General features: G+C 39.4%; 1 protein-coding gene across 1 annotated transcript; it reads left to right on the top strand.

The window, feature by feature from the left end:
• Positions 1-12,311: 12,311 nt before the first annotated feature.
• On the top strand, positions 12,312-241,504 carry LOC126263744 (lysosomal acid glucosylceramidase-like). Its single transcript, XM_049960927.1, has 11 exons — positions 12,312-12,416; positions 29,594-29,648; positions 72,604-72,807; positions 100,724-100,850; positions 107,252-107,405; positions 128,287-128,447; positions 130,430-130,667; positions 155,858-156,002; positions 224,193-224,272; positions 227,491-227,771; positions 239,975-241,504. Exons 2-11 carry the CDS (start codon positions 29,597-29,599, stop codon positions 240,072-240,074), a joined length of 1,542 nt encoding a protein of 513 aa, XP_049816884.1. The 5' UTR covers positions 12,312-12,416; positions 29,594-29,596; the 3' UTR covers positions 240,075-241,504.
• Positions 241,505-258,992: the final 17,488 nt, after the last annotated feature.

The following is a 258,992-nucleotide window of genomic DNA, read 5'->3' on the forward strand; positions in this document are numbered from 1 at the left end:
ACGGACAATGACATAATGACGGTCATTGAGGTATGTCCAAAAATCGAGTACAGAGTCTACAGTTTGTCCAAATAAGTAGTGAATAGCATGTCCGCGAATCCAATTCACAGCACTGGTCTTTGTCCGAGGAAAATATTCACGTTCCGGAAATAATAATGAAAGGGGAGTAATCCGATCCGGAATGTCCCGCATTAGAAAAGCCACAATACGTCGAACCAAGTGCCAAACCTCCGCCGCCGGTCCGCAAACAAACCGATGTTCATCATTGTCTGGCACTCCACACGTGGAGCATAGAGGTGATTGGGCGAGGTGGATACGATGAAGGCGAAATTGGTTGATTTGCTTACCATTGACAGTTAGGTACCAGACAGATTGAACATTCGTGTCAAGGTAACAGGCGAACACCGCGTGCCATACATGACGCCAGTCAACCTGGGGGAACTTTTGTTCAATCGGGTTAGGTGGACGACCTAATTGGAGGACATTGTATACTGCCTTTGTCTTGAGTAAAAGCTGTCTTGGTAAGGTGAGGCGTAGATAACTGAGTTCCAGAAAGAAGTACCGGATATAATGGAACTGGGCCGGAACATCCGAGATCATCACTGGGGCTGACAGTGAGACCGGCGAGTATGCCGACAGGAGGAGACCAGTGAGGCTCGTTGGGCAACGTGTCCATACCGTCATCTGGGAGCTGACAAATAGGGCGCGAGCTCTATCCGGCACGTGAAACAGACCTATCCCACCTCGTGCACGGGGAAGAGTAAGGGTTGCATAGTTAACGTTGAACAACAGCCCGGAGCTGACGAAAGATGCCATCGCTGCCTACATGCGACGTGCCACAGTAAGCGGGAAAGGTAGAACTTGCGCTACATGGGGAACTCCGGATGCGATATATGTATTGACATATCGAGCTCGTTGGAGAATATCTAGGGATCGAAGGCGATGGTCCATAAGACCTGCTCTGATCATTAAAAGGAGGCGTCGGCAGTTGATGGTGGCTGAACGCCGGAGATCAGATGAAAAATCTATTCCCAAACAACGAATGGTATCAACGATGGTGAGAGGTGTAACGCACTCCACGGGAAGTCCCGTGCCAATGAACATAACTTGTGACTTACGTACGTTTAAAGAGCTACCCGACGCCTCACCATAAGTCGCTACCCACGTCAAAACAGCTCGAACCTCGTCGGCATTACGTAAACAGATGACTACATCGTCAGCATAGGCCGTGCAACAGAATCGGTAGCGATCTATGGACAACCCTACCAAACGATGTCTTAGTCCACATAGCAAGGATTCCAAGGAAAAGGCGTACAAAATTGCTGATAGAGGACAACCTTGACGTACAGATCGACCTATTATTATCGGTGGAGTGAGTCTGCCATTGTACATAATCCTGGATGAGGCACCCCGCAGAAGGCGCATCACTACCGTGATAACGGCGACTGGGAAACCCATATGGTGGAGAACGTCCGTAAGGAACGAATGGTCAACCCTATCAAAAGCTTGACTAAAGTCCAAAGACGCAAGTGCCCCAGAGAGGCGTTGTGCCTGGGTAACGGCGATCATATCCCTGTAGCGGCATAAAGCCGTGCGAATATTATTATCTCCTCCCAAAGATGCTTGGTCTGGCGACACAACATATCGGGCAACGTTTGTAAGGCGTGCTGCCAAAAGGCGAGTGAAGATTTTCATATCACTGTTAAGGAGGGTGAGGGGCCGATAATCACTGATATTGTTGCCACCGTGCGGTTAATGTACAGGAATAATAATTCCTTCCATGAAAGCATCCGGCACGGGTACTTCCGGAGACATCAGTTCCCGACAGATGGAGGTGAAGGTGGACTCTAACAAATCACGGAAGGTGCGATAAAATTCGAGGGGAAGACCGTCGGGTCCTGGGGAGCGATTGATGGTTCCTGCCCGGATCGCATCGCGGACTTCCTCATCAGTCACCTCCGACATCAAGTCAATCGCCGCATCTCCTGGGATACCACCGAAGTTGAGCTGTGAGACTTCCTCAATCAACTCTGGGGAATGTGGAATTGCGGCGTAGAGCTGCCGGTAGTGGGCGTGAAGCACATTCCCTATTGCAGATTGGGTTACGTAGCGACGCCCTTCTTGATCCGTTAGGACGTGAATCAATTTTCGGCGTCGATTTTGTCGTTCTTGGATGATATGGTACATCGACGGATGTTCATGAGGCATGCGATCAGCAGTACGAGATCGTACTATCGCTCCTTCCAAATGCCGTCGCATGAGATTGGAGATTTGGGCCTTAGCTTGGTTCATCCTTGTATGGCGCTCAGGGGAGGCTGGCATCGTGGAGCATTCTCGTAGGATCCTGTAGTAAAAGTCCATAGTGCTCTTCCTCCAGGCGACAACATCTTTGCCATACCGGATTAAAGTTTTTCGAAGAGCAGGTTTTGCACACTGGATCCACCAGGATATGGTAGACGGATACGTGGGTCGGCGTCTATTACATGTAATCCAAGTGTCTTCTATTAGAAGTCGACAGTCAAGTGAATTAAGAAGTGCCGTGTTCAGTTTCCATAAGCCACGTCCGTGCCATACTGCCTGTCTTGTGAGAACAACATCACAGAAGTAAGCCTCATGGTCTGAGAAAGTACCAGGCCAGATTTCAGCCTGTCGAGTGTGTTGAATTAGGGATCGCGAGATGTAGATGCGATCCAGTCGGCTAGAGGAGTGCGCAGTGTAGTACGTAAAGCCCAAAAGATCACCGTGAACATGTCTCCACGTGTCGACAAATTGTAGCCGCGTGACGACTGTTTCCAGAGCTGCGCATGGTGAGTGACGCGGCAATTGATCCTGAGGTCGCTGGGTGCAGTTGAAGTCACCACCCATGACCCAGTCATCGTGTGGTCCCATAAAAGGGGGTGTGACTTCATTCGCGAAGAAGGCATTGCGTTCACGACGGTAGCTGGAGCCCGACGGCGCATAAATGTTGACGATGCGTACACCAAAGAGAGTAAGGGCCATACCTCTGCCGCTGGGGAGGTATAGGACATCTTCGGCAGGAAGACCTTCGCGTAAGATGATGGCAACACCACTACCGGTGTCCGAAGCGGGAGAAAGATGCACCGTGAAGCCATGTGGTGGTGAAAAATCGGCGACATGCACTTCCTGAAAAAGTGCAATATCTATGTCCGCATCATAAATCATATCGCGGAGCAGCGCTAGTTTGTGGGGCGCACGAATGGTCGCGAGGTTAATCGTTGCGACACGATAATGCTGGTGTTGGAGTCCCACAGGCACAGGTGGGGCTTCTTCTTCAGGAGCGAGAGGTCGTCGATCTTGCCGGTCCGCTGAAGAGGCTGCTATTGTGGAGAGTTTGCGGGCGCGGGCGCATCCGATGGGGGTGCCCCATCATCAGCAGCGTCCACCCCAGTCCCTTCGATCTCCACGTCGTCTGCCCAGGAGACTGATACTGCGGTAGGGCACCGGCTGTGCACGTCATCCACGTGGAGAGGAGACGTAGTTTTCGTCTCATCGGATAGGCTCTCTTCAACGTCGACCTGTGGGGGCGACGGCGTCAGTAAGGAGGGGTGTTCGTTGCCAGTGGTCGCCTGTGGCGGGTCTTTCGCATCAGACTTTTGGTCATCAAAGAGCGGTTTGTCGTCCATCTTCGGGTCTGCATCCCTGGTATCCATCCGTAGAATGGATTCATCAGGGGGTGTACGGCTACGTTTCTTTCTCTTTCGTGTCGACCCTTGTTTTCTAACATGTCGTTCAGAGTCCGATTGCGGGTGGCTTTCGTCTGACTCTGGACCAGTCTGAAGGAAAGCAGAAGTAGGTACCACTCCCGGAGCAACGTCCATCTCAGTAGCATTTTCAGTCACAGTGCTGCGATGATTCGGCAGGTTAGGATCTGGCGTCTGGGGCACCTCAGAAGGAATCTCAGGAGCGGTTGCATCTACCTGATCAGACGACTTCAACGGAGCAGGAAGACTCTGTGTAGACGTGCTACCTTCCTGGGCAACCTTAGCGTATGTGACAGGGATCTGAGTCATCACCGCTGGGGACGCTTCCTCGCCGACCGGCGTCTGGATCAGGCGGCGTCGCATGCAGGCGGATCGGACGTGGCCTTTTTGTCCACAACCCGCACATGTTCGGGGTTGGCCGTCGTACATGACAATGGCTCGCACCCCGGCAATGGTGAGGTATGATGGAATATGTTTTTTCAGTTCAATTTTGACCTGACGCACACCATTAAGGACATGGTAGGTCGTGAAGGTTTGCCATTTTTCCTCTACGTAACTGATGACGTTACCGTATGGTTGTAACGCAGAGACAACTTCGTCCTTCGGCACTTCAAAAGGTAGTTCAAACACCCTAATCGTGCGTTGACCGTACTCTGCGAGTTCAAGTGTTACAGCTCCGACGTGACCATCAGAGTATTTGAACTTAAGTCCATTGGCATGGCGGCGAATAACATCTTCACACACCTCGGTGTTTGTCATTTTAATATGAACGACACTACTCGTGATCGAAAAATGGATTCCGATAACGTGGTTAGGATCTAAACGAACTTCTTCACGTATGAACGTTTCAACTTCATGTGCACGAGGTCGCGCATGTTCAGCTGGGAAGGAAACTTTAAGGGTCGCACGGCGGTAAGCGCTCGACATGTTGTTCACGGTGGACGGACACAAGCCTTAAAGCTACGACGCGGAAGTAAACAACGCCTGCAGCGGAGCACTGGCCGGCGCGCGGGGCCGTCCGCACGCTGCCACGGCTGAGAGCCGACTATCCATCAGTTATTTCAGATCATGGTTCGCAGTGATTGAAGGAACTGTGATAGCACAACATTACATCACAGACAACCTGTGTCCTCACGCGTTACCTCGCATGCGGCAGTATTGTGTTGTCATTTTCCAACAAGACAATGCTCGTCACATGTAGATGTAGCACGTGCCTCTATGAACTGTCTGCATGGTGCTTCGGTACTCCCATGGTCTGTTCCCGTCGGAACATGTGTATGAGCAGCTCAGATGTCAATGCCAGGATCCAGGGTATCAAGGACAAGATACAACAATTGTGGTCGAGCTTGTCTCAGGAGAGACCCTTCCCAACGGAAATAGTGTTTGCACACAGCCCAGAGGAGATGCATTGTCATACTGATAAGTAGGCTCTCACATGCCAAGTTCTTTGAAAATTTTGCGTCAGTTTGTAATCACTAAAATAACGTCACATACCGTCTCAATCCGTGGAGTTTCATTTCGTTTTCTCCACTTCTTCTGGGTACTTCACATATTTGTCAGGCTGTGTCCTATGCGTGTGCCCATATTGAGCTCGAAACGTTTAGTTGGCGATATTCTGAGTTACAAAAGATATTTAAACAGTCATGTCATCTGACTAAGTCAGACTGTTATGTAATAGAGTCTGAAAGAGAACTGCATAATTAAAACTGTAATGGTTACTTATCAAAAAAAGGTAATGCATATGTCTAGTCATACCCAGTCGTGAGGTAAGAGTGTCTTTCAAGAGTGCGGATTATTATTAAAATGATAAATACTGTGTTTAGCTAGATAAAATGTTTTAAAGAGTTGTCCACCAAGTAATTGTTTCAAGCTTAAAAAGAGGTAATAGCTGAGTGCGGGATTGGGACCACATTGTGGGCCACTGGAAAGTTCCCAACATAAATGCTGAATCTTGTACGGGCAGCAATGAGTGAACACGCGTTATCATAGAATAGAACGATCTGAAACACAGGTCCACTGTCTTTGATTATGAATGGCGTGTCTTAGCTTGGTGACTCTTTCGTCGAACGCACGAGCTGCAGTTGGTGGAGAAAGTTCCTTGAAATCTACCGAAAGAATGAAGTTTCTGTCCCCGGAAGCCACCATTTCTCGATTCGCATAAGTAGATTGACTGAATCTTTTCGGTTTTAGTGAAGATGACTACGTTGACAGTCGTTTTGATTCTATTTTGCTGTTTGATAGCCACGTCTCGTTGACCGCAACAATGTGGGAGAACAACTGACTTCCATCTTATCGATATAGGTCAAAAAACGGTCGCCCGCTAAACGTCCTTTGCTCTTTCTGTTGGTGGGTAAGCATTTTGAGTACCTACATTGTAAACAATTGGTTATATCCGAGTTTTTCAATGACATTTGTATGTATATTGTCCAATCGTTGATCAGGCCAGCTTCTGGCCAACCCGTTGCACGATCGTATCAGTCAAGATACTGAGCCTGCCAATCAGCTCTTCTTTATGCATTTATGTACGGACACTTTTGAAGTCTCGACAGAAATCTTTTCTTCACTCATTACCGTTGGACCATAAATTAGACACAACTCTTGATGAATATGAGTAGTTATAGTTCCTTTACAAACAAACATCTAAAGACATGCACATTGCCTTTGGCAATGCAACGATTTTAAATGCCTTTTGCTCGCTTTCGCTCACTGTCAAAGAACTACTGAAAGCATAATGATATTGTGGCTTCGTAAACAGTGAATACACTCCTGGAAATTGAAATAAGAACACCGTGAATTCATTGTCCCAGGAAGGGGAAACTTTATTGACACATTCCTGGGGTCAGATACATCACATGATCACACTGACAGAACCACAGGCACATAGACACAGGCAACAGAGCATGCACAATGTCGGCACTAGTACAGTGTATATCCACCTTTCGCAGCAATGCAGGCTGCTATTCTCCCATGGAGACGATCGTAGAGATGCTGGATGTAGTCCTGTGGAACGGCTTGCCATGCCATTTCCACCTGGCGCCTCAGTTGGACCAGCGTTCGTGCTGGACGTGCAGACCGCGTGAGACGACGCTTCATCCAGTCCCAAACATGCTCAATGGGGGACAGATCCGGAGATCTTGCTGGCCAGGGTAGTTGACTTACACCTTCTAGAGCACGTTGGGTGGCACGGGATACATGCGGACGTGCATTGTCCTGTTGGAACAGCAAGTTCCCTTGCCGGTCTAGGAATGGTAGAACGATTGGTTCGATGACGGTTTGGATGTACCGTGCACTATTCAGTGTCCCCTCGACGATCACCAGTGGTGTACGGCCAGTGTAGGAGATCGCTCCCCACACCATGATGCCGGGTGTTGGCCCTGTGTGCCTCGGTCGTATGCAGTCCTGATTGTGGCGCTCACCTGCACGGCGCCAAACACGCATACGACCATCATTGGCACCAAGGCAGAAGCGACTCTCATCGCTGAAGACGACACGTCTCCATTCGTCCCTCCATTCACGCCTGTCGCGACACCACTGGAGGCGGGCTGCACGATGTTGGGGCGTGAGCGGAAGACGGCCTAACGGTGTGCGGGACCGTAGCCCAGCTTCATGGAGACGGTTGCGAATGGTCCTCGCCGATACCCCAGGAGCAACAGTGTCCCTAATTTGCTGGCAAGTGGCGGTGCGGTCCCCTACGGCACTGCGTAGGATCCTACGGTCTTGGCGTGCATCCGTGCGTCGCTGCGGTCCGGTCCCAGGTCGACGGGCACGTGCACCTTCCGCCGACCACTGGCGACAACATCGATGTACTGTGGAGACCTCACGCCCCACGTGTTGAGCAATTCGGCGGTACGTCCACCCGGCCTCCCGCATGCCCACTATACGCCCTCGCTCAAAGTCCGTCAACTGCGCATACGGTTCACATCCACGCTGTCGCGGCATGATACCAGTGTTAAAGACTGCGATGGAGCTCCGTATGCCACGGCAAACTGGCTGACACTGACGGCGGCGGTGCACAAATGCTGCGCAGCTAGCGCCATTCGACGGCCAACACCGCGGTTCCTGGTGTGTCCGCTGTGCCGTGCGTGTGATCATTGCTTGTACAGCCCTCTCGCAGTGTCCGGAGCAAGTATGGTGGGTCTGACACACCGGTGTCAATGTGTTCTTTTTTCCATTTCCAGGAGTGTAGATGGTGTTGGATTCGAGCAAATATCTTCTGAGCTGCAAACTATTACACTATTACATATAAGTAATTACATCTCCTGGAAATGTTATCTTACAATTATTTTTGCAAGCTCCACACAAAATAAATATGAACTCATCACTGTTGGATTTTCCTCTTCCTTCTCGTCAAATTCAGTGGCTTGGGTGATGATGTTAGTCCACATGCTGTGTTCTGAAATAGACCTGTACTCTCTGAAATCCCAAATACTCTCCAACAGGGGGTATCGTGATCTGCAAATCTCCAAAACCGTATTTGAATCAGCTGCACTCGCTACAGTCATCCACTTACTGCCAGTAAATGTCGAATTCACCAATACAGGAAAATCAAAATGATCTCCCATAAGAAAGTTTGTACCTCCTATAAGCTGCTGTTGATTTGACGCGCCAGCCACATCAACAGTAGCTGCGTGCGAGCTCGTGTAAATTGGAAAACAATGTAGTCGAGAATAATGTCGTCGCGACATTGCTCAGCAAATCGTTGGCTACATCTTCGGAAGACAGCATATGGATCAACAATATCAGATAAGCCACTGGTTTTGAGGACAAGAAGAAAGAGGAAAATCGATGGTGATGAATACATATTTATTTCGTGAAAAGCTGGAAATGATAAGCGTAAGATAATAATGTCAAGATATGTGATGATTTATTACAGACAATAAAGACGAAAATGGAGAGGAAAAGAGTGGATGTAATTTCAACTTTCGCAGTTTTGTAGTTTCAATAATGACAGATTTAGAATAAGTGTGGTCATTGGGATAAGAGTAGGTATGGAAATAAAGAGAAAATATCTTTAAAAATGAACCGAACGATATGGAATAATAATCATGACTTTATAATGTATCCTTGTGTATGAATTTCCATGTGTCCAAAAATGTGTTTTGCATTTGGAATATTTGTCCTGGCTTATATGACAGGCAGAGATCAGAGACTGTCATTACAAATACAAATGTTTTATTTCACCTTTGAACATATTTACATGCAATCAGTGTCATCAAAGTTAACAAAATAATAACAACAACAATAATAATATAACTATAAGAAAATAATCCAAGATAGATACACTACATATTTAAATAAATGCCAATAACAGTAAGAAGTTTCCTAACAGTGGGGCCACGTAACCTATAACTTTAACTGGACAACTTTTTCATTTACAATAAGTATGTTATACTGCAGTAGCAATAAGTAAATCACAATTCAAGGCGACTAAGAGAAATATGATTGTCGTTTCAGAAAGTCTATCTTTTTGACAGTGTTGACTGTTCATGTTCGTGTGAGTTGCGTTTGCGTGAGTGTATGTGTATGTGCCTGTCGCCTATTTTTGACAAAGACCTTGTTGACCGAAAGCTTATTTTGTGACGGTCTTTTTGTTGTGCCTGTCTGCGACTCAGCATCTCAGCTGTATGGTGAGTTGCAACTATTCTTTTCATGATATTGCTACATTCCAGCCTGGATTTTTCCTTTGTTTGACTGGAATATTCTCTTTCAAATTCTAAAGGTGGCAAGGGTAAAAGACAGGAAGCGAAGGTTAATTACAATTTGTGCAGAAACCAGATGGCGGTTATAAGAGTCAAGGGGCATGATCGGGAAGCAGTGGTTGAGAAGGGAGTGAGACAGAGCTGTAGCCACGATGTTGTTCAGTCCGAGAATTGAGAAAGCACTAAAGGAAACAAAAGAAAAATCTGGAGTAGGAATTAACGTAAAAGGAGAAAAAATAAAAACTTTGAGGTATGCCGACGACACTGCAAAGGACTTGGAAGATCAATTGAATGGAATGGACAGTGTCTTGAAAAGAAGATATAAGATGAACATCAACATAAGCAAAAAGGAGGATAATGGAATGCAGTCGAAGTAAATCAGATGATGCTGAGGGAATTAGACTAGGAAATGAGACACTTAAAGTAGTTGATGAGTTTTGCTACTTGGGAAGCAAAATAACTGATGATGGTCGAAGTAGGGAGGATATAAAATGTAGGCTTGTAATAACAAGAAAAGCGTTTTTGAAGAAGAGAAATTTGTTAACATCTAGTATAGCGTTAACTGTTAGGAAGTCCTTTCTGAAAGTATATTTATGGAGTGTAGCCATGTATGGAAGCAAAAATAGATGATAAACAGTTTGGACAAGAAGAGAATATAAGCTTTTGGTATGTGGTGCTACAGAAGAATGCTGAAAATCAGATGGGTAGGTCACGTAACTAATGAGAAGGTAATGAATAGAATTGGGGAGAAGAGAAATATGCGGTACAGCCTGACTAGAAGGGATTGGTTGGTAGGAAAATTCTGAGGCATCAAGGGATCACCAATTTAATATTGGAGGGAAGCGTTGGGGGAAAAATCGTAGAGAGAGACTAAGAGATGCATACAGTAAGTGGATTCAGAAGGATGTAGGTTGCAGTAGTTACTCAGAGATGAAGAGGCTTGAACAGGATAGAGTAGCATGTAGAGCTGCTCAAATCAGTCTTTGGACTGAAGACCACAACAACAACGTCCATTTAGAAAAGTCAGCTTGTACAGCGAATAGAGATAATGCACTACCGCAGTAGTCATGGTTATTATCTACAACAATGCTGTATACAAATTCCAAAGTTAATAAGCACTTTAAAACAAATAAAATTACATTTTAACAAGATGATATAAAACGAAGTCTATTATTTGTGATTAATAAGTTAGCTCCGTAAAATATAGGAATGAAACTAGGTATCCTTGATACCCTTTTGCATATGATACATAAAAGTCTCTTTTATGTTACGATTTTCCACAAACAGTATGTTTTAGAGCAAAATCGGTATTCAATGTCAGAAGCCGATCAAAAACCTTTTCTAACGATACCTCATTCATCCATGTACGATTAGTATCAGTTGAGAAAAAAGGGATTTAGACTTGATAAATAATATACTGTATATGATGATCCAAACTGAGTCGTGGTTAAGGACCCATAAAAACCATTTACTGAATGTGTCTAAGCATGGACGTGTTGGCACGTGATTCAGTGCTTTTCGAACATGCCTCTTCATTTTAACCCTAAAGATGGTTCAAATGGCTCTAAGCACTATGGGACTTGACATCTGAGTCGGCCGGTGTGGCCGAGCAGTTCTAGGCGCTTCAGTCTGGAACCGCGCGACCGCTACTTTCACAGGTTCGAATCCTGCCTCGGGCATGGATGTGTGTGATGTCCTTCGGTTAGTTAGGTTTAAGTACTTCTAAGTTCTAGGGGACTGATGACCTCAGATGTTAAGTCCCATAGTGCTCAGAGCCATTTGAACCTTTTTTTTTTTGACATATGAGATCATCAGTCGCCGAGACGTAGAACTACTTAAACCTAACTAACCTAAGGACATCACGCACATCCTTGCTCGAGGCAGGATTCGAACTTGCGACATTAGCAGTTGCGCGGTTCCCGACTGAAGCGCCTAGAACCGCTGGGCCACAGCGGCCGGCTCCTAAAGATGGGACACTCCTGGTAAAGCTACCCCAAGGGGTGATGAGATTTTAGTTATCTACCAGATTTCGCCGAAAAATAGAGTTTTTAATTTGTGTATGCTTTAGCCAGTCATCTGGATGATCAATTTACATCAAATCGGTTAACTGTTCTCCTTCAGTGCATTCAACAGCAGCATGGATAGCGCTAGAACATTAGCAATAAATTTGTTTCAGTGAAATGCTTACACAAACCCCTTAATGAATAACCCGGTATCGACTGGGCAGTCTATTATAAATAGCCGTAAAAAATTTCTTGGCCGATGCTTGCGTCAGAGCATGCTAAGAGTTAATTGGAATCTTCTCGTGGGAACTACGTGGAAATCTTGACCCCCTAACATGTCAGAACATGCAACATCTGACGCAACCATCGGTCAATAAATAGTTATGGGCTGTTTATAATGACTAGTCAGTCGACACCAGCTTAGCCATTAAACAATTTATGTGGGCATTTGATAGTAATAAACTGTTATTGTTTAAAGTGATAAGCTCGCTAATGCTCTCTGGTAATAACGCGGAAACAGCAGCAGTCCTGGTGAGCTGTCTGGGATAGACTCAGTGTCTGTCTTGTCATTCCATCCAGAAAGCGCCTTGCCTGGCTATCATCTGAACACAGCAAGCCTTACAATAAATGAGACCTGTCGCCAGTGAATTGGATTTATGACGAGGACGTCACAAGTAGCCTCTACTATCTGTATGGGGAAAAAGTGTGAGCCTTATTGTCGACCTTGTCGGAGCTAGAAGCGATTGCGGTCGAAGTTGTTCTGAAAACTTGTTGCATGACGTATGGGCTCAACTCGGCCGATTTTGTAACTGTTTGGACGGGTACATTAAGCAGATAAAGTCCAGCAGTTCTGACGTCAAGGTGAGCGTTTCAGTTGTTGCGCTACTTTTAAATGTAAGCCACGGCTGACCACTGTCGGTGTGGAAGTATTTGCAGTAGCTTACTGCCACCAGTTTCTCGCCACGATCAGTCGGTGGCTGGCAGGGCCATTTGTAAGTACATCACAATTTTTAGTATAGTTCTGGTCAGGGTTATTGGCGGGTGGCTGTTGGTGCGCTGTTGCCAGGCCGTCAAATGCACCTCAGTTACTCGTTGTAACAGTTTTTGCTTTGGTCAGAAATAATATAATTACATTTCTGTAGTGAAATTAAAGAGACCTTTAGAGAAAAGAGAACCACTTGTATGAATATCAAGAGCTCAGATGGAAACCCAGTTCTAAGCAAAGAAGGGAAAGCAGAAAGGTGGAGGGAGTATACAGAGGGTCTATACAAGGGCGATGTACTTGAGGACAATATAATGGAAATGGAAGAGGATGTAGATGAAGATGAAACGGGAGATATGACACTGCGTGAAGAGTTTGACAGAGCACTGAAAGACCTAAGTCACGCCGGCCGAAGTGGCCGTGCGGTTAAAGGCGCTGCAGTCTGGAACCGCAAGACCGCTACTGTCGCAGGTTCGAATCCTGCCTTGGGCATGGATGTTTGTGATGTCCTTAGGTTAGTTAGGTTTAACTAGTTCTAAGTTCTAGGGGACTAATGACCTCAGCAGTTGAGTCCCATAGTGCTCAGAGCCATTTTTTGAACCTAAGTCAAAACAAGGCCCCGGGAGTAGACAACATTCCATTAGAACTACTGACGGCCTTGAGAGAGCCAGTCCTGACAAAACTCTACCATCTGGTGAGCAAGATGTATGAGGCAGGCGAAATACCCTCAGACTTCAAGAAGAATATAATAATTCCAATCACAAAGAAAGCAGGTGTTGACAGATGTGAAAATTACCGAACTATCAGTTTAATAAGTCACGGCTGCAAATACTAACACGAATTCTTTACAGATGAATGGAAAAACTAGTAGAAGCCGACCTTGGGGAAGATCAGTTTGGATTCCGTAGAAATACTGGAACACGTGAGGCAATACTGACCCTACGGCTTATCTTAGAAGCTAGATTAAGGAAAGGCAAACCTACGTTTCTACCATTTGTAGACTTAGAGAAAGCTTTTGACAATGTTGACTGGTATACTCTCTTTCAAATTCTGAAGGTGGCAGGGGTCAAATATAGGGAGCGAAAGGCTATTTACAGTTTGTACAGAAACCAAATGGCGGTTATAAGAGTTGAGGGGCATGAAAGGGAAGCAGTGGTTGGGAAGGGAGTGAGACAGGGTTGTAGCCTCTCCCCGATGTTATTCAATCTGTATATTGAGCAAGCAGTGAAGGAAACAAAAGAAAAATTCGGAGTAGGTATTAAAATCCATGGAGAAGAAATAAAAACGTTGAGGTTCGCCGATGACATTGTAATTCTGTCAGACACAGCAAAGGACTTGGAAGAGCAGTTGAACGGAATGGATAGTGTCTTGAAGGGAGGATATAAGATGAACATCAACAAGAGCTAAACGAGGATAATGGAATGTAGTCGAATTAATTCGAGTGATGCTGAGGGTATTAGATTAGGAAATGAGACACTTAAAGTAGTAAAGGTGTTTTGCTATTTGGGGAGCAAAATAACTGATGATGGTCGAAGTAGAGAGGATATAAAATGTAGACTGGCAATGGGAAGGTAAGCGTTTCTGAAGAAGAGAAATTTGTTAACATCGAGTATAGATTTAAGTGTCAAGAAGTCGTTTCTGAAAGTATTTGTATGGAGTGTAGCCATGTATGGAAATGAAACATGGACGATAACTAGTTTAGACCAGAAGAGAATAGAAGCTTTCGAAATGTGGTGCTACAGAAGAATGCTGAAGATAAGATGGCTAGATCACATAACTAACGAGGAGGTGTTGAATAGGATTGGGGAGAACAGAATCTCGTGGCACAACTTGACTAGAAGAAGGGATCGGTTGGTAGGACATGTTCTGAGGCATCAAGGGATCAGCAATTTAGTATTGGATGGCAGCGTGGAGGGTAAAAATCGTAGAGGGAGTCCAAGAGATGAATACACCAAGCAGATTCAGAAGGATGTAGGTTGCAGTAGGTACTGGGAGATGAAGAAGCTTGCACAGGATAGAGTAGCATGGAGAGCTGCATCAAACCAGTCTCAAGACTGAAGACTACAACAACAACAACAACAACAACAACAACAACAGTGAAATATTGATTTAGGCTCGATATTTGCAGCCAAAAATTTTCAAATGTGTGTGAATTCCTAAGGGAGGTCATCGGTCCCTTCGACTTACACACCACTTAAACTGACTTATGCTAAGACCAAAACACACACCCATGCCCGACGGAGGACTCGAACCTCCGGTGGGAGTGGCCGCGCAATCCGTGGCGTGGCGCCTCTAACCACGCGGCCACTCCGCGCGGCTTTTTGCAGTTACAGTGTGTTTATATGCAGTGTAAATGCATGTAAATCACTGACAAAACGCATATCAGAGTAAAATATACTATAATTACTAGTGTTTCACGCTAATTAGCAAGCTAACGAAAATGCATACTTGCACAAATTTGGTGGTCTTCGTTTCCGAATGGTGGTAGTCTTCTTACTTGCTTCTTTTATGACATCTGTAAACGATCTGACTTTCTTTGAGAACACCATCTTCGCTAACACCATATGCACAACTATCAGCCTGGTCCCTTTCGCAAGAGGTACCTTAAGACCTAAGACCCCCACTTTGACTCGAATTCCATCATAAGTAGTTCAGTGAAACGACACACGCACTGGATAGTTAGTGTTTACTTCGGGTACATACGGCGAGAGGTGTATAGTGACGTGTATTTTGATGACGGATGTGTTATTGTCGACTATTTATCCTCTAATCGTGCGTCCCGGTAGCTGAATGGTCAGCGTGACGGACTGCCGTCCTAAGGCGCCTGGGTTCGATTCCCGGCTGGGTCGGGAATTTTCTCCGCTCAGGGACTGGGTGTTGTGTTGTCTTCATTATCATTTCATCCCCATCCGGCGCGCAGGTCGCTCAATGTGGCGTCGAATAAGACCTGCTCCAAGGCGGCCGGACCTGCCCCGTAAGGGGCCTCCCGGCCAATGACGCCAAACGCTCATTTCATTTCATCGTCTAATCAACTTATAATAGCTTAAGAAAAAGCCTTGGAATGGGAAGGGAAAGGGTCACTTTTCGGATGGTTTCACAAAAGCGTGGTCTTTTGTCAAGAAAGGACATACGGATCAGGAAGCGCTATGTAAGATTTGTAGCTGTTTCATCTGAGTAACTCACGGTGGCAGATGTGAGGCATCACATATCTACGAAGAACCACACAAATAGATTCGCGGTAGCATTGACTTCAAAACCTATTTCTATATTCACGGTTAAAGGAGATACCCAGGAAGAATTGCTCGTTGCTGCTGCAGGACTAACAACAGCGTATAAAATTGTCGAGTATCATCAATCCTTCAGTTCTCTTGACTGTACCATAAAACTGAATGTTGCGATGTATCCTGACCACAAAGTCGCCGCAATGCAGTTTATAGCCAGGACCAAAGCTCCAGTGATTTTTAAAAATATTCTCGCAACACGCTCCGTGTCCGAATGCATAAAACAACTGCAAGAAATTTCATTTTACGGTGTCGCGCCGAAGCATCGAACCACAAGGCTGAAAAGGTGTTTCCTTTCGTTATTCAATACTTTACTGAAACTGATGGAATCCAACAGAAGTTGTTGAAGTTTGATTCGTTGAATGACGAAATATCGGAGACAACTGCGAAGTTTTATCCAGACACTTCAAGACAACTGCAGATTCCGTTAGACAAATTAATCTCCTTTTATGGAGATGATAACAATACCAACTTCGGAGGGCTTCATCGACGCGGACAGCGGAATGTGCTTCACCAAAACTAAAAAAAGAAAAACTAAGAAAAAATGTAGAAGGAATTGGATACCCTGCCCATAATCCCCACAGTACTATATCAACCGCCGTTGGAGTCTTAACTGTCGACACTGAAATAGTAGTCATGAAAATATTCAATTATTTTTCAATATACACAATAAGGACTGGCAACTGAATGAGTTCTGCTTACACGTTGATGTCAATCATCAGACTCTTCAATCTCATTCAAAAACAAGATGGCTGTCGTTAACGTCAGCAGCTGAAAGAATTCTTAAAGCTTTGGATTACATTGAAACAATTTTTTGATGTCGAAGACGGGACGCCTACAATAATTTCAGATTCTTTTAGTAGCCCAGTCACTGAAATTTACTTCATGTTTCTGCAGTAAAACTACGCTCTGCTCGAGAAAATGTATAAAAAGTGCGGAGAAGAATAAAGCCTCGATAACTGAAATTAGAAATACATTAATCGACACTCAACAATGTCTGAATGAGAGGAAGGCTGCCCGTTTTATTGTCATGCTAACCAAGATGGATTTGAACAAATTAAGGAATGAGAACCCTAACCAAGAAATAATTAATTTGATATCGGAAATTTGTGGGAGAAACAATGGCTTTCTATGCCATTGCACGTGACTAGAGAAAAGGGATATTTCTTTTAATAAATATCAAGTATTTGAGTTGACGACGCTACCGGTAACCCCAGATTAAGTGATGATTAAAAACAATATTACATACCTGACTATAAAAATGGTGTGAAGATTTCAGACGACAATTGTTTTCAGAAAAATATGTATCTGAAGAGCTTTTTAGAAACTAAGCGTGACTCCGAAGAACGGAAGTGTAAATACTTTCCTTCTTAAGGAAACCGAAAATCTTGAACGCAAATGCCAACTGCTAAAAATATGCAAGTATTTGTTTTCTATTTCCGCACACAACGCCACGGTGGGAAGGGTATTTTTGCTGAAGTCGTCCCAGTAGACTGATGGAAGAAATCAACTGCTGTCAAAGACTGTGGAATGAATCTTACAGCCGGCCGCGGTGGTCTCGCGGTTCTAGGCGCGCAGTCAGGAACCGTGCGACTGCTACGGTCGCAGGTTCGAATCCTGCCTCGGGCATGGATGTGTGTGATGTCCTTAGGTTAGTTAGGTTTAAGTAGTTCTAAGTTCTAGGGGACTGATGACCACAGCAGTTGAGTCCCATAGTGCTCAGAGCCATTTGAACCATTTTTTGAATCTTACAGTGCTAGTTTAACTACAAGCTGACTTGCATGGAGTTTTATAAGTACCTAAAAGGGAAGAAAGACTTGCTGCAAAAGGCGAAATCTTCCGAAAAATATGATGTGGCGACTACTTCTGCCACAACAAGTAGCATTTAATTGTGTTCTAAATAAAAAGTAACTATATTAAATAAATTTTTACTCCATTTCTACACACTCATTTCAAGAGAGTCCCGACGAGGTTCCAGCTAGTTATGGCGGTCCTAGACGTGATCAACCAGTTAAGTGCCATGGCGGCATAATAAAAATGTGTATAGTAAAGCCGCACTAATTAGAACTAACTGTTGCGTTCCAGACCGAATTACTGAAAGTCAGACTTACAGAAATGTTTTCTAAAATAATTATCTGAAAGTATAATTAGGAATATAACGTATAGTGTATATGGTGACTTCCCCTTCTTCGTTGGAAACTCCTTTATTTCCTCCCAGTTACTCAAATCTTATTCATATTTATCATGCCAATCGTGAACATCCTCCATGGATGTAACTCCAAATGCACTCTAGAAATCTAAATCTTCTGTTCTTTCAAGACGAAATTCTACTTCATCGTGGCACAAAACTTTATCCATGGATTCTCAAGGATCATAATTTTAACTTCCTTTCAGCTTCTAGCTCAGTTGTTGATGGCACTTGATGTAAGTTTTCAATTTTATTAGAACCTGTTCGCTTATATTGTCTTTGCCATTCTCTTCAGCATCGCAGAACACTATGCATTCGTCACGGAGCAGGCATATGTGAACGCGCTTATAAGTCAGGATCGCTCCTTGACCCATAGGCTGTATCAGCGAAATAGACAATACTTAATTATCACTATATTTACCAGGAAGATGAGCAAGAGCAATGTCAATAATCAATAAATTACAATGAAATGAACAACCTTAGCTGCTTACAGGCGTTGACATACGTCAACGGGGACAGATGAAAATGTGTGCCCCGACCAGGACTCGAACCCGGGATCTCCTGCTTACAGGAGCCACCGAGGACACAGAGGATAGCGCGACTGCAGGGATTTTATCTCTGGCACGCCTCCCGCGTAACCCACATTCTCAACGTATCGACCCGCACTACATTCATAGTGCCCCCCCCCCCCCCCCCCCATTATACTCATCACTCGCGGCGCGTTGCCGATTCCCGTAAGAGTTCGGGCACTGTTTGTGCATTCGGACAGAAGAAGAAGATGGTCAAGTGGCCGGTGACCCTTAACTATATGTATATTAAGATGGTGTCTTAGTTGTTGTTGTCGTTGTTGTGGTCTTCAGTCCTGAGACTGGTTTGATGCAGCTCTCCATGCTACTCTATCCTGTGCAAGCTTCTTCATCTCCCAGTACTTACTGCAACCTACATCCTTCTGAATCTGCTTAGTGTATTCATCTCTTAGTCTCCCTCTACAATTTTTACCCACCACGCTGCCCTCCAATGCTAAATTTGTGATCCCTTGATGCCTCAGAATATGCCCTACCAACCGGTACCTTCTTCTTGTCAAGTTGTGCCACAAACTCCTCTTCTCCCCCATTCTATTCAGTACCTCCTCATTAGTTACGTGACCTACCCATCTAATCTTCAGCATTCTTCTGCAGTATCACATTTCGAAAGCTTCTATTCTCTTCTTGTCCAAACTATTTATCGTCCATGTTTCACTTCCGTACGTGGTTACACTCCATGCAAATACTTTCAGAAACGATTTCCTGACACTTAAATCTATACTCGATGTTAACAAATTCCTCTTCTTCAGAAACGCTTTCCTTGCCATTGCCAGTCTACATTTTATATCCTCTCTACTTCGACCATCATCAGTTATTTTGCTCCCCAAATGGCAAAACTCCTTTACTACTTTAAGTGTCTCATTTCCAAATCTAATTCCCTCAGCATCACCCGACTTAATTCGACTACATTCCATGATCCTCGTTTTGCTTTTGTTGATGTCCTTTCAAGACACTGTCCATTCCGTTCAGCTGCTCTTCCAAGTCCTTTGCTGTCTGTGACAGAATTACAATGTCATCGCCGAACCTCAAAGTTGTTATTTATTTTCCATGGATTTTAATACCTACTCCGAATTTCTCTTTTGTTTCCTTTACTGCTTGCTCAATATACAGATTGCATAACATCAGGGAGAGGCTGCAACCCTGTATCACTCTCACTCTTAGTATAATAATCAATAACACTTACACAGTTTCAGGTTTTCGCTTTAACTTTTCAGTTTTGGAATTTTCGAACTTCAGGGACGAAGTCGTTCTTGAAACTGACAGTGTGGTAATACAAGACCTTTTTTTTAGCTTTATAGATGACTGGGAGATGCTGTGTAACAATTTTGCCAGTCCTAATTTTCACAGATTTCCCAATTAAATAATGTGAACAGTTGTGCGCAATGAACTCGGAACAGATGAAGACTGCAGTATATGTATCTGTCTATGGGAGGCATTTAATCCAGCAGCGTATAGTAAATGGGATATGTTGGTGATGATAATGATAATGGTACTTGTATAGTTTCAATCAATGCCTTGTTTGTCGAATGCTGCAGGAAGAAATTTTATTGAAACTGAGCCAAAAACACCTTTATAAATCCCATGCCAAGTGGTAGATAACATTCATATGTTCATTCAGTAAGTCAGTTGACGGCTCAGAAATTGTCCACTGTGCTCTTTAAATAGTTTTCGCAGATGGTATCGATAAATTTGCGTCAACCTTAAATACTTCTAATGAAACACTGTTTCAGCAGCTTGAGGAACATATTTCACTTGTGTGCATGTTTATCTTTATATGTTTCAAACTTTCCAATTGATAAGTACTGTACTAAACAACTACTAACAACGAATGGCACAATAGATTAAAGTATGTATATCCCCGTCCAACGTAAGCATTTCCCCATGACCTTTTCTTGTCGCCTCCTTCCCCCCAGTTTTTCCCTTTTTATCCGAATAGTTGGAGACCTTGAGAGATAAAAGCAGGATAACCCACTTACCATTGGAACAACTTGATTCCGAGCACTGGCTTCCTTTAACTACTTTCTACAAGTTGCTCGGGTATATATATATATATATATATATATATATATATATATATATATATGATAATACTCTAATTCTGAATATCATTGGATTAGCCGATTTATTATGCATGCCTACTGTGATAATATGAACGAAACGTTCCATTTTGTAGTTAACATTGATTTAAAACGTCAAGAATATAATGATAATGAAAGAAGTTACTCATTGTGTTGAGAAATGTCAAATTTTTTTCAGTGCAGTCATATTACAGTGGAGGAAAATGAAAAACGTACAGCTCTACACGTGTCATATTTTGCATAAGATACTAATAGATGCCATTGAAGGGAATGATCCGTAAGTGCCACACTCTGAACTGGATACGAATCACATCCTAGCATGAAACTGCTAAGCCATTCATAGACCTGACCTGCCGAAAGAGGGATCTGTAGTGTCGAGCAGTTGCTGGATTAGTAAACGGCGAGCACAATCCATGCAGTTAACTGAACTGTCAAGTACTCAGACTGACGAGACAGACATTCCCCAACCTCAGGCATTCTGTTTCTTATCAGTCGATGCACTTGAGCAAAACGTAAGGACTCAATCTTGTCGTGGCCTATAAATACATTAATGCCTTCAAACTTCTTTGGTTGTGGACAGCTTCGACATCCGTTAACGGACAAGGCTTCAAATCCTAGATCGTCAACATTTGTGAAAATCGTAAAATAATTGGTTGTATATATACAAGGAGTTTAAAAATGTGTCTCACAGTATTCAGGAATAGTACTGATCAAAACTAGAAAAAATAGTCCTATAAACATTCATGAAGAATCAAAGGGATTGAGATGTAGGCTTGTGTCATGAGCAGTCAGAACTCAGTAGTGTATGTCGCTTTATATGTAAATTGATGGTGGAAGGGGGGGGGAGGGTTTACTGATGTCAACTGTATCGGGACATTACACGGAATCAGTAACGATGAGTGAAAATGTGTGTCAGACCAGGTTTCGAACCCAGGATCTCGTGCTTACTAGGCAAGTGCGTTAATCACCTCGTCATCCAGAACACAATGGTTGCCCATAACGCGGACAATCTCGGCACGCCTTATCGCCGACCCACACTCCCACCGAGCGCCACCTATCCACACAGTCCCTGTCCACTTCCTCTGTGCTCGCTACTCTGAGATTCCCGCAGGAGGTCAGATGTACTTGTGCATCCGCTCTGAGGAAAGTGCCCACTTAAGTGAATCAATTATATGATAGAGTGGTGTCTGTCCTTTCGGACATGTCCGAAGGGACAGACACCACGCATTCACATAGTAGGCTGCTTTCCTGTCAGAGATCTGAAGTGAGCTCCGTACAGTCGCTTTAAAATCGCCAGCGAGTAGGCGATATAGTTCCCATCCTCTGTTATGCCAGTCTCGCTTGGACATCCCCCCAATTTCTATAAGTCGCTCCAGATCCTCGAGCACCATGCACTCCTTCTCGCCTTCCGTATGCGCCTCCAGTCCCCCACGCTAATCCTCTACGAACTGATTCCTTTCCCCTATCTGTTTCTTTTCCTCCAACATATCCGCATACTCTACACCTCCCGCCACCTTGATCCCCCTCATCCCCTGGTTGCTCCTCTCCTCTCCAATCACCGCCCTCTGCCACGCCTTCACCGTTGTGTCCACCCTAGCCTTCGCCTCCACACCTTTCATCTCCTTTCACAGGGTGACTTCTGTCGACTCCCCCTCCTGGATGATGCCCTCTCTCCCTTCGTTTATCTGTCCTATCAACTCTGATCCTCACCTCCCCCTCCCTTCCTCTGTCCTTTCCCTGGCCTGCTTCTCCCCCCCCCCCTACCGTCTTGTTTTTTCCCCACCTACCCTCTCTCTGCCTCCCTTCTCTTCCCCGAGTCCTTTTGCTCTCCCTTCCACTGCCTTTCCCACTCCTTCTCGTGTCCCCCCAGCTCCTCTTTTTCTATGTCCCCTCCCTCCGTCGGCTCCCCCCTTCTTTTCTTTTCCTCTCCTCCCCCCTTTTCCCCCTCATAGGTCCGGGTCCTGCCCCCCCCCCCCCCCCCCCGGCCATCTGCCGCTTGTCACCTGAATAGTGCTCTTATAAGTGAATGCTCATTTTCATTCTGTTTTTTAACAGGCTGTAGAGCAGCATATTACGCTGCTGCCAGTCCGCCCCCCTCTGGGGGGGGGGGGGGGGAATCGAAATGCAATAAAGGAAAAAAAGGCGATATAGTAGGCCGATTTCCTATTACAGGGTAGAAGCGAGCTCCGTACAGTCGCCTTAAACGCTTCAACAAGTCCTCTGACGTCATCTCCGAACTCGCCGTCTCCTTGTGCCCGTAGTCTCGACTCGTGAATCTCCGCCATAGCCTACTCGTCACCTGAGTCGGTTGTCGGGTACTAGTGGACTCGACCCGCTTAGAAAGGAGAACGAGTAAACGAGTTCGCGATACTAACTGAGGACTCGCGGCATTCCCGCTACATACGCAGCCGTTTTGAAAGAAATTTCCGCCATTAAACTGAAAGCTACTGTTAATTTATTTCACACAATCATCATTTCGGTTTTATAGCCGTTCTTAATTGCAAGCAAAAATGTCACGAAATGTCCGATATACCTAAAGGACGGAAGCAAGTTGTATAACAATAGAACGACAGGCTGGTTAACAGTGAATACTGTTCTGTTTATACACACATTTACTTATGTAGATAAAATTTATTCAAAGACTGCTGTAAATTTATTTAAATATGTAATAGCTATTCAGGGAATGTCTAACAATTACGCTGACGTATACCTACTTTCGGGCATGGCCTTCTGGTGTATGCACTTTATTATTGACACTCGAAAATAATGCGACAGGCATAACCTTCCGAAGAAGGGCACTAATTGCCCGAAACCGGTCAAGAAATTAAATTTCTTGTATACAACTGGTTCCTTATTATTTCATTATAGAAGATGGACAAAACACTACTTTCAGGCGTTATCGAAACTGTAACAAAGGTGCCAGGAAACATGATGTGACTATGATGTCCAGTCTCTAAATGGTGATTAATTGTTAAAATGAATTACAGAACTGAATCATAAGCTACACAACTCACTGTTGGCCCACAAACGTAAGTTGCAACTGGTTCCCCACTTTTCAGTCAGACCCTTTTAAAGAGGAACATGCCTTTTTCGTGCTCCGACATAAGCATTTTTCCGCTGGTTCCCTTCTTCTCCCTGCTACAGCAGAGAGTGCTGCTTATATACTGAAGAGCCAAAGAAACTAGTGCACCTGCCTAATATCGTGTACGGCCCCCGCTAGCAAGCAGAAGTGTCGCAACGCGACGTGGCATCGACTCGAATAATGTCTGAAGTGGTGATGGAGGGAACTGACACAACGAATCCTGCAGGGCTGTCCATAAATCCGTAAGAGTACGACAGAGTGGAGATCTTTTCTGAACAACACGTTGCAAAGCATCCTAGATGGCAAAAGGTTCAAATGCCTCTGAGCACTGTGGGACTTAACATCTATGGATCTATGGTCATCAGTCCCCTAGAACTTAGAACTACTTAAACCTAACTAACCTAAGGACATCACACAACACCCAGTCATCACGAGGCAGAGAAAATCCCTGACCCCGCCGGGAATCGAACCCGGGAACCCGGGTGCGGGAAGCGAGGACGCTACCGCACGACCACGAGCTGCGGATAAAGCATCCTAGATATGGTCAATAATGTTCATGTCTCGCGAGTTTTGTGGCTATCGGAAGTGTTTAATCTCAGAAGAGTGTTCCCAGAGCCTCTCGGTAGCAATTCTGGACGTGTGGGGTGTCGCATTGTCCTGCTGGAATTGCCCAAGTTCGTCGGAATGCACAATGGACATGAATGGATGCAGGTGATGAGACAGGGTGCTTACATACGTGTCACCTGTCGGAGTAGTATCTAGACGTTATCAGGGGTCCTATATCACTCCTACTGCACACATCCCTCACCATTACAGAGCCTGCACCAGCTTGAACAGTGCCCTGCTGACAAGCAGGGTCCATGGACTCATGAGGTTGTCTCCGTACCCGTACACGCCCATCCGCTCGACGCAATTTGAAACGAGACTCGTCCGACCAGGCATATGTTTCCAGTCATCAATAGTCCAATGTCGGTGTTGACGGGTCCAGGGCCGGCCGGAGTGGCCGAGCTGTTCTAGGCGCTTCAGTCTGGAGCCGCGCGACCGCTACGGTCGCAGGTACAAATCCTGCCTCTGGCATGGATGTGTGTGATGTACTTAGGTAAGTTAGGTTTAAGTAGTTCTAGGGGACTGATGACCTCAGAAGTTTAGTCCCATAGTGCTCAGAGCCATTTGAACCATTTTTTTGACGGGTCCAGGCGAGGCGTAAAGCTTTGTGACGTGCAGTCATTAAGGGTACATGAGTGGGCCTTCGGCTCCGAAAGCCCGTATCAATGATGTTTCGTTGAATGATTCGCACGCTGACACATTTTGATGGCCCAGAATTGAAATCTGGAGCAACTTGCGGAAGGGTTGCACTTCTGTCAAGTTGAACGGTGCTCTTCAGTCGTCGTCGGTACCGTTCTTGCAGGATCTTTTTCCGGCCGCAGCGATGTCGGAGATTTGATGTTTCACCGGATTCCTGATATTCTCGGTAAACTCGTGAAATGGTCGTATGGGAAAATCCCCAACTCATTGCTACCTCGGAGATGCTGTGTCCCATCGCTCGTGGGCTGACTATGACACCACGTTCAGACTCACTTAAATCTTGATAACCTGCCATTGTAGCAGCACTAACCAATCTAAGAGCTGCGCCAGATAGTGTTGTCTTATGTAGGCGTTGCCGACCGCAGCGCCGTATTCTGCCCGTTTACATCTTTCTTTATTTGAATACGCATGTCAGTACCAGCTTTTCTGGCGCTTCAGCGTAGAAGGGAAGGGGGCGTGACAGAGGGAGGGAACAGGGGGGGGGGCGGCATGAGGCACCAAATAATACGTCGCTTGTGGTAAAAAACATTTTCGAACCAGCCCTGCTCGCGCCCTGTATATCGCAGCCTTATACGCGGCAAAGACAAGATCAGGTTCAGGAACTCAAACGGAAATCCCTCGGTGAAAGATGTCGTTATTTTCGAGGAACGCTGTTCAGAAAGTTTAGAGAACCGGCATTTTAAGCTGATTGCAGAACAATTTTACTGCCGCCAACGTTCATATCGCATAAGGACCACGAAGATAAGATACCAGTAATTTTGGCCGTCGCTCTTTTTGCGAGTGGAACAGGAAAGTAAATGACTAGCAGTATTACAGGGTGCCCTCCGCCACGCACCGTACAGTTGCCTGCGGAGTGGGTACGTGTTAGGCTGTTGCATAATTTCGTGGCATTTGGTATTCCGATTGCTACGACTTTATTTATCTATTATCATTTTTTATTTGTAGTGAACTGTTGCTATTTGAGTTTAAATATTGGCATTTGGAAATAGTGAGTGGAGGTTGGACGCTATAAAATGGAGTGCCAAGTGGAGAAATCGAAACATTTCAGACATAGTCTTTTGTTTAATTTCAATAGAGGGGTGAGTAACGGAGGCAGCCACAAACATATCCGCCGTATATAGAAATAACGCCATTGAACAGAACACGGCAAGACAATGGTTTCCTCATTGTAAGGAGGATCATTTTGACATTAGGGACTCTCCATGTTCAAGAATACCTTTGGGGCTTAATGAAGATTGTTTGAACGCCTTAATCCTCAATGACGCACGTCATTGTTTTCGAGAACTGTAAAAAGTGGTGAACTCAGACCATTCCACTACCTTGCGACATTTGCGTGCAATCGGGAAGGTCCAGAAATCTAGTGTAAGGGTGCCGCACGAAAAGCAGCAGGTGGCCATATGTGCATCTCTGCTGTTCGTCATCATTTGTCTCGTGAACAACACCGACCATTCCTATCTTGTGTCGCGGGCTTAAATCACCCCGGGATATGACCATGCGGTGCATTTGACCTGCGGTCGTCGCACCGTGGTGCTGGCAGCAGTCAACATATGCAGAGGTGTGTTGGTGCATGTCAGAGTACGGTGCAGCGAGTAAGTGTGCAGATGTGGTAATGGTGACTTTGTGTTGAAAATGACTCAAAGAACACATATTGATGACGTTATGAGGGGTAGAGTACTAGGGCGACTGGAGGCTGTTCAAACGCAGCAAGTCGTAGGATGGGCCCTCCGTGTGCCACAAAGTGTGATCTAAGGATTATGGCAACGATTCCAGCAGTCAGGAAACTGTCCAGGCCCTACAGTACGGGACGTCCACAGTGTACAACACCAAGAGAAGACCAATATCTCACCATCAGTGCCCGCAGACGGCCACGGAGTACTGCAGGTAGCCTTGCTCGGGACATTACCGCAGCCACTGGAAAAGTTGTCTCCAGACATACAGTCTACAGACGACTGAACAGACATGGTTTATTCTCCTGGAGACCTGCAAGGTGCATTCCACTGGCCCTTGGTCACAGGAGAGCCCGTAAAGCTTGGTGTCAAGAACACAGTACTTGGTCATTGGAACAGTGGTCCCAGGTTATGTTCATGGACGAGTCCAGATGTAGTCTGAACAGTGATTCTCGCCTGGTTTTCATCTGGCGTGAACCAGGAACCACATACCAACCCCTTAATATCCTTGAAAGGGACGTGTATGGAGGTTGTTGTTTGATGGTGTGGCAAGGGATTATGAATGGTGCACGTACACCCCTGCATGTCTTTGACAGAGGTACTTTAATAGGTCAGGTGTATCGGGACGTCATTTTGCGACAGTATGTCCGCCTTTTCAGGCGTGCAGTGGGTCCCACCTTCGTGCTGATGGAGGATAACGCACGGCCCCACCGAGATGCCATCGTGGAGGAGTACCTTGAAACAGAAGATATCAGGCGAATGGAGTGGGCCGCCTGTTCTCCAGATCTAAACGCCATCGAGCACGTCTGCGATGCTCTCGGTCGACGTATCACTTCACGTCTTCAAACCCCTACTACACTTCATGAGCTCCGACAGGCACTGGTGCAAGAATGGGAGGCTATACTCCAACAACTGCTCGACTACCTGATCCAGAGTACGGTAACGTCCGCCCGCATTCTGCTAGAGAGATTAAAAACATGATACGGGAATTGGGTTGGGAAGTCATTCCGCACCCACCTTATTCACTTGATCTTACGCCCTCAGATTTTTATCTTTACGCTCTCTGTCGAACAGCCTTCAAGGAACGTCCTCTCTGGATGAAAAAGCGCACCCAACATGTCTCGAAATTTCTAGGCCTCAAAACCATCCGATTTCTATTGTCGCGGAATCGAAAAGTTACCCCAGTGTTGGCAAACTGCTTTAAATAGCGCAGGAGAATAGATTATCTATGATTAAAGTCTCTGTTATGTGCATTGTTGTGTTTGTTAAACTTATGGAAATACGCTACGAACTTATTCACCAAAGCAATAGATGTAGGTGTTATATAAAACGAATTCTATAATTCAGTAAAGTTTTGAGAATTTATTTATATGCTTATTTTTATACTACGCTTTGACTCGTATGAACAACAAATAAGTATGCAGAATGTAAGCTTAGCACAAAATCATTTACTTTACTTTTTTCTGGCAGTTGGTATTGAACGTCCAGCTTATGATTTCTGTCTCAAAAGAGTAAAAATGTCTTCTTCTCTGTATATAAACGGGCAATGTCCTGACTGACTCATCATCGCCCAGCCCCAACCGCTACGGATAGAAACTTGAAACTAGGAGTAATAGTGGATCTTATGCTGTAGGCGACGTTCAATAAGGGATTTTTCGGAATTCCAACCCTAAAGTGGTGAAGTAGGGAATGAAGGTTTTTTTGTTTTCTAAGTGTCGCTATTAAGCAATTTTGAAGCTATACCTACAAAATTTGAATTTGGTTTCTCGGTTAAAAATAAAGAAGTATGTGTTTCAGCATTTTTGGAAATTTAACCCTATGAGGTTGGAATAGCGAGTGAAAGTTTTTTTTTTTTTTGAAAATATAACATTATTAAAGAACTACTGAAGTATTTTTAAAGCTACACCTGTGAACATTGGTATTTGATTTCTCGGTTGCAAATAAAAATATACGTGTTTCAGTTTTGTTTTAGAAATTGAACACTTAAGGGGGTGAAGCAGGGGATGATACTTTTTATAAAAATATGCACCGCATTTTTTTTCTTCAACAAATCTTTATTGAACACAATGAGAATTACACACACACACGAAAGAATGCTGTTTTATCTACACATCTTATTTTTCCACGTACTCTGCATCCCGTTCTATGGCCTTCCTATATCGCGAAACAAGGACGTTTACGCGCTTTCGGTACCAATCCTTGTGCTGGTGGCGGAGCCAGTGCTTCACTGTGTGAATCACCTCCTCATCGCCCTCAAAGTGTCTTCCACGAATAGTATCTTTTAATAGAGAATGACAACATCAGCTCGCTGCAGCACGTCAGGTGTGACAGCCGTGAATGGTCTCCCCGACCACTGCAAATCGTGGAGCTCTGCCGAACCGCCTTCTGATGACCTCACCCTCCGCGCCCAGCGACTAACTGCACTTCTGTCGGCAGCAGATGCTCCATAGACTTTGCACAAGCGTTTGTCAGTATTCTCCACAATTTCTTTCTCTGCCGTGAGAAATTCAATGACGGCACGTTGCTTGTAACGTACATCACCTACAAACGCCATTTTGAAATTCTCTCTCAGCTGCGCTATCTGTCGGAAGTGACGGAAACTTGGCGCGCTCACTCAGGAGACTTCAAATAATACATACGTAACGTTTCACATTCGTAGCATTGTTTTCGGCTGAAAAAAATATGCGGTGCGTTACTTTCTGGCCAATCCTCTTAGTTCCCCGAGGAAAATTTAGTTTACAATATTATTTATAGTTGCCAACGTACCAGGAGTTCTTAATAAAGAGCAAGGATCCACACTTACGGTACAGTTGCCCCTAATGCCACAGTGTTGAGGGCATCGGAAGAAGGTACACTGAAAGAAAGTCCTTCCATACGTCCCATTTGGTAAATCAAGGCTAATTTGTGAACTTTAAACTTTTAAAAAGAAAACCCATTTGCATCAGTATCACTCGATACTCATGGTTTTTTTTTTTTTTTTTTTTTTTTTTTTTTTTTTTCAGGCTATGGAGCTCCTGCATGCACTGGCTGCTCTCTTCGTCCTAAGTTTTTCTGCAGGTAAGATATCTGTTACAGCTACATGTAAGAAAAATGAAAGCTCAGAAATGGAAGCAATAAATCAGTTGTATGCCGTGTAGAACTAACTGCATGCACTTCATGAGTAACCACATAATGAAAAAGTTTTTCTGCAATTTCGTTAAAAAAATCTTCGGCCAAGCTATGCGATTCAATGTATAATATTTACTGCGACAGTAGGTGGGAGGAGCAACTTCATATCCTCATCCAGACATCTGCCTTCATATCATAAATGCTTCCCTAAATCACTTGTTGTAAATACCAGAGTATTTCCTTACACTTTGTTATGAAAGATTTCGTTCCACATCTTTGTGCTGACTAAGCTTGCACATTGTCTTTAGTGATAGTGATTGAATAAGCTGAATTGAGGTCTTCCGCCAAGTCCTAATTTTGTTTATTATTTTTCCACATGATTTTTGACACCATATTTCGTATGCTGCTCCTTAATTATTACTAGATTTTCAGTAGTCCACGATTCACTTCAATTCACTCTGATGAATCAATACACGGTGACCACCAGGTTAATGACATGTTGCTTCATCTTTGGAACGCAATACAGCAGCGATTCGGCAAGGCATGGAGTTGTAATTTCTTTGTAGGTATCATGTGTTTACGCAATGGTCACACAACTCCTGTAAATTATGGACAGGTAGTTTGTGGGCGCGAAGCTAGCGCTTGACAGCGTCCAAGATGTTTTCCATTGCACTTCGATCAGGTGAATTTGATGGTGAAGACACTATTAGTTCAGTCTCGTGCTCCTCAAACCCTTGGCACGATTGTGGACTCGTTACACGAACTGCTATCCTGCTGGAAGAGACGCTCGCCACTGGAAAGGACATCAAGTGTGAAGGGATGCTGGTGGTTCACACCAACCTTCAGATAGTCCAAAGCTGTCATGGTGCCTTCAGCTACTACCACAGGACCATGGAAGCCCAGGTAGTTTCTCCATAGCATACCACTGCCCTCAATGACCTGTGTCCAAGGCATGGTGCATGTCTTGAGCAACCGTTTGCCAGGATGATTGCTTACCAAGACGGGACCATCGACCTGGTGTGTCAATAAACGTAATTCACCCAACCAGGCGACACGTTTCCACTGATCCACATTCCAATCTCTATGATCCCATGCCAATTGCAGACATAACTGATGATGTCGTTGGGTCAACATGTGAACACATATTAGTCATCTGCTGCAGTGTTCCATGATCAACAGTGCATACTGAATGGTATGTTCTGAAATACTTCCACTTCCACCAGTATTGTAGTCTGCCGTCAGATCTACCCTGACTACCTTGCTTTATAGAGCAGTTAACTTTCCGACCTTCACCTTCTGAAACGTCGATGTCCAACACGTTGTCACCTATTAATGGTCCCACTGCCTTTCAGTCACTTCCCACAAATGATTATGACAGTAGCACGTGAACAGCAGACCAGCTTCGCCATTTCCGATATACTTGCCCCCAGGCGCCTGGCTGTGATAATTTGTCCTTTGTCAAAGAGACCTATGTCAGTGGATTTCCCCATTTGGGAACGATTCCCCATTAGTCTCTGCTCCTCTTACCCAAGGTTATTCATAAGTACCCCTGGGGTTTCAGAAGATGGCTGCGCAAAAAGTACAAGACATAGAGCAGAATCACACAAACCAATGGTTAGAACAGGTCTCCAAATTTCGATTCGTGATATGCGCCATGGCAAAGGAGCACTAGGAGGCAGGCTAGTCAGAACATGTAGACAACTCATTGCTCCCTACTGTCGCATCAAAGTAGTTCGTGCTTGCAAAAAAATCAACCTAGTGGACAACATTCCAAATCGGGATGCTGTCTTTGTGCACAAACGCACCTACTGATGTTTGTCGCGCCACAGACGACTCCTATATTTAGGATCTGTTATGTGAGTTGAGCTCATGGAGAGATGCCCTGTACGCTGATAGGTGCCTTGATTTTTCTCTTGGCCATCTTCTAAAACCTCAGAGATACTAAAAAATAACCCTGTGTCCTTTCCCTAATAATATCAAGTGCCCACAACACCATCTGGCTGCATTAAATCTCATGGTGCGCAATGGTCTTAAACTTTTGTCCCATCAGTATGCAGTATATAGGCAGTCGTAAGTATTTACAAAAACCGCTATTACAGGAAAACTGAAGCCACTACAGAAATTCTGAAATTAGACCTGGATTCAGGGATGAATTATCTTCCAGAAACTGTGTATATCGTTCCTGTAACAGAACTTTTTTCCTTGACCAATGGGTACATTCGTGGTCTAAAAATCATGCCCTAGAAGAAATGAATGGTTGTATTCTGTTAAAGAGTCCTAACGTCTATCTGGCAGGCTTCTATCTGGCCCATCCATCAATGTCCATTTTTATAACTATTGCTTTGAAGTCTGTGGGACAAATGACGTATGATTAGACGGAAAGGGACCAATAAGATGGGCACACTTAACCGGAAGTCCGTATATCTGGATTTTGAATGAAAGGCTGGAAAGATATACGATGTCATGGACTTTTTCTAGGTCAGAGGCATCAAAATTGTGGGTATTCTGTTGTTAAGTTGATGGGATAGGAAATGTGTAAGGTATAGGAGTTGGCCATCAGAGGGAAATTTTGGGCGGAATCCATACTGGTTAACAGGAAGGTGTATGAACTGGTTCAGGCGTTTGTGCATGCGTTGGGTAGAGAATGGAAGCGGAGACCTGTCCAAGCAATGATGTGAGGCCGATGCGACGACAGAAGGAAGTCTCAGTAGGGTATTCACTTGTTCTGAGGAAAAGAAAGAGTTTGGAGGCTTTTCACAGGTCAATACAGTAACCTGTTGAGAAGTATGATTCCCCATGCGTTTCTACTCCACTGACGTGCTTTTCCTGCCGCGTCACGTGCCTGCGACACTGGCATTCAGCCTTGTGATGGACCGCGGTCATGTTTTGGCTCATTAGCGCATGCAGCACCTCACTAGTGCTGCATGCACTAATGAGCCAAAACATGACCACGGCCAAGCAGCTGGAGCTTACAACTCCTCTGCTCGTGGCAAAAAGTGTACCGAGCAGAGGTCGCTTCGTCTGGCGCCAATAGTGATACTCAGTCTTGACCATTAAGACACGAGTGCAATCGGAAGTTAGAGAGTACCCACCACCTGCCGACCGCAACCCCCCCCCCCCCCCCAATCATTCACACGCAAACCATTAGCATTACCACCCAACTGAACTTCGGGAAGAAAAAGATTTTAAAATGATGAAACATAAACGATAATTAGTTTTTGGTAGGTGTTTTATTAAACCGCAAACTAATGAACCAATCACACAACTGGTACCGCTTATTGCTAACAACTGTTTTTTATAGAATGATGAAACACATCTCAGTGCATCGTGAGCGCTGCCTTCAAATCCTTCAGAGAAAAGAAAGGTAACAGGTAGACACTTACTAGAAAACATGCTTCCTCTGCAAAACTGCTCTCTGTAGCGACACTTGCTTACCCCCGTCCTGCACTCCTATTTAATATCAACCAATTAAAAATTTGTTGCACTGTACTTACTGTATGTAAATCAGTTGACTGCTGGCAGAAATTGGAAGTGTGGTGTCACCGCCAGACACTACACTTGCTAGGTGGTAGCCTTTAAATCGGCCGCGGTCCGTTAGTATACGTCGGACCCGCGTATCGCCACTATCAGTGATTGCAGACCGAGCGCCGCCACACGGCAGGTCTAGAGAGACGTCCTAGCACTCGCCCCAGTTGTACAGCCGACTTTGCTAGCGATGGTTCACTGTCGACATACGCTCTCATTTGCCGAGACGACAGTTTAGCATAGCATTCAGCTACGTCATTTGCTACGACCTAGCAAGGCGCCATATGTCTTCTGAACAGATAATATTGGGACTCATGTACCGTCAAGAGCGACGTTCATCATTAACGGATTAAAGTTAAGTATCAAACTAATTACGTCAGCTTTCTGAATTCTAATTCCTTGTCACGTTCCAGACCTCGCGTCAGTATAGTTCTTCCCTCCTCACGCCAGCCTGCGTGAGCTAAAACGCGTGCATTTCGGCCTCCTCTAGTAACACGGTGTTGGCTCTTCTGCCAACACCACAGGAAGAAAATGGTTCAAATGGCTCTGAGTACTATGGGACTCAACTGCTGTGGTCATTAGTCCCCTAGAACTTAGAACTACTTAAACCTAACTAACCTAAGGACATCACACACATCCATGCCCGAGGCAGGATTCGAACCTGCGACCGTAGCAGTCGCACGGTTCCGGATTGCGCGCCTAGAACCGCGAGACCACCGCGGCCGGCACCACAGGAAGACTTAAGGCTGTCAATGCTTTGTGCCTGTCCACTGCCAATAATAATAATAATAATAATAACAATTTCGGATATATAGAGTAATGGCTCTGAGCACTATGGGACTTAACTTCTTAGGTCATCAGTCCTCTAGAACTTAGAACTACCTAAACCTAACTAACCTAAGGACATCACGCACATCCATGCCCGAGGCAGGATTCGAACCTGCGACCGTAGCGCTCGCGCGGTTCCAGACTGTAGCGCCTAGAACCGCTCGGCCACTTCGGCCGGCTGTGGCAGTTCGTCACATTATTATGAAGAATGCTTCACGCGCTGTGTGTAAACATGCGCACGCCGCGCTGAGGCGCTCAACCTTGGCTTGGCAGCCGTTGAGAACGGAGCTACCTTTGGATGTTACCGCCATGTGCGAATGGCGCGCAGTTATTTGGTTTTTGAACACAAAGGGCACTGCGCAGATTGAAATCCATTGCCAATTGACGGAAGTGTATGGTGAGTCGTGCATGGATGTTCAAAATGTTCGTAATTGGTGTAGAGAATTTGCAGCTGGTCGGACCGAAATTCACGACGAACAAAGGAGCGGGAGACCATCAGTTTCTCAGGAGACAGTGTTGAAGGTTGAGCAAAGCATGCGTGAAGATCGGCGAATCATCCTGGATGATCTCTGGACGTTGGTTCCTGAGGTTTCCCGAAGCACCGCTCACAGAATTTTAACGGAAACATTGAACTACCGGAAGTGTGCGCAGGATGAGTGCACGCATGCTGACTGAGGTCCACATGCGGCTACGATGCTTCCCGCGCATTTCTTCACCGCCTTGCAGCCGAACAGGACAACTTTCTGGACTCAGTTGTCACGGGTGACGAAACCTGGGCATACCACTTTACACCTGAGACCAAGCAACAAGCACGCCAGTTGCGGTATCCTTCGCCAAAGCCGCGGAAATTCAAACAAACACAGTCTGCCGGTAAAGTCATGACAGCCGTTTTTTGGGATCGGAAAGGGGTATTGTTGGTCGACTTCATGCCCACTGGGACCACAATTAACGCTGACAGGTACTGTGAGACTCTGAAAAAACTCAAATGGGCAATTCAGAACCGGAGAAGAGGAATGTTGGGCAAGGGCTCGTCTACACATCGCTCGGCAAACAGTTGCTCTCCTGCAACAGTTTCAGTGGAACATAATCACCCACCCACCATATAGTCCTGACTTGGCGCCCTATGACTATCACCTGTTCCCTAGGTTAAAAGAACATTTCGCCGGAAAGCGATTCAGCTCCGACGACGATGTGAAAGAAGAGGTTCATAACTTTCTGAATAGCATGGCGGCAAGCTGGTATGACATGAGCATACAAAAACCGCCACAGGGTCTACAAAAATGCATCGACAGAAATGGTGATTATGTCGAAAAATAGCTAAATGTTCAAGCTGTAAACTGATGTAAACCATTGTAGAATGGCTGGCTGGTTCAAATGGCTCTGAGCACTATGGGACTTAACATCTATGGTCATCAGTCCCCTAGAACTTAGAATTACTTAAACCTAACTAACCTAAGGACATCACACAACACCCAGCCATCACGAGGCAGAGAAAATCCCTGACCCCGCCGGGAATCGAACCCGGGCGTGGGAAGCGAGAACGCTACCGCACGACCACGAGATGCGGGCATTGTAGAAATAAACAGGTCTACGTACTTATAAAAAATAGGAGAGCTTACTTTTGGGATTACCCTCGTACAAACAATGAGTCATTCACATATCAGACTTGGGTAAAACTCTTCCAAGCATTCCCGTGTCACATTTTTATGCAATCCCTATTCACTCCAGTCCCTCAGCCTTAGGGGTGCTGGGGTGGTTATTGCCACAGTAAATTTTTCTAGATAGCAAGTGTTTCCATTTTAGTAGACATTCTTTCAGGTATTACAAAGATATGCTGATATGTCACTGCCGGCCGCTGGTAGCCGAGCGGTTCTAGGCGCTTCAGTCTGAAACCGTGCGACCGCTACGGTTAGTTATGTGTAAGTAGTTCTAAGTTCTAGGGGACTGATGACCTGAGATGTTAAGTCCCATAGTGCTCAGAGCCATTTTTTTATATGTCACTGTCTTTGCACTCTAACTCTAGGAGTGAACTGTCATCGTGACTGTCACCAGTAAGTCTAGTGACCACGAAAACTACGAATTTGATACTAGTGTAGGTCGTTATCACATATTTTTATTTGTCACATCTTCTCCCATCACTCCTACCATTAGGGGAGATAGGGATATTAACTGTCGGAAAAAAATAATGCAGCAAACTGATTTTATTGAAATGTGATGTATTAGGTAGTTCATCATTGTAGAGGTATATGGAAACAAATTCAGACCAGATGACATGGAAGTCACAGTAAAGGGTGTCCAGACAGTCGCATCAATACTCAGAGTACCCCCTCATGCGGTATTCTCGCATGCGGACGACCATAAAGGTGCAGATTGGTATCCTGTGATAGATTCTTTGAAGCACCTTGCACCTTTTGTTGCAGCTCTTCAATGGTTCTTGCAGGCTCTGGAGAACAAATAAGATCCCACTTCACCATGTCCCATACGTGTTCAATTGGCGACAGATTTGGTGATCTTGCTGACCATGACATTTGGACACTAGAAAGAGCATCTTACATTGCAGCAGCGATATGTGGACGTGCACTGTCCTGATGAAAAAGCTCATCACCTTCCTGTCAAAGAAATGGCAGTATCACGGGGATAACAAGCCGTTCAATGTAATGGACACCGGTTACTTTATGCCGCAGAAACACCAGTTGTGACCGTGAGTCGTATCTGAAGGTGTGCCACACCATGAAGTCTGGGATGGAACCTCTGTGTCGTGAGTGAATGCACTCCAGAATAGGTCGCCCACTAGATCTACGCCATGCACATATACATCTAGATGCAAGTCAGTTAGAACCTATTCTCATCAGATGACAACAGAGTGCTATTTCGCTCCCCCGTCGACTCTTTTGAGACACGGAAGTAGTCAAACTCGGCGGTGTAGTGGTGTCACGGGTAGCCTGGCGAAAGGCGCAACTGATGACGGTTCCCAATGGTTCTTGCGATCACATCAGATGCAACATATGCCCAGATTTCTTTCCTGGATTATGTTCGGTCGGCCAATGTTGCTCTCACATTGCACTGATCCTGATGTGCATCTATAGAGGAGACCGGGGTAATGATGCCAACTTAAGGGAAATTGATTTTTTACCTCATTACTAGATCAATATGATTTTTTTCAGACACATGTATTTTTAAATTTTAAGGTTATTTTGAAAAAGTATACATAGTGGCGTCATAATCCTGAGCATTGGGGTAATAAGGCCATGTCCTTGGAGTAATGATGCCAAGCATCTGAAAGTCAAGGAAAAACGCACAAAATTAAAGATTATTGGTAAACGGGTATTATAACTGTTGTAATTTACGCTTGACATTCTCTTTTATGAGACAATAAGAGGACTGAATAATACTTGTCAATGTAAAACTCGAATTAAAATCATTTTATAGCTGAGGCTTGATTAAGAAATTCGGCAAAAATAACAAATATAGTTTTCTGTACTATCAAAACTACTACACTGTGCATGTGCCTATTGCCACAATGTATGCATCTGTACCACAGTTTACTTTGTCCAAATTCACCACAAACATGGCGGATTTAAATGTTGTCGTAAAAAATATTGAAGGTGTCATCATCCTTATCTTCCATCCTTATTATCATCACACAAATCTTCATTAAGATCATTATCATCAGTTGATCAAGATTGAAAACTTATTAGGTACCTATATGGCGTTTTCTTGTTTTTATTTTCTTCTTTTATTTCCTTCTGATTCTCTTTCCCCCTTTGTGCCTTTTTCTAGTACAGGTTTCTCTTGCTTCTTTGTCTCGATATCTTCGAGGATTGTTTTCATTGGAGTTCCTATAAGTACCTTCGATTGTCCTTCGCGACTGGAGTTCCTTTCCATTTGCTGTATTGCAATCTTGAGAACAGGTGAAATTTTGTTCAGTGCTTTGTAAAATTCTCTCCTGATGGTCCTGGAAGATTTGTTTCAGTTTCAAGCAAAGTAAGCTTCGTCTCTTTCAATACTCCTCAGACAAAGGCCTGCTGTCAGAGTGCGCAGATTCTTGTGCAGTTTCCTCTGCGTCATCACAGACTGTGTGTTGCTACGCTGTACTGCAGTAAATTTGCTCTCTTTAATCTTCCCTTGAATCAGTGGAGGTATGCCTTTGCTCTTAAATCCAGAAACATCCTTTTCAATGGTAGCAACACTCAAGTAGGACTTCTTCAATACGTGGGCGATATCATATTGAATGATTTCATTATATATGTTTGCTCTCATAAATTTTTCACGTTCATTGTTAAATTCTTTCTTCAGCTGTTCATCATAGAAAAATACATCTAGGGCTTGCATTTTATGAGAGGTATGGGGAGATATGGACACTACATGTACGTGATTCATGCGTCAAAACTGAAAAGTATTCAACGAAACATGACTACCATGGTTGTCCAACAACAACAGAACAGGATCGTCCAGGGTGGGTTTATAGATTTTCTTGAAATGTTCCAACCACTCTTGAAATAATGCCTCATTCAACCATCCAACCACCCATTGTGGGAGTACCAAGAAGGGGCTCCAATTGGGCCACCTCTCTCCTCTCACTGCGATAAATTACCACATGGGGGACATAAGAAGCTGACACACTGAAGCAGCAAATCACCGTTATGTTTCTTCCTCTATCCCAGCTGATTGCCTAAAATCTCACAGTTTTATGAACAGTTGAAATGCGTAAATAATGGGCCGCTGATTGCATGCGCGCTAATGTCGCTCGATAGCAACCCCGATGGGTTCAATAGGATCTACGTCAGACGAATTTGGTGCTCGAGACATCAACGTGAGTTCATTATAATGCTCCTCAAATCACTGTAGCAAGGTTCTGGCTCCAAGACACGGACAATTATACTGTTAAAAGGTGACATCGCCGTCGGGGAAGACACCAAGCGTAAACGGACGCAAGTGTTTCGTAAATATCAGCATGTCTTCGATTACTACCAAAGGTCCCATGCAAGTACAGGAGGATGTCTCCCATAGCGTAATACTGCTCCCACCAGCTATGTCCGTGGCGCCCTGTATGTTTCGAGCCGCCGTTCACTTCGATGACGGCGCATGTGGAGACGAACATCGACCTAGTGTAGCAAAAATGTGATTCACCCGAAGAACCGACACGTTTCCATTGATCGGACGGTCGGATCCCGATGGTCCCGTGCCCATTGAACTCATAATTGACGATGTCGTTGGTCAACTTATGCGTGCATCAAAATTGTGCTCTTTCGGCAGAGATGCCACGGATCACCACCTATTCTACATTATAGAGCATACAAGTCTCCGATCCCCACGTTCTGTGGATGGTTGTGGACGTCTAATCATTTAGCGCCTAGTAGTAGTAGCTTCACAGTCCTTCTACCTCATTCTGTAGATGCTCACGACAGTAGCACGTGAACATTCGACCAGCTTCGCCATTTTCGAGATATTCGTTCAAGGCTCTGAGTAGTAATAATCTGCCTTTGCCAAAGTTGCTTATCTCAACGGATTTCCCCATCTGCAGCCCCTAGCCTCACTAGAGTGATTTCCCGTCCGTGTCTGTTCCGCTTACATATTTTTGCTACCGCGTCATGTGCCCGCAGCGCCAACAAGAGGCATCCATCGTAGCGTTGGGCAGTGGTCATAATGTCTTGGCTTATCAGTGTGCCATGGAACACAGACCTTGAGGGTTTTGCATTTTTTTCGGCAGTGTATTACCCGTCAATATTTTAATACAGATAATGAGTCACGTATATACAAAATTTGATTGAAATAGTTCCAGACGTTCCTGAGTTAAGCTGCTATGTCACCCCCACCCACATGGTTCGCGTGTGGTTCCTACCGCACAGAAACCTTTGCAGGCAGGCACACAACAACTCACTTAAGTTTCATTGTAATCGGATGAATGGTATAGGAATGCATTGAAGACGAACACACAAGTGTCTGTTTTTGTCTGTGAGGCTGAAGATAAATAGGGGAAAGGTCCAGCATCAAATGACGAACTCGTATGTAACATCCAGGCTAAGTTCGTCTCGGTGCCCAAGCAGGTCGAGTAGGGATGGGCTGTTATGAATACGAGTCGTGATTAATTATATCCTAATTAATAATCGGTTATTCGATTGTTATGTTACGTCTTTGTTTTTATGTTTACAAAGCAATCCCCAAGTAATTTTTTTGTGTGATAGAAAGGTCAGTTCTACAAATAATAGAGCAATGCTGCCATACTTATATTTGTCATTTTTTGCAGCTAACAATAGTTGCACAGTTTTTGGAAATGCACAATTACCAGTTTTTTAATTCTTAGCAGAAATATAGGCCTATATACTACCTACTTAGCTTTTATTAGTGAAGCTAATTAGTGTCGTTATTTTTAATATAGATATGTTTATAAGCACCAAAATTTTTCAGAAAGAAATCTAACAACAGTTTATGTAAAGATGTTCCACTGATGAGAGAATTGTCCAATCTGACTTGTCAAAACCCGTCCTGAATTTTTTATGCAGGAAGGATACAACTGAAGAAATGCATTGTTATAATTTTAGCTGCTAAAACACACTGCAAGTATTTTTTAGAAATTGTTGAAGTCACTCGTTTTTGTTGCACGAAGAACTACCCATCAGAGCCATTAAATGTATTCGCACTTGCGAATAAGGACAACCGTCAGCTGTAAAATGGAAGGACGACAGTGAAAATCTGTGCCGGACCGGGCCTCGAACTCGGCTTTAACGCTTATCGCCAGCGGTCGCCTTACCATTTGGCTATCCGTGCACGACTCATCGCTACACCCGTACTTCCATATGTCGTCAACCATACGTAATTTTCGTTGTCGTCATTCCATTCCACAGCAGATAGTTGTCCTTTTTCGCAATTCCGAATACATTTAATGTGCACTGAAGAGCCAAAGAAACTGGTACACCTGCCTAATATCGTGTAGGACCCCAGCGAGCACGCAGAAGTGCCGCAACTCGATGTGACATGGACTCGACTAATGTTAGAAGTGGTGCTGGAGGGAACTGACACCTTGACCAGGGCTGTCCATAAATCCGTTAAGAGTGCGAGGGTGTGGAGATCTCTTCTGAACAGCACGTTGGAAGGCATCGCAGATATGCTCAATAATGTACATTTCTGGGGAGTTTAGTGGAAAGTGGAAGTGTTTAAACTCAGAAGAGTGTTCCTGGAGCCACTTTGTAGCAATTCTAGAAGTGTGGGGTCTCGCATTGTCCTGCTGGAATTGCCCAAGTCCGTCGGAATGCACAATGGACATGAATGGATGCAGGTGATCAGACCGGATGCTTACGTACGTGTCACCTGCCAGAGCTGTATCTAACGTATCAGGGGTCCCATATCACTCCAACTGCACACACCCCACACCATTATAGAGCCTTCACCAGCTTGAACAGTCCCCAGCTGATATGCAGGGTCCATGATATGCCATCTAGTATTATGGGTAACTCTAAAATATTTCTGTTTGCTGATGACACTAGCTTGGTAGTAAAGGATGTTGTGTGCAACATTGACTCGCTTTCAAATAGTGCAGTACATGACCTCAGTTCATGGCTTGTAGAAAATAAACTAACGTTAAATCACAGTAAGACTCAGTTTTTACAGTTTCTAACACACAATTCAACAAAACCTGACGTTTTAATCTCACAGAACGGGCATATGATTTGTGAAACTGAACAGTTCAAATTTGCTAGGTGTTCAGATAGATAGTAAGCTGTCGTGGAAAGCTCACCTTCAGGATCTTGTTCAAAGACTTAATACTGCCATTTTTACTATTCGAACGGCGTCAAAAGTGAGTGATACTTCGACACGTAAATTAGTCTACTTTGCTTATTTTCATTCACTTATGTCGTATGGTATTATGTTTTGGGGTAAGTCTTCCCATTCTAGAAGGATATTTTTGGCTCAGAAACGGGCGGTTCGGGCAATAAGTGGTGTGAGTTCACGAACCTCTTGTCGACCTCTGTTCACGAGTCTGGGTATTTTGACATTGGCCTCTCAATATGTATATTCCTTATTGTCGTTTCTTGTTACCAATATTAGTTTATTCCCAAGAATAAGCAGCTTTCACTCGGTTAATACTCGGCAGAAATCAAACCTCCATTTGGATCGGACTTCCTTAACTCTTGTGCAAAAAGGTGTGCAGTATACTGCTGCAGCCATTTTCAATAAGCTGTCACTCGAATTCAAAAATCTTAGCAGTAATCCATGCGCTTTCAAATCGAAACTGAAGAGTTTCCTCATGGGTCACTCCTTCTATTCTGTCGAGGAGTTCCTTGAAAAATTAAGCTGGTTCTTATTGTATTGCTGATAGCGTTTACTTAAACTTATGGACTGACTTTTTTCAGGTTCATGAACATTTATTTTTATCTGTTATTACTTTTCTGTTGTAAGTTCATGTACTGACACGTTCCATGACCTTGGAGATTTGCTCCTCAATTTGGTCCTACGGAACTTGACGTGTAAATAAATAAATAAATGAGGTTGTCTCCATACCCGTACACGTTCCGCTCGATACAGTTTGAAACGAGACTCGTCCGATGAGGCAACATGTTTTCAGTCATCAGTAATCCAATGTCGGAGTTGACAGGTCTAGGAGAGGCGTAAAACTTTATGTCGTGCAGTCATCAAGGGTACACGAGTGGGCCTTCGTCTCCGAAAGTCCATATCGATGATGTTTCGTTGAATGATTCGCACGATGACACATTTTGATGGTCCACCAATGAAATCTACAGCAATTTGCGGAAGGGTTGCACTTGAAGGATTCTCTCCAGTCGTCGTTGGTACCGTTCTTGCAGGATCTTTTTCCGACCGCAGCGATATCGGAGATTTGATGTTTTACCGGATTTCTTATATTCACTGTAAACTCGTGAAACGGTCGCACGGGACAATCCCTACTTCATCGCTATCTCGGAAATGCTGTGTCCCATCGCTCGTGCGCCGACTGTAACACCACTTTCAAACTCACTTAAATCTTGATAACTTCCCATTGTAGCAGCAGTAAGCGATCTAACCACTGCACCAGACATTTGTTGTCTTACATAGACGTTGCCGACCGCAGCGCCGTATTCTGCCTGTTTACATATAGAATACGCTCATCTATGCTAGTTTCTTTGGCGCTTCAGTGTATTTCACAACGGCTGTAGTCGCCGCAGTGCCTGTTCTTGCATGCATGTCCAAAGAAACTTTGCATTGTAATCAGAAAAACACAAGCACTGCAGTATCGTACTCATGGCAACAGTTTGTACAGCCGTTTCTGCCTAGTGCGCGATTGGTTGTGAAAAAGAGAGCATAGCGTCGCGTAGTGCTAACATCCAGAGTAACACAAGCGAATTTGAAGCACCTATACCATACAAAAATGTCACGTGTCATTAATGTTTTGAATAAGACGCAGTTCGTATTGACATCTAAATTGCGGCATCTGTAATTCTTAAAGATAACTAGCAGAGGAAAATAAATCGTGGCTTTAATTTATTGAAATCAAATATTTGTTACACATACATCACTTTATAACAACTCCTAAGCACAGTTCTTATGATAATTTTTGAATAATTTGTATTTTAGTAGCAATGAAACAGTTCCTTGTTTATTCCTTATAGTCGTCACAAATAAATGAAATGTCATTTGAATGACGAAAACAATTCCTTACACCAGGCACCTGACGAAAGAAAAATTAATTCGTTAAGGCACATAAAGGAAAAACTAGTATTAGAGCGAACTGCGTTGGAGTAAGAAATAGTCCTGGCCGTTGCTCGCTTATTGTGCTACATACCGAGCATACTTAAAGCAGTTCGTAAAATGTACCGACGTAAACTGACAATGCACAAATGACCGAAATTTTAGAATACTATTCTCCTGATACACCTCAAATTATATGGAGCTACCAGAAATTATATTCTCCCATAATTTCTGTGAAAATTCTTTCCACAGTCGAAAACTTCTTTATTGAGAGTCACATTCTTTGGTTGATTCTGGGTGTGATCTGAATTATATCAACAGTCTTGTAGTCAATCTTATGAAAGACAGAGGTATCTTTGTATCCAGGCCAAAGGTCTAACAAAAGCAATCTAAAGTGTTCAGTGATAAAAAATTTACGTGTTAAACGATAAGAATGCAGTGGGAATGTATTCATATCTGTTGGACGAATGTTATGAAAACAAACACTCCAAACCGACATTTCACGTAAGTCACAACCAATGAAAATCGCAACTATCTGTGTGATATGCTTATAATTATGTATTATTTATATTTTAGGACACTTAATCTGTAAAAAACGCGCCACATGTTGTAAAGAAAGCATGGAAACCTTCTGAATATGAATCGTAACGATTCGAAACCGGTAACGGTATCCTTTGAATAAAGGAACTGAAAGTAAATTTGTGGCTGGTTGCTGTCCCAACACCATCAACATTTGTCTTCAAATAACAGCCACGGTCTCCAACCATGTCATCATATGACACAATTGCAAAAAGCAATGAATTAGTTTCTGCAACTGGTTAGGAACCCCTTCAAATGAAATGTTAAAAATTATCCGTTACTGCTTTTCCAGATTTTGATAGGTCGATTATCAAATGTTTCTACTAAACAGCACTTTTTTATTTTTGGACCTAATATGCGTTGAGGTCCCTGAGACAAATATAAAGTTGTGGAAACAGTAATCCACTAATACTTACCACTGTCATTGTTGTACATGATTGTGCCATAGCATCATTTGATTGCACAACAGACTCTGTCTTCTTTCAGCGCGAAATGATAAAGTGCGGTTTGCTCGCAATTGTTTCTCGAAACCCGATTAGTCAGCGTGGGAATAACAGCAAGCTTATTCTTTTTAGTGTCAGCTATGAATTAATGGCACTTCCTCTTCACTTGTAGCTGAGGTAAACTTGGTCGTTTTGCGACTTCCTGTACTGTATGATTTCTTGAATCTGCTTAATCAGGCCGAAGAAGATCTGAAACAGCAATGTTCATCTTATTTGCGATTCAGAGGGCCCAGTTGCGTAGATCTCCATCGGTAATGGTGATTTGTCTCTCATAAGCAGCTCTACATGGTTCATATCTCAAGAAAACCCATCTATAGAACAAATGTTCACGTTATTTATTCAAGTTTAGGGCTTCGTGTTGGTTTTAATGGGGGTAACGGGATTTTGCACTTTGTGACCACCGTGTACAGTAAATCTTTCAGATAGTTTATCTTTCACAGCCCCCCCATGCACCATGGACCTTGCCGTTGGTGGGGAGGCTTGCGTGCCTCAGCGATACAGATGGCCGTACCGTAGGTGCAACCACAACGGAGGGGTATCTGTTGAGAGGCCAGACAAACATGTGGTTCCTGAAGAGGGGCAGCAGCCTTTTCAGTAGTTCCAGGGGCAACAGTCTGGATGATCGACTGATCTGGCCTTGTAACATTAACCAAAACGGCCTTGCTGTGCTGGTACTGCGAACGGCTGAAAGCAAGGGGAAACTACAGCCGTAATTTTTCCCGAGGACATGCAGCTCTACTGTATGATTAAATGATAATGGCGTCCTCTTGGGTAAAATATTCCGGAGGTAAAATAGTCCCCCATTCGGATCTCCGGGCGGGGACTACTAAAGAGGACGTCGTTATCAGGAGAAAGAAAACTGGCGTTCTACGGATCGGAGCGTGGAATGTCAGATCACTTAATCGGGCAGGTAGGTTAGAAAATTTGAAAAGGGAAATGGATAGGTTAAAGTTAGATATAGTGGGAATTAGTGAAGTTCGGTGGCAGGAGGAACAAGACTTTTGGTCAGGTGATTACAGGGTTATAAATACAAAATCAAATAGGGGTAATGCAGGAGTAGGTTTAATAATGAATAAAAAAATAGGAGTGCGGGTTAGCTACTACAAACAGCATAGTGAACGCATTATTGTGGCCAAGATAGACACAAAGCCCATGCCTACTACAGTAGTACAAGTTTATATGCCAACTAGCTCTGCAGATGATGAAGAAATAGATGAAATGTATGACGAGATAAAAGAAATTATTCAGGTAGTGAAGGGAGACGAAAATTTAATAGTCATGGGTGACTGGAATTCGTCAGTAGGAAAAGGGAGAGAAGGAAACATAGTAGGTGAATATGGATTGGGGGGAAGGAATGAAAGAGGAAGCCGCCTTGTAGAATTTTGCACAGAGCATAACTTAATCATAGCTAACACTTGGTTCAAGAATCATGAAAGGAGGCTGTATACATGGAAGAAGCCAGGAGATACTGACAGGTTTCAGATAGATTATATAATGGTAAGACAGAGATTTAGGAACCAGGTTTTAAATTGTAAGACATTTCCTGGGGCAGATGTGGATTCTGACCACAATCTATTGGTTATGAACTGCAGATTGAAACTGAAGAAACTGCAAAAAGGTGGGAATTTAAGGAGATGGGACCTGGATAAACTGACAGAACCAGAGGTTGTAGAGAGTTTCAGGGAGAGCATAAGGGGACAATTGACAGGAATGGGGGAAAGAAATACAGTAGAAGAAGAATGGGTAGCTCTGAGGGATGAAGTGGTGAAGGCAGCAGACGATCAAGTAGGTAAAAAGACGAGGGCTAACAGAAATCCTTGGGTAACAGAAGAAATATTGAATTTAATTGATGCAAGGAGAAAATATAAAAATGCAGTAAATGAAGCAGGCAAAAAGGAATACAAACGTCTCAAAAATGAAATCGACAGGAAGTGCAAAATGGCTAAGCAGGGATGGCTAGAGGACAAATGTAAGGATGTAGAGGCTTGTCTCACTAGGGGTAAGATAGATACTGCCTACAGGAAAATTAAAGAGACCTTTGGAGAGAAGAGAACCACTTGTATGAATATCAAGAGCTCAGATGGCAACCCAGTTCTAAGCAAAGAAGGGAAGGCAGAAAGGTGGAAGGAGTATATAGAGGGTTTATACAAGGGAGATGTACTCGAGGACAATATTATGGAAATGGAAGAGGATGTAGATGAAGACGAAATGGGAGATAAGATACTGCGTGAAGAGTTTGACAGAGCACTGAAAGACCTGAGTCGAAACAAGGCCCCGGGAGTAGACAACATTCCACTAGAACTACTGATGGCCTCGGGAGAGCCAGTCATGACAAAACTCTACCATCTAGTGAGCACGATGTATGAGACAGGTGAAATACCCTCAGACTTCAAGAAGAATATAATAATTCCAATCCCAAAGAAAGCAGGTGTTGACAGATGTGAAAATTACCGAACTATCAGTTTAATAAGTCACAGCTGCAAAATACTAACACGAATTCTTTACAGACGAATGGAAAAACTGGTAGAAGCCGACCTCGGGGAAGATCAGTTTGGATTCCGTAGAAATGTTGGAACACGTGAGGCAATACTGACGTTACGACTTATCTTGGAAGAAAGATTAAGAAAAGGCAAACCTACGTTTCTAGCATTTGTAGACTTAGAGAAAGCTTTTGACAATGTTGACTGGAATACTCTCTTTCAAATTCTGAAGGTGGCAGGCGTAAAATACAGGGAGCGAAAGGCTATTTACAATTTGTACAGAAACCAGATGGCAGTTATAAGAGTCGAGGGGCATGAAAGGGAAGCAGTGGTTGGGAAAGGAGTGAGGCAGGGTTGTAGCCTCTCCCCGATGTTATTCAATCTGTATATTGAGCAAGCAGTAAAGGAAACAAAAGAAAAGTTCGGAGTAGGTATTAAAATTCATGGAGAAGAAGTAAAAACTTTGAGGTTCGCCGATGACATTGTAATTCTGTCAGAGACAGCAAAGGACTTGGAAGAGCAGTTGAACGGAATGGACAATGTCTTGAAAGGAGGATATAAGATGAACATCAACAAAAGCAAAACGAGGATAATGGAATGTAGTCAAATTAAGTCGGGTGATGCTGAGGGAATTAGATTAGGAAATGAGACACTTAAAGTAGTAAAGGAGTTTTGCTATTTAGGGAGTAAAATAACCGATGATGGTCGAAGTAGAGAGGATATAAAATGTAGACTGGCAATGGCAAGGAAAGCGTTTCTCAAGAAGAGAAGTTTGTTAACATCGAGTATAGATTTAGGTGTCAGGAAGTCGTTTCTGAAAGTATTTGTATGGAGTGTAGCCATGTATGGAAGTGAGACATGGACGATAACTAGTTTGGACAAGAAGAGAATAGAAGCTTTCGAAATGTGGTGCTACAGAAGAATGCTGAAGATAAGGTGGGTAGATCACGTAACTAATGAGGAGGTATTGAATAGGATTGGGGAGAAGAGAAGTTTGTGGCACAACTTGACTAAAAGAAGGGATCGGTTGGTAGGACATGTTTTGAGGCATCAAGGGATCACAACTTTAGCATTGGAGGGCAGCGTGGAGGGTAAAAATCGTAGAGGGAGACCAAGAGATGAATACACTAAGCAGATTCAGAAGGATGTAGGTTGCAGTAGGTACTGGGAGATGAAGAAGCTTGCACAGGATAGAGTAGCATGGAGAGCTGCATCAAACCAGTCTCAGGACTGAAGACCACAACAACAACAACATCTTTCACAGTTTTGCAAGTTTCACTTTGGTGCATATTTATTGCTTCACCTAAGTCTTCCATTTACACAGTTCATCGTCAGACTTTAAGAAGCAAGTCTGGGTTTTCACGCTGCTAGACACTAAGCATTAAACACAATTAGTATTAGCTGAGTTCTGTCTCCATGCCTTTCGTCGTCGTCGGCTGATACTCGTATCCAAGTTTTCATTTCTCTCCTGAGATTTCCTTTGTCACGGTTCAGGTGCGGACGTGTCGTTGATGGCTTAGCAATCCAATCCTAGCGTGGAACAGGCGGCCACAGACATTACAGCTGATGGAAGGTGGAGGACGTGGCTGAGCCTGGAGGAGTTTACGTCTCCGGCGTTTGTCATCCTCCATTCTTCGACGTTCCAGCTCAAAGTTTTGAAGAGCATTTGAGGTAACTGAGCGCCAGCGACTTCGGTCTTCTGCTATTGTGGACCAGTTACTCGGAACGATGTTCAAGTTTTTCAGATTTTTCTTGTACTGATCCTTATAACGTTTGAGAGGGGCACCTCGTGGCCTTTTACCTGTGCTCACTTCGCTGTACAGCATTTGGCGTCGAAGTCTGTCATTTTTCATCCGCTGGACATGTCCGACCCATCTGAGTTGATGCCCAATGATAAGAGCTTCCATGCTATACATTTTTGCTTTCTCAAGAACAGTCGTGTTGGATATGAAGTCATCCCATTTCAGGTTCATGATATATCTTAGCTTCTGTTGGTTGAAGTGTTCTAGTTTCTTCAGATCACAGCAATATAACGTCCAGGTTTCGCAGCCATATAGCAGGGTGGAAATGACTACAGCTTTGTACACCATCAGTTTGGTGTACAGTGTTAGGTCTTTATTCAGGAAGACACGCTTTGTAAGACGTCCAAATGATACATGGGCAGCACGTAATCTATTCTCCACACCTTTTCCAGATGAGCAGTTAGATGACTATACTTTCTAGGTAGAGGAAATGGTCCACTTGTTCCAAGGGTGTATCATAAATGGATACGCTGAAATCAGGAACGGAGGAGCCAGGAGTTGGCTGCGCCATCACCTTTGTCTTTGGAATATTGATGGAGAGGCCATCCATGTCTTTATGCTACCACAAAAGCAAGTGTTCATTACTATAGATATTAAATGAGCAGCAAATTTGAATGAACAGTAACTGCAGAAAATTGTTTCTGAGATATAACTGATAACTGTATTCTCTTTCCAAATGACGATCGCATCGAGCCGCGTTATCTCATAACTTATGCACAGTCAGCGAAGGATATGTCTCTGCCATGTTGCACATGTGCAGTCTGCTACAGCTCCGGTAGGGGGTGTACAATTCACAAAGCACCTGGCCAGTAACGAATTTGCCAGTTTTCAACGTTTTTAACTACTTGCAATGCGTCTTAACAACCAAAATTTTGAGGGAGTCTTTCTTTCTTTGTATTGTTCCTGCATAAAAAATTTCAAGGCCTCTATCGACATGTCGGATTGGACCAGTCTCTGTAAGTCTCGAATGGCAAATGGCATACTGTTGCGATACATGGGCGTTTGCAGAAATTTTTCCAGGATGGCGGAGGGGGGGGGGGGGGGGACAAGGCTCTGAAAATTGCCATTTTGATATTAATTATTTGGTGAGTTTCGAAAAAGATCAAGCCATAAGAACTAAATTTTATGTGTGTCACAAAAATTTATCATATCATTATATTCCAGAGAACAGATGGTTATCCACTCAACATGAGAGTAAAACTCTGTACTACAGATTCCAGGGAGGGGGACAAGTTTTGTTCAAATGGTTCAAATGGCTCTGAGCACTATGGGACTTAACATCTGTGGTCATCAGTCCCCTAGAACTTAGAACTACTTAAACCTAACTAACCTAAGGACATCACACACATCCATGCCCGAGGCAGGATTCGAACCTGCGACCGTAGCAGTCGCGCGGTTCCGGACTGAGCGCCTAGAACCGCTAGACCACCGCGGCCGGCTATGTTGCTTTGTCCCCCTGTCCCCTTCCTTAGAAAAGTCTTTCAGACTGAACACAGGAAGCCACTACTCCCAGATATTTTTGAACCACACTACGCAGAACTGGACACACTGCTTCAGTGCCATTTTTTTCGTAATTAAGCTATAGACAAGTCAACACTCAATATGCATTAAAGGAAAAACGAAAAAACATGCAATAACTAACGATAATGATAATTGATTAGGTAAAGTTAATTGACGTGAAAGAAACATCTGCATTTCCCTAACCGATTACCAGAACAAATATGATTAATCGATTGACTATAATTAATCGCCCATTCTTAGGTCAAAGCTGTTGTCGATGCTCCTCAAGATTTTATGGTGTATTCTTCCTACTGTTCTCAAGCACCTTCAAATTTTATCGTGTATTCTTCCTGTTATTCTGTACAAAAAAAATATGTTTTCTATTATCCTTTTCGGTGTTGTAGCCAGGAATGTACGTTTTGTTCCACGAATATCTCAGCCGTTGTTTGTAGTAGGGGGATAGGCTGTGGTTAAGCAACGCTCGATGCAACAGACGAGCAATGAGAAACAAGCACATTATCACGCTGTCAGCACACACGTCAAGAGGAAACAGAGGTGTGAGAGCCGTGCTTATATCCGGTGCTGCAAGAGGCATGTGACGTCACACACAGGGAACAACTCAAACATTTATTAAACTGTTTTTTGAATTTCGAATGTAAGACACGGCAGATTAACTTATGGAAGTTTGGCTCTGAGCACTATGGGACTTAACATCTGAGGTCATCAGTCCCGCCGGCCGGAATGGCCGTGCGGTTCTAGGCGCTTCAGTCTGGAACCGAGCGACCGCTACGGTCGCAGGTTCGAATCTTGCCTCGGGCATGGATGTGTGTGATGTCCTTAGGTTAGTTAGGTTAAATTAGTTCTAAGTTCTAGGCGACTCATGACCTCAGAAGTTAAGTCGCATAGTGCTCAGAGCCATTTGAACCATTTTTCATCAGTCCCCTAGAACTTAGAACTACTTAAACCTAACTAACCTAAGGACATCACACTCAGCCATGCCCGAGGCAGGATTCGAACTTGCGACTGGAGCGGTCGCGCGGTTCCAGACTGAAGCGCCTAGAACCGCTCGGTCACACTGGCCGGCTATGGAAGTTTAATTTTATGGGTAGAAGAATACCATTTTCTCTGTTACCCCACTGTAAGGCAATAAAATTATCCATTGCAATACTACATAATCAACAATGGCGAAGCGAAGTATTTCATGGAGCACTGTTTGGTTTCATAGATTTTCACATGTGGTTCCACTATGTCTTAACGATCGCTTTTACAGTAGCTGACTTCATGAATGGCTCGTTAACAGTGAGTTAGGCCAGGTAGCACTAACTCCGTCCATCTTTTTCGATGAGGGAGAAAGTAGTAAAAACCTCTATCTCTATGTACAATGTTACTTGCTAATTTAATTTCAACTACTTCCCTTTGTAACACAACCCAAATAGCTGGAAATACATGACAGAATCTCCGTATTGTTATATTCTATAGGGTGACCGGTGCTAAGACAATGTTCTGCAATTGCCAATTTTTTCGGCTGTTGTAAGCGTGTGTGACGCTTATGCTCCACGGTCCTGACAGTCTGACCGATATGCGTAGGTTGGAACTTAAATAGTGGCAACACTGCTGTGGAGGCACTATGCAATGGAATCTACTATTGTCGCTGATAGCACATGTTGCTGACATACCCGTACCTGCGAGCAAATGGACTCGCCCGTCCCACGTCACCGGCGTGCGCACAATCGAGGGAAACGCAGTTACTTGGGAGCGAGCGGTTTCATTATGTTTTCGAAACAGGAACAACGGAGTTGGATCAAGATTGAACGTGCCAGAGGTCGTACAGCACGACAGTGTCATCAAGGTCTTCAAGAGGCGTACAGAACAGTGGCATGTTGGGTAAAAGCATTCAACGGAGGTCAGCAAACTGTGACAAACATGCATCGGGAAGGTCGTCCTAGCGTCTCTGAAGAAGAAGTGCATGCTGTTGCCGCCTTAGTGGACAGTGATCGACACCATACGATTCGTGAGCTCCCCCTCCCCCCCCCCCCCCGCCCCCCGCCCCCAACCGGATTACCGCATACGACCGTGCTTCGCATCCTGAAGGAACGCCTGGGCCTTCGAAAAATTACATCACGATGGGTTCCGCATGACTTGACTCAAATGCAGAAATGGATGCGTCACGACACTGATCAGACGCACTTGGAGCGCTATGAACGAGAAGGAGAGGCTTTCTTACGCCGTATCTTAACACTGGATGAGACATGGGCCACATGGTACGAGCCAAAACTGAAACGCCAATCCTACGAATGGCGTTATTATGGGTCGCCGCGAAGGACGAAAGTGCGTCAGAGCCCCAGTATGGTGAAAGTTATGGTGATTCTCGTGTACGACTGTGATGGTGTTATCCTAACGCATTAGCCGGGATGGTTCCTTTGAAAGGACACGGCCAATTTCCTTCCCAATCCTTCCCTAACCCGAGCTTGCGCTCCGTCTCTAATGACCTCGTTGTCGACGGGACGTTAAACACTAACCACCACCACCATCCTAACGCATTACGTTCCCCCACGGCAGACCGTCAATGCACAGTATTACTGTTCGTTTTTAGAGCATCACCTACGACCAGCTATGCGAAAGAAGCGGCGACACTTTCTGCGCAACCCACACATCATTTTGCACGAAAGTGCGCGGGCGCATACAGCGCAAGCTGTGGCTGCTCTGTTCAGTCGATGGGACTGGGAAGTACTGTACCATTCACTATACTCCCCGGACTTAAGTCCTTATGACTTTGATTTGGTTCCGAAGATGAAGGAACCACTGCGTGGCATTCGCTTCAGAACTGTTACAGAGATTCGACAGGCTCCATTCGCACCACCAACAGAACAGGCTCTGCTAACAGTATACTACGCCTTCCACATCGCTGGCAACGGGTTCTACACAACGCTGGTGACTACTTTGAAGGACAGTAACAGGTGCAAACACGTAACTCTTTTGTATTGGTTGTGAATAAATAGTAGCCACTATTTAAGTTCCAAATTTGTTTATGGAAGGATTCAAGGAACGTGCCTTGGAGTCGGTAGTTGTGAAACAAGTGTGTTTTTTCAGATGTATAGACCATACTTCTGTTGTTTGGTCTCATGGCAGTGAGAATTTGAACACCATTTTAGAATATCTGAATTCAGCCGATGCAAATATTCAGTGGATGTCTGCCTTCCCTTCCTGGATGTGTTAGTCAGAGGGAGAGTTGATGGTACCGGTACGTTGGCACATGCTTTTCATGGGAAGCCTACTCAAACAGACTTGTATATAAAGGCTGATAGTTGTCACTATCCCGCTCAGTGTGAAGAGAGACTTCGGACCTTGATTTCCAGGTCACACATCATTTCAGACTCTGAGAGTTTTTCAGCTGAGTTAGCTCATCTTGAGGTCACCTTTCGTCAGAATGGATATAGTGAAAGACAGATCAGGTATGCACTGTGCTGTCGGTTAATCGTGCACCGGATGAATGATGATAATACTGAGTTGGCAAAAAGGTCTCATAATGAACCCTCCCTTAAATATTCCACAATAACTCCTTGAATTAATTCTTCATAATAACATTGCTGCGTAATGTGTCTCATTTGGTTGCAGTTCTTTCCTAGGTTAAAGGTAGGATTCATTACGTTACAGTAATAATTTGCTAATTATCTTTTCATGATGGCTTCGGTACCTGGCATGGGCGTACCCAGCGAGGGGCGGGGGGGGGGGGGGGGGGGGACAGCTGCCCCCCCACTAGAAGTTATTCGCAGTTTTTTACTAGTTTACTGTTGTGTAATATTCTATAAAAGAGGTCTTGGGTGTTACCACTGGCTTTGTTTGAACAATTAAATCTTCAATTTACAACAGCGCACATAATTTCACAAATACTGCATACACTTTTTCAAAAGCAAAACATAGAAAATGTACTCTATCTTGTTCATGAAGTCCAAAGACTTTCGTCGAAAACTGTCTGACCATAAATTGAAAGCAACAGTGAAAAGCGAAGACTTTGAAGTACAGAACAAGAAGTAGTTTCAGCAGAAATTAATACATATGATAATGTTAAAATTTCATATTTTAGCCAAATCTCATAAAATATTACAATGTCCTTGAAAACAAGTTTCTACATCTACATGATTACTCTGCAATTCATAATTAAGTGCCTGCCGTTCCAATATCAAACAGCGTGTGGGGAAAAGAGATCGCTTAAATCTTTCTCTGGAGTTCTGATTCCTCTTATTTTATTACGATGATCGTTTATCCCTAAGAAGGTGGTCGCCAACAAAATATTTTCACGCTCTGAGGAGAAAGCTGTTGATTGAAATTTCATGAGAAGGTCCTGCTGCAACGAAAACTGCCTTTGTTTTAATGATTGCACCCCAATCCCTACCACTCTCTCCCCTATTTTGCGATAATACGGAAAGAGCTATTCTCCTTTGAACTTTCTCGATGTCCTCCGTCAATCCTATCTGATGCAGATCCCACATTGCACAGTAATATTCCAGAAGAGGGCCGACAAGCGTAGTATTAAGCAGTCTATTTAATAGACCTGTTCCATTTTCTAAGTGTTCTGCCAATAAATCAGTGTTTGGTTTGCTTTGCCCACGAAGTGAGCCATGTAATTTTTCCAATTTAAGTTATCCGTAATTGTAATTCCTAAGTATTTAGCTCAAATTACAGCCTTTAATTTATGTTATTTATCGTTTAACCAAATTTAACGGAATCCTTTAAATACTCATGTGGATGACTTCACACGCTTCATTATTTAATTTCAATTGCACTTTTTGCACCATATAGATATCTTATGTAAATCATTTTGCAATTCGTTTTGATCATTTGATGGCTTTACCAGACGACAGACGATCTGCAAATAATTTAAGAGGAAACGTCAGATATTACTTGTGTTTTACTCGACGACTTTCAGTCAATTTTTACGAACTGTGATCTCCCTGAGACAATCTTGAATCCTGTCAGTAAAGGAGACGATGCTTCATGGCCACGCAATTAGATTAGAAGTCGCTTGTGAAGAAAGGTTGACAAAAGCCTTCTGGAAATCTAAAAATATGGACCAGTTTGTCATCCCCTGTCGATAGCACTAGTTACTTCATGAGAATAAAGAGCTAGTTGTGTTTCAAAAGAACGATTTTTTTTAACCCGTGTCGGCTACTTGTCAATAAATTGTTTTCTTCGAGGTTGTTTAGAATGTTCAAACACAGTATGTGTCCCAAAATCCTGCTGCAAATCGAGGTTAGTGATACGGGTCTGTAATTGTGCGGGCTACTCCTATTTTCTTTCTTGGGTATTGGTGTGACTTTTACCACTGTCCAGTCTTTGGGTATAGGTCTTTCTACAAGGGAACAGTTGTATATGAGTACCATGTAAGGAGCTATAGTATCTGCATACTCGGAAAGGAACCTGACTGGTATGCAGTCGAGACTGGAGGCGTTGCCTTTATTACTGGTACAATAAGTGGTTGGTTGGTTGGTTTAAAGGAGGGGGGAAGGGACCAAACTGGGTACGATAAGTGTTTTACGATGCTTGATTCTACGTTACTCAAGTTGACAGCTTTCCTTGATTCGAATTCTGGAATATTTACTTCGTCGTCTTTTGTGAAGAAATTTCGGAAAACCATGTTTAGTAACTGTATTTTAGTGGCACTGGTATCAACATCATTGTTATCGCGCTGTGAAGTTACTGATCGCATCTTATCGCTGGAGTACCGGTACTTTATATACCGCCAGAATCGCTCTGAGTTTTCTGTGATTTCTAGAGAGAGTTTCGTTATGGAAACTAATAAAATATCTCGCATTGAAGCTCGTGCTAAATTTCGAACTTTTGTAAAATTGCTTCAGTCTTGAGAATTTTGCGTTATTTTAAATTTGGCATGATTTTTCGTTGCTTCTGCAACACTGCTGTGACCTGTTTTGCTTACCGTGGGGAAACAGTACTATCCTTTGTTAATTTATTTGGTATATATCTCTCAATTGCCGTCGATACTATTTCTTCGAATTTAGACCATATCTGGTCTACGCTTACATAGACAACTTGGAAGGCGCAGACTGTCGCTTAGGAAGGTGACAAGCCAATTCTTATCTGATTTTTTCTTTTTTTTTTTTGTTAATACATGCATTTTGTGTTTTATTTTTGATGGGTTTGGAAGTCAGTTTAGCTACAACGACATTAATCCCTACATCTATCACGATGCTCTCTGTTAGGATGTCAAGTATGTTTTCGCAACCAGTTACATTTAGAGTGGACTCTTGAACTAACTTTTCGAAATTATTTTCTGAGAATGCATTCAGTTACGTGTTGTAGATGTATCGGGGAAGAACTGGAGTTCCATGCGCTAACAAAAATCACTGAATCTCAAATCTTTAGAGGTACGCTACGAAAAGCTAACTAAAGCCGGAATTACGTTCAGCTGAAATTTTTAGGAAGGACCAAACCGCGTTCAGAAAGGATAGATTAAACAGAGTGGAGTGCTTATTGATGTCAGAAGTAGTTTACATCCTAGTGAAGTAGATAGTTCCCGTGATTTAGTGTGGGTAGGTGTTATAGTTGACACCTGGAATAAATTGATAATTGGTTCCTTTTACCGATCCCTCGATTCAGATGATACAGTTTCTGAAAAGTTCAAAGAAAATTTGAGTTTAATTTCCAATAGATAGCCAACTCATACTTATACAATTATAGTTCGTGGTGATTCCAATCTACCCTCGATATTTTGGCGAAAGTACATGATTTAAGTCTGCGGTCTGCATAAAACGTTGTCCGAAATCGTACTGAACGCATTCTCAGAAATTTTTTTTGAAAGTTAGTTCAAGAGCCCACTCGAAACGTAAATGGTTGCGAAAACATATTTGTCATCCTGAGAAGTAATCCGGAGCAAATAGGGTGCATCATACTGTTTGTTGCTACACTGGCGGAAAAAAATCGCATCACCTCGAAGGAGTTGCGTGTGACATAAACGAAAGTTTTTACGCATATTTCTACGAGGGCCGTTCAGAAAGTAACCTCCGGTTGATTTAAAAAAATACACCAAGTTAAATAAAAATATTTTAATATATACATCTTACAACTACATCTTTACACTATTTTTCTACATAGTCTCCATAGCGATTGAGGCACTTATCGTATCTCTTCACATGCTTTGAAATTCCTTCTGCATAAAAATCACCCGCTTGTGCCTGGAGCCAGCCTGTGACCGCATCTTTGAGCTCTTCGTCGTCATCAAACCGCTGTGACCCGAGCCATTTCTTCAAATGCATGAAGAGGTGATACTCACTTGGCGCCAGGTCTGGGCTGTAAGGTGGATGGTTGATAACGTCCCACTTGAAGGACTCAAGAAGGGCCGTTGTTCTGCGAGCAGAGTGAGGACGGGCGTTATCGTGCAAAAAAACGATACCGGAAGTCAGCATACCACGGCGTTTGTTCTGTATAGCCCGTCGTAACTTTTTTATTGTTTCACAGTACACGTCTTGATTAATGGTCGTACCATGTTCCATGAATTCAACCAACAACACCCCTTTGGCATCCCAAAACACCGTTGCCATCAGTTTTCTGGCAGAAAAATCTTGCGAGGCTTTTCTTGGTTTGGTAGGCGAATTTGAATGTGCCCACATCTTTGATTGTTCTTTTGTCTCAGGGTTCACGTACTTAATCCAGGTTTCGTCACCGGTCACGATTCTGTTTAACAATGGTTCTCCTTCGTCCTCATAATGTGACAGAAAGTCTAATGCAGAGGCCATTCTTTGAGTTTTGTGGTGGTCGGTAAGAATTTTGGGCACCCATCGTGCACAGAACTTACGGTAACCCAATCTTGCTGTCACTATCTCGTACAAGAGAGTCTTAGAAATCTGTGGAAAACCAGTAGACAACTCCGACATTGAGAAACGTCGATTTTCACGAACTTTTGCATCAACTGTCTGAACGAGTTCGTCAGTCACCAATGATGGTCTACCACTCCTCTCTTCATCATGAACGTTTTCTCGTCCACTTTTAAATAAACGTACCCATTCACGGACAACTCCTTCACTCATAACTCTTGGTCCGTACACGGCACAAAGCTCACGTTGAATAGCTGCTGCAGAATATCCTTTGGCTGTAAAAAACCTTATGACAGCACGCACTTCACATTTGGCGGGGTTTTTATTGCAGCACACATTTCAAACTGCCACAAAAACTAAACTAGCGCAGGTACGACGTTCACTCGACCACGGCTTGATGCCGACTGACCTGTTGAGTGCGTGAACGCACAGATGGCGTCGCTACTCACCCCACAACCCGCACTGTGACCAATCGGAGGTTACTTTCTGAACCGCCCTCGTACATCGGATACATGTTACCTATTGAAATTTCGCGTCAGTCACATAGCGCCAGAAGTGCCTCTATGAAGATGGAAATCAGTTCCGCTTTAAATACACACTGTACCGGTCTTGGGCATTAGTTACCTTTGAGACTGTGTTGTAATTTTCACGTGTGCAGCAGGTATTGACACATGGACGGGGGTGGGCGGCTGAATTAAAACACACACATCATTCTTGATAAAATGTTATTACACAAAACATACACCTACAGTACACAGAATGGCACTACCGTCACGCTACTTTCTTTTCACACACGTTTTTCGCGCCCTACTCGAACTGCACGAAAGAAGCACATACAGAGAAGAGAAGCATACACTAGAAATCCAGCCAAGACAGCCTGCCTGACTTCACGTTAACGCACACGCAAATGTTTGGTTCTTTCTGATACCGCCTTTTTCTTAGTAACCTCAATGGCACGTCTGTTGTCAGAATTGATCTGCAGGGTGGTCTAACAAGTTCAGAATACTTGCTGTCATTTTAAAAACTGCAAACCATTCTACCTCCTTACATGTCTCAAATATTGCAATGTAATTTAGCTTCTACTGTGGAGGTGGCTACAATAGATGGCCTTCTACTCTTCCAGCTGATTGCTGCTCCAGCTCCCAAAATTGTGTACCCTGTTACAGACTTAGTATTCGCTGGGTCATTTGCCCGTTCAACATCGCTGAATGCACTAGGATCATTACAGCTGGTGTTGAAATATAAGCTTATATCTTCAGTTTGCTGCAGGAAGCGAAACCCCCTTTTTACTCTGGCCCAGTTAGAAACACTTGGTTTAGATTTGAACTGACTCAACCTTCCTGCAATAAAGGCAATATTAGGTCGAGTACTTGTGGATATATACAACAAACAACCCACAGCCTTTTGGTACAATTTTTAGTCAAATGGCACGTCATTCTCACCTTCACCAAATGGTTTTCATTACATGGTGTAGCTATGTCCTAGTAGTCATGCATTTTAAGCTCTTTCAGTGGTTGCTGAATGTAACTAGTATGGTTTAATTTCATTTGCTGTTGAGACCACTCTAGCTTAAGTCCTAAAATAAACAACATGTCATCCCTTTCTTTAACGCTAATGTTAGATTTCTAAACATTCTTGAATTTTTAAATCCTCTCTTCCTCACGTGTTACAACCACATCATCAACATGAATCCCAATGATCAAAAGATTAGAGAATAATACGAAAGGGTCCTTTTCACATTGTTTCAAACCTAACTTTTTCATTAGAAACCAGAAAAAAATCATTTCAATTCTTACTTGCTTTGTGAAGCCTGTACAAATTCTTCTTCAATAAACACACTTTATTACCCACACTAAACAATTTTGGTTGTTCCATGAAAATGGTGCCACTTAAGGGGCTATTGAGATAAGCAGTTTCTACATCAATGTGTTTGATTTTCCACGGCCTGAGTACTGCAATTGCTGTCAGAATCTTCAAGGTACTTCATCTCATTACTGGACTCTAGCTTTCCCAATAATCTACTCAGAATATCTGGCTATAACCCAGAGCTACTACCCTTGCTTTAAATTTAGTTATCTCACTTTCTCTGTTTCTCTTTGTAGTGAGCACCCACTTACTTCCTATAAGACGATCTGGTTTTGATCTGTCGCCACGTTGTAGGCTGGAATGAGATTTTCACTCTGCAATGGAGTGTGTGCTGATATGAAACTTCCTGACAGATTAAAACTGTGTGCTGGATCAAGACTCGAACTCGGGACCTTCGGGTAGCTCAGTTGGTAGAGCACTTGCCCGTGATAGGCGAAGGTCCCGAGTTTGAGTCTTGGTACAGCACACAGTTTTAATCTGTCAGGAAGTTTCAAGTTTCAGGCTGCTCATCTCTGACTCAATGGCTGTACACCACTTGTCCAAGCGAACTGTGGCTAAAGCCTCTTCTACTGATGTTGGATCAGATATATTCACTTGATGCGTGATAGGAAAAAAAAAGGTGACACAAACCACACTTCTTTGGTTTCCCCAGACATGAAAACCGTTGTAATCCTACTTCAATATTTGCACTATAAATCTCACTTTCTAACATGGTATTACACTCCTCACACATATCACTATCCCCACTGCTGATAACTGCACTGCCTTTGGTAAAGTATCCATCTTCTTCACCAACCCTGGATTGGCTCCCATCTCCTCAAACTGCTGTTGACTCAAATGCATCATCTGCTACTGTTTCTGCTCCCCTCGGTGGTGTGTTGTTGCCCTCCGTTGATAGATCAGGAAAGCTCAACCACACCATACTGGCGTTTTTGCTGTCAATTCATTGCTATGTAGATCAGCTGTAGCCATCTGCTTCGTGATTACTTTCCGTGGAAGACAGAGTTCTTTGTTTACTGTAGCCTTTAGAGGGAATACTATCTTGTCAAATATGACATCTCTTCTCAAAAGAATTTTTCTTTGTCCATAGCTCTACAGACAATATCCTTTTGATCCTGCTTCTACTCCAAGATAAACACATACTTCTGCCTGTTTCCCAAGCTTGTCAGATGTCAATGTGCTTGTCCAGGCTCTGCAGCCAAACACTTTGAGCAGTTTCAAGACTTCTTTAATAAGTTCTTTGTTTTCAGACTTCATACAGGATTTTTCCACCAAGAGATCTCGTTGCGCATCTATTTTGGATGTAGCAGGCTAACATCAGAGCTTCTCCCCAAAAGGTGTTGGGCAAACTACTTTCTAATAGTAGGCACATCACAATGGATATAAATGTTTTATTCATGTGCTCGGCTTTTCTGTGGAAGGGGGGAGTAAACTGTGCTTTTCCAGTGTAATATGCCCCCTTCCTTGAACAACTGTTCAAATTTGCTGTTGCCGGCCGCGGTGGTCTAGCGGTTCTGGCGCTGCAGTCCGGAACCGCGGGACTGCTACAGCCGCAGGTTTGAATCCTGCCTCGGGCATGGGTATGTGTGATGTCCTTAGGTTAGTTAGGTTTAAGTAGTTCTAAGTTCTAGGGGACTTATGACCTAAGATGTTGAGTCCCATAGTGCTCAGAGCCATTTAGCCAAATTTGCTGTTGATGTACTCAGTCTCATTGTCCAATTGGAAACTTTGTAGTTTTCTCCCTGTCTCACACCCTTCACATTCCTTAAATTCCATAAAAGAGTCAAAAACATCACTTTAATGCTTTAGCACTTTCCAAATATCTCGAGTGATCATCTAGTTAAGTATCATAGTAATGTGCTCCACCTAAGGAGGTCTGTCTAATATAGCCCACATCATTATGTAACACTTCTAGAACATTTTCAGTAGTAATTTGGCTTGGTCTGAAAGACGGTCTTTTCATATTTGCTTACACACACACTTCACGTTTTTCTTTTTACTTAGAGACTCCACATACTTTGGATTAAGCTTCTCTGTGTCCAAGTCTTTAGTGCCACAAAATTTCTGCCCATCTGGGTGTTGCTCCATTTTCCACTGGTTGATGTGTTTTGTCATTGTGGGACATCTCTGTATTGTTTTTCACATTGTAATATTCACACTGCACTAAATTGACATCACTGACTGATGATCTTCTACTCAACACTTCCATCTCCTTACCAATAGATACATTAACATCACCATTTTTGAATCTAATGCACATTCCTTTCTTGTACATTTGTTTAACAGACAACAAGTTCCCATGCAGTTCTACCGCCAGAAGCACTTCAATTAGTTGGATTGATTTACCCCGACATGACTTTTCTGCTTACATGACAACACGTCCCTTACCATTCATTTTAGTAACTTCCCCATCGGCCAGTTTCACTTCTCCAAAGTTGCCTGTCTCTAAGTCCTGTAGTATCTCTTGTTGACTAATCAATGTTGTAATACTCCTCAATCCAGAACACACATGCTTCCATCAGCATCTCCTCAACTTTTGGTCACTGTCATGCCCACTATTTCATCATCTTCCTTTGAACTTGCACTTGGGTCTTCACTATTTGGATATTTCTCAACACTGTTGAGCTTGGATCCATTTGCTCTGTATGCTGATTTCTTGGGACTATTCTGCTTGCTTGGTGCACCACCTCCTTGTTTTCCATGGAAATGTGGGCACTTTTTGGCAATGTTTCCTGCTTCATCACAGCAAAAACATAGTCTGTTTGTACTGGTTGTGTTCTTCTCACCTTCTTGGTTTTGTTTATGATGTTTGCAGTGGGTCCAGCAAAACTTGTATTGTTTATTACCTCCACCCTGTGCTGCATGTGCTTTGGCTTCTTCTCAGCTGTTTGTGGACTTTGAATCTGGTTCCAGCTGCTTCTCTTCTAATTCTAGTCTGTTGCTGACAAGGTCTGTGGTCAGTCTGTATTCATCTCTTTCTAACCTTCTAATGGTGCCTTCATACTTCTCCAGAGGCAGTCATAGAAGCATGAAGCTTGCAACTATTTTGTCTTCAAAGGTAAAGCCCACTTGCTTCAGTAATCTTTTGGCAGCTAGTATCTTTTTTGCATAGTCATCCATAGTCATATCGCCTTCTTTCTTCATATTTACTAAGTCCCTCATCCTGGTTATAGTGTTAAGTAGGTGGTTCTTACAGTGAATTTTTTCCATGTCTCCCACACTTTCTTTGCTAGTTTTAGAATGCCAATCAACTCTAGGTAGCAACCTTCAAACAACATTAGAATGATGGACAAGGCCCTGTCATTTTTCTTCTTTTTCTCTACATCCAACTGATTGTAATGTGTTTCAGATCTGGGTTCTATGGCATCCCGTGCCTCATGATGTTGTATCAAAGAGCAAACATGAACTGACCATGCAAAATAGTTATTGCTTCGCAGGCGATCAGTCTTCACAGGTGGTTCCATCATTCTGAATTCTTTTCTTTGTCATCAGCTGAGGTAGAATTTAGGTATGTCATCTTTGTCAGTTCTTGTACCTAGAGTTCTTCTTTCATTGAACTCAAATAGACTCACCACACCTGTGCACTTGGCCTATAACCTGTTGTAATTTCTACATGTGCAGTGAATATTGACACATGGACAGGGGTGGGCAGTTGATTTAAAACAAACATATTGTCATTCTTGATAAATATATTATAGGAAACACTCACATACAATACACACAATGGCACTACCGTCAAACTACATTCTTTTCACAGAGATTTTTTGCACCCTGCTAGAACTGCACCAAATAAGCACATTCCGAGAAGAGAAGTGTACACCAGAAACCCTTGGCTCCCAAATACACTGGGAGTGGCACTGAATTGGAATAATGGTCACTGCATTAAGTAAGCCTAATTACAACAGACTGGACGTGGTAAGTTGATGTTAGTCAAGAATGCCTGTAAGGTGACAAAGACCAGTTTGTGCAATAGGACCATGAGATGCTGGATGTTCCTTCAGTGATATTGGAGAAAGACTTGTTGGGAATGTAGCCACTGTACATGACTGCTGGCAGTGTCAGTCACAAGAATGTACAGTCACAAGAAGTGCAGGCTCCAGACAGTCGCATGGCAGTACCAAGACAGAAGACCAAGGTGTTCAGCTTATGGCTCTGGCACATCGTACTGCATCTGCAGCAGCAATTTGAGCAGCTGTTGGCACCTCAGTGACACAACAAACTGTTACAATTTGGTTACTTGAAGGACAGCACAAAGCTAGATGCCCTGTAGTGTACATTCCACTGACCCCAAACCACTGTCATTTATGATTTCAGTGGTATCAAACAAGAGCTCATTGAATGGCAGTGTGGAGTTCTGTTGTGTTTCCTGATGAAAGCCGGTTCTGCCTTGGTGTCATGATGCCCATGTGTTGGTTACAAGAAAGCCAGTTGAGGGCCTGCCACCAACCTGTTTGTGTGCTAGATGCACTGGGCCTACACCTGGAGGTATGGTTGGGGGTGCAATTTTGTGTGACAGCAGCAGCGCTCTCGTGGTTATCCCTTGGTCTCTGACTCCAAATCTGTACAACAGTCTGGTGATTCAACCTGTTGTGCTGCCAGTCATGAACAGAACTCCAGGGTGTGTTTTCCTACATGATAACTCACTCACATACCGCTGTTGTAACCCAATATGCTATACAGAATATTGACACGTTGTCATGGCCTGCTTGGTCACCAGATCTGTCTCCAATTGAGCAAATATGGGACATCATAATACAACAACCCCAGGATCAGTCACAGAGAACATTAACTGTCCCTATATTGACCAACCAACTGCTGCAGGCGTGTACCTCCATCGCACTAACTGACATCTGGCACCTGTACAACACACAATGCATGCATGTTTGCATGCTTTCACTCAACACTCAGGCAGTTACATTGGTTATTAGTTTACCAGCATTTCACACTTGCAATGGCTTATCTCACACTTACAATAATTTGTGATTTTGCTATATTAATTTATTAAATATGTTATCGGGACAAATGTAATCACAAAATTTCATTACCCAACATTAATTATTTTTTGGTGTTGCTTTTTTCCCATCAGTTAATGTCCACCCTCTTCCTGTGTTTGTTCTGCACCCTTTGAAACTGAAGCCCTTTCCTTAGACCCCATAACCTGAAAAACTGTGCAGTCCTCACCTAACAACCACTGCTACCCATGTAGCTGCTTGCTGTGTGTTGTGGAACCCTGACCTATTTAGCAGAACCTGGAAACTCACAATCATATGGTGCAAGTTGAGGAATCTGCAGCATACACAACCTCTGCTTCAGGTCCTCCACTCGGCTCTGTACCAAAGGATCACAGTTGATTGTGTCAATGATGCCACAGATGGTGAACCCCGCCTTTGTCTCACAAGCAAGACTGGCGATCTTTATTACTTCAGCTAGCCACTGAACAGAGAGAGTCTCTCCCAATCCAAAGTGACACACATTGTTAGTATTGACACAAGCCTGCACCTGCAGTTGGCTGCACTCTGTGCTGTTAATGGCACATGGAAGCACCCACTCCACATCCAGAACTACTCCACCCATTAGGCACACAGAGTTCACACTCATGTCCTTCCCGTTATTGGCAGCCATATCCCTAAAGGGCCCCATTATGTGACTGATGTTGAAGCTCCCAACTACCAGTGATTCCACGCTTGAACATGGGTGACGTGTGAACTTCAGTGCAAGCTGCATGACTGAAGCTATCACTGCTTGGATCTATGAGTGACCTAGGTTCACCATCTCAGCTCGCAACTGAACACAGCAATCACAGTTCCTAAAGATGCCCTGATGAAGTCAAAATCATACATGAAAAAAAAGTTAAAGCTGAAGAGTACCGATGAAATTTAAAATAAGTATCTTCTTGCGAGCAGCTGTATCAACTCACAGTACTCTGATATGCTACTATTGTTATGAAAACTATCACTCTACTGAGGGATTACAAGGGGCTCTTCAAACATATAACAAACACCAGGCACTATGCAAACAGCAGTTCTATGCTTTACACAGCTAATAAAGCATGGAACTGTGTCTGATAAATAGATAAACACATATGAAGTAGAGGAGTTGAAGCTAAGAGCACTGATGAAATTTAAAACAAGCACATTCATATGAGAAGCTGTGTTAGCTCACAGTACTCTGGCATATGATTACAGGCACAAAATTGTGGAGCATGCACAAGTCATATATAATTTCCATTATTACCAGTTTTCCATCACCTGTGAGCATCTTCAGAAATTTAGCAGCCTGCGGCCACCTGTTAAATGCACCTAGCTGTGTAGGTACCAACATCAGTTGTTTGGCCAAAATACAGAAGTTACAAAATGCAGACTGGCAATATGAAGAAAATATTTTCTGAAAAAGTTAAGTATTTTAATGATAAATATAAATTTAAATGTTAGAAAGTGTTTTTTTTTTTATTTTTATCTACCATCTAGTCTTATATGGAAGTGAAATATGCACAGTAATCAGTTCAGGCAAGAAGAGAATGGAATCTTTTAAAACATGGTGCTACAGATATTTAGCTGGTTAGATAACATAATTACTGAAGAGGTACTGAATTGAACTAGTGAGAAAAGATATTTATGGTGTACCTTAACTAAAAGAAGGGATCAGTTCTTAGGACACACATTAAGGTGCCAGGGAATCAGAAATTTGCTAATGGAGGGAAGTGTGTGGGATAAAAATTGTATAGAAAGACTGCAGTTAGATGGTTTTGGTGGATGTAGGTTGCAATAGCTATGCAGTGATGAAGTAGGACTGAATAGCACAAAGAGCTACATCAAATCAGACTTTGAAATGAAGACCACAGCAACAATAGCAACAACATCATGTATGGAACTTCCTGGCAGATTAAAACTGTGTGCCCGACCGAGACTCGAACTCGGGACTTTTGCCTTTCGCGGGCAAGTACTCTACCAACTGAGCTACCGAAGCACGACTCACGCCCAGTACTCACAGCTTTACTTCTGCCAGTACCTCGTCTCCTACCTTCCAAACTTTACAGAAGCTCTCCTGCGAACCTTGCAGAACTAGCACTCCTGAAAGAAAGGATATTGCGGAGACATGGCTTAGCCACAGCCTGGGGGATGTTTCCAGAATGAGATTTTCACTCTGCAGCGGAGTGTGTGCTGATATGAAACTTCCTGGCAGATTAAAACTGTGTGCCCGACCGAGACTCGAACTCGGGACCTTTGCCTTTCGCGGGCAAGTGCTCTACCAACTGAGCTACCGAAGCACGACTCACGCCCGGTACTCACAGCTTTACTTCTGCCAGTTTGGAAGGTAGGGCACACAGTTTTAATCTGCCAGGAAGTTTCATATCAGCGCACACTCCACTGCAGAGTGAAAATCTCATTCTGGCAACATCATGTATGGATATTGGATGGTTTTCATCACTTTTGAGGGTAATTTGAGCATTGCGCAGTATCCGAATGAGTTCACCCAACCAAATGTCTGTCCCTAGAGTTAACATATCAGTGAAGGTTTCATCTTTTTTAAGACAATAATGCTGAAGCACATTGCTCTCTCCTGGAGGCAAGAATTAATCAAATGAAGTGGCTTGTGGATTTTGCTGTCATTAACCCAACTGAACATGTTTAAGATCAATTGAAACTTTCAGTGTGACTGTGTCATCACAAAAACTCTCCTCACACACATAATGAGTTAAGGAAGGTCTCCATTCAATACTGGGACAGGCTTGAGCAGCAACATTTCAACTACTCTCTGGGCAGCATATTAAGGAGTATACAAATGTGTTACCATGGATGATCTCAAGTCTTTCAGCTGAGTCATGGTTGGCAATGGACAGTGTTTTAGCTGCATGTACAGTTCCCAGTTTGATAACCATGCTGTTCTATCTTATTGTTACATTCCACGAAAAGGAGTTTTTGTAATATTTGTTTTTATTAAGTTGGAAGGCCAGTTCAACTTTATTTCTTCTATATTCAATTGCCTTTTTCTGGAGAGCATTCCACATATACATTCTTCAAGGTACTCACACTTGAATTCTTTCATGTCTGGCTTTTTTTCTCACAGTGTAATATGTTTCACCTATGGTCTAGGGGTAGCGTCTTTGATTCATAATCAAAACGTCTTCGGTCCCGGGTTCGATCCCCGCCACTGCCTAAATTTTGATAAATAATCAGCACTGGCGGCCAAAGACTTCCGGCATAAGAAGTCAGCCTCATTCTGCCAACGGCCTTGTCAAAGAGGGCGGAGGAGCGGATAGAGGTTCAGGGCACTCTCTTGTCCTAGAGGTGGGAAATTGCCCCTAAAGGCGGAAGAATCAGCAATGATCAACGACATGAGGATGCAGAAGGCAATGGAAACCACTGCATTAAAGACACGTAACGTGTATCCACAGGACATGTGGCCTGTAATTGAAGAAGTGTCATGATGATCTCTCCATTGGCAAAAGATTCCGGAATAGTCCCCCATTCGGATCTCTGGGAGGGGACTGCCAAGGGGGAGGTTACCATTTACCATGAGAAAAAGATTGAATAATCAACGAAAGGATAACGTTCTACAAGTCAGGGCGTGGAATGTCAGAAGCTTGAACGTGGTAGGGAAACTAGAAAATCTGAAAAGGGAAATGCAAAGGCTCAATCTAGATATAGTAGAGGTCAGTGAAGTGAAGTGGAAGGAAGACAAGGATTTCTGGTCAGATGAGTATCGGGTAATATCAACAGCAGCAGAAAATGGTATAACAGGTGTAGGATTCGTTATGAATAGGAAGGTAGGGCAGAGGGTGTGTTACTGTGAGCAGTTCAGTGACCGGATTGTTCTAATCAGAATCGACAGCAGACCAACACCGACAACGAAAGTTCAGATATACATGCCGACGTCGCAAGCTGAAGATGAGCAGATAGAGAAAGTGTATGAGGATATTGAAAGGGTAATGCAGTATGTAAAGGGGGACGAAAATCTAATAGTCATGGGCGACTGGAATGCAGTTGTAGGGGAAGGAGTAGAAGAAAAGGTTACAGGAGAATATGGGTTTGGGACGAGGAATGAAAGAGGAAAAAGACTAATTGAGTTCTGTAACAAGTTTCAGCTAGTAATAGTGAATACCCTGTTCAAGAATCACAAGAGGAGGAGGTATACTTGGAAAAGGCCGGGAGATACGGGAAGATTTCAATTAGATTACATCATGGTCAGACAGAGATTCCGAAATCAGATACTGGATTGTAATGTGTACCCAGGAGCAGATATAGACTCAGATCACAATATAGTAGTGATGAAGAGTAGGCTGAAGTTCAAGACATTATTCAGGAAGAATCAATACGCAAAGAAGTGGGATACGGAAGTACTAAGGAATGACAAAATACGTTTGAAGTTCTCTAACGCTATAGATACAGCAATAAGGAATAGGGCAGTAGGCAGTACAGTTGAAGAGGAATGGACATCTCTAAAAAGTGCCATCACAGAAGTTGGGAATGAAAACATAGGTACAAAGAAGGTAGCTGCGAAGAAACCATGGGTAACAGAAGAAATACTTCAGTTGATTGATGAAAGGAGGAAGTACAAACATGTTCCGGGAAAATCAGGAATACGGAAATACAAGTCGCTGAGGAATGAAATAAATAGGAAGTGCAGGGAAGCTAAGATGAAATGGCTGCAGAAAAAATGTGAAGACATCGAAAAAGATATGATTGTTGGAAGGACAGACTCAGCATACAGGAAAGTCAAAACAACCTTTGGTGACATTAAAAGCAACGGTGGTAACATTGAGAGTGCAATGGGAATTCCACTGTTAAATGCAGAGGAGAGAGCAGATAGGTGGAAAGAATACATTGAAAGCCTCTATGAGGGTGAAGATTTGTCTGATGTGATAGAAGAAGAAACAGGAGTCGATTTAAAAGAGATAGGGGATCCAGTATTAGAATCGGAATTTAAAAGAGCTTTGGAGGACTTACGGTCAAATAAGGCAGAAGGGATAGATAACATTCCATCAGAATTCCTAAAATCATTGGGGGAAGTGGCAACAAAATGACTACTCACGTTGGTGTGTAGAATATATGAGTCTGGCAACATACCATCTGACTTTCGGAAAAGCATCATCCACACAATTCCGAAGACGGCAAGAGCTGACAAGTGCGAGAATTATTGCACAATCAGCTTAACAGCTTCATGCATCGAAGCTGCTTACAAGAATAATATACAGAAGAATGGAAAAGACAATTGAGCATGTACTAGGTGACGATCAGTTTGGCTTTAGGAAAAGTAAAGGGACGAGAGAGGCAATTCTGACGTTACGGCTAATAATGGAAGCAAGGCTAAAGAAAAATCAAGACACTTTCATAGGATTTGTCGACCTGGAAAAAGCGTTCGACAATATAAAATGGTGCAAGCTGTTCGAGATTCTGAAAAAAGTAGGGGTAAGCTATAGGGAGAGACGGGTCATATACAATATGTACAACAACCAAGAGGGAGTAATAAGAGTGGACGAACAAGATTGAAGTGCTCGTATTAAGAAGGGTGTAAGACAAGGCTGTAGCCTTTCGCCCCTACTCTTCAATCTGTACATCGAGGAAGCAATGATGGAAATAAAAGAAAGGTTCAGGAGTGGAATTAAAGTACAAGGTGAAAAGATATCAATGATACGATTCGCTGATGACATTGCTATCCTGAGTGAAAGGGAAGAAGAATTAAATGATCTGCTGAACGGAATGAACAGTCTAATGAGTACACAGCATGGTTTGAGAGTAAATTGGAGAAAGACGAAGGTAATGAGAAGTAGTAGAAATGAGAACAGCGAGAAACTTAACATCAGGATTGATGGTCACGAAGTCAATGAAGTTAAGGAATTCTGCTACCTAGGCAGTAAAATAACCAATGACGGATGGAGCAAGGAGGACATCAAAAGCAGACTCGCTATGGCAAAAAAGGCATTTCTGGCCAAGAGAAGTCTACTAATATCAAATACCGGCCTTAATTTGAGGAAGAAATTTCTGAGGATGTACTTCTGGAGTACAGCATTGTATGGTAGTGAAACATGGACTGTGGGAAAACTGGAAGAGAAGAGAATCGAAGCATTTGAGATGTGGTGCTATAGACGAATGTTGAAAATTAGGTGGACTGATAAGGTAAGGAATGAGTAGGTTCTACACAGAATCGGAGAGGAAAGGAATATGTGGAAAACACTGATAAGGAGAAGGGACAGGATGATAGGACATCTGCTAAGACATAAGGGAATGACTTCCATGGTACTAGAGGGAGCTGTAGAGGGCAAAAACTGTAGAGGAAGACAGAGATTGGAATACGTCAAGCAAATAATTGAGGACGTAGCTTGCAAGTGCTACTCTGAGATGAAGAGGTTAGCGCAGGAAAGGAATTCGTGGCGGGCCGCATCAAACCAGTCAGTAGACTAAAAAAAAAAATATAATAATAATAATAATAATATATATGTTTCAGTGGCTTTTTATGTTTGTCATTCTTTTGGTCTTTTCAAAAGAGATTTTGAGACACACCCCGTTTTTCCACCCTTCTTCAAAGGACTTGGCTATTAGGACCACATCACCTGCAGAAGTTAGACAGTTGACTTTGATGCCTTTGGTTTTTGGTTGATAATTGGATTCCAGTATGGGTTGTCATGTTCCACTCTCTGGGTACTTTCTCTATAGTGCAGTTAAATAGCAATGAGGAGAGTGGATCTCCTTGCCATACAGTAGTTTTTTCTGGAAAGGGTCAGAGAGTTCACCCTTGAATTTAACTTTGGAGTATGTGCTGGTAAGGATTCTCTGATTATGTTTGTGATTTTGTTGTCTGATTTAGTTCTTTTAGTATAGAGGTCAGGTATCTGAAGTCTATTGAGTTGTATGCTTTTTGAAAGTCAATGAAAGTGATAGCATTTGAGTTTGCTCTTGAGTTTTTGTTTGTCATGAGGTTTTTGAGGCTTAGGATTTTTTCTGAGCAAAATCTTCTTTTCCTGAAACCCACCTAATATTCTCAAAGTTGATAGTCATTTGGGGGTTCCAGCAGGGCTTTGAGAACATCTTGTATATTATGTCTAGGACTGATAACCGTCTGTAGTCACTGCCATCAGTTTTGGACCATTCCTCATGGAGTGGATAGATGTGTTTTTATTTCACAATAAAGTTTTTATTTTTTATTTTTATTTCATAAGACTTATTCATTCATTCCCTGCCTCCTTTGAATCTAAGCTTACACACATATGGAGATGAGCAGTTGTTTCTGAGGTATTCATTATCCAATGCTATGATTATTTAATCTCAGCTAACTGTATTAATCTTATTTTTCAAATTTTGTTATTGTTCCAGTGCCAGTAAATGCTGACTCACAATGCATTCCTAAAAGCTTTGGATATGACAGTATTGTATGTGTCTGCAATGCCACATACTGTGATGAATTTGAAACAGTAACACACTTTCCATCTGGAAAGTATTTACTGTACACATCAACGAAAGATGGCCTCCGCTTTAAGAAGAGCGTTGGTTCCTTTTCTTCAAGAAAAGGTGCCTCTTGTAAGTACATACATCCAGGAAATTCTTTATCAGTTTTACAAGTGTCTGCATAATGTACCACACTGTACTATATCCTTCAGAAAAGATGTTATCAGAATGAATATTTGTAATGTACAGTTTTTTTCCTACTTTCCCAGCTGATTACAAGTAGAACTCCAGTTTCATAAGGAATCTGAATTATGCTGTAACCTGGTTCTTTCAGTCAAACAAAGCTTAGGTAGAAGTGAAAGATATACCATATTAACCATCAGAAAAAAATCTTAAGACAAACTTGGGACTGAAGAATGGATCTAAAAATTAGCCTAGTACAAAGATGTCACTTTGCAGTGGCTCATGTAGGAAATGCATAAAATTCATTTATTGTTGTTGACAAAACTTCTTCTCTTCCACTTCCATTACATTGAACCACTTGCTACCTAGGAAAGTCCTAAGCGTATTGACAAGAACATGTCCAACTGAAGCTTAGCAAGAGGAATTAACTCCATTTGCCATAATTCTACTCCTTAGTTAACTTTTTACTCTTTCCTCTTTTCTCTATTATTCTGTATATTAAGCCTCTTTCCTATTTAAATAATTATTATAAAATTTTTCTCACTATTTTGCACTTTTCTAGCTAATATCTTCATCTCATTCAAATGCAAATGAGTCATTTGGCATGCATTCATATTATATCTTTGACTGGCTTCCAGGTAGTTCTAGAAGTTTCTTTGTCATATTAGTTATTATAATGACATATGGGTTTTATATAAAATTAAAATATAATAAAGAAATGTATCTTTTCACATGTAGAAAAATCTGAGAATCAAACCAGTTAGAAAAGATGTTTTATATAGTCCTGAAGCAAATTTGAAGATTTCAAAACTGTTCCACATGAAAAAGTTTAATTACACTCGAAAAATATGGTATTTTTGTATCAAGAGTAATTGTTTCTGGTGAATTTTACTGTGTTTTTGGAATTAAATGAAGGAAATTTATTTAATGAGAAATAACTTATAATTTGGCATAGTTTATATAAAAGTTTCATTGAATATATATGGCATTTGTTATAAGTTATGTGGATGAAATGGAAGGAAATTAGTTCATTTACAGATGCAAATCTTCCTTTAATTTATGTTTTTGTTTACTTATAAAGTTATATCTATAGGATGACAAACTTTTTGTAATTTTATGTTTTCACATGGAAACGGACAAAAATGTTATTGTACATTATAGATAAATTTAGAATGTGTAACTTGAAAGTACATCAGTGCATCATGTGCTTATGCAAAAACCTTAAATTGCGTACATTATGTGAGAGATCAGAACAAATTTCACCCAAGTGATAGTGGTATTGCCAGTGGCCTTGCTGCAGTGGTAACAACGGTCCCCATCAGATCACCAAACTTAAGCACGGTTGGGCTTGGCTAGCACTTGGACAGGTGACCATTTGGGTATGCCAAGTGCTATTGGCAAGCATGGTGCACTCAACCCTTGTGAAGCCAATTGAGGGGCTACTAGTCTCAGAGGTAATGGCTCCGGTCACAAAAACTGACAGTGTTAGAGAGATCGGTGTGCTAACCACATGCCCCTCCATATCTGTATCCAGTGATGCCTATTGGCTGACCATGACATTGTGGTTGATCAGTACTGTTGGACCTTCCGAATCCTGTTTAGATTAGTTTTAGAAAGTGGTATTATAATATTCAGTTAATCCAAAAATGTGTCATAGATTTGGTTGACCAAATAACTCGTAGAACTTGGTTTGTTAAAACTGGTAGTAGATGCACCACTTTTACATAAAATATCAAAAATCTTAGCTGGGCAATATTTCAGTAAAATCCATTATTCATTCATGTGTTTGAGCTCTGCCAAGGCTTTACGTAGTTTTTCAGTAAAAATATTCCTTGAAGAGAAGTCTGAAACCACGTTCTCAGAAAAATATTGTGAGGGAATAATTCTTTATTTCTGAATGGACATAGCTTACTCAAAAGTCTTGATTTCACTCTTTCCAGTAAGCAGTTTACCTTTTCTGAAAAGTCGTTACCTAAAATGTTATTTGCAATGAAAATTTCCATCATTCACAAAATACTTCCATTATGTGTACCTTTAAGAAAGTTTAATTCCAAGAACTGACATTATAATTCAGTTTTCCTAATTCTTCTGAGCTACAAAATGCCTTTGGTTTTCAGAATAAAGTACTAATTAATAAAAAAAGTAAATTAAAAAATTACTAACCTATGAAATTTATGTGAAGCTTATTTAGTATCCCTCAGTAGCACTCAAGGTATGAATGAAAAAGTCCACACAGGTTTGTTAACTTTCTAGTTCTTTATCATATGGATAAACCAAATATTACTTGGTTCTCTGTAATGTCATTGCCACTAATTTCAACATTGTTCCCTACATAGAGCAATATGAGTTTACAGATTTCACTAAACATTCACACACTTGTCTATAAGTGCAACTACTGGGCAACAGCTCTGGTAGTCTGTGCCTGGTAATTGTTCTGGTAATGTCTCCAAGACAGAGTCTGTGATTAGCATTTTTCATGTTAATATCTCAATGTAAAGATTCATGTTTTTGTTTTCAGCTGACTAACATTTCAACGTCAAAGTCACAAGTATCAGAAGATCTGAGTTTTACAGTCAGTTAGTGTAAATATTACATGAAATCATTTGAACAGTGCATCTACAATTGTCCAAATAACTTCCACATTGTCATATGTTAGTATGGCCCCAGTGACACACTCTGAAAACTATTTACAAGTTCTGTTAAAAAATTACAGAACTTTGTCCACAAAACTTTTCTATGCTTACCTTGTATTTATTGTGTGTGGTCTCCTTCGAAACATTCTCCTCCACATTTGATACACCACTCCCAACACTGTTTCCATTTCTGAAAACACTCTCGGTATGCTTCTTGCTGGATCACGCAAAGCACTACTTGTGAATTTTCTTTTATGTTGTCTGTCATTGCAAATCTTCATACTTTCAATGGCAGTTTCAACTTTGGAAATAAAAAAAGTCTGCAGGGTCCACATCTGGAGAGTATGGAGGATGAGATAGCACAGTGATTCTGTTTTTTGTGCAATAGTCATGCACCAACAGGGCGGAATCTGTGGGCACATTATCATGATGTGAGAGCCGTGAATTGTCTCATCACGTTTCAGGCTCTTTCCTTCTCACATTTTCTTGCAGGTGTTGCAACATCTCCCGATAGTACCAGTGATTAACAGTTTGTCCCTGAGGCACAAATTCGTAATGGACTAATCCTTCAAAGTCAAGGAAAACTATTGGTATGGCTTTGACAATTGACCTGACCTGACAAGCTCTTTTTGGTCTTGGAGAATCTTCCCCAACCCATCGAGAAAATTGAACCTTGGTCTCAACATTGTAACCACAGACCCAAGTCTCATCACCAGTTCTGATTCTCTTATGGAACATATCATTCTCATTTGCAGAATCCAAAAGCTCTTCACCGATTGCGAGGTGAACATCTTTCTGGTCTTGACTTATAAGCCATGGGATGAACTGGGTGCCAACACAATGTATTCCAAGATGCTGTGTCAGGGTTTCACGATATGATCCAGCTGAAATCTTACATTCTTCTGCAATCTCATGGACAGTCAGTCTTAGATTGGCATGCACAATTTCATTGATGTTCTTGACATGAGCATTGTCAGTAGACATTGAAGGGCATCCTGAATGAGGATCACCTTTAACTTCCATCCAGCCATTCTTAAACCGTATGAACTATTCGTAACACTGAATATGGCTTAAACACTCTTCATCATAAGCTTCCTGCATCATTTGCCTTGTCTCTACAATGGTTTTCTTGAGTTGCACACAAAATTTAATGCAGATGCATTTGCTCCTCTGACTCTGCCATCTCTAAATTTGCAAACTTTGCGATACAATGTTCTATTCAGTACAGTACTGAACAATAACTAACAGATGTATAACAACGAAACTTCCAGCAGTTACACATTAAACACAGATGTGTGTCAGGATGCCAATGGCATTTTTCTCCAAATCACTGATGGCGCAAAATCACGAATGTTCTGGAATTTTTTTAGCAGACCTCATATGACTATGAGTTTTTTTTCTTTATCAAGATTTATGGTTTGTGGAAACATGAGAGATGATTTCACTATGAAGATGTATACAAATTAAATTGACACTGTTTAGAGTTCATTCAGTGTTGTTTCAAAACTGGTTTATTTGAACTACAAAAAGAGTTGAGAGAAATTTTGGCACTAATGAATGAGAAATAATCTTGATTTAAAATCAATGGTGTCATGTCCAATGGTGTCAGAGAATGAGACTCAATATTCCAGTACTCACAGTGTTAGGAGTGTGTGGAGAATACCAAATTTCAGGCTTTACTGCTCACCACAGATACTGCAGTGGCCATTGGCCTTTGTGTAACGAGCAAGAGCAGCGGGATTTCTGTAGATTTGTCACTGCTAACAGACAAGCAAAACTGAATGAAATAACCACAGAAATCAATATGAGATATAAAAAAAAACAATATCCAGTAAGACAGCAGTATGGCAAAATTTGGTATTAATAGGCTATGGCGGCAGACAACCAATGCAATTGTCTTTGCTAATAGCATGACATCACTTGCAGCACCTCTCCTGGGCTCATGAGCGTAGCATTTGGACTGTAGATGACTGGAAAACCATGGCCTGGTCAGATGAGCCCTGATTGCAGTTGGTGATAGCTTATGGCAGGCTTTGAGTGTGTCACAGACCTCGCAAAACCATGGACCCAAGTTGTCAACAAGGACTGTGCAGGATGGTGGCTGTGTTTATATGAAATGGACTGGTTCCTGTGGCCCAACTGAACTTATCATTGAGTGGAAATGATTATGTTCAGCTACTCGGAGACCATTTGCAGCCATTCATGGACTTCATGTTCCCAAAAACTGATTGAATTGTTATGGATGGCAGTGTGCCATGTCTCGAGGCCACAGTTGTTCATGATTGGGTTAGAGAACATTCTGGACATTTCAAGTGAATGATTTGGCCATGCAGATCATCTGATATGAAACACATTGAACATACCGTGTGAGACATAATTGACAGGACAGTTAGTGCTCAAAATCCTGCACTGGCAACTCTTTCACAATTATGGACATCTGTAGAGGCAGTATGGCTCAATATTTCTTCAGGAGACTTCCAGTAACTTGTTGAGTCCATGCCACGTTGAGTTGCTGCACTAAGCCAGGCAAAAGGAGGCACGATATGATATTTTAAGAGGTATACTGTAACTTTTGTCACCTCAGTGTGTATATCTTAAGTGGCAGTGCTGTACCTTTTCCAAGGTACTGTACTGTCTTACCATCCACTACCTGCTCAGTCACTGAGGGCTACACACAAGTTTAGATACTGTGGATCTTAGATAACTTTGTGGTGTGGGTGTCCAAAGATGCACTGCCATATTTCTGTCCTGTTTGTCCAATAGTTCTTTAAAGTTCACGTTGTCTACCTGGAATGTTTGCTTTTATATTTCTGTTTACACTTCAATACAAGCATTAATGTTCTCTTTGTTATTCTTGTCCACACCACATTTCAGTTTTCTAAGATAATAAAACTTCATTATAACAACACAAAATAAGAAATATTACAAATGTTAAGGTTGACAATAGTGTCAGTTTTTCTACATTGATAACTGTCTTCTATATAATTTCAATATATCAGTCTAGTACCACATTCTCCAACAGACACAGTGCAAAGCTCTATTCATCCTAAAACATTTGTAGTTAGGAGATCTTCAGAATGTGAGAGATATGTGAAACCCTTGGGAAAGAAGTGTGATTTAGCGATGTATTTCTATTTAGTAAAAGAAAATTTTATTCATTTATACCTGCACCTTATCATTTGGTTTCCACGCAGATGTATCGGGAAGATAATAGTTATCTTTGACGACAACAGAAATGCAAGACCTGCTGCCATTTATGGTAAATGAAACCAACTGGCTTTATTGATACACCAAGACAAATGTTTTAATCAGTGAATACTCAGTAGTCGATGCAGAAAGGTATCATAATTGACAAACTTTATTTCTTCTTGGGAATTTTCCTTCTCATACATGAGCATACATTCACCCAGAAGAGTATTTTTGAACACTTTAATTTTCTGTGAAATTATGCTCTGATATTTTGTGTTATTGTTGAGTATGCTTCAGATCAGTGACAAATCTACAAGTACCAGAGAAAGTTCATTCAGAATTAGGAACAATGTTGGCAAACTTCATTAGGTGTTCTAAACTGAATTTTATTCACAATTCCAGATTTTTATTGATGAATGCCCATTGTAGTTAAAAGAACATTAGCTTTTAAACAATTTATGCCATCTAAATGGAGTAAATTTTTACGTCAAACCATGACATTCAAATTCATTAATGTTTTTCTTGCTTTATGCCCATGAAACCACTTCATGAGTAGAAGTCCAGTTTATTTCAACTAATATACACTCCTGCTCATAAATTAAGGATAATTGCAGAATGTGGTGCCACACAATGTGGCACTACACAAAACTGGCACTAATAGCATAGGCACACAGGGAACACACACAACATGGATCTGTAAGTCCACGGTATTGGTGATAAGTTGAGAAAACCATCCCAAAACACATGTCCTACAAATTGCCACTGTTTCCTGCTCATGTACCCTGACATTAATATGGGATATGATCACCATGCACATGTACACAGCCCGCACAATGGGTTGGCATACCCTGGATCAAGTGGTCGAGCAGCTGCAGGCGTATAGCCTCCCATTCTTGCACCAGTGCCTGTTGGAGCTCCTGAAGTGTTGTAGGGGTTTGGAGACGGGCAGCAATACCTTGACCAAGAGCAAGGTCTGGAGAACAGGCAGGCCACTCCACTCGCCTGATATCTTCTGTTTCAAGGTACTCCTCTGCGATGACAGCTCAGTGGGGCCGTGCGTTGTCATCCATCAGGGGGAAGGTGGGGCCCTCTACAGCCATGAAAAGGTGGACATACTGGTGCAAAATTATGCCTCAATACACCTGACCTGTTACAGTTCCTCTGTCAAAGACATGCAGGGGTGTACATGCACCAATCATAATCCCACCCTGCACCATCAAACCACGACCTCCATACAGGTCCCTTTCAAGGACATTAAGGGGTTGGTATCAGGTTCCTGCTTCACACCAGATGAAAACCTGGTGAGAATCACGGTTCAGACTATACCTGGACTCGTCTGTGAACATAACCTGGGACCACTGTTCCAATGACCATGTACTGTGTTCTTGACACCAGGCTTTATGGGCCCTCCTGTGACCAGGGGTCAGTGGAATGCACCTTGCAGGTCTCCGGGTGAATAAACCCTGTCTGTTCAGACATCTGTAGACTGTGTGTCTGGAGACAATTGTCCCAGTGGCTGCAGTAAGGTCCCGAGCAAGGCTACCTGCAGTACTCCGTGGCCGCCTGCGGGCACTGATGGTGAGATATCGGTCTTCTTGTGGTGTTGTACACTGTGGACGTCCTGTACTGTAGCGCCTGGACACGTTTCCTGTCTGCTGTAATCGTTGCCATAATCTTGAGATCACACTTTGTAGCACACGGAGGGCCCATGCTACGACCTGCTGTGTTTGACTTGCCTCCAGTCGCCCTCATATTCTACCCCTCATAACGTCATCAATATGTGTTCTTTGAGCCCTTTTCAACACACAGTCACCATTAGCATATCTGAAAATATCTGCACACTTACTCGCTGCACTGTACTCTGACATGTACCAACACACCTCTGTGTATGTGGTGGAGTGCTGCCAGCACCACTGTGTGACGACCGCAAATCAAATGCACTGCATGGTCATACCCTGAGGTGATTTAATCCTGAAAACCACCCACCAGAGCGGTGTTTCACCATGTATTAGCATTATACTTAATTTATGAGCATGAGTATACTTCATGACAATCAAGCTGTGTTATAGAAGAGAGGCATAATGTATATTGTCCATCTACAGTTTCATAGATGTGCATGAGATCGAAAAGTTTGACAGGGAGACTGTTAAAAAGGAAAAGACCCTTTGGCCTCTCTAACTCAACAATGAATTCAGTTGGATCGGTTGGTAGGTCTGTGAAATCTTACACAAAGCCAATTTTTCACATTCTGAACTTGTACGTTTTAATTGCCCAAACTCTCTGCAGGCTTGTAAGAGGGCAAATAAGCAGGATTTCCTCTGCCTCTGGTAAGAGAAAATTTAGGAACTCATGCAAAAGGGTTGAGAATAGGTGACAGAAGAAAGTACTTTGATGACAACAATCCTTTACCATTTACTGATATGCATTTTCCAATTGTTATTGTAAAGAAACACTTCAAGAAAAGTATACTATTGCACAGATCTGCTGTCCACTTGAAACAAAAAGTGTGCCAAGAAACCAGAAATGGATGCAAAACTTGCAAACCTTCTGTAATGTTATGTGGTCTGTTTCATGACATACCATACAAAGTGTTACAAAACATTAGTTGCACAGAAAAGATTACATATTATACTTCTAAAAACATTATTTCAAAAACAAGACCATATATGAAGCAAAAACTAATATAGGCTTGTAATATAAAAAATGCTGACATGAAGGTCCTAGCAACAAAAATGATTACTTTAGCATTAGTGTTAAAGAAATTACTTGTTTTAACTAAACAGCCTGAAGAAAATGAATTTTTTTTTTTGGGGGGGGGGGGGGGGCAAAGTGGGAGGGGAACAAAAATAAAAGGAAAGAAAAAATTATTCAGAAATACCTGTAATGTGTGTAAATAGTATCTGGACACAAAGAATGGAATTTTTGATTTTAAACATTCTCTCAGGAAGTATTACTGTGCCTAATGACAGAACCCGGACATTTCTGGGGCTATGATACATGTTTTCAATATAAATAAATGAATATATCTAAAAACAAAGATGATGTGACTTACCAAACGAAAGCGCTGGCAGGTCGATAGACACACAATCAAACACAAACATACACACAAAATTCAAGCTCTCACAACCAACGGTTGCTTCATCAGGAAAGAGGGAAGGAGAGGGAAAGACAAAAGGATGTGGGTTTTAAGGGAGAGGGTAAGGAGTCATTCCAATCCCGGGACTGGAAAGACCTTAGGGGGAAAAAAGGACAGGTATACACTCGCACACACACACACACACACACATATATCCATCCGCACATACACAGACACGAGCAGACATTTGTAAAGGCAAAGAGTTTGGGCAGAGATGCCAGTCGAGGCGGAAGTACAGAGGCAAAGATGTTGTAGAAAGACAGGTGAGGTATGAGTGGCGGCAACTTGAAATTAGCGGAGGTTGAGGCCTGGTGGATAACGAGAAGAGAGGATATACTGAAGGGCAAGTTCCCATCTCCAGAGTTCTGACAGGTTGGTGTTAGTGGGAAGTATCCAGATAACTCGGACGGTGTAACACTGTGCCAAGATGTGGTGGCCGTGTACCAAGGCATGTTTAGCCACAGGGTCATCCTCATTACCAACAAACACTGTCTGCCTGTGTCCATTCATGCGAATGGACAGTTTGTTGCTGGTCATTCCCACATAGAAAGCTTCACAGTGTTGGCAGGTCAGTTGGTAAATCACGTGGGTGCTTTCACAGGTGGCTGTGCCTTTGATCGTGTACACCTTCCGGGTTACAGGACTGGAGTAGGTGGTGGTGGGAGGGTGCAGGGGACAGGTTTTACACTGGGGGCGGTTACAAGGGTAGGAGCCAGAGGGTAGGGAAGGTGGTTTGGGGATTTCATAGGGATGAACTAAGAGGTTACGAAGGTTAGGTTGACGGCAGGAAGACACTCTTGGTAGAGTGGGGAGGATTTCATGAAGGATGGATCTCATTTCAGGGCAGGATTTGAGGAAGTCATATCCCTGCTGGAGAGCCACATTCAGAGTCTGATCCAGTCCCAGAAAGTTTCCTGTCAAAAGTGGGGCACTTTTGTGGTTCTTCTGTGGGAGGTTCTGGGTTTGAGGGGATGAGGAAGTGGCTCTGGTTATTTGCTTCTGTACCAGGTCAGGAGGGTAGTTGCGAGATGGGAAAGCTGTTTTCAGGTTGTTGGTGTAGTGGTTCAGGGATTCCGGACTGGAGCAGATTCGTTTGCCACGAAGACCTAGGCTGTAGGGAAGGGACCGTTTGATGTGGAATGGGTGGCAGCTGTCATAATGGTGGTACTGTTGCTTGTTGGTGGGTTTGATGTGGACGGACGTGTGAAGCTGGCCATTGGACAGATGGAGGTCAACGTCAAGGAAAGTGGCATGGGATCTGGAGTAGGACCAGGTGAATATGATGGAACCAAAGGAGTTGAGGTTGGAGAGGAAATTCTGGAGTTCATCTTCACTGTGAGTCCAGATCATGAAGATGTCATCAATAAATCTGCACCAAACTTTGGGTTGGCAGGCCTGGGTAACCAAGAAGGCTTCCTCTAAGCGACCCATGAATAGGTTGGCGTACGAGGGGGAACCAAAGGAGTTGAGGTTGGAGAGGAAATTCTGGAGTTCTTCTTCACTGTGAGTCCAGATCATGAAGATGTCATCAATAAATCTGCACCAAACTTTGGGTTGGCAGGCCTGGGTAACCAAGAAGGCTTCCTCTAAGCGACCCATGAATAGGTTGGCGTACGAGGGGGCCATCCTGGTACCCATGGCTGTTCCCTTTAATTGTTGGTATGTCTGACCTTCAAAAGTGAAGAAGTTGTGGGTCAGGATGAAGCTGGCTAAGGTAATGAGGAAATGAATAAATACAGTTCAAAAGAAAAGAAGCAGAGACTGAAAATCCAGCATACATTGTGTGAATTAAATAAAATTTATAAGTACTCATTTAGTCCTAATGTGGTATTATTTGTATATCAGCAATAAGTAAGTATTCAACATATAAAGGTCTCTATCCTCAAACAAGGATTTGTGGTGATCTGTTGCAAGCAATATCCCTCCAATTGGTTTTTCACCTCAACCCCACCACAGACAAGTGACTGATAAGCAATTTAAACCAATTTATGAATGCCACTTTGTCCAGAAGTTCCACTGTAGAAAATAAATTGTTATGTTTAGAAGGAATTGCATTTGTTCTCCATATCCTCATGAACATTTGCAAATAATAAGTTTAAAAAAACAGTAATTGTAAGTTATTAAACTTATTTTGTAACACTTTTCTTGGGAACTGTAGGTTTCTTTACAGAATGTGTTACATTTTTCATTGACACCAAGTTGATTGTGCACTGCTTTACAGTGTGTTAATACAAATAGTTTCTCTTTTATTAGATCTCAATTCCTTTTTCATTCATTAGTCTTACAGTTCTACTACAAGTATTTTCACAATTTATTTTGCAGTCATTATGTGTCTATAGAAATTTCAATAGCAACATTGTGGATTACCATAACTTTTAGTATAAACTGTATGAGGGAGAGCTAGATTACATGAAATGACAAGGTACTTGAGTATAACTGTATAGTAGATTCACTCAGAGCATTTAAATAAAAATGTCCACTTAATGTTATGGTATGTCATTCTGTTTAGAAGTTAGAAACTTTAATAATGAGTATAACTCTTTCATAAATAATTTAAAATCATCAGATGGAGCCCAGTGTACCATGACTATTACTATGAAGTTCCCATCAATTCTACTTCTACAGCACAAGGTTCAAGATGCTATCACTGCAGAACTGGAGGATATATTTTGTATTATTTCTTAATATATATGGCAACTGTGGCCTCAGCTTCACTTCCTAGAGTGGTTCATGGTCTCTGAATGACTACAAAATTCCAATATAAAATTCTTATTCAATTTAGTCAAAATGAAACAGAGCTACACAACTATGCTTACATATACATTTTCAACTGCATCTGCATCTAGCATTCAACAAAAATGAACTGAGAAAACTGTTATTCTCAATCATAAGTGCCAATATGACAGAGCAGTCTCAGAACAGTCTGTTCATCTTGTTAACCACATCACTTAGTAAGATGATTTGCTCTACAAAATACTGCAAGCCATGATATGGGTAGGTTGTGTCCCTCATAACAAGACAGCAAACAGTATAATTTGCAGTATATTAAACAGTAGCTTATGGACAAGCAATCCAAAATTTTTTAGCAAAACTACCAACAAATTTATTCACTTCTTGAGCTGGCAAAGTGATGAATCATGAATTACGGGAATGAAGTGTACTCTGAAAGTAAGGGCTGTTCACTTACACTTAAATGTTTGCAGCCCAGAACAAAGTTGCCTATATGCAGCAGTATGTATTGATTGTATATAAATACATATGAGTTATTGTTAGCTCTAGTAGTCATTTGACTGTGGGTGAGAACAAACAATAGTGGCTTCAAAAGTTGCTGCTCTCACCAGTTGCAGATTGATCCAGTTTTTATGTTCCAACTGATCTATAGTTGCTCAAATTCACAAAGAACTGTGCTTAGTGTATGGGTCTACAGTACTGAGTGAAGGAAATGTTGGACAGTAATGTCAAATGTTTAAGGTTGCCCCACACAACTGGGCCATTTGGGCTGAGTGCATTAAGATTAATTTTGTTCTGGGGACACTCACAAATTAGTCACACCAAGCCACAGCGCACCATACCACCAATTTTCAGTTGTATACAAGGCATGTTCAGAAAGTTAATTTACTATGACCATGATGGACTGTGGTTTTGTTTTTTTGTTTTTTGAGATTTATCGTCTCTGAGTGGTGGAGATGGATCCTCTGACCAGAATGAGCATTGCAGGAACACGGTAGTATGTAACTCATATTGTAGTGTCCAGTTGCATGACAGATGTCAGTAAGAAATCCTGCCAAGTGTGAGCCATGTGCTGTGATCCACTTCCAACTCATTCTACATGGGCATGGCTACCAACAAGTTGCCTGTCTGCATTAGTGGTCATCTACAAACTGTGCCCAAGAGACAGCTGGACCACCCAGTTGCTAAACCTGCTGCCCAACACAATGTGCTTCACTTCAATGGCTGCATCACAGCCTGCACCATCTGAATTGTTCCTACCAACACCAGCTTTTCTGAATTGCACAGGTGGGAACTCTCCCACAATATATCCTACCTTCCTGTAACTCCCCTGGTCTCAACCTTCATTAGTCCTTGTCCTTCACCCACTTATCCTTTTCCCTGCTCCCACTCCAGCACTACACAGGTTTCTGTTCCACTAATGAATCCACTAGTCCCTTTCTTTCCTGTCATCTCCTCTGCTTTCAGCTACCACAACTCCCCACTCAAAACCTCCCGACTCCATCTAGGAGCCCTTGCCCATCCCTGCTACCTTCCTGCATGCTCTCACAAGTGACACTACACCCTCCCCCACCCCTGTCTTGCTATCCTTCCCCTCCGCACCTCCTCCTTACCCCCACCACCCAGATTGTTTCTCTCATAAGGTGGAGTTGCTCTCAGTCCCATCTCAGCGGCTAGAGACAGTGGTTATGTATGTAAGTTGTGCTTGTATGAATGTGTATGTGTATGTTTTCTACTTTAGAAGGAGGTTTTTTGTCAAAAGCTCACATGTGTTGCAGTCTTTTCGTTGAGCCTGTTAGTGACTCAATATCTGCTTTATATGGAAAGTAGCATTCTATTCTTTTCATAATACTGACACTATAGTACACTGTATACTTCATCAGTATCTCATCAAAACATGAAGAGAACTCCTACACTTCATCATCACAGTACATATAGATGTATCTCAGTGTACATCTTAATACTTGTGGGCAATTCCTCAGATTTCAACATAAATGCTAAACATGCTGTCTCTATAGTATAAAATATTCTGACCATAGTGTATCAGTTCCCAAATCCTAATCATCCAGCACATGATCAACACTTTCGAAAATGACAGAACCCCTTCTCCAACATATTTCAAACATTAGTGCAGTTTACTCATAAAATTTCACCACTTATGTCATGATTTCATCATGATCTCACCTATCACAGTTTCAAAAAATAATATGTGATGTGATAAATAAACTGCTCACTCCAAGCATCTTTCACAATAAAATGTGTTTGAGATAACAGACAAACTCAGTATTCTCTTCTCATAATTAAATCCTTACCAGTGCCTTCATTCTAATATTTATATTCAAATACTGGTGGCAGATCTTAAAATTGAGTGTAACAAGCCAATAAGTCTGACTTCCTGTCTTTATAGTAACAAATACAGCACAAAAGTCCACCAAATAGATCCAAAATCAATGTTTATTCAATGTCTGTAAAATAAGACAGCACAAAAACTTAAAACACCCCAACTGTTGTTAATTGTAAAACGATTTTTCCTCAGAAACAGCCAAAAAACTAAACCTCCTCAGAATGCAAGATAATTTATTTACTATACAAGTGTAAATGTAAATATATTTTTCAGTCATGGCAGTGTAAAATACCATTAGTGTAACCATATTTCAAACATTCTCAGTTTAAACCAACTGTACACAAAGTTCATTCCAACAATGTAAGAAAAATTCTTAACTCTTAGACAAATAATACACAAAGAATGCATTAATTCTGCCATGAAAATACACTTGAAAACGCTAAAAATGTGCACATAGTACCTACTAAGGAAAGACAGCAAGATAGTAGAAGATAACTTGAACAATTTACAAATTAATCAAAGAATGAATGTGGCACAGAAATCTGACATTTTGGAAAAATACACCACAATAGCTGGGGCTCTGTGTTCACCAGTCACATAGTATACAAATGAGTGTACAGTGCCTTGAATGCTTTGAAGCTAAGGTGTACAAAATTATCACTTTTTTTTAAACATCGACATCTACTTCTGACATAAATATGTTTGAGTGCACGTGTTTTGATTTGCCATTACACAAACACATTGAAAAATTGAAAAAAAAAGGTGTAGAATATGCGTTTTACTTTAAATATTTCTTATTATCACTGCCCACTACATAGCTACTACTCAGTTTTGCACTTAACAAACACATAACATTTTCAAATTCCCAAGGTAACATTAGTAGCTTTGTCATTCTTTTACTCAAATAAACGTTTTCATGACAGCTTGTGTTTCAAATAACATTTCAATCTATAGTCTTAATTACATTTAAAAGACCTGCAGTATCTTTGTTCAAAAAATAGTTGACATTCATGTTTGCTAATAATTCACATTTACTCAGGTATTTTCTTTTTGCTTTTCTTTTGTGATATTTTACCTACTTTTCATTCATATTACCTCTACTTTTCTGGACATTTGTGTAAAATACGGGTACAACATCAGTAAAATCTCTAATTCATTTTCTGACATATTGAACAGTTTGTTGATAAAGATCCACAACTGTCAACCCTTCTACATTGAAAATTACATTTTTGTTTTTCATTTTCAACAATACAAATTTTTCAACGTCATTTATCTATTAATTCTACTCTGTTCACCCAATTGTTGTGCTCTGACTACTGCAAGATCGTCTTTAGTTCTGTGAGCTGGTTGCTGAAGTTTGACACCTCATTCCTCAAATTTTTTACTTCATTATTTGTAATATCAAATTTATCCCCACTCTTCAACTGTCCTTAACTGTTACTTAGATCTCTTTTTGTTTTCTCTACACTGTTATGTAGTTTGCTTGTTACTGCCCCTATTTTACCACTGAAGTCTTAACTGAAATCAATTTTAATTGTTTTAAATTGTTACTAAGTTCATCAGATTCTTATCATAAGCCTTGCGAGTTCTTCAAAGAATTTCTTGTAATAATGGGATAAAAATTGATTAGCTTCTTCAATTTGACTTCCTGTACTGAATGGTTTTGCCTAACACAGCAATAATAAAAATTATTCATATGTTTCTGTTTCTGCTACTCCACATTGAAATAGCAATTATTATAGTGTTAATATTATTTGTTGTTGTCCTTGACATTGATGATCCATGTTATTTACTCTAGTCATTTACTTTGTTTTTCTTTGTCCATATGTGTAGTCATATTCTCTGCTGGTAATGCAGGTACTGATAGCCTGGTCATTCAATACAATTTTGTTTTTGTTCTGATTCTCAAAACATATATTCATCCTTTTGACATAGCATACCAGCTTCACTCCATTGTATTGTAAGATTTTGATACTTCTGGAAATAGTCTTTAATACTCAATTTTTGTACCTGCTTTTTGTATAATGGGTGATGTAGCTTTTCTGTAAATAAACACCCTTTCCTTTTGCAAGATACCTGGTATCCACATATAGCATTATCAAGACAGTTTTTTTATACTGGCTGACACACTGGAATTAATCTTTCACCTACACTGAAGAGTCAAAGGAACTGGTACATCTGTCTAATCTCATGTAGTTCCCCCACGAGCACGCAGAAGTGCCCCAACACAAGATGACATGGACTCGACTAATGTCTGAAGTAGTGCTAGAGGGAACTGACACCATGAATCCTGCAGGGCTGTCCATAAATCTGTAAGAGTATGAGGGGGAGGAGATCTCTTCTGGACAGCACATTGCAAGGCATCCCAGATACACTCAATAATGTTCATGTCTGAGGAGTTTGGTGGCCAGTGGAAGTGTTTAAACTCAGAAAAGTGTTTCTGGAGCCACTATGTAGCAATTATGGATGTGTGGGGTATCGCATTGTCCCACTGGAATTGCCGAACTCTGCTGGAATGCACAATGGGCATGAATGGATGCAGGTGATCAGACAGGAAGCTTACGTACGTGTCACCTGTGAGAGTCATATCTAGAAATATCAGGGGCCCATATCACTCCAACTGCACACACCCCACACCATTACAGAACCTCCACCACCTAGAACAGTCCCCTGCCGACATGCAGAGTCCATTGATTCATGAATTTGTCTCCATAACCGTACATATCCATCCGCTTGATCCAGTTTGAAACAAGGCTCTTCCAACCAGGCAACATGTTTTCAGTCATCAACAGTCCCAGGTCAGTGTTGACAGTCCCAGGTGAAACATAAAGCTTCGTGCTGTGCAGTCATCAAGGGTACATGAGTGGGCCTTCACCTCCAAAAACCCATATTGATGATGTTTCATTGAATTGTTCGCGTGCTAACACTTGTTGATACCCCAACACTGAAATCTGCAGCAATTTGCAGAAGGGTTGCTCTGCTGTGATGTTGAACAATTCTCTTCAGTTGTCATAGGTCCCATTCGTGCAGGATTTTTCTCTGGCTGCAGTGATGTTGGAGATTTGATGTTTTACCAGTTTCCTGATGAAATGGTCATACAGAAAAATCCCCACTTCATCACTACCTTGGAGACACTGTGTCCCATCGCTTGTGCACCAACTGTAACACCACATTCAAACTCACTTAAATCTTGATAACCTGCCATTGTAGCAGCAGTAATCAATTTAACAACTGTGCCAGAAACTTGTTGTCTTACATAGGTGTTGCCGACTGCAGTGTCATATTCTGCCTGTTTACATATCTCTGTATTTGAATGTGTATGCCTATACCAGTTTCTTTGGCACTTCAGTGTATTTATTTCTACAAATACATACACAGATTTCTCATCAGAAAATCTCATCCTGGACTGACACAATACTGTCTCAAAACTATCTGCAATACTTACTCAGTACTAACACAACACTGACTGCTCTCTCATAGCTACTGCCACTGGTGCTTATATAATATCCAACAATTACCAAAGCTTTCTATGTATTATTTGAACTGTATGTAATTAAACTTACAATTGAAATTCCTCATGAACGAAGGACCTTGCCATTGGTGGAGAGGCTTGCGTGCCTCAGCGATACAGATAGCCATACCGTAGGTCCAACCACAACGGAGGGGTATCTGTTGAGAGGCCAGACAAACATGTGGTTCCTGAAGAGGGGCAGCAGCATTTTCAGTAGTTGCAGGAGCAACAGTCTGGATGATTGACTGATCTGGCCTTGTAACACTAACCAAAACGGCCTTACTGTGCTGGTACTGCGAACGGCTGAAAGCAAGGGGAAACTACGGCCGTAATTTTTCCCGAGGGCATGCAGCTTTACTGTATGGTTAAATGATGATGGTGTCCTCTTGGGTAAAACATTCCGGAGGTAAAATGGTCCCCCATTCTGATCTCCGGGCGGGGACTACTCAAGAGGATGTCGTTATCAGGAGAAAGAAAACTGGCGTTCTACGGATCGGAGTGTGGAATGTCAGATCCCTTAATCGGGCAGGTAGGTTTATTTATTTATTTATTTATTATTTGTCCCGTAGATCAAAAGGTTAGAAAATTTAAAAAGGGAAATGGATAGGTTAAAGTTAGATATAGTGGGAATCAGTGTAGTTTGGTGGCAGGAGGAACAAGACTTCTGGTCAGGTGACTACAGGGTTATAAACACAAAATCAAATAGGGATAATGCAGGAGTAGGTTTAATAATGAATAGGAAAATAGGAATGTGGGTAAGCTACTACAAACAGCATAGTAAACGCATTATTGTGGCCAAGATGGATACGAAGCCCACGCCTACCACAGTAGTACAAGTTTATATGCCTACTTGCTCAGCAGATGATGAAGAAATTGGAGAAATGTATGATGAAATAAAAGAAATTACTCAGATAGTGAAGGGAGACGAAAATTTAATAGTCGTGGGTGACTGGAATTCATCAGTAAGAAAAGGGGGAGAAGGAAACGTAGTAGGTGAATATGGATTGGCGGTAAGAAACGAAAGAGGAAGCCACCTGGTAGAGTTTTGCACTGAGCACCACCTAATCATAGCTAACACTTGGTTCAAGAATCATAAAAGAAGATTGTGTACATGGAAGAAGCCTGGAGATACTGACAGGTTTCAGATAGATTATATAATGGTAAGACAGAGATTTAGGAACCAGGTTTTAAATTGTAAGACATTTCCAGGGGCAGATGTGGACTCTGACCACAGTCTATTGGTTATGAACTGTAGATTAAAACTGAAGAAACTGCAAAAAGGTGGGAATTTAAGGAGATGGGACCTGGATAAACTGACTAAACCAGAGGTTGTACAGAGTTTCAGGGAGAGCATAAGGGAACAATTGACAGGAATGGGGGAAAGAAATACAGTTGAAGAAGAATGGGTAGCTTTGAGGTTTCAGGCACTGTCTTTGGCTGAGCCAGATGCAGCTGCCTGCCCTGTTTCAGAGGATGATTCTCAGTCTTCAAGGTCCAGGCAATCACAGAGGGTGGGCTTATTGGTAGTTGGGAGCTCCAATGTTAGGCGCGTAATGGTGCCCCTTAGGGTTATGGTGGCTAAGGAGGGGGAGAAATCTAGTGTGCACTCCGTGTGCATTCCGGATAGAGTCATTTCTGATGTGGAAAAGGTCCTTCCGGATGCCATGAAGAGCACAGGGTGCAGCCAGCTGCAGGTGGTGGCACATGTCAGCATTAATGACGTGTGTCGCTTTGGATCTGAGGAAATTCTCTCTGGATTCCAGCGGCTATCTGATTTTGTGAAGGCTGCTGGTCTTGCTTACGAGATGAAGGCAGAGCTCACCATCTGCAGCATCGTTGACAGAACCGACTGCGGACCTTTGGTGCAGAGCCGGGTGGAGGGTCTGAATCAGAGGCTCAGACGGTTTTGCGACCGTGTTGGCTGCAGATTCCTTGACTTGCGCCACAGGGTGGTGGGGTTTCGGGTTCCGCTGAATAGGTCAGGAGTTCACTACACTCAGCTGGCGGCTACACAGGTAGCGGAGGCTGTGTGGTGTGGACTGGGTGGTTATTTAGGTTAGAAGGCCTCGGGAAAGTATGGGGTGGGCTGCAATCTCAAAGGGTGCATGGCAAATACAGGACATGCTTGGATCAAGGAACAGTCGGAATTGTAGTTGTAAATTGTTGTAGTTGTGCTGGGAACGTCCCTGAGCTTCAAGCGCTAATAGAAAGCACAGAAGCTGAAATCGTTATAGGTACAGAAAGCTGGCTAAAGCCTGAAATAAGTTCTGCAGAAATTTTTATGAAGTCTCAGATGGTGTTCAGGAAAGATAGAGTAGGCAGAATTGGTGGTGGAGTGTTTGTGTCTGTCAGTAGTGGTTTATATTATAGTGAAGTCGAAGTAGATACTCCGTGTGAATTGGTATGGGTGGAGGTTATACTTAACAGCCGAACTAAGTTAATAATTTGCTCCTTCTACTGACCCCCAGACTCCGATGATATAATTGCGGAACAGTTCAGAGAAAATTTGAGTCTCGTAAGAAATAAATACCCCACTTATACGGTTATAGTTGGTGGGGACTTCAACCTTCCCTCGATATGTTGGCAAAAATACTTGTTCTAAACCGGTGGTAGGCAGAAAACATCTTCCGAGATTGTCCTAAATGCTTTCTCCGAAAATTATTTCGAGCAGTTAGTCCACGAACCCACGCAAATTGTAAATGGTTGCGAAAACACACTTGACCTCTTAGCCACAAACAATCCAGAGCTGATAGAGAGCATCATGACTGATACAGGGATTAGTGATCACAAGGTCACTGTAGCTAGGCTCAATACCGTTTCTTCCAAATCCACCAGAAACAAACACAAAATAATTTTATTTAAAAAAGTGGATAAAGTGTCACTATAAGCCTTCCTAAGAGACAATCTCCATTCCTTCCGAACTTACTATGCAAATGTAGATGAGATGTGGCTCAAATTCAAAGATATAGTAGCAACAGCAATTGAGAGATTCATACCTCATAAATTGGTAAGAGATGGAACTGATCCCCCGTGGTACACAAAACAGGTCTGAACTCTGTTGCAGAGGCAACAGAAAAAGTATGCGAAGTTCAGAAGAACGCGAAATCCCGAAGATTGGCAAAAATTTACAGACGCGCGAAATGTGGCACGGACTTCAATGCGAGATGCCTTTAATAGGTTCCACAATGAAACATTGTCTCGAAATTTGGTAGAAAATCCGAAGAAATTCTGGTCGTATGTAAAGTACACAAGCGGCAAGACGCAGTCAATACCTTCGCTGCGCAGTGCCAATGATACTGTTACCAACGACTGTGCCGCTAAAGTGGAGTTATTGAACGCAGTTTTCCTAAATTCCTTCACCAGGGAAGATGAATGGAATATTCCAGAATTTGAAACACGAACAGCTGCTAGCATGAGTTTCTTAGAAGTAGATACCTTAAGGGTTGCAAAGCAACTCAAATCGCTTGATACGGGCAAGTCTTCAGGTCCAGATTGTATACCGATTAGGTTCCTTTCAGATTACGCTGATACAATAGCTCCCTACTTAGCACTCATATACAACCGCTCGCTCACCAATAGATCTGTACCTACAGATTGGAAAATTGCGCAGGTCGCACCAGTGTTTAAGAAGGGTAGTAGGAGTAATCCATCGGAATACAGACTTATATCATTGATGTCGGTTTGCAGTAGGGTTTTGGAGCATATATTGTATTCAAACATTATGAATCACCTCGAAGGGAACGATCTATTGATACGTAATCAGCATGGTTTCAGAAAACATCGTTCTTGTGCAACACAGCTAGCTCTTTATTCGCACGAAGTAATGGCCGCTATCGACAGGGGATCTCAAGTTGATTCCGTATTTCTAGATTTCTGGAAAGCTTTTGACACCGTTCCTCACAAGCGACTTCTAATCAAGCTGTGGGCCTATGGGGTATCGTCTCAGTTGTGCGACTGGATTCGTGATTTCCTGTCAGGAAGGTCGCAGTTCGTAGTAATAGACGGCAAATCATCGAGTAAAACTGAAGTGATATCAGGTGTTCCCCAGGGAAGCATCCTGGAAACTCTGCTGTTCCTGATCTATATAAATGACCTGGGTGACAATCTGAGCAGTTCTCTTAGGTTGTTCACAGATGATGCTGTAATTTACCGTCTAGTAAAGTCATCTGAAGACCAGTATCAGTTGCAAAGCGATTTAGAAAAGATTGCTGTATGGTATGGCAGGTGGCAGTTGACGCTAAATAACGAAAAGTGTGAGGTGATCCACATGAGTTCCAAAAGAAATCTGTTGGAATTCGATTACTCGATAAATAGTACAATTCTCAAGGCTGTCAATTCAACTAAGTACCTGGGTGTTAAAATTACGAACAACTTCAGTTGGAAAGACCACATAGATAATATTATGGGGAAGGCAAGCCAAAGGTTGCGTTTCATTAGCAGGACACTTAGAAGATGCAACAAGTCCACTAAAGAGACAGCTTACACTACACTCGTTTGTCCTCTGTTAGAATATTGCTGCGCGGTGTGGGATCCTTACCAGGTGGGATTGACGGAGGACATCGAAAGGGTGCAAAAAAGGGCAGCTCGTTTTGTATTATCACGTAATAGGGGAGAGAGTGAGGCAGATATGATACACGAATTGGGATGGAAGTCATTACAGCAAAGACATTTTTCGTCGCGGCGAGATCTATTTACGAAATTTCAGTCACCAACTTTCTCTTCCGAATGCGAAAATATTTTGTTGAGCCCAACCTACATAGGTAGGAATGATCATCAAAATAAAATAAGAGAAATCAGAGCTCGAACAGAAAGGTTTAGGTGATCATTTTCCCCGCGCGCTGTTCGGGAGTGGAATGGTATTGAGATAGTATGCTTGTGGTTCGACGAACCCTCTGCCAAGCACTTAAATGTGAATTGCAGAGTAGTCATGTAGATGTAGATGTAGAAGTGGTGAAGGTAGCAGAGGATCAAGTAGGTAAAAAGACGAGGACTAGCAGAAATCCTTGGGTAACAGAAGAAATATTGAATTTAATTGATGGAAGGAGTTCCGCTATTTGGGAAGCAAAATAACTGATGATGTTCAAAGTAGACTGGCAATGGCAAGGAAAGCATTTCTGAAGAAGAGAAATTTGTTAACATTGAGTATAGGTTTAAGTGTCAGGAAGGCGTTTCTGAAAGTATTTGTAAGGAGTGTAGCCACGTATGGAAGTGAAACATGGATGATAAATAGTTTGGACAAGAAGAGAATAGAAGCTTTTGAAATGTGGTGCTACAGGAGAATGCTGAAGATTAGATGGGTAGATCACATAACTAATGAGGAAGTATTGAATAGGACTGGTGAGAAGAGAAGTTTGTGGCACAACTTGGCTAGAAGAAGGGATCGGTTGGTAGGACATGTTCTGAGGCATCAAGGGATCACCAGTTTAGTATTGGAGGGCAGCGTGGAGGGTAAAAATCGTAGAGGGAGACCAAGAGATGAATACACTAAGCAGATTCAGAAGGATGTAGGTTGCAGTAGGTACTGGGAGATGAAGAAGCTTGCACAGGATAGAGTAGCATGGAGAGCTGCATCAAACCAGTCTCAGGACTGAAGACCACAACAACAACAACAATTGAAATTCATATGCTTTCATAACATTTATTACAGGATTTAATTTGACATATGTTGATAACAAGTTTGGCGTAATTAGTATGTTGAAATAAACCAGTTTTTACATCAAAATTACATGAAGTATTGATGATAACAATAGACTGACTACATCCTTTAATTAATTTGGAATTACACCATGAATTTTGATACTGACATGATGCTGATATCTTTGCATTGAGTTCTATCTTTATAGCTAGTGCTTTTTTCCTTATTCTTACATAGAATATTCTCAGACTGTATTTATATTTGGTCTGACTTGTTCTGATTTTGCAGTACACTGCTTCCATAAATCAATTGGATTTGTATATAATGCACCTAATTTCATCATAAGTTAATTGGCTTTCATAGACATAGTAAGTGTAAGTTGTTGTTGTTGTGGTCTTCAGTCCTGAGACTGGTTTGATGCAGCTCTCCGTGCTACTCTATCCTGTGCAAGCTTCTTCATCTCCCAATACCTACTGCAACCTACATCCTTCTGAATCTACTTAGTGTATTCATCTCTTGGTCTCCCTCTACGATTTTTACCCTCCACGCTGCCCTCCAATACTAAATTGGTGATCCCCTGATGCCTCAGAACATGTCCTACCAACCGATCCCTTCTTCTGGTCAAGTTGTGCCACAAACTCCTCTTCTCCCCAATCCTATTCAGTACCTCCTCATTAGTTATGTGATCTACCCATCTAATCTTCAGCATTCTTCTGTAGCACCACATTTCAAAAGCTTCTATTCTCTTCTTGTCCAAACTATTTACCGTCCATGTTTCACTTCCATACATGGCTACACTCCATACAAATACTTTCAGAAATGACTTCCTGACACTTAAATCTATACTCGATGTTAATAAATATCTCTTCTTCAGAATTGCTTTCCTTGCCATTGCCAGTCTACATTTTATATCCTCTCTACTTCGACCATCATCAGTTATTTTGCTCCCCAAATAGCAAAACTCCTTTACTATTTTAAGTGTCTCATTTCCTAATCTAATACCCTCAACATCACCCGACTTAATTTGACTACATTCCATTATCCTCGTTTTGCTTTTGTTGATGTTCATCTTATATCCTCCCTTCAAGACACCATCCATTCCATTCTACTGCTCTTCCAAGTCCTTTGCTGTCTCTGACAGAATTACAATGTCATCGGCGAACCTCAAAGTTTTTATTTCTTCTCCGTGGATTTTAATATCTACTCCGAATTTTTCTTTTGTTTCCTTTACTGCTTGCTCAATATACAGATTGAATAACATTGGGGAGAGGCTACAACCCTCTCTTACTCCCTTCCCAACCACTGCTTCCCTTTCATGTCCCTCGACTCTTATAACTGCAATCTGGTTTCTGTACAAATTGTAAATAGCCTTTCGCTCCCTGTATTTTACCCCTACCACCTTTAGAATTTGAAAGAGAGTATTCCAGTCAACATTGTCAAAAGCTTTCTCTAAGTCTACAAATGCTAGAAACGTAGGTTTGCCTTTCCTTAATCTTTCTTCTAAGATAAGACGTAAGGTCTGTATTGCCTCAAGTGTTCCAGTATTTCTACAGAATCCAAACTGATCTTCCCCGAGGTCCGCTTCTACTAGTTTTTCCATTCGTCTGTAAAGAATTCGTGTTAGTATTTTGCAGCTGTGGCTTATTAAACTGATTGTTCGGTAATTCTCACATTTGTCAACCCCTGCTTTCTTTGGGATTGGAATTATTATATTCTTCTTGAAGTCTGAGGGTATTTCGCCTGTTTCATACATCTTGCTCACCAGATGGTAGAGTTTTGTCAGGACTGGCTCTCCCAAGGCCGTCAGTAGTTCCAATGGAATGTTATCTACTCCGGGGGCCTTGTTTCGACTCAGGTCTTTCAGTGCTCTGTCAAACTCTTCACGCAGTATCATATCTCCCATTTCATCTTCATCTACATCCTCTTCCATTTCCATAATATTGTCCTCAAGTACATCGCCCTTGTATAGACCCTCTATATACTCCTTCCACCTTTCTGCTTTCCCTTCTTTGCTTAGAACTGGGTTTCCATCTGAGCTCTTGATGTTCATACAAGTAGTTCTCTTAACTCCAAAGGTCTCTTTAATTTTCCTGTAGGCAGTATCTATCTTACCCCTAGTGAGATAAGCCTCTACATCCTTACATTTGTCCTCCAGCCATCCCTGCTTAGCCATTTTGCACTTCCTGTCGATCTCATTTTTGAGACGTTTGTATTCCTTTTTGCCTGCTTCATTTACTGCATTTTTATATTTTCTCCTTTCATCAATTAAATTCAATATTTCTTCTGTTACCCAAGGATTTCTACTAGCTCTCGTCTTTTTACCTACTTGATCCTCTGCTGCCTTCACTACTTCATCCCTCAAAGCTACCCATTCTTCTTCTACTGTATTTCTTTCCCCCATTCCTGTCAATTATTCCCTTATGCTGTCCCTGAAACTCTGTACAACCTCTGGTTCTTTCAGTTTATCCAGGTCCCATCTCCTTAAATTCCCACCTTTTTGCAGTTTCTTCAGTTTTAATCTACAGGTCATAACCAATAGATTGTGGTCAGAGTCCACATCTGCCCCTGAAAATGTCTTACAATTTAAAACCTGGTTCCTAAATCTCTGTCTTACCATTATATAATCTATCTGATACCTTTTAGTATCTCCAGGGTTCTTCCATGTATACAACCTTCTATCATGATTCTTAAACCAAGTGTTAGCTATGATTAAGTTGTGCTCTGTGCAAAATTCTACAAGGCGGCTTCCTCTTTCATTTCTTAGCCCCAATCCATATTCACCTACTACGTTTCCTACTCTCCCTTTTCCTACACTCGAATTCCAGTCACCCATGACTATTAAATTTTCTTCTCCCTTCACTATCTGAATAATTTCTTTTATTTCATCATACATTTCTTCAATTTCTTCGTCATCTGCAGAGCTAGTTGGCATATAAACTTGTACTACTGTAGTAGGTGTGGGCTTCGTATCTATCTTGGCCACAATAATGCGTTCACTAAGCTGTTTGTAGTAGCTTACCCGCGTTCTTATTTTCCTATTCATTATTAAACCTACTCCTGCATTACCCCTATTTGACTTTGTGTTTATAACCCTGTAGTCACCTGACCAGAAGTCTTGTTCCTCCTGCCACCGAACTTCACTAATTCCCACTATATCTAACTTTAACCTATCCATTTCCCTTTTCAAATTTTCTAACCTACCTGCCCAATTAAGGGACCTGACATTCCACGCTCCGATCCGTAGAACGCCAGTTTTCTTTCTCCTGATAACGACATCCTCTTGAGTAGTCCCCGCCCGGAGATCCGAATGGGGGACTATTTTACCTCCGGAATATTTTACCCAAGAGGACGCCATCATCATTTCATCATACAGTAAAGCTGCATGCCCTCGGGAAAAATTACGGCCGTAGTTTCCCCTTGCTTTCAGCCGTTCGCAGTACCAGCACAGCAAGGCCATTTTGGTTATTGTTACAAGGCCAGATCAGTCAATCATCCAGACTGTTGCCCTTGCAACTACTGAAAAGGCTGCTGCCCCTCTTCAGGAACCACACGTTTGTCTGGCCTCTCAACAGATACCCCTCCGTTGTGGTTGTACCTACGGTACGGCTATCTGTATCGCTGAGGCACACAAGCCTCCCCACCAACGGTAAGGTCCATGGTTCATGTAAGACAATACAAATGAAAGTTCTACATGTATATGACTTCATGTAAAGAATGCATGATAGTATCACAATCTCCAGAATATATGGTATCATTCTGTTCATTTTATACTGTCCCATTCTGCTACATTACAAACTTTACAATATTAAATAGATAATCTGAAGTATTTAACTACAAATAAGTGAAAAATAATGAGGGAAAGGAAGTTCCAGATGATTAGATGAACAGTTGTGCATTTGGAGATTTCTTTAGCTTACTGTTTCAAATACCACTCAAGAATGACCCTTGCAACAGCCTGAAAGGTTGATTAGTACTAACCATATGTGGTGTTTCAGTACTCAAAAGAAATTTTTTATACAAACAGTAGCTACAAAAGCATACATTAATGTGAATTATTTGTCTTTTTTACTATATTTATTGCTGTTGAGAAACAGTGGACTGACAAATTTGAGGTTTTATAATGTTACTTATAATCCACCTTGATTGCATTTTTTATTATTATTATTTTTTTTTTTAATTCATATGACCGGTTTCGGTTCATTCAGAACCATCTTCAGATCTATAACAATAATGATATTAATTTACTATTTCACGGAAGCAACTCTTTTTCATCCTATCTAATCAACATCAAATGTACCAGAACGTACCTGATATTTCAGTTACGGGAGTAACGCGTCCAAGTCCATCAACTTTCGCGTGCTGCATCACATAAAATAGGATGAAAAAGAGTTGCTTCCATGAAATAGTAAATTAATGTCATTATTGTTAGAGATCTGAAGATGGTTCTGAATGAACCGAAACCGGTCATATGAATAAAAAAAAAATTTGCAATCAAGATGGACTATAAGTAACATTATAAAATCACTGATTGCTGTTATCCCATCAGACATTACGTCTGTTTTTGCAAAATTTGAGGTTATTTGTATTTTAGGCACATTAGGCATCTAAGTAATATTAGCTACATATTTTCGTGAAAAATTAATGTACTTACCTACTTAAGCACTCTCACATTTTATTTTACTTGTAGGCCTGACACTGCAAGTTGATAGAGGTACTAAATATCAAACTGTCAAGGGCTTTGGAACTGCATTTACTGACTCTGCTGGGATTAATGTATTTTCCCTTTCACCAGATGCTCAACAAAATCTCATGAGGTAATAATAGCTAACGTTAGAATTATTTAAATACATTTATTTGTTACTTATATCCATATTTTATGGACCATATTCTTTGTGAAGGTAACAATGTAGTAGATTCCACTTAAACAGTCTGTTGTGAAAATTTATATAATACTATATTCAGGGTATTTATATGCACTGTCTATCTAGTCCATTTCATTTCCATTAATTCCCCCAGGGTCCTTTTTAGAGTAAATGTTTCTTACAGATGTAACTGCTGAATGGTGATATGCCCAATAGCAGCAATTAGTGAAAAAACTGTGGGAACTTGGAGAGCACAGAGGGTAACAATCAAAATACATTTGGCCTTTTTCATCAAAACCTGGGAAGCTTGTTAAATAACAAATAGTAAATAACTATGGGAAAATAAAAAATCTAAAGATATTTCTACAAATGTGTTACCCATAACAAAGAATTATGCAGAAGTCACAGAAACCAAACTGGTGTCCCCTGACTGATGCAAGCCACTGTAACATCACTGTAATGACAATATAAGGGTAGAGGGTCTGGCTATATACACAAAGGAGGAATCAAGTTTGAGGTCAAAGAATTAATCCAGTACTCCACTGAACAGCCCTTTCAGTGCTTTTGTGCAGTAGTGTACTTGGTGACATGTGAGGTAGTGGTTCTTATAGTTAACAGACCTCAGTATAAAACATTTTTACCTTCACCAGGTAGTTAGGGTGCTACTGAGACTTAGTAGAAATAACTGGCAAGCTACTGAATGTTATGGTTTCAATATCCATATCATCTTGTATAATGCTGACTGAGGGGATTTATATGTACTGAAGTCTAGCTTCAGTTTGTTCCTCGTAGTTACATACTCAACGGAAACAGAGGTACATTACCTAATAGTGACTGCTAATCTATTCAGAATCCAACTATGTTCAATGAAGTAGATATGAGCTCTTTAATAAATGATATGTCTGAACATTATGATTAAATTGTGGCAATGAAATATCCTCATTTAACAAATTCAGACCTTTAACAAATATACAATGCTGAATGTTTTATATTTATGATGAGTCATAATTACATTTAATTGCTGCACACCTTTTAATCCTACTGGAGCAAATTGAATTGAATTGAATTGAATTGAATTGAATTGAATTGAATTTTATTTGATCCTGTAAGATTACATTGTGTACAGTAAATGTACGTGTAATATAGGACATGTCAAAGTATTAAAATTCTTTATCACTTACTTTTCTACACCTTTAGCTTACATTTTTACATCACCGATAACGAGTAACAATATATACAAATTTAATGGCATAAGTATTCTGCAACACTGTAAAACTCTTTTTCAATGAGATACTCTTTAAGTTTCTTTGTAAAGTCATTGTGAAGTACACTATCTTGCAGGGTTTTGGGCAGACTTCTTAGTAGTCTGATACCAGAGTACTGGGGTCCTTTTTCTAGCATTGCCAGTCGGTGGGGTATGCTCCGTACTTCATTCTTCTTTCTTGTATTGTGGGTGTGTACACTAGCATTTGTAATCCAGTCCTCACTACCTTTTGTGATGTACACTATTGTTTTGTATATATACAACGATGAAAAAGTTAAGATACCTAAATTCTTGAAACAGTTTCTGCATGTTTCAGAGGTCTTTCTTCTTAAAATGGTCCTAATTGCTTTTTTTTGTAATGTGAACACTCGTTTTGTCTCTTGTTTGTTTGAGTTTCCCCACACCGTCACTCCATACTGTAAGTATGGTTCGAAAAGTCCATGATACACTGTACACAGAAGGTTCTTGTCTGAATATTGTGATAGCTGCATCATTAAGAATATGACAGAGCTCAGTTTCTTACAGACATTGTTAATATGTTTTTTCCATTTCAGTTCATTATCCACAAGAATACCTAAGAATCTAGCAGATTCTACTTCTTCCAGCCTTGTTCCATCAACCTCTAAATCCATGTCTACAGCCTTTTCCTTGTTTTTAAACACTGCATACATAGTCTTTTTTAGATTTATAACCAGTTCATTTTCCAACAGCCATTGAACTGTGACATTTACAGATATGTATGCTCTTCTCTCAAGCTGTTCCATATTTTGGTCACTATTTAGTATTGTCATGTCATCAGCATACAATATTTTCTTTTCTTCCTCCTCAACACCTATATCATTAACAAATACATTAAATAACAATGGTCCCATTACCGAACCCTGCGGCACTCCATATTTGATGGATTTGGTTTCTGATTGGTACGAGTTTCCTAATGATACATACTGCTTGCGGTTGCACAAGTATGATTTTATCCATTCACCTGGTTGCCCCCGAATGCCATAGTTGCTTAATTTTTGTATCAGCATTTCATGGTCAATGGTGTCAAATGCCTTTGAAAGATCCAGAAACATTGCAGAGACAACCTTTTTCTCATCTAAGGACTGTAAAATGTATTCTGTTAGACTGACAATTGCTGATTCTGTAGATTTACCCTTTCTGAAACCATGTTGTGAGGTCATGAGAATGTTATGTTTGTCCAAATAGTTAACTAATCTGGTATACATAAGCATTTCTAGGATTTTTGAGAAGCCTGATATCAGTGAAACTGGTCTGTAGTTGTTGGGATCATCCTTACACCCTTTCTTGTACACTGGCACTACCTTCGTTATCTTTAGTTTTTCTGGAAAAATTGCATCTCTGAAAGAACAGTTTGCTATGTTCAGCAGTGGTGTTATTATCTCCTCACAAACCAGCTTTATTACATGATTTGATATTTCATCATCACCAGCTGATTTCTTGGACTTCAGTTTCTGTATAGTTTTCCGCAATTCATCTTCCGTGACTGGTCTTAGGAACATAGTACTGCATGATCTTTTTGGTACCTTAATACCCTTCTGTTTTTGACTATTTCTTTCCAATTTTAGGTTTTCTACTACACTGATATAGTTATTATTCAGTATGTTTGCTATTTCCATACCATCTGTGACCACTGTGTTGTCTACTTTAATTGACCTAATACCTTCTTCTTTGTTTGACCCATCTTTTTCCTTTCTTTCAGCATTGATTGCATTCCAAGCTGCCTTTGCCTTGTTTTTTGAGTTCGCTATAGTGGTGTCAATTGCTCTTGCTTTCGCTTCTCTTATTGTTTTTCTATACTTCTTTTTTAACATTTTATAGTTTTCAGCTTCGCCCATCCGTCTCACGTCCTGAAGCTTCCTTCGCTGTTCTAGTATTTCACTCGTAATCCACTGTGTTTGATCTTGATGCCTTTCTTGTCTCTTTACTTTGGGAAATGCTACATTAAAATGGTACTTAATTGTTGAAATAAATGCATCATATTTTTCATTTACACTCTGGGCCTGTAGAGTTTCATTCCAGGTTTCCTTACTTAACATTGTTCTAAAGATGTTGATATTTTGTTCACTGATGATCCTAATTTCTTTGGTTGTTTGTTTTGGTTCTGATACTGTGTCATTACTTCTGCAAAAGCTGATTAGTTGTCCATGATGATCAGATATTTCTGTCTGAACTACATGTGACTCATAGTTACACATATTAGTAATTATGTTGTCAATAATTGTCTCACTTTGTGAAGTCACTCTTGTTGGTGCAGTTATTGTCACTTTCATGTTATGCTGTATTAACAATTCTTCAAAATCCTGTCTTATTTTTGTGTCTTTTCCCATGTCAATGTTGAAGTCTCCACATATAATAAGATTTCTCTTCATATTCATTCTCAATAAGCTAGCAACTTTTTTTAGAAAGATGGTAATATTGCCACATGGTGACCTGTACACACAAAACACTCTAAAATCCTCTGCCACTATACCAGTAACTTCAAAGTCTTTTTCTCTAGCTATGGGAAATGTAGCAGCTTCACTGTTTACATTTTTTGATAGAGTACCTGTTTTAATATATATACAAACGCCACCACCCTTATATTTAGATCTGCAGAAGTAACTAGCTAGTTTGTAGTCCTTTATTGCCACATTATGTATTTTACTTTCAGTTAGTCCATGTTCACTTATGCATAATATGTCTGGTCTTACTTCACTCAGGAGTACTTCTGCTTCTAATTTTTTGTTACCAAAGTATTGAATATTTTGATGAAGTACTTTTATGTAATTTTTCTTTTGTTGGTTTACATGTTGTGAGCTGTATTCTGGGGCAAATTCTTTAGTATCGTCTATTTTTGTATGGTGCTTATATTTTTCTTTTCCAGCTGGAGTGTATGATTTTTCATCCCCTTCAGGCCATATTAGTTTCCCTTGCATCTAATGATTTTGCAGACATCTGCAAACATTCTGCTGAACGTTACAGACCCCAGTCTATTTAAATGCAAGCCATCCTTCGCTAGTGAGTTTTCACATAGGAATTTGTTTGGGTCTATAAAAATTGCCCCAAGACGATCATTGAATCAGTAAAAACAAAAAATACACAGCAATTTCTGAAACATCCTTGATAAACCAATATTACTGTGCAAAATGCCCACAGGTCAAGTAAATAAATAAATAAAAGAGGAACTAAGATACAACTTCACACATTCTTGTTATTGGGAGCTATGTGTCACAATATTTCCACCTCTTGACAGCCTGTTTCTAGTGGTGAAAATTTCTTATGTCATCTGGATTGGAAACCATTTACCTTCATGCGTATAGATTCATTGACATTATGTCTGCTACCAAGGATTTATTTGTATCTGTAGCTGTGCTGTGATTGCCATATGGCATTTAATATGACTATGATAACAAACCAGCTGCATAGTCATATTAGCCATTTTCAAACTGTGGCAAACTGCGAAACCATCCACCAAGTTACTGAATACATTGCACAAAACAATACCAAAAATTCAGCAGTTGCTTTGAGTCCAGGTGGAAACGCTCCCTCCAGGTCATCCTTTGTTCTCACAATAATCTTGACCTGTACCTTTATTAGTTTTTATCCTAAGTTGCCCACTTCCCCTGTATTGATGTCACCCTTCGTCTCCTGTCATTTTATATGCCATTCCTCCTGTATCCTGACAGTGTTTTCTTTGATCCCAAACTTTCTCTCTCTCTGTCATTCTCTCCTTCATGCTTCAGCATTATTTTATGATTATTAGCAAATCTTAGCAATTATTAGCAGATCTGCATATTTTTCATTGGTTGTATTGATACCCATTTGTACTGTGATATAGTGTGAAATTTGAAATATTCGAGAGTGCCACAATAAATTTGTACTGTTACCACCACTTGTAGGCTTTAACTTACTTGTGCTCTTTTAAAATTTTTGAGAACAGTAGATCTGTCCTCATTCAAAGCAATCATTGTCTAATTTCATTGTATAATTAAGTGAGAAATAGATTATTTTTGAGAATTTTCAGGCACTCACAAGTTTCATAAGTTATCAGTGTGAGTTCCTTGGTTACATAACTTATTACATAGCAGATTAGTGTTTGTGGTTCACAGTTACTGCCAAAGAATACATCACCCCTGAACTTCCTTGTATATCAATGCAAATAAATGTACTTTCTTGAGAATTTTCAGTAGCTACTATTGTCCAGTGAATAATCTATGAGTAATTTGAGTAAATCAGGGTTTGTCATTGTTAATGTAGCAGATACTGTAGCCAACATATTGAATTACATCTAGTTTTCCATTAAAGGAAGTAGCCTTTATATATTATCCACATTTATCATAAATTAACTCTGTTTTTGAGTTTTATAACAAGTATAATAACCTCAAAATGTTTTAGGTTTGAATCTCAATCTGACCTACCATTTTCAGTGCAGCATATAGTCCTACTCCACATGGAGATAAACAATTTCTTCTCAAGTTTGCTATATTGGTCAGTCTTGTAATACTAGTCTCAGAGTGCAACTCTGATCTGAGATGCCACATTATACAGCACTAAGATGATATTCAGATATGTATTTAAGTCTTAGAGATCTCATCTAATCACAACTAATCCACTTGTCAATCACCTCACAACATCCAGAAGTGTTTGTGTTTTCCTGCTTCCTTGATTTACTTTATAAGATACATGCACACCATTGGAACTGATTCAAAGGCTTTGGATTTAGTGCAAGCTACCCTTAGGATCTTGAAGAATACTGCAGTAATAGGCAGACAAGATGACACAATGGAAGAAGGCTATGGAATAGGTAAGGTAGGAGAAATAGGAAATGGAGATAGACACAGAATGTGTGGGCAACTCCAGATACAGGAGTAACTGGTTAGGATGGAAAGATGAGTAAAAATATCAATTTAAAAAAAAAAAAAATATCACATTGAGAGGAATGCAAGGGCTCAAAGTAAATGTGAGACTAAATTAGTAAATAAAAAGGCAAAATACTTTAAATTATAACACAAACAAAGACCATCACAAGACTGTATAAACAAATTGCATTGAAAATCCTTGCCTCAGCTATAGATTAATTTATTTACAGGTCTTATTTCACATCCTCTGGTATCAGCCTGAACATGGGAAGGGTGCCAATAGCTGGATGTGACTTTTCCATACGTGGCTATACATATGATGATTATGAAAATGATACTCAGCTTACAAAATTTAATTTGACATGGGAGGACTACAATCTTAAGGTAACAATTGTTTTTACAAAATTATTAAGTTTTATTTTTCCCTTGATGTTCATATATATTTCAGCATAAAGTGTTCAATCAGTAAGCATTAAACAGCATTCATGTTGAAAATGAAAATTTCATCCTTTGCTCCACTCCTGTTGTAGTGAACAGGTACTTTGCGAGATGTAAGAATGACTTTAGTAAGTTACACTTCAGGCTAATTTACCATTACTTCATTACTTACTGATAATCACATTAATAAATCCTGCCACAGTCATCACCAGGCAAGTTTTGTGCATTTGGAGAGTTTGTGATATCATTAGAAGCTTATAATGACTTCAAGTTCATTTTGAAATATCAGTCCACCTATACAGTTATGCAATACTGTTGTGCACAACTCAATGATGTGACAGAAGTCCCAGTTGTTTAGCTTGCCTCAGGGTGCAAGGAGCCACTTTGACTTCAGGTTGTACCATAGAAGGATTTCCTTTGCAGTGATACATACGTGTGAGGTACCATATCTCTGCAGCTCTTCTTCTTCTCAAGATATTAATTTCTTGCAGAAAAATATTATAATTACTGCTTCATTTATAGACTGCTAACAAACTTTCAGGCAGAATGGGCAGAATTATTGACTTACTGGAAACTAATTTTCAGGGTCATTACTTCATGATTCTTACTCCCTTTTTTTTCAATCTGATTAATCAATGTAGGCTGATCTGTACTGTTGGCATATTACTCAGTATTGACAAAAGAATAATAGAATAATTTTTATGTGCTGCAGGAAGTACATAAAACCAAACATGTATATAGATGCATCAATTCAGAATTAATTTAATTACAAAGCTATTTCTCAGTGCACTCAGCAGCTTTGTTTGCTTTCACCACAAGTTAGCAGTAATCCAATCGAATCACTCAAAAAATGACAGACAAGGGAAGGTAGAGACTTTAGTCTGTTTTGATTTGCATCAGTTACTTTACACTACATGCAATACAATTATAAACTTAAGAAACTCTTGAAATTTAAGCATAGTTAGTGTTCAGCTGAATACATGTTGTCTACAAGTAAAACTGGTTTTGAAAAGGGGAATGAAATGGAGTTTTGTCTTATGATTCTGCCACATTTTTTGATCAATTAAGTGGTGCTCACTACTCACCATATATTCTGGTGGAAATCAACACTAGTAAACACATTCATTTTTAGAAATTATCATAATGGGAAACCTACCTTGTCACTCAGTTTTATTCAGCATTAAGTTATGATTTAGTTAGGCAAAGCCAGGAAACACAGACTTTGATATTCATAATCTATAGTATTCAAGGTGGTAGTTACTTCCTGTAAAAACACTATTCAATTAAAAAAATTGGATATATTATGTCAGTTTATGAATTAATACTGAGTAGTTCAGGAACTAGCAGGTTTATAATTTTACTTGGCTTACAAGAGTCCATGTTGCCAATATTTAGCAAGACACAAGTTTTTCAAAAGTCAAGTGATGGCATGGATCTTTGGTGAAAATAATTAATTCTGTTGTTCCCATAAGTAAGGTTCCTTTCCAAAAATCTGAATGGTTATTTATGCTCACAAATCTGTACAAACATTAAACTCTGTGCAGGACCTTTTACAATAAGCTTTTAAATTGTTTATACTATCTTCCTTCAGCACCTTGGCAAGGCATCTTACCAGCACAAGATTCTCACTGGTATCTTACAGTATGTCTGCTTCCTCTTTCCTCTCCATGTTGTCTCCTCTTTTACAAAGAAGATGCACAGCTGTTGGCTATCCTTGATATTGGTTCTTGCAGAGCTTAAAGTTTTTAAATTTATGAATATTCTTATCCTGCCTATGACTTTCCACATTTTTTGTATTTACATTTTCCAGGGAAAATGCAACAACTTTGAAAATATTGCTTCTCAGATCCTGTTTCCATCAAGTGATTCACACTAAGAAATTATGTAACTTTACAGAGAAGGCTAACAGATGACTTTTTATTGGAAAAGTTAAAATATGCATAAAATAAACATTAATTTTAGCCAGAAGTCCAAATATCCTGTTACATTACAGAAAGAGAAGCTAAGAAGGTACCCCTTGCTTTCATTTTGAGTGCATGGAGATTTCCAGTTGCCTACTTGATATATGCCATCAACCTGTTAACTTTTCCACCAGCATATAAAATTTCATTCTAAACCTAGCAAAAATAACCATAGGAGGTAAATGTACAGTAATGTGAATTTAAGAATCTCAAGCTTACTGAAGAAGGTTCTGCAAGATATTCGATTTTAATTTTACATAATACTTTTGCTGCATGCTTCTGCAGAATAAACATTGTTTTTATCCCAGGTGCATTCCCCTAAGAGTTATGCTATAGAGCAGTATTAGGTTAATATAAGAAAAGTATACAAGAAATCTCAACTGTAGGTTGGCACAATGACAAAGGTTTTTAAAATGCTGGAATTTCAACATGATTTGTTGTGCTTCTACCACCATACTCAAACTACAGTGATTCAGGGCTGTACTGCTGTACGTGACTACTGGTTCCATCATAGTTATGTAAAATTTCATCATCATTTCTTTACTCAAACTGTTATTTTGGATTCTTGTTATTCTACCATTTATTATGTTAAGTTTCTTGAGCTTGTATTTAGTATCAACTTTTTTAAAGGGTGTTAATATTTTTAACTTCTGTGACAGTTTTTTTTATGAATGATGAACTTGCAGTAGAGTTGTGATGGATCATAAATGCAATTAACTCAATTTTACCCAGTGAAATTAGAAAATTATGCATTTCCAGTACTTTCTTTAATTGATTCGAGGGTGTTGTAACCAGTCTTCAGTCTCTGAAACTGTTATCTGGTGATCTTCCAACCTGGGTATTGGGTTGAATCTATCATTAGTTGTATCATTGTCAAAACTCAGATGCAGAATTGTTCTTTTCCGTTATTGGATGACATAATAAATGTATAAGTAAAAAAATTATGGCACTGATGACATGAAACAATTAGCCCCCAATTCTTCTTCAGGCATTTGACTAATACATACTCAAACATTGTACTGGCTATCATTTAATAGTTGAATGCAGGATGAACAAGGCATACAATATTAGTGCACTTGACTTCAGCTGGCTGTTTTGTGCAGCACTGAGCTTTTCACATGTCATTAATTTGAGGCTGCACCATGAGTACCAGTACCTTGGGTTCAGGAAAACTACCAGTCTCAGAAGTTGGTTGATTGATTTGGGGGGGAGGGGACCAAACAGCAAGGTCATTGGTCCGGTCTCAGAGGTAAATTCCTTAGGCAACAAAGTTTATCTCCCTTGACCACTCCTCACAAGGTACAGAGATTGACATGAGCACAGAAACTCTGCAAATGGATGATCAAAGCATGTGAAAAGCGTATCCAGACTCACGATTTCTGGTGCACATTTGGATACACCGATGGAAGGGTACGAGCAAAGTGAAAACTAAATGCATTGTGTTTTTGATGACAGGACACTGTTCAGCCTGGTGGTGGAGGTATTTTTGTGTTGATGATGTGAAAATTGAACAAAATTTGGTCTTTCATGCATCTGCCATTGTCTGCCTTTGGCAGATTATACAGCAGCCTATTACTGAATCACATTCATCCATTTGTTGTCCTACAACACTCAGCAGCTACCTTTTGGAGACAACACAACACTCAACACTACTTGACTCTCTAATGATGTGAGGAACACTTGATGAACATGGAGAAGCTTGCACAGCCCTACCATGTCAGTTAACGTCACTGTTGTTGAACACATCTACGACACCATCAAATGAGATTTGTGCATTTTTGACACAGCTGTTACCATACATCCATCATGTGTGAATGATACTTTAATTCAGTGGTCATGGATCAGGAAGGATCCCAAAAAAGTTCAGTACCCATTGAAAGCACACTATGAGGTAAGAGGCTGCTGCATGCAAGTAGTTAACTGCAATAGTTAATTCAACTGTTCATCTTTGTGTGTGTGTGTGTGTGTGTGTGTGTGTGTGTGTGTGTATGTATGTATGTATGTGTCCACTACATGACACAAAAAAGAAAGACATCATTCATTTTATTGAGGAACTATTTATGCCACATTATAAGTCAAACCACTCAGAAGTGCACAAGCAGTTTATTTCAGATTCTTGCATTCTGATGGGAAATATTGTGTGCAATAAGACACTGTCAAGACTAATGCACAGCTGTGTACCTATTTTAAATTAGTGTTTGACACTAATTGAAGTAGGAGTGAACCACTTCAGCCAACATGTATGTCCATTAGGTCCTGTCACTGCTCAGAACATTTCTTCATGTTACGTTCCACAATGCTGCACGGAAACTTTATGATTTTTCCTATTTCTTGGATTTCAAGACTGCCACTGCAGTAAACTGCTCATGCACTGATACTGAGCTGATTGATGTTGACACAACCTGTTACGTAATTAGTTTCGTAAAAGTGAGTTACACAAAAACTAGCAGGGACTCATCTCAGTTTATTTACAGTTACATTGTCCCCCACCCCCAGCAGTGACCACTGCTGGAGAAGATGCAGGTAGAGCATGGTTTGGTGAAAAAGCCACCACTGCGAAAGGTAGCAGGTCAACATCCATGGGTACCACTGTAGAACACCAAGGTAGGATGAGGCTTGATGGAAGATGCATTAGCTGCTGTGGGTCCGGATGGTCTGACAGAGTTTGAGAGACCAGGTAGCTGCTAATCAAGATGACGCAAATGACTGATTTTCTCAACTTTTGCAACATGCCCGAGTGGAGGCTACAGTAAACATCATTGATCCATGGTGGACAGAGATCGTGCCATGGAGTGGTGTAACCAGTTGTTCCACCTATTCCTTGCAATCAGATGAAAGATGTTCTTGTAAAAATGTTGTTTAGATAGTTATCATACAGAGAATCTCCACAGTGCACACTTTGATATTGGTTTCTGCAGAGATGATGCGAGGAGGGGGAGCACAGGATATCAGCAAGGTGTGATGCTATTAATAGCTTCTACCTGCTGTGGAGGTGGCATTTATACTTTGGCATCATGGCTTGGCAGTGTTTTGGAAGGCACAGAGTAAGCACTCCTGCTGACAATGTAAACACCTACAAATAGTTGATAGCAGCTGTGTAGAAATATCATTATCTTATGTTCTATTCTGAGATTCACTTCAGATATATTGTTCTGAGTACTAAGATTTTGTCACCTAAATGATGTATATGTTAAATATGAGAACAACCAAGTACATACAAGTTCTCTATAAAGGCAGTTTTGACAATTTGTAGTGAGTTGGTGTAATATGAGAACAACCAAACATGGAACAGTTCTATACAAAGTCAGTTACATAATTTTGTAGTGAGTTGGCATAGATGTGAGCTATCTTACAGCTCTTGCCCCTCTGCATTTGGAGATAAAATCCCATGGCAAAATTAGTGGCACTAAATAGCAGGCCCATTGCTTCAAGAAAACACAAGAAGTTGACTGTAAATCTTCAGTAAGATAATAGTGTTCATGAACAACATTGAGATGACAGATTGTTAGTGAAGTTGTTGGTTCAGTGTGTGAAGTGTTGTTGAGATGTATTCTACTGATTCTTTGTGCTGGTTTTAAAATGTAATCACAGGATATCAAAGTTCTCAAGACTACACATTGTAGTTATTATATGTCAAATACTAGAAGCAATATGGGAAGCACTTTAGCCTAAATATTAAAAAAACTAAAAACATTGAAAAAGTTAGACTATTTAAAAAATTGTATTAAGACCAATTACGAAGGATTATCTAAAAATATTAATTCACAAGGACAAGCCTTAGAAGAAGTATCTACCAAAGCAGTCTCTTCAAACAGTAAAATTTCCAAAATAGATGTGAGCTTAGCCAAATTACTTAAGGAGTTACAAAATGAAATACAAGAACAATGGGATTTAGTAAAGAACAAGGTTATGGAACAATTTAACGAAGTGAATGATAAGATACTGCATATAGAGAAACTGTCCACCCAGTAGTTTGAAGATATATATCATCAAATCTCAGCAGCACAAAGCCGAGTAGAAGCCTTAGAACAAAGTGAAGATTTGAAGAAAGAATTAGTGCACCAAACATTGTGACTAATTTGAAGGAGCATCTATAATAGTTATTTGAATGGAAGGGACAAAGGAAAGTTCAATTAAATAGTGCTACCAGCTTTAGGTGTATTGTAGAACATCAAAAGGTGATTCAGAAGTTGTGGAAAGCATTATACAATACCCAGAAAGAACTTAGTAAGAAGAGGGATATTAATAGTTCTAGGTTATCAAATGATGTAGTATAGAAAGTCCAACAGGGAAGTGGGATGGGTTTATACAAACATTTTCCAAAGTTTAATCCTCATGTGGAAGTACACCCTATTTATTTTCTGCAAATATTTTCTAGATCATTACCTAATAAATGGGGAGATCAAGAGAAAATCAACTTCTCTCTTGGTTATTTTGTAGGGGATGCTGCCAAATAGGGAACATCTCATTTGGAGGATTTTAAATGCTGGGATGATGTTCAGGAGGAATTTAAGAACATATACTGGTCCTCTAGTACAACAGGAGAAATTGATTTTAGAATTGTTATACCTGAAACATTATAATAGTTCTTGGAGTAGTTATCAGAAATACATCAAATGGCATTTAGGGAGTATTTGGATAATCCAATCAGAGACTTATGCCTTGTGAAAATATTAGTACACAGATTACTGCATTATGCAAGAAAGGAAATTAAGTGTGGAGAATGTACGACCATTAGTGATTTGTTGTCCTGCATTGAAGGGTTAGACAAATTAAATAAAGAATATAAAGATGATATCCAGGTAGAAAATCAGGGCAACAATAAGGGGGAAGGTAAACATTTTCCCAAGAATTTGGAAAGAAAGATGGGAACTGATTTATGTCATGTGAGTAGCAGAAATAATAGTCATTCACAAGAGCAGAGAAGGAATAACACAAGTAATAAGAGTTTGTTCAAAATACAGCCAACAGTGATACAGGAAATGTAATACATATGTACATATCTATTTCCAAGAATGGGGTCCTAAAAGGGCATTATTCTGTTGTTATAACATAACACACCCAACATTATGGGATGTCAGCCAGGACCAGGATATGATAATACAATTATAGGCCTATATATATAGAAAAGTTGATAGCATTTACCAGTGAAATATCTATGCAAGAGTGGCTATTGCATGAAAGTGAAGAAATTAAGGAAAACCAAACAAAACCCATAGTAATTGGGCAACTATATGGAAAGAAAGTACAAATTTTTATAGAAACAGGCAGTGAATCAGTGAAATTTCCCTGATCTCACAGATTTTTTTACAAATGATGAGAAAATAAAGATCTGTGCCCTATACTGCTTGTTACAGATGTATATATTATAGGGATCATTGTAAGTAGAGGTAAGTTAATTAAACAAGAAACATGTATATCTATAAGTACAGCAAATTGTCAATTTATGCAAACTTTGCTAATAGTACCAAACGCTAATTTACAAATAATGTTTGATGTAGATTGTTAATTAATGTAAAAACTGATTTTAGATTTTGATGCAGAATTATTGTTCTGAAAAATTGATTGTTAAACAGTAGTACCTTTTAAGATGAAACCAAATGAAACAAGATGCATTGATCAATAATGTATGTTTAACTTTGGTGGGCCAGGGAGTATGAATATTGATAACAACCAAAAATATAGTGAAGTGTACAAATCTGTCTTCTTAGGAGAGAAGCAGAAAAAAGAGTTATATCTTTGTTGGCTTGTTTAATAGGCTGAAGGTTTATGTACTTTGACCAGCACTCTTATCATTATAAAGACATAAGTTAACTCTCCTCAATTTGTAGGTAACAATAACAATTATAATAAAAACAGCAGCTGCTAAATCATGCAGTCCTGTTGGTATTACTGAACATAACTGATAATGTATATGGCTATTAACTTATAACATAGATGGCTATTGTCATCTTTAACCTTTTGACATACCTAAGTTTACTATTTTCCTACGAGTTCTTCAAGTAATAAAATTTATTAATTGCTTAATGCACTTGCAGATACCTAAATGTCCACATCTTTTCTGTATCAATCATATTAGATCTTCCACACTTTGAGGTATGCATAACTTCCATCTAGATGTAGTGTCATTTCATCTCCAGAATAAAATATCAAAAATCATCCATAGCTCCTGGTCATCTGGTAGCCTTCCTGTATGAACACATCACATATTTGATGCTTAAGTGTTGATTCATCTTTCTACCTTGCTTTATTCTTGGGACTAGTGTCCCTGCCTTGTTTTTGATGTAACTTAAAGTTAAAAAATTAATTGCAAAAAATGACACCAGGTCTCTCAGTACATTTCATTTCATTCATAACTAAAGGTAATCTTGTTAGTGCATCGGGAATGTGGTTCTGAGAACACTTTATGTAATTTACTTCTATTTAGAATTCTTGTAAAAACAATGCCCACACCATCAGATGTTTATGCAGTAGTCTAAATTCTATTTGGAATTCTAAGGCTCAATGATCAGATAAATAATTATTTTTGATCACAAAATTAATACTCGAAACTCTAAATGATAGCTAGCAACTCCTTTTCTGTAACTGTGTAATTTAACTCATGCTTCTTAATGCTCCTGATTGCAAAAGTGATATAGTCTTATGTTCACCAACTTCCAGATTCCATTCTCCTAGAAATAATTCTGTCGTGACACCATATTCTGAAGCATCTGTTGCTAACTTAAACATTTGATGCATCACAAGATGGTTCACTATAGGCACTTTCACTAGTGTTTCTTTAACATTCTTAAAAGCTTCTGCTGCTGCTGCATCCAATACCCATTCAGCTCTTTGTTTTAATAGTGATAACAAGCGAGGATCATTCATTACCTGACCCTGCACTTACTGATGATAAAATCTGGCTATTCCAAAGAATGGGTATGATTGTTTTATGATTTTGATGTTCCAGTCAAATTTTTGTAGCTCTTATCCTTTCCAGGTCTGGTTTAATTTCATGTATTCCTACCAGATACTGTACCTTAAGAACTTTAGTTCCTCCCTACCAAAATGAGATATCTGTAAGTTAATAGTAATACCTTTTGCATAAAAGTTTTGTAGAGCTTTTAGTAATAGGGTACTATGCTCTTCTCATAGATAGAGAGATTATTTTAAAGATGTGGGAAAGCCTTGTAGACTCCTTAATGATAATGAAACACTATTTGCAAGTAACAATTTGAATGAATTTTTAGCACAGGAAGATATAAATCATGCAGATATCTCAAAGTATCATTGTGTACCCATAATGAAGGAAATTGGCTGTCTATGTATGAATTCTTGTTGTAACAAACAAACTATAGGACTTTTATTGGTGAACCACTGTTAAACTTGTTTAAATGGCCACCTTCAATATCTACTGAAGCAGAGGAACCTCATAATATGGTAAATGACAACTTACAAATACAAGTGGAAAATAGATTTAAAAATTGCAGTGAAAATGCAATTGTACCAGCATTTCAGATTAATGATTTAGTACTAGTTAAAATTTTTCATCCTAACTTTAATTTAAAGAAGGAAACAAGTAAATTTTTCCACATTACTGAGGACCCTTCAGAGTGCTCGGTATACTGCATCCAAAGGCAATATACTTAATGGACCTGGAGACTGGTCGGAAAAAGGACTTATATAATATTGATATTTTAAAGAAATTTAAACCCTAAGGAGAATCTGCCACATTTTCAGGTTAGCAGATTGATGACCAACAGGTTCCAGGTTGATTGCTTCATTACTTCATGTTTTGTTTTCTATTGAACAGTGTCTTCCTCTTTAACTGTCCTATTGTCTATAATGTACATTCCTCTCTGACTGTTCTTTCTTAGAGGATGAAAGTAACAGGAGAAGCCTGTTATTCAAGTACAAAGAAGGTACATTATTAAATAATGTTTATACACTCTATTTGAGTACTTGAAATGTAATTTGTATGTCCTTCTTTTGATTTGCAGCTCCTTGTATTGGCCGTGTTTGCAGTTAAAATTTTTGGCATTTGAGGCCCACCAGTTACGCAAAACACCATTTTTCTCAGTTCCTACCCAAACATGTTTTGGCACCACTGTGCCATCATCAGTGGGGTTTTGTTTTTATTTTTTCTGCAATGTGAACATTTTTGTTGCATGATTATAAAATTATGTGCATTTTTAGTTCAAACAACAGATCATTTCTTTTTGTAAATACCTTTACATTTGGTGAGCATTAATTTTCTGGACCACTTTTGTGTTAATTATTACAGGTAGCTTGTCATCTGCAACCAAACGATGTTGATGAGAAAGTTTTTTTTTTTTTTTTTTTTTTTTTTTTTTTTTTTTTTTTTTTTTTTTTTTTTTTGCTGAGAGTTAACCTATCTTCTACAGTGTAATTTAGTTTTTCGCATAAATAGGTGCGAAAACAATTTCAAATTCTGAAGATGGAGTGGACTCAATTTTATGGAGGTATGAGAGAGAAGAGGGATAGATGAATCCAAAGAATGCGTGATCTTGTCCTTGGTCAGGTGAATCTGTGGAAGGAATTATCTGCACCATTTCATTATCACAAAGATGATAATATACTTGTGCAATATATGCCTGTAAGATAATGTGTAAGCTGAGTTCTTGTAAAGGAATTAATCTGTAATGTGACTGTTAGGCTAATGATGTATTCTCCAAATTCCTGGAATTCTCATTTCCATATATTTTGGCTTCTCACGGAGCTAACTAATTTTTGAGACCACGGAGAGTGGTGTAGATTAAAATGTTAGCATGTAACTCCATATAGTAAATAAAGAAAGTAACCTTGTCTGTCTCAATAAATTTGAGAACCTGATGCAACTGTATACAACAATTTAAGACAACATAAAGCTTATTATCAATGAGCAAAAGTAATGAAATGATGATTGAGCTTGATCAAATATAATAAATCTTTTATGGGTTTGCCTTCTGCTACAAAAAATCTAATGTGCTTACAAAGCAGTTGGATGGCTATATAGTAGCTTAAGAAAATGAGTGGGAAGAAAATGTTTTACTCTTTAACTAAGTAAGCATAAAAAAGGCTAAAGATATAACTGAAAGGGAAATTAAATTAAATCACAGACTTGAAATGATTGACTTAAAACATACACGTTTTACTGTGTAGAGAAATGAAACTGAATTAAGTTTCACAAGATATTAATTTCTGCAACAGTATTAATTTATCAAAATTTGAAGGTTATAAAAATATTATAATTAGTTAAGTAAGTTATTTTACATTACATTCTTCCTCTTAGTGGGGAAATCTGCATTGTAACAGGTTGTTGCTCCTCTTCCCAGCAATCAGATGAAAGACTTTCATGCAGAAATGTTGTTTAGATAGTTAGCTTGTAGATAATCTCCACTATTTGTGCAGAGGCAATTGGATGAGATTCTGAGTAATAAGTCATAAGACCTAATGCTGTGGACATTAAATATGACAACAATGAAATACAGAACAGTTCTCTATAAAGGCAATTACATCATTTCAGAGTGAACTGGTGTAGATGTAAGCTCTCTTACAGCCCTCTACTCTCTGTAGTTGGAGACAAAGTCTAATTGTATAATTAATGGCATTGCACAGTAGGTCAATTGCATCAAGAAAACACAAGAAGGTGACGCAAATCTTCAGTAAGATTAAACAACATAGTGCTTCATTGATGAACATCCTTTGCAGTAGATTTCAACCCCAAATAAGTCAAGGATAGTTGCAGGAAAGAACTTTTGTGCAGTGTGCATTTGAGTCCTTTTTTTGCCAATCTCTAGAACAAAAGCTCAAGACTGTGATGGTGGTCCTCTGGAGTCACACTTGTAATGAAGACATCACTAAGGTATTATATACCATGTAGTAATTGGTCCATAACCTCAATATGGCAGAGGGCCATTTGTAGTACTGGCACTAGGTAAGCATGTGATGATGTTACCAAAGGAATTTGAAAGTATATCTCTGCAGTGTTGATTTTACTAAGTGAGGTGTGTGGACTGATTTTACAGAGAGTCCGTCAGGGGTGGTTGAGGATAAGTTTCCATATTAGTTAGTGCATCTGTCATCACTTTGAAATCGCCATAAAGTGTTAAGGTAGCATTGGGTTTGTATATTATTACTAGTGAAGTGACTAGGGGAATTGGCATTATATATTTATCAGTGAGTCTATCTAGTTCTGCTTGCTCCACAGTCCAGGGCACCAGGTAACCTTTGAAGAAGTGCTGGGCACACATTGATTTAAGAATGAATTATCTTCCCTAATCCAGGAGAGAAAATTTTAGCATTTCTCACACACAGAATCTTTAATGAGAACAAGGCCCTTTGGAGTGCATCTCATGTACTGTTTCATGAACTGTAAATTCTTAAACATGGAAAGAGATTACTGCAAAAACACTGTCACTGTAGGGTCGCTACTGCTAGAAAATTTACTGGCCAAGTAACTTGGTTTTAAGTGAATAAAACTGGAAATTTTCCTAGAAAGGGCACCTGATGATGCCCACAGGTCCAAATATCTGTCTCATCTGCACCCCTAAACTTAAATTAGTAGGTTAGTATGGCAAGGACACAGAAGCACCAGTGTTCAAAAGTAACCTCATATGGTATTGGTTAATGAACACATCAAAGTACATTTGTGGGACTGTGTCATGAGACATTGGTACTTCCAGAGGTTCATCACTCAGATGATTTAATTTCATAGGTTGAGACGTATCTGCATTACTCTTGCAGCTGTCACTTTTTGCAACAACTGTGGCATGTTGTGCACTGACAGGGAGTCATTGGATGTGTGTCAAGTAAAACAATGTCAGGCATGGTTGTTTACAAGGTCATCTGAGCCATGGAGCAGATGGGTGCCCTGCCAGAGATAGTGTGGCATCCTACATGAATGGAGAGCTGGCTGCAACATCTTACATCATACACAAAATCTGGGCTGTACGAGTAGTTCACAGGCTTAAGTTGTTTGCATTACTTCTGTCAGAGACAGATTTGATTTCCTCAGTGCATGGTTCCTCACTTCCAAGACAGAAATAAGATGCACTATTACATCCCTGATTAGAGTGTTTACATAGTTATGCCTGCACAACCATTAAAAATGCAATTCCAAATTAATCCCTGTAGGGAGATGGCCCAGTCTGCATACTGTTGGTTGTGGTCATTTTTTCACTGCCAAAATTCTATTGTGGCTGCAATAATATGTTTCTTTGTAGCTAAATGTTGTTGTAATATAGAAAATACTGTAGACAATTCAAGTTCCACTGGTATCATTGATGTGCTAATTCTTGCATTATGTGATATGGTACAGGATTTTAGGACTTAAATAATGGAAAGACTATAAACACAGGTGGTATTAGCTCCTGACTGAGTATTTTGGATTAGAAGCTTTTGTAATTGCTTTCCTCTTGAAAACTCACATTCTCAGCTAATTACAAAAATGTCTGAAGTCTGTTTTGCATGCATTATATGTCCTCAGTCATCATCACATTTGTAAAAGCAAGCTACACCCAAACTAGTGGGGACTCACATTGTATTATCTACAATGAAAAATATGTACAGAATGCTTCTCAGAAACAGTGCTAGCTAATTTACACCTGTTTCCAAAGCAATGTCCAGTCCCTTGAATCAAAGTTCCAGCTATGACAAACATAGTCTGTGATATTAGCACCTGAGCCAAACCAGTAGTCCACTTACCACACAGTTCACAGATCAATTTACAACAAACTCAGACTTGTCCACTGCCAACTTATAAGCTAGGTTCTGAAGTGTTTCCATCACAGTCACTGCTCTTGGTAGTGACACCACAGTGATCAACTGTAACATTGCACCATCTATTCAGTTTCCATAGAGATGTTGTGAGGTGCCACTATAGTTAGTACGCAATTTGAGGTTGAAAAAGAGTCAAGCACTAGTGTGTCATTACAAAACCACCTGGAAACAATGGTCCATGTCAGCATAATTTTTATTCGCATAAATATCAATGGTTGTGTGTAAATTGCTAGAGTTGCAATGTTCATTGGTGACTAGAACAAGGAACAGAGACCATTAGTGTTGTCACTCCATCACCATCTTATCATGGTTGATAGAATATTAGGCACTCCCTGCAGGAGAGTAATTAACCAGGGTACCAATTCCAGAAATGTGATTTATCAATCGAATGTTGATGGTTCCCTTTACCTGCAAATCTTCTCTTTCTTTACTTGGGTCACTGCTTGAAATTGTGGTTCTGATAATTTCCTTTAGTTCCCAAAAAAATATTTAAAAAATTGACACATAAAAATTAAACAATGGAAACGAAAGGTTGGAATAAATATAATACTAGGAAAAGATAGATTGCTACTCACCATAAAGATGAGATGTTGAGTTGCAGGCAGGCACAACGAAAAGACACATTAGCATTTTGCCAGAGCCTTCTTCAGAAAAGAAAACATACAACATTCATTCACACAAGTAAGCACACCTCACGCACAAATGACCATCTTGAGCAGCTGGGACCAGAGCTGCCAGAGACATTCCAACATGGGAAGATGAGCATTTTCAAAGAAATCTATATCAGTAGAACTCAAAACATTGTTTGGACTTCATATGATAATGGGAAGTCAAATTTCAGAGAGTTCGAATGTATTGAGAAATGGCATTGAAAATGCAACTTCTGTTAGATATGTAGGAACTCTGAGAGCTTTGAGAGGTTGAAATCTCCCTGAGATCTCAGAGAGAGGATCTTTGGAGAAGAAAAAGGAGAGACTAGCAGTGCATTCTTGATGCTGCAGCAGTGTGGAGGCTCTGAAAATTTTCTCTGTGCAATAAAATGATTAACTTATAACCATGTCATACATTATTCAGCAGTGGCTCTAGTACGCCTTACTACGCTACTTCCACATTCGTGACCCCAATGTGATATGATGTGCCACAGTCGGTCCTGGTCCGAGGAACTGCCTTGGGGGCATTCGGTCAGCATACAAAGCTGACATCCATATGTCATTTGCCAAGATCCTGTACAGCAAAACCCTATTGCTTTCTGTTGATTTTACACAACCTATGTTTGACACAGTACACACTGACCTGCTGAAATTAGTGGATTGAATTTGTACATATATTGAGAACATGTACACGCTGCCACTGTCACCAAACATGTCGTTGTTCGTCAGGATCTTTGCCAGTATGAGTTCATAACGGTATGTGATGACATCAATGTCCAGCCGCCAGCCACCATACACGGGGCCTAGAAAAGTGCTGTCCTGTAGCAAAGAAACTGTCAATGTACTAGTGTGTGGTGCACCAATAACAGTGCCATTTGCGAGGCTCAAACCCTTGTGGCTCTACAGGAGAACCATAGACATTGGACCACCCAGTTCCATCACAGGTGAACAGACTATACCGACACCCACAACGTCACCCCTGATGCCAGCAACACAGTCAGCCACTCACAGAGCTACTATTACTATCACCTGTACCAGATGTCACCTCCAAATCACATTATGACCACATCAGTTGCCTGCATCAACTGCTGATGCAATATCACCTGTAGGCCATTCTCCAATGTAGCTCCTCCACATGGCACAGGCCTCAGATGAGCTCACCACCATTCTATGGCACACATCTGACACATGCCTCAATGAGAAAAAATTAACTTGCCCATTACTCACAGTGAACGCAAGCCACAGAGGTCCACACCCCCTGTGGGGGCACTGTGGGAACATCAAGAGCTTCAATAGGTCAAAGCCTCTCTGATGTCCCAGGAGGAGGATCTTTGTGGGAGAAAGAGCAGAGACTAACATTATATTCTTGATGCTGTAATGATATGGAAGCTCTGTAAATTTACTCTATGCAATAAAACAGTTCGTGAATAATCATGTCATACATCATTCTGTAGAGGTTCTAGTATGCATTAGTACCCTACTTCCACAGATAGCACATCCAGAGAAATATTTTTCCAACTGAGAACAAATTTGCACCTCGAAAACAAGATGGCTACAGTAGCTGACAATAAAGACAAGTTTTACAAAGCTTTGGCCTATATACTCTATCCTGTGTAACCTATATATACAGTTACCTGTAAAAGAAGAGTTAGCACTTGTTGGGACACGGATCCCATGCATAGAGCAGATCTGATAAGATTAGATTAGTTTTTCGTTCTATAGATCTGTGCTGAGGAGATCCTCGTGGATGTGGAACAAGTCAATTTTTTTAATTCTTTTTATGCTGAAATAACAATACTAATAGTATTTGTATATACAATACATCTTTTTATTTAGCTGAAATAACAATACTAATAATATGAGTATATACAATACATCATTTGTTTCTATTAAAAAATTCGTCAATGGAGTAGAAGGAGTTGGCCACTAGTAAGTCTTTCAGGCTCCTTTTAAACTGATCTTTATTTGTAACTAAACTTTTTATGTTTGCTGGCAGATTATTGAAGATGAGTGTTCCTGAGTAGTGGACCATTTTTTGAACTAAAGTAAGTGCTTTTAAGTCCTTGTGCAGATAATTTTTGTTCCTGGTATTGTATGTATGAACTGAGCTTTTTGTTGCAAAAAGAGATATATTATTTAGGACAATTTTCATTAAGGAGTAAATATACTGAGAGGCAGTAGTCAGTACACCCAGTTCTTTGAAGAGGTTTCTACAGGATGTCCATGAATTTACTCCACAGGTAATACGTATTACTCGCTTTTGGAATCTGAAAACTTTTGTTTGACTTGAAGAGTAACCCCAAGATATTATACCATATGAAATTATGGAATGAAAGTAGGCAAAGTATGCAAGCTTTTTCATTTTTATGTCGCCTATGTCTGCTAACACTCAAATTGCAAATACAGATTTGTTAAGGCATTTCTGCAGTTCTGTGGTGTGCTCCTCCCAACTGAATTTATTATCAAGCTGTAATCCCAGGAATTTAAGACTGTCAACATCTTCTATCTGCTCTTCTTCATACTTTAGGCATATGCTGGGTGGAAACCTCTTACAGGCTCGGAACTGCATGTAGTGAGTCTTTTCGAAGTTTAATGTCAATGAGTTGGCTTTAAACCATTTACTAATATCCATGAAAATATCATTAGCAGATCTGTCTAGAACTACACTCGACATACTGTTTGTTGCAATACTTGTCATATGCAAACAAAATGAACTCTGCTTCTGGCAGTGTAACCAATGAGAGTTCATTAATGTACACAAGAAAAAGCAATGGCCCTAAGATGGATCCTTGTGGGACACCACATGTTATTTCTTCCCATTCTGATGATGACTGATGACTTAATTCACTAGTCCCTTGCACTGACACCCTTTGTTTCCTGTTAGCGAGGTATGACTTGAACCATTTTCCAGCACTGCACATGACACCATAGAATTCTAATTTATTTAAAGGGATGTTGTGGTTCACAGAATCAAATGCCTTTGACAAATCACAGAAAATACCTGCTGCTTGTAATTTGTTATTTAATGAATTAAGTACATTTTCACTGTAGATGTAAATAGCCTTCTTGATATCAAGACCCTTCAGAAATCCAAACTGTGTTCTTGATAATATGTTATTTGTGCTCATATGATTGAGAAGCTGCCTGTACATTACTGTTTCTAAAATTTTTGAGAATGCTGGCAAAAGGGAAATAAGTCTGTAGTTTGATGGTACCTCTTTATCCCCTTTCTTGAATAGAGGCTTAACATCTGCATATTTTAGCCAGTCAGGAAATGTCCCAGTTATAATTGACTGGTTACACAAGTAACTTAGAATTGTACTAAACTCACAAGAAAATGCCTTAATTAACTTCGTTGATATTTCATCGTAACCACTAGAATGCTTTATTTTTAAGGATTTTGTTATGGAAGTTCTTTCTTTTGGTGAAGTGAGTGACATATTCATATACCTGAAGCTATTTGTAAAGGCTAGTTTCAGATATTCAAGGGCATTATTTACTGATCCTGACAATCCCATTCTATCAGTAACGGGTATAAAGTACTTGTTAAATAGATTTGCCACACTGTGCCCATCGGTTACTAATGTGTCATCTACCCTTAATGCTATTTGCTCCTGTCCCTTTCTGGTTCTACCAGTCTCCTCTTTCACTATATCCCATATTGTTTTTCTTTTATTCCCTGACATTGCTATCTTCTTCTTGTAGTGCATTTGTTTAGATGTCTGAATTACTTTTTTTAATATTTTACAGTATTCCTTGTATTTAGCTAAATCATCAGCATTGGAGCTATTCTTGGTTGACATTTTCCTTTTTGTCTTACAGGAAATCTTTATTCCTTGTGTAATCCATGGTTTTATTATAGACTTCTGTTTAATTTGAGTAACTTTTAGAGGAAAACAGTTTTCAAACATGGTACTGACATTGTTCATGAATGAGTTATATTTTTCATTCATGTCATGAGCACTATAAACATCTTTCCAGTTCATATCTTTGAGCAGTTTTCTAAAACACTCAATTTTTGGTTGATTGACTACTCTCCTGTACTCAGATTTAGCAGTCTTGATAATCTGCTTAGAATTTACATCTAAAACAAGGAGCTGCATGTCATGATCTGATAGTCCATTTATTACAGGTTTTATGATATGATTTTGTTCCTTTGATTTGTCTATAAAAATGTTATCAATGGCTGTCCTTGAGGATTTAGTGATCCTAGTTGGAAAATTTACAGTGTGTTAGATTGAAAGACAACATTACTAACTGCAGTAAATGTTTACTGGAAGATTGCATTAGAAAATCTGTATTAAAGTCACCGGCACTTAAAATTTCTTTGTTTCTTCCTGTTAAATAACCCAAAAGAGCTTCTAGATGATTTATGAATAGATTATAATTTCCTGCAGGTGCTCGGTAAATAGTTACTATTATTTAGGATCTGTTATGGAACTCTACTTCTGTTGCACATGCTTCTAGATGCTGCTCTAAACAGAATTTATTAATGTCAATGTTCTTGAATTTATGACAGTTTTTAATAAATGTGGCAACTCCTCCTCCATCCATATCTACTCTGCAGGAGTAGGAAGCTAGCTTAAACCCTGAAATGTCTAACATATCTATATCAGTAGTCACTTGATTTTCAGAGAGGCAGATTGTGTCAATTTGGTTAGATGAATTCATTTCATCAATACAAATGAGTAGTTCATCAACTTTATTTCTGAGTCCCGGAATATTCTAGTGTAATAAAGATAACTGATACTGCATCCTAATGGGATTATAACTGCTTTGGCGAAGATGAACTGGCAGTTTCTGATTAATTTCTGTTAAACATTGCTTAAATTGAGGCTGAATGCTAAAATCTGACTCCTGTTCATCTGTTTTCTCAAACTGAGTGTGTCTGCCGATCTCTCTTAAAACTCGTTTTCTTTCCCCCTTCCCTATCCTAAAAAAGGCATCCCTCTGACACCTGTGACCACTGGTATTTTACCACTTGTGACAGTGTCCCCCCTTAAGTTTTCTGCAATCAACTCAGACAGTTTCCCTTTCACATTGATGTAAAACAGTATGCGAAGACAGGACAATTCTATGAGGTATCAAATTGTACATGCCATATGGTAATAATGAACAAGCTTATAATTTTATTCTTTAGCAAATGGTTCAAATGGCTTTGAGCACAATGGGGCCTAACTTCTGAGGTCATCAGTCCCCTAGAATGTAGAACTACTTAAACCTAACTAACCTAAGACATCACACACATCCACGCCCGAGGCAGGATTCGAACCTGCGACCGGAGTGGTCGTGTGGTTCCAGACTGTAGCCCCTAGAACTGCTTGGCCACTCCGGCCGGCTATTCTTTTGCAGGGAGCTCCAACTGAATCTCAGGAATGTTTGTTGAAGGAATTTAAGTGTTAAGGACCAACAGTAGTTTTACAGTTAGGCCAGAGAGTGAAAGTAAAAAATGAGACGTTTTGTTCATTCTTTTTTTCATACAAGCTTTTCTTAGCAATGAAACAAGAAAACATTTATGCTGCTGGAACTGTCAGAGTCACCCATTTTCCAATTCTTTCCTAATTCTAGATGAGAGGCACTGAAGAAGGAAAGAGGATTTTTAGAACAAATTTGCAGCAGAGATGACATAACAGTGGTAAAGAAGGTTTACAACAATGTATGTGTCCTAGGTTAAAATTTTTATTGTATGAAACTGACACAGTTGAATGCTGGTGCAGGAAACAAAATAAATATGTTACTATTGATCAGCCAAAGATTGTGAAACATTATGAACAAAATTCCTGATATATTTTATTTTTAACTAAAAACATGGTGAATTTTATATATATTGTGTGTGTAAAAGAGTTCACATTTAACTGCACTATGCTTCTAAAATCATTAAAAAGTTCATGTAAGAGGCATTAGAACATTACAAAGTGTTCCATCTTACAGAAAAAAATTCAGTTCTGAAAGGGTTAGCTGTAGAATTATAACTCAAGGTTAAACATTTTATAAGTGTTAATAGTTGTTAGCTTTAGCTTTTGACGGCCTTTACTGTTTGTCACCTTATCTCTTGATAGCCTTTAATTTCAACTGCTTTGGCTGTGGCAAAAAGCTAAGGAGTAACATGTGTTAAGTATCATGTCTCTTAAGAGAGCTTTTACAATGAGTTCATATGCTCTTCCTGAACTGACACTGCACTCATATTCATAACCCACTTATTATTGCATAGTCTCCTTTCATTCTTATGACAACAAAGTGACTAACAACAAAGTTGCAACAGTTGGATAATATTGAGAAATGTTGAGTCATTTGTTGACAAGTTTTATTAAAACCAGAGGTATTTTAATATACAAAATTTGTACAGATCTGCATGGTATTATTGTATTCAGAGACAAATAAATGACTCTTTCGTAGAATAATACTATGATAAATTGATCACATTTGACTTGATTTACATAATGTTGTCTTTCACAGATGCCTTTGATTAAATGGGCCCAGAATCTAAGGAACCAAACCCTGAAGTTGAAAGCAGCAGCATGGAGTCCACCCATATGGATGAAAACAAACCATGATTTCATGGGTACCTCTCTTCTCCTGGACCAGTACTACCAGGCATGGGCTGATTACCATATAAAGTCAGTATCTTTCAATTTAATAATCATAAAATTTTTGTTTGTAGCTAAAGAGAAACTTGGGCCTAATACAACTGATAACATGAAAAAATGCATTGGAATAGTAAAACAGTAAAAAAGGAAACACAGATATTAAGGAAACAATCAGTTAGTACTAAATAGATCATTTGTTAACATTCATTTGCAGTGTTTAAGTAATATGTGAAACTTCTTACCTTAACTATGGAAAGAGGAGTCTTGTTCATATGTAATTTAATGTACTCGTACAACTATTAATTCATGAATCATGTTCCATAAAACATAGCTTCAGGTAGAACCTTCCAAGATGTGGATTGAGTCATCAAATACATTGCCGAGGAGAGGAGGTTGTTAGAATCTAATTAATTACTAACTATTGTAAAATTCATAAAATCTGTTTCTGCCTTGTCAGGCTACAAGTAATGCTGTACAATTAACCCAATACAGGACTGGAATAGAAAGTGCTGGGTGGGTGGATTGGGCAGGTTTTGCACCTGGGTCTTCCACAGGGCTATGATCCTTGTGGCAAGCGATTGGGGTTGAGAGTGGCACAGGGATGGACTAGGATGTTGTGGAGGTTGAGTGAATGATGGTACACCACTTCAGGAGGGGTGGGAAGTATCTTGAGTAGGATGACCCTCATTTCAGGGCATGATGATAGCTAACTCAAGCTCTGGTGAAGGATGTGGTTCAGTTGTTCCAGTCTGGAATAGTACTGGTTAATGAAGGGGCCACTCCTTTGTGGCTGGTTCTTGGGGCTGGTGGGGGGATTGGGGGTGTGGGGGGAAATGGCATGGGAGATCTGTTTGCAGACTAGGTCTGGGGGATAGTGCCTGTCTATGAAAGCTTTGGTGATAACCTCAGCATACTGAGCAAGGGTGTTTTTCACACTGTAGACACACCTTCCCCAGATGGCCAGGCTGTATGGGAGAGATTTTTTGGTGTGAAAGGAATGACCGCTGTCAACATGCAGGTACTGTTGGTGGTTTGTGGGTTTAATGTGGACAGAGGTGTGGATGGAGCCATCAGAGAGGAGGAGGTCAACACATAGGAAGGTGGCATGCTGGGTTGACAAGGACCACACGAACCGAATGGGAGAGAAGGTGCTGAAGTTGTGAAGGAACGAAGACAGGATGTCTTGGCCCTGAGTCCAGAGCATGAAGATATCATCAATGAACCTGAACCAGATTGGCAGTTTCATGTTTTGGAAAGCTAGGAAGGTGGCCCATAAAAAGGTTGGTATAGGAGGGTGCAATGCGGGAGTCCATGGCTGCTCTGTGGATTTGTTTGTATACCTTCCTTTCATATGAGAAGTAGCTGTGGATTAGGATAAAATACGTAAGGTATATAAGAAATGAGGTAGTGGGTTTGGAGTCTGAAGGATGTTATGAAAGGTAGTGTTCAATAGCGGTAAGACCATGGCCATGAGGGATGTTTGTGTATAGGGCGGTGGTATCAACAGTGATGAATAGGGATCCCACCCATACACTATGATTCCTCTACCTTTCCTGCCACCTCCAGATTTCTGCTTGCATCCCACGTGATAGTTGCATTCCGGCCCAAGATGCTTGAGTTGGTGGTTCTGTGTTCATGAGGTGTGCTTGCTTGTGTGTATGAATAGTGTGTGTCTCTCTTTTACTGATGAAGGCATTGGCCAAAAGCTTAATGAAAGTATCTTTTAATTGTGCCTGTCTGAAACTTGACGGGTCTTCTTTATGGTAAGTAGCAATTTGTGTTCTCCTACATTGTTTACCTACCTGGAGTTTCAATTGTTTGATTATATTAGACCTAACATCATTACAGAGGTAAATTTCACTTTTCATGTATTTCTTTGTTCATCATAGTATCATACTGTGAAATATAATTTTTGTTACATTCATTTTTCTGCATATCATATTTTCATTTGTAAATTAGATGCTCTAATAAATTTTAGTCACTTGCTTCATTATGATTTCCCAACATTTCAGATTCTTTGATGCCTACAAAGAAAATGGTATTGAGTTTTGGGCAGTGTCTACGGGAAACGAACCAGCAAATGGTATAGTTATTGTAGTAGAGATTAACTCACTTGGATGGACACCACAAGGGCTAAGAAAGTGGACTGTTGAAAATTTGGGTCCTTCACTGCGTGCTTCCCAACACAGCAATGTTAAGATTCTTGTTCTTGATGATCAACGTCCCTATGTGCCTTGGGTGGTAGACAAGGTATATACCTGCAATAAAATTTATATATTTACAAATTTTACTTGGAGTCATGAGTATAATATATTGTGTATGTCATATACATGTGTTTTAGTATTACATGCACTATTCATTACAAGAATCAATAGTACATATCAAAATCATTACAATATTTACAAATATTAGCATCACAAGTATAATTAATTTACAACCAGAAGCAGTCCTAATTTTTATAAAACCAACGATCTTCCTACCATATTTACATTTTTATAAAATTGCATTTTTATTCATAAAAACCTTAAAATATTTTATGTCTTATTTCCTTCTCATCCTATCTTGTAAGTCGTGCCTGACCTGGGGTTCTGGATGACTTTTCCAAACCCTCCCCATTTCCCGAACCTCACCAGACCTCTTTCTTCAGCTCCCTTTCTTCCTCTTCAACCCTTCGGCCAAAAGAAGAAGCCACTGGTTCTGAAAGCTTGTGAATTTCCATAACCCTTGCATGTCTGTGTCTTCCTGCCACCACTTACTTAGTACATGTTTTATCTGTCCAGTTATATTATGTTGTAAATATACTTAATTTGTGTTATTTTATAAGTCTTTGAATGAATTTACCATTTTTTTTTTAAAAAAAGGATGTTTGACGTGAAGAGGCAATGGTTTCCTGTTTCCAGAGACTGTGGCAGCTTATTGTGCCATATCAGTCACTGATGTATGGACTCTGGTCTAATTTTTACTTTTTTTCTTTGTCTGAAGGAGAATTGTAATTGCAGTTGGTGTTTTTGACATGTATATTACATTTTATTACTTCATTTTGCTAACAGGCCAAAAAGTACTTAATTCATAGAGGCACAAGGAACAGACTGTGAAGTATCTGTGCTGTATGAGATCTTCATGATGAGATTCTCTTATGTGGAATCCATCAATAAATTTATCTCCCTTTTTTGTAGTAGCAGTACTCTGTTAAGTTGTGTGTCTGCAGCATACACCCATACTTCAATTTAGTAATTAAGACAGGGATAGATTATCCCAAATACATAATTTTCATGATTTTTAATGTACAATTTCTGACTGGCTTTACTACACTCAATGTAGTATGGCTTATCCATCAGGGATTTCGATCACCATGGACATCAAGGAATTTACAGTTGTCCACTTCAGCTGTAATTACACCACATACATCATTTACACTTGAGTAATATGAGTTGCCAGTTGCAAATGTTAGAAGCAGTGATTTGCTTACATTGACTTTTAGTCCCACATCTTGGAAATATGTAGCCTATTTATTTTTAATACCCTGTTAGCTGCAGAAGAATCCAGTTCTTCACAGTCTTTGCCATAGAATAAGACTATGTTTTGTCAGTGTAATGTATAATGTTTAAGTTGAAGAGAAATGCAGCTATGAAGTTCGTTTACAAAAAAATCCAATGGTGCAGAAGTTACATATCATTCCATCTCTCTTTTGACAACATTATCTAAAGTCTTGGAAAAATGACTGTCTGCCAGAACTGTGAAGTATCTTGACAGCTTCCACATTGTTTGTAAAAACCAGTATTGAATTCAGAAACCTACTTCTGCATTTAAAGTCATATTTAAAGTGACAAATAATGTTTTGGAATACTCACACAAGAAGACATTTCTGTTTCACATATTTCTTTCAAAAGTCTTTGACTTTGCCAGTCACATGACATTCCTTGAGAAATGGAATCAGAGGACAAGTGAGTAACTGGCTAAAATCTTAACACAAAGGCAATGTGTGTGTGTGTGTGAATCTACATTTGTCCTCCAACAAAGCAAGCAACTTACTTCAGAATATTTTCAAATAACATGGCCACTGTGACTATTAACAAATTGCTCACTGGTCTACAGACTAATGCCAGCCAGATGTTTGCAGATATTCTGAATAGGTTCACAGTAAATTTGCTAACAATACTCCACAGCAAAACCAACTACATCCAATGCTATGCTGAGCATAAAAGCCAACAGGAGATTCTTACTGCACCAGAAGGTCAGTATATATGGAGAGAGTATTGGTCAAAATTCCGAGGTGTCCATATAAATTCCCTGGTCAAAATATTAGCCACATCTTAAAAGAGCATACTGTACCATGTTACCATATGACCCTCCACTGCAGTCATGGCAGTGAAGTGGTATGTGTAAGGGAACCAGCACACTGTGAATGAAGTTAACTGCTTTGTCAGTGTATAGTGCACTCTCCATTGGTCTACCAGGAATAGTGTACCAATTGCAGTTATGCAAAATTACATAAGAATGGTGGTTGTAAAAAGATTCTAACCTTACTGGGACATACACAAGTGTAATGTTTTATCAACGACAGTTGGTATAAAACGTCACAGGAAATGCTGCTGTTCACTGAATTCACATCCAACTCAACCAGTTTCCAAATAAAAATCACAAAGAAACTGCTTGAAATAGACATGTGATGTCAGTTGCCCTGCAAAAAACCATTTATCTCTGAGCCGTATAAAGCCGTATATCTTCAGTGGTCCAAACAACACAGAAACTGGAGAGTAGCTGACTTGAGGCATGTGATGGGGTCCAAAAAGTTGCTATTTAACCTTTTTAAATGCTGAAAGGTGTTGAGTGCACCAACAACCAAATGAGGCATTTTGTCTATGATGTGTTTGGGGTGTAGTTGATGATGAAGGTGCTTCTGTGATATTTGATATTTTAGGATAGATATTCATCCCTTAACTTGACCCAGTCATTCATGTTACCATGAAAATAAACTAACATGTTTTCTTCAACATTTTTGTAAAGCAAGTATTGTCCTTTATTCTACAATTATATGTTGTGTGTGCTGCATACACACTCCCACCTTTCTAAATGTCTATAACTGTGTGCACAGAGGTGCACACACATTTTCCTTGCACATACATTTTCCTTGCTTGACAAACAATCAAACACACTATTCTATCTTGGTTGTCCCACTAAATTACCTACTTCCTTAGAAAACATGGGGTGGTGTTTGGAGCAGTGGGTGTAACGTAGCAACAACATTCACATAATTTGGTAACTCTAGAGGATGTGATCTTCAAATAAGTTGCTTCAGCTGGATATAGCATACCTGAAGAAAGTTATGGACTCTGCTCCTCACTGAATTCTGTCCATTGTCAAGGCTAGAGATGGTGTTATATGGTATTAAAATGATGTCTCCTTGAAGTGATTAATTTTTTGTCTGGTAAGCTTAAATAACAAGGATAGATGGAAACATCACATCCTCTAAATATTGAAACAACTGCATTCAGCAGTGTGTACCATTTGGATAATTCTCAATACTTTGGATATCAGTATATCAAAGTCTGCCTATTTTGATTAATTCCATCCACAGAGGCCTTTTAGGGTGACACACTAGCATAAAAATGTGTTTCCCATATGGGAAAAGGTTTTCAGAATTAAGTGTGAAGTGCCTACAAGAACCTCCTTCTGTACTCGTATTAAAAAGAGGGGTGCTGACCACCACTTTACAATACATTTATTCAGTTATGACCTTTATAACTGACAATCTTTCCCGCTACAAAATGGAATTATATATATCACAGTCATAACTGAAGAAGGGGTTGCAAATTACACTATGACATGAAGAATTTTTCTCAGATCTTTTAAATATGTAGATGAAATAAAAATAAATAAAATAAAATACTGATTTGTTTCCAGAATGCCTTACCTACGATAGCAAAATGCCACATTGCGTTGTTGTTCATTTGTTTCCTAAGCTTTTTATTTTATTTATTTAGCGTATGGCTATACATGCAGCATTAATACATCAAGTGTTAGACATTAAAATCTTATAACAATCATGGATATAATTTACGTGTATATTGGTCAGTTAAAAGGTTATATCGAGGTTTGAGATCCATTCTAGCGCCGATGGGGATGCCTCCAGGAAGTTGGACCAGTTCCCTGCATATGCTCGCAAGGAGCATTCACCATGGATGTGTTGGATCGTCTGTCTAGGGGCACCGCAGTCGCATTCTGGTGACATCGCTCTTCCCCATTTGTGTAGTGAATCCGCAGACCTGCCATGTCCAGTACGTATTCGATTTAATGCGGACCATGTTTTCCGTGTTAGTTCCATTCCAGAGATGTTGCAGTTATGGCTCTCAAACCAGGTCTGTAGTTGGTCATTTGTCTTTTGGTTCCAATCTAGTCTCCATTGTTTCATGTGGTCATAGTTATTATTTTGAAGCTGCTCAGCTGTGCATATGGGTGGCTTTCTTGATTTCAATCGAGTGTGTCGCAGTTGTGAGAATTCTTCTTTAATTGGTAGTTCCGGTTTTGTCTCAATCTTTCTGAATTCGTGCAGTAGGGCCGCTTTTCTACGCAGGTCCGGGGGCAGGATATTACATAGCACCGGTAACCAGTACGTGGGCATTGATTTAACAGTTCCAGAAATCAATCTCATTGTGTTATTTAATTGCCTGTCAATAAGCTTGGTGTGACAGCTATTAATCCAGACTGGAGCGCAGTACTCAGCCACAGAGAACACTTAAGGCAATAGATGAGGTGCGTAATGTTTTTGCGTTAGCTCCCCAAGTAGTACCGCTAAGTTTTTGAATGATGTTATTCCGTGTTCCAATTTTTGCAGTGGTGTTCTCCAGATGTTTTCGGTAAGAAAGAGTGCAATCCAATGTTATACCTAAGTACTTTGGAAACTTATTATGTTTGAGATTGGTGTTTCCGAGTTTTATGTTAATAATTTCATTTGCCATTTTGTTATTAAGATGGAATGTAGATACTTCAGTTTTGTTAGGGTTTGGCTTGAGTCTCCATTTCTTGAAATAATTGTATAGTATTTCGACGTCATTGTTAAGGACTTCCTCTGCATTGAAGAGATAATTGTCTCTGGTAGCCAGTGCTATGTCATCCGCATAGCAAAATTTTCTTGACTTTGTGTTTGGGAGATCTGCTATATAGAGGTTAAACAGAAGAGGGGCCAATACGGAGCCCTGCGGAAGCCCGTTGTTAATAAGTTTTGTTTTGCTTGTCTTTCCATTTAGGGTGACCTGGAAGGTTCTGTTACTCAGCATATTATGTATTAAGGATGTTAAAATCTGGCAAGGAATCACTCTTAAGAGTTTGTAAATTATTCCACCTCTCCAAACAGTATCATATGCAGTTGTTAAGTCTAGAAATACAGCACTTGTTTTCAATTTCTGTTGAAAGCCAGCCTCTATGTAGGATGTTAATGCCAGAACTTGGTCACAGCAACTACGGCCAGGTCTGAAGCCTGCCTGTTCTATAGGTAAGTTCTCCATAATAATACCGCTAATTCGATTATGGACAAGTCGTTCGAGAAGTTTATATGTACAGCTAAGAAGTGCTATTGGTCTGTAGCTTAGCGGTTGGTCTGCTGGTTTCCCTGGTTTCAGCAAAGCTGTTATTCTTGCCTCCTAAGGTTAAGAGTTTGCCTTATGAATTTTTTGTGCCTTGATAGCAGTTTGTCTTTAAAAAATGTGTATCTTTATTTCTTGAATAATAACAATATTATCAAAGAGATAGATTTCTTCTGACCACATAGGGGAACCACTGAGTCACAGACAGGAACAATGAAAAGACTACTGAACATTTAAGCTTTCATCCAAATGGCCTTCTTCAGAAATAGAAGGCACACACACACATTCACACAAGCACAAATCACACAAACATGGCTTACTGAGTCAGGCCATAGTGGCTAGAGACGGTGGTCTTGTCATACATGTAGTGAGCTGTGCTTGTGTGTGTGTGTGTGTGTGTGTGTGTGTGTGTGTGTGTGTGTGTGTGTGCGCGCGCGCATGCTTTCGGTTTATGAAGAAGGCCTTTTGACTGAAAGCTTGAATGGTTAGTAGTTTGTTTAGCTTTGTTTCTTATATGGTCAAGACCATATAATTTGTAAATCTGCTTCTTCCACAATACAGATTTTATTAAGCACAATTCATATAAATTTAAGTCACAGAAAATAACAGTTTCTGATTCTTCTGTAAATACACAAAACAAAAGGCTTCAGTAGGTGAATACCTGGTGGTCAATGCAGTAGTTTAAAAGTTTGTTGAATAATGTGCGTGTCAGTGCTGGAGAACACAGTTTGTTGGTTCAACTGGGGAGTACTTTGATGCAAACTATGCTTTTGGTCACCCATGTGCCATCATTTAATTTACTGAAAACACCAACCATCAACCACAAGTGAAAGCAGTCCTTCATTAGCAAAAAGCTTACACTAGGTAAAAACGAAGTCAAAATCACAGTCTGGGAGAAAACCATAAAGCAAAGCCTCATCATTAGTAGATGCACCAAAAAAATATTGCTGTAAGCATTAGCTGGTTTTGATAAATGAGGTTGTGGTTGGTTGGTTGGTTGGTTTCGGGGAAGGAGACCAGACAGCGAGGTCATCGGTCTCATCGGATTAGGGAAGGATGGAGAAGGAATTCGGCCGTGCCCTTTCAGAGGAACCAAAATGAGGTTGTGGCAGCCTGGGGTAGACCTTACTTGTTTTTCCATGAAACCTGATGCCAGCATTTGTATCCTTTTGCATCTTGCTTAGTGATATTGCTGGACATATATTTAATTATATCGAGTGCTCTAATGGTACATTCAGTGGGAGTACTAGATTCTTCTCCCCTTGAATTGGCCCATAGGTCGAAAACTGTCCTGGCTGGTGTGGGAAGGAAGAGATAGGTATGACCTGGTGTGAAGACTGTGGTGCAGTTCTGGATGCTCATGATGGTAGAAAAGCCTTCCCAGATCCAGCAGCAGAAAGATAGAAAGCAGTGGTGGCTTGCACTTACCTCTTGCCACTGGTGAAAAGAAGGCTGTGGATCCAATATCGGACCCAACACACTGGGTGGTGTTCTGCATATTTTCTGGGTTCAGATACATGGCTTGATTGATGATGATGAGGGAACCACAAAGCTAGACATCTACCACCTCAGATGTTGTACTGGAACTGTGTAATGATGCTACATTCTTCTTAATCATTACTTAAAATTACTTAACCTTTTCCTGGTGTTCATTATGATAAAAGAAAATAAATTTGCAACTTCTTATTATTTATTGACAACAGAACTGCATTATTGACACATTTAAACAAAGCACTTCACAGACATCACTGATCTCTTTTACAAACAGACTCTCAAGCAGTCTCAACAATGAGAACTGACTGACTCACAAGCTCGCTGATTTCCCTTATATAGAATTTTAACAGTCGCTCACAAAATATTCCATTATTAATTTTGTATAATTTAAATGTTACAATTAAAATTTACAAAACATAAAGAAACTGATGTTACAGCCAAATAAGGTATAAAATACACTCCTGGAAATTGAAATAAGAACACCTTGAATTCATTGTCCCAGGAAGGGGAAACTTTATTGACACATTCCTGGGGTCAGATACATCACATGATCACACTGACAGAACCACAGGCACATAGACACAGGCAACAGAGCATGCACAATGTCGGCACTAGTACAGTGTATATCCACCTTTTGCAGCAATGCAGGCTGCTATTCTCCCATGGAGACGATCGTAGAGATGCTGGATGTAGTCCTGTGGAACGGCTTGCCATGCCATTTCCACCTGGCGCCTCAGCTGGACCAGCGTTCGTGCTGGACGTGCAGACTGCGTGAGACGACGCTTCATCCAGTCCCAAACATGCTCAATGGGGGACAGATCCGGAGATCTTGCTGGCCAGGGTAGTTGACTTACACCTTCTAGAGCACGTTGGGTGGCACGGGATACATGCGGACGTGCATTGTCCTGTTGGAACAGCAAGTTCCCTTGCCGGTCTAGGAATGGTAGAACGATGGGTTTGATGACGGTTTGGATGTACTGTGCACTATTCAGTGTCCCCTCGATGATCACCAGTGGTGTACGACCAGTGTAGGAGATCGCTCCCCACACCATGATGCCAGGTGTTGGCCCTGTGTGCCTCGGTCGTATGCAGTCCTGATTGTGGCGCTCACCTGCACGGCGCCAAACACGCATACGACCATCATTGGCACCAAGGCAGAAGCGACTCTCATCGCTGAAGACGACACGTCTCCATTCGTCCCTCCATTCACGCCTGTCGCGACACCACTGGAGGCGGGCTGCACGATGTTGGGGCGTGAGCGGAAGACGGCCTAACGGTGTGCGGGACCGTAGCCCAGCTTCATGGAGATGGTTGCGAATGGTCCTCGCCGATACCCCAGGAGCAACAGTGTCCCTAATTTGCTGGGAAGTGGCGGTGCGGTCCCCTACGGCACTGCGTAGGATCCTATGGTCTTGGCGTGCATCCGTGCGTCGCTGCGGTCCGGTCCAAGGTCGACGGGCACGTGCACCTTCCGCCGACCACTGGCAACAACATCGATGTACTGTGGAGACCTCACGCCCCACGTGTTGAGCAATTCGGCGGTACGTCCACCCGGCCTCCCGCATGCCCACTATACGCCCTCGCTCAAAGTCCGTCAACTGCACATACGGTTCACGTCCACGCTGTCGCAGCATGCTACCAGTGTTAAAGACTGCGATGGAGCTCCGTATGCCACGGCAAACTGGCTGACACTGACGGCGGCGGTGCACAAATGCTGCGCAGCTAGCGCCATTCGACGGCCAACACCGCGGTTCCTGGTGTGTCCGCTGTGCCGTGCGTATGATCATTGCTTGTACAGCCCTCTCGCAGTGTCCGGAGCAAGTATGGTGGGTCTGACACACCGGTGTCAATGTGTTCTTTTTTCCATTTCCAGGAGTGTACAATATTTGAATAACAATCTTTTCTAGTAATATCTTTAGTTTTCCATCAGAAAATCATTCTGAACTTTAATTGCAATAATGTCTCTCATTATTTTAGTTACATAATTAATTACAGTTTGGATTTGGTTACTAACATATAATGGTATTACAAATCTTGTTTTTATCCAACTGCATACGAGAAAGTTACAAATATAGCCTCAAATTCTGAAATTGAAAAATTTTGGCATGTAAACAATTCGAGAGTTAATTAGAAATGTAATTACAAGGACTATTAATTGCAAAGGAAGACATAAAAATAAATAACAAATGAAAATACATCACTTGCTAATAACTTTCAAGCCATTTCTCAAGATAATGAAGTTCTTTGTGTGTAATTATGGTAATTAGAGGCACCGGCCACCTATGCCAAAACTTCCACAGCATTTTAATATTTTCTGCCAAATATTTATCCCTTCAATTTTTTATTATACATTCAATCCAGCATTTGTACGTAATTTTGTTAATGACAACAATCTCTTGATAATGATGAGAATATGTGTTCCTCTAGAACATTCCATACCCCTTCGCAATGAATATCAAGTTTTTTTATCAAATAGAATATAATGATACATAAAAATACATACATATAAGGCCTTAGGAAGCAGTGAATTGTCAGATAACTATCTGGATGCATATAAAAAAAAGAAGGTGGAATGAGACATTTCATATGAATTTTGGGGAAGACTGTATCGTTATACCCCCCCCCCCCCCTTTCCAGCAACCTCTCTTACAAGTATTACTTGTATGAATGGCTGCTTAATACATAAACACAACTTTGAAAAAAAATGGTTCAAATGGCTCTGAGCACTATGGGACTTAACATCGGAGGTCATCAGTCCCCTAGAACTTAGAACTACTTAAACCTAACTAACCTAAGGACATCACACACATCCATGCCCAAGGCAGGTTTCGAACTTGCGACCGTAGCGGTAGCGTGGTTCCAGACTGAAGCGCCTAGAACCACTTGGCCACTCCGGCCGGCCTTTGATAAAAATCTAAGTTTTCTTTTCTTAGCTGTCACTCCAGTCACTGGTTCACATTGCACTTTTTAACGAATGGCAGCTCACAATCATCAGTCCTTTTGCGCTGTCCATCTTGCGTCTGCAACCACTCTTTTTCTGGCAATCTCTACGCTGCAATAGGACAGTCCCTTATTAGTTTCACAGGTTTTTTAATTTTCACTTTCGGGTGAGGTAAGGATCTTGGATACAGTTCTCTAGGTAGGAACAGGGATGAACTCATTTCTCAAAAGTACTAATGTAGGTTACAATTAAGGTCACATCAGGTATGAATATATCAACAGCATTCACATATTATCCTATACTACTAGAATATTTACAAACAAAATCACACAAAATTAGACATCTCTAAACTATAAAGATTTAGCTATATACAGATTAAAGTCAATGAACCAAAAATGAATTATATGTATCCTTTCTTTTTGATTAATATTTCAGTATATTCCACTATACAATATATTTGATCCCCCCCCCCTCCTCACAGATCTCATTTAACTCTTTATCCCCCCCCCCCCTCAGATCTCATTTAACTCTTTATCATATCAAACAAGCTCAGAGACTGCTCGCCATTACACTATTTTGTAATAACAAACTTTTCACAAAATATCTTTTGGCACAGTGCAACTTGCCCATTTAGTAACACATGTACATCTTTACAGTTGTCCATTTGTTCATCTCATTAGCAAATTCATAAAATCATGACCATGCCTGTAATTCTCATCGAACCACCTTTGAACTACTTAATGCTATCCCTTCCCACAAATCAAATACATGCTCTACAGAATATAACTACAATAGTCTCCATTATCTTATATACCCCCAAATTCTATAATGTCATGAAAATGCTAACACTAACTTATCAATAAATATTATACATGGTACAGTACACACACATATGGATCTAGAAAATTGTCTTTTACTCCCAGGACTATATATTGTCCCACCAATTACCCCCTCACATCATCACAGTTTCATAAAGCTAATATCATGCACAGGAAATGTAAACATTACTTACTAATACAGATTGTCCACAGAGTGTGATAGCCAGAAAGTAGTTTCTTAACAACACTTACCATACTTATTATATACATAGTACACACTTTAACCTATTCTCATCCTCATCTCTACAAAGCTGTCATAACTTTCTCACTATGTTTTACACAACTCATTTCTCATGAACTAGTTTTAAAATATCCATTTCACTTATGTTTCTGTTATAATAGTAACTATTGTCTGAAATGCTTAAAGAATCATTATTTACACATCTTTAGAGTTACAAAATAATTATAAATTATTGGTCAATCACTACTGTAAGAAAGTCAAATTTAGTACACAACTTACATTTTCAAATTATTGCTCAAATAATGTCACATAATAGTCATATTATGTACAGAAAACTTACACTACCAAGAATGGATAGAATTTTTTTCAGTAAGAGATAACTAACTTCATTACAGTTTTATAGATGAGTAAAAGATGTAGCATCCAAAAACGAAAAGAAGAAAAATAGAATGCTACATAGCTCAGAGACCTAGTGCTGTCTACGCACTTGACACAAAGATGTGTCCTCCTGAGGGCAGTTCCTTCATCTCATTTTTTCTTGGTGTTTGACACTTGCTTATAGGGTTTCAGTTCAGTTATGTTACATAGACCAAATAACCTTCCAGACTTTGGATACACTAACCTGTAGGCATTTGGGTGTGGTATAGACTGAATTTTGAATGGACCAACATAGATGTCAAAGAATTTCTTTAATTCATTACTTATAACCACCAGGACCAGATTAAAAATTTTAAAATTTGTAGGTTTCAACTTCTTATCATGTTTGTTTTTTCTCAGTTTCCCCTGTTGTTCCATTACTTTCCTGACTATTTCTTCTGTTTCCTGTGAACTCATAGCCTTATAAGCTGGTTGTTGATCACATTTGGTGGTTTCTCATAATACATTATTTCATATGGGGAGAACCCAGTAGACGAATGTTGTAAGCTGTTCAGTATATCTTCAAAGCTGTCTACATACTCTATCCAACAATTTTTGTTGCAATAAGTTGTGAATAATCTCCCTATTTCTCTCATGTAACGTTCAGCCAGATTGCCTGGCGGGTGATAAGCAGACGTCTGAATACAGTTTATGTTTTCATTCTCAATAAATGTTTTCCAAAGTTTGGAAGTAAATTGTGCTCCGTTGTCAGAATGTATGCTCTTTGGTTTTCCTACCTTTGTGAAAAAGTCTCTTCTAATTTTCAAAATGATGTTCATACTTGTTGCTTTCTTCAATGGATATAGTTTAATGAATTTTGAAAAATGATCTACCATGACAAATATGTAACAAAATCCTCCTTTAGCCTTAGGCAGTGATCCATGAAGATCAACTGCTACAAGTTGTAGTTGTTCTTTTGGCAAGATGTTTTGCATATGTCCTTTGCAGGTTTGATTACTAACTTTTACCCTCTGGCATCTGTCACATGTAGATAATTGCTTTCTCACTCTACTGGCAATATTGTAAAAATATATACACTTTCTTGGATCTTTTGGATACATTTCAGTGTCCCACTATGTCCGAAACTCTCATGTACATACTTTATCAATATTTCGATATACTGCTCTGGCCAACACAGTCTCCAAGTATCACTGCCTGCACTGTATCTTCTGAAAAGTATACCCTTGTGCACTTTGTAATACAGCTCTACTTCCTCATATTCTCTCTTACCCAGATAACTTTTAACTAACTTCTAGTTGGAATCATGGTTCTGACATCTACGGATGTCATTACAAATTTTCCTGATTTCATTCTCATCTTTCACCCCTTTTAGATACATAATCCGAAATTCCTTTTCACATTCATTATTGTTATTCTCACCTTCTCCCCCCCATTGACAATCTTGATAGAGCACCAGCAATTGGATTTTCTTCACTTTTTATATACTTTACTGTATAGTTGAACTGCTGGAGGAATAGTGCCCACCTGGTTATCCTGCAGAGTACACTCTTATATATAGATCAAAGCCTTATGGTCTGTGTATACTACTACTTGATATCCTGATAAGTAATTCTTGAAGTTGGTAAAAGCCCAATAGACTGCTAACAATCCTTTTTCGGTGACATTATATGACTTCTCATGTTTTTGCAAAGTTCTATTGGCAAAAGCTATTGATCTATGCTCCATCACACCATCTACAATTTTTTCTTGGAACAAATGAGATCCCAGTCCATAGTCACTGCTGTCGGTTATAATGCAAAATGGCTCTGTAAGATCAGGTCTGTGTAACATTTTACTGTTGCACATCTGTTTCTTGATGTTGTTGAATGCTTCCTGAGAACCCCTGTCCAACACCCAAATGGTGTTCTTCTTCAACAAGTTGTTCAAACATGATGCATTTAAAACTTGATTGCTGACAAACTTCCAGTAGCATCCACAAATTCAATAGAATGATTTAAGTTGTTTCTTAGTCTTAGGTGCAGGAAATTTTGCAATGGCTTCAAGTTTTTCTTCATCAGGCAAGATTACTTGTTCTGAGATGGTATGGCCTAAAAGTTTGAGCTGTTTAACTCCAGATTTGCACTTGTCTAGTTTTAATGACACCTCTCCCTCTCTCAATCTGTAACACACTTCACCCAACAAACGTATATGTTCTTCCCAATTTCCTGTAACAAGCATGTCTTCAACATAAAGGATTATTTTGCTTAATAGTTCTTTTCCTAGAACAAAATCCAATGTTTTGATAAATTCTGCAGCTGATACATTAACGCCATATGGTACAGCACAATAGCAATAACAACTTCCTTCATACAAAAATGTGGTATATTTTCTAGACTGAATCTCCAACGGTACCTAATGGAAACCAGCTGTTAAGTCTAAGCTAGACATGTACTTTGTATGTTCAAACTTCTGTAATAACTCGTCTATATTATCAGGGTGATCAGTTTCCCTCTCAAGGTATTTGTTTAAATGTCTTGAATTGAGCACAAGTCTTACTCCACCATCACATTTGGAAACTACCACCAACAGGTTACTGTATGTGCTTTTGCACCTTTCGATTACTTCCCACTCTCCCATCTTTTGTAGTTCTTTCTCTACAGCTTTTCTTTTTGGTATGGGAATTCCATGGGGTTTAATGAAAATTGGTTCATGAGATTTTAGTTTAAGTCTACATTCAAAGTTTTTCACTTTTCCAGGTTTCTCATTAAACACATCTTTGTATTCCCACAACAAACTACCTAATTGATCTGCCTGTTCTTTGTCTAGACTCCCAGCTTCCTTTAGTTTGGTGGCCACTCATTCAGCATACTTGTCTTCACTGCATGCTTCTTCATTGTCTTCCTTGTTAATGTCAATCTTCTCATTTGCAAAAATCACTCTTCTTACCTGAAAATTGTTCTCTAGGCAGTTTTGGATAATTAGTTTAGTCACATGTGTTACATCTGTCTTTTGGTTGGTCAGTTTTAACTTATTGTTATTCCAGTGCATTTACTCCTTGTATCCAATTCATTCTGAACAAAATGTTTTCAATGAGGTCAAGTACAACAAAACACCTTGATTATACTGTACATCATTAATTGTGAAAGATATTAAGGCTTGCTTGTTTATAACTTTGCTGTGCCTACCAGTTTCTCCCTTAATTTTGATTCCAATAACAGGATATTCTTCAAAGTCAGCACTATGTCTTATCTGGGCTCTAAATTTTTCAGAAATGGCACAGACATGACTACCTGTGTCTAAGAGGCAAACTCCTCATAATTTGCAACTTTTATACATATATACGGGCAACCTAAAACTTTTTCCTTCGTGCTTTCCTCACCTTCATGCAACAAATCGCCCTCACTCTCTCTAAAGTCCAAGTTGTTTACACCATTTTTTTCTGCACAATTTCTCTTACTTGTCTGAATTTTGCTTAGAGCTACATCAGATGATTGCTTGATGTCATGTCCCTCTTTCACATATTGTTTACTTTTACCAGAACTGATCTCACTGTAAGCCTGTTTATTGCTTTTACCTTCCCAGTTGGAATGCAATTCTTCACAAATAACCTCGATGACCCTTTTTAATCTGTCGCTGTCACTATAACCCTTGTAAGTATCCCATAAAGCTTCTAGCATCACATCTAAATCATAATGTCTGTCCACATGTTCCTTATCTGATAATACCTTCCCAGTTTCCATTGGTACAATCTGGTTCTCATATTCTTCACAAATACTACTGACATCATCTTCTTCACCATTAATTAAATCTTCTTTCACCTTCATATAAACCATGCCATCTAATTTTTCCTCCCATTTTTCGTTACTACTGACACTTTCAATATCAACATTACCACACATGCTATCATCTCCAGTACTAGACTTCTACAACATCTTTACAATGATCACCAGAATTGTTGACAAGTACACCAGTTCAAGTATCATCACTTAAGTGATTAACAGTGATAGATTCTTCCTCCATTAATTTACTTAATCCAAACTCATCAAGATTACCATAAGAACCAACATTTTCTTCACAAACTTCTTTGCCACATTGATTATATAGACTTGAAATAGTTTCCTCCTCTAATGGAACTTCTTACAGATGCTATTACTTCTATCTTCAACACTTTCATTCAGGCTTTTCCAGAATTTACTGTCATACTGTAATTTGCCAATCTGATGTGCTCTTCTTACATTAGTTCTGTCATTTCCACTCCAATATCTTTGATTATTCTGTCTTCTGTAATTATTTTTTATGTCTCTAGGCCAGTGGTGTTTAGCCTGATTTCAGTACTTATTTATCACCCCAAACTGACAGGCTCCCAATGAAGCAGCCATCAGTTTAAATTGTCTCATCTTGATTGGTGATTATCTAATTGTTGTTGCCTTTCTCCTGAGGTCTCTCCCTGTTGTCAAGCACTCTGTTTCCATTTCCATTACTATGGTTCATTCATCTGTTCTCATTTCTATTGTAACCACTATTATTATTCTGATCTTCATTGTCACTCCACTGCCCCCCCCCCCTCTCCCCCAGATGGTTGATTGCCAAATCTGCCATTACTTAACCTCTCATTTCTCTCAAAGGCTCTATCCAACTTATCTACATATCTCAAGAACTGATCTACTGAGTTGTTTGGTCCAGAAATCAACTCATACTGTACTCTTTTCAGTAATCTCCTTTTTAAGGCATCTATTTGTATTAGTTCATCAAAAGGTTTGTCTAGGTGTACTAATTTCCTCAATTGGTTTTCACAAAAACACTGCAAACTGCCATCGCCTTCCCTATACATTTGACCATTCAAAAACTCACTTTCAATCCTAGCTTGCTCAGATTCTGATCAAAACTTATTTAAAAACTTTCTCTCAAATTCATCATATGACATGGTAGAATAAAATTCTGATTGGCCCATGAGATTGCTCCTTCATCCAAAAATCTCTTAAGAAATTTAATTTTAACATTGGTCATTTCATTGCTAAAATTATCTTGACAATACTGTAAAAAATCAACAGGATGCAATTTCCCATCTCCTGGAAAGCATTTTGAAGGTATGCCACCCCATACACAATTAATGATTTAATGATCCTGACAAAATTTCTTTGAGCTACACCCTCTTGTAATTCTACAATTTTCTTACTTAAATGTACAATGTTATTTTTACACAAATCTATTTTTTCATCACACTTCAGTTCTACATTACTTATTTTATTAGTAATGTCTGTAAGTTTTGACTCAGAGTTCCTTTTGTAAGATTCTACTTTTTCTTCTAAAGTTCTCCTAGTCTGGCCAACCTCTACCTTCAGTTTCTAATTTTCTACTTCGACATGTTCATCTAATTTTTCAATCTCTCCTCGTTTTTGGACAACTCTTGTGTGAAGTTAGTTTCTATTATCTCTAACCTTCCTTCTACCGCTCCTACACGAGTATTGAGTTCACCCTGCCCTGGCTGAACAGTAATTTTTAGTGCTGCCAAACCATCCTGGATTTGCCTTATCTTACTAGTATCCTTCCTTATCAGTCCCATCTGTTTCTTCACTTCTTGCCTAATCTTTCCCGTCTGTTCCTTAGATTCTTTCATATGCTGCATTAATAACATTAACAAATCATCTCTGCCTACTCTTCCCTGCACAATTGGAGTACTCGTGGTGACATTTTCACTGGTACCCTCTCCACGAAAGCTTCAATCTACACTTTGATTACTATTGGGCGACAGTTCAGTGATACTTGCTCTTAGGTCTGAAGTGTTTTCCATTGGTTCCTCACTCATTTTTACCTTGTCGTTATTGGCTATAGTAAATTTCAAAATATAAAAACTTCTCACACAAAAATGTTTGTCACTTTCACAAAAACACTAATTAAGAAAATAAACTGTTATTTGTCTGACCGTTGTGGTGCTGTCCAATAATTTGGTCCTTTTTATCCACACCAACTCTTTCCATGTGGCAACATCCATTTGTTTTGTGCATCCATAACACAAAATTTTTCAAGACAATTTATGCCTGACATTTGTCATATGTTCACCTGAAACAGTCACTTAACTTTTTTTCTGGAGTTCATTTTGATGAAATAAAATAAATTTGCAACTTCTCATTATTTATTGACAACAGAACTGCATTCTCAACATGTTTAAACAAAGCACTTCACAGATATCACTGATCTCTTTGACAAACAGACTCTCAAGCAGACTCAACAATAACAACTGACTGACTCACAGCCTCCCTGCTTTCCATTATATAGAATTTTAACAACTGCTCACAAAATGTTCCATTATTAATTTTGTATAATTTAAATGTTACAATTAAAATTTACTAAATGTAAAGAAACTGATGTTACAGCCAAATAAGGTATAAAATATAATATTTCAATAACAATCTTTTCTAGTAATATCTTTGGTTTTCCATAAGAAAAGCATTCTGAACTTTAATTACAATAATGTCTCTCATATTATTTTAGTTACATAATTAATTACAGTTTGGATTTGGTTACTAACATGTAATGGTATCACAAATCTTCTGCTTTATCTGACTGCATACAAGAAAGTTACAAATACAGCCTCAAATTCTGAAATTGCAAAACTGTGGGATGTAAACAATTGGAGAGTTAATTAGAAATGTAATTACAAGGACTATTAATTGCAGAGGAAGACATAAAAATAAATAACAAATGAAAATACATTGCTTGCTAATAACTTTCAAGCCTTTTCTCAAGATAATGAGGTTCTTTGTGTTAACCCATTACTCAATTGTAATTATGGTAATTTGAGGTGCCAGTCACCTTTGCCAACTCTTCCACAGAATTTTAATATTTTCTGCCATATATGTATCCCTTCAATTTCTTTATTACACATTCAATCCAGCATTTGTACGACAACAATCTCTCGATAATGATGACAATATATGTTCCTGTAGAACATTCCATACGCCTTCGCAATGAATATCAAGCTTTTTAACAAATTGGAGAGAATGATATATAAATATAAAGACACACATACAAGGCCTTACTAAGCACTGAATTGTCCGATAACTATCTGGATGCATACAAAAAGAAGGTGGAATCAGAAATTTCATATGAATTTTGGGGAAGGCTGTATTGTTATAACTGAACCCCATTTCTGTTGTTGTTTGTTGTGGGAGTGGATGAGCTGGGCTGCCCCAGCAGTGTGGCAGATCTGGTGGCTGAGCTTATCCTGGATGGTGCAAATAGAGGTGTCTCCAGCACTGGTGAAAGATTCCTTGATGTGTGGCCACCGGCAGTAGCTGATAGCCTTACCGGGCTGTGGCTGAACAGCGTATCCATCCAGGCATACATCAATATGTTTGTACCCAGAAAAGAACATCTGTCCATGCAAGAGTTGTGCTGGGATCATGGATCAGTGTTGCCCGTTAATAGGATAAGAAGGAAACCTGTGCAGAATTGGGAGGTTTGGGTCTTTATATTTTTTCCATCTTTTATTTTTTTTAAATATTTCCAGTAAATGTTCAGCCATGCCATTAGCTACAGCATAAAATGGAGATGCAGTAATATGTTTGATTCCATACCAGATCCAAACTGTTGAAAGCCAACAGAACCAAACTGCACTCCAATATCAGTGACTGCAGTTCATGGGGCTCTTTCAACAGAAAGAAACACAGGCCAGAGCATTAGTGGTATTCTCCATCATGGTCTGTTGTATTTTGATGACATCTGGGAAATGAATGTGTGCCTATTAAAATCAATCACATGGCCCCATTGAACAAATCCACAAAGTGTGCACATACTGGACGCCACAGCTAGATAAGCATGGGCATGGCTGGTGGGCTTGAGACAGTGCAGGTTGCTGCATATGACAATATTGGCTATATCTTCATCAGCCTGTGGCCAGCACACTTGTCGCTGGACCAGGTTCTTTATTCTGCAAATGCCACAGTGGAACTGATGCAGGAGTCACAATACGTGGGAGTACAGAATCTTCAGAATCACTGCTCAACATTGTTGTTCATCTTTATTCAAAACCAACACACATTTGCAAAGATGAAGGACATGGCATCATGAAAAGAAACAATGAAATTCTGGGTTGGCTGCACAATGCAGGGCCTGTGGCCAGCTGGCTGAACTGGAAAATCTGTTTTAAAAGTCTGTCCTTATATGTGGTCACTGCAACATATCTGGAATTGATGGAAATCTCTTCCCCAGCTGTTCCAGATGTGAATCAGTGTGGAAGCAAACAGTCACTTGTTTATCAAATTCCTCATGGCAACCTGTATAGAACTGGAAAAGTGCATCTGCATTTGTGTACTGTGCTCATTTGTGATAATGAATGGAATACTGATACAGTAATCTGACAAGAAAACAGCCCGCTATTGTAACCTCTGAGGTATCTGTTCAGGCAACCTTGACATAGGACCAAATACGGACAACAAATGACTTATGATCTGTGACCATATGAAATTCATTTGCTATATAGCAAAGTGTGGAACTTCTGGATACCAAAGATGCCTCCTTCTCTATTTGGGAATAATTTTCTTGGATCTTGATGAGCGTCTTAGAGGCAAATTTGTTAAGCCATATTGAACCATCTGGGTGCTTATGTGATAGAATGGTCATGACACCATAGAGTAACATGTCTGTGCCCCACACTGGACCTAAATGAAGCTGATACAGGGTCAGACAAGGACCACTTTGGAAACATTTCTTCAATGTACGAAATGCTTGGTGATTAACCATTGACTGCTCGAAAAGGACCTGTTTTCTATGCAATAAATTCAATGGTTTAGCTATCATTGAAATTTGAGGCATAAAACAGGCACATTCTTTGGTATAGGAACATGAAAATGGCTGCCACATTCTCTGATGTCAATTTAAAGCCACCATGGCTAAGGATATATCCTATATATATAAAGGCTGTAAGGAGGAGCATTTTAATGAGTTACAGTTTAAACTGTCTTGCAAAAGGACTAAAAAATACTCTCCATAGATTTTACATGTTCCCCTGCTAAGTCCATCCTTTGACCACTATATCATCCCGATAGGTGATTCATTGAGGAATGCTGGCAATAGTTTGTTCTAAAAATTTCTGGAAAATTATTGACATGCTAGCAACACCGAAAGGCAATCTGTTATTTTCAGAGAGCATCTGGAGTATTTAATACAAGAATTGCTAGGAAAGGCTCACGCAAAGGAAGTTGACAATAAGCTTTTGAAGTAGTGATCTGAGAGAACTGCTGAACCCTGCCAATTTGGAAAATAGCTCAATAGAATGTGGAAGAAGGCATGAGACTGCAATCATCTGACTGTATACTGTATTTTTGAAGTTCCCATAAAGGCATAACATACCACCAGGCCCCACAAAGGCATAACACACATTAGATTTGTGAACAGTAACTAAATGTGTCATCCTGCAGCTGTAAGGAATTATGACAACACTTTTAACTCCTCTCTTAAGTGATCCAGTTCTACTTTCACATAATCCCAGAAGGCTTTTGTTATTAGGCGAGCTTAAAAAATTTTGTAACTACCAACTCTTTTAATGTAATGTGAGCAGAAAGATTATAAGCCATTGCCAGGCCTTGAGAAAACAAGAGTACACATTAGAGACACAAATAATCCACTTCTGTGCATGGAACAGTATTCTGAATCTTGGACTGAATACTGGATAGAAAATCCAAAGGCTGTATACACACCAATGGCAAAAATATTTTCACCTAAGGTTTTTGCTATTACAAAGAAAGGAATGGTTCTGATCACTAGCTTATACGTCAGTTTCAGAACTATCTGGTCTATCGTTGAATTTCATGATGAGTGTAAGCCTATACCTTAGCTGACACTGATTTTAAAGGTGGAGACCCCAACTGAAGATATGTAGGCTGATTAATAATTGAGACCAAGAGCCCAGTACTGAAGAGGAATAGAATGGGAAAACCAAAAACCATTTCTGACAGTGTAAGATGATGTGGTGCTGCTCTCAATTCTGTGATGTCGTTTCTTTGCATCAATGCATTTGACTGCTGATAGTATGGCCAGCTCTGCCAAACATCAGTTATATGACACTGGCATCATAATAATGTTGTCAGCTTCATCTAGTATGAAAAGAAAAGCAGTCCAGCTGGGCAGTCTGCAAACTGTTTGCAAAAGCTGGGTGGAAAAACCATTGTGGCACTGGATTTGAGTACTGTTCACTCAAGTGGGAGTCACATGCATTACATGACATTTGTGAAATGTCACCATCAAACAAACTAGGCCCCACCACAGTTCCCAGTTGAGATGGCAATTCTGATATCTCACAGTCATCAATGTGGATGCCTGAGCTTCTTGAGAAATCTTGGAAGCCATAGCAATATCCAAACCTTCAGCTAAAGAAGGAATGGACTGCCATAATGCCTGAGAACACACTTCACTGTCTGGTGATAATCTAATTACCACATCACATATTAATGATTATGCTTAAGATTTTTCACCAGAACATGTAAACTGGCATTTTCCTCTCAGTAGCTGCAGATCCATGATTCATGACTGTTAACTGTGTGATGGTGCCTTCCAATGTTGAGGGAACTCCAAATGAGCATTTTTGTAGCAAAATGTTCACTTAAAAGCAAGTGAATGATGGTGAGGAGCAGGACTGATGTGTCGGATAAAGGGACCAATTTTTTCACAAGATAATATAGCTCTAGATTTGTGTATAAGAGAAATGTTTGATTAATATTTATTATGTTAAATGCTTTTGGTACACTTTCCAGTGCACTTGAGCTTCAATGAAGAAATGGAATTGTTGGAAGCAACTGTAGACATGTGGGATCAGTATCCTTCAGCTTCTGCATGAGATTGCGTTGCTGTTCATGCTATTTTTTCCAGAGCTTGAAAAATTTCTGGTTCATCATGGTTGAAACACTGTCCAAAACAAGCTGACAAATTCTATTCTGGTACGGGGTGTGTTGCAGTTCCAAAACATTATTGCCACCACTGCTGTCTGCTTCTTCACATCCAACTTATCTACAATTAAGTCTCAGAAAGTGACAGACCCTGACACTTCTGCAAATACTAAGACAAAAGACTTCTAGAGGTGGATATCTCATGGTCATTACGTATTCTGAAAGTTTGTTAAATAACTTGCATGACAGTGCTGGAGAATACTGTTTGTTGGTTCAGCTGGGAAAGACTTCAGTATGGAGCATAATCTTGCTACACCAATGTGCTGTTAGTTTGTCCACTGAAAACACAATTGGTAGAACACTGAGTAAAGACAGTTCTGCATTTGGCAGACAGGCAAGTCAGTGTGCTAGCTGAACAGTAGTAGGTGTAACAACGAAGTCCAAATCGCAGTCCAGGACAAAACCAATTAACACAGGTTCATTGTAAACAGATACAACTGAGAGCTTCCTGCAAGAAAAGAAAAGAAAAAAAATCTGAGGTCTGGCTGGTATTTGATCCTATGATGTCTAGGTTTCCAGGTATGCATTTCCTGTTAGATCACCAGGCCAAACAGTAATATGTTAGGGATCTGGATAATATTTCTTGGGTAGGGCAGCAGCAGCCAAAATGCCTCAATGTGATTCTATAAAATGTAACCCATTTACTTTCTGACACTTTTACCCAATTGATGGTGTCCCTCATCCTGCAGCTATCTTATTTTAAAGAAGTTACTGTTTGCATCACTTCTACTTAACCATTTTAGTTGTCTGTGACACAGAAATGCTTAAAAAGGAAGGAAGGAAGATTACAGTGTAACCTCCTGTTGACAACAAAATCAACAACAAAGAATGAGCTTGGATTCAGGGAGGATGAGGAAGGAAACAGGCCATTCCCCTTTGCAGACACCATTCTGTCATTCATCATAACCAGTTTAGGAGAAACCATGTAGACCCTTAACCCTTGAGTGGGCATGCCTATGTATAAAGTGCACCAACCACAAGTAACCTTACCTTGTTCCATTCCATTGCTGTTTTACAATTGTTGAGTCCATACCTATTTCTTTGTTATTGCTTCTAATAACACGGTAATAAGTTCTACTGACGTATGTCCAAGTGAGCAGGGGAAATGTAAAATAGGCAGATCTGTGCAAGAAAGTGACATAGATTCTGAGCTAGTGTCACAGTCCCACAATGAGGCAGTTGCCTACTGGTTATTTAGTAATTGGGTAAGTGGTTAGCTGGGATCTGATTCAACTATGCTGTTTTTGCTCCAAGTGGGTCATTACTGTGGGATAACTCTTCTATGCAGCAACAGTGATATAATGAAAGTTTATTTTATTATTGTTTATTTAAACAATGATTCAGCCCATACAATTAAGTATATTTTGTCCTCATTTTATTAAACTAAGTGTAAACTGATTTTGCTCGTACTGGTTTACCTTTGTGACATAAAGAAGCTATTCTTTACATGATTACAGAGTACGCCTCATGCCCAATCTTGTTATAAAAACTGGTGCCCCAACTTGAGGGCTAATCTGGGTAGCTCACTGGACCAACTCACTTGTACGAAAACTTAAACATTCTGACAACTGATCTGAGTAATTAAACCATTCCATACATACTTAACACTCTCATTCACATAATTCATCAAATAATCTAGTAGTAAGGTCAGTGAGCATTGTCTCCTCAATTACCCTGTTAAGTCTATCAAGGTAACACAGTATGTCAGCATTCAGTAGATGACATATTCCAATAATTTTCTGCACATGACTGAGCGTCCACACTGGGTGAGGGAAAAAAAAAGTTGGGGAACGAGAGGGAAAGTTGGGGAATGATGGCTGACAGCAGTGGCAATTTGCATCATTTATTTCTATTGATCAACTCCTATTATTGTTTCTTTCTTTTCAGATTCATAGTTCCTTTCTTTATTTCTGTATTACTTATTATTTCACTCAGCTATGTCTCCTTTATTATCTAGCGACTCGTTCAATCATTCAGCATTATCTGTGAAACTCCTTATGAATGAACACATGCAGGAATGTGAAACATGGCAAGTAATGCATACAATAAAGTAAAAACAGCAAATAGTCACTGTTAAAAATTTTATTTATTAAGAACAAGTAGTGCTATTATCACTTTGAAGCCAACAGGTTCATCATCAGAAGGCTGTTTAAATTTATATTTATTTTATAGTGTTCATGCAGGTTGCCTGTTTTCCACTGTGGAAAACATTCTGTAAAGTGGTGTCTATGAAAGCAACTTAGAAAAATGTTTATATCATTTTAATTCACTGTTTGGTCTGATTTTTCCAGCAGTTAATATGACCATCATTAATTTACATGTATGAAAAAAAAAAACAAGATATGTAATGATCTAGACCCAATGTCAAATTACAGGTTTGCATATAACTCAAAAGGTTGGACTATTTTCAGGACAGAGGAAACAAGCATTCAACTTCCTATAGGATAAAACCTGCTAAAGCACTGTGATGTTCAAATCAGCCTTCCGGTTCATGACAAATTAAGTTTATCTGCCACTATCTGAATACTTTTTGTTGTCTTTGTTTGCTCTTTATTGCCTGAATAAAGAAATTATTATTTGTAATTGCCTAGATCAACAATTAATTTCCTATTTTACTGTAATTACTTTCACACTTCATAACTAAATGAGTATGCCACATTGGTTGTGAATGAAGACAATAATCACAGGCAGCAATAAATTACTGAAGTTTTAATAAGACTCCCATTGTAATGGAAAGAAAAAGTTAAATACTGGAAGTTAAAAATTAGGATGATGAAATCATAATTATGAATGAGAAGGAATTTATCAGTACACTAGATTAGTGAGAACATTGAATGATGCTAAACAGGTAATGAAAGTTTTTAAATGTGCAGTGATAACACATGTTTTGAACTGTAAAATCAGACCAGTATTATCGTGAACAATATTGCCACTGTGATATTTTTGTAATATATCCCAATTTTTATTGTGGTTATCGAGCTCATATCAATCATTTCATTCCAAGTTGGCATTATCATTTAATATTATTTAATTCTAATTGGACTTTTTTTTTTTAAATTGCAGATTATGGATGATAAAAGGATGCAAAAATATGTTGATGGTATTGCTGTCCATTGGTACTATGATAAAATATCTCCAGCTCAGATACTAACTGAAACACAGAAGAAATACCCAACCAAATTCATTATATCAACAGAGGCTAGCATTGGTGAGTCATGGATAAGTGCCTTACTTAAACACCAATAGTTGCTAATGAATTTCATTTTTCCATGTATATAAACAACTGTCTTGGTACCTAATGCAGGGAATACCTATGTTAAAATATATTTTGATGTTAATACACTAGCAATTCATTTGTTATCATGAAACAAAGATGTCTACAAACATCTGCAAGGATTTCTTCAGTATTAGTACGTTTATATAATGCCTCATATTGAAAATGACCAGAAAAACTGTTTTAGAGAAATATTCTTGTGTTATCATTTCTCCTTCCATTTCTTTTTTTAGAGAGAAATGTTTCATGTGTGATGTTTCAAGTATATCTGATTCTTTGATATTGATATATAAAGTAGATTGTGCCATCGTTCTTTCATTTAAAACATTCCTAAATGAGAGCATGGAGGCCATGACAAGAACTGCTGATGATCAATCACACCACACCACAAATGATCCACCAGTTTCTCGATTTCCCATTTTAAGAATTCACAGACATCATGTTGTATGTGGGGTGGAGCACCATGTCATTGGTGAAGTCCACACTGTCAGTTTCCAGTTGTGAGATGAGGCAATTTTCCAACATGTCCAGTAACACATGTCCTGTAACAGTATTTTCACAGAAGAAAAGGGGACTTTATACTTTTAACCGAGAGACTGCATGGAACACATTAACTTTTGGTGAGTCTTGAATGTGCTTCATGACAGTGTGGGGATTTTCTGTCCCCAAGATCATATTGTTCCTTGTGCCCTTTCACTGAGCCACTTAAAAAGAGAGAGAGAGAGAGAGAGAGAGAGAGAGAGAGAGCCATGGCTACATGATTGAAGATGAGTTTCTCACAAAACCCATACTCTTCCATAAGCTGTTGTAACTGTGCTGAGAATTTAAAGTGTCTTACTTTGTCATTTGTCTAAAAATTGCAAGTGGTAAGGCTTCAGCTTCAGTCATGTTCTTAAAATCAAATGGTTGATTATCGTATGTTCAGCTGATAGACATGCCTGTGAGCACAGTGCATAGAATCTTATGAAACATCCTCCATTGCTATCCATACAAAATCAGCGATGTTCAAGAGTCACTTCCTGCTGGCCCGCCAGCAAGAGTGATGTTCACTTTGGAATTTTTTGCTCATGTGGAAGTGGACTATGTAAGTCTGTGTTGTCATCAATAAATGTTATGAGAGCCTTGTGCACACCAATGTCATTCCAGATGTTCAACAGCATGGACGTGTGGGTAGGATCATTTTTATGCAAGACTGTGCTCCTCCACACATTTCACAGCCCCTGATGCAGCTGCTGCAAAGATATTTTGGAAATGCTGGAATTATCAGCTGTCATTTCCCTACAGCCTGGCTGCCCAGGTCACCTGATCTTAATCTGCGTAACTAATGGCTGTGGAATTATCTGAAAGAAGTTGTGTTCAGTGCTCCAATTAAGAACATAATTGAACTGAAGGCATATATGGTGCAACACATTCTGAATGTGACCCCCCAAGGCACTCTGATCTGTTGTGGAACATGCTGTTTCTTGATTTCAACTTGTGGCAGAAAATGGTGCATTAGATATTGAACATCTCTTGTGCCAGTCTCATGACATTTACTTTTTATGCAGTTTTTTGGCCCAAGGACAGTTAAAACCTGATGGCATTTTGCTTATTATGTGGTTTTTGGGATCAGGACAATTAAAAACCATGAAACTTCTGGAATTAAAAACCAATTTTTCCTATCCAATGTTGTATGATCTCACCATGGTCGATGGGATTACTTTACTAATAGTGCCACAACTGTTGACTGCCAGTCTTGTGCAGTCCTGTACATTGAACAGTATGGATGTTATAATGTGCAATTGAAGCCATGTTGTTGTTGTTGTGGTCTTCAGTCCTGAGACTGGTTTGATGCAGCTCTTCATGCTACTCTATCCTGTGCAAGCTTCTTCATCTCCCAGTACCTACTGCAACCTACATCCTTCTGAATCTGCTTAGTGTATTCATCTCTTGGTCTCCCTCTACGATTTTTACCCTCCACACTGCCCTCCAATGCTAAATTTGTGATCCCTTGATGCCTCAAAACATGTCCTACTAACCAATCCCTTCTTCTAGTCATGTTGTGCCACAAACTTCTCTTCTCCCCAATCCTATTCAATACCACCTCATTAGTTACGTGATCTACCCACCTTATCTTCAGCATTCTTCTATTCTCTTCTTGTCCACACTAGTTATCGTCCATGTTTCACTTCCATACATGGCTACACTCCATACAAATACTTTCAGAAACGACTTCCTGACACTTAAATCTATACTCGATGTTAACAAATTTCTCTTCTTCAGAAACGATTTGCTTGCCATTGACAGTCTACATTTTATATCCTCTTTACTTCGACCATCATCAGTTATTTTACTCCCTGAATAGCAAAACTCCTTTACTACTTTAAGTGTTTCATTTCCTAATCTAATTCCCTCAGCATCATCTGATTTAATTTGACTACATTCCATGATCCTCGTTTTGCTTTTGTTGATGTTCATCTTATATCCTCCTTTCAAGACACTGTCCATTCCGTTCAACTGCTCTTCCAAGTCCTTTGCTGTCTCTGACAGAATTACAATGTCATCGGCGAACCTCAAAGTTTTTACTTCTTCTCCAAGAATTTTAATACCTACTCCGAATTTTTCTTTTGTTTCCTTTACTGCTTGCTCAATATACAGATTGAATAACATCGGGGAGAGGCTACAACCCTGTCTCACTCCTTTGCCAACCACTGCTTCCCTTTCATGCCCCTCGACTCTTATAACTGCCATCTGGTTTAACAAATTGTAAATAGCCTTTCGCTCCCTGTATTTTACCCCTGCCACCTTCAGAATTTGAAAGAGAGTATTCCAGTTAACATTGTCAAAAGCTTTCTCTAAGTCTACAAATGCTAGAAACGTAGGTTTGCCTTTCCTTAATCTTTCTTCTAAGATAAGTCGTAAGGTTAGTATTGCCTCACGTGTTCCAACATTTCTACAGAATCCATACTGATCTTCCCCGAGGTCCGCTTCTACCAGTTTTTCCATTCGTCTGTAAAGAATTTGCGTTAGTATTTTGCAGCTGTGACTTATTAAACTGATAGTTCCGTAATTTTCACATCTGTCAACACCTGCTTTCTTTGGGATTGGGATTATTATATTCTTCTTGAAGTCTGAGGGAATTTTGCCTGTCTCATACATCTTGCTCACCAGATGGTAGAGTTTTGTCATGACTGGCTCTCCCAAGGCCATCAGTAGTTCTAATGGAATGTTGTCTACTCCCGGGGCCTTGTTTCGACTCAGGTCTTTCAGTGCTCTGTCAAACTCTTCACGCAGTATCTTATCTCCCATTTCGTCTTCATCTACATCCTCTTCCATTTCCATAATATTGTCCTCAAGTACTTCGCCCTTGTATAAACCCTCTATATAGTCCTTCCACCTTTCTGCCTTCCCTTCTTTGCTTAGAACTGGGTTGCCATCTGAGCTCTTGATATTCATACAAGTGGTTCTCTTCTCTCCAAAGGTCTCTTTAATTTTCCTGTAGGCAGTATCTATCTTACCCCTAGTGAGATAAGCCTCTACATCCTTACATTTGTCCTCTAGCCATCCCTGCTTAGCCATTTTGCACTTCCTGTCGATCTAATTTTTGAGACGTTTGTATTCCTTTTTGCCTGCTTCATTTACTGCATTTTTATATTTTCTCCTTTCATCAATTAAATTCAATATTTCTTCTGTTACCCAAGGATTTCTATTAGCCCTCGTCTTTTTACCTACTTGATTGTCTGCTGCCTTCACTACTTCATCCCTCAGAGCTACCCTTTCTTCTTCTACTGTATTTCTTTCCACCATTCCTCTCAATTGTTCCCTTATGCTCTCCCTGAAACTCTCTACAACCTCTCGTTCTTTCAGTTTATCCAGGTCCCATCTCCTTAAATTCCCACCTTTTTGCAGTTTCTTCAGTTTCAATCTGCAGTTCATAACCAATAGATTGTGGTCAGAATCCACATCTGCCCCTGGAAATGTCTTACAATTTAAAACCTGGTTCCTAAATCTCTGTCTTACCATTATATAATCTGTCTGATACCTTTTAGTATCTCCAGGATACTTCCAGGTATACAACCTTCTTTTATGATTCTTGAACCAAGTATTAGCTATGATTAAGTTATGCTCTTTGCAAAATTCTACAAGGCGGCTTCCTCTTTCATTTCTTCACCCCAATCCATATTCACCTACTATGTTTCCTTCTCTCCCTTTTCCTATGCTTGAATTCCAGTCACCCATGACTATTAAATTTTCGTCTCCCTCCACTACCTGAATAATTTCTTTTATCTCGTCATACACTTCATCAATTTCTTCATCATCTGCAGAGCTAGTTGGCATATAAACTTGTACTACTGTAGTAGGCATGGGCTTTGTGTCTATCTTAGCCACAATAATGCGTTCACTATGCTGTTTGTAGTAGCTAACCCACACTCCTATTTTTTTATTCATTATTAAACCTACTCCTGCATTACCCCTATTTGATTATGTATTTATAACCCTGTAATCACCTGACCAAAAGTCTTGTTCCTCCTGCCACCGAACTTCACTAATTCCCACTATATCTAACTTTAAGCTAAACATTTCCCTTTTTAAATTTTCTAACCTACCTGCCCGATTAAGGGAGCTGACATTCCATGCTCCGATCCGTAGAACGCCAGTTTTCTTTCTCCTGATAACGACGTCCTCCTGAGTAGTCCCCGCCCGGAGATCCGAATGGGGGACTATTTTACCTCCGGAATATTTTACCCAAGAGGACGCCATCATCATTTAATCATACAGTAAAGCTGCATGTCCTCGGGAAAAATTACGGCTGTAGTTTCTCCTTGCTTTCAGCCGTTCGCAGTACTAGCACAGCAAGGCTGTTTTGGTTAATGTTACAAGGCCAGATCAGTCAATCATCCAGACTGTTGCCCCTGCAACTACTGAAAAGGCTGCTGCCCCTCTTCAGGAACCACATGTTTGTCTGGCCTCTCAACAGGTACCCCGCCGTTGTGGTTGCACCTACGGAATGGCCATCTGTATCACTGAGGCACGCAAGCCTCCCCACCAATGGCAAGGCCCATGGTTCATGGGGGGCATGAAGCCATAGCTGTCATTTTGTTATTCATCTGCCACTTTTACCTGACCTCATTTTCATTAAGACACTTAGAGCAGAATCTATTGGTAAAATTATCATTGAGTTTTCATTTTGTTCCATGACATTTCCTCTTAAGCCAATAATATACTGTTCAAATTTGACTTTGTTCTGGGCAGTGGTTCTCTTTCTACAGCATTTTGTAACTGCAACTTTAGTTATGGACACTCTGCACATATCCATCTGGGCACTGAGATTGATTTTTGTGCAGTTATTATAAGATTCACACTGTTATAAGAAGGAACTTCAATTTGTTCTGTGAAGTCTTATATTACTCAATTACAACAGTTTATATGTTTCATTGTTACTATAGTAGTTACTGTAAAAGTACTGTTTCTGGCAAGTTAAAACTGAGAGCACTGTTAAGTTGCCACTACAGAAAGGAATAATGGCAGGGGTGCAGAAATGTGAACCTAGAGAATGTACAGTGAAAGTAAACTTCATGTTGAACAAAAATAATCTGGGGATATAGTTGTCACACTGTAGGATATAGGTGTCACATGAAGACGCCCATGAAAAACACATTTTCAAAATTGCCCGAACACGTCCAAACTGTGGCCCTCTGTGAAATTGAGATATGAGTTCTGCTGCTTACATAAGCTTGTTGCTTTCCAGTGTGTGGCGATGTCATTTATCCACTGCGCCAAAAACAGCGGGTGAAAGCTGCAGCTGATAAATATTTATCTTTGCCGTAGTCGGCTTGGTTATGAGTTGTTTATTCTTGTTAGTTTTTGATCTGTGCTTGGAAAATAAAATGTTTTCTCATCTCATGAAAAAGCTGTTACTTCATAAAATATGAAGGCTCCCATAGTGGTGACCCCGAAAAATCGTAGCAGAAGCATAAAGAAAATATATATACCGACGAGAATAATGAATTCAGAGACAAAAGCATGGATCATTGGAATCAAGATTGAAGACTACAGTCTGTTCGACCAAGGATCACGGTCCACGCCCTTTGATTTGCCACAAAACGGAACGACAGATGTTAACGCAAAAGATGGGAGTACCTACGCGTGACACGGAAATGTTAAGCTTTCCGCGTTCTGGCCGACGCGCCCCCAGCTTTGGTTTACGCAGGCTGAATGCGTATTTCGGCAGCGTGGGGTGTCTAACAGCATTGACTAATTTAATATAGTGGTTTCACATCTAAATTTAGAAGTGATAGAGCAAGTAGAAGAAACCTTGTCGCAACAAAATTACTTTGTGCTAAAGGAAGCTCTCATACAGCATTAATCGTTGTCACCAGATTTGTGACTACAAAAAATTTTCGCATACGAAGATTTGGGCGACAAGACTCCATCACAAGTACTCAAAGCCTTTCGTACATTAGCCGGCCCGGAACTCCTACCTGAAGAGTCTTTACGTCTAATATGGCTTCGTAAACTTCCTGCCAACATCCGTGCCGTCATTGCAGCAGAAACAGACTTACCATTGCAAGTCTTAGCAAAAAAGGCAGACACCATCGCAAACACCTTAACCGAAGTTTCTGCATGTTCCGAATTCAACTACAGCCAGGATAGAGGCCCAAGAACGTGTAGTGTGATGGACTCTGACGTCAGTGAGCCAGGAACATGCAATAATACTTCCCAACAGCAGTGCTCATCGACCGAACCCACCATACAGCAACTGGCAGCACAAGTGGCAAAACTCAACGTGCAAGTAACTTCACACCACCAGCAGCTACGAAGTCGCAGTTGGAAAAGACGAAGAAATGCTATCCAACAGGATTTGACAGATCAATGGTGCTGATACCACAGACGCTTCGGTAACACTGCCCGTCAATGTATTCAACCCTGCAGCTACCCAAACTTAAAAGGCGGGCATTAAAGGGCGCTAACGTTCGTCAACAACAACATAGGCGCCCAAGTCATAGCGTGATTCAAAGAGGTGAAAACGCCACGGTATCTGCAGTCAACCAATCACACCGATTGTTCGTGTTGGACCTCTCTTCAGGTGAGAAGTTTCTGATTGACACAGGTTCAGAAGTCAGTGTTTATCCAAGAAAGAGAGGTGATATACTCACGACAACAATGCAACATGTGCTGACTGCGGCAAACAATTCCAGAATATCTACCTATGGTGAAAAACAGTTGGCATTACATCTGAATTCCAACTTCCATCCAAAATGGACTTTTGTGGTTGCTGATGTGCCGAGTCCTATAATTGGAGCGTACTTTTTACGGAACTACCGACTTATGCCCGACCTGGTTAACCGTAGTTTGGTGACAGTTCCCACAGAAGGGATATTGCCTACTGCGTCTTCCACGTCGGTTCAAGTGCAGTGCGATGTGCCCGTATCTTTCTGCACAAAGATTTCCGGCTCCTCTACCGCGTCATCCACATCGGGATATTGTGATACGATTTCGTTCCCGCAACTAAGCGGGGCGCACACATGGGCGTCATGCAAGAAGACACCCGACAGTCGTAACGATTCGTATACTGTAGGCAATATCAGAGCACTGTCAGAGGAATCACTTTTTCGTAAACTGCTTCAAGACTTTCCAGCACTTACCAAACCCATCAACACAACCAGGAAATGCAGACACAATACTCAACACCACATCAGCACGACACAAGGTCAACCCGTTGCCTTCCACCCGCAGCGTCTGCCTCCAGAGAAGCTGCTCGCGGCGCGAGCTGAGTTCGACAGACTTCTAAAAACAGGTATTGTAAGTAGGTCTGATAGTTCATGGGCATCTCCAATTCACATGGTCCATAAAAAAGACAATTCATGGAAAGTATGTGGAGACTACAGGACGCTCAATGCCCGCACAATTCCCGACCGCTACCCAGTACCCAATGTGACTGATTTTAACAGTACAATTAGCAATGCCAAAATATTTAGTGTGATTGATTGTGCCAAAGCATTTTCCCAGATTCCCATGGCTCCATCTGACATTAAAAAAACAGCAGTTATCACACCATTCGGTTTGTTTGAGTACAATTTTATGCCATTTGGCCTCAGAAACACTGCCCAAACATGGCAAAGATTCATGCATGAGGTGCTTCGAGAATTACCATTCGTATTTTGTTATATGGGCGACATTTTAGTATTCTCTGGTTCTGTATATCAGCATGTCAAACATCTGCTGCAGCTTTTCCGCCGTCTGACAGAGTATGGCATAATTATTAACGAAACAAAGTGCATGTTTGGAAAACGCGAGGTTAAGTTCCTGGGATATTTGGTTTCAGCAGCAGGCCTGTCACCTTTGCCTGAGCGGGTTGAAGCAGTACAACAGATGCCCCTTCCCACAACTTACAAAGGACTTAGCAGATTTTTAGGCATGCTCAACTATTACAGACGTCACTTACCTAAATTAGCTGCCGCCCAAGAGCCACTCACAACGTTACTTGCAGGTAAAAATACAACAGGAAATCGTAAAATTCCATGGAGTCCAGATGCTGAAGCAGCTTTCCATGACTTAAAGAAATGTCTTTCTCGGGCAACACTACTGGGACATCCAAGATTGAGCGCTCCTTTAGCGCTCATGGTTGATGTGAGCCAAACAGCAGTGGGTGCAGCGCTACAGCAAGAAGTTGATGGCAGATGGCAGCAGCTCGCATTTTTCTCTAAAAACCTGACTCGACAGCAGCAAAAATGGAGTGCTTTTGACCGTGAATTGCTTGCTATTTACTTAGCCATAAAGCATTTTCGCACGTCTGTCAAAGGGAGGCACTTTGCAATTTTTACTGATCACAAGCCGTTAGTAGCTATATTTCAACGAGACACAGAGCTCAATTCACCATGTCAGTGCAGGCAAGTCGAGTACATTGCACAGTTCACAACTGACGTGTGTCACATTTCAGGAAAAGACAACCTGGTCGCAGATTGCCTGTCTAGGAATTGTGCCAGTTTAAATTCAATTCGTTGGACCGAGTTATCATCTTAACAACGAGAAGATCCTTTCTTGCGCCGTCTAATAGAGGAACAGAGAACTGCGCTGCAGCTCAGACGTGTGTCTGTCCCAAATGTTCCAGATGGAATTTGGTGTGATGTAGCAAAAGGAAAGGAGCAACCTTACATACCAGAACAATATCGTCGCGAGATTTATAGTGCACTACATAACCTATCACATCCAGGAGTACAAGCTACAGCCAAGTTAGTTTCCTCCAAAGTAGTGTGGCCTGGAATACAAAAAGATTGTCGTGCATGGGCGCGTGCATGCCTAACATGCCAGCGTAATAAAATCAGCAGACATGTCTTTGCACCTATTGCTGACTTCCCGACGCCATCTGCAAGATTTTCACATATACATGTGGACATTGTGGGCCCGCTATCATGCTCTTCAGAACAATGCTATTTGCTCACAATCATTGATCGTTTTACCAGGTGGCCAGAAGTAGTTGTAATACAAGACATTTCTGTGGAGTCAGTTACAAAAGCACTGTTGCATTCATGGTTCTCCAGGTTTGGTGTTCCGCAAAACCTAACAACAGATCGCGGAAGGCAGTTTGAAAGCCAACTTTTCAATGAACTTTTACTACTGTGCGGGTGCAACCACCTACGCACCACAAGCTATCATCCACCTAGTAATGGAATGGTGGAACGACTACACCGCACGCTCAAAGCTGCATTAATGTGTAGTTCCACTTCATGGCCTGAAGCACTATCGCTGGTCCTACTTGGATTGAGAACAGCCGTGAAGGAGGACTTACAATGCTCTTCCGCAGAATTGGTTTATGGTGAGCAATTGAGGGATCCTGGAGAATTTATCGTTCCAGGATCTACACAGCCGTTCGCCCCTGAGCTGGCACGCAATTTGCGAGACAACTCAGCGTTAGAATGAGAAACATCAAACCCACTAACCCTGTCAGACATGGAGACCGGAGAGTGTTTATACATAAAGACCTGCAAGCAACGTCCCACGTGTGGCTTAGGGATGATACGGTGCGCCCGTCGCTTGTTTCGCCTTACTCTGGACCATACAGGGTAATCACAAGAGAAAGCCACAGCTTCAAAATCGATAAGGATGGTAAAGAAGAGACAGTCTCAATTGAGTGGCTTAAACCTGCTTACGCCGAAGAGGGTACACTCCTTCCTCGGTCTGCAAAATCACCCTCAAACGTGGAGGCCAAAGAAACAGCAGAGAGTCTCGCTGAGCCCTCGGTTTCAGAAGAGGACAACGAAGCAGCAAGTGCAGAACAGGAGCAGCCATTGCCTGCACCAGATGTTTTCATGAGAGCTGGTAGAAAAATCAAATGCAAGTTTCCCCACATACCTGGTGCACCCGGTTTCAAAAGGAGGGGGGCTGATGTGGCGACATCATTTATCCACTGTGCCAAAAACAGCGGGTGAAAGCTGCAGCTGATAGATATTTATCTTTGCCATAGTCAGCTTGGTTACGAGTTGTTTATTCTTGTTAGTTTTTGATCTGTGCTTGGAAAATAAAATGTTTTCTCATCTCATGAAAAAGCTGTTACTTCATAAAATATAAAGGCTCCCATAAGTGTTTGCTCCACAAAATGTTTTCTCCTTAATATTCTTATTTTAGTCACAATTACATGGTGAAATTAAAATTGCTCACTCATGTAATAACTGTGTGCTGTATAAAAACTACAGCAAGAAGTTGGGTAACAACTTACAAATATATTTCTGTCGAGTGTAACTGCAGCTGAAGTAATCCATGTTTCTGGAATAAATGCTTTCAGCTGTATATGAGGTTTTATAGGAACATGATCAGTTTCATGGTTTCAAATCATATCTTCAGGTGTACATGATTTCTTCCACTTCAGTAGATGAAAATACACCCTTTTAGCCATGTGAGGCAGTCTGTCAGAATAGATATGATTTGAAATTACAAAACTGGTTGTGTTCCTGTAAAACTTCGTATACAACTGAAAGTGGTTTATTTGAGAAACATATATTACTTTAGCTGTGGTTGCTCTCAACAGAAAACTAACTGTAACAGGCTGCCTCGCAAGGCTAACAACACATACTTTCATCTACTGAACTGGAAGAAATCATGCACACCTGATCATGTGATTTGAAATCATGAAACTGATCACAGACGTGTAAAAGTTCATGTACAGCTGAAAGTGGTTTATTTCAGAAATGTATTATAACTGTATTTAGAAAACATAAAAGATGTGATAATGATAATTTAGTTCATGATAAACATGTAAAACATGCTCTCACACATTCTCAGTCAGTGTAAAATTTTAGTTAGTATGCTAACATAAAATACCGATAGACAAAACTACTACTTTTAGCTTCCACAGTCAAAACACTGGATGTATTTTCAAAACTCATCTCCGCAGTTCATTACTGGAAGTGTCTGCAAAATAATAGTTGACTCATCAACTTACAGAAATTCATACTTGAGAATCACTGCCTATTTATCCATGACATTTTATCATCGACAAGCCCAAAATGACTGAATTTTGCTGTGGTGTTATTGGTGGGTACTGTGAAGAGGACTGAATTTCTGTGAGCCGGAAGTTTCTAATGATAGGTTCAAGATCTGATTGATTTATTGAAGCCGAGAAGCCTTACCTTGTGTTTTCACAAATATGGGGCTGATGACAAAAAATGCTTAATACAGAGTAAAACAAGATAGGACACTTGCAACAACAACAACAAAATGTCTGGCATTTGCAACAATGACGTATCTTTTACCTTAAACTGCTAATAAAATAAATATTGAAATCCGTCAGGGCTTAACATTTAATTAGCTAATACTCATCTTTGTTTCTGGGCTATCTCCAGTGCTGCAGTAGCTGTAAAAGAATTTGTGGGTATCTGCTCCACCAAAATTTGCTGCTTGCTGTGTTCTTGGCACTGTAGCTAATGATTTGGTAATGACAAGAGAAACTTCAAGAAATCCAGGTTGACATGACATTCTCTTTCAGGAGTACATAATTATTACATAATATGGTTACAAAACTATTACAAAACTGACACACATAAACTGTTTGAAAGCTGAGACCCTGATGAATGATTCACCACTCCTTATATATTATTTTAACAATTACTGGTTATGTCATCCATTACAGAAATAGAAAATTTATGGGTTACCATCAAAAACATGCTGGTGTGTGTGACGGTTCACTTTATTTATTTCTTCATTTGTTGTCCTTGGTGTCAACGTACAGTGTTGTGATACTGGCTGAAAAATGGGTTGTGGAAGTACAACACTGACTACTTTAAATAATGTAGCCAACAGGGACACAGCTATGTTTCGGGTAGTTTACTTTCATTGTTGACCCCCCCCCCCCCCCCCCCCGCCTCCATTAATACACAGTTATATATGGCCAGGCCAGTACAATATTAGTTTTAACTTTCCATAAGCCTCATAAATAGTTTGCCAGCAAACCTCCACACACTGCTACAACAGTTTACTATTGAACATCTATGGGTAATAAAAACCTAACCACAAAGTTCACAGTGCTCGAAGAATAGAAAGGTATGTGTGGAGCAGACACTGTCATTGTTTTAATACACGGTCTACTTCTGTTACACTTATTTCACGGGTGCATTGTTGTTGATCTAACCAATACAGGTCCCTCGTCTGACACTCTGCCGTGGACTGACACAGTTATATATGGCCAGGCCAGTACAATATTAGTTTTAACTTTCCATAAGCCTCATAAATAGTTTGCCAGCAAACCTCCACACACTGCTACAACAGTTTACTATTGAACATCTATGGGTAATAAAAAACTAACCACAAAGTTCACAGTTCTCGAAGAATAGAAAGGTATGTATGGAGCAGACACTGTCATTGTTTTAATACACGGTCTAATTCTGTTACACTTATTTCACGGGTGCATTGTTATTGATCTAACCAATACACGTTCCTCGTCTGACACTCGGCCGTGGACTGACTGTCTCGGGATCAAAAATCAGGCACTTATATATCCTCACAATAATAGGTGCTGAAACTACATACTGTTTGAAGTTAAATTTACAGAAATTACAATTAAAACCTAACTCATTCGATTAACTGAATACATCAAAAAATTGGTTCTTTTTAACAGTTTTTTCCACTACAATTGGAAGCCAAATTATTTGTTTAAATCATGAAATTAATTAATATAGTCACAAAAAATACTTTTGACGAAACTGAAAATTACTTGGGAATTAATTAAGGGCTGGCTTTGCTAACATGTTTTCAAATGGAGCCAAATAGATCCTTTAAGAATACTATTAGTTGTTCCTCCAAATGCTTATTCTTAGTACAGAATTTATATTTGTTCATACATCAACAATAGAATTTCAGTTACAAAACAATTACTGATTTCACCCTATAATGAAAGATGCTGACTGGTAATAGTGAAAATAAATTAGAAAATCAATTACATACACAAAATTACATCTGGTGTCATATTCTTTAAAACTAAAGGCCAAGCTTTCTCTTTTCTGAAAATGCAGTTTAGACTCATGTATGTTTATGGTAATTAGTCAGACATGGAAAAATGAATTTTAAAGAGGCAGATGGCAAAACAAGAAGGGAAGTAAAAATATACCAGGTTGTTTCGTCACATCACCACGTCATTAGATTGACCAGATAGATATTACAAATAGCTAACTGGCCAATTCAATGACCACAAGTGACCCCAGACAATGGGTTAAAATTCTACACACACACAAATATTACATATGGGAACAAAAGAAAAATTTGGAGTAGGTATTAAAATCCATGGAGAAGAAATAAAAACCTTGAGGTTCGCTGATGACATTGTAATTCTGTCGTAATGATGTGGAACGTGTCAGGTTAATAAAAGGTGTCTATACAAGACATTACATTAGACAAATTATTACATGACACTCAATAATTTTTATTTTCTTTTATTTTTTTGAGGTTGTGAAATTACCCACTTACTATATCCAAAAATTCATCTAATGAGTAGAAGGAGTTGCCATTAAGAAATTCTTTTGATTTCCTTTTAAATGCTATATGGCTATCTGTCAGACTTTTGATGCTATTAGGTAAGTGACCAAAGACTTTTGTGGCAGCATAATTTACCCCCTTCTGAACCAAAGTTAGATTTAACCTTGAGTAGTGAAGATCATCCTTTCTCCTAGTGTTGTAGACTGGCAATGGCAAGGGAAGTGTTTCTGAAGAAGAGAAATTTGTTAACATCGAGTATAGATTTAAGTGTCAGGAAGTCATTTCTGAAAGTATTTGTATGGAGTGTAGCCATGGATGATAAATAGTTTGGACAAGAAGAGAATAGAATCTTTTGAAATGTGGTACTACAGAAGAATGATGAAGATTAGATGGGTAGATCACATAACTAATGATGAGGTATTGAATAGAATTGGAGAGAAGAGGAGTTTATGGACCAAGTTGACAAAAAGAAGGGACCAGTTGATAGGACATGTTCTGGGGCATCAAGGGATCACAAATATAGGATTTGAGGGCAGCGTGGAGGGTAAAAATCGTAGCGGGAGACCAAGAGATGAATACACTAAACAGATTCGGAAGGATGTAGGTTGCAGTAAGTACTGGGAGATGAAGAAGCTTGCACAGGATAGGGTAGCAAAGATGATGTGACTTACCGAACGAAAGTGCTGGCAGGTCGATAGACACACAAACAAACACAAACACACACACAAAATTCAAGCTTTCGCAACAAACTGTTGCCTCATCAGGAAAGAGGGGAAGGAGAGGGAAAGACGAAAGGATGTGGGTTTTAAGGGAGAGGGTAAGGAGTCATTCCAATCCCGGGAGCGGAAAGACTTACCTTAGGGGGAAAAAAGGACAGGTATACACTCGCACACACACACACATATCCATCCACACAATATGGAAAATGTAGAGAACTACAGGCCGATCTCTATACTGTCTATCATTTCTAAAATAATAGAAATACTAGTCAAAAAGAGACTGCTAAATTACCTGAATAAATATAATCTTCTTTCCAATGACCAATTTGGTTTTAGGCCCAGAAAAGGCACACAATCTGCTATTGCACGGTTCACTAAAGTAATTTTAGAAGCTCTGGACAGGGTGAAAATGTAAGTGGTATCTTTTTAGACTTGTCCAAGGCCTTTATACAGTTGACCACAAAATCTTACTTCATAAATTAGGGCAAATAGGAATAAGAGGTGTGACAAAGAAGTGGTTCAAATCGTACTTGGAAAACAGAGTTCAACGAGTTGAGATATCACAAGTTTCAAACAATTCCCTTATAAAACTCCTGTCTGACCCAGAAAATGTGAATATAGGCGTCCCAGAGGGAAGTGTATTAGGCCCAATATTGTTTCTTATATACATTAACGACTTCCCACAAAGTATCAGACATGGAGAAAAAATACTTTTTGCTGAAGACAGCAACATAGTAATAACAGGTGAAAATCCAACACAATTGTCAGAAAGAGCAAACGAGGCTCTCAATGATGTCCACAACTGGTCATTAAAATTAAAGTAACCCTAAATGTAAAGAAAACTAACTATATTAACTTCCAATTGAACAAAAAACACAATGCCACTAGAATAAAAGTTAATAATAATGAATTAGAATGTGTAACAAGTACCAAATTCTTAGGGATGAATATAGACAGCCAACTGAAATGGACAAACCATGTCAACATTTTGGCAAAGAAATTATCCACAGCATGCTATGCTCTTAGAATCCTTGCACCGGTATGCAATAATACCTGTCTTAAAATAACATAATACGGATATCTACACTCAGTCCTCAGCTATGGGATCATGTTTTGGGGAACAAGTGTCAGTAACATACAAACTGTGTTCAAAGTACAAAAAAGAGCCATAAGGATAATAACAAACAGCAACAACAGGGCCCACTGTCTAGAATTATTTAGAGAGCTAGGAATTCTAACTGTTTCTTGTGAGTATATCTTTCAGAACATAATGTTCATTAAGAAAAATCTCAACATGTACAACACAAACAGCCTAATACATGACCATGAAACATGAGCTTGTCACCACCTCCATCTAGATAGAAAGAACAAGGCAAAGACGCAAAACAGTATATTTTATAATGGGATAAAACTGTATAACAAATTACCACAAGAAATTAAAGAAATAAATGAGCCCTTCACTTTCAGACAAAAGCTTAAAACCTTTTTAGTAAGTAAAAGTTGTTATACTGTAAAAGAATATGTAACATAGGTGTAGATTATTAGCAACATATGACATTATCACCAAAATATTATGTAATTATAAATGTGTGTATGACTGGTTATAAAAACTACACAAAATATGAGCAACCTGTTTCATTGTAAATGTAAATGTGTGCTCATGTGTTGTAAACTGACGACATCCATACAATATTTATTGTTCCACAGATGAATAAATAAATAAATAAAAATAAAAAACTTAAGTATAAGAAAAAAAAGTTTGACACTAATGGCAAATGACAGTCATCACATCATACAAAATACATTACATAGTCCTCATGACATCACAGTAATTAGCACTAAAATTGACTATAGTATGAAAGGTGGTGGCTAGAAAAAATTTTAAAATCAAGTGCACATTACACTACAAAACATTACTCTATGTCATAACTGTCTGAAACTGGTTAAACTTGAAAGACTTTTTGTTTCTTTCCCATTTGCAAAATAGCAAAAGCTCAAGATGTGCAGTAGCTTAGATTTACTAATCATTACGTTATGAAAAAAGAATAGAGTCACCATTGCTTAACTTAATTACTACTCAAATCAAAATTAAGGGGATGGAAGTTGTACCAAATCATTGCCCTACTTCTGTACTCCACTCTGAGCACTACTCTCATTCAAACAGAAAATTAAATCCTCATAAAGTGACAAAATGTTACCAAATAGTTGACCTGTCAGAATATTCACATCAGTCTAGCATCACAGTTATCAGTTAATCAGAAAACGTTTTGTTCTTCGTTCCAGTATTACCACTTTAAGCTCATAATTCCTCAGTACATGAATAGGAGTTTTCAGATATCCTATAGATCCAATGATGCAACATTATATAACTTGCACTTCACTAAAATGTTGCTCTTTCTGTTAAGCTCTCATTCCTAGCTGCAGTGTCATGAATTGCACAATATGCACAGTACCAAATGTTACCTAGTTCACAATTATATCATCAATACAGTTACACCTCATTTGTTTGTATACAGTTATCTTTTTCATTACTCAAGTGTCTGTCAGCTTCATTATTTTTCTTACCTTTCTTACTTAATTAACTAGCAGAGTGCATTCTCAAAAAATATCCCTACTGCAGAGACAGGCTCCCTAACCATTAAGATCCTAACATTATTCATTATTTCATAATTGTTTTGTTATATAATAAATAAACACCTGCTCTGCTTATCTAATGCAAAATTGACTCTACTGACAAACATTCCACAGTAACAGATCGTTATTCTAAGGCAAACTTAACTTTCATTATCGATAAAACAAAATTATCACTTAGAAAAACTGTTATTTCACTGTATTCTATCAAATTGTTTAAGATTGTAGCCTGAATGGCAATATACACTCAAATCTTGCTTACTCTTTCCACACATATTACTCCAGGCAACTATGTTTAAAGTTGGGATTCCTTAATGTTAGAAAAGGCTGTAACATGACACGGGTAGATAGATATCTCACATATACTAATTGCACCGAACACAAACACCTCTACTATACCACAATTAATATTAATACCTCATATTCAAGATGGTTTATACTGCATTTTGCCTCTGCTGCTGCACTAAATTATACCAACTTCACACATGAGCTGATTACTTCAGATGTTTATTATCCTTTCATTTTCAGTTTACCTTACCTCTTTGTCTGACATAAGTTCTTTAACCATGGTACCACATTACTTTCTTCCATCCTCTTATGATTCTATTACTAATAACTACCATAATGTATTATATACACACATCCAAAAAAGTTTTGCTTCATCTCGGTTCTGAGGCATGTGCGATACGCTTCAGGTCTGGAGAACATGCTGGCCACTCTAGTCGAGTGATGTCATTATCTTGAAGGAAGTCATTCACGAGATGTGCATGATGGGGGCATGAATTGTCATCCATGAAGATGATTGCCTTGCCAATATGCTGCTGATATGGTTGCACTATCGGTCTGAGGATGGCATTCACGTATCATACAGCCATTACTGCGCCTATCAAGACCTCCGGTGGCATACATCAGCCCCACATAATGCCACCCCAAAACAGCAGGTAACCTCCACCTTGCTACACTCACTGGACAGTGTGTCAAAGGCTTTCATCCTGACTGAGTTGCCTTCAAACGATTGTCCGGTTGAACTCATATGTGACACTCATTGGTGAAGAGAACGTGATGCCAATCCTGAGCGGTCCATTCGGCATGTTGTTGGGCCAATCTGTATCATGGTACATGGTGTCATGGTTGCAAAGATGGACCTCACCATGGAAGTCGGGAGTGAAGCTGCGCATCATGCAGCCCATTGTGCACAGTTGGAGTTGTAACACAATGTCCTGTGGCTGCACGAAAAGCAATATTCAACATGGTGGTGTTTCTGTCGGGGTTCCTCTGAGCCATAATCCATAGGTAGTGGTCATCCACTGCAGTAGCAGCCCTAGGGCGGCCTGAGCGAGGCATGTCATCGACAGTTCCTGTCTCTCTGTATCTCCTCCATGTCCGAAATACATCACTTTGGTTCACTCCAAGACACCTCAACGCTTCCCTTGTTGAGAGCCCTTCCTGGCACAAAGTAACAATGTGGACATGATCGATCTGTGGTATTGACCATCTAGGCATGGTTCAACTACAGACAACACGAGCCGTGTACCTCCTCCCTGGTGAATGACTGGCACTGATCGGCTGTCGGACCCCCTCCGTCTAATAGGCCCTGCTCATGCATTGTTGTTTACATCTTTGGGCGAGTTTAGTGACATCTTTGAACAGTCAAAGGGACTCTGTCTTTGTTACAATATCTACAGTCACCATCTATCTTCAGGAGTTCTGGGAACTGGGGTGATGCAAAACTTTTTTTGATGTGTTTATGTACAACACTGGAGAAACTTGTTCTAACATATTTCTATACTAAAGTATGCTGATGTACAAAATCACCTGAAAGTAGAAGGCAGGCTGTCTCTGATGCACTTATAAACTACAGATAGGATAGGAGAAGAGTTTGACTGCCTCAGAAATCATGAAAAATGAGACAGACAGCTGGGGTAGGCATTATTGCCACATAATGAATACAACACAGAATGTTGAACCCCCTACTTGCTATTTGCGCAGGAAATTAGTCTCGAATATTATATCAATGCTGAGATTTTGAATTACCAAGAATCGCACTCCAACAGCTGTCCTGCCAGTTCCACAGTTAATAGTATCTCTTGTTTCACACTCTTTGATAGCTTACCAGTAGCACCAATAATTTTTATTCCAGAAACATGCATCATTACTAACCCTCTGTGTTCTTGATAGATTAAAAAAAATACCTGTGAAATGCCATTCAAATCACTACCACTGTCCAGTAAACACATTTATGCCTTGTATACTTGCTGTTATTACAGGATGCCACACTTCCTTTTTACTTACCATGTGATCTTCTTCATACCACAAATCCTCATTTCTGCTTACCAAAATGATAATCAGACACAGTCAAATGACAGATAGCATGGCCCTCTTCCTTGTTACCACTCTCCAACTCTAACTCTTCACTAGGCCTAATATTATCCTCCTTTGTTCTTTCTTTATTTGCCACATGGCCATCATTATCAATTATAAATTCAAACACCTCATCCTTGTCACTACTGGTTCGTAACTGCCAACATCATTACCACTACTGTCAGAATCAGACCCACTGTCATTTTCGCAGTCCTCAGATATTTGATTCTTGTTTCCAGTATTAGACCACAAAGCAGAACACCCGAATTCCTTATGTTCTCTTAAAAATTTAACATCCATTTTGACACTTTGTACATCCTGAGCAACAGCAACACAATCTGTTTCGTCACTTAATTTTACACTACTGGCCCTTAAAATTGCTTCACCAAGAAGAAATGCAGATGATAACACAGGTATTCATTGGACAAATATATTATACTAGAACTGACATATGATTACATTTTCACGCAATGTGGGTGCATAGATCCTGAGAAATCAGTACCCAGAACAACAACTTCTGGCCATGCAGCTGGCCTCTGACCATGCAGCTTCAACACGATACCATAGTTGATCAAGAGTAGTGACTGGCATATTATGACCAGCCAGTTGCTCGGCCACCGTTGACCAGACGTTTTCAATTGGTGAGAGATCTGGAGAATGTGCTGGTCAGGGTAGCAGTCACACATTTTCTGTATCCAGAAAGGCCCATATAAGACCTGCAACATGCGGTCGTGCATTATCCTGCTGAAATGTTGTGTTTCGCAGGGATCGAATGAAGGGTAGAGCCATGTGTCGTAACACATCTGAAATGTAACGTCCACTGTTCAAAGTGCCATCAGTGCGAACAAGAGGTGACCGAGACGTGTAACCAATGGCACCCCATACCATCATGCCGGGTGATACGCAAGTATGGCGATGACGAATACATGCTTCCAATGTGCGTTCACCGCGATGTCACCAAAGACAGATGCGACCATCATGATGCTGTAAACAGAACTTGGATTCATCCAAAAAAAAGACGTTTTGCCATTCGTGCACCCAGGTTCATCATGGAGTACACCATCGCAGGCGCTCCTGACTGTGATGCAGTGTCAAGGGTAACCGCAGCCATGGTCTCCGAGCTGATAGTCCATGCTGCTGTAAATGTCGTCGAACTGTTGGTGCAGTTGGTTGTTGTCTTGCAAATGTCCCCATCTGTTGACTCAGGGATCGAGACGTGGCTACATGATCCGTTACAGCCATGCGGATAAGATGCCTGTCATCTCGACTGCTAGTGATACGAGGCCTTTGGGATCCAGCACAATGTTCCATATTACCCTCCTGAACCGACCGATTCCATATTCTGCTAACAGTCTGCTAAGGCGAGCAGCAATGTCGCGATACGATAAACCGCAATCGCGATAGGTTACAATCCGATCGCGATAGGTTACAATCCGACCTTTATCAAAGTCAGAAAGGTGATGGTATGCAATTCTCCTCATTACACGAGGCATCACAACATTTCACCAGGCAACAATGGTCAACTGTTGTTTGTGTATGAGAAATCGGTTAGAAACTTTCCTCATGTCAGCACATTGAGGTGTCGCCACCGGTGCCAACCTTGTGTGAATGCTCTGAAAAGCTAATCATTTGCATATCACAGCATCTTCTTCCTGTTGGTTAAATTTTGCATCTGTAGCACATCAGCTTCGTGGTGTAGCAATTTTAATGGCCAGTAGTGTATTATAGTAACTTCCTCATCTCTTTTTACAGGATAACCACTGCTACACGCACCATCATCCAACATCTCACTAGAATTAGAATGTACACTTGTCTTACAACTATCGCTTACATTAACCTTACCTGTTGTTACAGCACATTTATATACACATGGCTCTTCATTACTACCTGCTCTAGTGCAAGCCAAAACTGGAGCATTATCTAGTTTAAATGGTGTGATCCAGAATTAAAGGCATCTCCTCCCTTTCTTTTACTTGAATTCCTCCTACCATTTCTGTGCCCATTCTGGTTATCCTCCACCCAACCATTCCTTGAATTTCTATTGTAATTGGCCCTGTTCATCCTATTTATCTGAAATTCTCTCCCTGATTGATTATTGTCATCAAAATTCCTCCTACGATCTTCCACTGAGTGCTGCACCCTCTCCACTTTATTAACATAATTCAAGAAATGACTAATATTACCCCTAGGGGCAGGTACAAGCAATTCTCTTACTTTCTGAGGCAACTTAGTTTCTAAACCCATAATTATTGATTCACTACCTAGCTCTTTGTCCAGATATTTCGATTTGTTTTTTCCTAAGCTGATAGAAACCTTTCACAGTACCCTTCCTAGAGTCAAATCTCTCTCCTCCCCAAAATTCACTCAAAATTCTCTGCTGCTTCTCTTTGGACCAATATTCATCTAAAAATGCTTTCTCAAAGCTATGCCATGAAGTACAATTATCAACTACCTGAGCTGCCTAACCATAAGCATCCCATTTCAAAAAACCTCTCACAAAAGATATTTTCTCTTTATCATTCTATGTGTCAGGCAAATCATTAAATTCCCTAATGAAATCCAGTGGATTCACTTCACCATATGGTTCAAAATTATTACATTTCTTACAACTAACAAATGAAGGACTGTTTGGGACACTACACACTCTATACTTTAGATTTTGTACCTCTTTTTCTCCATTTCAGTCAATTTGGAATCTACATTTTTATTTACTTTTACCAGTTTTTCCTCTACCACTACTGCATACTTGGTTTCTACCTCTGTTTCTAAATCAGTTTTAATGTGATCGATTTGTTTCTCAAGTTTAACACTGTTTTCAGCACGAAGTTTCCTGACTGCTTTGACTTAATCCTTACACTGTTTTTCAAAAGCCTCCACCTTCCTACTATAATCATCACATAGCTTCTTTCTCTCTTCTACACATTTACTACTATTAATGTTAATTTCTCATTAATATTCTGCTCTACTTTCTTTATCTTTTCATCACAATCTTTCTCTACTGCCTCAACCTTCTTATTTAATTCTGAAAGGCTAGAGCTAGCTAGCTACCTTAATTTCCTTTTTAATTTCTTTCTTCAGTTCATCTATTAGGGCAGTCAGTCAGTTTTAATACAACTAATGTCTACTTTCATACTACAGATGTCTTCCTTCATAGTATTTTCCACCCTGCTAATGTCTTTTTGCATACTACTAATGTCTTCTTTCATACTCTTATTACTCAAACTACTCATAATTTGCCTTAACATCGCTTCCAAGTTTCCGTCTGCCTTAAAATATTGCTCTTGCTGAGTTTCTCTACCAGATTCCTCCTCCTTAATCTTAACGATCTCACACACTTCAGTTCTGTTTTCATCCATTTCGCTCACATCACCACACAATGTAGATGACACTTTTTTATCATCCCATCTACAATAGGACTTTCGTCCCCATCATTCAAAGTTAAATTCATGTTTGATTTATAATCACTACCGTCTACTGAACCAGGTCCCTGCTGTGTCTTGTCTCCCATCACACTGTCATGTCCATTAAGGGCACTCAGTATTTATCACTTACTATAAAACAGATTTTGCTATGAAATTACCTTATTTTTAATCACTTGTCTCCTGTTGCTGCTATTGTCATCTTGACTTGTTGTCTGCACTGCTGTTGCAAGTTGTAATTCTCTCGGCGAGGCATCTTGTTTATTCTGGCTAGCTGTGTCCACCTGCTTGCTGATTGGCTGCTTCTGTACTCAATGGTTGCTTCCATAGAACCTGCTCGCTGATTAGCTGCTGTTATACTGTGGCCATGAAACCCAAGCACTGATTTGCTGCTGCACCTTCTTCATCAATACTGTATTGTAAACCACTTGAGTCCACTGTTCAGAGTTCATGAGTTCTAGTTTATTGTACCCACATGCAATAGTCCTCAGCCGGGGCACCATATGTGACAGTTTGCCTTCTTTACTTCTTCGTTTGGTGTCCTCGTTGTTGACGTACTGCATTGTGATACTGGCTGAAAAATGGGGTGTGGAAGTACAACATTGACTGCTTTAAATAATGTAGCCAACAGGTGCACAGTTGCGTTTCACAGTACTTTACTTTCACTGTTCACAACCTCTCAATAATACACAGTTATATATGGCCAGTGCACTATTGTTGTAACTTTCCGTATGCCTCATTAATAGTTTGCAGGCAAACCACCACATACTGCTACAATAGTTTACTATTGAACATTTACGAGTAGTAAAAACCTAACCACAAAGTTTACAGTTCTTGAAGAATAGAAAGGTTCATATGGAGCAGACACTGTCATTGTTTTAACACACAGACTAATTGTGTTACACTTATTTAGTGGATGCATTGTCTAACACTTTAGACGACCCAAAGTGATGTGAAGTTGGATTCTAAAATTCACACCTCTCTCACATCAGTTGGTTTACTTGATCTGCACAGCCGATCTTCTTCTCTGGATTGCCAGCTCCATCAATCTACAAAACCTCCTTCTCCAAAGAATAATGCTAGTTACAGGAATTTATAAGACTCTCTCTCTACTTTTGAAATAATTTAGACTCGGAGAATACTTTTAGTTCAGTCTTGGTATATTTCAACTTCCACAAATAACATATTCACCATTTCTCACATTAATATTCAAATGTTTACAAGTGAACTGATTCATCTCAAGTTAGACTAGATAAAATACCTATGCAATAAAATTGGTTTAACAACCACTTAATTTATGAACCTGTCTTGCCTCTAGTGAGTCCAATACATGAAGTATTAAAAGTCTATATTCAATTGTTCATTTTTCTTTAACAATAATCACAGTCACTAAAACAGCAAGGAATACTACAGAATTACTCCTTGTTCTTTCATCATGGCTTCTGTGGTGCTAGCAGCAAACACCTGTCAGTGTCGTTCGACCACCACGCTTACTGTCTTCTCATAACAAACTTCCAACCTGCACACAGAAACAGATGGGGCAGTAGATGTGTTTCCACTCTCCCACTTATACTTAAAATATTATGTGTTTGAAATGGTAGAAGGATGAGTGGTTCTAGAATTTACACAGAAATTCTCAAAGCACTGCATATCCCTCACCTCAGCTCGAACACGTGATATTTTATACATAATCATCATGTATGTTAATACCCCACATAATACTAATTCACATTTGAACCAGTATCCATTCTGTTTCTTTTATATAATTGTGAATAGCCTTTTATTTAATACTTCTTTTTTCATTCTACTTTGATAATAACAATTTGAGCATTTCACCTCATGTTGGTGTCAGTTCTTTTATATCTAGGAATTGTGCAGGTGACATTTCTGATTTCCAATTGTAAAACCCAGGTATCATAGACACTTGATTATTTCATCCTTTATTCTAATTCTTTGTACTATTTTTTCTTTAACACTTACTAGTTTCATTATTCACAGTGGTTTGTAGACTGGAGGAACTCTGGGTAAATGAAAGTGTTCCAGAATAATTCCTATAAAATGTGTGACTTCTGTCACGATACTGTCCTTTTCCCCTAGGATCAGTACCTATACCTTACATGTGATTTGACCCTATGCGTGCACTTCCTCCTTCGGTTCTGGTAGGTACGCCCCATCATAAAACATCCCTATTCATCAGGCCACAGGTCATCCTGTCTCTATGTATGTTCGCCTGCCCTATACCCTTAGCAAATGTTGGGTACACCCCCCTTATCATTTGTGAGTAGGCCTCATGGTTCATCACCCTAGTATACATCTTTATGTATACTATAATTAAATATTTCCTGATAAAAATAAAAATCTAGTTTACGCTTCACTCTCACTTCCTGATACTTCATTGAGTCCCTGGAGTCCTCCCCTACTTTTCAACTTACACTTACTTAGTATATATTATGTCTCTATACACTATTCAATATACAATATGTTTACTTAGGTTATAAGAGTCCCACTATCCTACAAATCATCAGAATATTTGTTAAACTAAAATTTCTATATATATGTGTGATGTAGTCAGTAGTTTCATTGTTTGCATACCCAAGTATCTTTGAGTGTATGCTGATGTGTATTTGTGCAGCCTGCCTCTTCGGCCTTCTTATCTGAAGACACATTGTAGTTGGAAACCACGGAAACCAGGAAGGGCTTCTACGATAGAAGTAGATGAAGATGGAAAGAGTGAGAAACAGATAGGTCCTCAAATGAGAAGTAAGAAAGGAAAAAAAAAAAATAGATGTGGTTGCCAAGATCAAAGAAGAGAAAGAAGATAGCCCCAAAGACAGGAAACCCTTCCCATCCCCCTTCCCTAGGACCGCTACCTCACCAGTACTTGAGTGAGAAGCCAGAGGAGGAATGGTGTTAAATCGTCTCCTACAGAACAGACATTCTCACTTTCACCCTTCAGGTCCCTGAAAAAAAATCTTAGCAATCCTATGGAAATGGCAAGTTTGTGAGGGTTGTTTGAAAGGTGTGATGTGTGTTTTGTGTTAGTCATGATTTATCTGTTAGTGTAAATTATGATTTTACCTACACTACCCACCCCCTTTCAAAATCGAAACAAACCCTCCCATCTACGTCACATCTCATAAAAAGGTATAAAATTTTCTGTACCAAGTATAAAATTATATATTCCATTATCACAGTCATTTAACTAGTCACACAATATTATGTTTTCCATAAATATAATATTCCATTCAGTTTACTAGGAAAATTATGCTTCAATGACTTTAACTCAATTATCTTACATTCAGTGTGAGATTGGTATTCTCACGAATTTCGAAATTATCTCAAAAGTTATTCGCCAGGTATGGTTCTTCCTATTTACTTAGGACTAGGATTACCAGGCATCTTCCAAGAAAACCATTTTTTGGTATCATTCCAGACTTCTGTCCACAGATTTGCACAGAAAACTGGTGAAGTGATTACTTACAAAGACTAATTCAGGCACAAATAAAACCTAACTATACGTGGAGAGTGGGAGAGACTGGCTGGCTAGGCAGATTTAGTCTATCTTACCTCAGTGGTAATGTGCACACCAATTCCCATCTCATGTTACCGCTTAACAAGTCATAATAAGTTGGGAGAAGACAGGACAAGTCATTAGGATAGGTAGGGGCACCCGTGGAATAACTGAGGATGACACAATCAAAATTCCTAGCAGGCATAACTCTCTAACAACCGAGGATGACACAGTCAAACTCATAGGGGTCACAACTCTCTAACAACCAAGGATGACACAAGCAAACTACTAGTGGGCACAACTCTCTAACAACTGATGACGCATTCAAAGTCCTAGCAGGCACAACTCTCTAACAACCGAGTATGGCGCAGTCACCTACCAGGAGCAGTTTTGGGTGACATAATAACAATTCCTCGCTGGTATTTTTCTCTAATAAACTGTAAGCGGGGAGATGATAGAATAGTGTAGGAAGTAGAGGGGTAGTGTAAGAAGTTGGGGGAATTTGGTACAGGAAAATTTTATTACAGAAGAAACACTCAAAACAACTCGGGATCCAATGGTTGTCACTCTGCCCGTTAACACAGAATGTTAACATCCCTGGGAGACAGATGACTCTGCCCGGGTCCCATGGATCTGATATTAACTTCACTTGAGCAAGTACAGATCAGTTCTTCTCATTAAATTTTGTTTGAAAGTCACCCCACTGCAAAGCAATCACCACTTCACTAGGTACAACAACATTAGGTGACGATACACTTTTTTCTACATTGTTTTGGATAAGCTTAAATTCTTTCCACAAGTCGTCTACAGCATTTCGGGTATCTGAAAGTTCAGAAGATACAATAGACGACACATTCCTGGAAGTTATTCTCTCAGTGACTTTTCGATCTATAATTTTGTCAAATTGTTCCTCCAGACTACTTATATTACTGTATCAGAGTTAGCTATTCTCTCTTGGAAACTTCTTTCTATATTTTCTGCTCGTGTATTAACACATGTAATTTGCAATTGAATTATTGGCATTAATTCTCTATTCTTATGGACACTCCCTTTTAAAGTATTCGGTCTCTGTTTTACACCATCAAACTTAACATTACTCACATTTTCAAATGATCTTAACCTTCTACTAAGTTTAGATTCCACATTATTACATTTATCTTCAATATCAGATTCTAACTTTTTTATCAAATCCTAATTTGAGCATTCTGTTTCTGACTAAAGACAGTGAACAGTTGATTTACTTGGAGGTATAAAGAGTTAGTTACTTCATTCTTTAATTCTAATTTCAAATCCTCCACTTTATTATTGAAATTGTCAAATTCAGTCTTTAAAGCCCCCATGCTTTTGCATAAATTACTAAAGTCTTTACTTTATGAATCTATCTTAGCACTTAACAATCCTAAAGTTTTGTTCTGAACATCCAATTTATTATTTAATTGAGTATTCACTGTGTTTAATTCTCTACTTAAATTAGCACTCTGTACATTGAGTTTTTCACTTAAAGTTGCACTTCATTCATTTCTCAAAGAAGCACCCTGGTCATCTATTTTATCATTTAATTGAGTATTTACTGAGTCCAATTTAAGAGTTTGACCATTTAAAGTTGTATTTAATTCCTTTCTTAAAGAAGTATTTTGAGCAGTTAGTTGTTTTCTTAAAGCTGCTGAATCTGCACTTTGGTCATCTATTTTATCATTTAAAGTGTTGATCACAATCACTAATTCAGACCAATCTGACACCTCCTTATTCACTTTCATTGCCATGGCTGGTTCTGAAGTTTCCCCAATTCTCTGTGTGTTATCCATATTTCTCTTAGTTTTTGATCTAGCAATCATTTAACAAATTAACTCAAAGTATAATAACTATACTAATACAGTCTAGTGAACAGTTTCTTCAATTTTATACTCGAAAAATTATTGTTTTCCACTCACCCGGCGTAGAGTTTTAGGATGCATCATTGAGCAGGTCTGGAATCAGCACCGGTGAATGGTAATTGGTGCTGGTGGTGTCAGCTGCTGGTTTCCACATTGGTGTGTGGACTTAGAATGAGCACCAGTTAGCAGCAACTGGTGCCAGTGGTGTCAGATGTTGTCTTCGTGTCTGCATCCCCGCAATGTGTGTGAGAGCTGTACACTCCCCACATCGGATCTTCTTAGTTGAATTATCCTCAATGTATTGTATTGTATTTCGTTGATCCAGGCAATCATAGTATTGTACAGTTGAACAAACGGTATTGGACAGGTCAAGAGAGCATATTTACAAGGAATTTTTACAAATTGATTTTTACACTATTTTGTATTTAGGAAATTATCAATCTTAAACAAAACAGTCAATACAAATCATAGAATTGTACGGTTGTACATATGGTATTGGGCAGGTCAAGAGAACATATTTGCAAGTAATTTTTAATAAATTGATTTTACATTATTTTGTAATGAGGAAATTATCTATCTTTAACAAAACAGTAAATACAAATGTTGTATAGTAAAATACAAACAGCCAATAGAAATGTAATAGTAAAATAATACAGTATATTTCATAGACATGCACAGTATATAATAATCTAGTATATTTCAAAGACATGCACAGTATATAATTTTCAGACCTAACTGAACATTTATTATAAAATTGTTTAACATTTTAACCTCTTTCAAAAAAATGATCAACTGCATAAAAGCATTGGTCCAAGAGATATTTTTTTAACTTATGTGTGAAGGCTCTTGGGTTCTTTGTTGCTTTGATTTCATTTGGTAAATTATTATACATTTGTATCCCAACATTTAAAACACTTTTTTGGTAGCAGGTAGTTCTGGACTGAATCATATGAAGGTCAGATTGTTGCCTTGTTGTGTAGTTATGAATATCTCCATTGGATTTTAATGTGCAGTCATTGTTTAACAGGTATGACTTGACAAATGAGACGATATTATAAATGTAAGCAGAGGGCAGTGTCATAATGCCATTTGTTTTGAAATGTTGTCTGCATGATTCGTTATGTCTTAGGTTACATATTATGCATATTGCCTTTTTTTGCATTTTGAAAATATATCTACCCCCAGGCAAGTTCCCCCAAAATATGATTCCGTACTGTATTGTAGAGTGGAAGTAAGCGTAATATACATGTATGAGAACAGATTTTGTGACTTGTTTTTTGAGTATCCTTAAAATGTAACACACAGTTGATAGCTTTTTTTGAGATATAATTTGTGTGAGTCTCCCACTTAAGATTTTCTTCAAGCCATGTGCCAAGAAACTTGACAGAGTCTACACACATAAGCTCTTGGTTATTTAGAATCACATTGGTCATTTTTTGTTTTTGGGATGAGAGTCTGAAGTTGATGCATGTTGTTTTCTGTATATTTATAATCAATTTGTTCTCATTGAACAATTTGTTGAGTGATGATATGAGCGGTTTAATTTTTTGGTTGTGGTCCTCTGTATCAGTACCTGTTATTAGTATACTTGTGTCATTGGCAAATAGTGTGGTATGTCCTGTAGCAAGCTTCATGCTTATGTCATTAATGATAGCAGAAAGTCTAATATGTCAACATCTTCTTTCCATTTTTTTAATGTTATTACTTTCGTACATCTTTCACTGAGATGCATTCACAAATTTTTTCATTTGATTTTTGGACTTAATCCAGTTATGTGAAACAGTTCTCTTGTCTTGTTATACCTGGTTGCTATGGCAACACATCATATCTTCTGCTTCGGTTTCCTCTCAAAATTCCCATTTTTTGAGTTCTTTGCACTGGTCACCACGTTCTAATAATTTAGATGACCCGAAGCGATGTGAAGTTGGATTCTAAAATTCACACCTCTCTCACATCAGTTGACTTTCTTGATCTGCACAGCCAATCTTCTTCTCTGGATTTCTGTCTCTGCCAATCTCCAAAACCTTCTTCTCCAAAGAATAATGCTGGTTGCAGGAATTTATAAGAACCTCTCTCTACTTTTGAAATAATTTAGTACTCGAAGAATACTTTTAGTTCAGTCTTGGTATATTTCATCTTCCACAAATAACATATTCACCATTTATCACATTAATATTCGAATGTTAACAAGTCAACCAATTTGTCTCATGTTAGCCTCGATAAAATACATCTGCAATAAAACTGGTTTAACAACCACATAATTTATGAACCTGTCTTGCCTCTAGTGAGTTCAATACGTGAGTACTAAAAAGTCTATATTCAATTGTTCATTTTTCTTTAACAATAATCAGTCACTAAAACAGCAAAGAATACTACATAATTACTCCTTGTTCTTTCATCGCGGCTTCTGTGGCACCAGCGGCAAACATCTGTTGGCGTCATTTGACTGCCATGCTTAAAGTCTTCTCATAACAAACTTCCAACCTGCACACAGAAACAGGTGGCACAATAGATACGTTTCCACTCTCCCACTTGTATTTAAAATATCATGTGTTCAAGATGATAGAAGGATGAGTGGTTCTAGAATATATGTGAAAATTCTCAAAGCACTACAATTGTTGTTCATCTAACCAATACAAGTTCCTCGTCTGACACTTGGTAATGAATTATGTAATAGTTTACTCCTCATAAATGCAACATAACGCTTTACATGGCTTTTAGCTTTCATTATTGAAATTTATCAAATATGTTTGATAGCAATGCTTTTTATAAAGTTGCTTATATCATGAAAATTATTAGTTGAACAATATTCTTGAATTTCAAAAGCAGATTATTTATGTTTTATGTTTGCAAAATCAGAATTGTTTATGTTTTATGTTTGCAAAATCAGAACTGTTTATGTTTTATGTTCAAGTATAAATTAGTTACAATCAAACCAGTGCAGAGATGTATGTACACTTGCTAACCCAAAATGAGATTAATGACAGAATTTGAATTAGTATAATAAATTGAGTTCTAAAATGATCAAATAAATTAAATAAGATTGTTACAAAACTTGTATAAACCTGTAACTGTGGCAACCTGATACCTGAGGTCAACACTTCATGCCATACATATTATAACAATCATATATTGGTATGTTTCAATACCCACACGCCCCCACAGTATCATAGATGAGAGGCAGATACAATACCTGTCAAAAATTGAACTTCAACCAATTGCCAAAAATATTGCATAAAATTCCTTAAAAGTTATCATTCAGCACAACATGAGATTGTCTTCAGTTAACACAAAATGTGACGGTGAGTGTACCATGTCAGGTATCCGATAACTATAAATGCATACTCAAAGTAATGCTTAGCAAAAAGATTCAGATTTAACCCTTGTCCATTTTTACATAATTTTAAAAAGAAATGAAAAGCATCACCTACACAATATTATAAAGAATTTACTTTCTTCACTGCTGCATGCTTATCTCATTGCCTGATAAAATTCCAGTCAATCTGTCATAACACCTTGTTGCAGTCTCTTTATATTCCTCTGTTGTTCCCAGGCAAACAGTTTCTGTGTTCAGTAATTTCTGCAAATATGTACAGTTGACTTTTAGTCACTATTCACCACTCCAACATACACAATGTAGTGTACAAAATAACAGAACAGGAGACAATTACACGTAGTAGATTCCCAAATACTCAGATAAAGTGCTTAATTAAATAGTCTCAAATTTCATTATCATTACACAAATATGGTTTAATAGACAGTGGCCTTCTAGCAAGGTAAGTTTTAGTCAATTCTAGTGATATGGATGCATGACTTCCTCAACCCGGTGACGATGTTGTGCAAAAAGAGTACACCAAGGATGTGGAGGATCATATGGACCCTATTTTTCATTTATATTTTTTAAGTATTTATTGGCACTTTTTAACCAAAGATTCGAATTACATTTATAAGTTATTTATTAATTAAAGGTTTTTCACAGAAATAAACACCATTATGCATACAAATGCTTTATTACTTAATTTTTGCGTAAAGTCTACAAAATAATCTTTTTAACAGCTCTTAATGTTACATATTTTTTAAAATCTACAAAACCATACATTCTTATCAGTAATTCAGATTTTTTGCTAAGTATTTACAAAATAAATCTTCTTTGAACACAAAATGAATGATAAACTTTCGACATATCCTGTTAATTATCTCTTGCTATAGCATATTTTGGCAGAATGGAAAAATGTGTTCTTGACAAACATACTTATGACGACCTTCACAAACATGAGGTGTCTTACGATGTCTAGCATAAGGACACTCTTGACATCTTTTTCGTTCACCTTGGACTCTGGCAGTCAATTCTTGTGAAGATTCTCCACTAAATTCTCTGATTCTCTTACACAAAGTGCCTTGGAGTTGTATTTCTTATCGGGCACTCAAGTGTTCACTGATGAGCATATGGCTTAGTGTTTTTATGAAATTATGACTGTTTTGGTTTTTATTGTTGTTTGATCACTGAGCAAAAGCAGTATTTATGCTGGCCATATCCAGTATTGCGTAGAAGACAGTCTGAGGCCATTTTTTTGACTTGCGGCTTATGTCATAAGTCGGTGACAGCACATCTGCGACATCTACTCCACCTTCCATAGAATTATAAAACATGTTTATCTCTGGTTTCTTTTTTTCTCCTGTCAATTCATCAATTTCAGCATTGTGGTGAAGACTGGACATGAGCAAAACAACTTTGATTTTCTTTGGTATATGAGAAACAAGTGTAATATCCTTTTGGAAACCAAACTTAGATGAGTAGATTATCCTGCCATGAGTTTTGCAAAATCCAGGAGGAATTTGCTCTTGTTCTTATGCACTATTGCCACAGAAGTTAGCTTGTGTTCTTTCAGCAGATGTGACACTAGTTCATAGCTTGTAATCCAATTATCAAAAGTGACATTATGGCTTGTTTTTGAAATTGGTTGCACCAGCTCTGCCAGCACATCAAATGCTTTATTACTATGTGAAAATGGTCCTTCTGGCTGCTTCCCAGCACATATTTCAAGGTTGAAGATATAGAAATTCTTTGTGTTGAAAAAGGCAACTATTTTTGTGCCATATTTGGCTCGTTTAGATGGAGTATATTGTCTAAAATTTGCATCTGCCTCTGAATGCAAGCAGCATTTCATCTATGGTTGTATATTCTCCTGTTACACAGGCTTTCTTGCAGTTTTCAACAAATATTTCAAATATCTGTCATATCGGTGCTAAGTTGTCCAGCTGTTTCTTTCTTCATGTGTGGATTTATCATCAAAACAAAGACAGCTTTGAATAAAATGAAATCGTTATTGTGTCCTTGCCAGCCAAAATATTCAGTGCCTGATCTGTCTGAAGCCCAAAGGTCAACAGCGTTCTGCCTCCCAGATTGGTAAAATCCAGCACTGTACAACAAACCTATATAAGCCTTCAACTTGCTCGTGGTCATTTCCTTCATAAAATAGTGATTTGCAACTACTTCACAAGCTGCTTTCCTTTCTGCAATTTGCAAGTTTGTGTATTTCAAGATAATACTAAGCATATTTTCATTCCAAAACAGACTCCAGCATTCAAGCTCTGTCTTTGCTAATCTTGCCACTAAATTCACGCCAGGTACCTGGTTGATGATATTTTCAGAACAGGTCCAAACTCGTTGTTCAGGTGGATCCATCTTTACCAAAATAAAATGAACTGCATACCTGATTTCTCAATCGCTCGACTAGTCCTGGTAACGCAGCATTGTGGGAAGTATTTTGTAGCTCATTTAGTGGTATATTATCTTCTTTGTTACTGCCTTCACTTGTATCTTGCTCAGTACCATTACTGCCACTGCACTCACTTACACAATCTTCATTTTCACTGCCATCTGTCATAAAGTCATTTTCACTGTCTGATAATTCTGCCTGCCAATGACGTATATGCTCAGCATCCCTTTCTTTGTTGTCCGTTTCCACTAAAAGCACCAAAACACATGAAACATTCACGAAAAAGGATAAATTGAAAAATGGAGCAGAAATACTACTTCGCGGTGGTGGAAGGGTCAAAAATACCCTCATACTGTTAGCACTCATTTACCTCCCCACGGACGGCAGCTGATTGAGTGCACGCATGCATTAGGGACGGGAGTTCAATGATTACAGCTACTGATAACTTTGAGAATGTGCAATTGTGCAGCAATGAACTGCCAACAAAACAAAATGGGCAGGGGCAAATTGAGCCTACCACATCCTCATGGGGTTAAATGGCATTTGTGGGTAACATATACATTTTCAAGTAGCACCGCCAGAATAGAATACAAGTATTACAATCAAAACATGCTGGTGTGTAGAGGCTGACATCACTGAACTGTATAATAGTTTGCTCCACATTAATTGCATCATAAAGTTTTACATGGCTTTTAGCTTTTAGTACTGAAATTCATGAAATATGTTACGTAACAATGCTTTTTATAAAGTTGCTTATATCATGAGGATTATTAGCTGAAAAATGTTCCTAACATTTGCATATGTTCATTTATAAAGACTAATGAAAAGCTAATTTCACTTCTTCTGAAACGTATTTTTGAAGTAAAAAATCAAAATTGTTTATGTTTTATGCTCAAGTACTGATTAGTAACAGTCAAACCAGCCCAGATGTATATATATATAAAATAGAGGGAAACATTCCACGTGGTAAAATATGTATAAAAAACAAAGATGCTTTAACTTACCAAACGAGAAAGTGCTGGTATGTTGATAGAATAAAAAACACACAAATATTCAAGCTTTTGCAACCCATGGTTGCTTCATCAGGAAAGAGGGAAGGAGAGGGAAAGATGAAAGGATGTGGGTTTTAAGGGAGAGGGTAAGGAGTCATTCCAATCCCGGGGCAGAAAGACTTACCTTAGGGAGAAAAAAGGACAGGTACACACTCGCACACACGCACATCCATCCACACGTTTACTGACACAGGCAGACATATGTAAATGCAAAGAGGTTGGGCAGAGATGTCAGTCGAGGCAGAAGTACAGAGGCAAAGATGTTGTTGAATGACAGGTGAGGTATGAGTGGCAGCAACTTGAAATTAGCGGAGGTTGGGGCCTGGTGGGTAATGGGAAGAGAGAATATATTGAAGGGCAAGTTCCCATCTCCGGAGTTCTGATCGGTTGGTGTTAGTGGGAAGTATCCAGATAACCCGGACGGTATAACACTGAGCCAAGGTGTGCTGGCCATGCACCAAGACATGTTTAGCCACAGGGTCAGCTGCCACCCATTCCATATCAAATGGACCCTTCCCTACAACCTAGGTCTTCGGGGCAAACGAATCTGCTCCAGTCCTGAATCCCTGAACCATTACACCAACAACCTGAAAACAGCTTTCGCATCCCGCAACTACCCTCCTGACCTGGTACAGAAGCAAACAACCAGAGCCACTTCCTCATCCCCTCAAACCCAGAACCTCCCACAGTAGAACCCCAAAAGTGCCCCACTTGTGACAGGATACTTTCCGGGACTGGATCAGACTCTGAATGTGGCTCTCCAGCAGGGATACAACTTCCTCAAATCCTGCCCTGAAATGAGATTCATCCTTCATGAAATCCTCCCCACTCCACCAAGAGTGTCTTTCTGCCATCCACCTAACCTTCGTAACCTCTTGGTTCATCCCTATGAAATCCCCAAACCACCTTCCGTACCCTCTGGCTCCTACCTTGTAACCGCACCCAGTGTAAAACCTGTCCCATGCACCCTCCCAACACCACCTACTCCAGTCCAGTAACCCAGAGGGTGTACACGATCAAAGGCAGAGCCACCTGTGAAAGCACCCACGTGATTTACCAACAGACCTGCCTACACTGTGAAGCTTTCTATGTGGGAATGACCAGCAACAAACTGTCCATTCGCATGAACGGACACAGGCAGACAGTGTTTGTTGGTAATGAGGATCACCCTGTGGCTAAACATGCCTTGGTGCACGGCCAGCACATCTTGGCACAGTGTTACACCGTCCGGGTTATCTGGATACTTCCCACTAACACCAACCTATCAGAACTCCGGAGATGGTAACTTGCCCTTCAATATATCCTCTCTTCCCGTTACCCACCAGGCCTCAACCTCCGCCAATTTCAAGTTGCCGCCGCTCATACCTCACCTGTCATTCAACAACGTCTTTGCCTCTGTTCTTCCATCCCGACTGACATCTCTGCCCAAACTCTTTGTGAATGATATAAATAAATAAATAAATAAGATAAATATCTAGTATATATACAAAACAAATACATGTATGGTATTACACACTGTATTACACACTGTATTTTATATATGAAGTACCAAATCACAGAGCAGAAACAGCACCACCAAATAAATATGATTCTAGGAAATATTGAGAAGACTATGTGTCCTGAATAACTTTCTGTTTTCATAAACAATGGAAAATCCAGGATAGAATGTAATAATATTATGAAAAGGAAAGTTGCCATTCAGTATATAGCGGAGATGCTGAGTCGGAGTCGCAGATAGGCACAACAAAAAGACTGTCACAAATAAAGCTTTCAGCCAGTAAGGCCTTCGTAAAAAATAGACGACAGGCACACAGATACAGATACAGACACACACACACACACACACACACACACACACACACACACACATGACTGCAGTCTCAGGCATCTGATGCCACACTGCTAAAGGCAGCAGTAACCTGAGACTGCAGTCATGTGTGTGTGAGTTGCATTTGCATGAGTGTTTGTTTGTATGTGTCTGTCGTCTATTTTTGATGAAGGCCTTACTAGCCAGAAGCTTTGTTTGTGAGTCTTTTTGTTGCACCTATCTGCAACTCAGTGTCACCACTATATGGTGAGTGAAAACTTTCCTTTTCATAGTATTGTTTCTATTTTCACAGGTAGTTAATTGAAAAGTTCCAAAATTTTGTGTAGTGGACCCTTCTGACACATTTTGTTATTTGACAACGAAACATTCAATTTTTGACAAAATTATTTCACTGGATAGATAACAAATCTACTCATCAAGCAGCGGCAGAACACACACATAATAGACTATTGTAATTGGCAAGCTTTCAGAGCCAGTGATTCCTTCTTCAGGCAGAAGGGTTGAAGGGGAAGGAGTAAGGTTGAAGGAAATCTACCTCTTTTCTTAGACTTCTCCAGTCTTTTTCCTTTGTTATTTCTATGAACTGTATGGAAGTTTTCATTGAGTCTGGTATAGTAATAATAGAAGTTTCTCTGCTGATGATTGTCATTACCTATGACATCTGTTATGAGAAATAAAATTATTTCTCATCTAGAAGTGAGAATATATGACATAGGTTTCAAAAGTTTCTGGCATGACTATGTTTCTAATGTTGTAAACATAAAACAATGATGCTATTTTTCAATGTAATTGCCATTTACATCAGTAAACTTTTCACATCAGTGAGTTACTTTCAAAAAGTAATCTGATTCTTTATTGCCAAGATGTCCTAATCAGCAATGTTCACTTGATCATCATCATCAAATTTCCTTCCTTGAAAATCTTTCTTCAGTTTAGAGAAGAGAGAAGAGACAGTAGTCACTTGGGGCTAGATCTGGACTATAGGGTGGGTGGTCAATCTCCTGGAAGCCACATTCCTTTACTGCCACCTTCATAATTGCTGCAGTGTGCACCAATGCATTGTAGTGGAGAAGACAAACACCATGTGACAAATGTTCCTCACCTCTTTAGTTTGATGGAGTTGTGTAATTTGGGCAGATGTGGAGCACAGTATTGTGCATTGACAGTAGTATTCCTTTGTTTGAAATCAGTATAGAGAATTCCTCTATAATCGCAGAAGATTGTTGCCATGGCCTTCTTTATAGACTGAATGATCCTTGCCTTTCTTGGTTGAGCTTCATCTGGTTTATGCTATTCAAGAGATTCTCTTCGAATAGAGGATCATAATAAAGAACCATAGTTTCATCCTCTGTAACAATGGATTCTAGTACTTCTTTCTGGTTGCCACGACACAGCTCCAAAAACTTGGTGCAACAAGTCACATGCTGCTCCTTCTGTGCTGCAGAGAGAAGTCTGGGCACCCATCTTGCACTGACTTTTTTCATGGGCAAATGATCAAGCATGATCTAGAAAACAGTTGTTTTAGATAGCCATAGCCTTGCTTCAATTTCCTTGAGTTTCAACTGCCTGTCACTCAGAACTTCACTTTCAACAATAATGATGGTTTCTTCAGTCACCATCTCAACAGGTCAACCAGTATATGGATCATCAGCAATGCTCTTTCTGTCCATACGAAACTGTTTACACCATTCCTTCACTGTGAAGTTGGAAGGCAAAGTATCATCATGAACGCCATCCAAGTAGACTTTGATTTCAGCTGGCACAAGCCCTTCTTTTGTCATGGAGTTTATCACTACACAATATTTGATTTTATCCACTGCAGCACAACAGCATGCAACATCTTACTCAAACATGCATCGCCATTCCATTGAGGCTAGCAGTTGGTTGCAATTCATGTACACATCTACTTACAGATGTCTCTAGCTCCCCTCCAAGGCATTTTAACATTCGCACTTGTATTCAAGATCATGCTGGAAACTTATGGAACGTAACTCCTGTGTTAAGTCAGATTTGGATGGTTCCCTTATTTTGGTTCTGTTTATTGTTGTTATGGCCCTCGTTCAAATATTAAATCTGCCGAGTGTTACCAATGAGTTTCGCCAGATTGTTACTCAGTAGTTTAAATGTGACTCAGTACAAGCCCAGAAGGCAAATTTTAAGAGTTTCCATATTGATACATTGCTTCAGATCTCTTATGCCACAACACCCTGTATTTAGCTTGCCATTAACAAAGTCAAGGGATGGAAAGTCCATGGTGAATAACAATATGGAAAGGATAGATTGCTACTTGCCACATAGAGGAGGTGCTGGGTCATAGAAAGGTACAATGAAAAAGAATACTAGAAATATTTGTGCTTTTAGGCACAGTCCTTCGTCAAAAGTAGAACTCTCACACATTCAAGCAAAAACAACTGACACACATGTAGCTGCTGCCTCCAGGCACTAAGACCCAACAGCAAGTGCTTGTGCCTTGAGCAGCAATCTGATGGGATGGGTGGCAGTAAGGGTATGGGTAACAAGGGGTGGGGGAGATGGTAGTGCTACCTGTGGGAGTGGGTCAAGACAGGATAGGGTCACTAGGTGCAGCATCAGGAGGCTGTTCTGGGAGGGGAAAAAGGGGGAGGAAGTAGAGAAGAGGAGAGATCTTGTAGATGCATTGGCGGAGTAGAAGGTGTGTGTGTGTGTGTGTGTGTGTGTGTGTGTGTAATGGTAGTAGCAAAGTGGATAGTGTTTTAACAACATTAGCAATTATATTTTCCATGTAAGCATTTTTACTACAGAGCACTGTTATGTGTGCCTGCTTCAACCATCCCTCTCAGCATCTCATCTCAGACAGAAAAAACTAATTAAAAGAAATTGAATGAAGTCTACTTTCATTTGCTGTTTCACAGATATTATGTTTCTTTGTTGTCTTTACTCTGTACAATTTTCCATGAGCTGTTATGAGATAATTAGTTTATTGGCAAAATGAAAGGGAAAAATATGGCTCCTTATTCTTTCATAACGTTTTGATACATTAACTGCCCTCACTGGATATTAGCTTGAATCACTTCAGTTCCTTTGATGACAGTATGGATTACATACATCACCAGCTTAGTGCCCTCTGCTTTGCTAGCGTAGACTCTATGGCCTGCAGAGATTTTTTGTTTTTATTTAATCAAATTTTTATTTGTTAACAAATTGTAAAATTTTCTATGCTTTTCATGCTAATTAAGGCTACATAAGAAGGGTCTTTTCTGAATGTACTTTTGACCAAAAAGCAATTCTGGTAGCTGGATTCCAAAGTTTTTGTTAATCAGCCTCTTGCATTCTCAAGGAGATACTTTCATAGCAATATTCATCCTATAACAAATATTTCTTTATATCTAACTGAGAAGGGAAATACCAGTTTTCATCAACGTAGCTTTAAAATTTTTTTAATGTAACAAAATATTTTCTTAAAAATTTGTGATCTCTACCCTTCAGAGTTGAATTTCAGGAAACACTAAAACATGTACTTTTTATTTCTAACTGAGATGTGAAATCCCAGTTGTCATACATGTAGCCTTAAAAATTCTTTAGTGGTTCTGTAGTAATTACATATTTTCAGAAAACTTTCACCGTCTATTTTACCATCTTTGTGGTTGAATTTCCAAAAAATGCTGAAATACATATTTTATGACTGAGAAATCAAATACCAGTTTTCATATGAGGGTAATCCCAGAAGCAAGGTCTCCTATTTTTTTATAAGGACATAGACGTTTTTATTTCTACAGTGGTTTACATCAGTTTACAACTTGAACATTTAGCTATTTTTGACATAATCACCATTTCTGTCAATGCATTTTTGTAGACACTGTGGCAGTTTTTGTATGCCCATGTCATACCAGCTCACCGCCATGCTCATCAGAAAGTTATGAACCTCTTCTTTCACCTCGTCGTCAGAGCTGAATCGCTTTCCGGCCAAATGTTCTTTTAACCTAGGGAACAGGTGATAGTCACTGGTGCCAAGTCATGGCTATAGGGTGGGTGGGTGATTATGTTCCACTGAAACTGTTGCAGGAGAGCAATGGTTTGCCGAGTGATGTGTGCGCGAGCATTGTCATGGAGAAGGTGTACGCCCTTGGCTCAACATTCCTCTTCTCCAGTTCTGAATTGCCCGTTTGAGTTTTTTTGGAGTCTCACAGTGCCTGTCAGCATTAATTGTGGTCCCAGTGATTCAGCTCCGACGACGAGGTGAAAGAAGAGGTTCATAACTTTCTGAACAGTATGGCGGTGAGCTGGTATGACTTGGGCATTCAAAAACTGCCACAGTGTCTACAAAAATGCATCAACAAAGTGGTGATTATGTTGAAAAATAGCTAAAGGTTCAAGCTGTAAACTGATGTAAACCATTGTAAAAATAAACAGGTCTATGTACTTATAAAAAAAATAGGAGAACTTACTTTTGGGATTACCCTCATAGTTGTAGCTTTATAATTCCCTTAATAACAACATACTTTCAAAAAACCTTTCATCATCTACTTCACACCTTTAGGAGTGGAATTTGGGACAATTCCTCCTTAAACGATGCCTACAGTGTGAGATCCACACCCTTTCCAAACTTCAAGTTTCTATCCTTATAGATTTGAGCTGGACAATGATGAGTCACTGAATCGGTCTGATCCCATTTCACTCCCTCAGGGGTTGAATTTCCAACAACAGTGAAACAAACTTTAACTGAGAAGCCAAACAACAATTTCAAAGATTTAGCTTTAAAAATGCTTTTGAAATGAAATATTTTCACAAAGCGTTTCACCCCCTTTTTCACCTCCTTAAGGGTTGTGTTTCCAAAAACAGTGAAATGTGTATTTTTTTATTTCTAACTGAGAAGCCAAATCTAAATTTTCATAGATTTAGCTTTAAAAATACTTTCATAATAAAATATTTTCATAAAAATCTCATCCCTTATTTCACACCCTTAGGGATTCAGTTTCCAAAAACCCTGAAGCACACAATTTTTTATTTGTAACTGAGAAGTCAAATACCATTGCTTGTAGCTGTAGCTTCAAAAATACTGCAGTAGTTCTTTAATAATGACATTTTTTCAGTAAAAGCCTTCCATCCACTATTTCTCCTCCATTGAGTTAAATTTCCAAAAGTGTTGACACACATATTTCTTTATTTCTGACTGAGAAGCCAAATACCAATTTCCTTAAGTGTAGCTTCAAAATTACATACAGCCCCTATTTCACCACCTTAGGGTTGGGATTTCGAAAAATCCCTTCTCAAACTACAGCTACAGTACAAGATCCATACCTTCTCCAAATTTCAAAAGTCAAGACCCTCAGCAGTTTGGTCTGGGCAATGATGAGTCAGTCAGGACATTGCCTTTTAAACAGGGTGTACATAAAGTCCAGGGACACTTTCAATTATTTATTGCACAAGATCCAAACATTTTACAGATATCATACATATGTCATTCTGAAGAGAAACTCTGAAAGTTTTTTTCATGTACACCAACAGTGTAGTTTGGAAATTTACCAATAGGCAGTGCTAGTCACAAACATGGCGAGTTCAGGTGTGGAACAAGCTTTTTGTGTGTTGGAGTTCGACAAAAACAAGTGTGCTACAACTGTTTAGAACCAGGTGTGGCAAGAAGCCACCAACAAGGAAGGCCATTTACCACTGGCACAACAAATTCATTACAACAGGTTGCTTGTACCCTGCAGAGAGAAGCGGACGTCCCAGTGTGAGTGAAGTGAATGTGGAGCGCGTACGAGAGACACTCATAAGGAGTCATGCACCCTGTGAACTTGAAATGGCTCCAGTGAGTGTGGAAAATCCTGTGACAGAAGCTATCTATTCAAATTGGAGCTAGTGCAGAAGCTCAATGATGACGACAAAGACAAGCATTTTGTGTTTTGTTTGCAGTTGCAACAATTGAATGAGGATGGGGATGGCATTGAAGATTGCTTAATTTTTAGCAATGAAGCCACTTTTCACACCAATAGGAAAGTGATGTAGCAGAGCTCTGGGAGAGAATATGGAAAGCAATTGCTACAGTCGATGATGCCATGCTGGGACGCGTATGGCAAAAATTTGATACCCATATTGACATCTGCTGGGTCACTCATGGTTCGCATATCAAATGTTTGTAAAAAACAAATTTCAGCATTCCTCTTCAAAATACAATATGTATGACATGTGTACAATGTTTAGTTCTTGTGCAATAAATAATTGAAAGTGTTCCCGGACATGACATTTTATATGTGTAAATCACACATAATCTTACAGTACCACATGGTCTGGGAATTTAATCCTTTAATGCTGGACCAGAAGCTGAGGGTTGGTTGTTATGGTTTTAATTTCTATATGTTTTTGACCTGATACGGGTTGGCCCTTATTGATAACTAAAACTTAAATCTTCATAGTATTACTTTACAAATTACAATTTCTACATCCCATAATCACATAAGGTTATTTTGGTTTACTGTAACATTTAAAAATATGTAATTGTATAAATTGCCTTCTTCTTCTTACTTAGTCTTTATTGTACATTATTTAGTGTCCATCCTTCATTTATGGAAATTGTTATCACTTTTCATCCACATGAGAGGTACATTGTTTGTGGGCAGTGGAGCCATTCCTTTCAATTAAGTCATAATGTGTGGGTCCAACCACCAAAACTGCAGTGTTGTCAGCACATTGGCTAACAGCAATAAGCTCACACCTTGCGGAGCTGGTCCATCTGACTGCATGCTCATAGTCAAAGGAATACGATGGATCATCTGTGACTGAACAACCTGAAGAAGAATCCAGAAGTGGTCTATACAGCCAAAATCTTCATAAGATAGGTTTGCCACATGATTGAAAGCAGTTTTCTGAAGTGATATTTTGCCTCTCCATAATGATCATAGTCTCACTAGCATCCAGGACACACTTCATTGTAGCCGGCCGAAGTGGCCGTGCGGTTAAAGGCGCTGCAGTCTGGAACCGCAAGACCACTACGGTCACAGGTTCGAATCCTGCCTCGGGCATGGATGTTTGTGATGTCCTTAGGTTAGTTAGGTTTAACTAGTTCTAAGTTCTAGGGGACTAATGACCTCAGCAGTTGAGTCCCATAGTGCTCAGAGCCATTTGAACACTTCATTGTACACACCTTGTGGATTATAACTTTGAAGTTGTAATGGTCCTCCTGGTCGTCGTTGATATCGCTAATTGCTGTAAACGCACTATTTCACTCCAATTTACGGAGCTTGTTAGCACTTGATGTTAGGTTGGCGCCATTACAATGTATTGTATTGTAGTAATCGCTGCTGCTTGCTGGATCGCTGCTGTGTCTCGATGCTGATGCTGGCTCTAAATCTGGTTGTCTAGGGTTAAAAAACATGAGGTCCCGTGTTTTTCATGTGCTTTTTGATGATAAAGAACGAGCGAAACCAACACGTATGTAAACATCAAATATTTATTACTTTAGTGGCCATATTAATTCCACTGTCCACCAAAGATCATAACACAACACAAAGTAGTACTTCCTTTACATGTTCTTTGCCTTGTTTTGCCAAACAATAACACAGAAACACACTTCACCAAAGTGACATTCCGACTGCCCCTGACTGCCTCCGACTGGTCTTTCGACCCTTCTCGCTGCTTGTATTTATAAATTTGTCAAAGAACTACTAAAAAGAGATATAGTTTATAAGTCACATGTACATCTGTTATCATAATTTGTGCAGAAAAGTTATTAATTTGCATCGAGTGACATAATTTAACATGTTATTAAAATGACAGACAGATTTGTTGACTTGACAGAATAATTCTTTGTTACAAAAAGGTCGTTTTTTAGAAGTTTGTCAATTGACTTCTCTAATTTGCATAAATAAGTAAGTAACATGAATTATTAAGAATTACATTGGTTTTTGTCTAAAATAGGATTGATTACGTGAATACTGAGTGAAAACGCTCCTAGTGAACAAATAGGTTTCACTGGGTGATTTTTATTTAAGGAGATCCAAAATACTTAAGTTGGCCACTATTTTTCGTACTTCATATTAATTATTTAAGATGAACTTAGTGTTTTTACATGATGACATTTGCTGTATCAGTGATCAAGTGATATTAACTTTTGTGTGGGTCAGTTATTCAGTATAATTTAATGGGTTGACTGTTTATGGAGACATGTTGTGCAATCATTGTTAACATACACAATAACTTTTCTATAATCATAAATACTCATTAAACTGGTTGAATTTGGAAGGGATCGCATACTTCATTAAAGTAAAGCCTTTAATATATTCCGTTACAATACCCCCCTCGGGTAATATCATTTACAGAATGTTAATGATATTAGCCGACTAGGACAAATGTGTCAATTACTATGCATAATGTGTATGTATACAACAACCGTTACACCGTTTCAAAATGACTTTTTCCTGAAAATATTTTAGTTGTGTTGTTTCAAATGCACTTTGTGTTATGTCAATCAGTATGACAGCATAATAAAAATATTTAGTAATACATATACATGAAAGTAAAAAAAATGTTAATCTTTGCTCCCAGTGAGCCACATGGAAAATGATCAAAAAACAGACACAAATATATCACATGCGATTTTAAGATATATAAAAAATATATATGTAAATTATTTCAAAGTCAGTTCTCATTGAGTCACAGATTAATCAAGATAATAGGAGGAACATAAATATATTACATAGATGGACAGGTCAGATGTCCATAGCAAAATTTTGCAACTGTCTGCTCGTTTTGAGCCACATAAAGGAAATGAAAACAAAGAACATAATTATAAGTATGGACATGATATATAAACACAAACACTAGAGAAGTCACATGTATGAATATAATATGCATTTAAAAAAAAGAAAATATTTAAAAAACTTGTCTCCCATTGAGACACATAGTCAAGATAGTACAAGAACATATTAATACCAAAATTGCACACTTAATTTGGTCACAACATAACACAAACATCAAACTTGGTAAACATCTGATTGGTTGTAGAAAATTGTACACAAATCTTATGCCTAAGAAAAGAATAGTAACAAAATGATGGGTCTTGCACAACAATTTTTTACATTGTCTTTTATATTTGGTGCAAGTATGTCCCATATTCAACAATACAAAAAGAAAGTAATAAATGTTGGTCACCGTCTTGCCCATTGCAAGTAAAGAAGATATCACAATATTTAATATTCAATAGTGACAATAAAAATATAAAAACATTGTCTCAGATATCTGGAACTTTTCCAGGGTCTGTAGTGGTAGTTGCTATTTGACACACCCAGTAAAAATCTTTGCTGGTAAAATGCTTTATGGAAAATGGGTAAGTTGTTGTATTCAAACAGGGAAATGTGCTTGATCATGTTTATATGATTTCAATTCAGTGATGTTTCTTAATCCAAATAACCTTCTTGATCTGGGAAAGATAAGTCTATACGCATTAGGATGTGAGCTTTTTTTTATTTCAAATGGACAAATGTCAATGTTTACTTTAACATATAGATAACCTAGCTCAACATCTTTGTCTACTTCAGTATTTTCAAACAATAGATCATTTTCAATTCCTTTAGTTCCTAAGTCTATTTCCTCTTTCCTACACTTAGACACATCCCTCTCTGTTTGCAAAGCATTGACATTTAAACATAAACCTTTGTTTTCATCTGTTCCTTTTAACACTGTGTTGTCACTTAACAACCTACTGTTTTCACCCCCTTTTTTATAAAGTCCACTACGGATTTTTATCCACCATATAGGATACAAGGTTGCACTTACCTTTGCTAATTCTTTCCAAAAGGCATCTTTGTTTATACAGTTCCCATAGTTGTTCCACAAAACTTCTAAAAACTTTTCCCCTTTTTCTTGAAAACACACATTTACATTCCATCCCTTTATATTTTCTTTAATATTACTCTTATTACCATTCTCATAGATTAGCATTTCATAGTTCCCAATAGGCAATAGCTTGTCCTCAGATACACATTCCCTAGTCTGCATTTCACTTAAATTAACCTCATTATTACCCATGTTCGTCACATCACTTACCTTTACCACATAATCACTTTTCAATTCTGCAAATACTTTTATTTCTTCCTTCACACTCTCATCAATAACATCACTTGATTTAGGATCATTATTTAAATGTCCCTCTATTACTTCTTCCTCCTCCTCAACAACAACCCCATCTTCAGTTTCCCCCCTATGTATCTGAATCTCAGCAATTGAGTCTTTGGCTCCATTAAACACATCGTCATCCCCCTTCTTATCAAATAAACCCCCCAAAATAGATTCTACTTGTGGTGTGTCTGACTTGTTATTCACACCAGTATCCTTTTCAGCCCAACTATGGAACTCTGCAATACCTTCAACTTCTGCACTTTCACTAACTACCTGTGCTTGAACACAGTTTTTATTAACTGTATCACTTTTACTCATAGTATCCCAAAACCTTTTATTAAATTCTAATTTATTCATTCTAACAACTTCAGTATTTTCATGGTAATTACTCTTTACATTGTATCCTCTCCTTTTCCAGTTTCGGTTATGTGTTGTCCTGTCATAATATTGTCTAGCCCCAAAACTACGGACATCTAGTGGGACTGTCCACCGTTTCCCGGCTGGTTTCCTCGGTCTGTCCATTTGTAGCTGTCGTTTTGTTCACTAGTTTCAACAAACCCCCTTCTATCTTGTTCTCTTCCCCAATACCTATTTCTATCATTCCTGTTATCTCTCCTCCATCCTCCCTCCTGCGTATTGTTTCTGAAATCATTTTCATATCTCCTATCTCCCCTATTTGGAGCATTATTTCCAGAATTTTCAAAGTCTCTCCTCCAATAATAATCTCTATTTACATTCCTGTTCCACCCCCCATACTGGTTGTTGCCAGAGCCAAAACTTTGGTTATTTTCTCTCTCCAAGGCCCTATCTAATCTATCTACAAATTTCAGGAACTCTTCCATTGAATCGTCTGGTCCATGGACCAATTCCCACTGCAGTCTCTCTGGTAATCTTCTTTTTAAAACATCAGTTTGTGTCATAATATCAAAAGAGTTATTCAAGTGAGCAAGTTTTTTCAGTTGATCTCTGCAAAATTTTTGCATTCCCCCTACTTTCCCTCTATACACTGGTCCATTTAGAAATTCTGACTTTAATCTGGCTTGTATGGATTGTGACCAAAATTTGCAAATAAATTTAGCTTCAAACTCTTCAAAACTATTCCAAGAATCATTATTCTCATTTGCCCAGGATAGGGCCTCCCCTTCTAGAAACCGTTTTACTAACTTAATTTTTAGGTTATCTGACATTCCTACAACAAACATATCCTTACATTGGTGAATAAAGTCAATAGGGTGCAGATTTTCACCAGGAAAGCATTTCACTTGGATGTGCCCATACATTGTATTTTGATTGTAAATCGTTTGTTTGGACATCAATGCATCTTCCAATTGTGAATATTTAGTGTGCATATTTTCTACTTTTGTATCTACATTAGTGGTGTACAGGTTGTATTCTTGTTTAAGGTCTTCTGATGTTTTGTCTATTCTTTGATCTAATCTTTTAGCTTCAGCATCTACTCTGTTGTAGATGACAGCAATGCTGTCTGTGTTAGCTTGTATGTTTTCATTTAAACTTTCAACTTTAACTTGAAATTCTTTTCTGAAGTGTATCAACTGTTCTCTAGTGTCCTTACTGAGGGTAGTTTTAATTTCCTCACACTTCTCATTGAGATGAGTATTTAATAGATCAAAATTCAAACTTAACTTATCCAGTCTATCTGTGTTTTCCTTAAGTTTCAAACTTACTTGTTCACTCGATTGTTTAAGTTGCGAGCTTATTTGAGTTGCAAACTCTGCTAGCCACTCTGTTAAGTTTAATTGTTCACCATCCCCTGGTTCAATTTTTACATTTCCTACGATCTCATCCCTCTCAGGTAGAGACATGTTAACAATTAATTATTTTAAATGACAACAACAACAAAATACCTTGCTTTATATCTATGCTATGATGTCGTGGTCGGTGTTCTTGTTGGCTTTCTTCACTTATATTCGGTTTTATTGAAGCTGAAGTCTTGATTGATGAAATCCATTGACATAATCCAGGCGTTAATCTTCCGAGCGGTGTGATGATACTTTTTCGTAGTCGCACAAACACACTTTATTTATTTATTTATTTTTGACATATTTTCACTGTTGCCACAATCCACAAATAAATTTTTTTTTTTGGAGTGCCAAGCACTTACGAAATTTATCGCTGCACTATTATCATCGATGCACTTAAAGATCCCGGACGAGCCCCCACTTTTGTAATGGTCCTCCTGGTCATCGTTGATATCGCTAATTGCTGTAAACGCACTATTTCACTCCAATTTACGGAGCTTGTTAGCACTTGATGTTAGGTTGGCACCATTACAATGTATTGTATTGTAGTAATCGCTGCTGCTTGCTGGATCGCTGCTGTGTCTCGATGCTGATGCTGGCTCTAAATCTGGTTGTCTAGGGTTAAAAAACATGAGGTCCCGTGTTTTTCATGTGCTTTTTGATGATAAAGAACGAGCGAAACCAACACGTATGTAAACATCAAATATTTATTACTTTAGTGGCCATATTAATTCCACTGTCCACCAAAGATCATAACACAACACAAAGTAGTACTTCCTTTACATGTTCTTTGCCTTGTTTTGCCAAACAATAGCACAGAAACACACTTCACCAAAGTGACATTCCGACTGCCCCTGACTGCCTCCGACTGGTCTTTCGACCCTTCTCGCTGCTTGTATTTATAACATTGTCAAAGAACTACTAAAAAGAGATATAGTTTATAAGTCACATGTACATCTGTTATCATAATTTGTGCAGAAAAGTTATTAATTTGCATCGAGTGACATAATTTAACATGTTATTAAAATGACAGACAGATTTGTTGACTTGACAGAATAATTCTTTGTTACAAAAAGGTCGTTTTTTAGACGTTTGTCAATTGACTTCTCTAATTTGCATAAATAAGTAAGTAACATGAATTATTAAGAATTACATTGGTTTTCGTCTAAAATAGGATTGATTACGTGAATACTGAGTGAAAACGCTCCTAGTGAACAAATAGGTTTCACTGGGTGATTTTTATTTAAGGAGATCCAAAATACTTAAGTTGGCCACTATTTTTCGTACTTCATATTAATTATTTAAGATGAACTTAGTGTTTTTACATGATGACATTTGCTGTATCAGTGATCAAGTGATATTAACTTTTGTGTGGGTCAGTTATTCAGTATAATTTAATGGGTTGACTGTTTATGGAGACATGTTGTGCAATCATTGTTAACATACACAATAACTTTTCTATAATCATAAATACTCATTAAACTGGTTGAATTTGGAAGGGATCGCATACTTCATTAAAGTAAAGCCTTTAATATGTTCCGTTACAAAGTCTATGCTCCATAATTTGAACCATTTAACACATTTTAATATGAAGACTGTAAATACACCTCATGAGTCATTCTGCAATTACAGTTTATTGTTTTAGTTTCTTCTGGAGGCATAAGCATCATCTTCAATCATCTTCCGTGATTCCTTACCATGACTAATGGTGTGGATCTTTACCAGTCCCACCCCAGCTTCACTATCACCTTCTTCCACATACCATCTCCTGACTATTATATACCTCCTTCTGCTTGCAAAATGGGACACAGATTTTCTCTCATCTACTTGGAATTTCACTTCACAGGCTTCAAAGTTTATTTCACACCTTTATGCATTTGAAAAATCCATGACCACTAAAATTTTATGCTCAGTTTATGTATTATAAGAAAGGAATGTTGTACTGTTGCCTCTCCCAACTTCACTGGCACAACTACTTCCTGTTGAACAGCCCTCAACACCTTCCCAGTAGCTCCAAATATTTTTACTGGGACGTCTGGCCATGTGGCCATATCTGCTTTTCCTGGCAAACTAGCAAGTTATTCTTCAGATATTGCTGAAGTTTCTGAACTGCTGTCGACCAACATGTAACTTATTTCACCTCCTATGTGCACCTCAACATTGGACTTAATATCTACTGCAGTGGGTAACGATTCATCCTCTGCTAGACAATCCACTATTATTACTTGCTGATCAATTCTGGAATAGTTCTGGCATTCATGGATTTACTTTTACTTACAGGCTGACCGAGCGAGGTGGCGCAGTGGTTAGCACACTGGACTCGCATTCGGGAGGACGACAGTTCAATCCCGTGTCCTGCCACCCTGATTTAGGTTTTCCGTGATTTCCCTAAATCGCTCCAAGCAAATGCTGGGATGGTTCCTTTGAAAGGGCACGACTGACATCCTTCCCTAATCCGATGAGACCGATGACCTCGCTGTCTGGTCTGCTCCCCCAAACAACCCAACCCAACCTAACTTACAGGCAAACATCAAAACATTTCAGCAATCTGTCATGAAGCAACAGTTCACTAATGTGTCCAGCTTCAGTGTACTCAGTGTGAAAATGAAGAAGCTTGGCTTCATCATTGTTTAACCTGAAGTGTAACCTTGTAACTTGGTATCTCCATCATCATGAACTCATAAACAACATTGCTTTCTCTCTCTCCTCCACTGATGCTTTTCTTTGCTTCTGCTCATTCCAGTTCCTTCATTGCAATATCACGACTACTATCCATCATGCCAGGTTTCACATTTACTGTTGGATGACATGCTTGCCACGTTCTTTAACTAAATGAGATATTATGAGTGTTATTTCCCTTATGTCTCTATGTTGGCTTGGCAAACAAGTGCTCTAGACCATAGCTCCTCTCAACTCCTATATTTTGTGTGATCACTCCAGGCATGCCCAGCATGCTCCTATCCATTGCTGTTCTGTGCTCTGTGCTCCCAGGGTGCTGGACACCCCACTAACAGCCTCCTTCTGTTTCTCCTTCTTCTGCTGTGCATGCCACCTTGGACAAGTGTGCACTTTTGCACATGAACTCCTGTTGCCATAGGGGACCTTCACTTTGCCTTTAACCAATGCTGTATTGAGACACAGCCCTTTTTCTTCTTCCCAATGCCTCATGTTCCTATGACTATTACTTGCATGCTCTGCATCTCTTTCTCTCTTTACGAGTGTTACCTGCCTTGCTTCCTACTTCCTTTGCAGCCTCTGTGTCTGATTATTGTTATACATAGGCAAGCACTCAACTTCCTCAAAAAACTGATACATCATTCATAGTTGTACCCTGAGACAATGGCCAGTTCTTTTCTAATATGGAATGATAACATCTGTTCTAGCCCTGCAGTGAATAATTCAATTGCCATTCGTGCATATACATATTTTATGTACTACCACCACCATTCAGAAAACTGCTTCGTGGTGCCATACTCCACTTGATATTTACTGCCTTCCCAAAAGTCCACCAGTAGTTCCTGCAGAATCTCTACAGTTCAGTATTCATCTAAAAACCTTCTCTTAAAATCTGCTAAATCTTTGTACCTAGTTGACATGTCAGTAATCCACCCAACAGCGTCACCCCTTAAGTATCCCTCTACACAGTAAACTTGTCCTTGGTTCATCCAATACACTGGTATTGCACCATCAAATTCCTGAATGAACAGTTTAGTATGCATATACCTAGTGGATCAAAGTTACTAAATTTCTGACTGTGGGCAAATGCTGCTTCTGCTGAAGTGCTTGATGAAATATGGCCTGCTCTTCTAAACAGTTTTGAAATTTCCTGCTCATTTTTCCACAGTCGAGCATCCAACTACTGATTATGGACCACTTGCTTATTCTTAAACTAATTACACATTGCTCAACTAGTGGCCAACACATGAGTTGTCAAACTGACATGCAACGTAAAACTAGCATCTTGTTCAGATTTCTTATTAGTTCTTATATTACTAATCACATTATTTATTATCACCTCAATATTTTCCTGTATCACCTCCACCTCCAGTGTCATGAACTTCCAATTATTTAGTGATGTGATCTAACACCTATTTGTGCCCTGCAGTACATGCCTTGCTCACTTTGTCCAGGTCAATACATACTTTATCTATGACTTCTTGTATTTTGGTATCTACTCACTGTTCCAGTTGCAGCTTACCCTTAGCAAACTCCCCCATGATATGTTGCTTTGCTTCCTTGTGCAAATTTGGCACTTCCAATTTAACACTGGCACTGGTTTTCTCATTATCTTATTTGATATATTTTACTAATTTTCCTATCAAAACTATATTAAAGTTGCAATTAGTGACAGCAATAAGACATTCTTCTCTGCCCCTGGTACTGCAGCAATCAGACAATTGATCACTAACTCTGATTTATTTTGAATGGTTCCAGTTCCCACAGAGCTTGAATTGCTCAAGTTTGCTATTAACCTCTCTTCCCATTCTGTCTCCATTAATTCCCCACTACCTGACTCTACTTTGCTTTCATCAGCAAGTAAAACTTCACTGATTGATTGTTTGTACTGAAATGTTCAGTATTAGTTAGTTCTCTCTTTATAAAATCCCTGTCAACCTCCTCTTGTTCATTCTGAATTGAGCCACATGTCGCTCAAATAGCAGCCAACACCTTGAAGCAATGTTGCATGATTTGCAAAGTTCCACTCACCTGGTGATGAATCTCTTCCTACACATGCACCCCTCCTTGAAGATACTGCCATGCATTTCTCAGCTGGAAAGAGCTATAGAAAAACAGCAGTACATACCATAATCTCAAGATGCACTAAAACTGTTTTGGCAGTGGTTGAAAATAGTTTAATGAAAGTATTTGTGTGCTTAATATTTCGCTCTATTCTAATAAGCTTGCATACACCAGTCACTACCAAGCCTTACTCTAAACTGTACATAGTCCAGAAAGTTCATGTGTACACATCATTCATAACTTTAGCCAGTTTATGGTAATCCTTCACCAAAAGTTTACAAATGAATTGTTTCTTTTAGAATTGCTCACTCAAATGTTGCTAGTTTCAGTCTCAGAGAACAAACTGTAAAAGTTCATGAGTAAGCAATATGCCACGTGGAATTACTAGTTTAAAATGTCACTAAATGTTCCGAATTTCACACTGTGCTATAAATCAAACTGCCTTCCACACTTTACAACACTTCTCATACATTTTAGTACTGAAATATCACAATATTAATAACTTTCAATGAAGCACGTATCAATAGGTCTGATCACCATGAGATCCAAGCTTCCACTCTGCTCTTCTCTCCATACAAAGGAAGTTTCTAGTTCCCCAAAAAACACACAAATATGCTAATTTCTAATTGGCAGGGAAATATTGCATCCAATCACAAAGCAGCATCAAACCCACTGAATCCCGCACATTTTTTACAGAACCAAACAAAGTTTGTCACTGGATCAGAACAGTAAATTACCATAATTAAATTTTGAAAACCCACACATATGTAATTAATTCCTTCTTAACAAAACTACTTTTCTGAAATAGTAATCTCATTTCCCCAGTACCATAAACTGATGAAATAGTTTATAATAGATTCCTGGGTGCAAATTACTAACACACACATCATTCTCGAACAGTCCTCACATGACTTGTTACTTCAAAGTATAGTATAAAAACTTCACATAAGACAGTATTTCACATTCACACCTTCTTTCACTCTCATAACAAAATGCAATAATAATAGTAATTAATAAGCAAAAAGAAAATCAAACAAACAAAATCAGAAATAAAATTACCAGTATTTTGACTGCATCCCCACCAGTGTCTGTAAGCTAGTAACCTATATCATTAAATGGCGTAGAAACCACAAACACTCGAACCATCCAATGCCACCTGTCATGTGCATGCTGTTCACAGACCTCCTATCTCCATAGGGACAAAGTACTGGTGCTACGTCTCAACCTGAGTTGTCTCACTGACATGCAACTTAAAACTAGCATCTTGTACAGATTTTACATTTGTTCTTATATTACTAATCTCACTATTTATTATTGTCTAAAAATTTTCACCTGCACTTCTGTGGTATATTTGTAATAAGCAGTATTAACTTCCAATTCATTAGTGATTTGATCTAATACCTCTTATTCCCCTGCAGCACATGCCTTACTCCCTTTGTCAAGATCAGTACCCACTTCATCTGTGACTTGTATTTTGGTATGTACTCACTATTCCAATCCCATCTTACACATAGCAGACTCCTTCACAATCCCTCACTTTGCTTCCTTGGACAAATTTGACACTTCCAGTTTAACACTGGCACTGGCTTGTTCATTACCTTGTTTAATATCTGTACTAATTCCCTCTCAAAACTCCAGTAAAGTTGCAATCAATGACAGCAATAAGACATTCTTCTCTGCTTCTGGGACTGCAGCAATCATATGATTCACAACTGACTGATTTACTTTGAGTAACTTCAGTCTCCACAGAGCTTGAATTGCTCAAATTTATTATCAACCCCTCTTTCCAGTCTGTCTCCATTAATTCCACACTACTTGACTCTACTTTGCTTTCATCAGTAAGTAAGACCTTCACTGAAAGCTTGTTTGGACTGTGACACTTGATATTACATAGATCTCTCTTTATAAAATCCCTGTCTACCTACTCTTCAGCGTCATCCTTAATCTTCCTCTCAATGCTAGCTTTATCTTTGCCTGCCATTCTATTTTGTAATCTTACAAAGCTGCTCAACAGTTGGTATAAGACTTTGTGACTTAGTTTTCGATGTCTTCTTTGGTGCATCATCTACTGCTGCCAGCACACCTGCTAGACTGACTGCTTTTCTGCCTACTGCCAAACTGCTGAACTGTATTTCTGTTACATATTTCTTATTTTCTGATGACTAACCTTCCTTTATCACATTTCATGGCCACAATGCACCATAGTATAACAGTCCATCACAACATATGCTTGCACCACTGGTAGAATGATCCATCTAGTTCAAAGTTGTAATAAATCTTGTCGCAGTTAAGCTAATACCAATGGCACCTTCACTAGTATAATGTTCTTACTGCCATGCAGGTCATCCCTACAAAGGAATGACATGAAACTACCCAGTCTTGCCTCACTAATCTCCCAAAAATTCAAATTAGTAGTTATTGAAACCTGTAAGTTATTGTCAGTCATTTTTTGACCACAAATGAGAAGTACAGCAGCAGGAGCAATGGTAATAGCTGACTTGCCATGTCCAGCGGTATCCATTTTGTTGTACAGAATAAGCTTTGCTAAATAAAATACATTCATCTATGCCACTGTCTTCAATACAGCCCAAAGCAAACTTTTGATTCACTATTATAAAATTGCACAAACTATGTGCAAGTGACTGCATACACTTGGATTGATTGTTTGAGCAAAACACAAAGTTTATTAAGGAGATTTAGACTAGTGACACTGACACCCTTCTGTCGCAATTCCCACCAGAACTCCATTTCCCAACAGTGGTATTCCTGCATGCTTTCCTCTTTCTGCACCACTTTGATGTCAACCATCACCTTTTATGTCAAACTGAACATGCTTAAGTTTGACTCACTACTATTGACTTTCCAGCAGTTGAAATACAGAATTATGAATTATGCTTTTATCTAATTTTTGCCACTACTCCCTAGCTTACCTTAACTGTTTTCTTGGCTGGAGGGTGATGGTAGTTCCGGTTCAAGTTGATTTTTACAATCTGTGTCTGTGTCTAGTGTGTCAGTCTATAGATACTATAGGGGTGTCTGTCTATAGATACTATGTTTTAGTTTTTGTTTCCCTCCACTGTGGCTGTGTTCCTCTGCCTCCTGGCTCATGCAAGCCATTGCAACCTCACACTGACATCCTACTTGGTTCACTCCAGAAACCTATGGACTGCTACCCCACAATCCATGCTGATTTGTCTCACACCACATTGTTCACACACCAATGACATTTACTTCTACCATAATCAATTACTCTTATGTACCAACATAACAGATTAAAAGTTATGCTAAGCTGGAATGTGGGCATTCATACTCATCACATTGCCACATTTCAAAGTGGCCCTACTATTGTTATGTTTTGATATTATCACCTCTGTGATAGGGGAGCGGCATAGTGCCACATCACAGATGCACACAGTTGTTTGGTTATGATCTTGGTTGTTGCCAGACAGGTATAGCATTTTCATCTAGCTGTTGACATGGAGACAAGCAAAGAATAACAGAGAGGTGTGGTTTATTTTCTGGTGGATGAGGATGCGGGAGTATGTGAAATTCAGCATTGCCTGTCCACTGTGTATGGCAAACACTGAATGTCCCTGATGTGTGTGCACAAGTGGCAGAGAAGTTTTTGGGTTGGGCACACATCACTGCAAGACAATCTGTTCACAGGACAGGCCCATCAAGCCATATTGTGGAGGATGAAATTCATGTTCCGTTCAGCATTAGCCATTGCTCTGTGCATTCTATCATCAAAGACCACTTGTGTTGCCACAAAATTTGTGTATAGTGAATGTCACATCACCTGAAGGAGGGACAAAAGATGGACAAAATCGCGGCAAGCCTGAGTCATCTGCTGCGGTGCCACAAGGAAGGGTATGCATTTCTGTCCTGTATCATCACAGTGGATGAAATGTGGTGCCATCAATTTCAGCCCTAGGGCAAATAGTAAAGCCAACAGAGGAAACATCCCACATCCTGCCCACCAAAGTAATAAAGCTCTTCACAAAGGTTCTGATAAGGTCACGATGACCTTATTCTTCCACTGTGGGCTGCTCTGTCAAGTTCCTCAAGCATGGAGCCACAATCAACACACAATGCTATAAAGATGGTTTGCAAAAACTGTGACATGCCATAAAGTCAAAGTAGCCCTTATTGTTGTCACATGGAATCATCCTGTTGCATGATAATGACCAACCCCACACTACAAACTGGATGAAGGCTACACTTCAGCAATTTAGCTGGGAAACATTGTAACATCCTCTGTGCCATCTGGATCTTTCGCCATGTGGTTTTCACATCTCTTTTGTCCTGAAGAAAGACATACATGGGTGTTGGTCTTAGTCAGATGAGGAAGTGCAAGAGTGAGGGTGGTTGTAGATCTTTCAGTGGCTGTCTACGTTCTACAAAACAGGAAATGATCATCTCATCTCCCAGTGGGATAAATGTCTTAATGTGTGTAGTGATTACTTTTGAATGAAACAATTCCATCGTCCCCTTGTGGTGCGTACTCAGTTTTTGTTTGACTACCCCTTATGCAAGCATATTGTTAAATTTATTGTATTCCTATCACTACTTGTAGCATGGAGGGTAATTTACTGAAATATTTATAAAACTAGAAGAATTAAATGGCCAGGCCGATTTAGATTTAAGAAATAATTTTGAATGAAGTACTAAGATAAAAACTAGTAAAGATGAATCGTCTAATGAGTCCATCCAGAAAAAGAAAGAGATTAACACTAAAATTTCCAAACTGCAACCAGCTACAAGTACTTTAAAAGCGGAGTTACATACAGACATGAAAAATCAGTGTGACTTATATGAAATATGGTCTGTGAGCAATTTTGTGACTTAAATAATATCTTGAAACAAATGAAATAATTTACAGAATGGGAATTTAACAATGTTCAATCTACATGAGCAAATTTCAGCCACCCAACTAAGTTTGAACGTATTAGAGGAGACTAAGGATTCAAATGTAATGATGAGTCCTCGCTCTAGTCTTACTAGTTTGTAGGAACAAATAAATAAGTTAGTTGAGCAGAAGGTGCAAGACACAATTAGTTCTGCAGGTGATTTAGTTAAAAATGAAGGGTAATTTCAAAGATTCTGTAAGGAAGTGGAGAAAACAATAGAAGATTAAAGTAAAAACCAGGTTAAGAAAATAATGAATTATCAGGAGATTTAATAGGAGAACTCAAACTGAGAAATGGGATGAGGTTGTCATAATAATTTCCTAAATTTAAACCATAAAGGTGGGATGATTCTAAGAAAATGAATACTGCACTTAGGTACCTGGTAAGTGATGCAGCTGAATAGGTAATTGCTCATTGAGAAGAGTTCAAATCTTGGGATAATGTCCAGGAAATATTAAAAAATAAATATTGATCAAAAAGCACACAAGAAAAGTTAAACAAAAATTTCACCTATTTACGTGAAATTAAAAGAAGACAGAAGACATATCTGAAGTGGAATATCAACAACTTTGTGCATATATTAAACAAAATGAGATGTGAGGGTCAATTGGTGTATCCAGAAATGCTTTTTTGGATAGTTTTTTGATATTACTGGCACATAGGAATAATATTTGAATACCATAGATCTCAGGGAAGTCTACAATATTTGCAGGTTTGGTGGATTGATGACTGCCAAGTTCCAAGCTAAGTGCTTCAGTCTTTCCTATTTTGTTTTCTTCATAGCAGTTTCTCATACTCTTACATTCCTATCAACTATAAATGAAGTTTCCTTGTACTGTCCTATCATAATAACATAAACTACACTTAAGATGAAGAGAATTAGAATCACAGAAATGATTATTATGTCAAAGACTGATATGAACTGCCATATATGTAAAATTAAGTTAATTAGTAAGTAAATGTTAATTACATTTACTGACCATCTTTGATTATAAGTAGCTAATTGTTTATTGATGTTTATGATGTTATAAGTTGATCCACACTGGAGTCATCAAGTGGAGCATCAAGATCATTATGCTAATGAGCAATTAAACTACTTTCTCACAGTTGAATACTGCACGATCAGTCAGTAAATATAGATTCTTGACAATAATAGTCTGAGAAAGACAATATAGTCTTGACTAAGTTCTTGAATGGAATCTTAAAGATTTTTCAAATGGATTTGTATATGTGCATCACCATGCATAAATTCAAGAAAATATAGAAAGCAATATAGTCTTGACTAAGTTCTTGAATGGAATCTTAAAGATTTTTCAAATGGATTTGTATATGTGCATCACCATGCATAAATTCAAGAAAATATAGAAAGCCTTGGGAGAGCCAGTCCTGACAAAACTCTACCATCTGGTGAGCAAGATGTATGAGACAGGCGAAATTCCCTCAGACTTCACGAAGAATATAATAATTCCAATCCCAAAGAAAGCAGGTGTTGACAGATGTGAAAATTACCAAACTATCAGTTTAATAAGTCACAGCTGCAAAATACTAATGCGAATTCTTTACAGACGAATGGAAAAACTGGTAGAAGCCCATCTCGAGGAAGATCAGTTTGGATTCCGTAGAAATGTTGGAACACGTGAGACAATACTGACCCTACGATTTATCTTAGAAGAAAGATTAAGGAAAGGCAAACCTACGTTTGTACCATTTGTAGATTTAGAGAAAGCTTTTGACAATGTTGACTGGAATACTCTCTTTCAAATTCTGAAGGTGTCAGGGGTAAAATACAGGGAGCGAAAGGCTATTAACAATTTGTACAGAAAGCAGATGGCAGTTATAAGAGTCGAGGGACATGAAAGGGAAGCAGTGGTTGGGAAGGGGGTGAGACAGAGTTGTAGTCTCTCCCCGATGCTATTCAATCTGTATATTGAGGAAGCAGTAAAGGAAACAAAAGAAAAGTTTGGAATAGGTATCAAAATCCATGGAGCAGAAATAAAAACTTTGAGGTTCGCCGATGACATTGTAATTCTGTCAGAGACAGCAAAGGACTTGGAAGAGCAGTTGAACGGAATGGACAGTGTCTTGAAAGGAGGGTATAAGATGAACATCAACAAAAGAAAAACAAGGATAATGGAATACAGTCGAATTAAGTCGGGTGATGCTGAGGGAATTACACTCCTGGAAATTGAAATAAGAACACCGTGAATTCATTGTCCCAGGAAGGGGAAACTTTATTGACACATTCCTGGGGTCAGATACATCACATGATCACACTGACAAAACCACAGGCACATAGACACAGGCAACAGAGCATGCACAATGTCGGCACTAGTACAGTGTATATCCACCTTTCGCAGCAATGCAGGCTGCTATTCTCCCATGGAGACGATCGTAGAGATGCTGGATGTAGTCCTGTGGAATGGCTTGCCATGCCATTTCCACCTGGCGCCTCAGTTGGACCAGCGTTCGTGCTGGACGTGCAGACCGCGTGAGACGACGCTTCATCCAGTCCCAAACATGCTCAATGGGGGACAGATCCGGAGATCTTGCTGGCCAGGTTAGTTGACTTACACCTTCTAGAGCACGTTGGGTGGCACGGGATACATGCGGACGTGCATTGTCCTGTTGGAACAGCAAGTTCCCTTGCCGGTCTAGGAATGGTAGAACGATGGGTTCGATGACGGTTTGGATGTACCGTGCACTATTCAGTGTCCCCTCGACGATCACCAGTGGTGTACGGCCAGTGTAGGAGATCGCTCCCCACACCATGATGCCGGGTATTGGCCCTGTGTGCCTCGGTCGTATGCAGTCCTGATTGTGGCGCTCACCTGCACGGCGCCAAACACGCATACGACCATCATTGGCACCAAGGCAGAAGCGACTCTCATCGCTGAAGACGACACGTCTCCATTCGTCCCTCCATTCACGCCTGTCGCGACACCACTGGAGGCGGGCTGCACGATGTTGGGGCGTGAGCGGAAGACGGCCTAACGGTGTGCGGGACCGTAGCCCAGCTTCATGGAGACGGTTGCGAATGGTCCTCGCCGATACCCCAGGAGCAACAGTGTCCCTAATTTGCTGGGAAGTGGCGGTGCGGTCCCCTACGGCACTGCGTAGGATCCTACGGTCTTGGCGTGCATCCGTGCGTCGCTGCGGTCTGGTCCCAGGTCGACGGGCACGTGCACCTTCCGCCGACCACTGGCGACAACATCGATGTACTGTGGAGACCTCACGCCCCACGTGTTGAGCAATTCGGCGGTACGTCCACCCGGCCTCCCGCATGCCCACTATACGCCCTCGCTCAAAGTCCGTCAACTGCACATACGGTTCACGTCCACGCTGTCGCGGCATGCTACCAGTGTTAAAGACTGCGATGGAGCTCCGTATGCCACGGCAAACTGGCTGACACTGACGGCGGCGGTGCACAAATGCTGCGCAGCTAGCGCCATTCGACGGCCAACACCACGGTTCCTGGTGTGTCTGCTGTGCCGTGCGTGTGATCATTGCTTGTACAGCCCTCTCGCAGTGTCCGGAGCAAGTATGGTGGGTCTGACACACCGGTGTCAATGTGTTCTTTTTTCCATTTCCAGGAGTGTAGATTAGGAAATGAGACACTTAAAGTCGTAAAGGAGTTTTGCTATTTGGGGAGCAAAATAACTGATGATGGTCAAAGAAGAGAGGACATAAAATGTAGACTGGCAATGGCAAGGAAAGCGTTTCTGAAGAAGAGAAATTTGTTAACATCGAGTATAGATTTAAGTGTCAGGAACTCGTTTCTGAAAGTATTTGTATGGAGTGTAGCCATGTATGGAAGTGAAACATGGACGATAAATAGTTTAGACAAGAAGAGAATAGAAGCTTTCGAAATGTGGTGCTACAGAAGAATGATGAAGATTAGATGGGTAGATCACATAACTGATGAGGAGGTATTGAATAGAATTGGGGAGAAGAGGAGTTTGTGGCACAATTTGACCAGAAGAAGGGATTGGTTGGTAGGACATGTTCTGAGGCATCAATAGATCACCAATTTAGTACTGGAGGGCAGCGTGGAGGGTAAAACTCATAGAGGGAGACCAAGAGATGAATACACTAAGCAGATTCAGAAGGATGTAGGCTGCAGTAGGCACTGGGAGATGAAGAAGCTTGCACGGGATAGAGTAGCATGGAGAGCTGCATCAAACCAGTCTCAGGACTGAAGACCACAACAACAACAAAGAAAGCATCATACAGAAATAGAAATTTCGAAGAATGTTCCGCAATTAAATAAAAAAATCAAGATATTATTTTGTGTTTTTTAGTAGGGGATTTCATATTTTTTCTATCCTTATACAAATGTTATGGTTGGCTTTGTAGCACTTTTTGTGAAGAAACTAAACAGTCAACTCCAACCCTGTAAATGATATTACCTGTCTAGCAATTCACACAGGTAAGCATACATCTAAGCTGACCATGTTCTATTGCAAATCACATTTTTTGTATATGTTGTTACTCACTCTCCATTGACTCGCAATAAGGGGGGGGCGGCTTAGGATCACTTCCCAGGGCCTGTATGGGTGAAGCGGGGAAGTATGTTCAGTAAGGTATGTCGATCATTTTCATCCTCTTGCTCCTCAGAAAATGTGTCATGGAAGGAATCCCGGAGTGGGGGGGTGACATGGGAATCAGTCTTTGCGGTCTGTCTTCTACCCTTCATAGGTACCAACACTCCTAGTCTTATTTTTCCTTTGTTCCTTCTCTAACAGAAGTACTGGCTCTAGCCTCCTTCTAACCATATTCACTAGTTTCTACCACAGAGTTATATACAAAACTATTTTTCACAGGAATGGCCAAGGAGGGGAAAAACACATTCTGACATTTATAAGTATGAAACGCATATGGTAGGAAGTCATATAAATTTTTGTCTCAAAGATACAGAGCATAAGTTAACAGAACCCTTATTTTAATGTCCTGCATGTTAGAAAGTCACATTAACTGGCAGAAAGTAAGGGAATTGCATAAATTACCTGAATTTAGTTATGGCATGCTAACATCCAGACAAAATGGTTGCAAACTGCCTAGCAGTGTAATGAGAGTGATGCAGCAGATGAGTCAAGTGATATATGACAGTATAACCATCCACCCAGAACACTGACAGAGAAACATAGGTGAAACTTTTCCTAGATCAGGAGGAGCAAGGAAATGGTCATTTTTAAATAGATTTAATAGATTAGGTGAAGTCATACCCACAAAGAGAAATTTCTTCAAGAAGATGAGTAGGGAAGTAGTGGTGTAGTGTATCTTGTATGAATTGTGTATTGGAGGAAAAGGTTAGGTGTACCCAGGGAAGGGAGGACGTACACTGACATTAGGTGGACCCATAGAAGGGAGACCTATACTATGTTAGAGGGATACATTTTGACAGGAACAATACCACTGTAAAGACTGTAAGTGGTTGAGAAGTATCTTCCTGTAGAAGGAGATGTCTAAGCAGTTCTTACAGAAATAAGGTACAGTAGTGAATTTTGTTTCCTATTTGATCTCCAAACTAGTAAAGTAAGAAAGGTTTACCTTGATCATGTGGATTAGAGAAAGAAATGTGTCCATACATGTCTGAACACAGAAGCAGATATCAGAGCTTTGCGAGTGATGATACAAAGTTGTGATTACCCCACTGTTTGAAGCTCCCTGGATACGATGAAGAGATGTTTATTTAATAGAAATGTAAGTGGTCTATCTATAAGTTCTGGTAAATCATAGCAACAAGTCAGTGATTGCTTCATTAAACATAAAAAGGCAACATAGAAGATTTAATATAAAGTAGAAAATTAAAATGTAGATTTTTTTAATTTCTCTCATATGTGTATTCTAGTATACCACAATGGCATTGATGGAACAGTTAGTTAACCAAGTTGAAGTGGCACCTATTGATTGTTTAAATATCTGCAAGCAAACGATTCATCTTATCATAAGTAGTAAAGTAAAATGGAGATTTTTCACAAATAATTAATCACATTATCTTATATAAATAAAACAAAGCTCAAAGAGCTCAACAACTATAAGGCGTGTGGAGTGGATGAGACATTTGTGGAACTTTGGAAATATGCAGCAGAATCAGTAAAAATATCATTATACCAATACATAGCAAAAATCTGGTACAAAGAACATTGGACTACAGCTGTAATCCATGTGTTAAACAAAACAGGAGACAAATCAGATCCAGGCAGCTATTGAGGAATTTCCCTTTTGACTATCGCATATAAAGGCATGGCAAGAATTCTGTACAATCATTGTAAAAATCAACTTGAACTGGAACTAGGAAAATAGCAAGGAGGATTTAGACATTAGGAAAACTGCCTAGAGCCAATAATTATTTTGAAATTGGCAATGGATTACTGCAAAAGAAGACAAAAATAGTAAGTCGTAACCTTTGTGGACTCCAAAAAAGCTTATGATTGTATCCACAGATCTTCAATGACAAAGATACTAAGGAATTTGTGTCACCATGTCAGAGTAATAAAAATTTTAAATGTTCAGAGGAGACTTATCTCAGATATTTACAATTAAAATGTGGTTAGGACAGAGAAACAGTTTATCACCATCACTTTTCAGCTGGACTCTGGAGAACATGATTAGGGAATAGTATAAAGAAAATCCTCAAAACATAATGACTGGAACCAAGAAAGATGAAATAACCTTAAATTGCTTGGGATACACAGATGACGTAGCATTACTAACTAATAACATTCAAGAAGCCAAAAAAAAAAAAAAAAAGAAAGCATACAAAATATAACGGATCAACTAGTAATCATCCACATAATAGTAGGAGAGTAAAAATAGAGGAACAATTTAAGTACTAGAAGAAATTAAAAAATGCAACTTGGATGAGAAACCTGTATGGCAAAAAATACCTAACAAAATGATAGAAGCTCAAAAATTGACATGGTCTACATACAGTAAGAAAGTCTGTCAATTAAAACTAAATTAAAACATTACAGGATGATAGTTTAATCAGAGGTGACATATGAAGGTCACCCACTTTTCAAAGTCACCCAGAAAAATTGAATCCACAAAATCTTAAAAATAGAGAGAAGACTAGCTAGAATATGTGTATATAAGAAATATTGAAAAGATGGACAATGGTGGATAGTGCCAAATGAAGTGGTGTTTAGTGAACTGGAGCCCATTACAGATACTATAGGAAAAAAAGGATCTCATTTTTGGTCATGTTACAAGGACATCAGAAACCAGATTTCAGATTATAGAGAAACTTTGGAACATGAAGCAACAAGTAGAATAGATAAAGGAAACCAGGAAGGATATGAAAGAGCTAGAACTAACCCTGAATGATTCACTACAAAAAAAAAAAAAAAAAACAGAGTATTTAAAGTAGGTGAAAAACATAAAAGTAAGATTTAAACCAAAAATAGACACACAGACAACAATAAAACAGTTATTTATTGATTAGAAATGACAAAAATGATCAGAATGCGTGAAAAGATTCTGTGAAAGTTGGAAAGAAAACCTACTGAAGAAGATGACCAGAAAATAATTGGTGAAGTCATCCAATGAGGCCATAAAAGTTGAAGAAGAAAATTAAATAAGTTAAATCCATAAAGGGATCACTGAGAAAAAGTATAGTGAATTCATAGAGATTAACAGAATACATGTGCTCTGTAGCACCAATCACAAAATTAGGGAAATGAATAGAGATTAGCAGACACCAACAAAAAGGAGAACTATGCACTTTTTTTTTTCACCCTATCTTCTTAAACGATGAAAGATGACCGTCATGTTTAATATTTTTTAAATTATCAATTAAATTTCAGACAGCATATTGTGGGAGAAATAGTCTATTAATACATGCAGGTAATACACGAGGTACAAGAGTGCAGCATATCTACAAGACTCTATGACAAGTTTAGTGTCTCCACTTGCTGTGTGTCATGGTTTGGAGGTGTGTTGCAGTCTTTACAGTAGTGATGTCATAGAAGTGAAGACAAAAGATATTATCCATTCTGTGACATTTTGGTTTGTCAATATGTATTCATGCTGTGCATTCTAATGAGACCAGACATCTGTAATTCAAGCAATTGTAATATTACTGTATTATACATTTATGACAGAAGATATCTCTCAATATATAAGGGGAATTTAATAGATTTATAATTGAGAGAAGAAATTTTCTTGGTCAAAAATGTAGGTTTGACAAAGATTCCAGTTTTCTTTCAGCCTCAAGCACTGAAGATACTGCAGAGAACGTCAAGTCCATTAAGAAGCACTTTATTCAGATCTGATCAGTAGGTGTGAATCATAATCACTTCATGGCATAGGTGTGCATATGAACTATATTACCTACAGTTTATTGTACGACTGCAGAAAAGCGGGTTATGTGCACAAGACACACCAAAAATTTACATGAACATTTCTTTGGGAAAGAAAGTATATGAGACAGTTTCATTGAAAACATCATTAATTCAAGTGTTCCCCTGGATTCTGAGTTTTCAGATACATTTAGTTCTGTAGAGCAGGACAGTTAACCAACATTTGGTATCATTAACTGTCATATTTTTCATTCATTCTCTTCTCCAATGTTCTAAACATTGTTCTCTCTCTCTCTGCTCTGTTTCCTGTCATGTTCTCATTTCCTCTCTCCACCCAAAAATTTATTAGTACAAGACAAAAAAGCTACTGAGAATACAGTACCTGTGCAGGCAAGTTTGATGATGATAGTTGTGAGGAGCAAAGTACCTATATTTTCTGCTTTGTACTGTGGTTAAAACTAATATGCAAGGCTAACAAGTGCTTAAATGTTTACATAATCAAAATTTAAATATCTTTATGATTTAAGATATGGAAAGCAATAGTGTATTTTGTTACAATATTCTTAATAATTCACACATGATTGCATCAATATGGAAAGGCTCAGAAGTGAAGCTATGGCTGCTATTTCACTGTGGTATTTTCAAACATTATTCTTGATGTATGGTTCCATAGCCATAAAAATTTCTTAAAATTAGTCGTCATTAGCTTGTGACCACAGAATCTTCATTGAAATGCGTTATCTGCCAGTTTCAATAATCATGTTGTTTTCACGGACAAATTGAATTGTAGCGCATTGATATGTTAGACAGCATTGTTTGACAGTGCAGTTTTTGGGGTCAGCTTTTGTTCCAAAGGCTTTCAACTTCTGGTGACTGAAGTGTACAGTGAGAAGATGAGTGGGAGAAGCATGCAGAAAAGGTGATGGGTTATGTTCTATACTTGTTTCTCCAGCAAAAAATCCTTACCTCATTTTCACACAATTTTAAATGCTTAAGAAATAGTGAGTTTTTAAAGAAGATAAATGTGTCTTGGCTATGCACATGTTTTTAACATATTTTTCAGTAGAGACTGGGAAGTTAGTTGATGCATATTTTGTGTTTTGTTATGTAAGATTATTCAAATTGTTTAGTTATTTTGTTCTGTTTGAATTGCAGAGTTCCTAACCATCTTTTTACTATTCTTTATAATGAAGTTCCCCTTTTACTGCTTTGTTATCAACATAATACACTCACCTCTTTTTATCCTTTATTGTTTCTTTGCAGTTACTCTTATGCCAAACATCAGCAGAGTGAGACTTGGTGACTGGTCAAATGGAGAAGCATACATGACAAACATGATACAGGTATCTTTAATGTATTCACAGTCCATTAATAAATACCACCAGACACAAAAATTTTGTTCTGAAAGCAACACTGTTACTTAGTTAATTTCAAATAAATGTGACATGATGAAAGTGAAGGACACAGTGATCCATTTGTGTAAAATTAAGAGATTCACTATCTTTTTTAAAAAGTTTGCGCACTTTTTGATCTATATGATTGTTATTAGATATGCCTTGAAAATGCGTATTTAGATATATCTGATGATGATCAGAAAGACTGAAGCCATTATTAGTGATCAGAGATGGTTTTAAAAAGGCAAAACATGTCAGAGATGGGTTTAAATTCTTCTAACACTTTATTTCCAACTGAGTCAAGTTGCATTATTTTGTAGCAATGTCTTCAACAGATCTCATAGAAGGAATTTTGAGAAATAGAGGAAAAATATACATAAATTATTATTAATTTTTATTCTTTCTCTTTTTTCTTGAGTTGATCACTTAGTACCACATAAAAGTAACAATTGTTGGTCTTTCTTTCAGTCTGCTATTGTTTCATGTACAACAAGAGTGTGTTTCCTTTGATCCATCCATGTCTGTTGTTTGGTTATTCTTCTTCCTTGTCATATGCTGAATATTTCTGTATCTCCGGAGAGCTTTGTGTGATGTCTCATTCTGTTGCCTAATTGTATAATTTGTCACTGCTGAGAGGAACATCAGTGTAGGTCTAAAAATTAGTTTTTGACTTTGGAGTTGCTTTGTGTATTTATGGTTATTCCACATTCACAGAGATGTAAAGATAGGATTTTTCCAGCAGTTTCTGATCTGATTTTGGTAACCCATTTTGAAAGTTACTATCATTAGCAGGTTGCTTTCAGATTTAGAAGAAGTATCAGTTATGTCTCTTGTTGAAAGATACAACTGTAATGTTACACTTGCTGATGTAGGTCGCTTAGTAGTGTTTCTTTCAGATTCACTGGAGGAGTTAATACGTATGTGAACTTCAAATAATTTGCAGTTGACTTATGAGTGTTAATGATTTATTTCCACATATTACATTACATTAATTCTTGCACGTATAGGTACATCAGATTTCCTAATAAATGAAGCATGGAATACTAAACTAAGTTGAAAATCAAAGAATAACACAACACATAGAATTTTACACATCTTGGAATACCTTTGCATATAGCCACTATGCTTGTCATTGTGGTGTGATGCTCTACATGACTCCTGCCTCCCTCCCCCCTACCCAGTGTCAACTGTATCTGAGGTTAAATTGGACATGATATCCATACATGTTGTCACTGTCTTAGGGAAACCAAATATTTTACTATTGAATTTGGTTGTACCAATTTTTCATCAGAGAACTGCACTCAGTGACACTTTCTTCATTACAGCACCCATTTCTTGTTGTATCTTGTCAGCATCCTGTTGGATGTGTATAATTTCAGGTACTGCATCTTTATCTTTGACAGTCGTGGGGCTGGTCATATTCGTTGCATATCGTAGATGGCAGGTTTCATTCTTTTAATGGTACAGTGGTAGGCACACCCCTGAAGTCCATCTTAAAAGTACTGTTGCTTCTACCAAGCACTTTATATGGCCCTTTGTATGATAGCTGCAATGGCCTGTGCATCGTGTCATTCCATACAAATACATGGTTGCAGTTGGAGAGGTTTTTGAATATGCACAGGTGTCATCCAATTTGCTCTCTAGGTGTCACTGGCTATAGTTGTCAGATGTGTGATCTTAATTTGCTGACAAACTCTGACACATCAACCTCATCATCCGTCACATTATGCATGAACTCCCTGGTAGGTGTACACTAATTCAGCAACTGTTGCCTCCAAGTCACTCTTAAGTGATGTATGGAGACCAAGGAGCTCAATGGGTAATCTCTCCATCCAATTTTGTGTAGCATGACACCAAAGGGCTGACATGAGTTGGCGATGCAGGTGTTCCACTATTCCGTTTGCAGCCAGATGATAAGTACTAGTACAAATGTACCTAGTGCCCTACGAACTGGCCAATGCTTTGAGTAGGTGAGCCTCACATTGGCTTCCTTGATCTGTTGTAATGTATATCAGTCCACCAAACCAGGTGAGTCATTCAAGGAAAAACAGTTTTGCTACCATCTCAGTTGTAATGTCTTTCATAGAGAAAGCTTCAGGCCATCTCGAAAATCGATCCTCGACCATGAGGCAGTAGCTGTAGCCTTCTGATACTGGAAGGGGCCCACCAATGTGTTGGTGTTATTCTTTGATTTTCATCTTGGTTTAGTTTTTCATGCTTCATGCATTAGGGAATATGACATAACTACACATGGGAGTATTAATGTCATGTAATATGTGGAGATAAATCATCAACCTCCAGAAGTTAATCACCTGTTTTTGTGACTCCAATGTGATCTCATTTTCCTGGCATTCCATGCAGTTTCTGACAAATTTCCTACAATCTGCATCCATTCCTGATCAGAAAAACCTCTCTTTGAGTAATTTCACCATATCCCAGACCCTGGTATGAGCCAGGTTATGCATTGATGTAACTGCTTGTGATCAAAACTGATGAGGTATGTATGGTCATACTTTTGTGCCAGACGTATCACAGTACAGTACGGCATTTGTTTCTGGTACAGGTATGCATTGTAACTTTAATCCTGCAGGGTTATCCAGTAACATGCATAGCTCATCATCATGCTGATGGGATTGAGCTAGGACCTTGTAATCAATTGCAGTGGTTATAGCTGCAACATGTGCATCTGCTGGCACATTTGATTTTCCTTGCACATAGAGTACATGAGTCATAAACTTCTTCTCCCTTTCTGGTGTTTTAGTGGGTGACGACTCTCTTGTTTCAAGAAGCTTGAATTTTCATCACCTTTTTAGAATTTATCCATGTTTGCATCTGCTGGTGGTAAGTTGTGTAGACATAATTTGCATTTAAGGTAAGATATTGTTGACTGTTGTTCATGTTACAGTACAAAAACTTCTCCTCCATTACGGGAACATTTTTCATACTTATTAACTACAGCATTAAAATTAACACACTAAAAACTTCTGACTTAATGTACAATAACATATTGTAGCAATGATTCTATGGATATTCATGTGTGGAGTGTGTTGTAACTAATACAAAAACATGTCATGTGCCAGAAAATCCATTCAATCAACAATAAAATGATAATAACTGTGCAATGTACCATATAATTCCCTGTGCATTCACTTAAATCATCTTTCCAGGATTTCACACACTGGGTTGCAGGATGGTATGACTGGAATCTTGCATTAAACCAGGAAGGTGGCCCTAACTGGGTAGAAAACTATGTTGATTCTTCAATTATTGTGAATGCAAAAAATGATGAATTTTATAAGCAGCCTTTGTTTTATGCTCTTGGCCACTTTTCTAAGTTTATTCATGAAGATTCAGTAAGGATTGATATTGTGCCAAACAATAAAAATGGAATTAGAACTGTGGCATTCACAACTCCATATAATGCAACAGCTCTTGTCATCTCCAATAAGTAAGTTAATTTTTTAATCTTTCTATTTGCAGTAGTGCAAGCATTGATAATAATATATATAATAATGTTTTGTTATTTTATCCATGATGGTTTGCAAAAGCCAGTTTCAGAAATATACTGCAGAAAAGACAACAACTAGACATATTTTTTTGTATGAATTATTTATTTCACCAAATCTAGTTTCAGGTCCGTGTTCACATTTGAAGTGGCAATAAGGATTTTTTGCACAAATTTCACATTTTTGTCTCATAATATAACAGAATATTAATGATTTTGCAGCTTACAAGAACTTTTATGTTTTAGTTACTGTTACTTCTGTAAAGTATTACTTTACACATAACAGAACAGAGGTCAGTTTCAGATATATAGGTCACACTGAAGAGCAAGATGGGAGGCACATGTGTTTATGTCATTGGACAATCAGCTTAGGCCTTAAACTGGGATATGGTGAAATAAATGAAAATAAAAGTTTGTGATTAGTTGTTTTTTCTCTCTAGTAATATTTTTAGGTTTGTGTTGACTGTTTATTCAGTTTTGTGCACAATGTTTCAAATACAGAAATATTGTAATTTTCTATCTAAACTCCAAACAGACTGTTAACAAATGGATCATCAACTTGACAAGAAACCTGATATATGCCATAACTCAATTATGTCAAGACCACATTATCAATCACACAACAATACTTACCTAATTATTATCGTGAAATAACTTTTGAGTGAGTTAAGACGTTTTGAAACCAACAAAAGTATTTTCTTCGTAGGATGGCATATGAAAATGTGTTTTCCTTTGCTGTTATATAATAAACATTCATTTTACAATCTTTCACTATTATTGTATGAGAAAATAAAGTTATCTGTGTACCTAGAGTCAAACAGCTTAGACATATCACAATAAATCATTGAGTAAATGACAAACTTCATTATAAAGAGAAATAAATTTACATTTTTAAGGTTTTAACAAGATACTTCTTGATATACAGTGGGTGATAGGGGATGTGGAGGCTACAGAGAAAGTATTCATTCTTCTCTTTTTGAGAAAGACACATGAAAGAAGAAATAGTGTAAATACTGTAAGTTTTGTGATGTATGATTGCCTCCTCTTTGGTTTCTTGTATGAACAGAAAAATACGCATGAGAAAACTATGACACAAAATATGTATCTCTTATTTACCCCAAGAGATGAAATTCTAAGTACTGCTGATGGACACACATAAGAATAAAAAATAAATGTTCTAGCTCTTGGAACTGTTCATTCTTTCTTCAGGAGGAAATAGGAGTAAGTTGGGGATTATGTAAAAGAAAGGCAGATCACTCAGACTGTAAGTTGAGAGTTGTCATACAAGAGGAGACAAAGTTGAAGAGAGAGACTATTAGGTCAAATGTAGTGCATTGGTAAAAATGTGCTGGCTTCAGTTCAGCGATTCTAGAAAAACTGAGTGAGAGATACGAATGAAATAAGAGTAAGAGAAGTGATAATTGAAATGACAAGTGCAAGATTAGCATAATTATGAAGTAGGCCAATAATGGAAAAGGATACAGGAACTAATCAGAGACAGAAAGAAATAGGATGGGCAGAGGAGTGGGAGTTACAAGAACAAGAAGAATACAAAGTAACAGATATACATATTGAGTAAATAAATAATTTAAAAAATTTACCGAAAGAAGGGAAAAAAGATATTTGTCTACCCACATCCTCAAAACAGGTAGGTCCCTCCCAGCCTGGGATCCGAGTATCCCAATATTCCTTTCTACCCTTCACCAACCTATTCCTCTTTCATTCCTAAGGAAGGAACTAACAGTTCTAAAAGCTAAGATAGTTATATGTCTATTACCAGTAGTTCAGTTTCATCTCAAGAAAAGAGTACACACTAGCAATTATGTCATTCTATGAAAACTTAAGTTTAGTTTCTTACAGCAGAAGTAATATTACCGTATTTGTGCTCAAGATGTACATATCTTGAATAGTTTTTGCAAAATTATTAATACTATTTAAGACTTCTGATAAATTTATTGTATATTATGAGCTTGACTAGTGGTTGTGAAAGAACTAGCCTCTATTTGTGCTGCAATAACTTAGACCATACTGAATAACCCTTAAAACAAAAAAAATTTTTTTTTCAAATAAAGTGTCCTTATAAATTGTTCAATACATAAATTTCATCATACAAAATATTAATACATAAATCGCTATTTAATGAAATGTTGTTACTTCATATTACCAATTTATTAACTAATAACTAATTAACATAAGTTTTATAATTAAATAATGGAAAATCACGAATGACAAAGTGAGAAGGACAGAATAATACTCACCACATAGAAGAGTCATTGGGTGTCAGAAACGCACATTGAAAGAAGACTATTAGATATTTTTAGTTATCATGTTAAGTCCTCCACCAGAAGTAGACAAGACAAAACATACAACTTTCACATATGCATACCTCATGCACATATGCGTGTGCACTTACACGTGCACACACACACACACACACACACACACACACACACACACACACACACACACACATACACACAGCCACTGTCGTCTCTGTGTCTGAGGTGAGTAGCGATCTTTGCTGGCATGGTTGGGGGAGGTACAAGAGATGCATGGGGGTGGGGGTGGAGGGATATCAGAGTAGGGGTGGGGGAGATGCTAGTGCTAGCTGCAGGAGTGGATGGGGCAGGACAGGGGGCTGCTAGGTGCAGAATTGGGAGGCTGTGCTGCGAAGAGAGGTAGGGGGTGGAAGGGCAGGGGAGAGGGGAGAAGTAGAGAAGGGAAAGAAGTATGCTGTGGGGGAAGGGGATAGGCAAGTAGAGTATAGATACTAGTGAAAGTTAATGGGGGTTATGGGAATGAAGGATATGTTGCAGAGAGAGTTTATCCGGTAATACAGAAAAGCTGGTGTTGGTGGGAAGAGTCCAGATGGCACAGGCAGTGAAGCAGTCATTTAAGTCAAGCATGTCATGTTGGACAGCATGCTCAGCAACTAAGTGGTCCATATGTCTCTTGACCACAGTTCCGCAGTGGCTATTCCTGCAGACAGTCAGTCTGTTAGTTGTCTTGTTCTCATACATTGCAGCACAGTAATTACAGCTAATTTCATAGATCACGTGGTTGCTGTCATGGGTTTAATTTGGGGAGGGGCAGGGTAGGCAATGGACTGCCACTGGTGGGGGGGGGGGGGGGGGGATAGTGGGGATAATATTTCTCATTTCAGGGCATGGCAAAAGATAATCAAAACCCTGATGGAGAACATGCTTCAGTTGCTCCAGTCCTTAGTGGTTCTGAACCATGAGGAGGGTGCTCATTGTTAGCTGTACATTGGGTATGTTGGGGATAGTAGGTGACTGGTGAGAAAACGTAGCAGAACACATTGAACAATTAGAGATAGGACGTTCATATTCACAGGATGTGTACATTAGTATATTCTGCAGAAATGATTAGCATTTCAGTTACCTTGGTTGAGCATGTGTCCTGTTGCCTAGTAGGCACAGCGTCCACCATGGGTCATGACAATTTGTTCCACGCATGACGGCATTGACGCATGGACCCATTGTTTTACCACATCCCACACATTTTTGATTGGTGTTGAGTCTGGTGATCTGGTGGGCCAGGACAAAAGGCTGACATCCTGTGACACCAAGAAGGCACGTGCTTATGCAGCAACATGTCATTGTGCATTGTCTTGGTGAAAAATGATGTCAGGGGTTTTGTGCAGGGTATGGCTATGGGTTGCAGGATGTCAATTACGTACGTCACACAGGTCACAGTGCCCTAGACACACACCAACTGTGATTTGTGGTTGTACCCTACAGTATCCCACACCGTAAGGCCTTGAGTTGGCACTCTATATCTTGTGTGAATGCAGTCACTATGAAATCACTCCCTCTGTCTGCAGCAATCCAACATGCAACCAAATAAGCAGAACCTGGATTCATCCAAGAACACTATCTGGTGCCAGTCATGCCCAGTAATGTTGTTACATATACTATTGCCAACTGGCATGTTTCTGCACATCCATCAAAGGTAAGCAGAGAAGTGGATGATGCGCACATAACCCACACCATAATAAACAATGAGTAACTGTCATTCCTGATAGTGTACAATGTGTTACCCTGTTACACTGTAGTGTCAGAGCTGAGGAGGAAGCAGATCTGTCCTGCAACGTCATTTGGATGAGGTGTCAATCTCTTCTGATTGGGGAGGGGGAGGGGGGTCTGACTGGTGTGACCTGACCCATCTTGTTATGTTCTACAGCCTTCTGTGAATCATTCTGCACATACCCATTGCACTGCCAAAACAGTTCATCCCACACGAGTAGTAATTTCTCAGAGGGATGCATCACATTCTCTCATTCCAATAATTTGCCTTCTTTCAAACTTACCAATTTGAGAGTACGATTTGTGCATACATGTTCAAGGTATCTTGTAAATCTGCTCAAGTCACACTGATTTATTGCCTTCAGTTTATAACCATGAGGAGAGCCGTAGGCACATTTTACCGGTGGGTGGTGTTGTGCTCCGATATCAATGTTGACCTAGAACCCGTGGGCTGACATCATTCAAATGCTAATCATTTCTGCCGAACATGCTGATGTACATTTTCTTGTGAATATGAACATCCTGTCTCTAGTGCTTCAAGGTGTTCTGTTTTTTTTCTGAACATGAGTGTATTTCATACATCACATGTGTGCTCTTGACTACAGATGTGACAACCATAGGTGATTGCACTCTATGGGACTTCTTGGTATGGAAAGGCTGACAGCTGTCAAAATGGGGGTGTTACTGGAGGTAAGTTTGTTGTGGATGGGGTATTGATGCCGCCATCCTCGAGGTTGTCATCAAGGAAGGTGGCTTGTTGGACTGAGGGGGACCAGGTGAAGCAAAGGCAGACAAGGTATTGAGGTTCTTGAGTAATGTGGTTAGGGTGTCCCCACCCTTGATCTAGGTCATGAATGTGTGATCAGTGAATCTGAACCAATCTTGGGATCCTGGATGGATTCCACTAGCAGGCCCCTGAACTGGTTGCTGTATCACAGACTTGTTTGTGATGATGCCTTCAAAGGAGAAGTAATTGTTGATGAGGAGGCATTTGGACATTGTGACTAGGATGGAGGTTATAGGCTTGGAGTCAGTCAGGCACTGGGAAATGTGATGCTCAATTGTGGCAAGGCTATGGGCATTGTGGATGTTAGTGTAGCTGGAGATGGCATCAACACTGATAAACAGAGTGCTGGGTTGTAAAGGAACAAGAACTGTGGACTGTAGGTAGGGCAGATGGTTAGTGCTTCTATATAGGAGGATAGGTTATGGGTAATAGGCAGAAAGTGATGGTCCACAAGGGCAGAGATCCTCTCTGTGGGGTCACAGTAACTGGCCACAATGGCGTGTCATTGGTGGTTAAATTTATGTATCTCAGGAAGCATTTAGAAGGTAGGAAAGTGGGGAATGATAGAGATCAACTGAGGGGACAGGTTCTGGAATAGACCTGGGCTGAAAATCTTGCCGAGTCTCTCTGACAGGTGATCTCAGTGGTCCATAACCACATTGGTGGAGCTTTAGTCGGCAGGTAGGGTTATAATGTCAGCATCAGTTTTTAGGTGGTGGACTGTGATCCTTTCTGTGGATTTGAGGTTGGTTTCCATGTTGAGAGATTTGGGGAATGATGGTGAGGCAAGGTTCAAGGTTAAGACATTCTGAAAACTTAATCAGGAATGATTTGGGGGCAGTGGGACAGGATCACAGTGCACAGTGATTAATATAGTTAGTGGGAAAAAATGTGCACAGACTGGTAAAAGTATAGGTGTTTCCACTGTAGGAACCAGGAGAGAAGGTCTTTAACAATCCCAGCATGAGTAAATTTCGGAGTGGGGCAAAAGTAATGAAGTCTCAGTCTTCGAATTCACCAGACATGGCCCCAGTGTCTCTTTTCTGTTCCACAAAATTAATGAAAACATTTAATGGCCTTTATTTACAAGCACAGATCATGCTTAAATGCATCACTGAGAGAGGTAAAAGCTAGCCTGGCACTCAAGTTCTATAATTGGTTTAGGGATTTGAAAAAGTTCTGACATACATGTATGATATCTCATGGGAACTATTTTGAGGAGGGTAGCATTCATGTAGATGAAGAAATAAGATTGTTTCAAAAAAAAAATACCCATTAGTTTTGAGCATATCTCATACATAAAAAATGTAAAGTCCCAGGTCCTTCAGGTAATTGATATTGATTTGAATAGTGCTTTGAATTTCTTGTCAAAGTAGTGTGTGAGGGAATATGTCAAAGTAGTATGTGAGGGAATAAATAAGATACTAGTACTAAGAATTTGTAGGCCCCCAGCATGAAATATCTTACATTCTATATACACTGCTGGAAAAAAATTAATACACCTGGAAAGATGATGTTGATTTTGATCCAGTGACAGTGCATGTAACTTGGAGATAGTAGATGTACTGACAGAGGTTTCAATGTTGTCCACCAACAGTTAGTATAGTGTACTAGTACTAAGAATTTGTAGCCCCCAGCATGACATATCTTACATTGTATATACACTGCTGGAAAAAAAGAAATAATACACCTGGAAAGAAGATGTTAATTTTGATCCAATGACAGTGCATGTAACTTTGGTAGTAGATGTACTGACACAGGTTTCAATGTCGTCCACCAACAGTTGGTATAGTGGTATAGCTGTCAAAGAACCTCTGTGTCTACCCTTTAATAGGGAATGCTCACAGCCAGAAGGCCCATTGTGGTGCAGAAGTGTGAAACAAGCAAGCAAACATGCCATGGAGGTGAACACAAGTTCACCTCCATGGCATGTTTGCTTGCTTGTTTCACACTTGCTTTCTATGGCCAGCTGAGTGAGTTTGAAAGGAGTCAGATTGTTGCCTTCCAAGTGGTGGGATGGTTCTTTCAGAGAACTGTCACACAAGTTGTACAAAGATTCTGGTATCAGTGGACTCATGAACATTCTTACATCCACAGATGAGGTTCTAGACATGCCTGCCAGGATCGTCGGATTGTAAGAGCAGCATTGGCAGATCATACAGCTACCACAGCACAGATAAGAGGACTTCTGAGTCCAGACGTGTCAACACAAACTATTTTGAAGCAGTTATAAGCAGTGGGACTACTGTTACACTCATCTCTAGCCTGTCTTCCACAGCTTTGATGTGCATGGCTTGACTGGTGTCATCAGAGGATAACTTCGAAAATTGAATAGCATGCTGTGGTCTTCAGCAATGAAAGTAGATTGTGGTTGCATGCCAATGATGGTCATTTGCATATATGATATAGACATGGTGAGCAGTGTCTCATAGAGTGCATTTGTCCAAGAAACACTGGCTCATCTGGGGTGTGATAAGCTACAGCTTTCATTCACCTCTGATGTTTCTCGAGGAGATGCTAACCAGCACACAGTATGTGCAGAATGGTGTTAGACCTTTTCTTTTGGCATTCTTGCAATACTAAGGTGATGTATTATTCCAACAGTATAATGCTTGCCCACACACTGCCTGTGAAACTCAACATGCTCTGCAAAATTTGCAGCGACTTCTCAGGTTAGCACAATCTGTGGACTTATCTCCAAATAAGCATGTGTGGCATATGATGGAACAAGAAGGGACTCAAGCAACTCATCAACCAACAATCCATGCAAAACTACATGAACAGGTAGAGGGGGCATGGCATACTGTACCCCAGGACAGTGTTTGCCTTCTGTATGATTGACTGGATGCCAGAGTCAGTTCCTGTATTGCTGCCTGTGGAGGCTGCACCACAAAGTAATATGAGTATTTCAGCGTGGGTCGATATCTGGTACTTCAGAACTACTTACGCTATTGATCTGTAAATGTAATCATTTCATGTACACTATACTGTTGCAACAATAAATTTTGAGTGAACTGAAAACCTCTGAAAGGGTGTAACAATTTTTTTTCTGGCACTGTAGCAGATAAAGGTAAAGACAGAGCTAATAGAGGTAGACAGTCTTAACTAGAGGATAATATTTTGTAGAGACATTAATATTGATTTTATACCATACAGTACTGACTGAGGACACCCAGAGCTTTTTTATGTGAAACTAAGGATTATTTGTCATGGTAAGGTGACCAACCAGGACTACAGGATATCGTGCAATGGCCATTGACAATTTATATTCACACTCAACAACCTTAATTTATTTGTATGTAAGATAGTCAATGGTTTATCCAACTGTAATAGCCAGTGGTTAGCCATAGACAAGGTCAGCAGATGAAGCTCCAATGTCTTCTTTCAATGTCACTTGCAGGCTAAATAGTATCAGAAGGAGTGTTTCAGTCCGGTGTTGCAGCAAGTTAGGGATGCTTTCAGTGTCCTATGGAGCTGATCGATCATGCTATTAGATGCCAGATGATTGCTAGTAGTCCTGTGTACGTGAGTGTCACACAGTCAGGTGATGTGTATGAATAGTAAACAGTCAAAATCGTGAGTGCAGGCTGTTGTCACATGGCTGGGATAGGTAAAGCTGCCATCCTGGTCTTGGCAGTCAGCTGTGGGTATTGTGTATGGCATACAAGTGAAGCAATCCACCACTGTCAGCAAGTAACATTTGTCATGGACAACGAAAGCAGGCCCACAATGTCCACATTAAAAATGGAATGTTACATTAGGAAAGGTGCTGGTGGGTGCATGACTGTGCCTCCCAGCTTTGGCACACTGTTAGGCAGTGTAAGTGTGTGCCTACTGATGGCAGTCTTTCCAAAGGCCTGGCCACACAAAATGCATGGCCATGAGCAACACAAGAAGCCCTAGTTGTACAAAATGGATGGCCATGAAGAACACAGTGATGTTGATGCCAGAGTTTGTGAAGTCGTCTAGCATCTTGTAGTGGCCAAGGAAATCTGCACTCAGTGTTGACACATTGACATCAGCTACAGTGAATATCCACATGAATGTGTAGCACAACCTGAGGTACAGTTCTCAGTGGTGTGTGCTGTACATGATTGTGGTGGGATTTTTAGCTGCCATAAGTGATGGTGCCTCAGCAGTCCTGTGATCCCTCGGCATAATTTGTGAGAATATTGACAAGTCAGAACTTTTGTAGATTAGAAATTTCATGCTGCAACCCCTTCCATTATGAAGAGATGCTTAGATATCACATTACAGCAGGGTGCATCTAAGCCCCAATGCAGCTAAAGTTTGTGCTCGCACATGGTGGCTGGCACTTCACCAAGTAATTGCTGAAGCAGGTATGCTACCAGCTGCTGTTTCACCATTGCCAGACTACTGCTAGAAGGGCTACTTCTGCATTGCCATTTGCATGAGTCAGATCGCCAGCAGCTGGATATGCTGCTACTACAGTGCCTGCTACTGTCTTGCTGTGAGTGCACCAACTGGTTGACCTGCATTGTTGGCTGCATTTCTATCTGTGTGGAAATGATGGCTTGCACTTCAGCTGGGAGGCTGTGCACCCAGGTAGTACACAGCAATGAGTCTAAAACTATATCAGACAGTGCTGTTCTCTGCAGCTGGTGAGGAAACTAAGATGGCCTTCTGTCACTGAAATCCTCTTGCTGTAGCAACTTATGAAACCGTTGCTCTTGCAGTGATGAAAGTTGTCAGATTAATTCCTCCTTCAACCATTTGTATAAACACTGTGTTAGTGGGGCACTGATTATGTACTGCATTCCATCTATGTAATTTTTCTCAAGCTGACTAACAACATTTTAGACTTTGGCGAGGTCATTAATGACATTGTTACTCAAGAAAACTGATTTCACATGTCAGAACCACGTGAATGGGTCACAGGGTCAAAAGGACAATGGTTTAACCAATAACTATCCTGTGCTTGTCACCATTCCAGTAACAGTAGGAGATGTTGGTGTGGTGGCACTTTGCTTGTACAAACTTTTCTTTAGCTGGTGCTTGGTGAGCAGAGTCCATGTGTGCATGACATGCCTGTAGCTCACTCTCCAGCCTCTGGTTGCATGCATCAGCTCTTCTAATGTCTTTTGCAATTCCTCTGTGGTTGCCATCTTGTGTCAGAACCAAGGTCTCACACAAAAGGTGGGGGGCGGGGGGATGGACACCAAAAACAACTCATCTGTTCTAAGTTTGAAATAGTGTCCATGTGTGGTTGTGGATAATTACAAATTACTTGTTTGCAAAATAAAGTTCACCATATTTGATGTCAGCGGCCATAGGGAACACAAAAGAAAAATAGAAAACTTTGTGAGTGAAGCACACACTTGAAAAATGTTCATACAAAAAACTTGATGAATTGTCCACTAGCAAGGCAAGGATGTAAGTATTAATCCACTTTCTGTTCCATATAGCTCATACAAACAGAAGTTTGTTATCACATGTTAGTCTACAGCTACAACCTACAGCTCAGCCATGCAGTAACTTAGATCCCATCAAGAATGAGAATCTTCAGAGGTTTGGAACAAGTCAAGATATCCATTCACAAAAGACAAGTAAACCACTGAAACATAATCTCCACACCATATTAACCATAAGCTTTTACTATATTGCTTAAGACTATTCATGCTTATATCTATTAAATTTTAGACCATAAATTAGAAAGAAAGCTGCTACTTGAAAAAAGTTGCTGCTGACTCAGTTATGTTAAACAGTTGAGTTGTTGTTTGTGTCCTAGTGTTAGCTTAATATTTTCTTGATTCCACTGGCATGTTTCAAAGAAAATAGTTATTTACAGCTTTACTTAGTTTACAATACATTACTACTTATGCAAATTCACAGTGAATGCTGCTACTTGGTACTTAAAGAAACAGGACTTTTCCATCACAGAACTAATACTCAGGTAATTTATAGAAAGAGTAGCTAATGAGATATCTTTTTATTTCCTTCTCAAATGGTTGAGATTGTCAGTTCCATGTTTTACTTTAGATGACAGTTTGTCAAATTCCTTTGTGTTAGAGTACTTAATTCCACTCTGAACTGTGCACAAGGACACAATATTTACATGAAAATAATTTTTATGCATTTATATGGGTCACCAGAAATTTACTTTTATGGTCTGTAACAAAAACTATGAATAAACAAATCCACTGGTAACTGAGTGTAAGGATTCCAGGAGCCTTAAAAGGAACTCTACAACCAGAGTGGTTATGTATTTTACACAATATGCTTTCTGCTCATTTCTGATGAATAAATAAATGCTTTATATATTTTATGTCCACTGTCCCAGAAAATAAATCCATTAGGCAATACACAATAAGCCAACATTGTTGTCTTTAAGTCACACAAAGAGAGATACTCCTAAGAACAAAGTGTACTGGATGGAGCTTCTTTGTCAATATACCTGTGTGTTGACTCTATTTCAACTTACATTCCAGCTGCACTCCTAGGGATTTTATATAGGGTGCTTCATTTATGGTATGACTGTTAATGACAACTTGCCTGCCGGGCTGGCCAAGCGGTTCTAGGCGCTACAGTCTGGAACCGCGCGACCGCTACGATCGCAGGTTCGAATCCTGCCTCGGGCATGGATGTATGTGATGTCCTTAGGTTAGTTAGGTTTAAGTAGTTCTAAGTTCTAAGGGACTGGTGACCTCAGAAGTTAAGTCCCATAGTGGTCAGAGCCATTTGAACCATTTAACGACAACTTCTAGTGCTGATAGGTCATTCTACGTGTATGAATTTGCATAACACAAGTCTTTCTGAAGTCAAGACTTAAACTGTTTGCTATGATCCAATTGCATCCTGTTCAGCTATTATATGAGCTTTGTCTGTTAGAACTGGGTTTTGAGCCTTGATTAGTATGCTTGTGTCATTAGCAAATACCGCAGTCTTTGAACCATTCTTTAAAGACATTGAACATAATCTATGTGCATTAAAAGTAACAGTGGACCCATAGCCAAACTGTGTGGGATCCCACATGTTTTGCTCCTGTCTTTTGAGTTAAGTTTCATGCCTGTTACATAATCTGTCAATAAGAAGCCTTGCTTTCAGTTACTGGTAAACAACTATTACCTATAAATATTACCAGTACACATCCAAACTTAAGGCAAAATTTACACATATTTGAAAGGTATTAAAGACTTAATTCTGATAATTACCAATGTTGAAATGTTATAATGATCATCTATTTCATCAATTTTTATCAAACTTTGCACTTGATAAAGTACACTACTGGTAAGATTATAATATGGTTTTCTTTTTCTTTCATTGATCTGAGTGCTGATATTTCTGTGTTGTAGGAGAGATCATAATACAAAGGTAACAATTGCAGACCCGGATCGTGGCTACATTACTATTTCAGTTCCCAAGAGATCTTTCAACACTCTAATGTACTGGTAATGTACATGTGTGGCAGTTTTAATAGTGCCTGGAATTTGTGAGAATGATGCCTAAAATTGTTGAAGGATATGGAAGTTTAAGATCTGTATAAAAATGTTAAATCTATTTTTTCCTTACACAATAAAGAATACAAGTAATGATTAAAAAACCTATTTTGTTACAACAAGTACAAACACATTAACAAAATAGTGATGTTTTTACTTTTTTACCCTCAGATAGCTAAACCAGTAAATAAGTTTCCAAATGAACCATACAGTATTCTTTGTCAGTGTTTGTAGTAGTATTCCTGGTGAACTGTACAATTTGTAAAGCTTTAGTTTCAAATCAACCGTCATCTATTATTGTGCTAATACAGTAGCCTCCTTTGAAATCTAAGTTAGTGGACTGCATGTAGTCTATGAAATGAGATAAAGTCACTGCATGTAGACATACACATGTAACATCAAACATTTACACATAATAAAGATTATTTACACAAAATATAAGTTTACATGTTACCCATTATTATGTATGGTTTCATGGTGCATGTTAACAAAGAAGTGTTAGTTGTGCCTTTGATTTGATGCACATGTAATGTTGTTGATATTCTTTTGTGAGTTTTGATATTCATACAGCAAAATAACTGATGATGGTAAAAGTAAAGAGGATTTTGTATAAAAAGAAAAGTGTTTCAAGAAAGAAGAAGTTTGCTAACACTGAGTGTAAACTAAGAGTTAGAAAGTATTTTCTGAAAGCATGTGTCTGAAGTGTGACCTTCTATGGAAGTGAAACACAGACAATGAACAGCAGAGTTAAGAGAAACACAGAAGCTTTTGAAATTTGGGGTTACAAAAGAATGCTGAAGATTAGATGAGTACGTTTTGTAGCTAATGAAGAGTTACTGCATCAAATTAAGATGAAAAGAACATTATTGCACAGAGTAACTAAAATAAAGATATCCTGAAACAACAAGAAATAGTTAAGTTGGAAATGGTGAAATTCACAGAGAAAGACCAATGCCTGAGAATAGTTAACAGGTTCAAATTAATGTACAAGGCAGTCGTTATGCAGAAATGAAGATACTTGCAAGGGACAGACTGGAAGGGGAGCTGCTTCAAAACCATGTTCTGAATGAAGATAAAATAACAACAAGAATTTTTTTTCACATGCTACCTGCACCTTAGAATGGATATAAAGTACTCTTTGATTTACAGGCCCTTTAACTGTTCAAAGCCTGGAAAATTTATTTCTTATGCATATATTGGTATATGATAATGGACTGAGGTAGACAGCATGGATTACTTGGTATTATTATTATTGTAAGATTGGGTAACATATTCTGAATAATATGTGATATAATTATTCTATAACAAAATAGAATGAAAAACAGTCTACTGGCTACCTTCAGCAGTAATAAGCATGTAAACTCATGTATTCACTTAAGTATGAATGTCCAAACCCTTGCAACACATTGTGACATCAATAAAAAATTTGGCTGACTGATATATCTGTTTTAATTTATATTGTAACCTGAGCAGCAATATTATAGGGTAGGATACCACGATACATTGCTGATGCGTTGTATGAAATCCCACTAATGAGTTACAATCAATGTAATATATATGCAGATTCTTTGTGATGCTCCTGGTTATATCCCACGATTGACTGATCCTAAATGTCCTGCAGGCAATAACATCAAGTGGTGGAAAATTCTTCAAACTAGTTGCCAGAGAGCATAGAGCAGAATCAATATGCTACGGTTGGCCTGCAGCTAGTGAAAAGTTTGTCATTGCAAAGTCCACTCAGCCACCAAGAAAAACAGCAGGCCCATAGAGAGCATTGATGACTTTCACCCTGTCCATATTCGTATTATAATTAGTCCCAAAATCAAGAACAGTTTTGTAGATGATAGGATGCCAGTGATATATATGGTGCACATGACACCAAGGCATCTTGCTGACTGACTGATGTCTTTCCAGATTCCCAACTTACATAGTATAAGAAATTATCATGTGCCCTACATAAGTTGCACCTGCTGGGCTAGGAATACGATATGGAAATCACAATTAATAAAATGAAGGTATAACATTTAAAGGAGTCAGATCAAAAATTGATGTCAATAACAGAAAAAACTGAACAAGTTATCAGTTTTAACTTTTAAAGAAACTATTTATTTATTTATTATCATCCCAATTATCACATTTGTGATACAGGATTTGTCAGGGTACCTTTTAACAACTATATAATATCATTACAAAATTTGTATCTGTGTTGAATTCATATTAATCTATCTTATTTTTAATACAATATACAACTAATAAGTGTTTTTATAACATAATTTATTATGCACTGATGTAATTTCATTTGTCACATTAACTTAAACATATATTTTATACAGTTGCGCAGAGATATTCGCTTATGCTGTAATAGCATTTGTCAAGCATGTGGTTCTTTAGAACAGTTTTAAATTTATCCTCATTTTCCAGTTCTTTGATATGTTTTGGTAGTGCATTAAAAAGTTTGATGGCTTGATTACATACATGTTTCTGGCTTTGGGTCCTTGTTACAGCTTGTATGTGGAGATCTTTACATTGCCGTGTATCGTAATTATGGAAGTCTGTATTGGTTTTCATTTTGTCCTGATTTCTTTTGATCACCAACAGACATTTCAGAATGTATAATGATGGAATTGTTAAAATTTTCAATGCTTTAAAAAGGGGCCTACAATGTGTTTGAGGTGGCCTGTGGGTCATTATCCGAATAGCACGTTTTTGTAATTTGAAAATCTCATTTAGACGACAATTTGTTTTTCCCCAGAATACTATCCCATAGGATGCAATGGACTGAAAATAGCCAAAATATACTAATCTGGTACAGTCATTACTACAAACTCTTGAAATTATTCTAAGCACAAAACATGCTGAATTTAGTTTTAGTGCTAAGTTCACCACATGGTCCTTCCAATTAATCTTCTCATCAATGTGCATACCCAGGAATTTTGCACACTGTACTCTTTCAAGTTGTTTGCCCTCCATGGTGGGATTTAGGTCGTCCTGTTCACTTATTTTTCCATATTGCACATAATTAGTTTTTTTGCATTCAGTGTTAGCTTGTTAGTACTAAACCATTTTTGTATATCTTGTAGGACATGGTTCACAGTACTGTGCAATGACTGCTTCGTATCACTAAACTAGTATCATCAGCAAATAACATGATTCTAGCTTTTCTCTCTGACACCTGAATATCATTAATGTAAATGAGGAACAGCAAGGGGCCTAATACACTTCCTTGGGGTACTCCTACTGTGACCTCCCTTGGATCTGATCTTAGTTTAATTTTTTGATTAATATTTGGTGCTGTAATTTCAACCACCTGCATCCTCTTTTCCAAATAAGACTCAAACCACTTTTTTACCAGTCCTCTAATACCTGTAGCTTCAAGCTTTTTCAAAAGTATGCTGTGGTCAACAGTGTCAAAGGCTTTTGACAAATCTAGATTTATCCCAACTACACTATTTCCCTCTTCCAATTTAGTGATTATTTCTTTTGTGTATTCTAGTACAGCTGTTTCGGTACTTCTCCCAGCTTGAACTCCATGCTGATTACCGTTTATCAGGTTGTGCATATTAAGATAATGTGTGACTCTATATTTCATTAGTATCTCTAAAACTTTAGAGAAAGTTGAGAGGAGTGAGACAGGTCTGTAGTTTTCTATTTTAAGTTTATCACCCTTTTTTAACAGGGGAATGACTTTAGAAATTTTCAGTTTTTGTGGAAACACGCCCTCAGCCATTGACAAGTTTGCTATGTGCGCCAATGGTTTCGCTATCTGATTAGCTGTTTTCTTTACTAATATTATTGGCACCTCATCTACTCCAGCTGACATCTTGGACTTCAGACTTCTAATCACTTTTAAAACTTCCTTTTCGTTTGTTGGAACTGCCATCATACTGCTGGCTGCCTTGGGTGCTTCCATCTTAATCTGCTCCGCAAGATTCCTGCTTAATGTGTGGGGTACATTTAAAAAGTAATTATTTATATAATTAGGCAAGGCATATTTATCTACCGTTTTATTCTACTCATCTTTTAGAATAATTTCCTTGTCTTTGGTAGGTACCCCGGTTCCTTTTCTCACAATTTCCCATGCTATTTTAGTTTTATTTCTGGACTGTTTTATTTCCATATTATTACTTAATAACTTTGCATTTGCAATTACTCTGCGGTATATTTTCCTATAACTCTTTACATATTCTATAAAATCAAATTTGTACACTCCCTCAACTCTGAATTCAGTTTTTTCATGTTTTCACATGATTTCTTAATTCCAAGAGTCATCCAAGAACTTGACTTTACGTATCCAGTAGACTTGATTCTGGTCAGTTTCTTTGGAAAACACATCTCAAAGTTCATCATATAAATCGATGCAAATACACTATATGCCTCATCTGTACTTGACTGTTTCATAACATCTAACCAATTTTCATTTTCTAAGATACTTATGAACTGATAACAGCTGTCCACAGAGAAGTTTCTTTTGTAAATATTATTTACACCTTTATCTTCCTTTGACCTTAAAAGGATTTCAATGGTGAGAGCATTGTGGTCAGACAATCCTAAATCTATGTTTGTTACCTCTATGTCAGTTTCTGACATATTTGAGAAAATGTTATCTATGAGGCTATTGGAGGTGTTTGTTATTCTAGTTGAATTGTTTATGTGTAGTGACATGTTGAAACTCTTTAATATGTCCAAAAATTGCCTTTTTTGTTGACTTTCAACTAGAAGATTAATATTGAAATCACCACAAAGAATAATCACAGTTTCTTTTTTGTAAATAGTATTTAGCAACAATTCTAATTTATCAAAAAAGACTTCTATGTTTCCGCATGGTGACCTATACACTGTTATGACTATGACTTTTTTCATCAGGCCATATAGCTGGATGGCACCTGCTTCAAAAAACTTTTCAATACTTAAGTTCTCTGCTTCACATCTCTTTTTAAATTCTAACTCTTGTCTAAGGTAAATACCGACTCCACCACCTATTGCAATTTTCCTACTATAATTATTTGCCAGTTTAAATGGATTAATATGAATACTACTAATTTCTTGGTCCTTACACCAATGTTCAGTAATACACAAGACATCAGGTTGGGTGTTACTTACTGCTATTTCAAGTTCACAATATTTGTTCTTGAGGCACTGCACATTTAGAGTCATAATCTTTAGAACAGGGGAGTGAGCACTGGTGGTATTTCTCCTTTCGTTTAACACTGTTATCTTGGAGTTTTCATTATGGCTGGATACCAAAAATCCTGTTGTACCACAGGTTTCTTGTTTCTGTTGCTTTTCCTACTTGAAGTGGATGATGCTGATTGATTGTTTATACTAGCTGTGGCAGCTGATGACATTTTAATATTTACAATAGCAGATGATGATGTTATTAGTGCTTCAGCAAATGTTGCTCTTGTTAAAGTTTTCATTTCTTCTGCTTCTGCCCTCATTTGGAGTGGGATTTTAGGGAACTTTTCTACTGTTATGCGGCTTATTTCTTCTAGTATCTTTTCACCCATCATCTTTTTTCCATAATAGTTCCTGTGCTGTCCATGCCTCGTGAAATGATTTCTCACTGAGCTGTTTGCATCCACAAAAGTTGCACACTTAAAAGCACAGCAGATCTTCATGAATTTATTATTTGTTGACTTTATTTCTTTGTTTACAGATGATTCCTTGATTAGATCATGTCTATGTGGCACACTTACAACGAGAACCTTTAAATTTAGATCTGACAGCTTTTTTAGAGTTGTTTGAAGTGCCCTTGTCGCTAGTTGGCTTTCATTTTTTTATATGTCATTTGCTCCACCTATTAGCACACAGCATGTTCCAGTCTTAACTAAGTTTTCACAATTATTTACTATTTCATTAAGGGGAGCACCAGGTTTGACAATGGCAGTTACTCTGAATTGCGACTGCCGATCATTTATTATTTGTGCCACACCCTTTGCATGACTATCACCTAATACACAGACTTGATATTTGTTGTTCTCCAGGTGCCCTCGTTCTGTCGTTTTTATAGTACACTTTGGAGAAACATTTCTCTCGTTAGAACACACAGATGATCTAGATTCACTTTCATATGTCTTATCTTTTGAGTTCACATTTCGTCCTGTCGTGTCTTTATTACCCGTTTTTCTTTGCACTCTATTTACTGACGATGTCAAACCTCCTAAAAGATTTCGTTTACTACTAGCAGAAGTTTTGTTTGAAACGAAAATTGCCGGTATGTTTTCATTACACTCGTTTTTTAAATCGTCATAATTCCGCTGCTTTATCAGTTCCCCTAACTTATTTACGTAACGATTTGCAAGCACAAGGTCTTGCTGAAGTGATGTAGTAACACTTTCTTCTATGCAGTTATCGTATCTTGACAAAGCTACCGTTAGTAGATCGCAGCATTCCATGCCACAGTCACATTTCGCGTCCCATTCTTCCGTTCCCGCGAAACACTTTGTATGAATCCATTTTTGCGACACTGCACATAACTTGATACCTTTTGCGATGTAGTTATTGTACTTTATACAATTTATACTCGATATGTAGCCATTTACCGTGGAACTATTTATACACACTTCGACACGCGACGCCATCTTGATCTGCCATCTAGTTAAGTTACCAGCATAATAGAGATATAGACAACAAACTTCCCCAGTTTCATTATATATGCGGCACTATTAACAGAACCTTACACAGTACGGTACTGAATCTTGGATTTTCACAAAGAGGAATAAGAGGAAAATACAGCCAGCTGAAATGAGATATCTAAGAGCAGTGAAAAGTTGCACATGCCAAGACTAGATTAGGAGTGTGAAAGTTGAAGGGATAAATGTGCTCTTATGTGTACATTATAAGTTTATCAGTGGCCAATGAATCACAGTCAGTGAATTATGAAACACACATTAACACTTCTGAAAACACTTGATTTAATGACAACAGTTCACATTCAAAGATTCATCAATATATTATTAGTTCTAGTACAAACTGCATTCGCCACATGTCTACCAGTGCATGGAAAGCAGTTTGCTGATAAATTATGTATATTCAAATTGAAAACAGACATTACATGGTGCTCAAAAGACATCCAGCTATTGGTATTTCAGAAGCACTCAAATACTTATTACAGCTCTAATGTCAAAAAATACTTCCAAAATTCCATACTCAGCTCACATACCCAAGCGGCACTTTGATGCCTATATGACATTACCAGATCTGCATCCACCAGCAAAAGACCCAGAAAACACCTCTGCATGCTCCGAGCTCTGCAAGTCATGTGACCACTACTTTTGACAAAACTCCATCTTGGCCAACAAGATTTGGTTGCAATCAGTCATTTACATTTAACTTTAAATCATATTCATTAAAATTATTTATCACAAAATTTAAATATCCTTTCATTCATAAAAAAAGCACTCTGACTTCAGGGCAGAAGTGTCCCACCGGGACTATCTGGCCGCCGTGTCATCCTCAGCTGAGGATGTGGATTTCAAGGGCACGTAGTCAGTACACTGCTCTCCTGGTCGTTATGATGGTTTTCTTTGACCTGAGCCGCTACTGTTCAGTCGAGTAGCTCCTCAATTGGCATCATGAGGCTGAGTGCACCCCGAGAAATGGCAACAGCACATGGTAGCCAGATGGTCACCCATCCAAGTGCCGGCCATGCCCAGCAGCGCTTAACTTCAGGGATCTGACGGAAACCAGTGTATCCACTGCAGTAAGGCCAATGCCTTTCATTTGAAATTGTCATTAAATTCATTTTTTTAATGTGAATTCTAACAAACCTGTACCAATACATGAATAGGACTTCATGTGGTGTACAACTCGGCATTGAAATGAGAGATACATAAGCTATTATACATCAAATCTATAAGTGATGTCTACATTATAAACATGTATATAAATTTCAGCAATTGGTCTCTCTGTGCATCAATAAGTCAATTTAAACAGAACTGCATATTTTCAATTCTATGCCCTAACTGCACTCTTCCAGTTGCTTCCACAGCATGGACCTTCTCCTTGAGTCGCATCTCCATTTGAGCATTGGCAAGACCACCTCTCTTGCACTGAAGTACAGCTACCAGTGCATTGTACTCCTTGTCAGTAAAACCATGTCCTGACAAATCTCAAACAAATGACCCAGATCAACAGTTGCCTGCAACTGTGACCATGGGGTCCCAGCGGTCAGGCTACTGAAACCATTCTTGGTTTATCATGTGCCCACTTCAGCAGCTGACAAGTGAAATATATTAAAGCACAGGGCAAAGGACACAGACAAACTTCAAACAAATGCATGTTCCTGACGAATCACTCTCAGAATTTAAATTACATCCACAATCTTCACAATTGATAAACATTTTATTTAAATAGATAAATTATCTGCTTTTTTCAGAAAATACCCAAAGTACCAGCTCACTGCTTACACTCTTATTACACTCATCACTTTCTTCTTTTTTTCATCAAATCACACAAATATTTCCCTTATGAAGACATTTGAATTCTGGCCACTTTGCAACTGGCACCACCCCTCTTCATCTGCCTCAATCTTCAGGTGCAACTTTTCTTGCCATACTAAGAACTGCTTATTTCCCCCATGTAACCTTTCTTCATACACCCTTGTATAAATGCTCATATAAATACAATCATCAGAAATCTCTTGTGTAACAACAGGTCTGATGTCCAACATACATGTAACCTTTTTTTACTGAACAAAAACATTTTCATTAATTTCCAATTCCGCTACCCCATGACAGACTTCAGCCTCCTCACCATCTGATTTATCCTACTCTAGATCACTCAAATTTTCTCACAAGAAGTATTCATCTTTATTACTTCGTCAAATGCTAGTAGCATATTATCACACTTGGTAAACATTTAATCTGTTTTATCGACAAGTTCACCTTTTAAATGGCTGGCCGCGGTGGCCGAGGCACTTCAGTTCTAGGCGCTTCAGTCCGGAACCGCATGACTGCTACGGTCGCAGGTTCGAATCTGCCTCGGGCATGGATGTGTGTGATGTCCTTAGGTTAGTTAGGTTTAAGTAGTTCCAAATTCTACGGGACTGATGACCTCAGATCTTAAGTCCCATAGTGCTCAGAGCCATTTTGAACCTTTTAAATTCCCACCTTCAGATTTTATACCATCAACAATTTGAGATGTTATATCATCAAATTTTGATTCCATTCTGCCACTTAGTTTCCCACTCAATGAATTCAAGGACAGAGTAAAGTGATTGGCCATAGCTGATAACTAGCAACATGATATATAATGCAACTGATGCTTGTACTTAACTTCTGGATGGTGCGATGCTGCAACATCAACTTTTACTTTGAAACGTGAAGCGGGTGATGATACAAGTGCTGTATCAGCATGGATGCTATAATGGTGTAGCTTCGTTGCAGCACAGACATGGAAACAGCTGAGCAACAGCATGGAGATGGCCAGGCAATGGCATGGAGATGGTCATGGTATGTGCATATGTGGCCCATCAAGTAAGAACAATGACACTGGCTGGCACCAATATGGTCAACAGTGTCTCACTACAACTGCCCCATGGAGTAGTGGCAGCATGTACATGGCAGCTCTGCAAACTTCTTGTGGACCAGTGGAATCCCAAATTTGTGAAACAGACTGCCACGTGAAATTTGGTGGCATGACTAGGCATATACTGCAGAGTCTCTTACACTGCAACCCACTGTTTTTTCACTGTTCACATTTGCACAACAGTTGCACTGCCAGTCTGTTACTGCTATGCGCTGCTTATAGCTCTGAAGCCCGCACACTAACTGTTCACAGGTCTATATATTTCTTTGGACACTCAGTCCTGAAATACTGAGTGGGAAGGAAACAGTCCAATCTGGGACAAGCCTGCATAATTGCAGCATAATGGGAAACTAACATACACTAATAAACATCTGTTGTGCCTATCACACTACAATAACAGGAATTGACACTATTTTCCCACCAAAGGGCAAGTGTACATCCTAAAATTAGCAGATGGCTCACTTATGGAGGGGAGCGGTTGTCATCTTTGCAATTGTGCCCTTATGTGCATGTTATAAGTTTATCAAATGGCCAATGAATCTTAGTCAGTGAATAATGAAAACACATATTAACACTTTTGAAAACACTTGATTTAATGACAATAGTTCGCCTTTGAAGATTCATCAATACATTATCATTCCAAGTACAAATTGGATTGTTCACATTTCTGGCAGTGCATGGGAAGCTGTTTGCTAAGAAATTATGTATTTGCGAATCCAAAAAAGATGTTATGTAGTGCTCAAAAGACAACTGGCCACTGAAATAAATATTTCAGTCCTAACATCAAAACAGACATCAAAAATTCCATACTCAGATTGCATACCCGAGTGGCACTTTCCCACCTAAATGACCTTATCTGATTGGCATCCACCAGCAAACGACTGAGCTCCCAGCTCCATGAGTCATGTGACCACTACTTTCGTCAAAACTCCATCTGTGGCCAACCACATTTGGCTACCAGTCATTTATGATAAACATTTAAATCATATTCATTAAAATTATTTATCACAAAACTTAAAATATTCTTTCATTAGTAACTGTCATTAAATCTTTCTTTCTCTCTTTGTTTCTTTATTTCTTTCTTTTTCTTGTTTTTCCCCATCACCAGAATCCACATACAATAGTCAAGAGTGTTACTGTATTTAAAGCTTCCGTTTTGACACCAAATTATTCAAATGTTATTTTTTGAATTTAATACCAGTTTCTAACTTCTCATTCCAAATACAGTAAAATCTAATGTGGATTAAAGTAGAACTGTTTGATTGTGGATCACTTGTCTTGGCCCTTATTTGTTCTAAATCACTTTTCTCTCTCTCACTGGAAAATTCTTGGCAAAATTTCCCACAATAAACATTCCAGAAGACGGTGCCACAGCTGTGATATGTATTATCATGCAGCACTGCCCCCTGTTATCTTACACTCTCCTTAATGTATCATCTTTACCAGAAGAGGACAGAGACGCCAACTATTTCAGGGTTGTCAACATATGAAGTACATCAAATTATATGGTTTGCCTACAATCTTATACCTTATTTAAAACTTACTGATTTTGAAATGTGTGAAGTGCCACAGCCCACAAACTTATTTTACACATTTCCCTTTCTGGTTTGCAATGACAAAATATAATTATTCACACTAAGAACTGCAAATGCAACAGCCATGATCTCCATGTCATACACATTTGCATTGGCACTTTACAAATTTAACTGGAAGGTGGTTCAAACGTGTGGGTATTCTGTCATAAATATTGGCCAGTGATCTCATCAATGTATGGACAAAGAGCAATGGAGACTTAAATTGCAATACTGTTTGAAGTGTAATGAGACAAGCAATTCTGTTCACATGATACATTCAACAAGAAAATATTAAGATAACTTAATCAAAGTTTTCACATTTCTTTGCCAGAAATATCTGACTTGTAAATGTATAACAGTACATGATCAGAAACTACTAGAGCATACTAGATAAAATAAATATTGTTGATTTAGCTATAAACAGTATTAACATTCATCTTAGTTATTTGAAGAATCTGCATTCCAACTCAGGTTAGTAGAGTTTCAGTGAAGATATTAATTTGTAGCTGAAAAAAAAAATCATATTTGGTTGCCAAGTCCAGCTTTTCCAGTAATTAACTTCACATTTTAAATTTTTAGAAACTTCCTAAAGTGGATCACTTTCAATAGACACTGAAATCATAAATGATTAGCTGCCTTGCTTTTCATAGTTTCTGAATTATGAAAAAAATGACATTCATCATCATACATTGTTTACAGTAATAACTCAAAAAAATGAGACTCCAATCCCCTTACATAAAAGTGAGTCCAAGACTAATCTACATGAATACTGATCAAACACTGAATTATAGAAAAACTAAACAAAGATTGCACAACTCTTCAGCGTAGAGCACAGCCAATCTGTTTTCAATACAGACCTGATTTAACATTTATGTAGAAATCACTACTCACAATATAAACAAAATTTGTAGAATTAAAGTCATTAATATTTTTGTACATGATTTCGGAATAGAATTTTCTGGATGAAATAATGCACAGTGCTGAAATATATCTGCCAGTTACTGATGAAAGGATAACTAACATTCTTAAAGGTCAAAGAAAAAAACTAATTTCCAAAATATTACAGAAAATATGGAAAAGAATGAAATTTCATATGAGTATTCCCAAACAATATAGCAATTCCAAAGACTCTAGTTTTGGAGATCAGATTTTGCAGTTTTCGTAAAAACAGAGTTGAAAAATGTATGAAATTACAGATTTCATTAATCAGAATACATATCATAATTTACTATTGAACAGAGTTCCATGTAGCACTCATTCATTATAATACACTACCTCCTGCACACACCCACATGTGCGCGCGCGCACACACACACACACACACACACACACAAACACACACACAAAATACTATACAGTTATGGTGCATAGAATTATGTGTCCCTATGGAACAACACTCTTCAAGGTTTCTGTGTTATAGTATTATTATTATTGTCATTATTGCCATAAAAGTTCTGAATTTAGGTAAGTGCTTTTGCTTTATACTGAAAATTTCTTGTAACATATTGTGATTATAGCAATACTAAGCTTTGATGTACCTAATACAGCCTGAAAATTTTTGACAGTATAAAGCTTTGCCTAATTTTTTCATATTTCAGAAAGTAATGTGATGAGGTAAATATCAAAGTAAAATTGTGATTTAACAGAAAACATTTATGTAAAACTTAATTATGACTCTCTTTAGCTCAAACAACAGAAGATTTACAAAAATTAACAAACATGTTAGAACTTCTTCTTCCCTTATTGTTGTTGTTGTTGTTGCTGTTGTCACATTTCATATTTTCATCAATGTCCATTCATTTGATGCACACTTACATCTACATAAAAAATACAAATGAGATAAATAACTACAAAATTCTTTTTAAAAAGTTCTTTCTACTCTACTCCTTTTGCTCATATTCAAGCAAATAACAGTTCATATTTCAAACGATTCACAAATATTTAAAGAAAAAAATTGTTCTGTTGTACTCATTCATCTTAGTCCACATCTATTCACTGTACTAATGTCTGTTTCCTTGCCCTAGGTCCTTTTTCTGCATCTGACATACATACAATGGTTCAGATTGCCTCCATTTGATCTTTTCATTAGTCACATCCTTTCAGTTATCCCAGATACAAATTTCGTAAATATTTTTATCACTGTATTAGTTTTGAAGAATGACATGTCACTGGAAAAATGAATAAGAGTTTCTGAGTGTAACAGAATGTGTAAAATGGGTATGAATTACAGAAATCCCTACATCTAAGTACAATCAGAGAGCAAAAAGTAAGACAATGGGATAATTAACGAAATTAATTTTTTTCTACTTGGCAGAACCATCAAATCAGCATCTTTTTCTCATAGGCAAATTGGTAAGAATATTGTCTGATGTTTATGGTAAATTGGGTTTCAAGAAAATTTTCTAATTTTACCCCTCTCCCCTCCCCCTGCCCCACCCCACCAGACTAATGTACTCTGACATACAGTTCTGCAAAGTCCCACATTTACACTTATTTTTAAAATATTCATTTAAGTAGGAACAATTAATATATAAAAATAAACAAGCACAGAAGAAATGCTAATTACTAAACATGTAATGTGATAAGCCACTTCCAGATTGCTAAGTAGGCACATATGAGGCTTGTGAAAAATCAATGATATATATACACTCAGTTGACAGAAGTCATGGGATACCTCATAATATGGTGCCAGACCTCCTTTTGTCCACTGTAGTGCAGAAACTCAACATGGTATAGACTCCCCTTAAGAAATATTGAGCCAGACTACCTCTATAGCTGCTATAACTGCAAAAGTTTTGCTGTTGCAGGATTTTGTGCATGAATTGACCTTTTGATTATGTCCCATAAATGTTTGATGGCATTCATGTTGACCAATCTGGGTAGCCAGATAATTTGCTTGAGATGTCTAGAATGTTCTTCAAACCAGTCATGAGTAACTGCGGCCTGGTGACATTGTCATCCATAAAAATTCCATTGTTGTTTGGAAATACGAAGTCCATGAATGGCTGGAAATGGTCTCTGAGTAGCTGAACACAATCATTTCTAGTCAATGGTTGGTACCATTGGACCAGAGGACCCAGTCCATTCCAAGTAAACACAGCCCACACCATTATGGAGCCCCCACCAGCTCGCACAGGCCTTGTTGACAACTTGGGTCCATAGCTTCATGGTTTCTCCATCTCACTTGAAACCTAGCATCAGCTCTTACCAACTGAAACTGGGACTCATCTGACCAGGCCATGATTTTCCAGTTATCTAGAGTCCAACCGATAGGATCACAAGCCTAGGAAAAGCGCTGCATGCTATGTCGTGTTGTTAGCAAAGGCATTTGAATTGGTTGTCTGCTGTCATAGTCCATAAACACCAGATTTCTCTGTGCTCTTCTAATGAATACATTTGGTGTATGTCCCATATTGGTTATTTCGTGAAGTGTTGTTTGTCTCTTAGCACCGACAACTCTATGCAAACATCACTGTATACTTTTAGGTGTCTTCTTGTTTCCTCTTGTTTGTCTTGGCTTCTTGAGATCTCCTGATGAAGAGACATGATATAATAAGTTCCGTAGTGATACAATGAAGGTGCACAACAGTTGGTGATTTAACTTTTGAAACTGCCGGTTTATTGGCATTTATGGAAAGAAAAACACTCTCATACTCTCAGGTGGTCACGTGTAACATTTTGTGTGTGTACTGGGACTTACTGTGTCGCAAATAAATTAATTAAGCTGCATTAAAGTGTTGCTAGGCAACATAATCAACATGGTGATATGTGTCTCAATTAAAACCGAACCTCGACATTTTAAATAAACTTTCGGTTCATCCCTGTGAAAATCAGCACTTGTCTCAAAATTAACTTCCAACTTAGTGCATTAAGTCCAAGCGCATTGGCAAATACTGCATGTGATTCACAGGACAGCCCAATTATGGTGTGTAATGCACTTTAAATTGAGTGCACAAGCTTCAGTCTACCCTAATGGGCCAAACGATTCCTTTGTAATAATGCGATTCCACGCAAAGTCTAACTGGAACTGGATTTGTGTCAATCTGAGTCAAAATTGTAAAAAATAAAATTCGCTGCACAGTTCAACAAACTGTACACATGCAATTTTCCACTCCAAGTGATAACTCGCCCCAGAGTAAAAGCCACACATAAATTCACACTTTTATTTATTCATACAAAAATCAAAACACCTTTATATTAAACAGATAAATTATGGCATGCAATTACTAATCAAACATTTGGTCTTTAAGTAAAGGCAGTTGGACACTGATTTGTCCCCAGTGAGAAGAAATATCTGAAAGTTGGTATTCTCAGCACACTCTTGACACTGTGGAGCTTGGGATATTGAATTCCCTAATGATTTCCAAAATGAAATGTCCTATGCATCTACCTCCAACTACCATTCCACATTCAAAGTCTGTTACTTCCCATCATATGATTGTAATCATGTCAGACACCTTTTCAGATGAAGCACCTGAGTACAAATGACAATTCCGCCAATGCACTGCCCATTCAAGTTTTGTACATGGTACTACCACCATCTGTGTATGTGCATATCGCTATCCTGTGACTTTCTCATTGTATATACATATTCGTCCTACTTCTCACATCATTACCTCTCGGTAATGATTTGATACTTCCAGACAGCTGACAAATGAACAAGGCAGTTCTTTCAAAAATAGTACAAAATATGACCCGGGGTAACCCTCTTTCTCCCCTCTTTTCACTTTACATCTAGACATCTGTTTCACTTTTTTCTCCCAAGAATTCTGAAAAATAGGACTTGGGGCTTTTATAAGATACTAAAAAAAATATTCAAGTTTGATGGGAATGAAAATAGTTTTTAGGTAGTCAAATGTTCACAACAATCTCAAATTAAAGTAACTAACTTCATTGTCTAGTGTATACATAAGGAACATGTGGTAATTCCAGTACTAATGATGACGTGGTAGAGGATGGAAATCATCCAACAAGCTATTTGTTGTCAAAAACTTTAATGAAATGTAGAAGCACAGTACAATTGAACAACCTATAATGGTGCACCGACAAAGACAGAGCAGAGTCAAAGAACATAACATCAATGATGAATGATAATGTTCTAGTGGACGATCATCACCACAAACATACTGTACAAGGCAATATTGAAAAAAGTGAAAGATATTCCTAATGAATAATCTCACTGTATAATTAGAGGTACAATATGCAATGTCCAGGTTCATCTTTTCATATTAATTATGCGCAAGCATGAATTATTCTTAATATTTTTCTGACAGTGACAATCCATCTTTTTATTTATTTTCAGGTATGCATTTAATAAGTAAAACAGTTTCTGAACTTTATCCTTTGGTTTTAATTACTTATAGTCAGTTGCAGTGTTATGTTCAATATTTCTCATGAATCATCCAAGTAATTTCTCTCATTTCAGTACTGTGTCTTCAAAATAAAGTTATCAACAGAAATTCACAAACCATAAAATATGTCAGACATACTCCAAGCATCTCAAATGTTCATGAACGTAATCATAGACCAAATCTTTATCTCAACTGGTACCATAACCTCACCTTAGTTGCTCTCCTAAACCATATACAGTGTACCAACACAAGTAAGACTAAAATAAATTACAGATCATAACACTTGTAAGACCCCAACACATCATCATCCTAACATCATCATAACCATCATGAATGTCGAAATACTTTATCTTAATATCTCCAATAAGCTTTATCAATATATCATAAACCTCAAAAATACTTCTCTATAGCTTCCTTATAATTCCACACTACCCTGAACACAGCCATGGATCTCTGATATTTCTCAACTGGGGCAAAAAATTGATAGTGGTGCCCCCCTCCCCCCTTAAGCATTTGAGAACGGACATCAAAAATGTTTTAAAAAATCAATTTTTTAGTAATATGTTCGTTTTGTAGCACACATCTTTCCGAAGAGTTTGATATACAAAACACATATGTTCGAGGAAATGGGAGACATGTTATTTGGTCTTGTACGAGTAAATGTAACACTTGTTTTTTGGTCTTAAGTGTGCCAAAGTGCTGTGCCACACCTCTTTGTACAGCATTCTTCTATCACATGTCAGTGTACTTCACTCTGTTTGAGTTCAAACGCATATATTTTGTAATGGAAGCCATCAATTCGGGACAGTGGAAATTAAAATGTCGTTTGGTGCCTTTTCTGCTCCCAGTTGGCTGATTTGACATCCTACTCCTCTTAAAAACCTTATAATTAATAGTGGGTGGGATTATTTTTGTCTGGGACAATAAGAACTCTCTATTGTCTATTAGTTAATAACTTTCTCTTTTGTGTGACATAAAATTAAATATAGGAAACATAAAACCAGTAAAATCGAAAGATAAGCAAGACAGTACACATTCCTTCAATACTTAGGTCCCAGCTTTTTTTTTTTGTCTAATTTTCTACAGGTTTACATGGCATGATTTCCTTTCTGCAAAAGAATCTATTACCTCATACAAATTTGTCAAACATTTTTCTGCATGAAAAACCAAATTGTCATTGTCTAATATTGAAAAAGCTGTTGATACAAATAGTATCCAAGACTGGCATGGTTTCTCAATTTCATTATGTCTACTTTGTCACTGTCTGCTAGATAAAATGAAATAGGTCTTTCTAATATTTCATCAATTTTAACATATGTCAAATAAGTGAGACTGTGTGGAATCCACCTGCTTTATTTCTTTGTTGGTTGTCCTTGGTACCGATGTACTGCGTTGCTACACTGGCTGAAAAATTGGGTTTTTGACTACTGTAAATAATGTAGCTGACAGGTGCACAGTTGCGTTTCACAGTTCTTTTCTTTCACTGTTCACAACCCCCCAATATTACACAGTTATAAGGCCAGTGCACTATTGTTTAACTTTTGATAAGCCTCATTACTAGGTTGCAGGCAAACATCCAGATACTCCTCCCATAGGGTACCGTTAAACATCTACGAGCAGTAAAAACCTAACCACACAGTTCACAGTCTTTCAAATAAATTGAAACAGACACTGCCATTGTTTTAACACGTGGCCTGTTGGTGTAACACTTATTTCACAGTGGATGCATTGTTGTTGATCTAACCAATACGGGTTCCTCATCTGAAAATTGGCCATGGACTGACTGTCTCAGGATAAAAAATCAGTCCCTTATATATCATCACAATAATAGGCAATGAAACTACACTTTGTTTGATGTTTAATTTACAAAAATTGCAATTAAAACTTAACTTATTAAATTAACCAAATACATCAAAAAATTGGTTCTTTTTAACAGTTTCTTCTACTACAAGAGTTAGGTCAAATTATTTGTTTAAATCATGAAATTAACAAAGATCGTTACACAAATAGTACTTTTGACAAAACTGTTAATTACTTTGAAATTAAATACGGGCTGGCTTTGCTAACATATTTTCGAATAGAGACAAACAGATTCTTTAGAATCTCCAAATGTTTATAATTAGTACAGAATTTATATTTGTTTATAAGTCAACAATAGAATTTAATTTACAAAACAATTACTGATTTCGCCCTATAACTAAGGATACTAACTACGCATAGTCAAAATAAATTAGAAAATTAATTACATACATAAAATTGAGCACAAAATTGTATCTGGTGTTATATTCTTTAAAACTGAGGCCCAGCGTTTCTCTTTTATGGAAATGCAAATTAGACTCACATATGTTAATGGCAATTAGTGAGAAAAAAAATGAATTTTAAGGAGCACATGGCAAAACAAGAGCGGATGTAAAAATATCC

This window comes from Schistocerca nitens, chromosome 6, assembly GCF_023898315.1.
Source record: "Schistocerca nitens isolate TAMUIC-IGC-003100 chromosome 6, iqSchNite1.1, whole genome shotgun sequence".
NCBI lineage: Eukaryota > Metazoa > Arthropoda > Insecta > Orthoptera > Acrididae > Schistocerca > Schistocerca nitens.

Bases quoted from the DNA above. Each gene is read 5' to 3' on its own strand.
- LOC126263744 (XM_049960927.1), top strand. From the start codon at position 29,597: ATGGAGCTCCTGCATGCACTGGCTGCTCTCTTCGTCCTAAGTTTTTCT. The intron at 29,649-72,603 runs GTAAGATATCTG...TTATTGTTCCAG, and splicing joins CGTCCTAAGTTTTTCTGCAG to TGCCAGTAAATGCTGACTCA. The intron at 130,668-155,857 runs GTATATACCTGC...TTTAAATTGCAG, and splicing joins TGCCTTGGGTGGTAGACAAG to ATTATGGATGATAAAAGGAT.